This window comes from Pleurodeles waltl, chromosome 9 (genome assembly GCF_031143425.1).
Source record: "Pleurodeles waltl isolate 20211129_DDA chromosome 9, aPleWal1.hap1.20221129, whole genome shotgun sequence".
NCBI lineage: Eukaryota > Metazoa > Chordata > Amphibia > Caudata > Salamandridae > Pleurodeles > Pleurodeles waltl.
In genome coordinates this window covers 981,062,974-981,320,898 of record NC_090448.1, presented here as the reverse complement: position 1 = coordinate 981,320,898, position 257,925 = coordinate 981,062,974, and the positions used below count along the sequence as shown (strand labels likewise).

The window sequence follows — 257,925 nt, the reverse complement described above, 5'->3', positions numbered from 1 at the left end:
CGATTCCCTAGTAGATGATCTTGGCAGCCTCATCAAGAAAGGAGAAGTATGATCCCGATTTGTTGTGTTCTTACCCACACAGGAGCCTCCACCTCCATAAACCAAAAGTCATTAGTAAGTCTGGTAAATGTTTTTTTCCATTTGATTCTATTTCCTCTGAGGATTATGCTTTTCCGTGCCTCAGTTTAAATCATTCAAATGTAAGGTTTTGACCATCATGATGCAATTGGGGGTTGCAGCTGGCCTCTAACACCCCACCCCCTTAAACTCCCCCCGCCCTGCACGTGGGGCCTCTTTCCACAGCGTAGATCTTTTCGGTACCAGAAGTTTCAGACATCTCAGAGATGCCACATAGACTCACTGTCCATGTGCTTCTAGACCAGGCGTCTCCAACCTTTTCTGTAGTAAGAGCAACTTTTATTCAATGAAAACCAGCGTGAACTGCTATTATTAGTTTTGTAATAGTGACCACACCAGGCAAGATGACATTAATAGCCACTTTGTGCAAGATTAGCAGCAGTGATTATCTGCATGCATCAGGAGGGTTGCCAGCAGTATTTGTTAAAAAGGCTTTAGAAACAAAATTTTTTTTACAGCCATCAGCTCATGAATTCTAAAAATACACTTATTTTTTGTCTCAAATACATACTCTTTAATTTTGGTTTCCATAAATTAATTCAACCAAGTAAAAACGTCAAATTTAGGAGTCTGAGCTGCACACAGGAAAGCTACTTACAGGAAGCTGGAGAGCTACTAGTAGTTCACAACCTACTCGTTGGAGAACCCTGTTCTAGACTATAATTCTCCAAGTCGGAACATAGTGCAGCCCGGGAAACTAAGGTGATCACATTGGAGAGACAATTTGTGATGTAGACTTGACTGTTCCAAAGCACAATGGATGTGTTGCTGACATTGATGGAATTATTGCACAGAATGAAGTGAGTCCTTAACCATCCAAAACCAGAACTCACCCCAAGCTAACACCTGTAGTGCATTGGAGCACTGCTGAATTTGTCTCTGATTCAAATGTTCCTGCTGCCAAAGAGAGCCCAGCACGTAACAGAGAGGATTAAGTTCTATCGTAGGTAATACCAACACTTAAAGTGGGCTTTGGGACCACCCATTGCCTATCATTGGCTGACTTTCTTGTCAATCCTATTACCGTGTAGTTCCAGGTCAATCACTGAACTACACCAGCAATGAGATCTCAGGCGGTGATTGTACACACTGACGACCCCATTGCCTCTTTTGTATGGTAAACCAAGAGGTCACTTACTCTTGACAGCTGGCAGTGGAGCTGTTAGAATGGGTGATTGAACTTGATATGCTTCAAATTGTCTCTCACATCATGGAAGGTTACATAAAAGCTAGCCTTAATGTGAATCCACTTTCCTCTCCTGTGGAGTTGGAAATCCATCAGGAAGTCCCCCATTTCATTTTGAGGGTGTGCGCACTGCAACCAGTGTGCTTCCTGGTTTTGTAACGGAGCCCATACTTTCTTTGTATATGGTCAAATGTTTGACTGGAGAGGAGGATTCCTAATCATGTTCTTTTTAGTACCCAATAGAAGCAAGCTATTCGACACTAAAAAGACTGACAAGTAGCATTCTACTATTGGGTCCAAATAAGTACGGAGAACACAGCTGGTCTCCCAACTTCCCAATCTCCAACTGTCACTACGATTGTCTGTATTCCTGAACATATTCGCCAGTAACAACACAACACCATTACATCAATTTGAGCACTGACATAGGATACAAAACACCTTCCACTTTATAAATAACATATAGATAAGCATACAATGTGATAAAAAAGGCAACACAGCCGTACAGGATGACATACAACATCACAAGAGAAAAACAACCCCCTAAATTGTTTAGACTAAAACATAAATACAGTCTACATAAACGGCTTATGTCAACCTGAAGTTCAGAAACTCAAGTGCTCATTTTGACCATTCTGGCCCCCGCCTGCTGTACATTCTTTTGGACTTCCCATCTTCGCAGTCCCCCCTCATACTGCCATTGTTCTGCAGTATCCTCAAGATCTTCACAATGAGTTACTTCTTTCCCTTCCCTGGTGATATTCCACCATTGATGTTCCCTTAACTCATTCGGTGCGTGTGTATGCCATTGACTGACACCCACACCCTCCTCAGTGCGTCTGTCCGCCATTGGCCGACACCAGGAAGGGCTGAAAAGATTTCTCCGGTGTTCAAACAGAAGGCTTCATTTAAATAAAAAAAAAAGCAGGAGGGGACGTGGAATCGCTTCCATGTCTCCCTCCGCCCCCTCCACCACCACCATCACCTATCTGAGACATCAGATCAGTGTGGAGCTCTAAGAAGAAGTGGCCCCTACCTGCTTTCAGGCCACCCGCTAGTGGTAATAACTCTGTTTGTATAAGGCATCCGTGGCATGATGGTGCCCACCCCAGAGATAATGGTAATGGAAATACCTGTCATGGAACAGTCACTACTTTTATGTGATGGTGATACATGTGCATATAAGTCACAATCTGTATACTTGTTGCACGCTGATGTTTGGGGATAAAATCGCAGAAGATAGGGGCGAGACTGTGGCGCTCTGCTCTTCCCCATCCCAACTGAACATGTGAAGCTCTGTCTGCGGCAGCTGATCAAACACACTTGTTGTAGGAAGCTGGCTCTTTGTATAGTTGACCAAAATGAGGTACACTGTGCAGAGAGTTCGTGCAATCCCTGGAGGTATCACAGAGGCACAAATGACGTCCCAAATTCTCTCTTTTTGGGTAATGTGGTTGACCAGTTAGGCATAACAGAGGGTAGTGCTAATTATGTAACGCACACATTCATACAGTGGGGCACACTCAATAAAGAAATCCGACACCAATTTATAAAAATTCACATACCTTTATATAAACTTTGATACCAAGCTCACTGGAATCAGGTGAGCACTTTTTGAGATACGGATTTGTACTTTTTTTAAACGTTGACTGCAGTTTTTAGGTGCAGTAGTATTACCCAATGGGGGAAAAACATATACTGTATTCGGACACTTCACAGCAACTTATGGGGCTGTTCTCCAGGACTTAAGGTGTGTATGGGACAGTGTCCAAGGCCACACCAACAGGTCACCTCACAAGGTTCTGGTGTGTTCGGGTGCAGAGGTGTGTTACTGCATCAAGTGTTGAATTCTCTTCAATTGGGAACAGTTCAGTCACAAAGTTGCCTCAGGGATGGACTGGAAGGTCAGTTCAGGGGAACCCACAGGGGGATCGACCCTTGAGGTCCTCGGGCACTTGGGGACACCGTCGGTCTAGACCTTGGGCTTTAGGGCGCGGATGCAATGATGTCTTCTGGTGTTGGGTCTGGTGCTGGAATTCCTTGCGGTTGCAGGGGGGCCTGTAGAAACAGTCTGCAGACGTGGACCAGGGGTTTAGTATAACAAAGCCAACAAGTGGGCTCAGGTCTCACGAGGCTGGGAGACGTGGGTACACCCTTGGTTCTCTTCTCCTCATTCAGGGGTGGACAAGTGCAGAGGTGTACTGAGGCATCTGGTTTTTATCTCCTGGTCACTCACAGTTGCCAGAAGGTCTGCAAAAATAGGCTGCAGATGCTGTCTAGAAGTCCACAGTGGGGGAACTCAAGATGGGCTTCGTCTCAGGAGTGCCTGGGGACCACTCTGACACTGTTGGCCCACTTCAGCTCGGGCTAGGCGGCTCAGGTTTAGTGGTGATGTCAGGCATCTGGTTTCTGGCAGTCCTGATCCTCACACTTCTTCCTTATTTGCCTGCGAATGCAGGGGACCAGATCCTCTACTCCAAGAGAGTTCTTGGTGACGATTGGCAAAGCACCGGTAGCTCTCCCAGTTTCTTGGAGGCTGCAGCGGCAGGACAGGTCAGTTGCTCCTCAAGGGTCAGGTACAGCAGGCAGGCCGACCGGCAGGGTTGGTGCCAAGTGAGTTCTGCTCCTCGGTTGTCAGGTTCAACAGGCTTCTTGGCCTCTCCATTTTTGCACAGTGAAGATCTAAGGTCCTGGTATAAGGGGGTCCCCCAAAATACTTAATTTAAGGGGCATTAAGTGGGAGTGCATGGTAGTAGCCAATGGGCTACTTACCCTTGGGGTCACTACACCGACTAGATGACCACTTCCAGTAGGGAGTTGGCATCACCTTGATCAGAGTTCCTAAGTTCCACCACACACAAGATGGCGGAATTTCCCAATTTGTGTCCTCTGCAGACTGGTCACCCTTGAGTGTTCCCAGTCTTGAAATGTGGCACGTCTCCTGCATAGCTAATTTTCCTGCCTGTCCAGATGACATATGGACCCTGGGGCTGGGTGGTTGGCATCTTCTGCGGAAGGCCAGATGTGCATACTAAAGGCGGTGGACTTCTTTGAAGCTCCTTTCCTTGGAATGCAGATCACCCTGCGGAGAAGTGTGCTCCACACCGCAGCCCAGACAGGCTTTTTTTTATGACTTCCACACTGAGGGCTCAGATTCTCGTCCGTTGTAGCAGACTGGCCAGAAGTGGTCAGTGAGCTCACCAGTGATTGATGAGTTGTCAGAGGTCACCTCTAAGGTGCCCTCTGGGTGCATGTATTAATAAATCCAACACTGGAATCAGTGAGGGTTTATTAATACAAGGTGTTTGTCACCAAACATCCCTAGATTCAGTGAAGCCATCATGTAGCTGGGAAACTCGTATTGACCCGTGTCAGCACATGTATTTAAAATGGCTTCACTGCACACTTAAACATTGTCTAAGAATAGGCAAAGACATAGCAGGGACATATCTGCTCTTGCAGATATGACCACACGTAATATAATGCACCCTGCCTTAGGGCTGTAAGGCCTGCTGTAGGGGTAATTTACATATATTACAGGCAGTGTTTTAGGGTACATGGCCCACACTTTTCACTTTTTTGGAGTACCTTGTCACACAGGCTGCAATGGCAGTCTGTATAAGGTTGGTGCTGGGTCCCTTAGAGTGGCACAGGTTGTGCTGCACCTCTTTTTTTGGCCCTCTTCAGTTCCCATGCCATAGGTACCAGTGGTACCATTTACAGTGGGCTTACAGAGATGCAAAAGGACCTTGTCACTCGTGGATCAAGCGACCAGGTGTCTTCTTTTGGGGATGGAACACTGGCATTGGGGACCTGGTTAGCTGGAACCCAGTGCACTTCAGTCAAAGTAGCATCAAAAACTAAACAGGTTGGCAAGTGACCAATCCACAAACTGTTTCATTTGCTGACAGCCTATTTTTAACCATGCAGCATGGATGAGAGAATTTTTCAGCTGCGTATTCCATCACTACTCACCGGTGTGACCCCACAACACATGATATATGCCTCCTTTCAAAACCCACTCCCAATAGGAAACATTCACCCTCTATGCCTCCATCGAACCACTTATGGACATGGCGACACAAAAAAAAAAACTAAAGACAGGCATAAAGCGCTCTAAGGATCAGCCAGCTATCCCATTCTTCTTTGTTCGAGAAGGCCAACCCTAACGTTGACATTGCTCTGGCCATAAGAAGCTTTAGGCAGTACACAACCTGGTGCAAAACACTAAAATTACCATGAAAATCATGCAAGCAGAGCGTCTGTTATCACAAAAGACTTTAAAGAACTAACAATCAGAGCCTCTGAAGCTCAATCCAGACTAAGACGATCAAAAACTGTTCTTCATGACTACAGTGATAAGGGGATCAAACAATTACAAAGATTCTAACACTGCTGAGTGAGATTATCAAGTTGTAAGACCACAGCAGGAAAGATAATCTTCCCATATTTGGACTATGTAAATACATTATAGCTAACTCTGCATTCCTCTGTTATATTTTTGCAAACATGTATACCAAATATCCTCAGAATGAGAAATTATAATATTGAATACATCCATAGTGTGTTCCTGCTAAAAAGTGAAATCTGAAGAACCATGATCTGCAGATCACTAATGTACCAATGTACCAACGTACAGACTAAGGGCCTCATTTCGACCCTGGCAGTCTGAAGACCGCCAGGGCCATGGTGGCGGTCTCACCGCCAACGGGCCTGGGGTGAAGACTGCCACATTATGAGTGTGGTGGTTTGGCCTCTGCCAAACTGCCACATCCTCGCTTGCACCACCAGGGAGGTGGGACAGCTGGGCTGGAGGACAGCACCTCCGGGCTGGCTGTCCACCGAAGACCGCCAGTGGTATCAGGAGTCGTCTGCCAGGGTTTACGCTTTCAGTAGCACCTCCACTAAAACCCTGCTGGAAAGGCTGCTGGCAACAGGAAATTCCTTTCCTGTCACCGGCAGACAACTCCCCCCAACCACCCCCTTCCAAGACAGCACCCCCCTTCCCTCACCTCAACCTCCCCGCATACATGCACACATGCACCCCTAATGCACGCATTGACCAACGCGCATACATACATGCATTCACCAACATGCATACATGCATTCACCAACAGGCATGCATACATGCATTCATTCCCACCCTACAGACATGCATTCACACAAACATTCCAACACGTACTCACTTCAACAATCAAACATGCGTACACACATACACACGCATACAGACTTACATTCACACAGATTACACAACACCCTTTACCCTATCACCCCCCTCCCCTGTCGGACGATTGACTTACCTTGTCCAGCGAGGAGGTTGTCCGCCAGGGAACTGGAAAAGGCACTTCCACCGCTGGTAATGCTCCACCATCAGGACACCGGCACGCCGTATTACTGCTTGGACTACGGTGGGCGGAGTCCTTATGGCATGGCAGTGACAGCTGTGGGACCGCCTCTGCGGTGCCAATACAACTGCTGAAGGATTTCTGCCAAAATTGTGGCGGAAATCCTTCAGTACTTCTAATATGGTAGTCAGAAGACCGCCAGCACTGGCAGTCTTCTGGCACCCGCGTCTTCGGCGGTCTGTGTAAAGGACCGCCGAAGTCAAAATGACCACCTAAATCTTATTGCACGTAAGGAAAATTTTGTACATTAAATGGAATTGGTCTAAAGTCAGCAATACCCAAGGCTATGGTAAAGACATATTCAGGCAAGGCAAAGGACTTCTGTCTGTCCACAGAAAACAAAAAGAAAGAAATGTCACCTTTTTCTAGATGGGCCCATCATGGTTCAAGATAACTGTCAAGGGCAAACACCACATATGCCAAGAGACACGCAAACTCAAGACTTTTGTATGTAATATCTCTAAGTCACAGACGGACACCTTAAGCTGTGGCAAACCCCTGTAAGGGTCATGTACAAAAATACATCTTTTGTTGTTTTAAGTTAAATGATGAAAACATCTGTAAGTTATTCTAGTCTTGCATTCACTGATCTGCTACAGATTTCTTGCCTCAGAATCCTTACCTTTAGAATCTTCCTCAAACATATTCTGAGGTAAGGAAATTGAGACTAGATAAAGTCTCAAACAGATAAGGCATCACCGAAGGTAAGTAACTTGTTCATATAAGCAATTGTAACAGGTGTTTAGGTGGTTAGCATACTTTTGCCTCTGCACAGAATTTGAGTTAGTATAACATTAAAAAGCTACCTGCAGTTAAAGAATACACAAAATGCAGTTCATTTCTGTATTATTACAGATTGTGTAAATATTCCCAATTTGTTATGCTTTGGTTGCGAGTGGATGGAAGTCACTCTTATGTGTACTTCTTAATAGAATTGGTGAGGATGACTTTGTGGGAACGGTGGGATCCAGTTTTTCGGAATTCAATTTATTTCCTTTAGAGTTAACAATTCTTACCTTCCTTAAACGTACATGTTGTGTGCACATAATTTATTACATAACAACTCAGTACAATCCAGGTACCTAAGTACAACAGGAAATACCTCTCAACAACTACTCATGTTGATGGAAATAGATGGACATTGAGAACGTTTGTTGAATCCTCTTCTTGATTGCCTGGGGAAAATGAGACTACTCTGAGTAGTCAGGGTAACACCCTGCACTGAACATTACAGAGGTAAGGTGGCAAGTATTGGCTTAGGAAGGTTACCATTTAGGAGAAAAAAACAGAAAAAATATCTCTGGCAGTCTTTTAGCTATTGATTGAAGTTAACAATGAATACTGAAGTAACTAGAAAAGCACTATCTTGACATCACAAAAGAGGAAAGAGGCATTCACAAATACCCAGAATGAGGCCCATCTGGAAGAAATTCCAACTGAGAGAATGATAAATCAAGGACAAAAAATAGAACAAGAGGGTGAAGAACATATGGAAAATAAAGGAACAAATGTATTACAATGCCTCTGTTGCTTGGAAGTGACTCCTTATGTATAACTCAAACAGGAACTGACATCACAGGAAAATAATCTTCTTCATCCTGGATTGAGAACTTCAAATAGCTTCCTATAGGAACATTGCTATCTTCAAAAGGGCAGTTTATAAGACTTTATTGATAGATACTTCTAACCTCAGATTTCTTGCCTTGTGAATATCCACACTTTGTGACAATCCAGATATTTTTCTCAGCATTGCTCTCACATACTGGTAGGTGGTATTGTACAGCTATGTGTCTGTTTCATCCCACCCGAAAGTGATAACGCTGGAGCCATATATGTGCCTTCCTTGTATGCTGCCGTTCACTTTTTTTCTGTGCCTTTGCATATGGATCTGGAGCTCACTTCCTCAAGTGTTTCTTGCCATATTGGATAGCTTTTGTAAAACAAAAAATTCACTACATTGTTAAAATTTGCAAGGACTGTCACAAACATATGTTTTTGACAGATCCCCATCAGATATGGCATGCAGGGACTGTACCAGGATGAATGCCAAGGTGGTCTGGGAACATACAGGTAAGCTCTACAACGCCAAGCACTGTTGGAAGACGTGTAAATCTTGGTTATGAACTTAGGCTTGTTCCGGTTCTCAAGGTTGTCCCCACAAATGGACCTTTTCCCATTCCAAGTCATCAGGTTGGTCCATATTGAAAAAGAAATATAAGAAATCAAAGCATGACTATCTCTCTTCATGCCACTCTCGTCAGGAGAAGACGCATGTACATCAAGGTGCATCTCGACCTTATCCTGATCCTACCTAAATTCCCGGGTCTATATTGACAACAAAGCAAGTTGAAACCTTGAAGGAGGCCATGTTGCATATCTTTGGCACACTTCTCAGTTCATTTGGCACACCTTCAGGCCCCTCGAATCCAAGGAGGCCTCCAGATGTATTACCGTTGACAGATCCATCCTCAACACCATCTAGTTCTTCTTGGCACAGTTGCGAGGTATACCCTGGCTCAGAGGTGCCCCCAGTCCTGCAAGGATATGCCATACCATTCCTTTATACCCTGCCAGATTTTCCACCTTTAGCAGAGGAGCTGTTGGAAGACCATTTGTTCATCTTACAGCAGGAAGTCCAGGCTCTTTTGGACAAAGGAGAACTCAAGAGGGGTACTGATACCGGAAATAGGGACTGGATGTTACTCCAGTTATTTTCTGGTGCCAATGGAGAACTAAAGACTTTGCTATTGAGTTGGGAAGATCATCAGGGAGAGGTGGCGATCAGAGGTCTCTGGTCTCTGGCGAAGACCCACCTCCAAATAAGTCTGTTGGAGTTACAGGCCATTCGCATGCTGTTGAAGGCCTTCTTATTGTGCCTCAAAGGTAGGCTAAAACCAGTTCTCAATACCAACACCACCGAGTCCTGTGCCAGTAGGCTCTTTTCCTATTGAACTGTCTGAGTCAGCAGGGCATCTCACTTGTCATGAACCATCTGGTGGGATCTTTAAATGCCAGGGTTGACAACTCAGTCAGCAATGCCTTACAGTGGCATCTACACCCAGAAATGGGGAGATTCCTGGTTAGATCCCTTTGACACTGCGAAGAACACATAGGTTCTCATTATGACTTTCCATGAAGACCGCCAAAGCCACGGGCATCAGGAAACACCAGTGCTGGCGGTCTCCTGCCAGCCATATCACGGGTACTTCCAGATTTCCTCTTTGGGTGGAAATCTGGCAGTAGTTGTGCTGACGGGTGGAGGTGCACTGGCGGTTCCACCAACAGCCCGCCAGTAGGACACCGCCTGCCATATTATGGGCCATAAAATGGCCTGGCGGTGTCCTGCTTGCGGGGCGCTGCCGGCGGATGAAGTGCCCCATCCCGTTCCCTGCCCGACGACATTCTCCCTGGAACAGGTAAGGTGATTTTCCGACAGGGGAAGGGGGGTGGGAGTGTGGGGAGTGTCGTGTGAGTGTGTGGTTTCTGCATGTGTGCAAGAATGTGTGTATGCGTGTCTGTATGTTGAAGTGAGTGCGTGTCTGCATGTCAATGTGTATGCGTGTGAGTATGCATGCATGAATGAATGGAGTTGTGAGTGCGTTTATGGATGTTGTGAATGCGTTTATGTATGCGGGGAGGGGGACGATGTTGCTTAAGGGGAAGTAGGGGAGGGGGACGATGTGGCTGAAGGGTGGGAGGAGGACAATGTGGCTGAAGGGGGGGGGGTCTAGTGCTTGTTGGGGGGAGTGGCGTCTACCAGTGACAGGGGAGTAATTCCCTGTCATCGGTAGCCTTTCCGCCATGGTTTTCGTGGCAGTGCTACTGCCACGGAAATTGGTGGAAACCGGGCTTCTAATACAGCAGGAAGTCTTCTGTGGACCGCCGGGTCAGAGATGATCATCTCCGGCCCAGCGGGTCCGACCACCAAACGGTATGAGTAGAGATGTGCCACACTCATAATGTGGTGGTCTTCACCACCAGCCTGTTGTTGGTGGTACTGCCACATTTACCTTGATGGTCAGAAAACTGCCAGGGTCAAAATGACCACCATAGTGTCGACACTTGCACGTTGGAGTTCCCTCTCACTGTGGCGCAATACGATTAGAGTGAGACACAGGACTCCTGTGTGCCTTCCTGCCTGGAGCTTAGAAGAAAATCAGAAATGACTGCTCCCAAGTTATCCTAGTGGCTCTTGATTGGTCCAGAACAGTTTGGTACCCGGAGCTTTTCGGCATGGGAATCTGTGGGGCCATAAGCCTGCCCTTTTGGGGGATCTTGTGTAGCAGCAGCAGGGCAGTGTCCCGCACCCAGGCCTGCACAATCTATACATCCATGGGTATAGATTGAGCAGCCACGGTTGACTGCCTTTGGTCTCACTCATGAAGCAGTGGATGTCATTCTGGCAACCAGACAGCCACTTTAAAAAATCTGTTATGCTGAACGCTGGGACACGTTTGTGGTGCAATTCCCAGCACACAGATCCATTACAAGCAAAATAGTCGGACGTTCTGCCATTTGTGCTGTCTTTATCCCAGCAAGGTTTACCATAGGCACAGTTAAAGGGTAAATCATTGTCCTTTCTGGCTTTTTGTGTTTGCTGGACCAGCCATCCTCGTTTAAATCACCTGTTGTGATGCATTTCTGTAAGAGTCAGGTCCATTGGCTTAAACCCAAACGTTTTGCAATGCTGCTGTGGGACCTTAACTTGGTCCTCACCTTCATGATGTGTACTCCATTTGAACCAATGCACACCTGTCATTTATGTCTCCTGACTCACAAAACAGTCTTCCTTGGTATAGCGATAACCTCAGCTCGTTGGGTGAGTGAGGTAGAGGGTCCGTCTGTTCACCTACCATACTTCACCTTTTTTCCAGACAAACTGGTGTTGTGGACCAGAACTGCATTTTTGCCTCAAGTTTTGAATGCCTTTCATGTCGGATGAACCATCACCCTTCCGGCTTGCTTTACTCTGCCTTACCCATTGAAAGAGGAGGAGAAATGCCACTGGTTGGATCCCAAAAGAGCTTTGAGCATTTGCATCGATCATACAAAATACCATCAGCATTTTTGGGGTTTCACTTCAGCGAAAAAGATAACCCAAATGTCGAAAAAGACCATATCAAGTTGGATGGGTTTTTGTATAAATATCTTACTGATAAAGACTTCTTACCACAAATTCCTCACCTTTTGTATACTTTGAGGCGTCAGACTGGTTCCAAAAACTTTTCTGCAATAATAAACTCCAGCGTCTTTAGGTGGCGTTGTAAGACGTCATGGTTACTTGTGCATCTCCGTCTTGTGTGGCTGTGATGTTCGTTCTCTTAAATATATATTGGTTCTCATAAATATGTCAGCTGCTTCCAATGGCTTCAGTTCCTTTCTTTCCAAGCCAGCCGACATGGATCCGGAGCTTCAGCTGTCATTCAACAGTTTTTGACACATTTCTGTTAGATATAGCATCTTTTGTGCAGAATGTCACCTAAGCAATCAAGTTGTAAACCATATATGACTCGTACCCAAGAGATGTTCTTAAAGATCCTCATGATGTCTGTTTGTGGTGTTTTGGCTCTGGACACAATTTGAAAATCTAATGTCAGGCAGGGAACTTCTGACCTCACTGTTATCGGGATCGTACCCCATAAGTATTATGGATGTACCCATGTATTATGCGGTAAAGTGATCAGTGCAGAATGATGCTGGCAACCTACCCCCATCTATAGTCCTGAAGGCACTTTTCCCCACATTGATATTGGGCCATTATTTCGGTAGATTAAGATTTTTAAGATTGTGCCTAACAAATTACCATAGATCCTTATGACACCTAGGCAAGAAACATGTTGATCTTGATTCAACCTAAACACAAAGGAACATTATTTTCCTTCATTGTTTTCATCTGTTTTTAATAATAACACGGCCCAACACCAGAATAAATACGCCTTAGGTGTCCCTTAGCCATTTTTACCTCTCACCTTCTCTTCCAGTGTACATACTAGACATTTTTCACATCCTTCTTGACACAGCACTTCTGAAAAATATTTCCAGCAAAGAGCCCCCTTTTGGGTACCCGTTAGTCATTGTAGTGCCGGCCTAACAAGGAGCTACCCAGTGGTGAAGCATACCACCCCACTGGGTGGGTGAGGGCTTTTGCTCCTGATTTTTCCATATCCTTCCGACCTATGTCAGGGGTGATGTAATGTGTTTCTGCCTTCTTTATTTTAGGAACTGCATATCCCCCTTTTTCATTGTCTTAAGTTAAGGAGCACATATGCTGAATCTTAATCGTTCCCAGCCCCCCTCTTTTTTGATAGTTACTCTAAATCTATCTGGTACACTTTCAAGCTCCAAGGATCCGAGGAGGCCTCCAGCTGCTCAGAGGTCGACAAATCTGCCCTTGGGGCCGGCTATACCTCTCAGTCTGATCTCAAAGCTGATGGCTTCAGATCCATCAAACATGGACCTGTCGACTCCTTCTGCACTGCATCTGATGCTGCAAACTACTCGGTCGAGAGAGCAGGCTAAGTTGCTGATGCCAGTACTGTCATCATCTACGCTGTCTGCAAATTCAATCGTTCTTTTGGACACTGAAGCCAATGTACCACCTACCATGGTTTATGCTCAGTCTGAACCTGACCTGACTAGAGAAAAATATATTTTTAATGTCCGTTATCCCCACAACTACTTTTTACAGTATCTGGTGATGCAAGTGGTCTTGATACATCTTCGGGTATAGGTTTATCTTCTCCTACTTCAGTTATTGCCACTGATGAGGCAGCAGAATTTGCTACAGTTATATTCAGGGCAGCTGAGGCCCTTGACCTTATTTTGCCCACACAAGAGGTTAAAACTACTTTACTGACTGTCATTTTAAGACCACTTCGTTCTTCACAGGAGCCTTTATGACTTTTAATGAGGCTTTGCCGAATGTTTTAATGAGCATCTGGGCTAAACCAGGATCTTGTCTTCAAATAAATGACCAGATTGCCAGAGGACAACATCTGTTCTTAAGAGATCTAAATTTTCATTTTCAGCACCCAACTCCATAAAGTTCAGTAGTACAAGCTTCAACTAGCCACACTAATCACAATGCCTTCCCTACTACTCCATCTGATAGGGATTCTAAAAAGATGGAGGTTTGTGTCAAAAAACGTGTTTGCTTCCACTAACTTAGCTTTAAGGTCTGTAATACTTTCTATGTTTTAGGGAGATATTCCCATGCTCTATGGGCTAGAGTGTCAGATGTATTACCAATGGTCCCGGAGGATATTCTCAAGATATTGCTGAGTTTAGTTGCTGATGGACAGGATGCAGCAAAAGTCTCTATTAAATATGAACTGTATACAACAGATTATTTAGGGAGAGCATTAGGGACCAGTGTAGTTATTAGACAACATGCATGGATCCGCTCCACTGGATTTTCTAGGGCTGTTCAGCATTCATTAACGCATATGCTTTTTGATGGCCTTAGATTGTTTGAAGAAAAGGCAGACACCGTCCTTGAAAGGTTTAAGGAGAGCAAGACTGCTTTCTCTTTACGTTTGGCACCTGTAGCTCGTCAACGTCACAACAGCAATATTCCTTTCAAGGTTTTGGAAAAGCCTGTCTTCAAAGACAATATTTGCCTCTATTACAACAGACCACCCAGTCTTTTAGAAGATGTAGTCATGGAGAAAGTAAACAATGTCCAGCAACTCAAATACATTGATCTGCCCAAACTCTAGTCCCCCCTCTTCTGCCACCCCTTCAAATCCTTTCTAAGTTAACCTTGCTGCCCCATGAGTGCTCAGATGGAGGTCAAATCACCTATTGCCTCCTAAGATGGAGAAGCATACCATCAGATGAATGAGTGCTCCAGATCATGGCACAAAGTTATTCTCTACCCTTTCAGTCATTCCCTCCAGACATTCTTCCGCCACCACAACATCTGCTGGAGGACCACTTGTCAATTCTTCAAGAAGTTCAGACTCTTAGCAAAGAGAGCAATAAAGAGAGTTCCAGTTTTAGAAATTAGAACTGGATGTTGCTCTCATTATTTTCTAATACCGAAAAGAGTGGGGGTCTTCGTCCCATTTTAGCTCTTTGCCCCCGGAACTTCTTTTCAAGAAAGGACAAGCTCAAGATACTAGCTCTGGCCCAAATTCTATCTGCCCTGGATCCAAAAGACTGGATGGTAGTTTTATATCTCCAGAATGTATATTTTAACATTTCCATTCTTCAATCTCCCAGGCAGTTTTAGGTGGCACAGGAACATTGTCAATTTTCCCTCTACCCCTTTGGGCTGACCAGTGCACCTCGAGTGTTCACAAATGTGATGGTAGTGGTTGCACCTGTCTTCAGAGGTAGGAAATACCTTTCTTCCCATACCTCAGCGATCTCTCCTCAAACAGTTTCAAACCATCTCAAGGCAACACATGACCAATTAATACTGTTGAGTTTTACCATCAATGTGCCGAAGTCTCCCTTTCTTTGTGGCTATCCTGGATACGGTGTTGTATCAAACTCTACGCCCCCTGAACGAATCCAGGATACCCGCTTTGTGATCCCGATGTTTCAGCCCACAGCCTGTTTCTCAATCTGAGACTTCTTGGTCACCTGCCTTTCTGCTTGTCGACCATGCAAGGTGGCACATGTGGACTCTGCAGTGGAATTTGAAGAATCAGTGGGCTCAACACCAAGGGAATGTGTCTGATTTCATTCAGGTGTTGGAGTAGACTGCAAAAGACCTTCAGTGGTAGCTACTCGACTGCATTTGGGCCAGCAGCAGACCTCTCCGTCTACCCTATCCAGAACTGACAGTTGTATTGATGTATCATTAATAGGTTGAGGAAGACATCTGGGAGAGATTGAGGCCACATGACGCTGAAGCCCAGCTTCACATAAATCTGTTGACGCTTCAAGCAATCCATTTAGCTTTAAAAGTTTACTTCCAAAGAGCAGGGGGGAACAAAAACAGGTCCTTGCAGATATTATGACTGCTGTGTGATGTTGCAACAAACAAGGCATAGTAGGGTTGTGTGTTCTGTGATTGGAAGCTCTGTGTCTTTGGAAGTGGCTGAATGATCAGGGTATATCTCTGATTGTCCAGCACACAGTGGGATTTTTAAACATGAGAGCGGATAAACTAAGCCAGCATTGTCTAGCAGATCATGAATGGCATTTACATTTACATTTAGTACAGGATATCTTCTAGCAGTTTGGAGAACCCTGACTCGATTTATTCTCCACCACAGAGAATGCATAGTGTCCATAATTTTGTACGTTGGAGTACTCAAGGCAGTTCTCCCTAGGAGATGCCTTTCACTTACATTGTGGTACCAGGACTCCTATACGCCTTTCCATCCCTGCCTCTTCTGCCTAAGGTACTTAAGAAGATCAAGAGGGGGCAGAGCTTGCAGCCCAGGCAGTATGGCAATATTGAGGGCCTCTACAACTTCCTGCAGCAGCGGCCAAGCTGTGTGCATCTACCTGGTCGTCTTCATCCAAAGTGGTGCCCCTTGGAACTTGCCACTTACTTTTACCTCTCCCACGGGGCCCTGCTCTTTGCTCCCACACCACCCGGTGACATTGTTGGAGTGGCTTACAGGTATGGAGGGCACTGAGGGTGAAATTGGACTTTGGGTCCTAGCTTGCTCCCACCCCCTCCTTGGACTACTGTTTCCTTCCCTCTCCTGAGACGTCAACTTGGGACACTGACTTGTTGAGCTCGCATGGGGGTAGTGCTCTGCCATGCTTGAGCACCATTGGGGACTTGGCCCTGGTCACCAGCTGGGGCCCTCTAGCCTCCACACCGCGAAGTACAGGATCATCCTCCCCTCCCAGCTCACCTCAGCCTCCCCACCGCCATGTCAACCAATTGGCCCACTGCAGCCCCCCCCCTCTGGTGAGTGCCAGTGACTGGAGGAGGTCACTAGACAATGGTCTGCGGGCCCCAAGCCTCGCCTTCCCCGTAAGGAACCACATTCAAGGGACAAGTCCCAGTGTCCCCTGAAGTCTTCTATCCCTGCTGAGGAGTCTTCTTACTCCTAAAGACCCGCTGGAGCAGGTCAGTCTGTTACACATCACACCACACCCTCCTGTTTATTTCCTGGCCTCCTACACAGAAACTGCTCTGTTCCATCTTCAGCAACACCCTTAGGAACAAGAGGAGAAGCGGACCAACTTTTGGCACTGCAGCTGCGGCTCCTCCAATGTCATACGGCCATTTGCTGGGATGATGACTGGTTTCTCGCACACCCGCTTAACATCTTGGAGTCCTTCAGGACTTACTATGAGGCCTCATATTCCTTGGGGGCTGCTTGTAATCCTGACACCATAGCATCCTTTTTGGCTCGCATAGCAACCCCATGCCTCTCGGCTGAATTGAGACTGGTTTTAGAAGCTGACATCACCTCAGAAGAGATCCTTGAGGTGATTGATGGCTTGCCTTATGGTAAGGCCCCGGGACTGTATGGATGCCAATCTGAGTATTAGATTCACAAGTACATGCTAGCTCCCCTGCTTTGCAAGGTATACTCTGGGGCTGCACTGCTGCACAGCACTCGTGTGGATGCTAACGGGGCATCCATTAACTTTCTCCTTAAACCTGGGAAGGATCTGTTGAACTGTTCCATCTACCACCCGATCTCCTTGGTAAACGTTAACACAAAAGTTGTGGCTAAAGTGTTGGCCAACAGACTTAGGGGGGTTATTTCATCTTAGTACGCAAGGACCAGGTTGGGTTTATCCCCCATCACAGGTAGGAATCCCACCTTCGTCTTCTGTCACACATCCGGAAATTTCAGCATGATGATGACGAAAAGGTTCTGGTATCTCTGGATGCCAAGAAGGTTTTCGACTGGGTTGAGTGGGTCTACCTTTTTTAAGTGCTGCAGAGCTGTGGGATGGGCCCTGTGTTTTTGAGCTGGATTCGGAGGCTGTAATTCCGCCCCATGGCCATATTTACCTGCAATGGTAATGCTTCCACCTTCTTCGAGGTTTGCAGAGTTACCTGTCAAGGTTGCCCTCTGTCCCTTCTTCCTTTTATTCTGGCCCTGGAACCCCTGGCGATTGACATATGCTCTTTTCTTGACATTCTCAGCATTCCCCTCCCTAGTGGAGAACATAAATTCACTCTGTATGCAGATGGCATTCTAATCACCCTCACCCACCCAGCTACCTCACTAAAGGCCTTCATTACTTTGCACATTTCTCTTCCCTTTTTGTATGGGATAAACTGGGGTAAAAGAGGTGCCGTCCCCCTCATGATTTTCACACCTCTGTCATTGCAGCCCTTCCTTTTCAGTGGTCCTCCTCGTCTATGAGGTACCTCAGAACTGAAGTCACCCAGGGGCTTCGTGACATGGTGGAATGCAACCCAAGATACCCTTCAACATCCATAAAATCTGGTATAGCTGGCCGGTCCCAGCGTAACCTCTCCCTATGGGGGACCACACAAATACTCAAGATGAACGTTATGCCCTGGTTGAACTATGTGTTTACAATACTTCCATTCCGCTCCCCGGCCAGATTGATAGACTCTCTGGAGAAAATCCTGAAAATATTTGTATGAGGTGGACAGAAGCTACAACTGAAACTGGAGAAGCTCTACTCCACCACTGAGCAGAGCGGAATGCGGCTACCGGACATCCATTGCTAATGGTAGGTGTCCCAGTTAGCGCCCCTTAAATATGTTATTTATTCCACTCTGTATACTCCTGGTTGGGTTTGGCTGGAGTTGTCTCTCCTTAGTCGCCTCAAGGGTGTCAAAATGTTGCACACTGGAGCTACACCTAGACTGATCGCTTTCCACCCTCTTCTGGCCACTATGATTCTGGTATAGCAGAAGGCACACCAGTTGCTGAAGATCAGCCCCACCGATTACGCCTAGGCGTCCTTGTAGTGTAATGCCTCTCTGTTGATCAGGGGTCGGAGTCCAACTGGCCATTGTTCATTTACAAGGTTCTCTGCCACCTCTCCGATCTGGTCCATGGCAGGGATTACAGATTCTTTGCGGAGGCTCTGTAACAGTACAACCTGCCTGCGAGTCACTTTTGGGACTATCAACACTTACAGCACTGCCTTTGTCACACCTTGGGCTCTCCCTTGCTAGATTTCCATTACTTGCCACTAGTGGACTATCTGCAGAAGTGAGGCACCTATAGAGGGATGTTATCATGGTTGTGCTGGATCTTGGTGGCCTGTCTCTACTCTGTCCCGCTGGTCCGCTGTCTGCTGGAATGGTGGACGGATAGGTTGCAGGCTACCTACTCGGAGTCAGATTGGGGTGATCTACTTGCAACCAGGAACGGCGCCTGAGGGAGGTCCATCTCAAATTCAGCTATCTCAAGGTCCTGCACCATTGGCATAGGTGTAACTCCTTGGAGGGGGACATCATTCACCTTTTTTGGGACTGCTCCACCCAGTAGTTCTAATGGTCTTCTGTCGCCATGACGATTGGACAGACTGTGCCCCTTACTGGGTCATTGAAAATATAGACTGCTGTCTTCCATGACATGGCCCAATGTACAGCCATCATGAACCAACATTCCAGGTGGCTAGCCACGACCTTGGCCATGACCAAGATTTTCATCATGAGACTTCTGAGATCACCCACCTGTCCAACACCGGAGGCTTGGATTTGTTTAAGGTGACTGCTTTTGAGTGGATCATTGCTAGACTCACTGAGTACTATGACAGATTTTTGGACATGTGGGGAGTCTTTCTGCGAGACCCCAGAATCCTATCTCCTCCCTTGACTGACCCCTCTCCCCTTGTCTGCCCTCCTTGCCCCCAAGACCACTGGTCATTTCCTGGCCCATTGCCTGCCCCCTCACCACCCCTGCCGCTGAGCTAAACTCTGTCTCCTTTACAGGTATAGTGAGATGACACAAAGTGCCTGACCTTTCAACCTAGCACTTTTTGCCCCCTCCACCCCCTTTTTTATGCTGCTTCAACAGACTGCCATTTGGATGCCCTGTCCCATTGCCTCCCATTTTTCCCATGCCCCCTTTCCACCCTTCCCCACAACCTGCTTCTGGTGGACTACCCCTGCTTCCCCTTCCTCTGCTAACCACTTCTTACCCTGGCTGCCAGGGGCTAGACATAATCTTCTTCCAGGAGGAGAATCTCACAATAGTTGTGTGTTGGCCTGACCTCTTTGATCAGAGAAACAAAAATTTAAAAAAACTGAATTTATGGCCTCACACACCCACCCACCCACATGTCATACTTTATAATCAGCCAACCTACAATTAACGATTGTTGTGATAAAGTGGCGAATGGGCTCATCAGCATTAAATGAGCGCTCTTTGGGAAAAATGTGTGAAGTGTAAACTACATTTCTAGGGGAGTCCATGTAAGAAGTGAGTACGGATTAAAAATCCTAACCTCAGACAAGAGCCCAAAACTTTAATTAGGACACGTCTGGTTTGGGATATTAAAATAGTGTGGGAAACTCAAGGTTGATATTGAACCCTTCAAATTTTTGACATTTTTATATCTGATAGAGACATCTAGTGGCAGATTCCTTGCGTTTGAATTTCCCCCAGCTGTCAGACTGGATCCTGAGAATTTTCTGAGCAGTACCCCTACAGTCCATTAGGGGGCGTTGATTGCGCCGTATCCATTGTAGGCATTGTCCGCGCTGGATATGATATTGCAGTTCTTACATATGTGCCACACTGGCGTGCTGATGTCACTTCTTTTCTTTCCACACCAGCTAGCTCTGATCTAACTAGAGCTACCACTCAGTCATTTTTTGACTGGCTTTTTTGACTTTTTGTCTGAGATTTTTTCGACTTTTCAACCAAGGGTGCATCAGGGATGTCACAGAGGAAGACCTGGTTCAAGCCCTACGTTTCCTGTCATCGGGCAGTGTCCATGATGGATCTGCACCTCATGTGTCTTTGATGCATGGAGCGCTCCAAGTGTTGCATGCATCCAAAGGCTTTGAGGCAGAAATCCCTAAGCTGATGGCAGCAAGTCGCTTGGCTCCACACAAGTAGAGATCTCGGTCGAGAATAATGTCCCAGGATCGGTCGCAGAATCTTCCATCATCGCTGTCCCACTCCAAATGCTCAGAGGGATCAGGTAAGTTGAGGCAAAAGAAGAAGTCGAAAGTCGTCGAAGTGTTCTTCGACTTCTTGTGTGTCGGGTGACGAGACAAGGTAGCGTGGACATTCTAGGTCTTACTGTGTGGAGCCTGTGCCTGGACCGACTCTGTGCCTCCCCAAGTTTCCGAAGCCTGAGCGACCCCTGCCCAGTTGAAAGAGTTTTATGAGGCCATGCACATAATTTTAGGGCAGTCTGACACAAGTGAAGCGCCTTCAGGCCCGCGCAGTCAAAAAGGGGCCCTTTTGGTTTCCGCACCAGCGGCTACATTCTCAGCGCTGAGGGGCACTCATGTATCCAGTCCTGACTGACTATTGGTTGTACCTCTCCGACCTTCTCTGACGTCAGTCCCAAACCTCCTGGTGCCACCATGGGTGGCTTCACCCCCATTCTTATCCCTGACTCCAACACGGAGCCAGAAGGGCGTTGTACGATGCTGGCCTCGTATATCAAATCCTGAGCCCCTTTCTTATGAGCTAGGTTACGGTGAGGAATGGGAGGGGTTGCTGAACCCTTTAGAATATCAGCCCCAAGATCCTATGAACTGGTGTACAGACTTGGGCAAAGTCAGTGGACTGTATACTTCTCCAGATACTGGCATGCTTTCTCCCCCTACCATGGCTTGGGAGGAGGGAACTTCCTATTCTATGGTGGTGAGAAGAACAGCTGAGGTCCTGGACCTTGAGTTGTCTTCAGTGGCGGTCAGGGCTAACCTTCTGACTGGGGTGCTTCTACTTTCCTTCTCAGAGCTCATGCTCCGTTTGAATAAGGCCCTCATGTATGTACTACTGGGTACCTGGTCCAAACCCAGGACAGTTGCCTGCCACCATCGCCCCCCTCCAGGGACCCAAGTTTTCTGATACAACACCCAACCCCTGAAAGCTTGTTTATCCAAGCCTCCACTTCCCAGGGCACGTTCTCTTCTGCACCCCTGGATAAGGAAACCAAAAGGCTGGATACACTTGGGAAGAAGATTTTTTCTTCCACCAGCCTAGCATAGCGGTCCGTATATACTGCATGCCTTTTGGGCCATTATTCCCACATGCTGTGGGATACGGTCCCGGTGGAGGCCTGGGCTGTACTCTCTTAGGCAGTTGCCGATGGGAGAGAGACGCAGCAAAGTTCCCCATCCATTGCAGACTGGACACGACCAACTTGTTAGACAGATCAGTTTTGTTGACAGTGGCCCTGAGGCGCCATGCCTAGCTGAGGACGTCTGGTTTTTCAGGATATGTCCTGGCTATTTTGATGTACATGCCCTTTGATGGCACCCATCTTTTCAGAGGCAAGGCAGACTCAGCGCTTGAGCGCTTCAAGGATTCTCAAGCTATGGTCAGGTCCTTGAGCCTCACAACGGCCAGGCTTCCTCCGTAGTCTGCCTTTTGCCCCTTTAGTGGCTATAGAAGGGACCTCCAACCGCGTCCATTCCCAGCCAGCCACGTGCAGCGCATGCTGTTCAGCCTCTGCGTGGCCGAGAGCATGGAATCCACAGACCTCTTGAGTCAGGGAGCCAGAGGTCTTTGCCAGTCCGCCACCACCCCTCCCCCACAGCAGCCATTAAGCCTTCCTAGTCTGACTCCCCACCAAGGGCTTGTTGGAGGAAGAATCCGCCCTAAAGGAGCATCACTTACCCCTTCTCTGTGAGGAAGTTACAGCGCTCTTGGCAAGGGAGATATAGAGAGGGTTCCTGTGGCAGAAGTAGGTCATGGTTGCTATTCCTGCTACTTTCTGGTACCCAAAAAAGACAAGGGCATTCACCCTATCCTAGACCTTTGGTCCCTCAATCTCTTCATCAAGAGGGAGAAGTTCAAGATGCTCACATTGGCTCAGGTTCTATCTGTCCTGGATGCAGGAAACGTAATGTTAGCGTTGGACTTTGCAGGACGCTTAGTTCCATATTCCCGTCCTGCCTGCCCAAAACCTTACTTGAGGTTCATGGTAGGCTAGGAGCATTTTAAGTTCACCGTGGTCCCCTTTGGCTTTACCAGCGCCCATCACCAAGGTGATGACGATGGTCGCAGCTCATCTGCGTAGATCAGGGATTTCAGTCTTACCCTATCCTGACGACTAGCTGTTGAAGGCGGGCTCACCCCAGGCTGTTGTCTCCCATCTGACCTGGCCACTCAGATGCTCCCAAAGGCCTCTGCCCACCTTGGATTCAAGATGGCAGAACCAAGGGACCCTCTGGAGGAGCTCGGGCACCACGCCTGGGGTGGTGATGGACAGGGGAGTGGTCACTCCCTTTCCATTGTCCAGTTTCATGCCAGAGCAGGGACTGGAGGTCCCTGAACCGGTACAGACTGGTTTATGCAAGGAGACCATCAAATGTGCCCTTCAAAGCATACCAGTGGCCTGGGGAGGCTACCCCTCCCAAGCCTTGCAATGCCTATTTCCAAAGGGAGAGGGTGTTAACCCCCAGATCCTTTGCTCTGCCTTCTTGGGCTTGAGCTGTTCAAGCAACAGGAGGGCAGAAACATGTCTGAGGGGTGGCAGCAGCTTGGGTAGCCCGGAAACCCCAGAAGGCTGGTAGGAGCAATGCTAGGGGGGGCCTATAGGGAGCCCCCAGAGTGCATGGAATCATACTTCCAATACTGGCAACAGTATTGGGGTATGATTCTGACATGTTTGATACCAAACATGCCTAGATTCGGAGTTACAATATGTACCTGGACATAGGTAGTGACCTATGTCCAGTACACGGTTAAAATGGCGTCCCTGAACTCACAAAGTCCATGAAAATGGAGCTGGAGTTCATGGGGGCACCTCTGCTCATGCAGGGGTGCCCACACACAAAGGCACTTCCACCCTGCCCTCTGGGCTTGGAGGGCCTACCACAGGAGTGGCTTACAGTGACCTGGTAGTGAAAAGGGTACACTCACCCTTTCACGCAGGCCGCAATGGCAGGCCTGCTGATAGACTTTGCATGGGCTCCCCATGGGTGGCATTATACATGCTTTAGCCCATGGGGAGCCCCTGGTACTCCAGTGCCCTGGGTACTGTATACTAAGGACTTACAAGGGGGCCCCAGTATGCCAAATATGGGGTGTGTGTGGTGCAAGCAATCACATTTAAAGAGAGAGAGCACAGTCACTGGGGTCCTGGTTAGCAGGATCTCAGTGAACACAGTCAAGCATACTGACAACATGCAAAAAGTGGGGGTAACCATGCCAGAAAGAGGGTACTGTCCTACACTCCCCATTTGTGGCTATGGTGATCGACATGGAAACACATTTGATGTGGTCTTTTGGATTTTCTTATGCTCAATATTGCGAAAACCTTTAACTGGCCAAACCTACATACAGATGATGATAGTGCTTTATGCAGCGTCCATAGCCAACGTCTAAATAGACTGCATCCTATCTCACAGCGCCCCTCTCAGCCCTGCCACAAGACAAGGTTGCACCCTCCTCCTTACTGTTTTTGCTACCATCAAAACTCTACTCTGTGCAGTCAACAATGACTTGAACATCACTGATATGCTATCCATTCTAGGACTGTAGCACATGCTGAAGATGTTCTGGTTTTCATTGCTGAAGTTCAGAATTCTACAGCAGCCCTACTTCTAGTCATTAACCTATGTTCCATAGTTTATGGCTAAACTCTCAATAAAGACAAAATTGACACTTAGCAATGAGACTCTTCTCGCAGGGCTCACATATAAAATATCTTGGGATTAGGAACTCGAAAAACTTACAAGATTCAGTGAAATGTGAGAAAACAACTTTATTCAAAGTCACAGACATGCTACAAGCCTGGCCCTAACTTTTATCATAGTGGGAAAGATTAGAGACTTAGGCGGTCATTCCGACCCTGGCGGTCATGGACCGCCAGGGCCGGAGACCACGGGAGCACCGCCAACAGGCTGGCGGTGCTCCCAAGGGCATTCTGACCACGGCGGTACAGCCGCGGTCAGAAACGGAAAACCGGCGGTGTACCGCTGGTTTTCCGCTGCCCCAAGCTGCGCCGCCATGGGGATTCTGACCCCCATAACGCCATCCTGTTCCTGGCGGTTTTGGCCGCCAGGAACAGGATGGCGGTATGGGGTGTCGTGGGGCCCCTGGGGGCCCCTGCAGTGCCCATGCCAATAGCATGGGCACTGCAGGGGCCCCCGTAACAGGGCCCCACCAAGATTTTCAGTGTCTGCCATGCAGACACTGAAAATCGCGACGGGTGCAACTGCACCCGTCGAACCCCTTCCACTCCGCCGGCTCCATTCGGAGCCGGCATCCTTGTGGAAGGGTGTTTCCCGCTGGGCTGGCGGGCGGCCTTCTGGCGGTCGCCCGCCAGCCCAGCGGGAAACCCAGAATACCTGCGGCGGTCTTATGACCGCGCAGCGGTATTCTGGCGGCTCCCGCCAGCCCTGCGGTTACCGCGGCCGGCGGGAGTCAGAATGACCCCCTTAATATGATTATTACCTCTATTGTTCATTTTTGGTCAAGCATGATTCCAAGAAGACTATCTCAGGATTTTTTCAAATCCCTTAATAGGACCATATCAAAATCGTTTGGATCAGCAAAAAACTAGAATATCTTTGATAAAACTGGGTCCAGGGAGGTCTATATTTAGCCAAATTGTTTTACTATCAAACTCACTTCCCTATATGACAAGGACTCCAGTGGTTCTGTTATACCCACACCACAACTCCAATCTGGCTACCCAATGAGAAAGATTTAATGTCGCCCACCAAGAAATTGGCCTATACACAAAGGAATTTTTTTTTTTTTATCACACAAAACAACCTGGACTTTGTCACCATATCCCTGGGCATATTTGCAGTCAAACCTATCCCCAACTTAACAACCAATGACCTACTAAGGATTAATGTAATGCTAATACTGGCTACAAAGCGTGCTTTAGCAGAATGGAAACTGTTTATCCACATTTGACGGGCATGGCGCAGCTTCATATATAGCACAGACAACCCCTCACTATTTCCTACAGGCTCTAAACATAGGACCACTCAACGATTGAACAAATTTGACCTGTATATGCAAAAAAGCAATACCCCCCACAGCACCTGCACATTACACCAAGGTAGATTAATCCTTTTTCTGATGGGTACTTCTACCTGCAGATTCTTCACCTTTTGAATATCCAAGGCATCAGCCTTGATCCAGCACTTTTTGAATAGTTCTCTGTCCCGGTAAGAAGTGCTGGGTCCATCTCAGCAACAGAATCAATCCCACCATGACTTTACTGGAGTTATAAAGTGCCCCCAAAGGGGCCAGGACATCAGATTCTTTTTTTCTGCACAGTCAACTTGGTTGACGTGCTTGCTATCCTCAGAATTCAGTCAACAATTCTTAAAAAGATTTTCACTGAATTTTCCTCAATTTGTTTGGTGCAGTGGTGTTGTCTCCACCTACAGGTCAGGCTTTCAACCCTTCAAGGACTGTGATGGACTAATGTCCACCCGGGATCTGGACAACACGTCTTTGAATGCAACACAAAGTTGTGTGAGTTATGAGGGAGTATGCACCCCAAAGCCATCACGGCAAGGGAGGCCAAACTTTTTATGGGCTTGGGCTTGGGCTTGGGTCTGGGCCCAGAATGACTGAGAGGCCAGGAGGATGTCCACCTGGGGACTTAATCACCATCTTTTAAGTCTTCCCGACACAAATACAAGAAGAAGAGACAACATAATTCCAAGTTGCAGAGAGTCCCTGAGGTGCTCCCCTATGCATCCGGACTCCTTGTCAGAGCCAGGATAGATCCTTGTATCCCAAGAGGAGCCAACACCTTCATTTCCTTCAGAACTGAAGCTGTCCCCTTGACCATCAACACCTGCAGCTCGTACACCCAGGGCTCATACTGTCAGTCCTACCCAGAATTTCCTGCTCGAAGGACAGATCCTTTGTTGTTCCTCAAAACAATGTTGGACATATTACGCAGGGCAATAGTCCCCTCTGGAGCACCTTTAAGCCTGAGGGTCTTTTAGGCTTACCTTTTAAGATGCTGTCCTTGCCCATTTTTGCTTTTTTGCTGCCTTTATCGCCTATTTCCGTAGCCGTGGTGCTGTGACCACTGCCATCTCAAGTAAATGTTCTGATGGAGTCGTCCCCACCTCTGTGGTTTCCAGATTAGCCTTCACCAGCACCTATCAATGCAGACACCTGCGTCAGACCCTCTCCCCTTAATGGAGCTCCCAGACCCTATACACAGATCAGAAGGGAGGCACAGAGCCTTGCAGACATAGACAATTTCTTTTTTTTAAGGGAATTCTTATCCTCTAACAGACACAAACCAAGACACAGATGATGGATATGGCCATTCTGTCTCAATGGACCCCGTCTTCTTGGCCTTGAAAGATGCCAGTGATTTAGACACCTCCCTTTACGGAGGAATAGATGTTATGTTATGTTATATTGACTTGTATAGTGCACTAATCATCTGAGAGAATATCCAGGCGCTTGGGCAGGTGTGTAGGTGTGTGGTTCCCAATATGCTTGTATGAAGAGCCAGGTCTTCAGCTTTTTGCAGAAGTCAGGAAGTGAGGAGGAGGCTCTGATGTGTTGAGGGAAGTTGTTCCATTTCTTCGTTGAGATGTAGGAGAATTAGCAACCTCCAGTTTTGCTTTTGCTGATACAGGGAATGTCTGAGTATATTCCACTGTTCAGATATTCTGGTCCTGTCTTGTGTAGCGCTTTGTATGTGTGCGTGAGAAGTTGGAATTGGCTGCACTTGTGACTTGAGAGCTAGTGAAGCTTCTTGAGGTGTGGTGTGATGTGGGTGTAGTGTGGGAGTTCGAGTGTGAGTCTTGCATCGGTGTTTCTGATGGTCTGTAGTCTGTGTAAGAATTGTTTGGAGATTCCAGGGTAGAAAGTGTTGTAGTCCAGCCTGCTGGTGATGAGTGCTTGTGTGACGGTCCATCTGGTTTTCTGAGGCAAGCATTTGAAGATCTTTCGTAGGATGTGGAAGAAGGTGCACACTGCATTGACTAGAACTGCTATGTTTATCTTGTCATCTAGGATGATCCCTAGAATTCTTGTGTGGGCTGCGGGTGTTGGTCCCATGGCGGGGTGGATCTTGTTGCCAAATACTTCTTGTAGGAAGCTGGTTCTCTATATACTATACCAAAATGAGACATGGTGTGTAGAGTCCAGGGGTTCTCCAGAGGCTTAACAGAGGCTAAAGTAGAGAATACTAATGCTTTCTTTTGTGGTAGTGTGGTTGAGCAGCTAGGCTTATCAGACGGTAGTGCAAAGCTTTTGTTGTACACACACAGACAAGAAATGAGGCACACACTCAATGACTAACTGCAGGCCAATTGTTTTTCCATAGCAAAAATATATTTTGTTACTTTATTACTAGAACCAAAGGATCTTTGTTGCAGGTAAGTACAGATGTAAGTACGTATCAAGCATATGTATCAATTGTACTTTGTTTCAATTTTACAGATAAAGCAGTCTACAAGTAAGTAACACTTTTCAATTTCTATAGATGAAACAGCAAATTTTCAATAGACAAGCAAAGTGTTAGCACAGATAACAGGTAAGTACACGACTTATGATTTTAATCTTCAAGGGTTAGGATGACTGCAGGTCAAAGTTGAAGTTGATCCTAAAAGAGCACCTCCAGCAATTCGGGGCCGGCTGGGTGCTGAGGTCAAAGTTGGCATTGGGTTTACAATGGAATCCTATGAGGCTGGGGGGGGGGCTTAGTAGAAAAGATATAGCAGGTAAGTACCTGTGGTTTCAGGACACATGCCTAGGGGTTTAGGTCAGCACCAGGGGGGCCACAGGCAGCAACAAACACACACCCTCAGCGGCATAGGGGCGGCCGGGTGCAGGGTGCAAACACAGTGTTGGGCACCCAATGCTTTTCAGTGTGGGAACCCCGGGGTCATAAAGATGCTGCAGGCTGGGCCCAGGGGGTCGGTTCTGGAAAACCAAAGGCTGGACAGGAATGTGAGGCGCACGCTGGATGTTGCTGGACCGCTGGTATGATTCCCCAAGGCCAGGGGGGTGCGGATGCAGCGGTTCCTTTGGGCGTAGGGAATCCGGTCGCAGTCAGGGGGCCCTCTGAATTCAGGCTGCAGGCGTTGTCATGTTGACCAGAAGGGGTCAAGCCAGGATGGACTCAAGGTCGGAAAGACCTAGGGACCGTCTGTGGACCAGCGGGCCACCTGGACTCGGGCCAATGCGCGTTGGGTGCAGAGTGGACAGGGCCCATGGATCCGGGGCAGTCTGGAGTCGTTTTGGTGTTTTCTTCTGGACAGGGCTGCTGTCCTCTGGAGTTCTTGGTCCTCTGCTGGGCAGGCAGTCCTCTGGGGGTTTGTAGAGGTTGTTTGTTCTGCAGGATGTGTCAGCTTCTTGGAGCAGGGGTCTTAGAAGCTGCAGACAGGCCAGTAAGGCTGGGGCCAAGGCAGTTGTCGTCTGGAGGCTTCACTGCTGGGGTCGGCTTAGCAGTCCTTTTTGCTTCTTTTTTCTTAGGTCACCAGGAATCTGGTGATTACGGTTCAAGGGAGCCCCTAAATACTAGATTTAAGGGGTGTTACAGGGGTCAGAGGGCACTAGCCAATGGCTACTGTCCATAAGGGTGGCTCCACCCTTTCATGTGTGCACTGCCTTTGGGGAGGGGAGGCACATTCCTAACCTTATTGGTCCATATCTTGCGAAACATGATGGAGGATAATGCAGGGAGGAGGGTCACTTCAGCTCTGGCCACCTTAGGGGTGGTCCTAGCTGCAGTGCTTTCTCCTCCCTGTTTTACCTGATTTTCCCCCGGACCTGCTGCCAAAAGTGGGGCTTGGTCGGGGGGGCGGGCATCTCTACTAGCTGGAGTGTCCTGGGGCACTGTAACAGGAGGCCTGAGCCTTTGAGGCTCACCACCAAGTACTACAGTTCCTGCAGAGGGAGGTGTGAAGCACCTCCACCCAGAGCAGCCATTGTTTCTGACCCCAGAGAGCACAAAGGCTCTCACCCCATGGGGTCAGAAACATGTCTGTTAGTGGCAGACTGGCACAGAATAGACAGCCCTGCACTAAAGAGTTTGGTGAAATACAAGGGGCATCTCTAAGATGCCAGCTGTGTACATTTTACAATAAATCCAACACTGGCATCAGTGTGGGTTTGTGTTGAGACGTTTGATACCAAACTTCCCAGTCTTCAGTGAAGCCATCATGGATCTGTGTAGTTCGTAATGACAAACTTCCAGCACATGTAATTAATATGGCCAAACTGCACTTAAAATGTCTAAGAATGGACTTGGACACTGTAGGAGCACATTGCTCATGCTCTCAACTGTGGTATAGTGTACCCTGCCTTAGGGCTGTAAGGCCTGCCATAGGCAGTGGTTTGTGGACATGGCACCCTGAGAGGGATGCCATGTCCACTTTACCAACACACACAACCTGCAATGGCAGTGTGCATGTGTTTGGTGAGGGGTCCCTTAGGGTGGCACAATATATGCTGCAGCCCCTAGGGACCCTCCCTGGCCACTGAGCCCTTGGTACCACTGGTACCTTTTACAAGGGACTTAGCTATGTGCCAGGATTGTGCCAGTTTTGGAAACAATGGTACAGTTTAGGCAAAGAACACAGGTGCTGGGGCCTGGTTAGCAGGATCCCAGCACACACGCAGTCAGGTTAGCATCGGATATCAGGCAAAAAAAGTAGGGGGCGGGTACTGCAAAGAAGGGGCTAGTTTCCTACACTTCTGTCTTGTTGGAGTTGAACTGAAGGCAGTTGGTTTACATCCAATCTGCTATCATGGTCATGCAGATGGTGAAGTTTGTTCTAATGGTGGTTGCCGTGTCCCATCAGGCTTAGTATTTGTTGGGTGTTATCAGCATAGGAGATGACTGTGATGTCTTTTGATTGGAAAATGTTGGTGAGTGGTGTCATGTATATGTTGAAAAGGGTGGGGCCGAGGGATGATCCCTGTGGGACTCCGCTTATCAGTCCCTTGGTCTCTGATGTAAAGGATGTCAGCCTGACCCTTTGGGTTCTTCCCTTGAGGAGAGCAGATCCTTGTATGCCAGTCTTGTGGAGTCTTCTGATAAGGGTTATGGGAGACAGTGTCAAAGGCTGTGGAGAGGTCGAGCAGGATGAGAGTCACTGTTCTCCTTGGTCCAGGATGATTCGAATGTCATCAGTGACTGCAATGAGAGCTGTTCCATGGCTGTGGTCTTTTCTGAATCCTGATTGAGTGTTGTCTAGAAGATGGTGAAGTTCGAGGTGGGTTGTCAATTGTTTGTTGGCCTTCTCAATCTGTTTGGCTTGAAGTTGCTCAGTTGATTCAGATTGGCTTTGGGCTTCTTGAGGAGGGTGTTGATTTCTGCAAGTTTCCATGCATCCAGGAAAGTAGCGGATGTGATGGAGGTGTTGATGTTGTGAGTCAAAGTGGTGCTGTTTGGTGATTTCCCATGTTGTAGTTGTAGTTAGTGGCCCCTGAGTGGATGGTCGGCATAATTACCTCTGTGTTGTTTCTGGTGAGGGTTGTTCATTTGGTCAGGTGGCCATCTTGGTTGGTGGTGGGTAGTTGCTGTGGATGTTTGCAGTTTTGCTTTGGAGAAGATGGCTAGGTTGTCTAATGGTTTTGGGAGGCAGCAATGTTGTTGACAGTGGCTGAGGGCTAGATGAAATCCTCAATGATTGAGAATATCTCCCTGCAGCTGTTGGAGCCTCCTCCAATGTAGTCCACTACTATTATTTATTGATGATGGAGTCCGAGTGCAGCCTTGTAGGTAGTTCTGTCAGTGGTGTTGTGGCTAACTCTACATTTCCTTTGTAGCTGTTTACAGTGTTGTTCGGTGTCTCAGAGGTTTTCTGGGCACATGCAAGCCTGCTTGTTTGATCTACAGCGTTTGGTGAGTTTGATGTGTGTGAGAGAGTCACCGCATTATCCGGAAGGATGCAGACGTTTTAGAATTGCCCCTGCCATGAGTGGAGGTAAAGTGTAACATTCTGACAGAATTCTTGAACCCTGCTTCTCAGGTATGAGAACTTTTGCTACCCTTCAATCATGACATCACAGAGCCAGTCATGGTGGCTTGGAAAAAGCCAACCTGAGCCCCTGCTGTTAGTTGTTTATAGGCCAAATAATACAGACCAGCACCAGATGACTTGGCTTTCCTAGTGACTCAATCCTCCCTGTAGAGCCTGGTGGTTCAAGCATCTTGTTCTCCAAAATTATCCCCTAGTGCTCTTCCTACCACTCCTTTGGATAGGGAGTTAAAAAAAAAAATAGCAGTTTGCCAAAAAGTAATTTAAGAATGGAGTTTGGTCCTAAAGTCCCTTAATGCCATGCATGTAAAGGACTGCTACTCCTTTTCCCTATGGCACACTGCTCAAATGGTGATCCTGAATCTCCCAGACCACCAGCAGGGGCATAGTGGTGCATGATTAGACTGTGGCTGACAGGTCATCCAATCATGTCTAGACACAGCTGACTATAGGACGTGCTATGCATGTTTCTGTAGCATTAAGGCATCATGACTGGTTGCTAAACTCTGGGTTTTCCAATGATGTCCAGGCATTCCTGATGAACCCGTCCTTTTGATGGCTCCAGACTGTTTGGGCAGAAAACAGATTTGGCCCTTGAGAGATTTAAGGACAGCAGGGCCACTGCTAAATCTGTACTTCTCCAAATCCAGCTGCCGGGATTATGGACAATTTTATAAGTTTCTTGGGTTTGCCCGAGGCTTTTGTGGCAGACAGCAAGACCAGTAGCAACTGCAATAAAACCCCTTGTTCAAACAATATTGAGGTTGCGAAAAAGGGTAGACACTGAGCCTTACCTCTCCCTTCCCCTCATCTTCCTCCTCTTCTTCCTCCCCAGCCATGGCAGGAAGTAGCCCTAGTTCCCTCTTGTTGGAGCACATGGCATTGTTGGAAGATGCGTAACCTCCTTTACACAAGTCTGGAAGGCCATATCTTCAGATCAATGAGTCCAAATGTTTTGTGTAAATAGGGTAGTATTAGGCCCCTCCACCCATTCCCACCTTAACACCCGACCTCTCTTCAGACATCTACAGGTAAAGATCTTACTCCTGAATGGAGTTCGATCCTAGACCTTAGTGTCTTGAACTGGATCCTGCGCAAGGAAACATTTAAGATGCTGACCTGGCTCAGGTACTTCCATTGGAAAAGGAAAAGTGAATGGTGTCTGTTAATCTGCAGGGCACATATTTTCATATAACAATTTTGTAATCACACAAGAAGTACCTATGCTTCACTGTGGGATCTGTGCATTACCAGATTGCACTTCTTCCAGTCGGCTTGATGTCTGCTCCTTGAGCCTTCACAAATGAGACGATGATGGTCGCTGCTTATCTCAGACAATTGGGAATTCCCGAGTGTTTCTGAATTTGGACGACTGGCTCCTGGAGGCCAACTCTCCAGAGAGGGTGTTGCACTTCATTGCTGCATGATGTGGGCTTTTCCATCAACAGACTCAAGTGTCACTTGGAGCCCTTAGTGCATCCTGCTCATAGGAGCAGTACAGGGCACTACATGGAGTCGAGCCTTTCCCCCTCTCAGAGGATAAGAGACATTCAGGCTAGTATTCTTATGTTTCAAAATGGAGTACAGGTTCCAGTCCTGGTGGTCTTTTGCCTTCTAGGTCTAATAGCTTCCTGCATCCTCCGGATCACTGACACCTGATGGCACATAAGGGCTCTCGTGTGTTTCCTCTGCAGGCAGTAGTTCTGAAATGGAAGAGATCCTACACACTTCATAATGATACTGGGGACTCTGCAGTGGATTTGGCATAGTGGAGAATGGAGGAAAACCTAGTTCAAGCCTTTCAGCCTTTACCAGCAATGTCCACCGTGGTAAAGGTTTTCTTCCAGTCAGGGTGGGGAGTGCATCTGGAAAAGCTAGAGGTCAGAGGGCTTTTGTCTCAAGAGGAGCAGATGTTACCTATCAGTCTGCTAGAGGAAGCTGAGAGTCATTCAGCTGGCGCTGAAGGCCTTCCTGCCATCTCTTCACAGCCAATCTGTCCATATCTTAATGGACAACACAATTGCGAGGAGGAATGTCAAAAAGCAGGAAGGAGTAGGGTCATAGCTTCTCTGTCAGGAAGCAATGCAACTCTGGTCCTAGATGCAGAAGCACCAAATCATCTTGTTTGCCAACCATCTGGCCAGTGGTCTGAATGTCAGAGCAGACAGCCCGAGTTGATGTCACCTTGCTAACCACGAGTAGCAACTTTATCGACAGGTGGTCCAGAAACTCTTTATCCCTATGGGGCACTCCACAGATGCATCTCTTTGACATTCAGAGCACTGTTCATTGCCCTCTGTTCTGTGCCCTCTTGTATCTGTTGCCGATACCCTTGGGGTGATGCACTTTGGTTGAAGTGGAGCTTTCTACTTCACTGTGTGCTTTCTCCCACACCCTTTATTCTTCGTATGCTGAGGAAGATTCAGCTAGACCAGGCATAAGTCACCCTAATGGGCCCTAGTCATCTTAAGAGCCCCGGTCTGGCTTAGAAGAGTGCGGTGGGTGGTAATGGTGCATCTTTCTCAGTGCCTGCCCCACTCTGTCTCTCTCACAGGATAGACCTGTTCTCTTAATCGGTGGGGCTGGTGTCTCATTGACAACAAATTCCTCAGTATTTTAACAGTGACTTGATCAAATGTTTCCGGGCATGTGTTTTGTTTTGTAGGTGCCACAAGAGGATGTCATTGCAGGGGGGGCGTGGCCTGAGGCCGAAGGAGCAGTACGCTTGAAGCGGAGCTCCCACCGGCCTCCGTGAATCCAAACTTATCCTGAGTTCCCGGCCAACAGAAACCTAAAACTGGGACGTTGGACAACGGCGAGAATCCCATGTAAAGCGACATACAAAGAGCTGAGGACCCGAGAGGCCCCGGTGTACGAACTGCAACAGTTGCCCGTGAGACAAGATGGTGCCTACACTACAGTGAAGCGCAAATCCTCTGCGGTGGAATTGAGACCCAGAGGTACTGCCCGGAGCTCCTAGGACGAAGCGCAGAGCTCATTGGGAGGAGACCCTGAGTGCCTGGAAGAGTCGGGGTGGAGTGGAAGTCTCCCCCCCCCCCACCCCGACCAGCGACCCTAGAGAAGCCAGCGACTGGGGAGAGTGATGGCCGGCAATGGCTGACAGTGAGCGGACAGACGCGGCTCCATAGCTGCCGTGCTAAATATCCTAAAGTACCACCAGAACCCCCCATCTCTCCACCCCTGAAGAGTGTGGGGGCGGCAAAGTGGGGGGGGGGAGAGTGAAAACTAGCCCTCCACGACAGTGACCCTCCGCTGGAATTGCACGCTTGGACGGAGGGGCCTGTGCTATTCACCATGCCAATCACTGCTGGGGTCCTACACGGCCCAAGGGAGCGGACTCCTGACCGGTAGGGTGGAGTCCTAGCTGGACCACTGCCACTAGACCAGGGCCTGAAGGGTGTTGGCTAGGCTGGCGGAGATCGCTGACTCACCTTCCCCTCGCCGGTGAGGATGTGGAATCCTGGGGACCGCACTGATCCTTGCTAGGGGCCCCGGGGGCCATCAGGGTTGAACCCACAGAATGAAGGGTGGAAAACAGACCTGGGAGCCGTGGGCCTGAGCGAGGGAATCCTGGACCGAATGCACCCTTGTGGTGCGTAGCCGTAACGTGTGGCCTGCGCCTGGGGGGTGACACCGAACAAACGGAACTAAATCGAAATCTGTCCCAGGAGACCACCATTGACACCATGCTCCAAGTGATTCAAGCATCCCGAGAGGCCCTGGAATTAAAGATTGACACACTAACTGCGGATCTGACCCTTCTCAGCGATGACCATCGCCGACTGACGGACAGAGTTCTAACAAATGAAAAATCCCTTGAACAACTTCCTCCGAACTATCAAAAATTTGCTACAAATATGTCCGAACCAACATCACGCATTAAAGCCCTAGAGACTCGAGCAGTAGACGCAGAAAACAGGGCTTGCAGAAGTAATCTGAGACTAGTGGGACTTCTAGAAAAAGCTGAACTAGGAGCGGCAAATATGGAAGCATACTTGGAACAATGGATACGTGACAAAATAGCCCCTGAGGGCTTATCGCTATATTTTGCAACTGAACGGGCTCATAGGGTGCCGGCGAGGCCCCCACCCTCAGGAACGAGGCTGCGACCGATCATTGCCAAACTGCTCCACTTCAAAGATAGAGACCACGTCCTGACCCAGGCTAGATTGAAAGGGGAGATCAAAATGGGGGACCAGCAAATAATGATCTTTCCAGACTTCACCAGAGAAACTCAGAAACAAAGGGCATCTTTTACCGAGGCAAAGAAAAAACTCAGAAAATGGGGAATCCAATATGCCATGCTGTTACCAGCTAAACTAAGGATAACCACTGACAATAAGGTTCTTTTTTTCACTGCGCCAAACTAGTGTGGGAATGGCTGGAATCGCTTAACCCTGCCTCAGCAGAATCATCAGAACGTATGAACCGGTCAAGTACCAGGCCGCGAAGGAGAACCGGGAAACTGCTGACAACTGCGGCACCGTCGTACCACCAAGCACTACAGGAAATGCGGGACACAGTGGACATCGCAGCATCCTTGAACAGAGGGGGCGCTGGATCATCACACTCATCCGAGGTCCTGTCTGACCACGAATCTTTGTTTGGTAGTGCTTCCTTTTCATCTCACGACACCTCTGACATCCTGCCGAAAGTGACCCCGGGGACCTCTGATGAAATACTGTAATGGACACCGGACCATGAGAATACACACCGACTCTTCTTCTACGGGAGGGGAATAAATAAGCCTACTTAGACACACTGTATGACGCTAGATGAGCCTTGGGTTCACATCATCGATCAGCCGGAACCCGCACAAAACTGCAAAGCATTGTAAGAAGGCACTACAAACACCACCATGAACCAACATGTCCTACAACAGTGTTGCACTAGAACTATTTCCACTGTGGCTGAGAAATAAAGAACAATTCTGAGATACTGGATTTCAGAGGGCACGCCGGTGAGGCCTGCTCTTGGTCTTTTGTACCTCACCCCCAAATACAATGTTAACAAAGTTGTTGAAAGTTTGGAAGGGGATAGTTTTTGATGCCGGTCCTGGGGAGAGGGAGTTAGAGTTTTGGGGAAACTGTTTTGTTTGCTACTGTTCTGTCACCTCCAGACGTATTGGCTCCATCACATTTAGTACACAGAAGACCATATTCTCACTGGTTCACAGACACTGGGCATGGGGGAAGAGAGATAAATACGCTTCACTTAAAAGCACACTATGGACTGCCCCCTAACCTATAAATTTCTCACCTGGAGTGTCAGCTGATTGAACAGCATGAGCAAAAGATATAAAGTCTATTGCCAACTTAAAAGGAGAGGGGTACATATAGCAATTATCCTGGAAACACATCTAACAGAACAGGAGGTTAAGGCTATAGCTAAAAGATGGCGTGGTCAGTTCTACGCCACAACCTACTCGGCATATGCCAGAGGGGTCCTCTTATGGATCCGACCGGGAGTACCATTCCAAAAACAAATAAAATTATAGATAAGGAGGGATGTTATGTCCTGGTGTCTGGAAGATTGGAGGGCAGAGATATTACACTTTGTGGAATTTACGCACCAAATCAAGAACAAGGCACCTTCCTGACAGCACTATCCCATACTCTGGGATCTCATCTCACTCAGGCAACCATTATAGGTGGCAATTTTAATTGTATTGCTGATAGATCCCACACCCCCCTGCAATGCTCCCCCACAAACAGGCTAGCCAAGACATTCACAAACTGGCAACAACACTGGGGCCACACAGACTGTTGGAGACACCTTCACCCTACGGAGCAGGACTACTCCTTTTACTCAAACTTACATGACCTGCATGTCTGACTAGATGTCTTTCTAGCATCCCCAGAAGTAAATAGCACAGCAATAGCGGCTGAATACCTATGTCGCGCGGTCTCGGACCACAACCCTTTATTACTTATGCTGGCCTGGAAAAGGGACCGACCTCGAATACCGGGCTGGCAACTTAGAGTAGAGTCACTTGAAGGTAGCGCCCTTAGGCAGTTCATTAAAGTCACAATCAGTAATTACTTTGAACATAACCAAGGAACTGCATCATCCCGCGCATTAGAATGAGAAGCCTTTAAAACGGTCGTCAGGGGCAAATGCATGGCGGAAGTGATGGGGGTCAGGAAAGCCCTGGAGGAGGAAATGGGAGAACATAGAGAAATTGAACGAAGGAGGCCTGGTGCCCCGGAGTTGTCCCCCCCTCTTTACTGAAACCAGGATAAAAGTTGCTGTGGCAATGGAAATATTACGATGCTTTGACTATAAAAACTACATGGCCAGATAACACATGCGGAGGGGGGGGATAAGGTGGGGGCGTTACTGGCCTGGCTCTCTGCCCTGCGGCGGCTGCATTCTCTAGTAATGGAGATTGAGGACCCTACAGGGAGGTGGCTTTTCAGGCAGGGGGATATCAATGACAGATTCACTAACTACCACTCCCTGGTATATGCCTCCCCGGGGAGGCTCTACCCCCAACACACTTGCAGAGCCTAGACGACCTTCACCTCCCTAAACTAGGGGAAGCGGATCAGCAGGCCCTAGCGGAACCAATATCCTCCACGGACATAGCTGCAGCAGTGGGAGCGATGGTTAGAGGAAAAGTTCCAGGTGCAGACGGACTCCCTCTGGAGTTTTATAGTGCATACCTGGACCTCTACTGGCTCCGCAACTCAGCGCACTCTACACAGAGGCGCTAGAAAAAGGAGTACTGCCCCCGTCCACGAACAAAGCTATAGTGATACCACTCTTAAAACCAGGCTGTCCCGCTACAGATGTGCGCTCCTACCGTCCCTTATCCATGCTAAACATGGACTATATAATATTCAGCCGGATTCTGGCCACCAGGCTTCTGCCTCATATGCCAACACTGATTCACCTAGACCAAACTGGGTTTATCCCTCATCGTAGCACTGCCATTAATATCAGACGACTAGTTTCGATCTTACAGTCTAAGGCGGTCATTCTGACCTCGGCGGTAAAAGGCGCTTACCGCCGGTCAGAAGACCGCCACAACACCGCCGCGGCCGCGGTAAACCGCCACGGTCATTCTGACCCGCAACTGGCAAACCGCCAAAAACCCGACATCCACAAAAGTTCGCCACACCAAAGGTCAGCGAAGAACTGGCGATGACCAAACCTCCACCGTCATGCCAACAGAAAAACGCCCATGCCATTCCGACCCACGAATCCACGCGGCGGTCTTTCAACCGCGGTATTCCATTGGCGGTACACACCGCCGCGGTCAAAATACACACACCCTTACAAAACACAACCACATTGGACAATTTGAAACACACACACCTGATACACATACACACAACACTCCCACACACCCATTACAATATAAAACACACACCCACATCACCCACAAACCCCTACGAAAAACAAAACGACAGAAAGCCAGAGATAGACAGCACTGCTTAGACAACACCATCACACAGAGGCAAACCACACCATCACCCACACAATATCCATGCACAAAACACCACACATCACCACACTCGCCACACTCTACACCACCCCACACTTCATCCACATCACCCTATGGCACCCCAAAGACACCCCCGGTTCCCAGACGCCGAACTCCGGGTCATGGTGGAGGAAATAGTTCGGGTAGAGCCCCAGCTCTTCGGACACAGGTGCAGCACACCACAATTGCCAGGAAGATGGAGCTATGGCAAAGGATAGTCGACAGGGTCAACGCAGTGGGACAGCATCCACGAAATCGGGATGACATCAGGAAGGGGTGGAACGACCTACGGGGGAAGGTGCGTTCCATGGTATCAAGGCACAACATCGCAGTGCAGAAGACTGGCGGCGGATCCCCACCTACTCCACCAGAATTTACAGCATGAGAGGAGGAAGTCTTGCACATCCTGCATCCTGAGGGCCTCGCAGGAGTATCTGGAGGAATGGACTCTGGTAAGTCCAATCTTAACTACTTCTTCCCACCCCCACCCCATCTGCATCCCAAATCATACCCCCACCCCCACCCCCATCACACACACTCCCTGCAAATGTCTCACCATCACAACCCACCCATCCCAACACCTAGACCTGCATGCGTCCACAAAGCATGGACACCCATCACCAAAGCATGCCCACTGCACATCTCACCCACAAGCCACCCTCACAACAGCCCCCACACAGGAATGTCAGCCCTGGGGTACACGGGCACCCACCCATTGACCGATATGGCACACACTGAAGCAATAACCATACCTCTATACCCCTGCAGGACCCGAACGCCACCACACCGCCCAGGAGGGTCCAGAAATGTCCATCCCTCCCCCAGAAGAGGCCCCCAGTGATGACTGCATCTCTGTCTCCCTGGACCCAGATGACCAGCCTGGCCCATCAGGGACCTCTGGACAGTCGGTTCCCCTCACACAGCCAAAGGCCACAGCAGACCCAACCCCCTCTGGGAACACATGCCTCTGTCTCCAGGACACGTCAATCAGCGGTGTGTCCACCACTACAGGGCACCCAGGTTAACCCACCACCCCAACAACAACAGGGACCTGGGGGCAGCGGTAGTGGGCACACCGTCCAGGGGACAGAGGCCCAGGAACACAGGGGAACTGGGAGGGCTGCTGTGCGACAGGGGGGGGACAGGCCTAGGGAACCCACTCTCCACGAGGCCTTCTCCTCCATCATGGGAGCATACCACCACTCCCAGGAGACGATGGCGACGGTACTGGCCAGGTTCCAGGAGATCCAGGTCATGCAGGAGCAACAGTACATGGGGTTCAGGGAAGAACTTAGAACCATCAGTTCCGCAATGGGCACCATCGTAGGGGCACTCAACCTGATTGTCACCACATTGCGGGACCATGTGGCACCACAAAGGGCCCCTGTCACTAGCATGGACCAAGAACAGGCAACCACCTCCGCCGGCGCTAGTGGACAGGAGGCCCCCACACAACAACAGGCCACCAGAACCCCACCTCCTGCAGAAGAAGAACCACCCCGCAAGTGGGGCCTGAGATCTCGTAAGAAGACTGAGTAGGATGTCAAGACCCCCGCCAGCAAAGGATACCCCCTGATGTCATCCCACTGTCCCACATTGTCACCCTGTCCAACCTTTAACTGCCCCTGCTCCACCTTCCACAGGCATATGGACAATGCACCTGTGAGACTGAAAAGCTGGACTCTGCCATGGACATTCCTCCACCATCACCCATCACCGATTTCCCACCATGTCCCTAAATATAAATTTTAATAAAAACACGTATTGCACAAAAACAGTGATGAAAACATACCACTGTCATACAGCTGTAGTCCATGGGGAAACAAAGCAGAGGTCACGCAGTGGGGGCCACATCTCAGAAATTGGAAGGGAAAGTCACAACTCAGTTAACATACACTGGGGGAATAGGACAGACAGTAGAGAGGCAGGAGACTGTAAGTAACTGTAAAATGCCGGTGTTGATTCTTACCAGTGTGTTATTGAAAATACTGTAGTATCACTCTGTCCCTGTTGTCTGTGTCGTCCCGTCGTCTTCCTCCTCTTCACTCTCCACAGGTTCCACAGCTGCCACAACACCACCATCTGGACCATCCTCCTGCAGGAAAGGCACCTGGCGTCGCAAAGCCAGGTTGTGAAGCATACAGCAGGCCACAATGATATGACACACCTTCTTTGGTGAGTACATTAGGGATCCACCTGTCATATGGAGGCACCTAAACCTGGCCTTCAGGAGGCCGAAGGCCCGCTCAATCACCCTCCTAGTACGCCCATGGGCCTCATTGTACCGTTCCTCTGCCCTGGTCCTGGGATTCCTCACTGGGGTCAGTAGCCACGACAGGTTGGGGTAACCAGAGTCACCTATTAGCCACACACGGTGTCTCTGTAGCTGTTCCATCACATAAGGGATGCTGCTATTTCGCATGATGTACGCGTCATGCACTGACTCGGGGAACTTGGCATTTACATGGGAGATGTACTGGTCTGCCAAACAGACCACCTGGACATTCATTGAATGATAACTTTTTCTGTTCCTGTACACCTGTTCACTTCCTCTGGGGGGTACCAAAGCCACATGGGTCCCATCAATGGCACCAATGATGTTGGGAATATGTCCAAGGGTATAGAAATCACCCTTCACTGTAGCCAAATCCTCCACCTCAGGGAAAACAATGTAGCTCCGCATGTATTTCATCAGGGCAGACAACACTCTGGATAAAACCTTAGAAAACATAGGCTGAGACATCCCAGATGAAATGGCCACTGTTGTTTGGAATGATCCACTTGCCAAAAATGGAGTACTGACAGAGCCTGCACTAGAGGGGGAATCCCTGTGGGTTGGCGGATGGGTGACATCAGGTCTGGCTCCAGCTGGGCACACAGTTCCTGTATAGTGGCACGGTCAAGTCTGTAGGTTTAGTATGACATGTCGTTCTTCCATTGTCGACAGGTCCACCAGCGGTCTGTACACGGGAACAGCCCTCCATCTCCTCACAAGTCCCTGTGGACGGTGCCTAGGAAGGACAACATGGAGCACAGAGTCAATCAACCCACAGGTACGTTCACACAGCTTGCACTGTACACGATTCTCTATGCATTGAATGGCATGTATGAGTGGCAATGCAAGGCCTAGGCCTGTGTGACGCAGTAGAAATTAAGCCATGTGGGCCTTTGAAATGGCGGCTGCCTGACCTGTGAAGTGTGACAATGGCATGTGAGCTCATTGCGATGGCGTGGCACACCGTGGCGGTAGGCGGTCGTAGACCGCGGTGCAAAGCCGCATTGGTTAACATTGAACCCTATGGGTTTCAGGAGCCAATGAGGATGTGCGCCGGCGGTCGCGGTACGCACCGCCGCAGTATGCACCGCCGCGGGCGTAACCGCCATTTTCTATCTGCTTAATCACTCGAGACCTGATCATCCACAGGAAAGGACCTATACTGCAAGTGCTGCTGTGACCTCGGTCTGGAAGTTTCAATGGCTGCTGCGACTGGGGAAAGGGCCCCTGCCTTCACTTCAGAAGAGTTGGAGACACTCGTGGATGGGGTCCTCCCCCAGTATGCGCTACTCTACGGTCCTCCAGACCAACAGGTGAGTACACTGGGACCATGCTTAGTGGGCAATGGCTGGGTTGAGTGGGGTGAATGAACGATGGTGGGGAGGGGAGCGAATGAGGAATGCATCGCACGACAGATGAGAGCATGTGCCACATGGCAAGGTTGGGGAGGGGGGGCCACTCACATCGACCATGCAGAAAAGTGATGTTGTTTCTTTTCCCACCCTGTACATGTCACATAGGTCAGCACCCATCAGAAGATCGAGATTTGGCGTGCCATCGCCAAGGACGTTCGGGCCCTGGGGGTCCACAACAGACGGGGCACCCACTGCCGCAAGAGGTGGGAGGACATCTGCCGCGGGAGCAGAAAGACCGCCGAGGCTCTGCTGGGGATGGCCTCCCAACCTAGGAGGGGTGCCACACGGCAATTGACCCCCCTGATGTCCCGGATCCTGGCGGTGGCGTACCCCGATTTGGATGGGCGTGTGAGGACATCACAGCAGACACAAGGGGGTGAGTACACTCTCATTCTGCTATCTTTGCGCGCAGTGGAGGTGCCTGGGTGGGGGAGGAGGGCTGTGGGTATCCCTAGGCCAGGGCGATTTCTGTAGGCTAGGCCCATCCGTGAGGCATGGCCCTGTGCCCCGCCCCCCACCTCTGTAGGGTGCCTAGTACAGCTATTCATGGCCCTGTGTCATCTATGTGCGCAGTTGTCGTCCATAGGCTTGTAGGCCATGTCCCACTGATTGAGTAGTGTACCCCAAGTGCACGCCGTAGTGCAGTGGGCTTCTGTGTCTGTCCTCTCCGCCAACGGTGTCGCCAATGCATGCACTCAACATGTCTTTATTTGTTCTCCCCCCCCTCTTTTTTTGGTCTTCCTGTTCATGTGTGCATTAGCATCATCAGGCGGAGGAGAAGTGGCATCGGCGCACGAGGGAGCTGCATCTCACATGGCCCCGGAGGGCCATGCAACCGACTCCGAGTTCACCAGTGAGACGGAGGGCGAGGGGAGTTCCACAACGGGGACCCGTGGAGACGTCAGCGACACCGACACGTCCTCGGAAGGGAGCTCCCTTGTGGTGGCGGCAACATCCGTGCCCACCGCTACAACAGGTACAGCCGCCACCCAGCGCACCAGCTCCGCCCTCCCAGCAGCCCCTCAGCGTTCGCCCCGTGCCCGCTCGGCCAGGAAGGCGGGCATCTCCTTCGCCCCAGGCACCTCAGGCCCTGCCCCAGTTACCCCTGCTGCCCTCAGTGCGGAGATCATTGACCTCCTCCAGACGCTCATTGTTGGGCAGTCTACCCTTTTGAATGCCATCCAGGTGGTAGAAAGGGAGGTGCATCGGAGCAATGCATACCTGGAGGGCATTCATTTGGGTCAGGCTGCCCATCAGCGATCGTTCAACGCTCTGGCCTCAGCACTGACGGCAGCCATTGTCCCTGTCTCCGGCCTCCCTCCTCCAACTCCCTCCACCCAGTCCCACTCACCTGTTCCTCTGCCTATCCCATCCACACCTACAGACCAGCCTGCACACACCTCAACACCCAAGGGCAGCTCATCCAGACATAAGCACCACAGATCACACAAGCATTCACCCAAGCAACATCCACATGCAGACATGCCAACAGCCACTGCCTCCTCTGTGTCCCCCTCCTCCTCGTCTCCCTCCTCCCTCCCTGTGACGTCTCCACTCACACCTGCATACACACCACCATTAGCCAGTACGTCCATCACCATCACACCCTCCTGAACACTCCTCACAAGTGCAGTCACCACCCCCAGTGCCATTTACACGTCCCCTGTGTCCTCTCCCACTGTGTCTGTCACTCCCTCTTCCAAACCACACAAACGCAGGCAGCCACCCACCCAACAGCCATCCACCTCACGACAGCCTCAGTCACAAGCACCTGCACCCAAAGACAGCACACTTGACTCTCCTACAACCCCATCCTCTTCCTCCACTCCCATACCCACTGCACCAACCCTTCCCATTGCTCCTAAAAAGTTTTTCCTCTCCAAAATTAACCTCTTTGCATCACGTGACCCACCCCCTCCATCTCGTAAGAGTCCAAACAGCACCTCAGCCACCACAAGCCCTGCATCTACTAGGACCATAGTTCAGGGCTATTGGAGTCCACCAGCTCCTAGGGCAGGAACATCGGCCAGCAGCAAGGGGACAGCCAGCCCACCCCCTGGGAAGAGAACCAAAAAAGTGAAGGGCCGGCGCAACAGGCCTGAGACGGCTGCCCCCAAGGACACTAGCCTTGCCCCGTCACCTGGCACATCCACAAAGGGAGGCAAGGGCCCCAGAGATTCGTCGAAGGAGGGCAAGGGCAGCAGGGCGGACAAGTCCGGCAGCAGGCGAGCTGCCCAGGAGGGCCCCACCAGCCCCATTTCGGGTGTGACGGAGGACACCCACGGGCCCAGGACTCCAGCACAGGAGGGCCCCGCAAGCGAAAGGTCGGATGGCGACTGAGCGGGAAATATTGGCCAGATCTGGTTCCCTAGGAACACAAGACAAGCACTGCTGAACAGGCCCCGCCGTGAGAAGCACCACTGAACAGGGCCCCGCCAAGACGAGCACCACTGAACAGGGCCCACCGTGAGAAGCACCGCTGAACAGGGCCCCGCCAAGACAAGCACCGCTGAACAGGCCCCGCCGTGAGAAGCACCGCTGAACAGGGCCCCGCCAAGACAAGCACCGCTGAACAGGGCCCCGCCAAGACAAGCACCGCTGAACAGGGCCCTTCAAGACAAGCACCGCTGAACAGGGCCCACCGTGAGAAGCACGGCTGAACAGGGCCCGCCGTGAGAAGCACCGCTGAACAGGGCCCCGCCAAGACAAGCACCGCTGAACAGGGCCCTTCAAGACAAGCACCGCTGAAAAGGGCCCCGCCGTGACAAGCACCGCTGAACAGGGCCCCGGCGTGACAAGCACCGCTGAACAGGGCCCCGCCAAGACAAGCTCCGCTGGGCCCTTCCTGTCAAGCACCGCTCCGCTGGGCACCGCCGTCTCTGAACTGCTCCGCTGGGCCCTTCCTGTCAAGCACCGCTCCGCTGGGCCCTTCCTGTCAAGCACCGCTCCGCTGGGCACCGCCGTCTCTGAACTGCTCCACTGGGCCCTTCCTGTCAAGCACCGCTGGCCCATTGGCAGGGCCGGATCTGTGTCGGGCAGGGCTTCATGAAGCACTCTGGCCAACATGCCTCCTCCATAACCAGTGGAGTCTGTAATCCACCTGATGTACTGTGGCTTTGCACTCCCCAGGATAAAGCAGTGGGCAACCCACCCACTGTAGAGACTTGAGAGACTGTGGCTTTGCACTCCCCAGGATGGCACAGTGGGCAGCCCACCCACTGTAGAGACTTGAGAGACTGTGGCTTTGCACTCCCCAGGATGGTACAGTGGGCATGGAGGCCCCTCGTGGGTCTGGCGTCGTGGACTCATGTGGCTGAGGTGCCCCCCCTTCCCTTCCCCCTGAGGTGCCTGTAGTTTTATTATCTGATGCCCCAGCAGTGTTCTCTCCAATGGAATCGGGTCTCGTGTGTGGGCTTTGCCCATGTGTTTATGCACATTGGCCCACGAACAATGGAAGTTTGCCAAAATGTGCCGGACTTTTGGCCTATGTATATATTGTTCATGATGTTATTTATTTTATTTATATATTTAATATTTCACATAACTTCAAATGTGCTTTAATATACTTCTATTCTAATGATCATTTTATTTTGTCTTTGCATTATTCCGTGGGGTTTGGGGGGTGTCACTCTGACTTGTTGCTCTGCATTGGTGTGTAGGGATTGGGGGTGGGTGGGGGGGGGTTTCGCGTATGTGTGTGCCCGTAACCTTTTCTCCTCCCCCCTCCCCTGTGTCGTAGGTGCAGTACTCACCGTTGTCGTCTGCGCCGGCGTTCGTGCTCCTGGTAGAGGAGCAGGTAGACAATAGCTGGTAGGATGTTTAATTCGGGTTCCATGCTGTCCAGATTCCTCGTGGAGTGTGTAGAGGTGAGCGTTTTCCCGTTCGTAGTCTGTTTCCGCCGTGTTTTTATCGGCGAGGCTCCCGCCCCGGAAAAGGTGGCGGATTGGTGAGTTGTGATAGGGTGGGCGGTACATTGTCTGCCGCCTGTCTGTTGGCGGTGACCGCCGCGCTGTTTGTCCCGCCGTGGCGGTCGGAGTGTTAAAGTGGCGGCCTGTGTTGGCGGTTCCCGCCAGGGTCAGAATTCCATTTTTTTTTACCGCCTGCCTGTTGGCGGGTTGGCCGCCGCTTTAACACCGACCGCCAGGGTTGGAATGACCCCCTAAATCTCCGAATCTACAAAATGCAGCGATTATAGTGGTAGACATCGAAAAGGCCTTGATAGTCTTCGATGGGATTTTTTGGAACATGTAATGATGTGGATGGGCCTGGAACAGGGCTTTGTTCAGTGGACAAAACTGTTATATATGAAACCCATGGCGCACGTCCGTACAGGCCGAATCATCTCCGAGCCATATGGGGTTGTCAAGGGCACCAGACAAGCCTGTCCTCTGCTATTTGCCATAGCAATGGAACCACTGGCGCTAGCGGTGAGAACAGGCATCTGCTACAAAGGACTATATATTGAGGGTCAAACTCACCAAATCGCGCTATATGCAGATGATATGCTACTCTGTCTAGATGATGCAGAAACAGAACTGCTGGGTGCAATGGCCCTCCTGGAGAAATTTGGAGACTTGTCAGGACTATGCATCAACTGGCAGAAGTCTCACATTTTTCCCCTGAGGGAAGGAACACCAAAGGTGGGAAATACACGAGGGCTTGAGTGGACCTCGTCCACCTTCCGATACCTGGGAGTGCACATTTATCACAAGCCTGAAGACCTATTAGAGGGGAATGTGAGCCGAGCGATTCAGAAGTTGCAGACAGATATCCTGTTTGGAAAACACTTCCACTGTCGGTGGCAGGGAGAATAGCACTAGTGAAAATGGTAGCTCTGCCCAGATTAACGTACTATTTCCTCAACACTGCTGTTACTTCTTCCTCATCCATTATTCTGGGATATCAACTCCACTCACTGTTTTCGTTTGGGGGGTGGGCAGACATAGATTAGCACTGAATACGCTCCAAAGACCCACAATAGAAGGAGGAATGACAGCACCAGATGTGGAAATCTCCTATCTGGCATGCAAACTACAATGGTTGGCGAATGCAATACATGCTGCGTAGTCAGTCAGTCAGTCATGGGACATCGCACAGAGCACTCAATTAAAATCCTCCTGGGGATACTAATGAACCCCAGAGGGCAACGCACATTACATCTACCAGATTTACACATCCTGCACACCTGCTGGATGCGCAGCTTATAGCGCACACAAACCAAATTACCGTATACACCAGACATACCACTGTGCGGTCTCACTACACTGTCAGGGGGGCAAGCCATGATGGGCATTTCGAAGCTAGTTGCATACAACATTACTACACTAGGGGATCTGTTCAGTAATAGAGAACTACTAACCTTTAACGCCTTAAGGGAGCAATTTGACATTCCCCCAGGGTTGTTCCTGATACACAGATCACTAATAGCACTCACACAATGACACTGGAGTCTAGGATTGTGTGAACCACCCACCCACACAGGATGTCAGGCTATCTGCACAATAGGCGGGGAGGGAAAAGTGGCATCCACCCTCTACAAAGCATTACAAAAATATACTTTTCTCCCACTCAACAAGGTACGAATAGTATGGCAGGAGGACATGGGGGTGCCCATAGATGGGCAACAGTGGGCAAGAATCACAGCACATATATACACGGTATCTAGGAATGCTTGTTTCAAATTAATCAATTTCTATGTATTCCACAGAGTATACCTCACCCCCTACAAGATAGCAAAGATGTTCAAAACTGGGAATAGTAAATGCCCCGCTGCTCTGAACCAGGCGCAGACCTCGTCCATATGTTGTGGAGCTGCACAGGGCTTGGGCACTACTGGGAAGGGGTGTTCAAGAGTATAACTGCAGTCACAGACAGAAGGCTTCGGGCCTCATCAATGGTGGCCTTACTAGGGGAATTTCCCCGCCCCAACGCCAAAAAAACTACGAACAAGTATATTGATATAGCACTGTTGCTAGCCAAAAGGGAAATCACACTACACTGGAAAGACCCAGGGGGACCACATCTACAAAGACGTCAGGACACATTAATAAAGTGGGCTGATGCAGAGGGAGGGTATTGCACCAAGAGTCAGCAAGGGGTTGCAGACCCGTAGAAACGGCACGACAATGGGACCACTTGCTAGATTGCCTTTAGGAACCGAATGCAGAAACAGTGGATCAGGCCCAATCAGCTGATGAACCAGACAGTGACGAAGACCACAACCAGCAAAATGGTAGCAGACCCGGACTCTGATCAAACCTGTTGACAAGAAAGACCCTGATAGAAACAGAGTGGAAGCCAGAAGATAGGGAGCTGATACAGGGGAGGGGACCAACGGAGGGGAAGTTTAGGCAGGATGTTGTTTATGCCTGTGCTTGTTGCCAACAAAACCAATAAAAAATATTTTTTTTAAAAAAGAGAATGTCATTGTGTGACCCACATGACATCTGTATGTAGTGTTGAGACTGCAGGCTGCTTCTCTTGTGCCTTCATGCATTAAAACCATGGAGTGGGAAGCCAAGCTGTTTTTGCCAATGCCCGCAGGGAGACCCAAAAGTGATTTTGCTAACCTCAGGTAAGTTACCTTTGTGGGATTGATCTTCTAAGAGATCTCCACAAAAAAACAAAAGTGCACCGTAAAAAGTAGAAGTTACCTTGAGGAAAAGGTCTTTTTCCTCAAGGTAACAATCCTGATTTGAATCTTGATGCCGTTCCTCAACACCAGACTCTTCTTCATCGTCTAATAAGGTCCAGATTTAAAAAAGATGAGGCTGGAGTTTCTGGGTCCCTGTGTAGACTGAAGCCTTCAGGCTGGCTATATTGGATTTTTTCAAGTAGGCTCTGGCACACTCTGGGTTCCACCGTAGGGGGAGAACCTTTCTGCGGCTTAGTGACTATAGCAGCCCGATGCCTTGTGACTCTGTGACTCAACAGGCTTTGGTATCTGAGCCAAGAAGTCTGAGCTCTCCAATGCATTGTTCCTTGTCCACACAGAGTTAACTATGAACCACTTTGAAAGCCATCAATACTGGACGAAATCTATGTGGTGAGAGAGCAGGTTAAGGCAGAATTAAATGATTTTGCCTTAGAAGAGCACCTTCCCATGACTCAGGGATTCACCGAAAGAAGGAGCAATTTGACTCTGACTTCAGTGGCCTCACATTGCCTGATAAGGATTATGGCTACACAGAAGATGACGATTCAGAAGCTGATAACCGCATTCCCCACAATAAAACTGATGCTGGTTTGTATCTGGACTTACAAAATGCAAGTAGCCTGAACACTTCACTGGAAGGCAAACTCCCTTTACTCTGTGTCCCTGCTTAGGAAGATGTTTCCTTGTTTACAACTCTGGTACATAAAGGAGCTGAAGCCTTGAAACTGATCTTGCCTTTGTACAGCGACAAAGGCTTACAGTTTGACTGAGGTCTTGCAACCTTCTTCCTCAGTAGGAAAACCATTATTTCATTTCAACTGACTCTGTTGGTTAATATCATGGCTCCAGGGTAAAAACCCTTTTTGGGTCCAGCAATGCACAAGTAGATATCCAGATTCCAAAAACCTGCTCCAGGTGGCTCCTACTTTTTGTCTTCTTGCCCTTTGCTGGGTTGTCTGATATTTCGAACTTCCTCTTTGAAGCAAAACGTGCATGCCTTGTGAGAGGAAATGTGGTGTATTATATGGTATGTTTGTACAACCTCACTGTGTAATACACTTACCAACCCCTTTAGGACCCTTATGTTTCGTCTTTCAAACTTAGCTCAACCCTGGGTTGCTGTGGCACAGAGCGGCAAGGCTTACACAGAGAAACAAGCGTAAAATATTTAAACAGCACCAAAACAATTGAAGACATTGACATGACACTCAATAAATCTGAGACCAATTTATAAAAATAGACTGTATTTTTTTAAGATTTTAGACTCTAGAATGAAAAAGATCCACTGGAGAGCTCCAAACATATGTATTTAACAAGCAATTATAAATTAAAGCAATTTCACTCAACTGCAAAAAAGCGTAGGCAAAGTCAGCAAATTGGACTCTTAGCGCCAAATGTACGAAGCATTTTTCTTGTCGCAAACAGAACATTGGGCTGTTTGCAACCAGAAAAATGCTTTTTCCAATATACAAAAGGCAAAATGCGATTCAGTAACTTGTTACCGAATCACATTTCGCTTTTGCAATTCGGTATTTGGAAGGGCATGTTTAGGGCATCCATTCCAAATAACAAATCGCTCTAGCATGTATTAATGTTTTGGGACCGAATTCCAGCTGCAAAATAGTAATACTTTACCATCAGTTTCCAACTGGAGGTAACTTATTGATTGAGGGGTCCCCAAGGGATCCCTACTCCTTTCCTTTAAGGAAAACGGAATGCACTTAAAAAAAAAAATAGCTCAATTAAAAATCAATCACAGACATGGTGGTCTGCTGAGCCCAGCAGGCCACCGTCCCTGTCAAGGCTACGAAATGGATCGCAAATTGTGATCTACTCATTAATATGCATGATTCTGATGGATACATCTACCTGTGGACTCCTCACCTTTGGCATATCCCAAATGCACCAGCGTTCCACAGAAACATTTCTTCATATCCATGTCGATGAGGATCTCATAATGCCACGGCTCCACATGCAAATCCTTCTGACATCAGCGGAGCCATAAGAAGCCCTCATCAGCATACTGACGTCAGTTCCCTTTTTTTTCTGCGCCTTCGATGCGTAACGTTTTTCGGATAGCTCCCAGTTACATTGTTGGCTTCCTTCAATAGTTTTTCTCCAGAGTTGCAACTTTGTTGCTCGAAAAAAAAAGTCTCCTCCAAGGAAGTCTGGATTTGAGCCGTGTAGGGAATGCAAAGGTCAGATGGCCATTACTGACCCGCACAATGATTGCCTTTGTTGTTTGAGTTCAGATCATGATGTAGAAACCTGTTGGTCATGTAAAAAAATTGACCCAAATGTGTTAAAGAAACAGAAGGCGAAGCTGTTTATGGCCAAGGCCAAATAAAAAAAAATAGGTAGTCCGAAGTCTCGGCCTTGGTTGAAGTCATCAACGCCCAACTCTTCAAAGTCATCGCCGTTCGTTGAGGGATACTTCTCCAAAGTTGGGGGACAGAGAGTAGAAAAACGCCAGGTATCTCTTTCTCCATCTCTGAGGCCCACTTTGCCGTCAACTGTGAGTCCGGCTCTGGCTCCATCTTCGCCTGGCATCCTGATCCAGAGCCTAAAGCGGACCCTATGCCTCCTGCAACACCTACTTCTCCAACACAGGAGCAGATTTATCCAGCATTTCCAGGCACAGGGACGGATCCCTCAAGTTTTCTAAATGCTATGTATGGCATCTTTGCAAAGGTGTTGACTCCATCTGGTGTGCCTGCGGGCCCCATGGGTCCACTGTCAAATTTGCTGGGTGGATTCTTGGCACCGTACCACCAAGGTCTCTTTGTGCCTTTAGTACCTATGCCTCAGGTGTCCTGGCCTCATCCAGCACTGAATCAGTCGACTTCGGAGATCGAACAAGGTTCATCGCACCAGCGCCAGCTTGACCTTCTCCAGCATCAGTTGAAGTAACTGTGACGTCACGCCATTTGACTCCAGCACCCTCTGTTCCTTTGGCCCAATCTTCTAAATCACTGGCACCGTTGTTGGAATTGCTGGCGCTATTACCGACATCACAGATGCCTTTACCGACATCACAGATGCCTTTACCAATGTCAGTGATGCCGTTGATGAAGTCAAGGCAGAGATCTAGAAGAGAGGCTCAAAGACGTCTAGAGGAGGAACAGTATGCCTTAGGTAGAGGTAATCTTGAAGATGGAGAGATAATTCACCTGGAATTTTGAGGGGTTGGCCATTTGGAGTTGTTATCTCCAAAGGGTATCCTTCGACCTGAAGTCATGTTGCATCACTCTGTTTTAAATAAAGCAGCTGAGATGTTGGATTTGCCTTTACCCATGACTGAACTTAAGTCAAATTTATTGACAGGGGTATTACATTGATGCCCTTCTTCTTCTGAACCGTTGTTACCTTTTCATGACGCATTGAGGAAGCCAATCCTGGAGATCTGTCAAAAGCCCATGACTTCCGCCACTGTGTCTCAGCCGATTGCAGGGAGGTACAGGCCGGCTCCAGGGACCCTTTGTTTTTGACTTCACATCCCACGCCTGAGCGTTTGGCCATGCCGGCCTTGTGTTCCTCTAGGTTGACACCTGGGTAATTTCCTACTTCCCCTGCTGATAGTCAAAAAGAATAGAACAGTCAACAAAGAAGGTGTTCTCTTCATGTAGAATCGCCTTAAAATCTACTAATGAGACATGTTTGTTGGGTTGTTACCTGCATGCTTTGATGGTCTTGGCTAATTGGTAGTTCCAAAATTGTGAAAGATGTCCAATGCCATTTTGCTGAATTCCTGAAAGATGGTCAAGCTGCAGCACACCATGTCATACAGTCAGGTCTGGACACTGCTGACTCTGTGGCAAAAGCAGTGGGGACCTCAGTTGCTTCCAGGAGACATGCTTGATTAAGGGGATCTGCTTTTTCTCCTTATGTACAAACAACCTTTGTTAGACCTTCCACAAGCTGACTCAGCTTTGGAAAGGTTTAAAGAGAGTAAAGTAACTGCAAATCTTTGGACCTACAAACGTAACCGAAATTTTATAGACAGTTTCAGAAGTTTTGAGGATTCAGAATATCCGTTTCCTTTTGAGGAAGACAACAATATCAACAACAGCAGCAATCAAATCCCCTCTGTAGAACTATAGAGGGCGGAGCCGTGGAAGGCATTGTGTAGCCGCCCAGCAGCCTTCCTCCTCCCTCCTCCCTCCTCCTCTGCCTATTCCTCTCCGGCCAATGTCTCAGGAAAGCAACCCTATTTCCGTCATCTTGGAGCATGTTTTACCCGTGGGAGGGAGGTTGATTATTTTTCCGCAACAGTGGAGGTCCATAACATTGGACATTTGAGTGTTGAGTATTGTAGAAAATGGGTTTACCTTACCCTTCTAGGAGTATTTTCTCCCTCCTTTTCCTCCCCAACAAAGTTTTTGTTCAGAAGATCACCTTCTTTTACTTCATCAGGAGGTCCAAAACCTCCTTTTAAAGTGCAGAATGGAGTTGGTTCCGGAGCAGGAACGGGGTCAGGGATGTTACTCATGACATTTCCGCATTCCCAAAAGGGAGGGTCATAACAGCCGATCCTAGCCCTCAGGATTTTGAATTGGTTCCCCAAACAGAAAAAAATCAAAATGCTGACCCTGGCACAGGTGCTTCTTGCACTGGTTAAAGAAGACTGAATGGTTTTAGTCGATTTGTAGGATGCTTATTTTCACATCCCAATTCTGGAAGACGATTTGCAGGACCGGCCCCAAGTCATATTAATAGCCCCACATTGGCTGCGAAGTGTTTGGTACACAGACCTTCTTCACCTCACAAGGGAGCCCTCCTCTTTCAGTTGAAGGGGCAGGTTCTACACCCCCGCCTCCAGAGCCTGCACCTACATGCCTGGAGATTGAACGGGGCAACCCAAGTTCTTTTTCCTTCCCCCTGACGTGGTGGATCTTATTTTATCATCCAGGCAACACTCCACTAAGTCAGTGTACGCTGGCAGATAGGGTAAATTTGTAAAGTGGTGTGAGGAAGATTCTATTGACCCCTTAAAAGTCAGTTTAATGATATTTTACATTTTGGCCTTTTCTTGGCGCAGCAAGGTTGTGCAGTTGCAACAGTTAAGGGATATTTTTCTGCCCCTTTGGCTTTCCTTTGTTTACCCGACTAACCTTCCCTGCTTAAGTCCCCTATAGTGGTAAGGTTTATTTATTAAGGGACGTATTAATAAGTATCCTCCCACTCCCTTTATCATGCCTCAGTGGGATCTTAATTTGGTACTGACTTATCTTATGTGTACTCTGTTGGAGCCCTTACATAGTTGTCCTTTGGGATTTCACACGTTAAAAACTGTATTTCTGGTTGCCATAATGTTGGGTAGAAGTGTTAGTGAGTTGCAAGCGTTAAGTGTGAAGCCCTCCTTCATGGCTTACTATGCAGATAAGTTGGTATTGAGAACCAGTGCTGCTTTCCTGCCAAAGGTGGTTACTCCAGTTCACTTGGGCCAGTCTATCACCTTTCCTATTTTCTATTCTCCTCCCTATCCTTCTAAGGAGGAGGAAAGGCTTCACCACGTGGACCCTAAAAGGGCTGTGAGCTTCTATATTGACTGGACATGTGATCTCCAGCTGGAAGATCAATTGTTTGCCGGCTGCATATGAAATATCAAAGGCTAAACTGTGCACAAGAGGACTTTGTCAAGGTGGATTATCATCTGCATAAAGATCTGCTATCCCATGGCGGACAAAGAGCCTCCTGAAGGTATTAGAGCTCATTCTACTAGAGCTGAGTCTTCCACTTCTGCTTTAGCTCGGGGTGTACCAGTGGTTGACATTTATAAAGCGGCAACTTGGGTCTCTCTCCACACCTTTGTGAAGCACTATTGCTTAGACTCCGAAGTGAGGAGGGATGGTCACTTTGCCTATTCTATTTTGCAAGATTTTTTGTTATAAGCAGACAGACACCCACCTCCGAGTGCGGGACTGCTTGGGGATTCTATTCAAAAGGTGAGGAATCTACAGGTAGATGCATGCATACATCAGAAGAACAAGTTACTTACCTTTCGTAATAATTGTTCTGGTGGATAAAGTATCTACCTGTGGATTTCTCACTAGCTCCCCGTTGCTTGTCTGTAAATACCAAAAAGAAATCTATTTGTATGTGGTGTGTATATTTGGCATTTCATACACATGATGTTTACATATGTAAAGTTTTTGATCTAAGTTTACAATAAGATATGGTATTTGTGATGTGTTGCATTCGCCTCGAAGGCACGACCAAGTGAGTGGAAACTGATGTCAGTACACTGACGAGGGCTTGGTATGGCTCCGATGACGTCAGACGATGTTGCATGCGGAGCTGTGGAATTATGACTTACTTGTCGACGTGAAGAGCTATGAAGATAAGTTTCCAGGAAATGCTGGTGCATTGGGGATATTCAAAAGGGGACAAATCCACAGAAAGATACCATATCCACCAGAAAAATCATTACCAAAGGCAAGTAACTTGTTCGGTCGGTCTATTTGTGACCGACTAGAAATCGCTAATGAAATTCAAAGGAGTTTCTTACATTAGGAATACCAAACTCCTAATTGCGATTCTCTCATAATGTTAGTACATCTGACTCCTAGAAACGTTTTCAAAGAAGACTTGGGTAATTATCAATGCAGTTGAACAGAAATACTTGGGGCGACCAACTCCAGCAGGGAACTATTCAAGGGAGCCAAAAAGGTCCTTCGAAAAAGTTACCTCACCGGAAGAAGACATCCTCCAGCTGTTCCAGTACCTTTATCCGCATTGCAATGGATTCCTATGGAGTGGTCCTGATGAAAGGGATGAAGGATGCTGAAGATGCTTTAAGGATGCTGTGTATGCGACGTGGTCAACGGAGTTCTTCGTACATGGATTACTCTGTCCACGAAGATGGCAAGGAGGCTCTGGTTGCAGGGTCGACGTCCCACAAAGTCTTCTCTGGTCTGGCCGGAGTCTGGACTGCCAGTCACCCAGTGTCACTGTCACAGATCATTCCTTCCTGGGTCATCTTCTGAGGGTCCCAGCAACTCTTTGAAAGCACTGCTGGTCTCAGTAAACTCAGGTGCAACTCTGTGCATCGGATCTTGGTCCTTGGTGCTGTTCAGCAGCAATGGTAGCAGTTTGAAGACGTGCCCCTGTAGGCTTCTTCAGCTGTTGTGTCCCTGTGCTGCAAACAGGAGGCAGGTCGTCTGGGCCTCGGAGTCTCTTGGCTTTACTGGGCCCTGTAGACAGCTTCTCCTTGAACAAGATGCAGCAGGCACAGACCTGCTCTCTAGTAGCAACCAAGTGCAGCAGGTGCAGTCTTCAACGGTGCAGCCTTTCTTTGCTGTCCTCTTGGCGCAGCAGGGCAGTTCTTCTTCGATCCTTCTTCCAATTCCTCTGAGGTCGGGGTGCCAGGAGTGCCCCTCTTATGCCTGGAAAATGCCCTCAGGACTGGATGCAGTTTGTAGCCATTGGGCTTCCAGGTTTCCTCCCACCTGGTGACCAATTCATGTGGAGTGTGACATCTAGCTTTCCCAGGATGCACCATTCTGTCACTCCCAAGATGGTGAGGTCCTTCTCTTGGTGTTCAGACCTCCCTAGCCCAACCATGTGGCGTGGCTAGCTCAGGTCTACACACCCCTGATTTGGCAACTGGTTTTCCTTTTCTGCTCCCCATACCAGCCTGTCTGTCTAAACAGCCCTCCTCCCTAGTGTGACACATCTACCTTTCAAAGGTGGCTTTCCCTTTGGAGCTTGCCTTTTGGGGCTGACACCTAAGTGCCTTCCTGCAGGAGGGAGGTAACACCTCCCTGGCCGGCAGTCCCTCATTGTTCTCTTTCCTGAGAGTCATTGGTACATCTCTCCAGAAGGGCAGAAAGTGGGCTCATGCAACAGGCTCCATGTGTGCCTGGCAAGGCACAGGAGTTTTAAAGGCAACAAAGTGGCAGGTTGGTAAAAGCTGTGCTCTGCAACAAGTTACATTAGTTTTGACTTGAGATACAAGTAGGGGCTTACTGTAAAAAGTTGTTTGTTGCCTTAGAGTGCCTACTTTGGTTGCACCGTTCAGGAGATAGCACAGCTGAGGGGTTAGCCTGTAATCATTCACTTGCCAATTGGGCAACCAAGTCTTTCCACAGTACAAATTGAAACAGTGTTTACTGTCAAGACACGTAAAACTACAAGTCCTGCCCATGTCATCTGTTGCACACTGCCTTAGGACTTGGTAGAAGACTACTTTTGAAAGCCCATAGGTGCCTGACAGGATCTGGAGATTTTTCTCAGCAATCCCCATACACCTGTGGTGTCATGTGGCTCCATACTGGGTCAGTCCTGCCTAGAAATGACATTGGGTCACAATATATTCACCACTTCCTTATGGTGACATCAGTTTCTTTCTGATATTTGCCTGTTCCAGCGGAGCCCTAATGAAGTCTTGGCGGGGATGAAGGCCAGTACCAAATTCATTACACAGTTTGCTTGAACAGATTGCGTTAGAAGTGTGAATTTGACTCATTTGAGACCCATATGAGGCTTCAACTCATTTACATCTTGATTTTCCTTCATCTTACAATTTGCGCTATCCCTGACACAGTGGGGCCAGGCAGCAGCCACAGGCAGGAGCTAGTCGGATGTCCTTAATGTCTTTTATGCGTCTTCCTGATCAACCAACTCTGTTTGGATCACAAATAGTTTAATGTTTCCTAAAAGATTTGCTTTACTTGTTTCTTCTAACTCTGTTTATTTTTCCTCAGTGGACTTCAATCTTGTGCTGACCTTTTTAATGGCATCCCCATTGGAGCCACTGCACAGTTCCCCAGTATGACATCATACCATATAGACGGTTTTATTGTTGGCAATAGTGGCAGGTGGTGATCTTTGAAAGTGGTGGAGTGTAATACCGGCCAGAAGTTTACTCTATTTGTTTTTTAAATTTACGTCACTCATAGCTGCCAAGTTTCCTAGATCCATGTGTGATGTGCTCCTACAGTCTAGGTTTTCCCCTTTGAATTGTGGAATTTTTAGCCTTGTTTTATAATGGTGTAAACAAGACAACAAAACTACATGTCCCAGAATTCAAAGGAAAAACTTGGACTGGAAAAACATGTAATGCGTGGACCTAGGAAACTTTACAAGGCTGCTCACTCATACTCACTCCTTCACTCTCTCATATTTATCTTCTTCTCCCTCACTCACTCAAAATCACATTCTGTCACTTAATCATTCTCACTAACACTCACTCCACCTCACTGTTACTCACACACAAATGTGCTTATACTCTCTGAATCTCATACTCATGTACTAACACACTTACACACACTCGCCTTCTGCACCATTGATAGCTACACCCCATACTCACTTCCACTCCCTCTCACAACCTCCACTTGTTCTAACACACTCACATGCCTTCACACACTCCCTCATGCTCACTTTCACTTATTCATATGCATTCAAACTCAGATTCTCACTCACTGTCACTCTCAGACAGTCTCAAACACACAACACTTTCACTCAATCCCATTCACTCTCAATCACTCACAAACATATACACATATGCATAGAGACGTAACATTTTTTTTAAGTTACTTGCCTCCTTAGCTGGCAGCTTGGAGGCCCCATGGCAGCAGCAGATCAGGAGGCTGGTGCTGGGCATTAGAACCAGCAAGCCATGAGTCCCAAGGAGGAGCCAGACAGAGCAGGCAGGGCAAGTTTGAAAAGGGGAAGACCCATTTTAATCCCTTTGCCAGCTTCTTGATTGGACTTGAAGCACAGCGCTATAAGAAGCTGACATAATGCTGGAGATCTTGCCTCTCCTGCCTCTCCTGCTCTTTGTGGCTCCTCACTGGCCTCAGGGACGCACAGACATGCACCCTGACAGCCACATTTGAGCAGATATACTGTGCTGCCTTATGTCTGCTATATATAATGGAGTGTTTCTGTGTGAGTGGATCATGGTTGAGCTACGCCCCTCAGTCATGTACAATCCAGACATTCAGCTATAGATTGTTGTGTTTTAGGAGCACCCTATAACTGAATCATGCCTCTTCCCCCTCAGTCCCCTACTACTCCTCAGGAACCTGGAAACAAGGGAAAGGGGGCTGACCTGCTCACAGGCAGTGTTCATGAAAACATGAAACTTGTATTTTCATGAAAGCTGTTGAATTGAAAAATACACAGGGACCTCACTGGAGGCAGGGGGCTGTGCCTTGAAACACCTTATAATGAGCCACTCCTGGTTGGCAATAACTTCAGCTCATAGATCCGGCGAGCTTCTAGCTCTCTCACCTCATCCACCTTTCACAATTTTCTACCTGAATGTTTGTCCTTTGCACCTGCCCATCTTTTTTACCTTTGGTGGTATCTGCATTTCGCATAGGCCAGTCTATTACCCATCCAGCTTTCTTTCCTCCATCTCATTCTACCAGGTGGGAGACAGCTGCTTAGCAGGGGCGGCTCCTCCGTTATTGTGGAGGAGCGCCGCCCCCGCCAGCAGCAGGAGCTGCAAAACCTTTGAAAATAAAACGATAACAAACCACGTTTATTATCCTTTTATTTTTAAAGGGGGCGGGCCATGTTGGTCACGAACATGAGGGGAGTGCACAGAGCACTCCCCTCAGTGCGCATGTATGTTTGGCCTGCCGTCTCGGGCCGGCCAAACACACATGTGCACAAAGGCTGTCTCCAACTTGCCACTGTGTTGCCGAGTTGGAAAGAGCCAGCCCCGGCGCTCAGTCTGCTTTAGAGCATCCAGCCAGGGCGCTTCAGCGGGAAACACCCGAAACAACGACTCCTTAACCACGAAGTTGTGGAACACTAAAGCGAAACAACGGTTTCGTTTTCCACGACTTCCTGGTTTTTGTGCCTTAACCACACATGTGTGAACCACGTACATGCTTGGTTAAGGCACAGAAGAAGGGAGTCGACGGGGTGAAGGAGGAGGTAAGTTGGGCTGGGACTGGGGCTGTTTTTTTGGGGGTGGGGGTCCGGTGGTGATTAGGGTTTAGGGGGGAGAGGGGGTCAGGGTTTAGGTTTTAGGGGTGGGTTGGGGGATTGGGGTGCTTTAGGTTTTAGAGGCGGGGTGGGGACTCAGAGTATTTTAGTTTTTGGGGGTGGGGGGCTCGGGGTGATTAGGGGAAGTGGGGTCAACGTTTAGGTTTTAGGGGTGGGTTGGGGGGTGCTTTAGGTTTTAGGGGCGGGGTGGGGACTCGGGGTATTTTAGTTTTTGGGGGTGGGGTGGGGGGCTTGGGGTGAAGGAGGAGGTAAGTTGGGCTGGGACTGGATCTGTTTTTTTGGGGTGGGGTGGGGGTTTGGGGTGATTAGGGTTTGGGGGAGGGGGGCAGGGTTTAGGTTTTAGGTGTGGGTTGGGGTGCTTTAGGTTTTGGGGGGGTTGGGGTTGTGGTAATTTTGGGGGTGGGGTTGGGGTGGTTGTGGAGGTGGGGGGTCACTGTAGTTTTTAGGGGTGGGGGGCTAGGGGGAAAGCATGCTGGAACCGTGCATGCTGATCACTAATGCCTTTGCCAGGAATGCCTTTACAACAAAAGTCATTGTAAAGGCATTTGTGGTAAAGGCATTAGTGATACCAATGAGTTTGTTCCGAGCTCGTTGTTGAGCCTTGGGTGCTTGAAGCACTCGTGGTTTCGAGATATAAACCGCTTCAGCTAATCATAACGCTGCTTTGAGTGTTTGGTGTCATATTACATTGACCACACATGACAGGACAGAGTGGATGATCAGCTCTTTGTGGTTTTCACCAGAGATAAGAATAGCAAAGTCGGCCAAATACACCATTTTATATTGGGTCATCTTCTGAGTCAAAATCTGCTAATGCCCTGACTAAGAAAGATCCTTTGGAGGGCATCTGCGCCCATCCCATTTGGGGGACGGCTGTCTACATGACCCTCTTCAGAGACATCTTGGTCGCCTACCTCTACTGGGTGGGTGCATCGCAATCCCTGCATATTTTTGCCAACCGCTACTGCGTCAGGTCACAGGCATGCAGTGATGGGTACTTTGACTAAGTATGGTACCTGTATTCCTTGGTCACCCAGCACTACTCAATCTTACCTCCCAATGGGTTATTGCTTTAAGGCACATTCGTAAAGTGAAAAATCTGCGTCAAAACACATCCGTTAGAAGAAAATTTTAATTATCTTCAATAACAATATTTTGGATTCATAATTGTCCTACAGGCTACTCACCACACTGCACACCCTACCCTCCCTTGCTCACTTCAGAGTTAGTGTTGTGACTAATAAGGGCAGAAGGTATCCAAACATGTTATTCGCTGTAATTGTTGATGTCATTGTTCTCTCTGTCCTACTATGCATGCTTCAAGCCATGGAAAAGTATCAGGAACTGATGCCAGCGCGATGGCTGGTGCCTAATGTACTTCGATGTCATCAAGTCTGGGGGCAATTTTGGCCGAAGATTCCTGGTGTCACCTGGAGACGTTGGAGAGTTGTTCATGGGAAAATGTTTTTCTGGACCAGTTTGAAGCTTGGAAGGGTAATAAATAAACTGAACATCCTGCTGGAATATTATGAGTTCACCCAAATATTGTAACTGAAAGTAAGCAACTTTTCCTTTTGTGTGTCAAATGTGTTTTGTTTATAACACATAAATTTAAAATGAACAACGAAAAAATAAAGTATTAATTGTGCTAAACATAAACTTAGGCTGTGATAAATATAAATCCAGTTGTTGTCTGGTTGTGGTAAGCATGTATGAAATATATAAAAGGAATTGAAAGCAGGGTACAAGAATAATATTGCTTGCTCCATCAGCAAACAAAAGACTTTCACATTGTAAGTGAATAATTGGGAGCTACTTTTTCCATGGGTTCTGGTGACATGTAAAATGCACCTCTGTCCATTTGGAAACATAGCCAACGAATACCATGACAGATAAATTTGCTATGGTGGATCATGATTTGGACCTGTAAAATCAATAGCCAACATATGCCAAGGTTTTTCTGAGACCACCACAGATTAGAAATGTTCCAGATTTGCAGATAGGTATGGTGAATGCCCTACTTTATCCAGATGATGACATTTCCAGTATTGGTGTCAGTGCTTAAATGTAGTAGGGATTATGGTCTGTTTCAGCAGTACTCAGAACTCACACTGCGGACTCCTGAAACATACTGCAGACTAATTTGAAACTGACTTGATATGACACTTCTTGACTTTCTTAGCTGACCTCTCGGACACCAGCAACATAATTTTGTAAAGCCCTGTGAAAGTATTTCCTACATGTTACAGCTGTTTTATGCCTGTTACATCCCAGTTCCTAAATACTTGTTGACCACTAACCTTCCCAATAATATTTCCCAATGACAAAGGGTGTCCCTGGGTTTATTTTCCTCTTCGATTCTGGATTGACACTAATGTAACGGATGGTGGGTCAATCGGATTGCCCCCTTTTTTAAATAAAAAAATATATATTTGCATTTATAATGAATAACACAACATTATTACAGCTGTAGAAACATGGAGGGGGGAAGGAGAAGAGATGGGAAAGGGTGCGAGGGAGGGGGAGGGAGGGAGCATGGTGAGATAAAGATGCATAAAATAAACAGTAGCAATATGGTTCCTCTCACACAGGTGGGCGCTAATATCTATTGACCACACCTGAGTGCATGCTTACACTAGCTCACTGGCATTGCTCGATCAGATAAATGCGGTCAGCAACAGAGTGGCAGAGAGACATTATCCCAGCAGCTGAGACGATTAGTCTGGGACCCCCACAAGGGGATGGTCTAATTTGGCCAGGGACAAATCCTCAGTCCCAGGCTTAAGCCCCCAGGGCGAAATTACTGGTGGGGACCTTTGGTGCATATATGCAAGAAAAGGTTTCCAGATGTCCTTGGGGCGAGATTGTGGGGTCATCAAGTTGCAGAAATTAGACAGTTTCTCCTGGCAGAATGCCGCGTATCGCAGCCAGGCAGACACAGTAAGGTCAGGTCTCTAACCCCAGTGGATGCCCACCTTATGCTTAGCTAAGAGGAATAGCATTGCCGTGAGGCGGCGGCTGCTAGCGGGGGTGTCCTTGACAACGCCCAGAAGGGCCACAAGGGGAATGAAGGATAGGGCGTTGGCAGCGATATTGCAGATAATTAAAAATACATTTCCGAGAACTCGGCTGCTCTGAGGCATCTCCACACCAGGTGGATGAATGTGGGCTGGGGAACAGCACATCTTAAACATCGCTCATCGACATTGAGCCCTATGTCGAGGAGGTGTGCAGGGATACTGTAGACATGGTGTGAAGATCTAAAGTGTATCAGACGTAGCCTTTAGTTGGGAGATAGTGTTGCTGTTTGGCCACAGCAGTAGGACCAATGGGTGTCAATGAGGGGGGAGTCTGTGTCAAGTGTCCATGTGGTGCGGGCCACTGGCACGGTTACTCATGCAGATGGTTGCAGGGCGGGTGTGGGCTGGGAATGTGTTGTATAAAGTACAACATGCAGCCCAAAGTTGATTCCAGCAGCACTTCTAGGACCGTAGGGTGCTCAAATAGAGGCAAGAATTGGCCTTCCTGGTACAGATCGGAGAATTTCATAAGGTCTTACTCTCGGATTGCCCCTTTCCCTACCATATATATATATATATATATATATATATATAGGAAATCCCACCTGTCCCATTTTGTATCAATCTGTGTGCAGACTGGGGTCATCTAGTGATTTAAAAGTCCATTCCTTTGGAACTACGAGGTGTTTCATTAAGTAGTATTTGCAAACATTTGGAAGAGTAATTCCCTCTTGTTAGTGCCCTTCTATAATGTGGTTAAAGGTATCCTAGGTGCCTTCTGGCCACAAGTTTGTGTTTTTGTTGTTGTTACATTCATCAGAGGTGGATTTGACAGCCCTCAGTGAGCTCAGGCGAGTTGTTTATTTAATTATTCATTTTAGGTCTCCCCTCCAGGCTGGGCTTATGTGCTGTCGCAAGACGACAATCTATGGTTCCTTAAAAAACAATAAACTCTAAAAAGGGGCTTTTAGCTTGCCCATTACGTTTGGCTTCCTCACCACTCTCATTTCCTTGGTCCTCATTGGTCAGCGGGTGCAAGCATCATTTGCTGTTTGTGGGTTTATCCTCACGATGGACCATGGACCAAGTACTACTGATTTATGTCTTTATTGGTGTCCTTCCTCTCTTCGTGCTCACACTCGGCTATTTTTTTTTCTTCTTCGTTAGTTGTGGATGTTTCCCCCATCTAAAGTAATTTTTTTTTGCTACAAGGCATTTCGTTAACCCTTTAAAGTAAACTGCAACTAAATTGTCATTTTTGTTCCTGAAAAAATGTGGGTCCTCCAAACAAGACTCTTAGCATTTCAACTTTATTTCTCTAACGGTCCAAGACAGTTGGTGTAGGAAGCTGGCCTTGTGTGTGTTGGGTACCTAAGGTACTTACACCTTATACCAGGTCCAGGTATAACTATTAGTGTAGTGTAGGGAGTGTCTAGGAGCCAGGTCGCTATGGATGACCAGCCAAAGCTTATGTAGGAGACATGAAAAGCTAATGCAATATTTCTGTAGTAACACATCACTTACACACATGAAAGAAAACACTTGGTGTTACAAAAATAATGGTACTTTATTTTAGTGACACAATTACCAAAAAGTACTAGAGAGGCAACCCTCCAATAGGAGGTAAGTAACACATTAGATATGTACACTAATAATCAGTAATAGGCATAGAAAGTGTTAGAAAACAGTGCGAATAGCAATAGACAACAGTTACCCTAGGGGGAGCCTAAAACCATATACTAAAAAAATGGGATGCAAATACAGGACCCCCACCTAGGTAAGTGGAATGTGTAGAGGGGAGCTGGGGGAACTAGGAAACAGAAGTACAACAGTGCCCCCCAGCGACCAAGAAGAAAGGAGTAAGTTACTGGATTTTCCCCAAACCACACAGAACGAAGAAAAAGAAGAAAATGCAACACTCAGACAAGATCGCAAAAAAAAACAGCAGTGGATTCCTGAAGAGGAAGACCTGTGGTAGAAGAGGACCAAGTCCAGAAGTCACAGAAGAGTTCAGTGGGGACAGGAGCCACTACCGACCCAACTGTGGTTGCAGGAGTTGGTCCATGGTAGGACGAAGACGGTCAGGAATCCGGCCTTGGAGAAGGTGAAGAGTTCCTGGAGGGTGCAGTTGACGTACCACGCTGGAAGTATGATTGCTGTCAGTCAGTGGTGTGGAAAAGCCACCAACAAGTCTTGGCAAAGGCAGAAGTGGCAGTGAAGCAAAAGAGGAGCTGCAGGGTACCAGCAAGGTCCAGGAGGACTCATCCCAAGGGGGGAGTCCTGGGGGAACCCTCAGGAGGCAGAGAGTCCACAGAAGAAAAGGCAGCCCCCAAAGGAGACCTTCTGGAAGAGGAACCAGGAGTCGCAGAGGAGCCCATGCAGCACAACTGGAGAAGGCTCCCACACCGCAGGAAAAGCACACAGAGGGCTATGCGTCACAGGAAGGAGTGCTAGGGCTACACAGAGCCTAAAGATCCCTTGGAGGAGATGCCAACAAGCCTTGGTAGCTGCAAGAGACACGGTACACGGGGGTACTGTCTTGCATGGGAAGGCAAGGGCGTACCTCCACCAAAGTTGGACGGCTGGCAGAGAGGACCAAGAGGACTACTTAGGACCACCACCCACGATTCCGGATCCATGCAGCTCAGGATGAGAAGAGATCCACGCAGCCAGTCGTTATTGCAATTGGTGCCTGCGGATCCAGGGGAGTGACTCCTTCACTCCAATTCCTTCTTCCTTCTCATGCAGACTGAAGACTTGCCGCCCTCAGAGGATGCACAGCAGGGGAAATGTTGCAGAAGCTGGTAGGAGCCGTGGAAAGAATGTTGCAAGCAGGGACTTTGTCGTCGATGCAGATAGTCGGTTCCTGGGGGGTCCAGTCACGGTTCCAGGGGCTAGAAGTCAAAGTAGAGGTTATAGAGGAGTCCTGCTGGAATCTTGCAAGCTGAACTCTGAGGACCCACTCAAGAGAGAGACCCTAAATAGCCCTGAAAAGGGGCATTGGTCACATAGCCAGGTGACCACCTTTCAGGAGGGGGCTCTGACGTCACCTGCCTGACCTGGCCACTCAGATGCTCCCAGAGGTCCCTGCCAACCTTGGTTTCAAGGTGGCAGAACCCAGGTGCCCTCTGGAGGAGCTCTGGGCACCACCCCTGGGATGGTGATGGACAGAGGAGTGGTCATTCCCCTTTTCATTGTCCAGTTTCGTGCCAGAGCAGGGACTGGGGGTCCCTGAACTGGTGTAGACTTATGTATGCATGGAGGGCACCAAATGTGCCCTTCAAAGCATACCAGTGGCCTGGGGAGGCTACTCCTCCCAAGCCATGCAACACCTATTTCAAAAAGGGAGAGGGTGTTACCCTCTCTCCCAAAGGAAATCCTTTGTTCTGCCTTCCTGCACCTGAGCTGTTCAAGCAGCAGGAGAGCAGGAACCTGTATCAGGGGTGGCAGCAGCTTAGTCTGTCCAGAAAACCCCAGAAGGCTGGTAGGAACAATGCTGGGGGTCCTCTAAGGAGCCCCCAGAGTGCATGGAATCATACTTCTAATACTGGGAACAGTTTTGGGGTATGATTCCGACATGTTTGATACCAAACATACCTAGGTTCGAAGCTACATTATGTAGCTGGACATAAGTAGTGTCCTATGTCTAGTACACACATAAAATGGGGTCCCCGCAATCACGAAGTCCAGGAAAGTGGAACTGGGAGTTCATGGGGGCACCTCTGCTAGTGCAAGGGTGCCCTCACACACAAGTACTTGCACCCTGCCCTCTGGGCTAGGCGAGCCTGCCATTGGGGTGACTTGAAGTGACCTGGTGCAATGACCTGTAGTGAAAAGGGTGCATATACCCTTTTACGCAGGCTGCAAAGGCAGGCCTGCAGATAAACTTTGCATGTGCTACTCATGGGTGGCATAATACATGCTGCAGCCCATGGGGATCCCCGGTACCCCGATGCCCTGGGTACTTAGATACCATATTCTAGGGGCTTACATGGGGGCACCAGTATGCCAAATGTGCGGTGTAAGTGGTTTAAGTAACCAAGTTTGAAGGGAGAGAGCATAGTCACTGGGGTACGGGTTAGCAGGATCTCATTGAACACAGTCAAACACACTGACAAACTGACAAAAGTGGGGATAAGCACGCTAAAAAGAGGCTACTTTCCTACATAACCACCCCTCCCCCAAACGAAGAACAGCCAGATGAGTCTTTATTGTCCAAGTGGAGTTAGCTGGAGAGTACCTCTGCATTAGAGTGGTTACTCCCAGTATCATCAACTGTATGGCCGCTTCCCTGTGGGTAGGTGGACCACCCTAGCAGTTTGAGATTTTCTCCTGCAATGTTAAACTGTGGGCCCTTTAGTTTCCTATGCTGTGGACTGAAGGGTATCAGAGCATGGCAGGATTGCTGTCCCAGGGGCTCTGTGGTTGGGCAGGGTTACTGTCCTAAGGGGTTTAGAGCAGGACAGGGGTGCTACTCTAAAGGCTCTAGAGATGACAGGTTTGCTGCCCTAAAAGGGGTAGAGCAGGACAGGGTTGCTGTCCTAAAGCCTCTAAAGGGGGACAGGGTTACTGTCCTAGCAGGGGCCGAGTAGGACAGAGTTGTTGTCCTAAATGCACTAAAGGAAGACGGGATTACTGTCCTAACAGGGGTCGAGCAGGGCAGGGTTGCTGTCCTAAAGGCTGTAAAGAAGGACAGGTTTGCTGTGCTAAGTTGTCTTTGGTGGTGCATTGTTGCTGCCCTAAAGATTTCCTGGAAGGGCAGAAGGGCGGCTCCAGGTTTTCTAAGATAGGGCAGGTTGGCTGTTCTTTCTTAGGTTCCTTCCAGAGAGTCTTTTACCCCTGGGAGCTTAGCTGTGATAGGTTTTGGTTCCCGTGGTACAAGTTCCACCCTGGGGGTGGTTTCCTCCATCAGAGGAGTGGGGTCCTCAGTGGGAGTGTGAACAGGAGGTAATCCTGTATCCTGCCTGTCTGAGTTTATAGGAGTGTCCTGGACCATTGTTCCAGGCTCCAGGGCCCCTTCCCTACTTTGTTCTTTAGCCTGTTTGGAGGTTAAAGTGAGCAAATCTTTGGGGATGCCCAGCATGTCTGAATGGGCAAGGAACTCTACTTAAGCCCAATCTGAGGTCTCCAGGTCATTACCTAGGACGCACTCATAAGGTAGGTTAGAAGAGACTACCACCTGTTTAAGGCCAGTAACTCCACCCCAGCTAAAGTCTACCATAGCTATGGAGAGGCAGTGAGTAGAGTTAGTCACATCAGTGACTTGGTACTTGTGAGCAAGAAGGTGTTGTTCAGGAGACACTAACTGTTCAGTTACTATGGTGACACTGGCACCTGTGTCCTTGTAGGCCTCAGCCTCAACACCATTTACTAGGATGTGCTGCTTGTACTTATCCATGTTAAGGGGACTAGCAGCTAGGGTTGCACGGCTGGTGCCATCCTGAGAGACAAATTATTACTACTACTACTACTACTACTACTACTACTACTACTACTACTACTACTACTACTACTAGAGGCACTAGGAGTAGAAGTGGGGGTAGTAGTGGTAGAAAGCTCAGTGCCTTTCCAGGGACAGGAGCTCTCTTCGGGCATGTGGCCTTTGTTTTTACAAACATAGCACCAAGGCTTTTTAACATGGGAGGAAGAGGTTTTAGACCCACTCCTGCCCAGAAAACCCCAGAAGGCTGGTAGGAACAATGCTGGGGATCATCTAAGAAACCCCCAGAGTGCATGGAATCATACTTCCAATACTGGCAACAGTTTTGGGGTATGATTACGACATGCTTGATACCAAACATACCTAGGTTCGGAGTTACCATTATGTAGCTAGACATAGGTAGTGTCCTATATCCAGTACATGCATAAAATGGCATCCCCGCACTCACAAAGTCCAGGAAAATGGAACTGGAGTTTGTGGGGGCACCCCAGGACCCACCTGGTCACCCTCCCGGATCCAAGAAAGTCAGACCACACTAATTTCACATTTATGGAAGAATTGAGGTTGCAGTTTATTATGCAATTTTTCAACTTACAAGCGATCCTTCAACCACCATTTCTTGCTGTATTCAACGAGCATGTTCCCTCTTTACCATAGCCACAAGCACTGTGCCCTACATTCAGTGCCGGCCAGTCTGTCCAGGTCTGTAGAAATCGCAATTTGGGGTTCCCAGAATAGGAGATCGCAAATAGGGATTTCCTGTTTGCGATTCCTATTCTGATGTACAAAGCATTTCCTAAATGCGACGTGGGCATTTAAGAGATGCAATTACCACCGACTTGAAATAGGTGGTAACCAGGTGCAATATAAAAAAAAGCACCCCAAGGTGCGTTTTTATTGCAATAGAACAAACACATGCCCTACAGGCATATATGTGGTCTACAGGTGCACCTCTGTTTTTAGGGTGCATCAAGGGGTCCTTTTGCCCTTTACCATACCTGGTTTTGCATTTCCTAGATAGCGATTTCTTCATATGAGAAATCGCTATTTAGGAAATGCAAAACCAGCCCACTGACTAAAATGCAATGGGATTTCCTAATAGCGATTCCTACTTTGTAGAAATCACTATTAGGAAATCGGTATCTCTGTACATAGCTTTTTGCATTTCTTACATAGCGATTTCTATGAAGTCGCTATTTAAGAAATGCAACATTGCATTTTTGTACATCTGGCCCTCTATGATTTACTTGCTTTGGGGACTATGCTACAAACACTGCGGTACCCTCCTGGAGTTGTGCGGGAGGAAGAGTCAACCAAGAAGGTGCGGAGATAGAAGCGATTGATGGATATAGTTGCCCTCACATAGTGCCCGAGAGTTAATGAGGAAACTTGACGAAGGTTGGCGACTATGGAAATGGACAGATTATATCTCATTCACAACGGCTGAGTAGGCAATTGGAAGCAGGGGGTGAGAATGGGTTGGGGAGGGCAAATGGATATAATGAGGACTGTTTTTGTTTAATTTGCTGATTTATATAGAATTTTGCAAAATGGAGCGACAAAGTGGTATATTCATCCGGTCCCTGCACGTTGAATACTAAATATTCAGGGCAACACTAATGTTAGTATTGTGAAGATATATGGCTCCAGTGACCTGGACACAGGCTTCATAAAATAAGGGAAGATTGAGATATGAATACATCAACAATTGACAAATGCACAGTAATACTGAAGATGAAAGATGGAACAGATGTATACCACTCTTTGATGATGAATAAGGTGGATCTGACTGTTTGTAAATTGTAATGCCAATAAAGAAATGTTAAAAAAAACCATACTTTTCCTTTTAGGCAAGTGTCTGCTTCCAGCCCAGCTGGGGGGCTTCACTTCCGGTGCAACCACATATTTCCTTATGGGCAAGCGTCTGCTTCTACCCTGCCTTCAGTTCATTCAGGGCACGCGTCTGCTTCCAGCCCATGAATGGAATGGTATCCTGGGTGAAAGTCTCAGCCCTTCCTTGCAAGGTGACCTGGTCACCTATCCACCAACGTCTTCCGGACCACAGACTCTGCAAATGGCTGTTTCCTTCCAGTCCAACCTACAAGGCCACTACAGTAGCCTGCCAGTACACCCTGGGTCCTGCCTGTCACCTGTTTGTGGCATGTTCCCCTCTGGCAACCTGCCATTTCTCCTTAGGATTGCATTGTAAGTACTGCCATGCCTTGCTGGGAGCTTCCACTGCCAGCAAGACCCCCCCGCCATAGGTGTGCCTCAATTCTTCCAATCTACCAACAACCCCTTGCATTCAATGTCCCATTTATGTTCTGTAGAAATGCATCCACTCCAATTTCTGACAGGTGCATCCCATCCGGGCCATAATAGTCTGGTTGCTGCAAATTAATTAAGCAAAGCGTAATCCCACCTAAGCCCGACTCCAACAGGAATTTGGCCATGAGGCATTTTAGTCTTCTACTTGACAACTCTTTGGATCAAGCCTCTACCCAGGACTTACTGGGAGTGATAGCTGACCATACCACTGATATTAATGGTCCTGGCCAGGTCAGTGAAGGATTCCCTTATAATCTGAAACATGTCTCACCTGCCCATAGCTTGGAGGTCATTCACACCCAAAACGTCTGGGTTTCTTGCCCGGGTTTAGCATGCCTGAGTTAAACATTCCAGTTCCTGCCACTGCAACCCTGGCCTTCCAAACCATGCCACCCTTGTGCTTTGAAACATGAATGCTGGATTTCCTCCATTGTTGCCAGCTCCTTCCGCCACCCTGGACACATAACAGTGCTTGATGACCCACACGTATTTCACTCTATGGGGTAGAAGACAAATATAAAAAATGGGGTGAAGAATAAGCCCACAATAATGACTTTATTACACTTATCAAGCATATCATTTTAGCATTCATTATTGCTCCAAAGTCAGCATAAAGCCCCGCCCGAAACCTGCATCCTAGTTGCCCATTTCTTGGTGATTGTTTGGACGTTTATATAATTGGCACCTATCAGATCCCCATCTCTATTGCATGGGCAGACAGTACTTCCTATATGGCTGTTGTGGCTGCCCCAGTTCGAAATTAATGGTGGTAAAATAGCGCCCCAGGAGCCCTATCATCTTTACTGCTGATGCCAACACCTTTTTAAACTGATATTTTGTCAAAGGTGTCCCATCTTTGTGGGTGAGGACGTATGCCTCACATTTAACCCCTGCCCATTCATTCATGTACCCTGCCAGGAGTCTAACCGGGCAATATGGACTAGGTCAATCTTATTCTGTGGAATGTTCTGTCCTTTGCACATCTGATCAGTCTTAGATCGCTTGCCTTGGAAGGCAACGTTGTGTGGGCCCAAATGCACATCCTGAACCAAAAGGGCCCTACTGCTTTGGTCACCTTTGGCTCTGGCTATCAGCTTGCTAACCCTGAAAGCCCCAAAAAAGGTAAGTCAGAAATCTGTACTAAATAGCACAGTCTAAAAGTGTGAGTGGCACACTAACAGCTGGTAATCAATCGGTACTTCTAGCGTTGGAAAATCTTTTGGTGACCTGATATCCTGTTTTTTATTTTCATATTTTGCCCACCCTTCAAGGCTTCCCTGAGAACAAATCCTTTTGTGCGGTCCTCTAAACCCTTCAGCTTTGCATTGTATGCTATTGCCGCCTGATGCTCTGAGACCCAAGACCTGGATTTCCTTGCACCCCTGGACCACACAAGATATTTTTTGACCCGCACCACCAATGCCTCAAAATCCTCTTCTGCACTAGAAACTCCAGGTGCAATGTCCACAAAAGTCTCCATGCAACGCTGGTACCATTGCCTTGTTCCAACAACTAGAGTCTTCTTGCTATGCTCTATAGTTGCAGTTCTAGCGCATTAGTTCCCAGAACTCCTCCTTGAAGGGCATCATCTCCTCCACTGCCTTCGGCCTCTCTGCTTGGAACCTTTTGCACTGCAGGCGAGGAAGAGCATCAGCTGCATGATTCTGAACCCTGTAACGCTGTTGTACACCATACCTAAAAGACACTGGCAAAGCCAAAGGCTCTCACATAGGTGAGACCAATGGACTTTGCCAACGCTTGTTAAATATTTTTGTGGTGGGTTCCTGACAAGTTTGTGCCTCTGAATTGTAAGTAAACGAAAGGTGTTCAAAGTGAATCAATGATATGTTAAGCATGGCACTCATGAGCTCTTTAAAAGCCAGCCCGTCTCTGGGCCTTCCCAGCGGTACAGGTGTACCTTCATTTTGGTCTTACACCAGGATGTGTTCAAGAGAGTAGAAGCCATTCTGGAAAACCTGCATACTCATACAGTCAATAAAAAGTTCTTCTAAAACTTAAACAGCATTTAGGGTCTCTTCTAACAGATAAATACTGATAATCATCCTATGAATTAATCCAGAGATGCATGAAAAAGTAACCCGAGTTGCCATTGCATGATTGGTACTAAGGTTCGCTAAAAGATGCATACACCTGGTGGTCACACTTGGACATTAACCTTCATTGCGAAGCATGACCAAGAGAAACCCAGAAGAATGTGGGTTGTTGATCAGGCTGTGTCTTACTTATAAAAACTTAAATGTGTGCGCGCTATATAAGTTATAACATGCATCTGGTAGAGACTTCTAGCTGCAGATTCCTTACTTTAGAGTTTCCAGGTCGGAATCTGGAAGACTTCCACTTCACCTTGCCAGTTGGCTCACAAAGTGAGTCAGGAACATCAACGTTCCAGGCACGGTTCTGAAGAGCCATTGCCAGGGCTGACTTCAAGCCTCCCCCTCCTTTCCTGCAGCCAGAGCGATCCTCGCTCAACTCAAAGAGTTTTACGAGGCCATGCGTCTCGCATTTGAGTGGGCTGAACCACCGGCGCGCCTTTGGGCCCTGCGGGGTCGGCATGGCCCAATCAGGTTCCACACCGGCGGCTTTGGCGCCGATGGGGTCTCTTGGATCTGATATCAGCTCTGGAACAATGCTGTCGTCACCCACCTTCACACTATGGCAAACCTCTTGCGTTTGCAGGGGTTCACTATAAACGTGGCGAAGTCACACCTGACTCTCTCTCTTTCACACTCCGTTTCATTGGAGCTGTTCTGGACACACTTAAGTTTCGGACATATCCTCCCGAGCAACGAGTCCAGGATATTCAGGTTATGATTCTGATGTTTCAGCCTCTATCCTGGACTTTGGTGAGACAGACTCTGAGGCTGTTAGGCCACATGGCCTCCTGCATCCTGCTAGTCAAATATGCCAGATGGCATATGAGGGTTCTGGAGTGGGACCTGAAGTTCCAATGGGCACAGCATCAGGGTAATCTCACCGACACAGTTCAGACCTCGGAGGGAACTGCAAAAGATCTGCAGTGGTGGTTAGTGAACTATGATTAGGTCAGAGGCAGACTCCTCTCCCTTTTTCAACCAGATCTCACAGTAGTGACAGATGTGTCTCTTCTGGGATGGGGTGGCCATCTGGGATAGGTGGAGATCAGAGAACTCTGGTCTCTGACAGAATCCTGACTCCATATCAATTTACTGGAGCTCCGGGCGATCTGACAGGCACTAAAAGCATTTCTTCCTGTTGTAAAAGGGAAGATGGTGTAGGTGTTCACAGACAACACCACCACATTGTGGTACTGCAACAAGCAGGGCGGTGTGGGGTCGTGGACCCTTTGTCAAGAGGCCCTGCGTCTCTGTACATGGCTGGAACAGCAGGGCATAATCTTGGTGATTCAACACCTGGCAGGTTCTCTGAACGCCAGGGCAGACAAACTCAGCTGTCGATGCCTAGCGGATCACAAGTGGTGTCTCCATCCGGAAGTGGCACAAGGACTCTTTTAGCAATGGGGAGAGCCTTGGTTAGCTCTGTTCACCTCCGCAGAGATCATGCAATGTCAGCAGTATTGCAAGTCGGAGTTTCCAAGGCAGCACTCGCTCAGCAATGCTATTTGTCGCGAGTGGACTTCAGGCCTCCTGTACGCCTTTCCGCCCATGCCACTTCTGCTCAGAGATCCCAAGAAGATCAAGAATGATCCGACCTAAGTAATCCTGGTGGCTCTGGACTGGGCATCGAGAGTCTGTTATCCCGAGCTTCTGAAAATGAGCATCGGTCCTCCCATGAGGCTGTCCCTTTGGGAAGATCTTCTGTCACAGCAGCGGGGGAGGTTCTCCACCTGAACCTGTCAACTGTCGCCGCTCAATCTCCACGCATGAAGGCACAGCCTTTGACCTTGCTCCCGAAGTCTGTAAAGTTATTCTAGCAGCCAGGCATCCCTCCACTGAGATGGTATACGCTTGCTTTTGGAATAGTTTTGTAAATTATTGTACAGAAAGATCTATTGATCCTCTTTCTGCTTCTCTCTCTGACATTCTTCTCTTTATCTTATCCCTTGCTCAGCAGGGTTCTTCCTTGGCACTCTCAAAGGTTATGCTTCCGCCTTATCGGCATTCGTTCGGCTGCCTGATCAGCCTTCATTATACAAATCACCTATTGTACATAGATTTCTTAAAGGGCTTGTACATATGTTTCCTCTTACGCCCGTTGTTATCCCTCTGTGGGACTTAAATCTAGTTCCTACATTTCTCATGTGTGCTCCCTTTGTGCCCTTACACAACTGTCCCTGCGGCTGCTCACAATCAAGACAGCCTTCTTAGTGGCAATAACATCTGCCAGGAAGGTGAGTGAGACGCAGGCTCTCTCATCTAAACTGCTGTATCTCACCATGTTCCCAGACAAGGTAGTACTCAGAACTTGTGCCTCTATGCTCCCCAAGGTGGTGACCCCATTTAACCTGGGTCAAAACATCAGCCCTCACACCTTATTTGCTCCACCGCATTCCTCTAAAGAAGAGGAGCGACTCCACCGGCTGCACCCAAAAAGAGCATTGTTGTTCTACACTGCACAAAAGAGTTCAGGGTGGATGACCAACTCTTTGTAGGGTACACGGGAGCAAAGAAAGGTCGGGCAGTGCAAAAACGAACTATTTCGCGTTGGGTCGTTCTCTGCATTAAGATCTGCTATGCACTGGCCACGAAGCAGCCTCCAGAGGGCTTGAGGGCTCATTCCACCAGGGGCAAGGCTGCTATCACTGCGCTAGCACAAGCTGTTCCAGTTCTGGATATCTGTCAGGCAGCAACGTAGGCATCATTGCACATGTTTGCAAGACACTACTGTAGGGACAATCAGGTCCATAGAGACGGGCACTTTGCCCGTTCAGTCCTGCAGGACTTTTTAGTCTGAACAGGATCTGTCCACAGCCCACCGCCAGGAGGTTATGGCTTAGGTATCTATTCTAAGGTGAGGAATCTGCATCTAGAGGTATCTATCAGATGAACAAGTTACTTACCTTCGGTACCGCATTATCTGGTAGAGACTCTATCTAGCTGTAGAATACTTACACTTACCCATGCCTTCCACCTCTGCGGACACGTTTAATAGGGTTAGGGGTTATGCCTTTCAGGGCCTAGTTTTTGCACAGACAAGCTGTTATCTTTCCATGGCTCTGCGCTTGTGGTGTGGGAGTTAGTGGAAAAGGAACTGACGTACTCGCGCCTGGGTGGTGACTTTATAGGCGACTGTGAGAGCACAGATGGCTCCAACGACGCCATGAGGATCCGAACGATGCCACCTGACAGCGCGCGCAAGGGTATTGTGTAGCAAAACTTCCAGATTCCACGCTGACACCTGGAAATTCTAAGGTAAGGAATCTGCAGCTAGATTAAGTCTCTACCAGATAATGAGATACAGAAGATAAGTAACTTGTTCACTAAAACCTCAGATATTGTGTCTGGTTTTTATACAGCTTTGAGCAGAGGTCCAGTGACTAATTGTTGGCTGTACATTGCGTATGTTGCAATTATCCACGGGTGTGCAATATAAATCTGTTGATACCAGAGAGAAATTAAAAGTGCATGGACGCCACAGATATCAATGGAACTTATATCTGGGGTAAAATTAGTACCACACGAACTCTAAGACCTCAGCCTGCACTTCTCACAAGACTAGCAAGTTTTTTCAAATCTGTATTATTTTAGAGTTATTCAAATTGTGGATGAGGTAAATTGAAGGTAGATCCACCTGACTGGCATAGAATGACAAAACTGAATCATATCTCCCAAGAAGTGCTAGTAGGTAGACTGGCCGTATACCCACCTCCTTCTTGTGACTCTAAACTCACCTGTACCCCTAGCTCCTCTCTCTGTTTGTCACTAGGAAGGTTCTGTACGTTCAGATGGGACCATAATTAGACTGCATGTGCCGTCTCAATCGGGCTCAACTGCTCTGAGGGATGGCGGGTCGGTAAGGCACTCTGGAAATGTTTCACTGAGGACCTCATGATTTCCTCCTGGCCAGGGGTCTTACTGCAGCGCCTGGTCCAACAGAGCCAAAGACAAATCCCCAAAACCACCAAACAAGGTAACATAGACAAATATGACCAATCCATTGGTGCTGGACAGACACAATCATTGAATGTGGTGAGTGTCACAGTCTCGTAACCCAAAATGCCTTCTGAGGTCACACCAGTGACAGTTACAATCCTACTGGCATCAATTCTTCATTTCTTCTAGGGAAGCCCTCAAAGCCTAAATCAGTGCAGTTGGCTCCAACATTACCCTACTGAGGCAGCATTTGTGGCTGTTGGTGGGCAGAATCATGAAGGTCACAGCTGAGTGTTGGACTTGGAGGATAAAGTCAAAAATGTTCAAAAAACGGTGTCCAGACTCAATGTAGGATCAAAGGGGCGTAGAGGCAAGGGTGGAAGATGCAGATGGCTGCACCTGCAGAAACAACTTACAATTTGTGTGATTGTCAGAGAGCTGTGAGCGTGACTCTCTTGAACAATTCTTAGCACAACTGCTGCAGACGACTGCAGAAGGCTCTGTAAGCTTCATTGTTGACGGCACACATTGGGCGCTTCTGCAGTGACCTCGCTGAGTGCACCTTCCCTTTACATAATTGCTCACTTTCTGAACTATAGGGACAGGAAGAAAGTTTCCCTTTTGCTCGAGAAGAAGTAATGACTACCTATGACCAGTCTCAGGAATTATGTGGCGGGGAGGACCACATTATGTGTCACCGTTGAGTATGCAGCAAGAAAAGGCAAACTATATGGTGTAATGCATTACATTTTGTGATAAAATTACCTAATTGTTTTTTACAAATCGTAACTTTACCTGGGCAACGGTTTCATCTTATTAGTACCACTTTGACACCCCAAAACAAATAAGCACCAAAAAGGTCACCATTCAATCTTAATGAACTGCACAGCAACACCTGTTGCAGCTCGTTCTAGGGGACGTTGCTTGGGGCTACTCTTTCCTGTTTTCACTCAGTTTTTTTATTACACTAATATTGCGTAATGTAGTATTTACTATTAGTGTAATAAAAAAATTAAGTACCGTTAACTGGAATATGACCCTCAGTAACGGAGTTAAGTGAAAAACACTTTTAAATGGATGATGTGTGCATGCTTGCGGGTGAGAGTGTGCTTATGTAAAAGAGTGTGTCTGAGTGAATGTGTGTGTAAGTATGTACGTGTGAGTAAATGTAAAGATGAAATGGCGTGTGATGTCACTTGGTTTTTTGGTTAATTGATGTCTATGGTGACACTGCCTGTGAGTCACAGAGATAATCTTCCCAGACTTCACAAAGTAGTGCAACAACGAAGAACAGTTTTTGAGGAAACGAAAAGGAAACTTAGAGCTATGAACGTTCACTAGATGCTCCTTTACCCAGCCTGGCTAAAATTACATTCCTATGGTAGACATTTGTCCTCAAAACGCCAAACTCAGTCTGGGAATGGGTGGAAGAAAGACATGATGTAAGGAACATAGATAGTCTCATTTCAAGGATAATCCAGTGACCTCCCCCCCTTCCATGTTTATATTCTGGCAATACTCTGGGCCCAACGTGTTTCCAACTGATTTGTGGCTGGCTGTAATAGTCATAATCCAAAAACGAAGTGCACCCGGACCCCTGCTCCTCTTATCACCGATATCACTCCTCTGAGTAGTAGTGAAAATACTAATCCACTAGCTAATTGTTTATTGAATGTGATACACTCATTGGTCTGACCGAATCAACCCAACTTTATGCCAAAATGCACTACTAGACTCAATATTAGGCATCTTCATAATGCCTTGGACCTTGCCAACAGGTGAGAAGGACCCCTGGTGTTACTTTTGGCTGACTTTGAGAAGACATTCGGCTCGGTGGGATAGGACTATTTGTTCACCCTGAGACGAAAGCTAATGGCCTCAACTTTCTTAGATATGTTAGACTGTTATACACAGACCTGTCGGCAAGGGTAGGGTGGGACAGGAGTTGTTGGAGCCGTTTCAGGCGCAGCTCTTCACCACTGTGATCAAGACACTGGCCAAATGGATTGGAGTGGATTGTCAGATGATGGGTTTTTCAGTAGACCGTGGCTGTTTTATTAAAAAAAAAAAAAAAGAGTGGCTTTGTATGCCAATGGCGTCTTAGTGTTTCGTAGGACACTGAGGTGGTCATTATGACATTGGCAGTAACTGTTAAAGTGGTGGTAATACCGCCAACAGGCTGGCGGTAATTACCACTAAATTAAGACCATGGCGATGAGAACTCCCATAGACAGCCAATGTACCACACCAAACGCCAGGGTGTTAACACCACGCACCATGGCGGAAGCCATCAACAGCCAGGCGGAAGACAAGGTACGGCCCACCATATCATGACACAGCAAACCTCTACGATTTTCGGGGCGGTACCAACGTCATCAAAAGACTGTCGGAAACACATCACAGAAGACCAAAGACTCACCAACAGAGACACACAGAAGATCAACGCCGCCATGGAACCGGAATTTCAAGTCTTCCCGATGCTCTTCTATACCCACCTGGAACACGAGCACTGACGACGACGGTGAGTATAGTCACCTAGCACACAAGGGAGGGAGGGAGGAAAAGGAGAGTGACATACACACACCATTCACACACATACCATACACACACATACCATACACACAACCAGCTGCAGGGGAAAACCAATGGCACAGGACCGCCCTGCATAATAATACAAGGACTACAGGTTGGCAGTACTGAGATTGTAATAGCATGTCAACAGCCACCATATGAACCAATTGGAGAACAAAGATATATGAACAATTGTGCAGAAAGGGCCAATGCCCAATCCAAAGTACATAAGGCCCACATGGTCACAAGGCACAGTCCAAGCCCCAACTTGATCCTGACTAACTCCGCACAAAACTGTGCAGGGGCAACATCGCGGAAGTGGGCAGGCACCTCAGGTGGAAGAGGGGTGGGGAGCACCTCAGGTGAAGTCACGAATTTGCCCACTGGTTCTGGAAGGGGCTCCATGCCCATTTCAAATTGCTGGGGAGTGCAAGGTCACAGTCTCTGAGGTGGGGAACTTGCCCACTAGTTCTGGAGGGGGCTCCATGCCCATTTCAAATTGCTGGGAAGTGCAAGCTCACAGTCTCTGAGGCGGGGAACTTGCCCGCTGCTTCTGAAGGGGGCTCCATGCCCATTTCATATTGCTGGGGAGTGCAAGGTCACAGTCTCTGAGGTGGGGAACTTGCCCACTGGTTCTGGAGGGGGATCCTAGTACAACAGTCCCTGGAGGGTGGCCTCCATGCCCTCTGCTGGAGGTGAGGGCTTCTGTGTCTCTGCTGGGGGAGGTGTCTCCCGGGCAGCCTCTGCTGGAGGTGAGAGCTGCATTGTCTCTTCTGGGGGAGGTGTCTCCTGGGCAGCCTCTGCTGGAGGTGAGGGCTGCTGTATCTCAGCTGGAGGTGAGGGCTTCTTGCCTTTCATTGGTGGCTGAGTGGGAACCTCTTCTGTCATTGGTGGTTGAGTGGGAACCTCTTCTGCCATTGGTGGTTGAGTGGGAACCTTACCCCACCTGGCTGGTGGAGTGGGATCCTTCTCTTTCCTGGCTAGTTGAGTGGGATCCTCCCCTTTCCTGGCTGGTGGAGTGGGGTCCTTCCTTTTCCTGGCTGATGGAGCGGGATCCTTTCCTTTCCTTTCCTGTCTGGTTGAGTGGGATCCTTCCCTTTCCCGGCTGGTGGAGTGGGATACTTCACTGTCTTGCCTCCACAACTAGGAGGTGCCTCCACTGTCCCTGTAGACTGTTCGGCTGAGGTGCTGGGCTGGGTCATTGGGACCCTGCTCTTACGGGCAGGATGGAGGGGGAGGGGTAGGGGGAGGAAAGAGGTCAGGTTGGGCAAGGAAAAGCTACTTAGGGACGGTGGGGTGGGATGAGGTCGGACGGATGAGGGATGGGAGTGGAGGTTGAGGGAGTGGTTGTTGGAGGAGTACGTCTGCTGGACTTGGGTGCAGGTGCATGGGCAGTGTGCTCATGTGAGGTGGATGGCTGTTAGGGAGGACAGAGGGGACACGTGGATGGATGTTGTGGAAGTGTCTGCTAGTGAGGTGTGTGTGCTGCTTGGTGTGGTGATGCTGGTGGTGGCTGTTGAAACAATGCATGCGAGTGTGAGTGTGGACGTGACTTTGAGGGAGGTGGAGGAGGAAGAGGAGGGGGAGACAGTGGAGGCAGTGGATGTGGATGTCTGTGCAACTGTCTGTTGTTTGTGAGAGTGCTTGTGGACTGAAGTGTGGTGCCTGTGTTTGACTGTGCCACTCTTGTGTTATGTCTTGTGTGCATGCCCATCTGTATGTGTGCATGGGATGGGTTGGGGTTGAGGAGACTGGGACTGGTAAGTGGTAGTTGGAGGGGGTACGGTAGGAACAGGGACAAAGGCTGCCATCCGAGAGGAGGCCGAATACTGAATCGATCTCTGTTGGACCACCAATCCACTGTGGATGCCCTACAGGAATGCATTCCATTGCTGCATCTGGGATGCCAGCCCCTGGATGGCATTCACAATGGTTGACTGCCCTACAGAGATAGATCTCAGGAGCCTCAATGTCTGTCAATAGGTCAATAGCCTCCTCTCTCAGGGCATCAGGGCCTGTGGTGCCTGGGGCGAAAGAGATGCCCACCCTCCTGGGTGAGCGGGCACGGGCAACTAGCTGTGGGGGTTCTGAGAGGGCAGTGCTGGTATGGGGGTGGCGGCTGTACCTGCAGCTGGGGTGGTCACAGAGGTGTCCGCCACCACCAGAGAGCTTCCATCGGAGGAGGAATCAGAATCTGTGTTGTCACCTCCTGTCTCCGCCGTCGTGCTCCCCTCGCCCTCTGTCCCACTGGTTCCCTCACCGTCGGTGGACTCTGCCTCCTGGGTCCTATGGGATGCAGCTTCCTCTGTCGCCGGTGCCCCTGCTCCTCCGCCAGGTGATGCTAACGCACACAGGAACAGGATGACAGAAGGAGAAAGGGGGGAGGGAGAGAAAGGGAGCACTGGGTCAATTACTGCACCAAGGCCACAGTTGGCAAACAGCACCGTCACACACAGGGATCAGGCTTGTGCACTATGCATTGCACTGGCATTCAATTGGCTATATACCACAGCAAGATGAGGGCCAAACACCACCAACTGCACCCCTCCTGGGACCCACAAAGCCCTGACTGACATGGAATGCAACTGAGCTAGGTTACCTGCATTTGCCATACACCCATTACCCTTGAGCTGTATCACGCTGCAAAGTCTGTCCGGGCATTAAGAGGCACCCACTAACTCACACCCACCACCCAGATCCCATGCCACCTACCAATTATTGTAGTAATGCCCACTGTACTCATCCCCATGTGTCAGCGCCCATCCAGCTCTGGGTAGGCCACCGCCAGTATGCGGACCATCACGGGGTGTCAGGTTCGACGGGCACCCCTTCCTCGTTGGGAGGCCATCCCCATCTGGTCCTCTGCAATCTTCCGTGCCCAGCGTCTCAGGTCCTCCCACCATTTCCTGAAGTGGGTGCTCCGCATTCTGTAGACCCCCAGGGTCCGCACGTCCTTGGCGATGGCATACCACAACCCCTTCTTCTGGTGGGCGCTGATCTGCAGAGGTAATACAGACATGAGGACAGCATTCTACATACAATCCAGCCTATCACACATATGGCCCACAAATCCTGTTTCCAACTTCATTGGCACACACATCGCCCTGCGCACACCATGTACACTACCACCAGACACCCCCCTCACAAATGACATGATGCCTGCACACACATCTCCATGCAACCTTACCACATGCATCATGCCCAAGGTGTACTCACCTGTTGGTCTGGAGGCCCATACAGCTGTCCATGCCGGGGTAGAACCCCATCAACCAAGCTCTCCAACTCCATTGAAGTGAAGGCAGGGGCCCTTTCCCCAGTCACACGGCCATGGTAGGTTCCAGACACAGGCCACAGCAGCACACGCAGTGTAGGTGTTATCTTGTGGAAAGTCAGGAATCAAGTGAGGTTATAGACAGAAAATGGCGGTCACGTCCGCGGCGGTGTACACCGTCGCCGCTGATCCCTATTGGCTACTGTACTCCATAGATCCACTTAGTAGCCCATGAGGAATTCCACGGCGGTGCAAGACTGCCTTCCGACACGACACCCAACGTTGGCGGAGTTACCTCACGTCCACCTTTCCCTAGATACAGGACAGGTGGTTATCATTTCATGGTGGGGGACTACATTCAGATCTTCCATAACTACGTCACTGTAGAAAATTGCACATACATTGCCATTCCCACTGTCCAATCACAATGCTGTATGCACACTGAGGTGGTGGTTCCATTGTTCAAATTGTGACAGCCTGCTCACTCTTGTGTCCCTTAGATATCTACCACTGCGGATGAATAGGGGAGGAGGAGACAAATCCCCGTGTACAGACCCCTTGCGGACTTGGCTACACTGGAGGACAGGCACATAATACTCACCCATAAACTGGACGGGGCCACAATCACAGAGCTGTGTGCCCAATTGGAGCCTGACCTGATATCAGCTATCTGTCATCCCACTGGGATCCCCCCTCTCGTGCAGGTTCTATCAGTGCTCCATTTCCTGGCAACTGGTTCTTTCCAAGTGGCAGTGGATTTGGCAGCAGGAATGTCACAGCCAATGTTCTCAATCGTGCTGGCAAGGGTATTGTCTGCCTTGGTGAAATACATGTGCAGCTACATTGCTTTCCCCTGGGTGGAAGATTTGGCCACTGTGAAGGCAGGATTCTATGCAATGGGACATATGCCCAATATTATTGGGGCTACTGACGGTACACATATTGCGTTTGTTCCCCCGCCAGAATGAACAGGTGTTTAGGAATGGGAAGAGTTTCCACTCACCGAATGTGCAAATGGTGTGCCTGGCTAACCAGTACATCTCCCACCTCACTGCCAAGTATCCTGGGTCGGTGCATGACACGTTCATTCTGAGGAATAGCAGCATCCCAAATGTGATGGCCCAACTACAGAGGCCCAGGGTGTGGCTAATATGTAAGCCAGAGTCCCCACCCACTGTTTGTCAGTGTATGCCTTCAGGTGTTATCCCCATAGTATGGTGTAAGGCTAATGTTTGTCCCTCAATACTTGCAGGTGACTCTGGCTACCCAAACCTATCGTGGCTCCTGACCCCTGTGAGGAATGCCAGGACAGGGGCTGATAATCATTATAATGATGCACATGGGCGAACCAGGAGAGTAATCGAAAGGACCCTCAGCTCCCTGAAGGCCAGGTTCAGATGCCTGCTTCTGACAGGTGGATTTCTGTGCTACTCACCCGAGAAGGTCTGCTAGATAGTAGTGGCATGCTGCATGTTGCATAACCTGGCCCTCAGACTACATGTGCCTTTTCTGCAGGAGGAGGAGACTGGAGATGACCCTGTGGCAGCAGTGGACCCTGAGGACAGTGAGGATGAGGAGGCAGCGGATGAGGATGTGGACAACAGAACATCAGTTATACGTCAATACTTCCAATGACACACAGGTGAGACAGTGGAACTGACAATACTCTTTTGATTTATCTGTGTGGCTGTAGCATGAAGGCATTCACTTCCTTTGCAACTCAACTGACTGTCAACTATGGCTTGTCATTTTACAAACGTTGGTGATATGACAACAGTGTCCTGATGTGTTTACTACAAACAGCTACAGTCATTATTCATATGCTATCAGAGTGTTCAGATCATTTGCACTAGATGGGGCTGTTCCCATAAATGCACATTCTCAACACATAAAACAGTGTCACTCAAGTTGTGTTCAAGGGTGTTTATTGTAGTTGAAATAATTGACGGAAAAGTGCAATGGAATGGGGTGATGGTAGAGAAAAGTCCAGGGCATTGTCCAAGTCTGTTTAAAGCACAGGTCCAGTGGGCTGCGTGAGGGATGTATGGGTGTATGTGGTGTGTGTGTCTAGTTGTCACAGTGGTCTTGGTGTCAGTCTTGTGGCAATAATTTGTATTCGTAAAGGGTTGTGGGTAATGTGTGTGTTTTATAGTGCTGTGGGTGTGGTGTGTGTATTAGTGTCAGGTGTGTGTTTTTGATATTGGCCAATGTTGTGTAGTTTAGTATTTGGTGTCCATTCTGAGCGCGCCGGTGTGTACCCACAATGGTTTACCGCCATTAAATGTCCACCGTGGTGATTCGTGGGTCATGATGTAGTGGACATTGTTTTGTTAGCGTAACGGTATGGGTGTTCGTACCGCCACTTAAGCACTGACCTTTGGGCTGGCGGATCTGTGTATGTGGCAGTATTCTGTTGGATTGGTGTGTGTGTGTCATAATTTGGTTAACGGATGTTCGCCTCCGCAGTGGTATGTTGGCGACCATCACCACGGCGGTAAGTGGGATTTACCACCAATGTCATGATGAGGGTCTGAATGTTCTGGCTCAACATATCTGCAAATTGTCTGTATATTTGGTGATATTGCTGGACTCAACCTATACAGAGCTAAATCAACCATATATCCAATTGGGGATTAACCACAGGATCTCGGCTGGGCAAGTATTTAGTGGTTTGCGTGAAGTGAGACACAAGGATAGCTTTGGACAGAAACATCCATTCACAAATAGACAAATTAGATAGGAACATTAAGTTCTGAGTGGCGTTGCCATTATCCTTGCATGTAAGGTCAGTGATCTTTGGAATGGTGGGTCTGCCTCCACTTCTGTATTAGGTACAGAACTTCCCCTTTGTAATACTGCACATGTTCTTTACATGTATTAATTCCATTCTAAGGGGCTCACCTCTTATTATAGAGCTGCCTCTTAAGTGATGCCTAATGAGTGGTGGCATGACACACAAAGTGACCCCGCCTTCACATTAGAAAAATGGCCAATGCATGGTGCTCCAATACTACACCTACTCTATGGGCGACGATTAGTCTGCACTTCCCCCGGCCACTCAACTAATATTCAAGATTTGGAAAGACACAAATAGGGTCTTAGGGTGGATCAGAAATTAACAAGAAAACCCCCATTGTGGGTTATAAAGAGATTCTGTCACATTCCTGCATTACAGGGCTTGACCAGTGGGATATTATAGACATTTCTCAGCTGGGAGGTACACTGATGAGATCTTTTGCAGACTTATGACAAGAATGGGACCTCCCCTGAGTCATTTTTGTTCACTACGTCCAACTCTGTCATGCGCTCACGACCTGTGTGGCTTACCGCGAGGAACTCCCAGACTTTAGCCCACTTGAGGAGAAGCTATTGATGGATGAGCTGAAGGATCACAAATGTACTGCTTTTTTAGTTTTATATACCCCATACTTTTTTGAGGAATTGCACCACACTTGGGAGCAAGACCTGGACTCTCCCTCTGATGATTTATGCGTGGATGGCAGGGGCACAGTACCCTTCAGAGCTTGGGGAACTAGGCACAAAGGTTATTGTATTATCCTCAGATCTTTACAGCTCCGTGTCCAGTCTGACAGACATGTTTTAAGGAAGTTAGACAAGACAAGGTTAGTCTTAGCCAAGGTGTTGGATGAGAGAGCCAAAAAGCAGGCGCTGGCAGAGGGTATTGTGGATGGAATGACTTCATTGACCAAAAGAGCCCTCATCTTCTGAGGAATAAAAGGAAGAATCTTCCTTAGGAGCCGTAGTCCGAAAAGCTAGGAAGTGACTACTGAGTTGATCTGATCTACCTGAAGACGTTCTTTATTAATCTGGATGCCAAGGTTGTCAACCATGCCAACCATAACAATGGGGGAGCATGGAAGCTTGGCCAGAATCCAGCATTCACAGACTACCTGAGCCACAGATCAACACCCTGTTTGGACTGTGCTGAGTTTTAACATATTAATACTCATCCAAGTTTAGAAGGGTAGCAGACAAGGTTTTAAGTATATGTTAAATCTCATCTGGAGTGGGATCACTTCTAAACACCAGTTTGATATCAGCCACATTGTTTTCGCCAAATCCTCTAATAATATCAAGAACGAACCTCGCATAGATATCAGAATGAAATGGAGACAGTGGTGATTGTTGAGGAACTCTGTGCTGTACTGAAGGTCCATACTTAAAGGAGACAAAAGTGTCAAATTGAGAATGTCCTTGCAAAGAAGATGAAATTCAGGAAAAGATGGAGCCACCTACACCAATCATGGCAACCTGTCAAGCAAGATGAAGTGATCGACTTTGTTGATTGTGGTGAAAAGGTACAATAAGATAAGTCATGTGGGATGTCTGGAATCCAGGCCCATTCGTAGGCCATCTGATATCAAGATGAAAGTTGTTTCAGTGCCCACGACTAGGTGAAAATTCACCTGGGTTGGGTTTAGCAGTTTGTGGTTTTCTAAAAAAAAAACATAGAGTGCCGGTGAGCCAGATATTTTTCCCTTAGCCAAGCTTTGGGAGCAAGGAAATAGGTCTATAATTGTTCTTAATCCTAGGATCGAGATTAAGGTAGTTTTTATTTCACAAAAAGAAAACAAAACTGCAGAATAAGGCTTATCCACCAAAAAAGCACATTCAGGGCCAGATTTAAATATTTTCACGCAAAACTGCATTTGCGAAGTTTTGTGTGAAAAAGTATAGGCTAGCACCATTCCAAGATGCCGGCCGGGCACCATATTTATGGAATGGCACTAGCCAGTGCTAATGCCCTGTTAACGTCCTTGGAAAGGACGCTCACAGGGCGGGGGAGGTGTAGGGGAAACCAGGGCTTGTGTGCCGAATTATGGTGCTACAGAAAAATTACCTCTAAGCAGTGTAGAGCCATTTTCTGGCGCACAACCCCCATGGACATGGCTCCTGTCTTAGTAAAGACAGGAGCCATACCCACCACCCCAATGGCCATGCCCAGGGGAAAAACGTCCCCTGGGAATGGCCATTGGAGCCAGCTCGTGCAGGGGGCCCCAAGTCAGAGCCCCCAAGCGGGGTTACATAAACAAAATCTACTTACCAGGACTTACCTGGGATGGGTTCCCCATCCTATGGTGTCCCTCTGGAGTGGGGGTCCGTGGGGCCAGGCAAGGGCACCTGTGGGCACTTTTCATGGTCTCTGACCATGGAAATATGCCTACAGGTTCCCTAATGCCTTACCATACCCAGACTTTAAATAATGGCGCTAAGCAAGCTTAGCCTTAGCGCCATTATTTAAGGCCCCCATCCCACCCTGCTGGATTTTAGCACAGGGGATAAATATGGCACAAAGGCCATATTGTCCTTTTCTGGACGGGAACGCCTACCTTGCATCTCATTGACGCAAGGTAGGTTTTCACGTCCAGAAAACTATGTTAACTCCATAACTTTGGCTCTAGACGTGTCTAGGGCAAAAGTATAAATATGGAGTTAGGTTTGCTCTGAATTAGCAGAAAAAAAATGACGCTAATTCAGCGCAAACCGAGTATAAATATGGGCCTTAATTTGCTGTTCTTGTGCCCAGGTTGCTTTTACATTAGATGGTTAATGTCTATGAACCACTATAGCTTTGATCAGTGGCTCTGCAGAGACATCCCAAACTCATTTGCTTATTTGTTAGCCCTGAACCCCCTCCAAACCGGCTTACCCCCCAACCCAAGTACACCCATACCCCTGATCTCTCACGGGCTGAATCCCCGCCAAACACCAAACCAGGAGGGGATGGCATCACTATTCATACACCATCTATCACAGACAAGCCCAGCACCCTTTAATTTAGGTGGATAGACTTTCACCAAGGGCAGTGGAGTGACGTAACTTATCAAGGAATTCCACATTTTGCAAACTTCTTAGATGTCTGCTGTAAACCATGTGTGTGGTTATTGAGAGCCATAGTTAGCCACATTTCTGCTATCCATACGGAAACATGAGTGGGGGCTGTTATTTTCTAAACTTTTCCAATCAGCCGCTTAGCCACTCGAAACATGAGGGAGTAGACCTTTACTATTCATAAGGCGATCTGCCACTGTTCTGTGTCAATTCGTAGCAGCACGTTCTCAGGGGACTTTTCTATCTGCTGCTCCACCATTTCATCTATGTGTCTCAACACGTCTTTCCAGAATATTTGGAATTAAACTCCGTCCCACCATATGTGTAGGAATGTTCCTACCTATGTTCACCATATCCAGCACCTGTCTGGTGTTTATATTATGTGAAGCCTGTGTGCCATGAGGTACCACCTTATATATGTTTACATTTAGACCCATATTTATACTTTTTGACACAAACCAGCGCCGGCGCTGGTTTGCGTCCAAAAATGTACATCCGGCTAACGCCATTCCTACGCAACAGGCAGGCACCTTATTTAAGGATTGACGTTAGCTGGCGCTGCGGGCTGGTCAGAGTAAAAAAAAAAATGACTCAAACCACGCATCGCCGGCGTAGGAAAAAATGGTGCAAGTCAGGTTTGGGTCAAAACTCATGGCTCAAACCGGACTTGTGCCATTTTTTGACACACAACCCATTGAAATGACTCCTGTCTTAGCAAAGACAGGAGTCATGCCTCCTTGCCCAATGGCCATGCCCAGGGAACTTCTGTCCCCTGGGCATGCACATTGGGCACAGTGGCATGTAGGGGGGCCCAAGTTAGGCCCCCCATGCCACTTTAAAAAAATAAAAAAAATATACTTACCGCAACTTACCTGTACTTACCTGGGATGGGTCCCCCCCATCCATGGGTCGGCGAGGGTGGCAGGGGGTGTCCCTGGGGGCAGGGAAGGGCACCTGCGACTGCTTCCATGGTCAGAGACAATGGAAGTGAGCCCACAGGCCCCCTAATGCCTGCCCTCACCCAGGCATTAAAAAACGGCGCACATCAGGATGTGCGCCCTTTTTTAAGGCCCGTCCCCTCCTGTGCGTCAAAATGTTGCAGGAGTATAAATAAGGCGCACAGGCCTTAAAGTAATTTTTTGGACGGGAACACCTACCTTGCATGTCATTAACGCAAGGCGGTTTCCCGCATCCAAAAAATGACGCACACGAAGGATTTTTGACGTCCGCGGGGTCGGGCATCATAGTATAAATATGGTGCAAGGTTTGCGCCGAATGTGCATCAAAAGTTTTGACGCACAATCGGCGCAAACGAAGTATAAATATGCCCCTAGGTCTCTTTATAGGCAATACTCAAAAGTTGTTTCTGTGTATCCTTACCACTCCCCCTCCATTGAGCCTTGGTGACCTCTCTCCCCAGTTCTAGTTCCCATTGTGTCTGTTAATTTTACTTTGTACTGTTTCATCCAGTGTTGAGAATGGCATATATGTTAGAAATCAATTCCTTAGGGGATTCAAGTTCAGACAGAAATGTTTAAAAAACAGTCAGTTGTCTGGAAGGTGTCATTTTATTACACAGCGGAAGGGCCCAGTGGTGAAATTGGGCATATTGCATTATATCATACGCTGTTACCCCATGAAAGACTTAGGCCCTCATTACAACCCTCGCGGGCGGTGATAAAGTGGCGGTAATACCGCCAACAGGCTGGCGGTAACTACTGCCAAATTATGACCATGGCAGTGAGAACTCAGATAGACAGCCACTTTACCACACCGACCGCCAGGGCAGAAACAACAGCCACAACGGCAGTAGCCACCTACATCCAGGCAGAAGACAATGTTCCACCCACCGTATTAAGACCCCGGAAGCCGCCACCTTTTCTGGGTTGGTACCAACGACATCAAAAGCCTGGCAGAAACACTGCACAGAAGGGAACAGACTCACCTTTGGAGACACAGGGAAGAACCACGCAGCCATGGAGCCCGAGCTGCATGTCTTCCCAATGATTTTCTACGTCCTGCTCCACCACAAACACCAATGACGGCGAAGATGACGACAGTGAGTACGGCCGCTAGCACACAGGGGAGGGGGAGAGGAAAAAAAGAGTGACACACACGCACAACACCCCTCCCACCCCCAACACCATACACACAATCAGCTTCAGTAATAAAACATATTTACCCTGTACCCCTGATGAATAATGCAAGGACAACAGGAATGTACGAAAGTGAGTGTAATAAGATCAACACATTAGGAATAAGAAAATGCAATGTAACTGTTATATACATATGTACAGTTCAAGGGACACTGCCCAGTCCTCAGTGTGCGTGGGCCACAGGACAAAATCCACGGCCCCACTTGTCACCTGCATCAACACGGAGAGAACACTGCAGGGGTATCAGTTGGAAAATAGGCATGCACCTCAAGGGGCCGGGGAACGAGGGGGGCACCTCAGCCGGTAGATGGAACAAGACCACTGGTTCTGGACGGGGCAACATGCCCTGTGCTTGGTCCTGGGAAGTGCAAGGCCTCAGCCTCTCAAGTGGGTGACTTGCCCACATGCTCTGGAGGGGGCAACATGCCCTGTGCTTTGTCCTGAGGAGTGCAGGGCCACAGTCTCTCAAGTGGGTGACTTGCCCACATGCTCTGGAGAGGGCAACATGCCCTGTGCATGATCCTGGGGAGGCTCGGGTGGTGGGTGTCTTACCCACTGGTTCTGGAGGGGGCATTGTGCCCTGTGCTCTTGATCCTGGGGAGGCTGGGGTTGGTGGGTGTCTTACCCACTGGTTCTGGAGGGGGCATTGTGCCCTGTGCTCTTGATCCTAGGGAGGCTGGGGTTGGTGGGTGTCTTACCTGCTGGTTCCGGAGGGGGCATCATGCCCTGTGCTCTTGATACTGGGGAGGCTGGGGTTGGTGGGTGTCTTACCTACTGGTTCTGGAGAGGGCATTGTGCCCTGTGCTCTTGATCCTGGGGAGTGCAAGGTCACAGTCTCTCAGGTGGGTGTCATACCCACTGGATTTGCAGGAGGCAGGCCGCACAGCAGCCTATGGATGCAGGACTACATACCGTCCGCCGGCGGTGACCACTGCTCACTGGTGGGGCTGGTGCTGCTGCTGGTGGGGGGAGGCTACAGCCCATCCCCTGCAGCCTCGGACGGCTGCCCACTGGTGGTGGTGGTGGTGCTGCTGCTGGTGAGGGAGGCTCCAGTACATCCCCTGCAGCCTCAGACGTCTGCAGAACCATGGCTGGTGGTGGGGTCTCTGTCTGAGTCCTTGCACCAGGCCTCTTGTCCTTCCTGCCTTCTGGCTCCTTGCCCTTCCTGGCAGCAGCTAGGGCTGGCTCCTTGCCCATCCTGGTAGCAGCTGGGGCTGCCTCCTTGGTCATACGGGCTGCAGCTGGGGCAGGCACCCTTTCCTTGATGCTGGCAGGTGCAGGCTCCTTCAACCTCTGGACATGTGCCCTGGATCCTTTCCCACCACGAGTGGGTGTGAAGACTACTAGGCCCGTGGACTGGTTGCCTAAAGTGGTTGCCTGGGTTTTTGCGACCCTGGCCAGACGTGAAGGATGGGGAGGAGAGGGGTAGGGAAGAGTTCAATGGTGGAGAGGAAAAACTTCCTAGGGACATTCGGGCAGGAAGAAGGAGAAGGTTTGGGAGTGGAGGAAGAGGGAGTGGTTGTATGAGGTGTCTGACTGCTGAGTTTGGGTGCGGGTGCATGGGCTGGATGCTGATGTGAGGTGGATGGCTGTTGGGTGTCTGAATGCTTGTGTACCTTGGGTTGGGACAGACACAGTGGGAGAGGAAACAGGGGATGTGTGCATGGCTGTTGTGGAGGTGTCTGCCAGTGAGGTGTGTGTTCTGCTAGGTGTGGTGGTGATGCTGCTAGTGGATGAGGATGTTGTGCATGCAAGTGTGAGTGTAGACGTAACTGGGAGGGAGGTGGAGGAGGAGGAGGGGGAGACAGTAGAAATTGTGGATGTTGGTATGTTTGCATCTGGATGGTGTTTGTGTGAGTGCCTGTGGGATGATGTGTGGTGCTTGTGTTTGCCTGTGACACTCTTGTGTGTTGTCTTGTGTGCATGCTCGTCTGCCTGTGTGCTTGGGATAGGTTGGGGTCGAGGGGAATGGGATTGGGAAGAGGAAGTTGGAGGGGGGAGGGTGGACACCGGGACAATGGCTGCCATCAGAGAGGAGGCCAGAGCCTGGATTGATCTCTATTGGGCCGCCAATCCAGTGTGAATGCCCTCCAGGAATGCATTAGTCTGTTGCATCTGGGCTGCCAGCCCCTGGATGGCATTCACAATGGTTGACTGCCATACAGAGATGGATCTCAGGAGGTCAATAGCCTCCTCACTCAGGGTAGCAGGGCTCACTGGGGCAGGGCCTGAAATGCCTGTGGCGAAGGAGATGCCCACCCTCCTGTGTGAAGGGGCATGGGCAACTCAATGAGGGGCTGCTGGGAGGGCGGTGCTGGTAAGGGTGGTGGCGGCTGTACCTGTAGCTGGGGTGGTCACAGAGGTGTCAGGGAGCTTCTATCGGAGGAGGTATCTGTGTAAGAACTGTCCCCTCCAGTCTCTGCCGTGGTGTTCCCCTTGCCCTCCATCCCACTGGTGCTCTCACCGTCAGTGGACTCTGCCTCCTGGGTCCTGTGGGATGCAGCTCCCTCCGTTGCCGGTGCCTCTGCTCTTCCGCCAGATGATACTAATGCACATAAGGACAGGGTGACAGAACAAAAAGGGGGGGGGACAAAGGATACACTGGGTCGATGGCTGCACCAACATCACTGTTGGCGTACACACCACTCCCACACACAAGGAACAGCCCTACACATTATGCATTGCACTTCCAGTTATATTGCTAGCCACCAAGGCATGGGGAGGGGCGCACACCGCCAAATGCAGTACACCTGGGACCCATGCAGCCCTGACCTGTAGTGGATGCCTATGAGCTAGGTAGCACGTTGATCACTTCAGAACCCTGGCCACCATGGGACCTACTCTACAATGTCAGGCCTGGGCTAGGGGCACCCACTGACACACATCCCCCACCCAGATACCACCCTACCATGCATAAGTATTAATGATGGGCACTGTACTCACCCCCTTGTGGCTGTTGTGATGACCCACCACCATTATGCGGGCCATCAGGGGGGTCAGGGTTCGACGGGCACCCCATCTTCATTGGGAGGCCATCCCCAGCTGGGCCTCTGCTGTCTTCCGTGCCCAGCGTCTCAGGTCCTCATACTGTTTCCGACAGTGGGTGCTCCGCCTGCCGTAGACCCCCAGGGTCCGCATGTCCTTGGCGATGGCACGCCATATACCCTTCTTTTGATGGGTGCTGACCTGCAGAAGAAATACACACAGGAAAACAGTATCAGCCAGACAGTCCTGCCTGTTACACTTTTGGCCCACCATACCCCTTTACATCTCCATTTACACACACATGGCCCAGCACACAACCTGTACACAGCATAGGGGACGTCCACCAACCCCCTCTACATGAGGCCTTCACACACACCACTCCATGCGTTCATGCCACATGCATCGTGCCCACAGTGTACTCACCTGTTGGTCTGGAGGCCCATAAAGCAGTTCGTACTGGGGTACGACCCCAACCATCAGTCGCTCCAACTCTGCTGAGGTGAAGGCAGGGGCCCTTTCCCCAGCCACACAGGCCATGGTAAGTTGCAGCAGCACATGGAGTGTAGGTCCTCTCCTGTTGAAGGTAGCAAGTAAGTGATCAGATAGAAAATGGCAGTCACGTCCGCGGCGGAGCATACCGTCACCGCCGGCGTACATCACCATTGGCCACTGTAACCCATAGGGCTCATTGTTAACCAATGAGGAGTTGCACGGGGTTTCTGACCACCTCCCGCAACAACGTACAACGTCAGCGAAATTACTTCACTTCCACCTGTCCCTCCACATAGGACAGACAGACGCCATTTCAGGGCGGGTGGGGGCAGGCCCTGGATAATAACTGCGTCACAGTTAAAATTTGGACATACAGGACAAATCCCACATACCCAATACAAATTGACATCATGCATTATACTGTTGTGGCTCCAATATCCTCACCTATAGACTTGACAGGGCCACAATCACAGAGCTGTGTGCCCAATTGGAGCCTGACCTGATATCTGCTATCCATCACCCCACTGGGATCCCCCTCTTGTGCAAGTCCTATCTGTGCTCCATTTCCTAGCAACTGGTTCTTTCCAAGTGACAGTGGGCTTGGCAGCAGGAATGTCACAGCCAATGTTCTCAATAGTGTTGACAAGAGTTTTGTCTGCCCTGATTAAGCACCTGTGCAGCTACATTGTTTTCCCCAAGTGGAGGATTTGGCCACAGTGAAGGCTGACTGCTATGCAATGGGACATATTCCCAAAATAATTGGGGCAATTGATGGAACACATATTGTATTTGTTCCCCCCCGCCAGAATGAACAGGTGTTCAGAAATCTAAAGAGTTTCCACTCCATGAATGCCCAGATGGTGTGCTTGGCGGACCTGTACATCTCCCATGTCAATGCTAAGTATCCAGGGTCGGTGCATGATGCCTTTATCCTGAGGAATAGCAGCATCCCAAATGTGATGGGTCAGCTACAGAAGGCTGTGGCTAATAGGTTCCCACCCAGTGGATGTTGGTGTATGGGTATGGTGTGGGTCATATGGGATAGTGTGTGGCTAAATGTTGTCCCTCAATATTTGCAGGTGACTCAGGTTACCCCAGGTTACCCCAACCTATCATGGCTACTTACCCCTGTGAGGAATGCCAGGACAAGGGCAGAAGAACGTTACAATGAGGCACATGGGCGAACCAAAAGGAAAATTTAAAGAACCTTTGGCCTCCTGAAGGCCAGGTTCCGGTGCCTCCATCTAACAGGTGGATCCCTGTGCTACTTACCCAAGAAGGTCTGCCAGAAAGTTGTGGCATGCTGCATGTTGCACAACCTTGCCTTGAGATGCCATGTGCCTTTTCTGCAGGAGGAGGAGGCTGACGATGCCCGTGTGGCAGCAGTGGACCCTATGGACAGTGAGGATGAGGAGGCAGTGGATGAGGATGAGGACAACAGAACAGCAGTGATACGACAATACTTCCAATGACACAGGTAAGACAGTGTTACTTCACATTTCATTATTTAGATTATCTCTGGCACTGGCATGCTGTTATTTCCCACTTCTATGCCCACTTGCTGTACCCTTTGGCAATTCATTTTGCAGATGTTGGTGCCCCACTATAGTTCCTGGTGTGATCACTGCAGGAAATTACAGGGGTCTTTCCTATGTGAACAAATACTGTACAGCTGAATTGCAATGTTTGCACCTGGTTAAACGAATACATACCTTACAAATGTAACATACTCCATACTTGTAGTTTTTTCAAAGGGTATTTAATGAAGTGCTAAGAAGAAGAGGGGCAAGTGCATTGGGATGGGGTGATGATGGAGGAAAGTCCAGGGTATTGTTCCAGTCTATTTGTAGCACAGGTGCATAGTCCAAGGGGACATAGGAAGGGGAGCAATGGCAGTTAAAGGTGGACGGGGTGACTGCTTGAGTCACAAGGGTGACAATCAGGAGGGTCTCATTTCCTGGCGGGGGTCTTGGCAATAGTCGCTGGCTTCTGCCTGGATTGCGGGGAACGTATTCAGAGTGGTTCTCCTTCTGCAGGGGGAGGTGTGCTGGTGGCGGGCCTCCTGTCCACTAGCAGCAGCAGAGTTGGAAAACAGTTCAGATGTCTGGCTAGTGGCAGGGGCCCACTGTTGTGAGACGGCCTCCCTCATAATGTTGGCCATGTCTGCCAGCACCCCTGCAATGGAGACCAGGGTGGTGTTGATGGTCTGCAAGTCCTCCCTAGACTGGTACTGTCCCTCGTGCAGCCACCTGTTCTCCTGCACATTGTCCAGGATCTGGCCCATCGTGTCCTGGAAATGTTGGTAGGCTCTCAGGATCCCGGTGCGTGCCTCCTGAAGAGACGGTTCCCTGGGCCTGTCCTCCCCCTGGCGCACACAGTCCTCCCAGTTTCCCTGTTGTCCTGGGCCTCTGTCCCCTGAACCGTTTGCCTACTGCCACTGACCCCAGGTCCCTGATTGTCTTGGGTATGGGGGGTGCCCTGGGGTCCCTGTAGAGGTGGCCACACTGCTTATTGACGTGTCCTGGGGACAGAGGTATGGGTATGCTGGATGTGTGCTGTGGTGGGGTTTCCAGATGGGGGAGGGCCTGTGGTTGTCTGTGACTGGGCCTAGGTAACCAACTGTCCAGAGGTCCCTGATGGGCCAGGTTGGTCATCCAGATCCAGGCAACCAGAGTTGCTGTCATCTCTGTGGGCTTCTTCAGTTGGGGGACTGGATAGTGCTGGCACCTCTTCTTCACTGACATTAGCTGAGATACCTGTGGGGATGTAAATGATGTGTTATTGTTTCTGTCTGACATGATGTGCATCTGTGGCTTGCCCTCTTTGGTTGTATTTGCCCTGGCAGTTTTAACTTGTGTAAGTTGGTATGTGGTGGGCTAGCTGATTCTCTCTAGTGTGCATGCTTTGGTGATAGGTGTCCATGCAGGGCTGTGAGTGATGTCCATGCATATGTGGTGCATGCAGGGCTTGGCATTAGGATGGGTGGGAGGTGATGGTGGGGTGTGTGGGAGGTGGTAGAGTGATGGGAGTGAGGGTGAGGGTGGGGGTATGTGTTGGCATGCAGGTAGGGGGATGATAGTACTATGGAGTTGACTTACCAGAGTCCAGTCCTCCTCCTACTCCGGCCAGGCCCTCAGGATGCATGAGTGCCAAGACTTGCTCCTCCTATGTTGTTAGTTGTGGGGAAGGAGGTGGGGGTCCACCGCCAGTCCTCTGGATGGAGAGCTAGTGTCTTGCTGCTATGGAACGCACTTTCCCCCGAAGGTCGTTCCACCTCTTCCTGATGTCATCCCTAGTTCTTGGGTGCTGTCTCACGGCGTTGACCCTGTCCACGATCCTCCGCCATAGCTCCCTCTTCCTAGCAATGGATATCTGCTGCACCTGTGCTCCAAATAGCTGTGGCTCTACCCTGATGATTTCCACCACCTTAACCATTAGCTACTCCGCTGAGAATCGGGGAGTGGCTTTGTGATGCCATGGGTGTTGTGTGAGTCGTGTAGGTGAGGGTGTGTAGGGTGATGTGGGGTGCGTGGGTGGTGTATATGTGTAGGTAGTGTGTGGCTCAGGTTTTGTCTGTGGTCGTGGTGTCTGTCTCATGCCAATGGTTTGTAGTCAGAAGGGGTTGTGGGTAATGTGTGTGTGTTTTATAGTGGTGTGGATGTGGTGTGTGTATGTGTGTCAGGTGTGTGTAGTTTGAATTGTTCAATGTGGTGTTGTTTTGTTTGAGTGTGTGTATTTTGAGCTCAGCGGTATGTACCACCAATGGTTTACCGCCATTGAATGTCCGCCATGGTGATTCGTGGGTCATAATGTGGTGGGCGTAGTTCTGTTGGCGTAACGGTGTGGGTTTTGATACCGCCAGTTTATCACTGACCTTTGGTGTGGCAGACTTGTGTTTGTGGCTGTATTCTGTCAGAGTGGTGTGTGTGTCATAATATGGTGAACGGATATCCACGGCCACGGCGGTATGTTGGCGGCAGTCAGCATGGCAGTAAGTGGGATTTACCGCCAGTGTCATAATGAGGGCCTTAATGTTGCCCTTTGCAAACTGGTCACGTAGCATCAGACACTCACCCAATTGCCATTTTTCAAATCTTTTCCCATCTAAAGCTGTAGTAAAGTTAGGATTCTGATGCAGAGGGGTAAATGTCAATAGATACGTGATATGACCATGCCTGACTGCCACTGTCCCACAGTTTGATGGCTGGTTTGGTTATTGCTGATGCTGAAATGTAGAGACTGCAAGATCTATGCTCTTTTAGGAGCCACAGTGTGTCCCATATGGGTATTCCTGATAGCACCCCCTACTTGTGTATCCAGTGGTCTCTGTCTTCCTATGGGACCTTAACAATGACCTGCAGATATGAGGCGTAGCAGTACTTTAATGTATCTGATTAGGCTAATGCCCCCGTTTCACACCCTCAATACCTTTTTAACTATGTTAGCCCTCTCTTGGGCGTATACAAATTATAGCAATGTCTTTTTGCAGATATTTAGGTTTCAGGTATTGGTATGGCAGTGAGCATCATCTAAAATAGACAGAGAAGGAGGGGCAGTGTATTCATTATAATAAAATGTACGTGTCCTATCCAAGATACATAGAGTCCACACCATCTGACCAGGGCCAACACAATTTCTGCTTTTGAAGAGGGCCAATGGGTTCAGTTCGTAATTGTGCTTAAAATGTTTATGTGAAAACTTCTAATAGTAGATGTCTTCCATAGAAGAAGGTAACTGATTTAAGACGCATACCTGATCTCCTGGGAGAATAATGTTAAGGATTTCTGATTTATTTTTATTGACTTTGAAGCCTGATGTCTGCTTAAATACTTCTAAGTTGTTTTAACTTCTGGCAGTGTAGTTTGAGGGTCTGTTATAGTGAGGAGTACATCATCCGCAAATAAACCTACCTTTTATTCAGTGTGTCCAAAAGCTATTCCACTATTCCCTGGTGATTTGTGTGCATGATCTGCCAGTTGCTCAATGGAGAGGACAAACATCAAGGGTGGTAATGGATAGCCCAGCTGCTAGCACAGTGCCTTTTCACAGATGGATTTCCAAATTAGCGTCATTTTTTTTTAACTCTAATTCGGTGCAAAACTAACTTCTAGCACCAAGGCCCTGATTTATACTCTTTTTGCACCGCATTAACGTCATTTTTTTACACAAAAGTGGTGCAAACTTAGAAAATATTGGCCCTTATTTATACTTTTTGCTCCAAACTGCACTCAGTTTTGCACCAAAAAGTTTAGCACCGGCTTGCACCATTTCTGTGCACCAGCCGGGCACCATATTTATGGAATTGTGCAAGTCGGTGCAAAGGGTAGGCTAGAGTAAAAAAAAAAATGACTTTAGTCGGGTGGGGCTGGCAGTATAGAAGAAGAGGGTTTAGCACCCAAAAATGACTTTAGGCAGGTTAGAGTAAAAAAAATGACTCTAACCAGATTAGCGTCATTTTATGGTGCTAAACCAACAATGCCACATGACTCCTGTCTTAGAAAAGGCAGGAGTCATGCCCACCACCCCAATGGCCAGCACAGAGGACAGGGGTCCCCTGGGCATGGCCTTTGCACCCTGTGCCATGCATGGAGGCCCATTTCAGGGCCCCCTATGGCAATTTAAAAAATAAAATGCAATCTTACCTGTACTTACCTGGGATGGGGTCCCCCATCCTCCGCAGTCCCTCTGGTGTGGGTGGGGGTGACTCTGGGGCCTGGGGAGGGCACCTGTGGGCTTATTCCATGGTGTTCCACCATGGAAATAGGTCCACAGGTCCCCTAACGCCTGCCCTGACCCAGGCTTTAAAAAATGGGGCAAAGCAAGCTTTGCCCCATTTTTTGACCACTCCTCCCTCCCTTGAACCATTTTTGCATGGGACTATAAATATGGCGTTAAAGCCATAGAGTCATTTTTTGCACGGGAACGCCTACCTTGCATCTCATTAAGGCAAGGTAGGATTCCACTTCCAAACAATGACTTTAACCCCATAAATTTGGCGCTAGACGAGTCTAGCACCAAAGTATAAATATGGAGTTAGTTTTGCACTGAACTAGAGTAAAAAAAAAATGACGCTAATTCAGTGCAAACAGAGTATAAATATGCCCCTTATTGTCAAACAATGATGCTAATGTGGTTAGAGTCATTTATTCTGACTCTAACTTGCTTAACGTCATTTTTGTTTTAAGCTAGCCTACCCTTCGCACCGGCTTGCACCATTCCATAAATATGGTGCCCAGCTGGTGCTAAAAAATGGTGCAAGCCGGTGCAAAACTTTTTGGTGCAAAACAGCGTTAGTGCAGTTTTGCACCAAAAAGTATAAATAAGGCCCTAAAATCGTACATTGTCAGAGCCCTACCATTCCTGTACAAATCCCACCTGGTCTACTTCAACCAACGCTGGCAGATTTTATCTAACCTAGAGGTCAACACTTAAGTAAATGGATTATCATTTGCATTTGACAGGGTTATTGGTAGTGCTTAATTTGTGTTTGTTGTTTCCGGTGCTCAGCACCAGCACTTATTTCTTAGGGCCGGGGCTTATTCTTCTGCCTCAAGCATTTGCTGCGAGCAAAAGACACAAATGGGAAAGACGGAGGAAGGGAAAAAAGAGTGAGCTGAAGGGGCAGGGAGTGGCTTGATGTGGATGGAAGAGGCCCGAGATGGCTTCAGGATTACGCTACCTCAGTATTCCGTGTTCACACATTTAATTGCAGCAGCCGCGTGTTTAAGAGGAGGGCTTTGGGCACCAGCACCTTTTTATTTACAAATTAATACTGGTTATTGGGCAATATGATTTACAATCTGCAGGTTCTTTCCCCACTTTATGGATTAGTGCAATCTATTCTCCACCCTTGGAGAGTGTAACCCTCAGAGGCAGCAGTAAATAAATAAAAAATTGTTGTCAGAAAGCCTACCAGCATACCAACATTATCCCTATAAAAGGCTACAGGAATACCATCCGGCCCTGTGCCATATTTGGTTTTATGCCCTTCAAGGAAGTAAGGATATCCTGCACCTCTGTTGGTTTATCCAATGCCACTATCTATTATTGCAGGATTTTTGCATCAACCTCATGGTTTAGAAAATGAAGACATTTTGTGGTTGTTAATCTGTTTAACCGAATATAAACATTGAAAGAATTTGGCAAACACATCTCTCTTTTTCCTTTCATCGTGCTTGAGGCCTCACACTGTGGTTCTAATCACTGCTAAACAAGTTTTGTCCTTTTTGCCCGGGGTCACATGGCAAGGAGACGATCTGCCATGATACCCTTCTCATAGAAGATTTGTTTTATTTAAGGAGGGGGCTAGCTGTGCTTTTTTAGCCTTGATGGAGCTGTCCTCTAAGGGCCTGATGACGAGTGGGTCGTTGCTTTCCAACCCCTGCATAAAACCTTGTTTGCACAGGGATGAGAATTATGAATTTAGTGTTATTTAATGTATCCGATAATTAACAGATGTGTTAAATACCTCAACCTCCATTCAATTTTGGCTCGTCAAACTTGCCGAAATTTAGGTGGGGAAAAGCATACAATATTTACTGTATCATGTGGATTTTAGTGTGTTAAACACCAAAATCCACATTGTATCCCTCAGAAACTTATAATTTATAGCACCCAATAAACAATGAATTCCATGGTATCATTGTCTAACAGGTACAGTAAATAGCACATATACTCGTCATCAGGCCCTAAGGGCCAGATGTATCAAGCCTTTTTGCATTTGCAAACGGTGCGAATGCCTGTTTGCGAATGAAAAAATGCCTTTCATTATTTATGAAAGGCATTCGCAATGCATTCGCAATGCAAATTTAAGGAATGTGTCAAATTCCTTTGGGTTCCATGGTTGTTGCATGGGAACACTCAAGCAATACCCATGGCACACCCCTTTTACTAAGGGGTCCATATTTACAAGGACATGAAAAGCCACGCAAAGTGGCTTTGCGTGGCCTTGCAAATATGAGCTGGCACACTGCGCCACTGGAGTGTCAAACAAATGATGCCTCAATGGCGCAGTGTGTCACTAGGGCCTCGTAAATGAGGCCCTTAATCCCTCCACATCTGAAGTCTCCTGGCCTCAGTCCCCTGGCCTGAGCAATTTAATGCTCTCTTTTGATGGCTGAATCATTGTTTCCCTACCATTCCATTTAAATGACAGACCCTTCCTCCAAAAACAACAATCGATTTTTCATCTGCTTGCTTTTAGCTTTGTGTTACTTCCCGAAAGCCCCTAAGGCGCTGTAATGTAGCGGCTGCTAAGTCCTGAAACTGGGGTACCTCGCTGCCTTGAAACAGAAACTACTTACGCACCTTCCTTTGCTCTAGCCATGATCTTTTCTTTTAGGGGATAGAGCGCCAGTTTGACAACTATGGCCCTCATTACAACCCTGGCGGTCGGTGGAGAAATGGTGGTAAAACCGCCAACAGGCCGGCGAAAAATAAAAATGGCATTACAAGCATGGTGGGGACCGCCATGCTAAACCGCCACTTCTCCACACCGACCGCCAGGGTGGTAACGACCGCTGGGCTGGAGACTTCAGTTTCCAGACCAGCGGCTGTCACTACACCGCCGGCGGTATCACGACCCCGCATACCGCCCTGGATTTTGTGGGGTTCTGTACCGCCACAAAATCCATGGCGGTAGGCACTATCAGTGCCAGGGAATTCCCTGGCACTGATAGGGGTCTCAACCACCCCTCTTCCCCACCCGAGTCCTCCCCCCACCCCATGACCCCCCTGCCACTCCCAAAGGTGGGAGGACCCCCCACCCCACCCCGCCAACATCGACACACACACCCCCCTACACGCACACATACACTACAACTACACATACCCACACACATACAGATATTCAAACAGACACACAGACATACACACAAACATACTCACAGACATACAAACAGACACGCACACATTTTCAAAACACACAACACCCCTGCATGCATACACGCACTCACACCCCCACTCTACACACGCACACACCCATGCAAGCACACAACAAACAACACCCTCCCACCTCCCTCCCCTAACGGACGATCACCTTACCTGGTGCGGTGATCCTCCAGGAGGGAACGGGATCCATGGGGGCTGCTCCGCCGCCAGCTCCCTGTCACCAGAACACCGCCACACCGAATCATTTGACATGATTCGGTAGGCGGTGTTCTGATGACGTGGCGGTGGTTTAGCCTCCACTTACCCGCCGACCGCCAGTATGGCTGCTGGCGGCTCTCTGTCCGAAAAAGGACGGGGGCTGTCAGCAGTCATAATACGCTGTGCAGAAAACCGCCTGCACTGGTGGTCTTCAGCACGGCGGTACCCCTGCGGTCTTGCAAAAGGACCGCCGAGGTTAAAATGAGGGCCTCTGTCTCTTTGGTGTTTGTCAGTTTTTTTGATCCTCTTTTGCCCAAGGTTAGGGTTCTTAGCAATGGTTCGAGCGTGCTCTTCTTCCAACAAGTCAAAGCAAAACCTGAGGAGTAATAGGTATTAGGAATCAAGGGATGAACAGGGAGAATCTAGGGGCAAATGGCCTGCAAGGCCTTTTACCAGTCAAATATCATCAGGAGAGACAGATTTAATTGAAGATGGGAGCTGGTGATTTTGGGAACATTCAGTAGGAGGAAATGCCTCCACGCGAATATGTTCCTTGTAATTCGATTTTTTGTTTTTTCCTGATCACTGTGAGACAGGTCAATTCTGATATTTTCAAATATGAGGCGGATCTTATCTGTGAAAAATACAGTAATTCTGTTGCACAACTCCAGAGAGGGAGGAAAGGTGCAGAAGTTAGCTTGGTTTGTAAGATCTTTCACAATCCCAAACACTGCCAGAGAAGAAGTTGTGGATGTTAGAATCAGTTTTTCAAGATACTTTAGCCTATGAAGGCACACCCAGTAGTGTCTAAGATGAATTATTGTATGCCCGAGGTGCCTTGAAAGAGTAGGGTTGAATCTACTGACTGTCTGTTTGAAGCCTTTCTTCCCTTAATTCAGCCATATTCCAACGAGTGGCTGATCTCACAGAAAAAGTTTATGTTAGCTAAAGGGTTTCTCTGATCCAAAGCAGTAGATAGACATCGATTAAATACAATGGCAAGCTCTTCAGGGCCGGTAGTTGTGGGAACTCATATCCAGATCTGTTCAAATGTCAGAGTGGCCTAATCACTCTTGATTTTGGACCAAAGGTAAACGTATGGGTGACTGGTTCAAAGTGCTAGGTGAGCAGATTTGTGAGGAATGGTGATATCCAATTGAATCAAGGCATAGCCTTTCCAAGATAAAGGAAGAATGGAAAATATATTAACATAATTAGGGAAGATGAAGATCAGGTCAATAGTGTGTCCCCTCGATGGGTGCCTTCTTAAGTTCGTACTTGAGGCAAAGGCTTAAGATGGAGTCCAAAAAGATCTGATTGGTTCTGTAGAAGCGTTGTGATACCATAAGTTAAAGTCACCTAGCACAGTCACAGTTTGAATATTGATAACTAAATAGCCGACTGTCTCAAAGTTTTTCAAGAAACCACTTGGTTGAAGAGGGATCAATAGAGCAATAAAATACAAATAATGCGGGAAGGTGATAACAATAGTCAGCAGGCTAGGTCTTCTTTAAGTCCATGACTGGTTGATAAGTTGTTATTATTCAGGCAGATTTAAAAGCTACCACCAAGATGTTCTTTTCTTGGCCAAAGTAATAAATCATGTTGATTGGGTAATGCCTGAGCAATATCTGGCCTTGAGATGTTCTTCTGCTATGTCTCAGTCGCCCCAACATATGTCTACATTAGTCTTCTGAATAAGGAAAGGTAGCTCATCTATATTTATGATGAATACTTATCACCACAGATTGGTCACCTTTAGAATATTCCCTAGGCATTAGACTGAATTCAAAAGGTTTTCAGCAATGCTCCTGTGCACCACTAGCTAGCGCTGTGTAGCTCCGCTCTGGCTCTGTACTACCTCAGAAACGATAGAGTGAAGCAACATGTAAGCTCCACCCTTGTGTTCTGACAGAGATCCGCTCCGACTTTCATGTCTTTGGATGACTTCTAAATAGGAAAATTCAGGAAACTATGTCCCCACTAAAGCTACAGGTTTCAAACCACGCTGAAACTGTCATAAAAAAGATGTTGGTCATGAACCCACAGGAGGTGTTTCTGGTGTTTGGGCTCAGGGCTCAGGGCTCGACTCTAAGTCAGGCGACAAGTCTGCTTTCAAAAGGCGATCTGGGACCAGGAAGTTAGGCTGTATGTCACTTAACACAGGAAGTAGTCTGGGGGGAGGGGGCTTAGCTAAGTTCCACTCCTGCTCCAAGTCAGTAGATGTCCTCTAGTAAGTTGAAGACCAAATATAAACACAACACAAAAAGGCAAAGCAGAACTCAATTCCATTCCATCACTCTATCTAAAGAGAAGGCACAAGGGTGTCACAAAGTGAGTCGGTCTCCCTCTGCATCTCCAGTTGCAGAACAGATTCCTCAGTTTGTCCTGGTGCTCACGGAATTCCCAGGCCATTGGCAACATCTCAACAGGAAGAAACCTTTAAGTAGGCTATGTTGTAAATATCTGGCACTCTCCCGGCTCCCACTGCACGCTTTTTGGTCACAAGGAAACACATAGGCCATCAGTCGGGTTACAGTTGGCACATCCATCCTCTGAGCTGTCTGCCCCCTTGGACCTAGCATGGGCTGTGCCTTTGGTACAGACGTCTACCCTGGCGCCACAAGCTGTGTTAGTCCCTCCCTTGTCGACGCCAGTCCTGACCGCTGGCGACAGTGGAGAATCTGGTGCTGGTTCCAAAGTCTGAACCCACTTAAAGAGTGATTCCAGCCAATGTCACACTGTGAAAGTCGTCACACACCCTAATTCCAATATTGTTGTTCCTCTAATAAACTGGAAGTGCCCTTATATGCTCTATTATCTTTTCAGCTCAGATTCTGACCAAAGCCTGCCAGAGATGATGATGACGGGGATGGGGATGATTTACTCCCTCATTATGATGATGATAATTTTTACATAGGCTTACAAGAGGCCAGTGGGATCGAGACTGCCTCTGAAACAAAGCTGAACTCACCATATGCACCACCTTTGAAAAATAGTTCTTTATTTACTATGGTAATTTGACGTGCAGCTGAGATTTTGGACCTCCTACTGCCCTCCACTGAGGTTAAGACTAATGTCCTTATGAAAATCTGGCAGACTGGGCCAGCCATATCTGGGCTCCTGTATAATGAGGCCCTCACTGACGCTTTAATGAATGTAGGAGGCTGGCCTGGCTTGTAGTGGGTACCAGAGGTACTTACACCTTGTGCCAGGTCCAGTTATCCCTTATTAGTGTAGAAGAGGTGTTTCTAGCAGCTTAGGCTGATAGAAGGTAGCTATGGCAAAGCAGCTTAGGCTGATCTAGGAGACATGCAAAGCTCCTAGTATACCACTTATATCATAATCACAATATCATAAGAAAACACAATACACAGAGTTACTAAAAATAAAGGTACTTTATGACAATATGCCAAAAGTATCTCAGTGAGTACCCTCAGTAAGAAGGTAAGTACTATACACAAGTTATATGTACACAAGCCAAAATTAGGTAAGTAAGAGTAAGAAAAGTAATGCAAACAGTGTAGAATTACAATAGGTTGCAATAGGAGCACATAGGTATAGGGGCAACACAAACCATATACTCCAAAAGTGGAATGCGAACCACGAATGGACCCCAGACACATGTGAGCTTGTAGAGGGTTGCTGGGACTGTAAGAAAACAGTCAGGGTTAGAAAAATACCCCACCCCAAGACCCGGAAAAGTAGGAGTAAAGTACACCTACTACCACCAGAGAGCACAATAGTCGTGATAGGGGAATTCTGCAGGAAGAACAAACACCAGCAGTGCACTGACAACGGATTTCCGGACCTGAGGACCTATAAGACAAGGGGACCAAGTCCAATAATCGCGACAGTGTCCAGGGGGGGCAGGAGCCCAGGAAACCCCGGATGAAGGTGCAAGGAAGCTGCCTATGGTTGGAAGAAGCTTGGAGTTCTGCAAGAAAGAAGAGGACTAGGAACTTCTCCTTTGGAAGACGGATGTCCCACGTCGCGATGAAGCTTGCAGAGTTGTTGCCACGCAGAAATACCGCAAACAAGCCTTGCTAGCTGCAAGGGTCGAGGTAGAGGTTTTTGGGTGCTGCTGAGGACTAGGAAGGACCAGGATGTCGCCTTTTGGAGGAGGAGACAGAGGGGGTGCTCAGCAACTCAGAGAGCCCTCACAGAAACAGGCAGCACCTGCAGAAGTACCCCAACAGGCACTTAGAAGAAGAGTGAACCGGAGTCCACGCGAAGTTACAAAAGGGAGTCCCACGACGTCGGAGGACAACTCAGAAGGTTGTGCACTGCAGGACGGAGTGCTGGGGACCCAGGCTAGGCTGTGCACAAAGGAAATCCTGGAAGAGTGCACAGGAGCCGGAGAAGCTGCAAATCACGCGGTACACAGCTTTGCAGTCTAGCGTGGGGAGGCAAGGACTTACCTCCACCAAACTTGGACTGAAGAGTCACTGGACTGTGGGAGTCACTTAGACAGAGTTGTTGTGTTCCAGGGACCATGCTCGTCAGGATGAGAGGGGACCCGGAGGACCAGCGTTGCAGTCTTTTGGTGCCTGCGTTAGCAGGGGGAAGATTCCGTTGACCCACGGGAGATTTCTTCGGAGCTTCTGGTGCAGGGTGAAGGCAGGCTATCCCCAGAGCATGCACCAGCTGGAAACAGTCGAGAAAGCCGGCAGGATTAGGCGCTAAAATGTTGCTGGTAGTCATCTTGCTACTTCGTTGCGGTTTTGCAGGCTTCCTGGAGCAGTCAGCGGTCGATCCTTTGGTAGAAGGTGAAGAGGGAGATGCAGAGGAACTCTGGTGAGCTCTTGCGTTCGTTATCTGAAGAATTCCCCAAAGCAGAGACCCTAAATACCCAGAAAAGGAGGTTTGGCTACCAAGAGAGGTAAGAGCCTATCAGAAGGAGCCTCTGACGTCACCTACTGGCACCGGCCACTCAGAGCAGTGCAGTGTGCCCCCAACACCTCTGTTACCAAGATGGCAGAGGTCTGGGACACACTGGAGGAGCTCTGGGCACCTCCCCTGGGAGGTACTGGTCAGGGGAGTGGTCACTCCCCTTTCCTTTGTCCAGTTTCGCGCCAGAGCAGGGCTGGGGGATCCCTGAACCGGTGTAGACTGGCTTATGCAGAGATGGGCAGCATCTGTGCCCATCAAAGCATTTCCAGAGGCTGGGGGAGGCTACTCCTCCGCAGCCCTTCACACCTATTTCCAAAGGGAGAGGGTGTAACACCCTCTCTCAGAGGGAATCCTTTGTTCTGCCTTCCTGGGTAGGGCTGCCTGGACCCCAGGAGGGCAGAAACCTGTCTGAGGGGTTGGCAGCAGCAGCAGCAGCTGCAGTGGAGACCACGGAAAGGCAGTTTGGCAGTACCCGGGTTCTGTGCTAGAGACCCAGAGGATCATGGAATTGTCCCCCCAATACCAGACCAATACCAGAATGGTATTGGGGTGACAATTCCATGATCTTAGACATATTACATGGCCATGTTCGGAGTTACCATTGTGACGCTATACATAGGTAGTGACCTATGTATAGTGCACGCGTGTAATGGTGTCTCTGCACTCACAAAGTCCAGGGAATTTGCCCTGAACGATGTGGGGGCACCTTGGCTAGTGCCAGGGTGCCCACACACTAAGTAACTTTGCACCCAACCTTCACCAGGTGAAGGTCAGACATATAGGTGACTTATAAGTTACTTATGTGCAGTAGTAAATGGCTGTGAAATAAAGTGGACGTTTTTTCACGCAGGCTGCAGTGGCAGGCCTGTGTAAGAATTGTCAGAGCTCCCTATGGGTGGCAAAAGAAATGCTGCAGCCCATAGGGATCTCCTGGAACCCCAATACCCTGGGTACCTCAGTACCATATACAAGGGAATTATATGGGCGTACCAGTATGCCAATGTGAATTGGTAAATTTAATCACTAGCCTGTAGTGACAAATTTGGAAAGCAGAGAGGGCATAACCACTGAGGTTCTGGTTAGCAGAGCCTCAGTGAGACAGTTAGGCACCACACAGGGAACACATATAGGCCATAAACCTATGAGCACTGGAGTCCTGGCTAGCAGGATCCCAGTGACACATAACAAACACACTGACAACATAGGGTTTTCACTATGAGCACTGGGCCCTGGCTAGCAGGATCCCAGTGAGACAGAGGAAAACACCCTGACATATCCTCACAAACAGGCCAAAAGTGGGGGTAACAGGGCTAGACAGAGGCTACCTTCCTACAATGAACACTTGGTCAAAGTCCTGTTCTTGCCTATCTATTAATAGGCAGATTGGCACTCAGTGATCCTGATTTCCTCACTAAACACCCTACTTCTGAAAGTCAGGTTAGTCAGACTTCAACCAGCAAGGTAAATCCCAACTCATTACCCATGACTTTCTCAGAAAGGGAGTCTGAGAGAACTGAGGTGTTCGGAAAACAAATGGTATCTTCAGCCACCCTAGCATCGAGGTCAGTCGTGCAGTTTGTTTGTTGGGCCAATATATACACACACCATCTGGCAGGACCAGGAGACCTGGCATAACTATTCAGGATGGTCAAGATGCAGTCAAATATGTGATTTGTGCTGGACTTTATACTACTGATTGTGAAGGAAGGGCTTTCGGCACTAGTGTGATGTTCCAACACCATGCATGGATGGGCTCCATAGTATTCTCCAGAGAAGTACAGTCCTTTCTCATTGGTTATCTGTTTTGATGGCTCATTCCTGTTTGGCAAAAAGGCAAATTCTACTTTAGAATGGTTCAATGAGAGTACAAGCAAAACTTGTTCTGGGGTCTATTTTCTCCTGGCAAATAGTTTCTTCTCCAGTGTCAGAATCTCAAAGGCTACTGTATTGGGGCTGGTGTATTGGCAGCACAAATCTCCTGAGCCTCTGCTATAAACACCCCTGTTCTTTCAAAGTCAGGCACATAGAGGGGTAGATAGCATGCAGGCTACTAAGAGCACCAGTCTTCCTAGTCCCCTTTCCCGTGCTGCAGCGAACACCAAGGCACGTTAGCTTGCCGATAGTAGTGCACAGGTACCCTATGGGAGTCAGGATACAAAGCACCTACTCCTGAGATGGTGCTCCATCATGTCCAACAGAATGATGGGGGCTTTGAATTGTTCAGCATGGGTGTGCCTTACTCCTTTATTTCTGCTCTACCAAATCTTTCCCCGTCAGAGTGAATCTCAGGGGAATACCTGTCCAATCTTTTGCAAGAGGTGCGAGTTATACTCTCCAGAGAGGCTTCCTAACTTGGATATAGGAGAGATATTTTCTTGTGCCAATTAAGGATGGAGGCCTTTGTTTATCTTAGATCTTTGTCCTCGGAACGTCTTACTGTGGGAATACAACTTAAAAAGCTCGTGCTGACTCAGGTTATGTCTGCCCTGGACTCAAGCAACTGGATGATGTTCTTGTGCCTGCGGGATGCATACTTTCATATACCTGCCCTGCAGTCCCATACACACTTCCAGCAGTTCAAGGTACACCAGGAGCATTTTCAATTTTCCTTGCTTCCTTTCGGCCTTACCGGTGCCCCTCAGGTGTTCCCAAAAGAGATGGCAGTGGTTGCCACCCATCTTCGGAGGTCAGGGATACAATTTTTCCCTACTTCTGTGACTTGCTATTGCATGCATGCTTGCCACATTCAAACAACGGCGAACCTTCAACATCATTGGGGTTGATGATCAACGAGTCAAAGTTGTACCTGACTCTTTAATAGAGGCTTCCTTTCATTGGAGCTGCCCTGAATACGATTCAGTTCAGGGCCTTCCCTCCATTACAATAAATTCAGGACATTCCAGCTATGAACTTGATATTTCAGCCTCTGTCCTAGATCTCAGTGAAAGCAACTCTGAGGATTCTTGGCCTTTTGGCCTCCTGTAGTCTCTTGGTCGACTATTGAAGTTCCAATGCGCCCAATACCAAAGAAACCTACCGATGCCATTCAAATTTCAGAGGAGATTGCACACAATCTGATGTGGTGGCTGCTCGACTGCAATTTGACAAGCGAGCATGCTCTCTTCCTTTCCGACCCAGAGCTGACGGTGGTGTCAGATGCTTCACTACTGGGTTGGTGAGGTCATCTGGGGGTAGTGGAGATTAGGGGGCTCTGGTCGCCAACAGAAACTCACCTCCATACCAATGTGCTGGAGTTGTAGGCCATCATCTGGCTTTTCGGATGTCCCTCAAGGGGAGACTGCACAGACAAGACCACCACCATGAAGTAGTGGAGTGAACAGGGCGTTGTGGGGTGTAGGATCCTGTGTCACGAGGGTCTGTGCCTCTAGAGTTGGCTGGAGTGTCAGTGCGTTTGCCAGATCATGAACCAGATGGCACGCTCCGTGCATGTCAGGAGGATGAGCTCAGCCAACGACTTCTGGTGGATCACACATGGTGTGTACATCATGAAGTAGTGTAGGGCATCTTCTGACAGTGAGAAGATCTCTGGATAGATCTTTTTGTCACCTACGTGAATGTACAGTGTCAAATATTTTGAGCGTTGGAGCTACAGTGAAGAGGCTCTCTAGGAGATGCATTCTAGCTAGAATGGAACACAGGACTCCTGTACATCTTTCTGCCCCTACCTCTCCTGCCCTGATTTCAGAAAAAGATCAGGAACAACTGGGTACTGCAACTTAGTGGCTCCAAATTGGGCCAGGATTATATGATTCTCAGACAGTTTGAACATGAGCATCTGTCCGCCGAGCAGACTTCCACTGTATGAAGATGTTATGCTGCAGCAGAAGAACAGTCTTTCTCCCGAACCTGGAAATCTACACCTTCTTGCATAGAGATTGAGCAGTGGTAGTTAACTGCATTTTATCTGCCATCCATAATGTCGGATGTCAACTTCGCCGCCAGGCGACTTTCCATAAAGTCCATTTAAGATGGGTGCAGGGAACAGTCTGTGAACTGGTGTGAAGTGTGCAAGACAGATCCTTTAGAAGTCAAACATTTGGATGTTCTATTGTTTGTTTTGTTTTGTGGCCAGCAAGGCATTGCAGTGGGCCCAATAAAAGGATATTTGGTGGCTCTTTCAGGAATTTTGCATTTACCGGACCAACCATTCTTGTTTAAATCACCTATTCTGATACAGTTTATTAAGGGTTTGACACATGTTCCCTCCCAAACCCTTTGTGATGCTAAAGTTAGGACTTTAACTTGATAGTGATGTTTTTCATGTGTACACCCTTCGAATGGATGCCTAATGCTCGTTGTGTTTTCAAACTCTGAAGACTGTCTTCCTCATTTCGAACACTTTATGAACTCAAGAGTGAACTCCAGGCACTGTCAGTGCAACTGCCCTACACTTTATTATGAAGAAGCTGGTGCTGAGGACTCGAGCAACCTTCTTGCCTAAAGTTGTGACTCCCTTCAACATTGGGCAATCCATCATCCTGCCAGCATTCTTGTCCCCCCACAACATCCATCGGAAGAGGAGGAGAGGGTTAATTGGCTGGACCCAAAAAGGTTTTAACCTCTTACATTGATCCTACCAAGGGATACCCCTGGACAATCAGTTTTTGTGAGATTCTCGGGGCAAAGAAAGGGAAGGCTGTGTAGAAGAGGACCCTGTCAAGCTCTGCATCAAGATCAATCTGCTAGACTGTGGCCAAGAAGTCGCCACTGGAAGGTCTTCAGAGCCATTCCATTAGGGCCAAGGCTGCTACCACTGCATTAGCATGTGGTGTGCCTGTCCTTGATATTTGCCAGGCTGTGACTTGGGTGTTTGTTGTACACACACATTAAGCACTACTGCCTTGCCAACCAAGCCCAGCAGGAAGGACATTTTGCCCATTTGGTTCTTCAGGACTTTCTGGTCTAACTCCACTCCCCAGGCCTTCCACCATGGGGGATACTGCTCTGGTATATATTTTAAGGTGAGGAATTGGTGGTTAGAAGTATCCATTAGAAGAACCAGTTACTTACCTTTGGTAATTCTTTTTGTGGTACATACTCAATCCACCATATACGCCTGCTGATAAAAAAAAAACAGTATTATATTGTACAGAAAATTCTATTGGTCCACCTTCTGCTTCTTTTTCGATGTTCTTTTTATTCATACCCTTGCCCATCAGGGCTCTGCTTTGGGCACTCTGAAAGGTTATCTTTCTGTTCTGTCTGCCTTCTTATGGCTGCCTGACCACACTTCTTTATTTAAATCCCCGACTGTAAATAGATTTCGGAATGATCTTGTACGTATGTTTTATTATGCCTCAGTGGAACCTTAACTTGGTCCTCACATTCTTAATGTTTACTCCTTTTTAGCCTCTCCATAATTGTCCCCTCCGGCTGCGCACAATCAAAACAGCATTTCTTGAGTCAATAACATCTGCCCAGAGGGTGAGTGAGTTGCAGGCTTTATCATCCTAGCCTCACTTCTTGTCCAGTTTTCCAGACAAACTGGTGCCTCGCACTAGGGCCTCTTTCCTCCTGAAAGTGGTAACATCATTTCATGTGGGCCAATCTGTCACCTTGCCCACTTTCTACGCTTCTCCACATCCCTCAAAAGAACAGGAGCTACTCCATCCTCTGGACCCAAAAAGAGCGTTGTTGTACTTCCTTGACCGCACACAAGAGTTCCGGGTGGACGACCAACTCTCGAGGTATGTTCAGGGAAAGGAAAGTCAGTCAGTGCAGAAATGGACCATTTTTCGAAGGGTCGCTCTCTGCATCAAAATCTGCTATATGTTGGCCAAGAAGTAACCCCTTGAAGGCCTGTGCGCTCATTTCACCGGAGCCAAAGCTGCAACCACTGCGTTAACAAGTGGAGTCCCAGTCTCGGACATCTGCCAGGCAGCAACGTGTGCGTCCCTGCACACGTTTACCAAGTACCACTGCCTGGACAGTCAGGCTCACAGGGACTGTAATTTCACCCGATCAGTCCTGCAGGACTTCCTATTTTAAATTTGTCTGCAGACCCACCTCCCGGGATGGTATTGCTTGGGTATCTATTCAAAGGTAAGGAATCTGCGGCTTGAAGTCTCTATCAGATGAACAATTACTTACCTTCAGTAATACCTTATCTGGTAGAGACAATATCTAGCCGGAGATTCCTTACTGACCCACCCATCCTCCCCACTCTGCGGACAGATTTCTAGGGTTAAGGGTGACTCCTTTCAGGGCTATATTTGGAAACACGAGTGTCAGTGCACTTCATGGCTCCACACTCCTGTAGTGGAAAGTCGTGAAAAGTAACTGATGTCAGCGCTCCAAGGTGGTGCCTATTCAGGTGATGTGGACGTCACTTGCGGCACAGACGACAGTGACTCGCAGACCTGATCGATACCACCTACCAGTGCACAGAGGTACTGCTAATGAAAAATCTTCCGGATCCAGTCTTGCCTTAGCCATTTAGGACCTGATATTCAAAGGTAAGGAATTGTCACCCCTTGTACTACCAGTGTTAAAACATGTTATGCTTTATTCTGCGATGGCTCAGTTTCATTCTTTAAGTTATGAGCTTTTCATAATTCCCGAATCTTACAACAAACAGTGTCACAGTTACAACTCCATCTGAAAGGTGTCATGTATGTCACATTCATAATCTTCCAATAGAGGAGTATGACACATAGGTGCAAAAGAGCCAGCATCAGGATTCCCAAAAGCAGTAGATAGGGATGCTGTCCCATCAAAGTGAATTAATCTGCTGAGTTGCCCAGAAGGTAGATGTAACCGCCCTGCAAGGTCTCAAGCCCTATTTTACAGCTCACCATGTGCCAATGAGAGCAGCCCAAGTGCAGCAGCATCAAGGTACATGGGTCCATCTGCATGCACACACACATAATCTGTCCACACATACATCCACCCGCATACCATATGCATACCTTATACAAACAGTGGCTGGTAACCCATAAACATACAAACTGATTACCGCGCACCTTTGCAGAAATACCCATCACTCCACCGACATCATCTTTGAACATACATTCCTCATCCAAAGACATCTCCTCATCCATCTATCCATCCACACACATTCAACATTCATCTCAATGTAAATTCATAGGACATTATGCTTCTGGCTCCCCAAGCTGCCCACCAGCTCACATCACCATCCTACCATCCACTCCTCCATTGACTCACACCTCGATACAGCCATTCACCCCACACTTACCCATCTACCTTTAAATATTTACCCACTTAACCATCCACACACTTACCAATCCACACAACCATACTGAAACATACACATCAAATAGTTAAGCATGTTTGTACTTTTGAGGCAGACTGTGCTCTACCTGTTATTTGTAGGAAGCTTGGTTGGTGATGTAGTGCTAAAACCTTTCTGTCAGAAAGAACAATTTGTACAGCAGTTATCATGCTATACTTGTAGAAGTTTGCATTCCTGATGTCCAGTTGTATCTGTTCTGTAAAGCCTAATTGCACTGATGAAGGTGTCTTGTTAGACCTCTCAGCCTTAGGGTGGTTTTCTCTGAAACGTATTGCCTTCCTCCCCTTATTTTTGCTGATCTTGTTTTTGCTGGCCTTAGGTCTCTGGACATGTACTACTGCTAACCAGTGCTACTGCTAACCAGTGCTAAAGTGCATGTGCTCACTCCTTAAAACATGGTAACATTGGCTGATACCTAAATGCCATATTTTATTTACTTGTAAGTTTCTTGTAAAGTGGCCCTACCTGTGCCCAAGGCCTATAAATTAAATGTGACTGGTAGGCATGCAGCACTGATTGTGCCACCCAGTAAAGTAGCACTTTAAACATGCCTCAAGTCTGCATTGCATCCTGTGTGTGTGCAGTTTTTAACTGGTATTTCCACCTGGCAAACTAAACATTTTTGCCAGCCCCAAACCTTCCTTTTTAATACATATAAGTCACCTCTAGGGTAGACTTTGGACAGGCCAGATGACCGGGTGCAATGCATTTGAAAAGTAGCACAGGTACTATTCGGTTTTACATGTCCTGGTTGTGAAAAACTCTTAAATTAGTTTTCCACTACTGCAAGGCCTACCTCTTCTATAGGATAACATTGGAGTTACATTATTACATGTAATCAGCTATAATTTCCAAACTGGAGCAAGTAACCAGTTCATGGTAAGTGTCTTAGGAATTGTAATGAAGAATCCTACATTATGGTGATGTCAGATTTTAAATTGCAGTTTTGAACATACCACTTTTAGAAAATCTGCATTTTCTTGCCTTAGCCATTTAGGACGTGATTTATACTTTTTTGTGCCACATTTGCGTCATTTTTTAATGCAAAAGTGGCGCAAACTTACAGAATATAATTGAATTTGTAAGTTTGCACGGCTTCTGCGTAATGACACAAATGTGGCACTAAAAAAGTATAAATCAGGCCCTTAGTCCTTGTAGCCTGTCTCTGGGTCACATGACTGGGTGTAGTTGACATCCTTAAACAGCCACTCACAACAGAGAGCTTAGGTGTGCCAGGATGGTAGGGAGGCACTGGGCACAGCCCCACTTAAACTTGAATAGGCTGCATCCTGCTTCCACACTAAGGGCTACATATCCATTGTAATTAGTCTGGATCCAGGAAAAGGCAGGAAGCCTTTGCACTTTAAAGAGAATTTATAGACACGTCTCCCACCTTCCAGACAATGGGCACCAGGTATAAATATTGGACCTCTTGAATACACTTCTCGACCTGTGGATACTCTGCCAGGAAGAAGGACTGCTGTGCTGCTGAATGTACTGCCAGTCTGCTGGGCTGGTGCTCTGAAGGACTGCTGCCCTGCTGTGCTGACCTGCTGCCCTCTTCCCTGTGTGAAAAGGACTGGACCTTCATCGTTTGTACCCGGGAACCCAGTGTGACTTAAAGAGCTAGTTGGCTGGCTTTCTTCCTTGAGCCTCAGGGACAGAAGGCTGTAACAACTGTGAACCTGGCACCTGGACTCTGCCTTTTGTGGGGAGTCTACCCTGCCAAGTGATGCCACCCCAGTCGTGGTCCCTTGGAATTGGGCCTAAGGTGCTCTGCTGGGTTTTGTGGAGCCCACAGAACTCATGCATCACCTCTGCTGCGTGGTGTAAGCCCAAGCAGAACCGACGCATCGCTGCTGCTGGTGGATCGGAGCCTCCACAAAGACCCACACGCTTATTGGTGCCTAAGGTGTGTATTTGGGTATGGTTTCTAAGCAGGTGACCTTGACAGTGAGCCACCAGTGTGTGTCCCCACCTTCTTTGAAGATCTAGAGAACTGGAGTCATGGGCTAGTGGAAGGCCAGCTCTCACTGCCCTCCCCAAGCATAGTCTGCCTGTCCTGATGCCAGCACTGCTGTCCTTGGTCTCCCTCCCCTACACTGCAGTTCAGAGGAACTGACCGTAAGCAGACCAAGAAGTCCAGACTATCTCACTTTGGCCCTGTGTTGACTTACCATACGTTCCTAAATAACTAAAAACTAACGTTCCTAAACCTTCCGTTAATCCAGCCAGCAGCACAGCCTGACCTATTTAAGTACACTGCATTGCTTGTTGGGGGGGGGGGGATCTCAGACTCACACCCCCTAACATTATTGACTAAACTACACTCCTGAAAAGAGGAACAGGAAACTAAACTAAAGGGCCAGATTTATCAAGGTTTTGCATTAGCCATGCCAGGGGGTGCAAGAACGACACAAAACCTACATGAGATTTATCAAGCTATGCAATGCCAGTTTACGTGGCCCTGTGTGGCTTGATAATTCTAGAGTAATGCAAGGCAGCACATATCTCTGCCTTGAGTTACTCTGAGGCAGGGAAGCTTTTCCATGGGTGGAGCATTGGGGGAGGAGGGGTGCCCATGCATCCATGCATGGATTCTGACACATTCCAGATTTACCAACACAGATAGACCTGGGAATGTGTCAGAATTGTACGCCTCTCTACCAGAGGATGCATTCTGCAGCACACATAAAACACAGAAAATAACTTTCAGGATTGTTTTTTGTGCAGGAAGGGGCACCTAACTGCACAAAAACAAGTCTGCATACAACGCAGGCACCCTTGCACCACGACGCAGGGGTGTCTGCATTGGCGCTAGGCATTCAAAAGTGCACTGAGAAAGGACAGAATGTGGCATATAATGCTGTATAACGCGCATAGCTGACCTTTCAAGCGTTAAGAATTATTTGAACTTCACGCTCCCTTTTTATTAAAGCAGATTTGATTTCTGTTATTTAGGTGCTCTAATTCCTGAGTTTGATATATTTTCACTTTTAGAGTCCACCCTCTCCCATTCCCTATGACTAACTCCTGCCATCCCAAGGCCTGTTTAACAAGTTTGTTTTTCATGTGACCTCTTGTCTCTTGAGATTGAACAGAAGAATTCTCCCTTATCCTGTATAATTTTTTATGAACTCTTTTAGCACGAAAATCTCAAAGTACATTTTAAACAAACTGAAAAGGCAGTCTCAAAATTGCCATGGGGCAATGGGTGTGTGCCCCCATTAGCTCCTTTATTTATTTATTTTTAGAAAGGGATTAAAAATGGACTTTATAACTTCAGATTCCTTACGTGACCTTGTACATTGCTCCGCTGCCTTTTGGCTAGATTTCCGTCTAAAAATACATTAAACGTTAATTTAACTTTCATTAAAAAACACAGAAGCTGTTGCATTTTAGAAAAGCAATAATTTTTAAAGACAATACTTCAGGAAAGAGAGATTTCTCCTATTCCTGAATCCCACTGGTAGAGGAATAAATGCCATGATTATGAAGTCAAAGACAATCCCAATTATGGAAAATGTGATTACTGCTAAGTAATTGTATATTGGATGTCAAGGTCCAGAAGAAGAAATATACACTTTCTTGGACCTTCTCCAAGGTTGTATCGTGGCTTAGAAATAACTGCCCTTGCCACTAATTCTTTTGTTGCAGATAAACACTTTGGCACTATGGTGAAAGAATTGAGAAATTCAAGTACTAGGACACAGCAAGATATGCATGCCTGCTCAATCAAAACGATTGCTAACATATTTGCAGTTCCATGCCAAACCTGAAAATCTGTGCACACCAGAACCTTAAAAACCTACAAGGTAGCCTATAATATCACACTGTTGACTCACAAAAGTTAAGTTTGGGAGTTAGTCCTTTCTTACTCACAAATAAATGCTGGCCATCTTTCTCTGGCAAGCCTTCAGAGGATTACAAGGCCTTATTCTTCACCACACCATTAACCTTGGCTACAGCTGCAACATTAGTTGCTTTGGCCGTGTTTGGTGGCTTCATCCTGAACTTAGAGGTAGCTTGAGTCCTCAACTGCAACTCACCCTGTCCAGTCTACTCAACGTAATGCTGCCAATACTTGAGGGTGTTTAAGTACTCTTAGATGCCAACAGCAACACTCTAGCCACAGAAAGCTTGACTGGCAAGCAGCATTCAGGGTCAATTCTGTCCTTCTTCAAATAAGTTCTGCCCCCCTTGTGCTGAGAAAGCCTTGGGGAAACTTCAGCCCACTCCACAAGTATTGAGTTTAGCTTCCTGAAGGTGCTGCCTCTACACATTTGGATCTAACCCAATCTAAGCCAGAAAGTTAGTACGTACAGGTTTCTTCTTCAGAATGTAAGCAGAACACTTGCCCTACAGCATCACCTGACTGTGTCTTAGTGTGTAAAAGCTTTGCTTTAGACAGTCTGACTTTCTGTGCCTTGAATACTAAAGTGCACACACCCACTCTGCGAAATTACCACTCTTGCATTTTCCTAGTCTCCCTGAGCATATGCTAGACTCATTTACATTTGTGATCCAAGATGCAGTGGATGATGCCAAGAAGTTGATGCAAATTGGCCTTGAAACTATTGATATAGTAGTTTGCTCTGTTGCTTCTCCTTCGTCTTTTAAGACCCAATTTTCATCCAAACATTTACCGGTGTGCAAAAGAAGATAAAATCCCCCAAGACAGGAGATTCAAACCATGTAGGGACAGCACAAACAGATGTCTGTAACGGACCCTCACAAAGTGTGTCTTTGGTGCCTGGGGGTCAGAGTACTACCTGTGATGACTGCACCCAGTGCCACAGTAACATTACGTTTATTTGTACTATCTCACAATTCATCATGGGTGAATTTGGTTTTCAGGTAGGGCGACTGAGCTTGCTGGGTCCAACTATTTATAGGTGAGAACACTGCAAGTAAGAGTACTGCAATGCTTTGAGGCTCACTCCCCCTCACTTTAATTACCCTCTTTCCTTGCATTCCCTTAATTCTGCTTTGGGTTCTAATTGTGTTATTTTTTGCCTTCCTTTTGATATTATGTTGCTCTGGTTATCTTCTTGTGCCTTGTCTGCAATTATTGTTTTTGCTTGTTCTGGTTCTTGAATTTTTGTAGCTTCTTCTTTTTTACTCTCATTAGTTGCTGCCTGTTTTCACAAAGATTTCCATTTTTAAGACAAAAAAACAAAAAAAGGTGTTATTGATTTTTGTAACACCTACCACAAAGATATCCTTTGAAGTGTCCTGTTTAGCTAATATTTTTCTCACATCTTTTTCTGGTCTCAATGTGTAACGTCCCTTTTTCAGAGTCTGCATAGCGGCATATGGAGAGGGATGCCCTTAACATCCTCTGTTGCCATCAGGAGGAGGTAAGAATTGACTTTAGGCCACCACTTGCTAGTCATTATGTCCAGAGGCAAAAGCAACTGCCACAACCCGTGCTTCACCAACATTTTGTTTCATTTTTTTGCCCTTTCCAAGGAACGTGGTTCTAGCAGAGGCAGACAAATTCAGCCTTTGCTATCCCCTGCTTTTCAACATATAAAATATCATAACTTCTTGAATCCTTCCAGATTCAGGACTTCTGTATTCCATTCATGGGTTTTTGACAACATGAGGAAGCGGGAATCAAATACCTCAGACCAGTGGGCCTTTCTGATTGTCCATTAGTGTTAATCCCTCGCTTCCCTCAGGAGGCTTCCACTCATTTCCCCACAAATCTGTTCACTCACACAAACAATCTGATGCAGACCTTAGCCTGCTTGCTGATGAAAGGAGCAATCCAGAGAGTTCAGATTTCTGAAAAAGTCCATGGCTGCTACTCTGGAAACAGCACAATCCCAAAGAGGGATGGTATCTCATTTTACACTTATGCTTTCTGAACAAGTTCCTGTGCAAAGGCAAATTTAAGATGACAACCTAATTTATAGCCATACCTCAAAGAGTGGCTGGTGAAAGCATTTGCTACAAAGCTTAGTACCATTCAGCTCCCCTTTTATATTAACTGGGGTTCTCAATAAACCTTCAGTCACACCTGATGCCAACTTGATGGATCTGGATTATCTAGCCCATATTTAGCAATCAATTCCTTTGTCCATTTCCACCATAGTGAGCTGCCATCTCCTTTATCTAAAATATTCAAGAAGTTCCATACACGACCATTGCAACTAGTGAGGTCAGTCATATGCTTGTATGGTCTGATGGTGTCTTGCATTCAGTTGGTTCCCTGAGCGAATCAATTTATGACACTACTTAGTGGGTTTGGAGTGGTCAATAGAATCACTTCATTGAACATCTGACAGATAGGATGGAGACTCCATCCTACTGGTTCCAAATCCTGAAGTAACGCATCTTCCATGTTAATCTCCTTCAAGGAGAACTACTCCATCTACTGAGGTCTCAGGTGAGTATTGTGACCAATACCTCGCTCCTGGGATGGGGGAGTACATCTGGGACTAGTAACCATCAATAGTCCGTGCTGTCTTGGTCTTAATAAATAGGAAAGCCAATTTCACATCAGTCTTTTGGAGTTGACAGCAATCTGGCTGGGACTGAAATAATTTCTACCCCGGTTTCAGAGAACTCATGTTCAGATATTTTTGAACAACACAATAGTCGTGGGATATGTAAATAAGCACAAATATGCCTCTACCAAATCATTGTGTGAAAAATCACTCCCCTTTGGTTCTAGGCTAGAAAAAGAGGAATTGGGCCCTGGTAGCCCACCAAACAAGCTATAAAAACCTTTTATACAACACTTTTTAACAACATTCTCAGGGATTCATAATCTCAGCAAGACTGGAAAATTAGTAATATTCCCTAAACCAGATAAGGACCATTTTGTACCAGACAATTATTCTGCTTCATTCATATTATAGAACACTGACGAAGTTCTAGCTAATAGGCTGGAACACCTGGTTCTTCTATCATACAGGAATGGATTTATGCCAGGCCACTTATTGGCTGCCAAGACTCAATATATGGTTCAGGCTACTGACTATGCTGAAACCACCAAATTCCCTCTGGTGCGCTAACAGCTGGACACTGGGAAGGGGTCTGGTCTGGTGAACTGTTTTTGATTAGTTTTCAACCTTAAGTCCATAGGTCTGTCCTTCCTGTTCACCAGGTTGCTTCATTTTTGTATGAAGGGGCCACTTCTAGTCCAGTTTTGGAAGGCATCATGTGGTAGTGTTAGTGTAGAGGGAGGCACCAAGTAGGGCCACTCTTTAGTATTCGCTCTTTGTATTGAGTTTCTCCTCATATGGATGAGGATACGTCTATGATAATTAGTGATTTGTTTCAATTACAGTAAAATTGTAAGCAATGGATGTATTAGGAGTTATCTGCTTTTGACTGGATGTGTTTGAAACTGTTTTGCTTTATTGCACAATACTGAAATATATCTGTGATAATAAACTAGGGATGGACGAAAAATTCTACTCTGCTACTCGAGCAGCCGAAAGAAGCAGCACCCTCTGGTGTGCTCCTTGTGCCATTCCTTATGATTTTACAGCGCTTACCAAGCTTCCGGCATTAAAAATTGCCTGTAGCAGTGCAGCGTGCTCGAATTCTGCCCACTCGCAGATTCTCATAGAGTTTTTATGTAACTCTGCCGAATTGCACAGAGGGAAACTCCACTAGTTATGCCCAGGCCTAAAATCATCAAGATGATTCAGAAGAATGACACCTATGGTTTTTTTACTATGTTCCAGTGCCCAGAGTTTTTACAGAAAGACAAGATTTCAAGTGCAAGCTGATCTTTCAGATTTATGCCAGATTTGGTAAAACATAAACTGAAAAAAGCAAATGGTATACTCCCCTTTTTAAAAACAAATCTAAACAAAACTGTTTATGGCTTTGAGCCTAGTACGGGTTTCTGGAACTTCAGCAAATACAGGAAAGTAGAAGCTACATGTCCTTTTCCACTACTCAAGACTGTTATGAGATTCCAGCACAAGCTTGTTGTTAAATATTTACAATTCAGGAGTTATTCTGCCCTAATTAATGAGACTGAAAAGAATGTTAACATTTGCACCCTACTTTTCAACAACACTTACGGAAGTATTTATAAGTGTTTAGACACTTATTTTAATGATGATTTTAAGGGCACTAATACATAGGTGGGAGGAGAACACTGGAATCAGGATTATTCTGGACATACACAAAATTGATACTGTCCGTAGGGTTCAAGTGTTTTTTTTTAAATAATTAATTATTCTGATAGATACTTCTAACCACAGATCCCATGTTTTCAAATATCCCCGAGCCCCAGACTGAATCGATTGGATTCAGAGATTTTCGTTTGTGCTCCAATATGCTGCTAGGTGGTGTCATGTGACTTCACGTTGGCTGCATACCGTCCTGGCCGTAGACGAGTTCTATATAAGCATTACTCCTGCGCACCAATGTCAGTTACTTTCTTTCTATGCAGAGTTCTGCTCTCAGAATTGCCAATTTTCAGATGATTTCCAAAGTTTTTCACAGTATGCTAGGGATTACTGGCCCCACAGAAAACAACAGGTTTCAGACTATGTGGTGAAAGCCGGAAGCAGATGTTGGCCACAGACAGATATTTTGCATCCTGGGCCAGCAACATCTGAGCCCTTGTTTCCATTTAATGACAGACTCACAGATACTCTGATGGCTACCTGGTTGAAACTGTGTTCTTGCCTGCCTGGGAACAGGCAGGTGGCCAGACATTATAGAGCGGCCCATGGTGTGGATTTTTCCACCACGATTCCTACTCTATAGTACCTTATTGTCCAGGTCACATCAGTACAGTGAATCGTAATTTATTTCCAACTGCTTCTCCAGATAGGGAATCCAAGAGGGTTGATGTCTTAGGTAAATGCATGTGTTCTTCAGCCAATCCGTTATGCAATATGTAAACAAATCTCTTTGTGGGGCTGATGCACACATGCACTTTGGCACTTGGCCAGCAATATCTTGCTGCAGGCTTGGAGAATCTTAGGCCTCTTTGCCCAGACGATACCTGATGGACAGGATACAGCCAAGTATGTTATTTGTTGAAGTCTGGATACCATGGATTGCCTTGGAAGAGACTCTGTATATATGCATGAATGAGGACCATTGGGGCCTCTGGCAATGTACAGACAGACTCTGCTTTGTATAGCTTTGACAGGCATGCAAAGTTACCTGCAGTTCGAGGTGGGCCAGGAGCATTTTCAATTTGCCATGGTTCCTTTTGGCCTTATCAGCATCACTTATGAAACTGAAAGTGGTGGCGGTCCTCTCAGACCATCTTGGAGGTCATGAGTCCCTGTAAACCCATAGATTAATGAATGCCTGTTGAAGGTGAGCTTGCCGCAGTCGCTGTGGACCACCTCCATCTTGACATCATTGAGTTTCATAATAAACTAGCCAAAGTCCCACCTGATTCTTTTGCATAGGCTTCCATTCATTTGGATTTTTCTCTGCAGCAGTGAGTACGGATAATTTAGGCTATGGTCTTAAAGTTTCATGCTCGGTCCTGGTTTACGGTGAGGGTGGCTCTTAGGCTTCTTGGCCTCTTAGCCTTGTGCATCCTCCTTGTCAACTATGCAAGGTGGCAAATGCGTGCTCTACAACAGAACTTGAAGTTCCAGTGAACCGGCATCAAGGCAGACTTTCTAATACCATCTATGTCTTGTAGGTGACATGTTGAGATCTGCTTTGTCACTTCCAGAGCAGAATGGAGCCAACACAGAACCACAAAACTCCATCTTGTGGCGTGGAAGCACTGCAACCAAAAATCTCCAAATCCAGTCCGGCGTCTGGGCGATATTCAAAGATGAGTAATCTGCTGTTAGATAGAGTATCCACCAGAAAGAGCGTTACTGAAGTTAAGTAAATTGTTCTTACAAGCTTACAACCAGTGTTGAAATGAAGAATATAAATGTTTTTGTAATCTTATAAACTGTTAAAGTCCTTTTGTGTCCAGGCCTTGCAAATAATAAAATTAAGAACTGAGTTAATCCTTCTCCTCCGCCACTAAAACAAGCATTGGCAATGCCAAGAGGTCTAGCCTTTAAGGAATGTTGTATGGAAATGTGAAGCATTAAATGTAAATAGCATGGGAATGGATGTGTGTTTGTATGGAAGCACAGAACTGTATAATAGCATTGGGGATGCGGGTTAAAAGGTCAGGTGAAGTTGAATTGCCAACCCAGAGCTTAAAACCCATGTAGGTTAATGACTGCCCTCCTCCCATATGTGCTGCTGCTTGAGAAAAACACCATAAATTATCAAGTTATCTGAGACAGTTTAATAGTTTTACGATGTCATGTGTATGCCCCTGAAGAGTCAAGCTCAGGCAGCTGGATAAATAAACAAAATGATCACAGCTGTGTGGACGGCAAGTACTTTTTTTGTGGAAGCTCACAACTTCTGTCCAACAAAAACATGTACTCCTGGCTCCCAACATGTGGGCGGAGCCAAAGCCCTGGCGATTCTTCTCTCATAATTGTCTGATGACAGCTATGCTTTTAAGCCAGACCATAAACACATCTCCGCTGAGTCACATTTGGATAAAGGATCAAAGGGGTGTTCCCTGGCTGCCTGGAAAACTGCTAGATTGCAATGGGATAGATTTCAAGGCCTATACAAAATTCATGATCATAACAAATATTCATAAAGGAACAAAACAGAACCCAGTCTCAAGAAAATTCAGAAGGGCAGAGTGCATATCTAGGAATAAATTGGAGGGGTGTACTTGTGTCTTTGGCCTCACTTTACATTTCTTTTCAATGTACGGTAGAGTCCACGAGGTGGGAGTGCTCTCAGACATTTGGGGATGTAGTGAACTGGCTCTAAGTATACTGTGAATTGTGTGATTTCCGAGATGTCACACATAATGTTCACTTACACCAGGAAAAGCACTAGGGAAGCCACCCCAAATGTAAGGAGTATATTTCTCTGATGACTGTGCAAACCACGCCTGTGAAATGTTTAAAGATCTCATTCTGAGTCGAAGGGAATGATTTGGTAGTCTGATCCAGTGGTCTGCACCTCAGCTGCTATGGTCACTTCTCTTATGAGAGGAAATAACCATAAAACACATGTAAGGATATTTACAATACTGACTGTGAATGTACTTCACTGCTCAAAATGTGAATAAATGAACTGACTATGTGGCATTGACCATATTACCTTGGGAGGATTTGTGTAACATGTTAAGTGAGCGAACTACATATGTGAAATAAACCCAGAGATACATTGTCTCGCTCTCTAACTGCAGTACATAAAGATGTACTTCACTTGGTTAAGGTCAGCATCGATCTAAACATCATTAAATGTGGTCTTGTTTTTTTTTCTGAACATCCTTCTATGAAATGGTGGTAGCGATTCACACAGAGAGGTTGTGGTTGATTGTTGGTGGTGTGCTATAATGGGACTACCTCTGCTTCCAGTGACAACAGTGAGGATTGTAAGATTTATTTTAGGCCACTACTTAATTCGGATTCCTCAGATTAATAAACTTGATTTAATTTGCCTCCCCACACTATGCACAATTTGAAAAATATCAATTTTTATTCTGATGGACTGCCGTAAAATCTTTGTCCCAGCAAATATCACCTTGCATCTGGATTATGGCCATTCATTATATGGAGGACTTTACCAAGCATAAAAGGAGTGAACTACACAGAATGCAGCTGCTAGATTAGTTATGGGAGGAAGGACGTGTCCCATAGATCATCAAGTACCCAACCTTAACTGGCTTTCCAACTGCAGTCAAATATGGTTCAAGACCTGTGCATAAGCTACAGAGTGCTCTCAAAGCAAGCGATCCATATTTTTCCAAAAAACGCTTTTTACAGCAAGAGCCTGGTTGTGTAGTGAAATTATCTTCGGCCTACATCATTGCCTGGTATTTGCAGAGGAAGGGTATGTGGCCATGTTTTGCCCTTTCGCACAGCCAAAGCATGAATCAGTTGCCCTGCTCCATAACAAACGAAACTAATGTCACATTCAAGAAACTATTGAAAACCAGGCTCTTTACAATTTGGTAAATTTGGGAGTTTCCCTGTTTTCGCTGAGTTTTTTTTCTCGTCACTAGATCAGGGTGCCTCTAGCCTCCCCCATGTACATTAGAGACTTTTTCTTAAACAAAATAAATGAATGAATACTTGTAAACAGATCCAGAAAGGTCAGAAGAGTGCTTCCGCTTCTTTATAAAGCAGTGGATCCCAACCTATGGTCCGGGGAACCCTGTGGGTCCGCGAAACCTCCTCAGGGGTCCGCTACAGCTTAGAAAAGTAAATAATATTAACAGATTAGGCCCCCAGCTTTCAGTAATGACTTATTGGGGGGTTTCCGGATTCCAATAATGATTCAGTGGGGATCCCTGGGATCCAGTAATGATAAAGTGATAAAGTGGGGGGGGTCTAATGAAGCCAAATTCTTGGAACCACTGCTATAAAGCACCAGTGTAGTGTGGCTTTCATTCTCTTTTGGCTGGTAAGCAATTTAATGCATTTGAACGCAGGCATGGCAAAATCTTAAAAATCATTATTTTGAAAAATTGCCAGTTTGACTGGGACGAAGTAAGGTGGGGTGGCATTTCTTTGACTGACGTAGTTATCGAAATCTGTGTTTTCAACCGTTTTACCTATTAAGACCTAAGGAAACGGATTCACTTTACAGGAACAGAAGAGGCCAGGATTGCCTGGCGTCTCTTTGTGGGGTATGATGGGTCTGGCGCTGTCTGTGCTACAGTGTCCTATGCAACGAGTTAGCTTTATGAAGCACTACGTGAAGGAATGTCTGGCCCCTCCACCAGTGAACAGGCTCGTGCAGTGGCTGCATGGCAGGAGATCTGCTGGGCAGCAACATTACCCTCCCTCTGTGCATTTGCAAAGCAGAGCTGTCTAGATTCTTAGCACTTGTTCCTGGCCACAAATCATTTTCACCTATAGGGTTTCTTTTGGAATTTCTCGGTGACTGCCTCTCAGTCTCCCTTATAGTATCCAACAAGTAAAACAAGCATTAAAACTAGAAAATACTTGTCGGATAATGAGTTGTGGCCACATTGTACTACATTACAGAACCTGGGCTATGTTAAAGGTTGGACGTTTTGTTTTAAAGCTTCTTATTGTATTCACATTTTTAAAAGCCACCACAGAAAGCAAACAAATGTAAGCTAAAATAGAAATATTTTATACTGTAAGACCTCCCAAAAAACATTAGGCTTGCTTTTGGCAAAAAATATATATATGAACATTTCTACCAATCAACTTTCTATTAGTTCATTAGCCTGGTCTTTTAGTAGAAAAACCTAACTCCTAATATCTTCAAGATGTATTTGGCGCAATTCCTTTAGACTTGTAAAAAATGTGAGTGTACTGCATATTTGGTAATGCTATGGAATTATTTTGTGTAATGTGCTTCTGCAGTTCTCGGTCACCTTTTTGATGCTACTTCTGACTAGAGCAATTGCTCAAATGAAAAATACTTCACAGGAAGTAATCCTAGATGTCACATCAGGAGGCAGTTCTATCCCTGAGTGTGTGAGTTCTGATGCTGCAGAGCTACACACTTTACCCATACCTGCTGCACCACCGGATACCCAAGCTATGCTAACAGGTTTCTCGAGTTGCTAGCCTGGCAGCAGGAGATACTTTAACAGAGAATGCGTTGGGAATCCACCGCAAAGGCTGATGCCACGACCTTTGATTTTCGTGGCCTCCTTGTTAATGAATATTTCATAGTCTTTCTAGTGCCCCCTCAGTTAAATTACATTGCAACAATACAATTACTTTGACCGAGTCTTAAATTGGAATCTGCAGGTGTTTAAAGTCTTAATGGCACGCACGTCTGTATGGAAAAAAAAAAACATTTTTATTTCATCTAAACAGTACAGCTTTCCAATTGAAATATTTATGATGAAAGCACCATTTCGAGAAAGGTTTCCAAGGTCCATCTTTACAATGCAGGAAACACTAGAGGAGCAAAGCAGTTATTTCCTTTTGTCTTTCCCTAATTAATAAAATAGAATATTAAAATATCCATTGGCCTCCTCCGCTTCTAGTTCTTGACAAGGAAGTTGTACTGAGGTTGTGTACAAGTCATAAACAGTCTCTGTAATTTCTGTCACACTGCAAGGCAGGGTTGTGATCGGAAGTGGGTTTAGGTATTGGCTCCAGCCTTGAGCAATCTGAAGAGTAGAGTCCAGGCCAGTCCATTCGCTCCTGTTCTGCTAACTCGAAGTGGTTGGTATTCAAGGATGAAACCAGCAGAAGGGGTACAATTTATACCAGTGTGGTCTGTCCAAAACATTGTGTCATTGCCTAGATGATGGTTTCTTCCCTTTAAACTTTGCAGATCCCTGCATAGCATTTAAGCTTTGCTGAAAGTAGGCTTTACTACAGTTCACAATGGTCCCTCTTGGTTGGCTGGCAGCGTTCTTTGCATCAGGACACAGGCCTAGCTTCAGTTCCAGTATTGGAAGAGCCTTGTGACACGAGTCAGCAGCCCACCATATAAGGAATCTGATTAAAGTTGCTCTTGCCGCTTACGTTGTAGTCCAGGTGACAATGCCTGAGACTTGAGTGCGAAGAAAGGCCATGGATGGCCATATCCTTCTTGTCTTCTTTCGTCCCATTGGCAACACCTGCCACAAGAGGAAGTGCAGGATGCCTGGCTTTATACCTTGGCCCCTGTGGCACCTCTGGTAGTCCACGGCCTGATGGCCAGCCCCCACTCTCTCCATCTCAGCTGCACTTACATGATTTGACCACCATGTTGGATAACTGTTCCACCTTGGGGGTCCGTCCCACATAGTACAAGATGGTGAGGGGTTCCAGGTCTTGGGGTACACAGCATGGTGATGCAGAGGCTTCAGGGTTCAATGTGTTGTACAAACCCAAAACCTACAGAAAGCAAAGTAATTGATTAAAAGCAAGACATTTGGCAGAAGCTGCATTAATATTTCGCACACAGCAGGGTATGATTTGTTTACTTTTCTGTGGTCTGAGTCACCTGCCGTTTTTAAAGCAAGCCAAATGTGACATTCCCTGTTAGCAAATTAGGCATTTCTGAAGTTCCTAGGATACAACATATCAAAACCTAGCACTGTTTTGTGACTCCTCAGTGGACATATTACGGACAGTGCCAATTAGACTGAACCATATAAATAGTTTTCGGCATAAGATCTACCCCAGAAGTATGATTCCCTGCAATTGAGAGAGTCCCCTGTGTGTCACTGTCCACTAGTATGCAGTGTGTCATAGTGTTTGTTATAGAAGGTGAGTCAGTGTGAGTGCACGGACTGTAGAAGCGAGGTGGCGGGTGAGAATGTGTGGTGAAGTAAAGAGAGGCCTCATCTACTGCAGTTGTTGTACACTTTTCCTATTACCTATATCTAGATTTAACATCTTGTAAGTTCATTCCTAAGTGTCCTGTGTCTGTCCAAGCCCATGGAACCTCTTCTTTCCACACTGGCAACAAGTGAGCCGGATCAGCGTGGAACACCTTCATCCTTTTTGCTGGCCTGCAGACTGTCTTCTGACTGCTGAAAAGTCCATTGCCGAACCAGGGCCTGGGTCTGCCGACTGTGGAAGCGCTGACAGCAGACTCTTTAAAGGGCTGCCGATCCATGACCCACTACTATCAATACCATTGTAATGGCGGTGGTAAAAGCTGATGGTGGGCACAGTGATGTGCCTATCTCATACAGTGGCAGACATCCTGAAGGTCCTGAGCAGTGATGAACACTGAGGTATCTTGACAACTATCCATCACCATTGCAAGGCCAGGCAGCAATTGAATACATGCTGAGATCAGACAGTTCACAGATACATTCTGAGACCAGGTGCTCATGTGCTGGACCATGCATCAGCAGTTTCTGCTGCCACTCAGATGTATGCACTGGCAGTTCCTGGTGTTGACACTGAGATATGCATCAGGTCTGAACATTTTTTAACACTTTTTTGCTATTGCATTCAATAAAGTATGAGACGGGACTAGTATAATCCTCTGCACTAATGGTGGCCCCCTCAGATTTCATTTATCTGGTTCATGTGATGGATCTCTGGACACTTGTCTTCTATTTGTTTAAAATATTGTTAAATTTTTTTGTGTCCTTTTGAGTAGTTTTCTATGTACTTTTTCAATACCACCTCAGGTGCATTTTTCTCCTCCAAAAAGTGTTTGATCTCAAATGTGATTTCATTAATATTATTTTCTATAGGAAGAATACATGAATTTGGTCTTCTTCACTGTGAATTAAGATGTATGAGCATTTCAGGTGATTTTTATTTTTTTTTAGATATATTTTATTGGTTTTATATTTCAGATATACATTACAAGTCGTACCATCATCAACCACAGGATTACACTATATCTGCTTAAAAGAAAACATGTGATAACCCTACCCCCCACACACCACACACGTCACGGACCACTGTTAAACCTTCAACATCATTCCTTACTGCGTTTAGCGAAGACCTTAAGCGAGTGCTAATTAGCTGATGGGTAGACCCCATATGTGGCTAGTATGGGCTTTTTGTTGCTGGGACTGTATCGCCAGACGTGCGGTAATGGCTCGGAATAGGGCCTGTTGCTTCCAGAGAGTGCGGAGACTGGGTGCTAGCCCATTATGCTGTGTTTATTTGCATGTTTACGGGCCAATGGGCAACTAGTTTGTTAGGGGGGGGGTATGCAAGCCGTTGCGGCTTTGTATATGCTGCGCGTGGATTGTGCAATTTGCGGAAAGTGCGTAAATGTAGACATGCTGTCTAATCTATCATTGCATTCCCGGCTCATGGGGGTTTATCATCGTTTTTGGCCTCGAGTTTAGCTACTAGTGTCTCCCATACGGCACTTCCTGTATGCTGTTGTCCCTCTCGCGCCATCTTTTTCAATACTTGATGTTCCGTGCGGGCCCAGCGTAGTGTTAATATGCTCCAAATTTTCCGAACGGGTACTGTGGGAGCCTTCCAATGCATAGCTATTAATCTTTTGTACATTAAGTAGGCTAAATCTATAAATTTATGCAGGTGTCTTTGTTTTTTGGATCTCGTCCTAAGCCCCAGTAGATAGGATTTGGGTTCTGTTGACAGAATTAGCCCTGTTAATTCGGAGATCTCCTTGACTACCTCTGACCATGCTTTTTGTATGTTAGGGCACTCCCAGACCATGTGATAGAAGTGAGCTAGCGGTGCTTTACATCTAGGGCAGGACGGGTCTGAGTCCGGGAACATGCGCTTTATCCTGGCTGGGGACAGATATGTTTGGTGTGTGTAATTGAACTGGGTGTATCTAAATCTGGGATTCCTTGACACTCCACGAGCGTGGTGTAGGGCGTTCCGCCACTCAACCTGTGTGATCTGGTCAGGGAGGACCGAGTTCCATCTCTCCCTTGCTTTCTCCGCATGCGGCTCGGGAGGTTTATTCAGGATTTTATATAGGCTAGATATTACTTTTATTTGGGCGTCATATTGTAGAATATGGTGGATTGTAGGAGAGGATTCTGGTTCACTGTTGCCCTGCCCCCATGTTTTTTTGATTGCATGGCTTATGGCATGATATGTCAGGAATTGGCCAGGATTTATCTTGGTGAGATCCTGTATTGCCTCGAACGACATGAGCCTTCCGTCTTCAAAACAGTCGCCCACTGTCTGCACCCCCGCCTCTGTCCACACTGCCGTTACTTGCACGCACGCTCCCGACCACTCCGGGAGGTGGTCCAATGGGATGTATGGAGAATAGGGGAGTACGAAACACCCTCGCTGTACATATTTGACCCAACTGGCGTGCGCAGCCTCCATCAGTGGGCTGGCGTTTCTTTACTTGGTGTGTTTGGACGCCAACCATTGTAACAAGGGGACGCCTTTCAGCCAAGTTCACATCCACGTTGCTTCCGCCATTGCCGGTCTGTGGATCCAATTCTGAACCCACTGCAGCTGTGCGGCTGCGTAGTAGCGTTCAAAGTTGGGGGTCCTAAGGCACCCCACTTCCACCGGACGCTGCAGCATGTGAAGGGCCACCCGAGCTCTGCCCCCGCCCCAAATGAGCCGCCGCAGGACTGAGTTAAAATTTCCAAAGAAGCTTTTGGGAATAATGATCGGTAGAGCCGCGAAATAGTATAATAGTCTGGGCAGAATCAGCATGTTTGCGATCGCCACCTTCCCTGGTGGGGAGAGCGGCAGTTTGTTCCAAAATTGCAACGAGCCTTTTATAGTGGCCAGCGCCCTGCCCAGGTTGCCGTCTCTGAGATCTACTGTGTCATGGTATATATTAATCCCTAGATATTTAAACGTTGTAGGGCACCATTTTAAGCACCCAAGTAGGGGAGCCCCTTGTCTCTCGGGCGGCCACTTTGCAAGTGGGAACGCACATGACTTTTCCCAGTTCACCCCTAAGCCCGACAGATCTCCGAACTTGGCTAGCAGTGATATTACTGAGGGGACAGCATCCTGCCCTTTCCGAACATATATTAATGCATCATCTGCATATAACGAGATTGTATGGTGGACCCCATTTCTAACTATCCCCCAACTGTGTGCCATGTAACGTACCCTTGCCGCAAGTGGCTCCATTGCAATTGCAAATAACAGTGGGGATAGTGGACAACCCTGCCTTGTGCCTCTTGTAATTGAAAAACTGTCGGAAATCACCCACCCATCTTCACCCTGGCTTGAGGGTCCGAGTATATTGTCCGAACCCAGCGTATGTAATTGGGGCCGATTCCCATGCGGCCCATTGTGGTCAGCAGGTAGTCCCACTCGAGCGTATCGAACGCCTTTTCAATATCCAGCGAGAGCACCATTTCTTCGTGTGCGTCTGGGGGGGTAACACTCATTATGTACAATAATCTACGGATATTTAAGAAGATGTTACGCTTTGGTATAAAGCCATTTTGGTCGTCGTGTATTATAGTGTGCATGATAGGGGCTAGTCTATTTGCCAGAATTTTGCCTAATATTTTACAGTCTAAGTTTAGGAGCGATAGTGGTCTGTAGGATTTAACTTCTGTGGGGTCGCGCCCTTGTTTGGGGATCACCACTATCAAGGCTTCTCTCTGTGATGAGGGGAGGTTCTCGATTGCCCATGCTTCCTCAAACACCTTCAGCAGATGGGGTTTTAGGGAGGACGAGTAAGCCGTGTAGTATACCAGTGGGAGGCCATCCGCGCCTGGTGCTTTATTCCTGGGCATCTGCGCTAAGGCTGATTCTATTTCTCCCAGTGTTAAGGGGGCTTCTAACAATTCCCTGTCGGTTTGTGTTAGGTGTGGTAGGGCAGAGCCCGACAGAAAGGATTCGAGTTGCGAGGGGGTGCACGAGGTGCGTTTGGTGTATAGCTGTGAGTAGTATTCTCTGAACCTTTCATTTATCTCAGCTTGTGTAGTGGCCATATCGTGTGCCGGTTGGAATGGCCCCGAATGGGGGTTGCTGTCTATCCTCGCGTAGTAGCCATGCCAGCATTCTGCTTGACCTGTCCCCTTCTGTTTGTAGACGCATTAGGTGATAGTTATAATCGTGACAACGGAGTTTGCTGTCTGCCTCATTATATTTTGTGCACCTTGCTTTTAGGACTGTGTAAGGGATCTCACCACGTGCTACTGCTATTTCTGCCACTCTTAGCTCTTTTTCTAGTTTGCCAATTTCCATCTGTAGTGTACGTCTTACTCCCCACATAGACGATATGCAAAAACCGCGGACCACTACCTTATGTGCATCCCACTCTATCGCGCGTGACGTTGCCGTCATGGCATTTGCCTCCCAGTATTGGCTTAATGTGGATTTCAGCGTTTCAGCAAATGCTTGGTCCTGCAGGGCTGCTACTTGAAATCGCCAGGTGGGAATCGCCTGCCGTGTCTTGCCCCAGTTCAGTATTATTCTCAGTGGTGCATGATCTGACAGGGTTTTTGCTAGGTATTCTGACTCCCCAAGCAATGCTCCTAAATCCTGAGTGCCCCATATTATGTCTATTCTAGTGTGGGTTTTGTGCGGGACGGAGTAGAATGAGTATTCCCGCTGTTGCAGGTGTCTCAGGCGCCATAAGTCATATAATCCCATAAGCCCATTCCTGCAAAGGACCTGGGGATTTCCTATGTATCGTGGAGCTCGCCAGAGCGTGGGATCTATCTAATGATGCATTCGGAGTGCTGTTAAAGTCCCCTCCCCAAAGGGCGAGAGCCATTGGATTAGTCAATAGTGTCGGTGTGAGAGAGCCCAAGAATCCTACAATCCCGGTGTTTGGAGCATATACCCCAACCACCGCTAGCTGTCTGCCATCTAATTGGCCCTCCACTACCACGTATCTCCCGCCTTGGTCTATCTTGTGAGCCGATACGTGGTATGGGACCCCAGGTGCGATCCAGATCAGCACCCCCTTGCAAAAGCCGAATACGTGGTACCTATAAACTTTAGAGTTCGTCAGCTGATCTGGGGGTGATCCTCGGCCCTCCCAGCTCGCCTGTTATTGTGGATACGGAGCTTGCTGCGTCTGAGTCTGTGCCCGTCTCAGGGGGTTTTCTGGCCGAGGTGAAGCTACTCTGCATTAGCAGGGGGGTCTCTTTCAGTATTCTTGCTCTTTCTTCTGCCGCCTGACGGTCGTTTGGTTGGCCTCTAGTTCGCCTCTTGGTCCGTTTTCTTGAGGTGGATGTTTGCCATTCCTCATCTCCTTCCGAGTCTTCTCTTGTTCGGGCAAGACCCTTGGCGTGCAGCCAAGTCCAGACATCTTCTGGTGTGGTGAATATGTGGGTGCGGTCTTCTGACACCACCCTCAGCTTTGCGGGGAATAGCAAGGCGTACTTTATATTGTGTTCTCGTAGCCGCAGTTTAATTTTTGCATAGGAGTTCCGTTGGTTCTGTACCTCCTGCGTGAAGTCTGGGTAGGCATTAATGGTCGAGTCCTCGTACTTGTAAGGGCCTTTATTGCGGAACTGTTGTAATATTGCGTCTCGGTCCCTGAAGTTGAGGAATCTGGCGATCAAAGGTCTAGGTGACTGGCCTGGGGCCGGTGGTCTGCCCGGCACTCTGTACGCTCGTTCTACCGAGAAGAACTTGGATGGGGCTCCGTTCAGCACCTCTTTGATGAGCCATTGTTCCAAAGCAATTTCCGTGTCAGGTTGCCGCATCGTTTCTGGAAACCCTAAAAAGCGAATGTTATTGCGGCGTGCCCTGCTCTCTGACTCTTCCGATCTTCTCCAGAGCACTATCAGCTCTGCGTCCATGCGCTGGATCTGTTTTCGATTATCTTGGCCCATGGGGGATAGTTCGGATAGCCCTTCCTCGTTCGATTTCACTCTTTCCGCTAGATTGCGGTGATCTACTCGCAGGAGCTTCAGGTCTTGTAGCCGCAGTTTAATTTTTGCATAGGAGTTCCGTTGGTTCTGTACCTCCTGCGTGAAGTCTGGGTAGGCATTAATGGTCGAGTCCTCGTACTTGCAAGGGCCTTTATTGCGGAACTGTTGTAATATTGCGTCTCGGTCCCTGAAGTTGAGGAATCTGGCGATTAAAGGTCTAGGTGACTGGCCTGGGGCCGGTGGTCTGCCCGGCACTCTGTACGCCCGTTCTACTGAGAAGAACTTGGATGGGGCTCCGTTCAGCACCTCTTTGATAAGCCATTGTTCCAAAGCAATTTCCGCGTCAGGTTGCCGCATCGTTTCTGGAAACCCTAAAAAGCGAATGTTATTGCGGCGCGCCCTGCTCTCTGACTTTTCCGATCTTCTCCAGAGCACTTTCAGCTCTGCGTCCATGCGCTGGATCTGTTTTCGATTATCTTGGCCCATGGGGGATAGTTCGGATAGCCCTTCCTCGTTCGATTTCACTCTTTCCGCTAGATTGCGGTGATCTACTCGCAGGAGCTTCAGGTCTTGTGAAACTGCGTCTATCCTATTTTCCAATGATGATTTAGGGGGTCATTCTGACCCCGGCGGTCTCAGACCGCCGGGGCCAGGGTCGGCGGGAGCACCGCCGACAGACCGGCGGTGCCCCGCAGGACATTCTGACCGCGGCGGTTCGGCCGCGGTCAGACAAGAAAACCGGCGGTCTCCCGCCGGTTTTCCGCTGCCCTACAGAATCCTCCATGGCGGCGGAGCGTGCTCCGCCGCCATGGGGATTCTGACACCCCCTACCGCCATCCTGTTCCTGGCGGGTCTCCCGCCAGGAACAGGATGGCGGTAGGGGGTGCCGAGGGGCCCCTGGGGGCCCCTACAGTGCCCATGCCAATGGCATGGGCACTGCAGGGGCCCCCGTAAGAGGGCCCCAAAAGGAATTTCAGTGTCTGCCTAGCAGACACTGAAATTCGCGACGGGTGCTACTGCACCCGTCGCACTCCAGCAACTCCGCCGGCTCCATTCGGAGCCGGCTTCATCGTTGCTGGGTCTTTCCCGCTGTGCTGGCGGGCGGCCTTTTGGCGGTCGCCCGCCAGCACAGCGGGAAAGCCAGAATGGCCGCCGCGGTCTTGTGACCGCGGTGCGGTCATTTGGCGGTAACCGCATGGCGGGCGGCGACCGCCGCCCGCCGCGGTTAGAATCACCGCCTTAGTGTCCATTATTGCCTGTAGCACTTTCTCAAACTGCGCAGAGTGCGCCACTAGAGTGTTCTCCAAAGACTGTAGGGACGGGTTGGTCTGTTGGTCGTTGGTCGTTGTGCCAGTAGTGTTGCGGTCCAGGTGTTTAGTTGATTTGGCCCTTCCAGCCATTGTGACTATCTAGGAGTTTCCTTGTAGGATGTTGTTGTGTGCGGCTTAGCACCAATTCCCCGAAGGGGGATCAGCCTCTTGACTGCTGTTCTCCAAGTGGCTTGCTCTTTTCTGCCCCCTTTGTGGCGTTGGTTAGTAGAGCCCCAGCTGGGTTTATTCTTGGCTTCCGAGTATTTCCAGTGCAGCCTGTGGAGGGGAGGACGCGCATAATGTCAGCTGCGCCAGGCCCTTGCAGATTGGATTGCTGCTCCCGCCGCGTGGATGAGTCCGCTGTGTGCCTAGTTAAGGTTCAGCTCACCACCAGAGCTATGGGAGCATCAGGCATCAGCTGTCCCACAGGTCGCCCCGCCAGGCGATTCGACCGGTCCCGGTGGTGTCTCTTGCGGTCGCCGGTGGCCTACCGGAAGAGCAAGACTCCCATTTTATGGGAGGTTAAGTCGTGGGGGGGGGGGCACAGGCAACTATCTTCCGCCCCCACCGCGGCCCTCTTCCAGGGTGCACCTCACTGTGAGGCTGGTGGCCGACGCAGCACCGCCCGTGTGTCCAGAGGTGGAGCTCCACTCCAGGTCAGGCAGCCTCATGCAGCTTGCTGGAGCCCATCATCTGCAGGCAGGGAAGCCAGGGGAGGGGGCAGGGGGGGCAAAAAACGGTATCTCCCCTCAAACTGGGTCTTAACAACCCCAGGAGCGCATTCTCCTCACCTCAGCATCCCCCGGTGAGCGCCACCGTCTCCCTCTCGGGCCCTCCTGGGCCTGGATCCACAACAAGGGCCTTCGGTTCCCCTGTAGAGATGTCTTTTCTCCCGTCTCCGCACTCCCCCTGGGCCAGAAAAAGCCCCCGCGGGACCCGAGCTGAGCACCGGCGACTCCGCCTCCACTGGGGCGGGGAGGGGGGGCGCAGATCCTTTGTTTTGCCGCCCGCGCGGCAGGCACCAATCGGAGGACGGGGGTGAAAGCCCACGTTTCAATTTCCCGGCTCGTACGGGCATCCGGCTCTGCCGGCCAAAAGCTGTTGGCATCGGGTGCCACCCGATCGCAGCGCACCCGGCTTAGCCGCCGCGGCCGCCCCCCACGGTCCGCGCGGACAGGCCGGGGGGCGCGGCCCAGCGACTTCCGGGCTCGTGATAAGCCCACGGCTGTTCACCCTGTATTCCGGGCGGGCCGGAGCGCCCGCTAGATTCTGCGGCACTCCCCAGGCGATCCACCACCCTCGAGCCGAATATGAAGGGTCAGGGGGCGCCCTGGAGGATACTTTCCGGCAGGCCCTGGACAGAGCAGTCGCTCAGGCGTCCATCCCTGCCGCCATTTTGGCTCCTCCCCCAGCATTTCAGGTGATATGCGTCTGAGGTGGAAGTAAAAGCTTCCAGCCTGGCTCACTTTGTGTGGGTTGTAGAGGTAACACCTCCCCATGGCTCTGTGCAGACCAACCATCGGGGAGGACCTCTCAAGGCACCTTTGCTGGTAGTTACAAAGGCCTTCGTGCAAAGTGGTTTCAATTCACTCGAGGATCTGAGGATATATTTCATACATCTGAGTTTTTGCTTACTTTTACTAGACCCTGCTCCATTTCTTCAATGTTGAGTACTTCGTCAATGTGGATTGGGCAGTACATATTTTCAACCTTGTCCCTCGTATGGATGTTGAGAAGTATCTCAGCATAAAGAACGATTAAAATTGAGACTGAAGACGAAATGTCAACAGTGTTGTCTTATACAGCTTTGAACCTCTCGTAAGACCTCAGCTTCAGATAACACCTATATTATGAGGTAGTGCTGCCGCCAATCTCTGTCCAGTAGACTAGCTTGCGTAGCCAAGAGAAAGGCCAACCCAGGACTGAGTCAGTGGTTAGCGAAAGAAGATTGATGGTTCTGCTTCTTTGGTGGGGTGGCCCTTTTAAGATGAAGTCTGCTGGGATTTTCTTAAACTGTCACCATGTGGCAAAGACATGCAAGTGCCTATTCAGTCTTCAGGAGACGATTCTGTTCTGCTTGTTGAGCTTGTAAAGTGTACAGATAACTTAGCATTGCAATACACAAACCACAATCTCCATGTGCTGTCGTTTTTGAGAATCTGAACTGAAGAGGTTCAGTTTTGTAAACTGATACTTCGCTCTTCACCAATACCAGTTGTCGTAACATGGTATATGTCAAGCTATGCTAAATCAATACATGTGCCTGATAGCACACCCTCTTTTTCGAGGTCATCCATCTAGTTCACCTTGCTGCCAAAGGTGCATGCAGCTTAACAAGTAATGAGAAACCTCTGGGGGACACTGATAGAAGGCTTGGTCTGATGCTAAATCTGCATTAATTCAGAAACTGACCCTGGTGTTTGCGTAAATGGTGAGAGTTCTTCTAGAGCCCATATGAACGTGCACTGCTGGATATCTCTAGTAGTAGTTGACTTTTTTTTTTGGTATTCATTGCACCAACGTGAAGCTTGTTTTTTTACCAAAGAGAATCACTAGTCAGGAAAAGACACCAGTTCACTGGTGGAAACGCAGTCATCCTAATACAGGGAATTTTCCTTGTTTGCACTGGGTGCACCTTTTAAAAGGTACGCCCAATGAAAATGGGCTTTATCTGTGATACGGCCCCAGGGGCAGTATTAAAGAAGTGACCCAGGGGCACAAAGGGTGTTTGCACTTGCTTTGCGTGCCCCCGAGGCACTTTGGTATTACAGACGGGACCGCAGAAGCTTGTGCGTCCCCTGCTGTAATACCGATAGTGCTGGTGAACATGCGAGGATGTTCCCTTATTTGCATGGGGGCATGGCTCCATGCAAATGAGGGAATCCCTTTGCCTCATCGCCCGCGCCGTATCATACATGTGGTCGCAGAAGCAAAGAAGCTGTCAAGAGGTGCACTGACGGTACTCCCCCTAAAGGTGGCGCACTCTCAGTGCGCCCCCAATGGCAGCCCTCAGGAGTGGGAAAAATACATCCCCTTGAAGGCGGGTGCAGTCCGTCACCGCACCCGCCTGCAGGGGGATCTCTAATTCCGCTTCAAAGGTTGCTGCATGCATAGTGAAACATGGAACGGCTTCAAAGCAGCCGCTCTGTTTTTCACATGAATGTGCCCACCTGGGGGCAGAGCGAGTTTGCGGCTGCCCTGGTGGCAGTGCATTATATGTAAAAGGATGCACTCTCTCAGAGAAAGCGCACTCTATGTATGACAGGGCCCGTGAATTTTGTCCCAAGGTACTTTTCACGTTTTTGCTTAATCCAGACGGGCATACGGTTGTTTTTTTCGAATCCAACAACCATAAAGCCAATTAATATTCTTATGTTTTAATTGGGGACCCGGCTGCCACTCGGTTGAAGAACCGTGCTTTATATACACATGGTTATCCTACAATTTTTCTGTTGACCACTGTTTATTCTTTACAGTATTTTGTTTCTTCTCTTTCTGTTATCCCTGGTCACCTACAACTAGCTAGTATCACAAACTGATCACCTTATGTTCCACGGACTTACCTATTTAAATTAAAGTTTGATTCCATTGAAGGCATGATACGGGCATTGCCTGATTTTGCTGACTTGACCCGTTTTTCATGATATCGATATTCTGTTGGTGACTACCGTACTGATCGGCTTTCTTTCTGTACCATACACTTTTTCTATATTGACCAAATTGTTTATTTGCATCTGAAGTGTGATGTCGTGGTGCTCATTCGCCAGACAGAACATTGTGCCCTTTCCTTTGTTTAAATCAGTGAATGAGTTTGAATTTAAAACACAAAAGAATAGATTGTGCGCACTCCAGATGTGAAACACATTACTTTACTGTGTGCAAAGAAGAGAGGCTCCAAAGTGTGCTGATTGTGTCCTGCATGCAGTCCCTGCTGAGCTATACTGCTTCTAAGCAAACTATTCCAACATGGATACTTCTCTGTATATACTCTTATTGCTTGGGCGTGTTCTAAGAGTAGCAAGAGTGCAACACTTCTGGGCTTCGCTTTTCAGCAACATCCCTTTGGCAGAAATGTGCACAACGTAAGCATAGAAAGCATCAATAGCACTCTGCATTCGTTATTAATTTGATTTTGATGCAAGGTCCAATTATCAGAATAGGCATCACCCAATAAATTGTTCAAGTTAAATCCGTTTTCAGGGCATGCCTCCAGGTCTTATTTACTGCCTGACCTTCTGTTCTATAACACATTCATCTGGGTAGGATCCTATGCTGGAGAAGTTCAAAATAGTTAACTTTAAGAATATGTCTGCAGCATGGGTATTGATTGATCCCATATTAGCATGCAACCCACTCAGTATTCCAGCTTTTGGGAAATAGGGTGACTAACATGAAAGCTTCAAAATAAAATCTGAGAGGGGCATCACCGGTGTAAAGCAGTGTTGGAGTTCCTGTACTCACCAGAGGCACTTGTAGTTTGAAGCTCGCCAATCCATTAATGGGCATTTTGAAAAAGTTTGGTTTCCTCACCACCACAGGATGAGTTGAATAGTTTATATATCAGGAAATATATACATAAGTGGAGAAAAATTGTGACTGGTAATTAACATATTTAGAGCTCACTGACAAGTTCACCTGAAATAATATTCAAGGCTGCAAAGCCAAATCATCCAAAATTGCTTTATACGGAAGGCTAGAACCTCATCTCTCTAATTTCATAACATGCAAAGTTCCTGAGATAGCATCTCATGTGAAATCATCAGGTATCCCTTTTTAAGTGCCTTGTAATTGCCCAGAGGATTTCAGTGTGTGGCAACTGCGCAGCTGTTGAAGGATGTCCCTCGTGTAAAATGGATTGCTAAAGATTAGCAGTCCACATAACCTAATCGTCTGGGTCTTTCCCTTTTCAAGCTAACATGCGGGGCCAAGACTGTCCTCTAACTAGTCGCATCTAATGGCTACCAAGGAGGAAGCGACCCTGCACTGTAACACACTGAGCTTCTTTTCGGTTGGACCAACATGAGCAGGTCGTTGTCCCTGGTCATACATCCTAGATAATTATACTGCTGAACACGAACTTTAGTAGAATAAGAGCCTTATGAATGCAAATGTGTGAAAAGACTTTCAGAACGAAGCAGGATACAGTTGAGGCTCTGGTTTGTTTGGATGGACCTGCATTACCCATGCATATTGGAAGGAACAGGAGAGCTCAGGGTTAGTGCGAAGAAGTGCTTTTCATCTACTATGTTTGCCCTGAGCCAAGTCTTTCACTTAAAAAAATATCTGGTAAATGTGCTCACTCTAGCTCAATTCACCAAGTCCCAGGTGTGAACTTGATAACACCCTCCCTCTGATGGAATTTAAGAGTGACACAGTTTGGGTGTTTCATTTGGGCTTTACTTACCGTACTGTAAGTTGTGTCCGCACTGCGCAGGTATGGACACGGTCCTGAGCAAAAATTGGCATAGTATCCTTTCGGTTCATGCACCCACTTCCAGTTGAGGTCTTGTCTGAAGTCGATGTAGAGCGATCGGACACAACAGTTCTCCTCCTGGCTTCTGCAGAAAACATTATAGAACGCAAAATGGAACAATGAACTTGTGGGAGAAAGTAACAATATCTGTTGTCGGTCTAATAACAAATGTTGGCTTATGGATAAGGGAAACACAGGAACATGATCTAGGCGTATACTAGTTACTTAGATTCAGAGGTAGTGGTGCTCAAAAAAGCTGAAAAATGTTTTTTGACTAAAGGAGAATGCATTTTCACAGTGCTATTATCTTTTGATTCCTGTATACAAGGAGGCAGACATGCTTGTGTGTGGAGTGTCTGCAGAGATGCTTAGCTACACTTGGTGCTAATCGTGTGGGTGATACTGTTATATGTGTTTTGGTGAGAGTTTGTGTTAGTGTCAGTGAGCTAATGTGGCTAAAGAAGTACCTAAGCTGGCCCTATGGGACAGTAACAGCCACCTTGACTTTATTACTGAATAGTTGTACAAGTTCCCAACAGTCGGCTAAATGAGCTGCTTACCAATGGGTGTGTGCCACGTGTGTGCCTAAGGAATTCCCAAGGGCATAAATAAGAAAGCTCCCCGATCAGGCACAGTGGTTGCTCGTAGGGTATCCTGTGTTGGGCCCAATAATGCAATTCTCCATATGCTCTGGGCTCTGTCAACTTCATGCAGGCAAAGGACCTTGGCACGGTACTCTCAACATCAAACTGAGTGTCCGGGTACTAAAATAACCCTACCTGTCATTTCTCTGCTATAAGTTTATGGCTATAAATTTATTTATAGCAGATGTGGTGAGATCCATTATGTTAGGTGGCTTCACAGAGATTACCACAATATCAGTCAAAGAAATTTGTATGACTTGACCAACATCAAATCACATTTGATTTTCAAGCTCCTTTGAAATGGGATTCTTTTTAGACCTGGAGGTGATGGCTCCTATGCGCTGATACCAGTGTTGAACTATAATGCATTTTCAATCACTTGTACTTCTGATGTCTTGTTCATCCACCATTATCATAGGGACACTGTTAGAAACAAAATGGGCCCCCCACACACTGGTGTTTGCTTCAAAGTGGAACTTGATGTACGAAATGTCAAGGTATGGATTTAATATAGATAGGCCATTAGTGGTGGATATATCCGACAGTCAGGTGTAAATCTTGAAGCTACTGGGAAAGTTAACGATGATTTCTACCTGCTGTTGCTGTACTCCCCCACCCCCACTTTTTGCCTGATATTTGATGCTAACTTGACTGTGTGCTGGGATCCTGCTAACCAGGCCCCAGCAACTGTGTTTTTTCCCTAAAACTGTACCATTTCTTCCACAATTGGCACACCCCTGGCACACAGATAAGTCTCTTGTAATCAGTGGTACCAAGAGCCCTGTGGCCGGAGAGGGTCCCTAAGGGCTGCAACATATACTATGCCACCCAAAGGGACCACCAAACACATGCACACTTCCATTGCAAATTGCGTGTGTTGGTGGGGGAAAAAATGGCAAAGTCGATATGGCATCCCTCTCTGGGTGCCATGCTCACAAACCACTGCAGGTGGCATAGGTAAGTCACCCCTCTAGCAGGCCTTACAGCCCTAAGGCAGGGTGCACTACACCACAGGTGAGGGCATAGCTGCAGGAGCAATATTTCCCTACAGTGTTGACCCTGAAAGTGCAGTATAGCCATATTAAGTACATGGCCTGGGAGTTTGTCTGTACGAACTCCACAGGTCCATGATGGCTTCACTGAAGGCTGGGAAGTTTGGTATCAACCTTATCAGCTCAATAAACCCACACTAATGCCAGTGTTGCATTTATTGAAAAATGCACACAAAGGGCGTCTTAGAGATGTCCCCTGTATTTCACCCAACCCTGTAATTTAAGGCTGATCAGTCTGTGCCAACCTGCCACTAACAGACCCATTTCTGACCCCATGCGGTGACAGCCTTTGTGCTCTCTCAAAGCTTGCTCTGGGTGAGGGTGCTTCACACCTCCCCCTGCTAGAACTGCAGCACTTAGTGGTGAGCCTCAAAGGCTCCTGCCTCGGGCTACACTGCCCCAGGGCACTCCAGCTAGTAGAGATGCCCGCCCCCCAGACCAAGCCCCACTTTTGGCAGCAGGTCCAGCAGGAAAATTAGTAAACAACAGGAGGTGTGCCCATCCCAGTGAGGACCACCCCTAGGGTGCCCAGAGAGTAGGCAAACCCTTCCTGGCTGAATCCTCCATCTTGTTTTGGGGCATGTTAGCTGACAGGGTTAAGAATGTGCCCCCTCCCCAAAGGGAGTGGGCACAGGAAGGGTGTAGCCACCCTCAGGGACATTAGCCATTGTCTACTTCCCTCTGACCCCTGTTATGCCCGTATTAAGGAGCACCCCTGAACCTTGCTCTTTCAGATTCCTGGCGACCTGAGAAGAAGAGGAAGGACTGAAGAGCCACACCAGCAGAGAAGATTCAAGATAACAACTGACTTGGCCTCAGCCCTACCGGCCTGTCTGTTGCTTCAAGATTCCTGCTACAAGAAGAAGACTCGTACTGCAGGACCAGTGACCTCTACCAGCCCCCAGATGATTGCCTGCCTACCCAAGGACCAAGATCTCCAGAGGACAGTGGCCCTGTCCACAAAGAAACATCCATGAAGGACTTCAGAACCACCCCGGATCCGTAAGTCCTGTCCACTCGGCACCCGATGCCCACGGCCCGAGTCCAGGTTGCCCATTGGACCAGAGAGGGTTCCCAGGCGATTCTGACCTCGACTCCATCCTCCTGGATTGACCCCTCCTGACCAACACGACAATGTCTGCAGCCTAAATCCAGAGGACCCCTACTGACTGTCACCAGATACGGTTAAGATTTCCCAAAGCCTAAATGTACCCTGTACCAGCAGCCCCCTGGCCTTGTAGAACCCAACCGACGGTCCAGCAACATCCAGTGGGCTCTCTACTTACCAGTCCAGCAGTTGGTTTTCTTCAGTCGACTCCCTGCACCACGCGCGCAGCATCTTTGTGACCCCTGTGGTTCCCCCGCTGAAAAACATTGGTGCCTGATGCTGTGTTTGCACTCTGCACCCAGCCGCCCCTGTGCAGCTGAGGGTGTGTTAAGGCTGACCTGTGCGCCTCCCCCTCTTGCTGGTCTAAACCCGCAGGTCTGTGCCCTGAAGTCCTTACCTGTAAGCTGTTTCTTTCTGAGTGCCCTATGTCCCAAGACCCTTGGTGTCGTCCTAAACTTTGCCCTGTGGACACTTTAACCCCAGAGACTGGGATTGTAAATCAAGTACTTACCTGTAAACTGGGTTGTTACTTTTCCTCCCCTAGGACTGCATTGCTTTCTATGAGAAATTGCACTTTCTATTTTTGAAAGTGAAAAGTATTACTCACCTGCAAATTGTTTTACCTGCGAATGTTAAACAACGTGCATTTGATACTTGAAAGTGATACTTTCTTGAAACTGTACTTACCTGCAACAAAGATCTTTTTGGTTCCAGAACTAAAGTAACAAAGTATATTTTTGATACATAAAACATTGGCCTGGAGTTAGTCATTGAGCGTGTGCCTCATTTTTTGACTGTGTGTACAGAAGATGCTTGGCACTACTCTTTGATAACTCTAACTGCTTGACCACACTACAACAAAAGAGAGCATTAGTATTATCTACTATAGCCTCTGTAAAGCCTCTTGGGATCCACTGGACTCTGTGCACAATGTACCTAATTTTGGTATAGTATATACAGAGCCAGCTTCCTACAATGAGAATGTGAGAAAGGGAACATAGCAGATGTCAGCAATGGGTGAGAGTAGATGTACCAGCTGTTGGGACTGGTTGTGAGTGGGCGTGACAGTGATTTCAACTTTCGGACCTTGCACAGTGCTTTGCTTCCTATTGAGTAAGTAAGCGCTCCACAAAAACCCCATACATACATCCCTAATGACATAGTAGGAACAAGCAGGAGTGTAGACACCAGCTATTGGGAATGAACAAGAGTGGGTTTAAAAAAAACAAATGTAGGGGCAATTGTGCCAACTGTGGAAGCGAGTAAGATTGAACATGCAAGCTGTTAGGCGTGAGTGGGAGTTAATAGGTAAGGGAGTTAGGGTCAGATGTAGTAAGGCTTTAACGCCTCGCAAACAGTGAAAATCGCTGTTTGCGAGGCGCAAAACCCACATCGCGATGCCCATTCCCATTTTGCGAGTCGGTAACCTGGTTACCGACTTGCAAAATGGGACTGCGAGTCACAAATAGGAAGGGGTGTTCCCCTTCCTATTTGCGAGTCGCAGCACGATGTAAGATTGCTTTGGGACCGTGAACGCAGTCGCAAAGCAATCGCAGTTACCCCCAGTGTCACACTGGTGGTAAACCATTTGCAAAAGGGAAGGGGTCCCCATGGGACCCCTTCCCCTTTGTGAATGGCCTTGAAAACATTTTTTCAGCGCAGAAACTGACACGTTTAATTTTTTCGTTTGAAATGCATCTCGTTTTCCTGTCTCCAGCAAGCCACCATCCCTGTGAATGCTGCGACTCGCAAGAGGGTCGCAAATTGCGACCCACCTCATTAATATTAATGAGATGGGCCTTTGCGACCGACTTGCAGATGGTGTCAGGGACACCATCCTGCATCCGGCATTGCAACTTGCAAATTGCGAGTCACTCAGACTCGCAATTTGCGGGTCGCAATGCCGGAGTTTCCTACATCTGGCCCTTAATGTGCTATCTTTTGGAAATAGGTGAAGTTGGCTGTTGGGCCTGTGTGGTTGGGAATTCACATTTCTCTCACAAGCTTAGATTTACCTGAAGCAGTAGTTTGTGTCGAGGGCTCTTTTCTTCCTATGGCTCCGGGAATGACTCTCAGTACGATGTGGAGGTAACATCATGAGAATCAAATGGGGGTTGTGTTGATCCTTTTGCTTCTTCAGGCGTCCTAGATCTCCACGCCCAAAGTCATCTTCACCATCTAAACCTTGGAAAAAAAAATACAAGTTGAGAGTCTGCAAAGGGTCTGTAGCTAGGAAACACTCATTAGGGATACAGGGATAGTTCAGTTACCTTGTGTATGGTCAACCTGGTTTCGTATGTACATAAGACCTTCTCTGCTCCTCAAGTAAAGGATATGTTACATCCACATTTCTTCTCCTGCTTACAGACTAGCTAAACAATGTAACTTCTCGTTTAATTGTGCATGGAGTTCCTGTTCCATCAGTCAGACAGTGTTGATATCTCCCACACCTCAGATTGACTGGGGCATGTGTTAGTATGCCCCATACATCAGGCTACAAGTAACGTGTATATGTATAGCTACCACACCCAAGCCTGCATGAGGAATGTCCTGGTGCAACTACCACATCACAAATATACTGCTGTAACTCTCGCACTTGCATCCAAGGCACATAGAGGGAAATGTGCTGCTTTATCTCCAGCACCACAAAATATGAAAGGCATTCATCGTAGTGTCTCCCATAACACGAACATTGGATGAGTGAGTACCTGCAACAGTCACAGGTGCATTTACCACAACACAGAATGCGTGGGAGATGCACTACTGTATTGGACACACACTTCAGTATCTCCAGGACCACTCCTTAGATAGCAAATTCACAACTTTAGGTCTAAAACATAGACTGCATGGGAATGCACTGGTGTATCTGTCACCGGTTGCGTCAAGTACGTACTAGTCTATATTCATATTACAGATTGCATGAGGTTGTGTTAGTGTATCTTCAGTAGGCTGCATGGGACATGAATTGGTGGTTCGCCAACACCACAGATTGCAACGCCCCTGCCTTGGTGTTGTTCACACACAACGGACTTTTTATTTAAAAAAAACAAAAAAAACTTGCATTCATCGAGGCGTAAATCAACATAGTCAATTCACTGGAATTTTTAAAGTTATAACTCATTAAATTTTAGTTTTAAATCATTTACATTCAGGTCAATTTACTGGTGGTCATCTCCCCGTCAACTTAGGGAGTCTTTGTATGACATGGTCCCATTTGTTTTTGCTACCGGGTAGGCCCACTAGGTGTTCAGCCGCTGGCTTGTGCCATCACCATTCATATCAGACCTTCCTCCAGCCTCTACAGGTTTGCCATGGTCCCCTTATGGTTGTAAATTTCCATGGGCATTCCCCGCCCTCATTGACAGGTCTTTCTGCTTCCTTGCATTGGCACATCTTAACACAACATCTCGTTTTTGTTGAGCATCCCATGCTTCCCCAGTTCCTTTTTATTTCCCAAGAGTGCAAAGCGTTGGTGTAGTACAGATCATACCAAAATCACTTGGGAGTCCTATGACTGCAAAGTGTGGGGTTGAGAATATCTTTACAACTAGAACCCCAGACATCTCTACAACCTCCCGTCATAGCATTTGGATCTCCCTACATCCCTACACAGTACGGAGAAAGGTGAAATTTTCCACCCCACACTTTAAGCACCTATCATTAAGTACTAGTCCCATCTTGTGGAGTCTACTTCGGTTGAAGTATTCCCTACGATTATCTTTATCTGGATTAGCCGCAGTTAGCACTTGGTAGCGTCTTTTTGCACTACCGCACAATGCACTTCCTTCAAAGTACCAAAAGCATATCCCACTTCTCTTTAAGTCCCTGGAGGCAGTCTGGCAGGCTATCTAGAATCACTCTGTATGTCGAGGCAGCCATTCCTTCATCCAATTACATCAGTACTCTCAGTTCCAGGGGTTATTGTCTGTTAGCCTGCCAGCTAGTGCATGCCAAAGATGGCAGTACTTCCAGAGTTGTGTGGCGTCTGGTTCAAACTCTGTTTGCACCTGGGCAAATGACTGCGTCCCATTTTTTTCAACATCCCCAGTTTGGAGACTCCAACGACCTCCCAACTTTGGGACCTTGTAGTTGCATCAACTAGTTTAACATGGTTCACGCCTGTAAATGGGTTATCATGGTAAGTTTACACTCCCATCTAATTGCTGTTTTGCTGACTTTTCACATTTTAAATATGGCAGTTGTCGCTCTTAGATGTTCACCCTTTTCTCCATAAAGGTAATGCAAATATGTTCTGTTTCCCAGTGCCAGCCCGTGCAGCTTAATTGAGGACTCAGTGTTTGCAGCATGGGTCAAGTGACTGGCCATTATTAACTGGGACCCCCACTTGTAATACCGGATTTTTGATAGTACTATGCCTTCAATATCATCAATGATTTTTATTCTGGAGGCTTACAACCACACAGCATGGTCTGTATTTCCTATTAAAATCTTTGTGTGCCGCTTGATTTATCACTCATTCATTAACAATTTTATTCAGCGCAGATGAGCCATAAGTGCATAAAATAAAACATCAATAAACATTCAGACAAGTTCATGAACATATGAAGAAATATCACTGACTAAAAGGAAAAGGCAAAAGGCAATTACTACAGAGATCAAGCAATAAGTACAAGATAGCAGCAGAATAAACCCATCCAACATTGAGACCTGTCCACATGAGCCTCAGTCTATCGATCCAATAGGTTGACTAAAATGAAAAGAGCCGAGAGTAACAAACATGGCTTGCATCAATTAAAATGTGGCTATCTTGTTTGATCTCTTGTAAGCACACATTCTGACCTCAGCAACATATGTAGAAGACAGCAGCAATAAAAATTCATTTTAAGAACTATGCAGCAAATACAGTTCCTAGTCAACGGCCCCCCCTCTGCCATATAGCCCTTTGAATTTATGTGATAATGGAGTAGCAGCACCTATGCATGTCTAATGTTAACTTGTTTTAGCAGAGGTAGAATATACAGCTTTCTCAGAGACACAATGTTTGCAGAAAAGCATAAAGTGCTACAAACTCACTGTTCAGGCATACGGTGAAATTTGCACATGCAATGGCATTCAGCTATATCTAATCTGGATCACGTTACCCCGTCACAGATTTCTGTTGATGAGATTTAGACTGAATACAGCCCATTTTGTAGTAGCCTATCCCACTCAGGGCACCTATATTTCTAATGTCCCTTGTTGCCCCTGCTACAGTAGTTCTGTTCATGATCTTTGCCATGAGTGCAGAGATCTCCACTGCCATAAATCTGATACAAGGACTATGAAACGTGTGTTCCAAGGTGTAGTTTGCCTTTTGAAAAGTGCATTTGCACAGGAGATCCTATTGCTGCTGTGCGGAGTACTGCACTATGAAGAACTTCCGACAGTGGTAAGGGAGCTCACATGGGAAGTCACAGGACCATCTCAGGAGTGCGCCTGGGAACCTGTTCCTGGTGCAGCTCTCCAAAACTACTCTTGGCAATGTTGGGGAACAGCAAAAAGTAGGAAAAAACATTAAGGTGGAGGCGCAGATCTCAACCTCTACATTTCCTAATTATTTAATAAATCGGACCCTTAGTTTGTTTTTCTAATGTATATGATTGCCTTTGCACATTCTTTATCTTTTAAAGATTTTCAAGCAGTGCAAAGATTGTCTGAATATTTTCCATTCAACGATTACTAATGGCGGTCTGCGTTGATGCATTGTAAGCTCCTCTACTAATTTAACCAAGAAATCTCACCACAAGACCAAGAGGACTAGACCTGCAATCTGGGGTGATCTCTCTTTCGTACTGTAGAGATTCTAATATCATTTGTGCCCGACGCTCACTCACCTAGAAGAACAGAAGTGCAGACTCCACCTAAGCTAGTATAGTTCTGCAAGCGAAGGCTGTACCTTACAAACCTACTTCATCCTTTTTCTAGCGATGAACCTTAGATGGAAGGATCGGCTAGCAAGGTGTTTCCTTACCTTTAAATCTGACCTCCAGCACTTCATGCGTGTTGTCTATGATGTCGCCATTGGGGTGGAAGGTGTTGCAGGGGCAATGCACACTTATTTCCAGACCGAGGTTGGTCTCTGCAAAACAGAAAGGAAGGTAGAAAGATTTGTTCTGCAGATCAGTGTAGATGCTCACAGTTCAGGAAATGAGACACGCGAAGACGTAGATATAAATAATGGCGTCTTTAATTCATGGACTGCAGAACAGCAAAGGTTGCTGGTTCCAGACTTTAACAACTGAAGCTCCTTTTACAGCCTTCTTCCTTTGCCATGTAGAGTTATAGTGGAGATATTCCAAGAACAAACCTTCCAAGGGAGATCATTCGGTATCTAAGCACGGGGATTAGGATCTGAGGGCAGTCCCACAGCACAGCTGCATTACACCGTTTACACTACACAAGATTTTGAGTTTCATGTAAGAGTGCTTGTTGTGGCATGCCGCTGTTACAGAGAATTATTTCCAATCCTGATGGGTTCACATAGACTCCCCTCTTTCCGAGGTAACTAAAACTAATGCCATTGAGTTGATAGTAGTAACATTAATTAGCACCCGGTGTGGCATGCCTAGAATGGTTAAAATGGTGGCACTGTTTACTGTTGCCTGGTTTCAATATCAGGTCGTGATACAAACAGAGACGGTGGAGATGTTCATTTGCAAGTGTTAGATATGATTATGGGGGCTTCTAATAGACCTTCTGTCCGCATTCTACCATTAATAGCTGTCATAGTGCGGCCTTGACTGTGCGCCCTCATCTCAGGCCAGAAATCACAGTGTGGAATTAACAGCAGTTAACATCCTCTGCAGGGGTCACCAGCGGCCCTCAACATCTGGAACGGGTGCAGCACCAAGGCTACGATTACACACAGCCTGCTGCACACATGTCCAAACACTTTTTGAAAAGGCAGACACCTGTGTACCTGCCTAGAGGATAGTTACATAGGCTGTGGTGAGGCTGTTCCAAATATCAATGACTTACTAGGTTACTGCAATTTCTCGATAGATGGAAAAACAAAGAATCAACAAAAACCCTTCTCAGAGTGACTTCAGCAGGAGTTTCAGGGTGCTGTGTGGAATATCACCTAAGTGAGAACGGTGTCAAATATCACATATTCACTCACTCATCCACCTTATCATTCCTCTCAGTAACTAAAGCACCTGTTCCAGGCATCGGTCTGTAACCTACATGTTACTCATGCCTTAACTGGTCACGTACTGTCAGTGATGATTGATTATACAACCTTGCAATGCTGAATCCGTTCTGAGGAAATGGAAGATTGTATTCATTGCCTTCTATGAGAAAGGGAATATTGCTTTGGTAGTGCCATGCTGTCCCTAATCCATAAGGAATTAAAGCATTCACTGCTGTTGCCTGATTGATACCTGCTTGTGCTGGTGCTACCCTAGCCGCACCTGTCCGCTGCAGAAGGGATGCTTACACTGTTTCTGCCCAAGATATAGCTGCTCTATGAAGAGCAGTGTTTCAGTTGCTGATGCCCCATCTTATAAAAAAAAAAATACAAAGGATCATTTGAATGTCCTTGCACAACATGCTCAGGCCAGTAAGAAGCTTTTAATGGATCTAGAGCAAAACTAGTTTGGGGGCCCTGACCCAGAAACCCTTGTTTTAATCACAGCTTCCAAACTTGACCAAACTTGGTGACCAGGGCAATTATTTTACAGTGATGATCACATTTGAGTCGACTTGAAATAATTTAGTTCAGGATGTGCATTGTAGAAAATCCCCTAATCTATATCGTTTATTAGACCATAATGTTGATTCATCTATGAAAACAATAAAGGTGTTATGTAGGAGGAATAAGACAACCGATTTGCCTGTTGGGTCACTTATAACATTTTCATCAGGGCAGAAGGGGAAAGAATGTGGTATCCATACAGGATCGGCACTGCACAATGTCTAATCTGCAAAGCTGGTTTCAATCTCAGTTTCCAAACTTGACCATATTGTGTGACCATTGGCAATTACTTTTCTCTACGGTGCCTCCTTTTCAATGAGCATATTGAAATACGCTGGGATACACAATGTATAACAACCTTTTCTGTGTATGCCTTAATATCCCATAATGTTGCTCCATCGATAAAAACTAAAGGCCTGTAGTAGGAGAAACCTGACTTGTCCCTTGAGTCATTAATACAATTGTCAAAGCAGAACGGGTGTTGTTCACTAATTTTAATTAAGGCCACTAAGAACAGTGATATAATCTAAGGTGCTAAAGTGAAACGATCATAAATACACTCTTTTCTATAAAAGTTTGTACCTCATTTATAAATAAAACAGCAGTTGCTAGCATTTGCAGAAGAGCATGAAGTCCAGGCTGAGCCAAGAACTGTTCCATTAAGCCTCCACAGCACTGCTTTTCAAGACAGAATGCAGCAGAGATGGGGCTGTGGAAAATTATGGGATCGGGTGGTCACCACCTCACTACCACTATCCTCCTAGTATTTTTAGCAATGCAAGAGATGCTTCGGTGTTCAGCTTATAGTTTGCAATCACAAGGCCTCTGCTGTCCTGCTACTCCTACAGACTGTGGCTTGGCATTATGGGTAAGGTCAGTTTCATAGTGCAGCCTGTGATACCAATGACTCGCCTTGGGAAGGATGATCTGTATTAACAACCTTGCCAATATCCTGTTGCAAAGCCTGCCCCATTGCCCCTCACCCATTTGAGGCTGGTGAACATGCCCTAATGAGCAGGGATTGTTTCACAATATTTGATGTGAGATACCTATATTCATGGAAAGAAATGCCTGAGCCCAAAGCATCAAAACATGTTGATGGATAAGAGAAGTAGGGTCTGTTGCTCAGCCCTCCTGCTTTCAATTTTCTTAGGAAGACCCCAGTAAAACATTTTCAGCCTACTCACATACATTTGTAATATAGGTCTGATAGTTTAACAAAGGGAGTATATAACTGTTGACATAACTGACATAACCTTACTCAAACCAGCAAACCCATAACTAGCAGACAGAACAACCAGTGGACACTAGTACTCTTGAATGCTTCCCAGTGCAAGATATAGAATCCACTGATAAAGCATACCACATTAGGTAAATGAGCATTCATCATTCTGCATGAATATGTGAATGTACAGTAATTCTGTAGCAGGTTTGGTTATTTCTTTCAGGAGTTTTGTGATTCCTGTATGTTTATATCTGTGTACGAAAATTATACAGGATCTTTCTTTAATGCCGCACACGCACTCTTGAGTGCGTTGGCTACCTGTGTTGTACCTCTCCTGTATGTGTGAGAGAATCATGTGATATTCTTTCTGCTGCTGCCACCTGGCCTTAACTTATTATTTGTATTAGGGAAGGTTGAATTGCCAATGTCCACGTTGTCCTGCTGGCCCACACTCCGCAAACCTCAGAAGATCTTCAGATGGATCCCAGCAGACTGTTGCAGGATAGTCACCCACGCCTTAGTCACTAGCAAGCTCGACTACGGAAACGCCCTCTACGCCGGCACCACAACTAGGAACATCAAAAAACTAGAACTCATCCAAAACGTCGCCGCCAGACGCATTCTGGAATTCCCTCGCCGAGAACACATCTCCCATCACCTGAGGACCCTCCACTGGCTACCAGTCGAGAAGCGAATCAACTTCAAGCTACTCACCCATACGTACAAGGTCATACACAACGCAGGACCAGCCTACTTGAACAACTGCGTCTCCTTTCACACCCTCGCCAGATCCCTCCGCTCCACCAAGATGGCTCTGTCCACCATCCCTCGCTCCGCAAAACCACCGCCGGAGGGCGATCCTTCACCTACGCTGCAGCAAAGAGCTGGAACAACCTCCCCCTGCACCTCAGACCAAGCACAGCACTCACCATCTTCAGGAGGAACCTCAAGACGCAGCTCTTTGGCTGAGGCCCTGCCCACCCCAGCGATCTGAGACCCTCATGGGGTGGTGGCCGCACTTTACAAAAACTGATTGATTGATTGATTGTGTTCTGAAGCTTAGTATAAAACTTTCCACTCTAAATAAGAAAAAAAAAAATCTGCATTACTAATGCTTGTTTCAAAGCACAATGTGAGTGAAAGCGTGATGTGAGGGGAGCTTACTTTTGGTTTTACAAGTAAAAGAAGCACTTTTTGAAATGGAGTAGGCAATTTTGTAAAATTTCAGATGATATTTAAAAAGTGTCATTTGAACCACCTACAGCCAATATAGGCAAGTTAGCCAACATATCTTTGCATGCTAGAGGTTTTGTTCCCATAATGAATTAGTTAAAAGAAAAATGTCAACACACTGCAGTTGAAAAAAAAAAACATATAAATATATTTGATGGTATCCTATGTCATAATAAAACTGTTAAAAGCAAAATTTCAACATGTTGTTGGCTGAAAAACCCACCACAAAACTAGATGATGGTATCCTATGTCCTAGTGCCAAAGTGCGGAGATGTAAAATGCAAAATAGAATTTAATGCCTGGCTTTCTCCCTTTTCTTGATGTAAATGCCAGCATCTCCTGCGAATGGGCAAACATTAACACTCCTTGGAAAACCGGCTTGCTAATAGGGCCTGTTTACCAAGAACAATGCGAGCATGAGCAAGTTCTATTTTTGTAGTTTTCTTTAGCATGAACTTGACCGGGAGGAACTGGAGCTCTTTACACAAGCATTGCTTACATTACACAAGGTTACATTCATTTTTATTATTTTAGGCATGGAGAAATTAAGTAATTTGTCCAGATTCACATGATGTAACCCTTTAACCTTTGTTTTTTTCTGTGAATTTGTTTGTTTTTTAAAAGCAAAATATAATTACCGTACATTAATACAAACACTACTGTGCACAATCAACTCCCAGCATGCGCCTAACCCTACACCACGCAGGGGCTTTGGCCATGCACGGCAGAGGGTTGGTGTGTGAGTGGGTGATTTTTTTTTCACTGGGCTTCGTACCCACTGACCAATCTCAAAGTTACACTGGGGGCCGTGCTGAACTACATGGAGGTTCCGCAATTCTGCGGATCAGCCACCAAAAAAATTGGGACAATTTCTTGCCCATTAAGGGGACCCCTCAATCTGCCCTGTGGGTTCAGGATACCTGCATCTTGATATCTTATGTGTTTTCACAATTTATGTTTCCCTCTCCTGGGCCAAGTGACAAACAAAATGGCAGCGGCAACTTTCCTTTCAAGTTGCGGCCAACTAATTAGGTCTTTGCTTTTTCCCCAGATCCACTGGTGGATCCGGGTCCCTAGATATCTATATTTTCTTCACTTTAATAACTCAAACTACTGAACAGATTTACAGCTAATACATGATCTGCGGACCAACATTTAGCTTCCTCTCAAATTTGGTGTAATTCCGTTTAGCAGTTCGGGTTGTCTCCATGTCTACAGATTGCAAAATCCCCATAGAAGTATGTAGATGTTCTCAGCTCTCGCTTGACGAAAACCTTTGAGACAGCAGCTGAACTAACTTGAGTACCGGTACTGAAAAATTTCATTAAGATTCATCAAGTGGCGCCAAAGTTCTTGGCAAAACAAAAAACACTTTGTCTATGGGAAAAGGTGGTCATAACTATAACTATACATACATATATATATAAATATTATTCTATGCTTAACATGTATATAGGTCACTGCATAGTTGCCATATGTTATTTGAATAGATGCTTATAGGCTTCTGTTTTATTTATCTATCCCAATATGAAAATTGTATCTACAAGTGATTCACTATTGAAAGAGTGAGGAAAATATAACATTAAAAAAAAAAGATTAGTTATACAAATGTAAAAATTAATTAGATTAAAGTACAGCAACACTTGAAAGTCTGTGTTTAAAAAAAACTACTTTAAATCTTGATATATTTTCTTCCTTATACATGTATACCCTCTCAATGTACTTGTGTTTCTATATATTTATTACTTTACTCCTACTGTAGAAGACTCTCTCCATTGCACTACTCTGTCCCACCCTATACCTCTCGCAATATAGCCTCTGCCTCCACTCTCTGACTCATTCTAAACCTCATTCAACTACTATGATCTCCAAAATAACCCTTTCTCGACTCTACCCTCAACTATCCCTCCTTGGATCACCCTAAACCTCATTTTACTACAACAATCTACCAAACAACCCTTTCTAAATTCTTCCTTCATTTATCTCTCCTTTGACTCATCCCGAACCTCCTTTTACTAGTATAATCTCCCTAATCCTTTTCTAGAGACTCTTCCCGCCACCAGCTCTCCTTTAACTCTTCCCAAACCTGACATTACTACTATGATCTTCCAAATAACACATTCTAGACTCCTCGATCTTCTATCCCTCTATTATCCTATGCAATCCAACTAACAGACACCATTCAGATGAACTCATATTTCCCTATATTAGTCCACCACTAGTACGTTTTGGGTTCTGAAAAGCACTTTGCTGCCTTGTCACTATGGTGCAAGAGTGGCTGCGTTGGTGCTAGGCAGCTAATTTTAGCACCAGCCCTAGGGAAAACACAGGAATGCGCCATATTGTTGTCTGAAGAGACTCAGGCTGTGCCTCTTTTAAGTAAATGAGGCTCTAAATTCTTTAAGAACCTGTCAGCCAATGCAGTCCTCAAAATATTGGGGAGTGTGCGCCCTCTTGGAACATTGTGAATGTTGGATTTTTTGAAGACTGTAAAGTAATTTTTGCGAGTCGAGCAGAGATTGGGGGGACTCTCGATTAAAGCACTGACATAATCTAGGCATGCCCCTATGACTGTCCTTATAAAGGTGGCCTTGCACCTGTCCTGCAGAAATGGTTGGATCCTCAGAAGCAATCTGATATAATGGATGCAGCTTTTGGAGGGTGAGATTATCTGTTGCTGCATTGACCTCGTAGGTTCCAGAGCAATTCCCAAGGCTGTCTTTCGGAAATGTCTATTCCACAGTTATTGATGGTCTGGTTCTACCTTGTCTAATACAATTTCTGGACTAGGAACCATCAGGTTGGCCTTGTTGGCATTTTATACACCACCAATCTATTTATTTGAGGTTAAATAATGATTATTAAATGTTCCAGAATTCCCTTAATAAATCCCCTTAAATAAAAAATGTTGTTTTCATCAGCCTGATAGCAGAAACTTACAGATCTTTCAGACAACAAATATTGCAGGAACCCTGCAAAATGATTACGAGGAAGCAAGTCAGTGGAATTGGTGGGTGCTTCCGTTACATTCATACAGCCCCTAGTTACTTGATCCTGTGAAAGCTAAACCAGCTAAAAGTCTCAGTGGTCTGCTCGTGACATTAATCTTAATCTCCCTAGCAGCAGGATGGAATTATTAACAGTGCTGAATGAATGAGAAGTCGAACATCATTATGCTGTGTAAATGGTTTCTGTTTTTTCAGTATCTTTACAAAATGGGCCTTAGCAATTGGGTGGCAACCAGCTGGGCCCGGCATGTCCACAGAAGACTTATCCAGCAGTAGCTGATTCCATGAGCGCTTCGAAGCAGCTGGCTTAATGTTTTCTTTCAAAGAGTCATTAGCAATTGGTGCAATGAATGGTGTAGACCGGTCTGCGTTTTCAATGTTGACTTTAGAGGAAATACTGTCATCCTTTCAGCTCGCTTGTCTGCAGCAGAGAGCAATATATTCAAGATCAGGACATGATGTCTACTGATTGAAGTTTGGAGGGCTTACGTGTTTCCGGTCAGAAGTATATCTTTTTATTCCTAGTCCAGACTTAAAAAACATCAGGACTGTCCTGGACTGAATGTGTGAGATTCTCAGTCTGGTTTTAGCACTTTTGTTGTCCTTAAATGACAGAATTTTTATTATACATGACTTAACTAAGACTATGATGTCATTTTTGTTCTTATTAACCTATCATCTTACTTCAAGACAGAATAATAATTCTTTGGAAATAAACTACCTATCTTTATCCCTGAGCTGTAATAAAGGATTGTTTTTGTTTAATTATTTCCCACATGTACTGTTTTCTTAGCTTACCATCTAATGAGTTTTAACTGTCAACCTTACCCCCTAACTGCTTTTTTCCGGGTGTTTTATTTGAGTGAAAGAAGCTCCGACATAAAACAATTTTGAGATAGAGAATGTAGCTTTTTGTAATCCTTTTTAAGGGATTGGTTGATTTCAGTTGAGTCTCCGGGGTCAACATGGAAGTCCCTATTTACTGGCATCTGACCTGCTTCCTCCCTCTCCAGACACCTAACTACTGAAGGCCAAAAAATCGTGAGCTCCTGCTGCTCTCGGCTGGGAACACAGTTGCCAGGCTGGAGAGAGCCTCCACAGGATTGGCCGCATGGCAGGCTGGGAGGCTGTGTCTGCGGGCAGCCTGCAGGGAAGAGGAGCGTGGCGTGGGACGATGTGGGAAAGGTAAGTGTTTATTTTATTTTTTTAATGGAATTTTAATAAATTTTAGACCCCTTTCCTGCGCGCCACACCTGCCCCGTCCCGCTCCTTTTGATCGAAGCGAGGTGCGACTGGAGAGGGGGACTGTATTTTCAGTACATTTGGGTGAGTAGTAAGGTTCTATACTACTGCCCATGCCTGAAGTACAGGAAGACTGAGCTGCTTCTGCCTGTGATGTACCTAAGTAGTGAATAGCATTGTATTGTATTCCACGCCTAAAATACCCTGGTGAAGACTATCAAGAAAGAAAGAAAGTAGGCTCACTAAACTAAAGTAATAAAAAATCATATGGATTGAGTGGACAACATATTCAATAAGAAACTGAAACCGACTAAGGGCTGTTCACACAGGTGCGGCTCCTCCGCTAGGGCGAAGGAGCGTTGCCCCCCAAGCCAGCAGCTGCAAACCTTTCACTAAAAAATGGTAATGACCTATGTTTATTATCGTTTTTTTAGTAAAAGGGGCAGGGCCACGGGCTGTGACGAGCACTCACCCTCATTGCGCATGTATGTTTGGCCGGCTGTCTCGGGTCAGCCAAGCACACATGCACAGTAGCCTCTCTCTATCCTGGCACTGTGTTGCCAGGCTGGAGAGAGCAGGCACAGGCTCCCAGTCTGCCTGGGAGAGCTCCCAGTCAAACCTAACGCTGCTTTGAGCAACGTCAGGATTGGCCGCGGAGCAGGCTGGGACCTGTGCCTGCAGCCTGCCTATAGGAGAGGAGCAGTGCGATGGTGGCGGCTACGATATAGGTGCATTTTTTAAATTTTAATTAATCCCCCCGCGCCGCCCCTATTAAGCACTGCAAGCCGCTCCTGTGTTCACACCATACTAAATAATTTCAAATACACAAATTCAGAATCAGTCGCAAAAGGCATGACTGTTCTACCTACCAATAAAAAGGGTTCCAGAAATGAATCTCCAAAAATTTAAATAAAGAAAAAAATTGAGACAAGACTCCTCCAAGAAAGATCAACAGTAGTTGCATCTCTTCATCAAAAATGACACTGCTGCTGGATATGGAAATAAGACCAGAGAAAATAGCTTTAGACTGTGTAATGGTAGCAGTCCTGTAATTACCATTGTAATATTTTTTTAAGTGGAAGCTTATTATCACTAATTGTCCCAAGTACATGATGAATTCACTTTTATGTTCAAGAGCAGGGGTTAGGTATTGGGCTAGCGTGGTGACCGCTGAGGAAAACCTTAGGTGCAGTGGCAATGACACTGTACTTCATTTCTTTGATACTATTTTTTTTTTTTTACCATCAGGGACCTTGAAATCTCAAAAACATCCAAGAAACTCTACAATAACGAGCACTGGCAAAATCAAAAGGCCTGGCCTTGGCAAGCATGCAACATTTTTTGCTTACTTATTTATTTTTTGTGAAAATAGATGTAATATGCAAAAACAATTGAGAAACATAAAAAATAAAGGAAAGGGCTTTCAGCCCAAGTGTGCCACCTCTGCCACATGGGCACTTGTGATCAGGTAAAATACTGTTAGTCACAGTGCCAGGCAACCAATTGACTAAGAAGACTGACCCACTGCCCCAAGCTGCAGCTTAGCGGACGAAAGTAAAATGTGAATGGCGCTTACATGGACCAGTTGAAGAAGAGGAATGCATGAAAGCTACTGCATGTGAGTGAAAATGTACGGAGATTTCATTATTTTTGTTTTTTGGCTGCCAAGGCAGCTAACGCTGCTTGTAGACCTAAAAATGTATACTTCAGGTCATCTACTCCCTCGAAACCTCGGAGAGACGCTTGGTGGGGCAAGTCTGCTCCTGCCAGTGCCAACATTCCTGGGCAGGTACCACCAAAGTTGTTGCAAAGAACTGAAGGCGCTGAGTTCTAAGACTAGCAGAGTTTGGACAGGGAGGCCTTGGACTGTTTCACTGCTTTAAAATGAGTTATGTCTCAGAGATGAACTGTAATGGTGCAACCACACACAAAGACAGATCACTATTTGTGCACCGGCTGTATAATTATAGAAACAAAGAGTTTAACGTATAATCATGCGAATCCCTCAAGTATGGTGCAGAAACAACATCTGCACTGTTGTACTGATTATTTTTAACGACCTCAAAGAATTCTGTCACAGAGAATAAAAACTGATGAATGTTTAGCGTAATCTCCGTGCAAGCGGTTCGCCTATGATGCTTGCATGGGCATTACTGTAAAACCGACTTCTTCAGGAATGTTCTCCTTTAAACTTTCCATTGAGGAGTTTCCAGCCACTTTGAATAGAAGGCTGTAGCAGTAATCCTTCTGTTACACTGGTTTGCAACTGCTGTTTAAGGAAGTTTCATAACACCTGGAACTATTTTCATGTTTTCGTTTCATGGAGAGAAGGGATTTCTGAACATGCTTGAAATGTTAGCTGTTTGATGAAGCAACAGGAGTATGTTTTTGACACCCACTGAAGATACTGTTTTACTTTTGCAAAAACCGCCAGTATTCCCAGTGATGTGCTATTCTAGAAAAGCCTTATTTTTATAGAATGTGAAATATATATTCATCATTAGCGTACTTGCTGAGTAAGAGACTTACTTAGGGGCATTCTTGCCGATCCTAATTGCACACGATACTCATCCCCTGGGGCAAATTTTTTCCACCCAACCTGGCAGTGCCCGGAGATGGCCTGTTACTGGACCCGTATAGGTGTCACCCTGCCTGCGATATTGGACATGTCTGAGGCTTGACCCTGAAGATGGCCCTTTTAGGTCTCATGGATGAGCTGATGTTGCGAGGGGTGATAGGACATTTGTGAGGCTCGCAGCTCTAGTGGCAAAAAAGAGCTATTGCACATCCCTGGCAGTTGCCAAGGCCACCTAATCATAAGTTTTGAAGATCCGGCATGGACTGGTGTGCCACGAAAGAAGAACCAATCTTTAATGCCAGGGGTTGCCCTTGGAAATGTAGTAAAATCTAAGGCAAGTGGTGAGAGTACTAGGGTTTGCCCTCTGTGATGGAAACAGAACCTGGGGATGGTGGTTGGCCTGGGTAACTTATTCATTCTAAAGATGGGGGACGGTTGGGTGCTAATTTTGGATGCAATATTTATTTTTATTGTGTTGCTGCACCTTTATTAAAACTAATAACATTTGTTTATTTTTAAAAAGAGACGTTTTTAGAGTTTGGCAGATGGGATACTAAGTTAAAACATGGCCAATATCCTGTCCGCCATATTATGAGTGCATTATAGTCTATGGTACTTGTAGGCAGATGGGATATCCTTCGCGTTTATGAGTACTCATCCACCAAACTCTACATCAGGACTTAAGATTCCAGCCTGGTTAGCTTAGCTTCATGCACCACCCATTTCCAGATTTCCAGGTAACCAGACAGTCTTGAACATTTGTAGCTGCAGCAAGGGTGTCGGACATACGTGCAGGAGAGCTGAATCCATGTAAATTTTTTAAGACAAGCACAGACAATGTAAACAAGCTTAATACAGGCTAATTTTCTGCAAATTAATTTAAGTATGTTAGAGGGTTCTTGCCATTTTACATTGAAGACCCTTCCAATTTTTGTCAACATGGTAAACAGAAACTATAAGAAAACTGAAAGCTGATATTAACCCGTGTCATACATTGATATCCTTTGATTTACCCACAAATAACAAAAAACAGAAAAGCGGTTTTTGCAAGGCAACCTCTTAACGCTCTTAAAGCTTGTATCAACTTCAAGACTTACTGAACAGTCATCAAGGCAGTCAAAGCAGCCCCCAACCCTAACTGGTATCTAAAACCAGTACCTCCGAGAGATGTGCAAAACTTGCAGTGGTGCCAAAACAAGGACCAGACATGCTAGAAAGAGAAAACCAGATGTCACATCATCTGCTATGGTCTGAAATTCCACTTGGTCTGAAATCTGCCAGGATTACTGACTGTGCCTCCATTTTAATATGAAATTGAAGTCTGTACTCTTCAAATAACACCTCTCAGCCAGATAATTATTTGGATGCTAAGGTGCAAGCAGAAGATGAAGAGGAGACTAACCATGCTTCCTTTTCTCTCTGCTGCCCTACCACCTGGACACTTGCCCAACCCCCTTTCGCTGCCAGCGTACCTTCCCATATTTGTCCACCATGAACAACCTAGCATCATCTGCCCTCACTTCTTGAGTTCTGACTCCAGACAATACCACTTCCAGCTCAAATATATTCTCCCATTGCATCCCTGTGGTTAGGTTTCTACTAGATACAGCTGTATAGTTGCACACAGGGAAACAGTCTATGTGCCAAGATTGTTGGAGTAGACAAATGGAGGAACTGGTTGGCAAATGCACGATATGTATTCAGAGGAGGTCACAAAGCAGCTTAACTGTCGACTGTGCCTCTGGGGGCCATAAACTCTAATTCTGGCTTTCTCGCTTAACCACATTCTCTCATCTTGGGAAAGTCATGTTAACTCACTGGGTTTCAGTTCACGACTGCCAAAAATTAGAAGTTAGAAATGAGATAATTGTTGCTATATAAATCACTTGTTCTGTATTCCAAAATTACTCAGATGTGAATTAGTACAGCTGTTTGTTGCTCTTACATAGAAAGCTGTTTGTGACTATCCGTGGGTCTCTTTCAATGCCTTAATCCTTCAAATCTAAGACAGATTCACAATTGTAGTGTTATGTTTAAATTTGTCAGTGAGATTTTCCCTTGGTTCCTGTTCACAGTTAACATCTTGTTCATAAAATATTGTGGGATGTATTGATCGAATGCTTGCATCAGAAACCTATGGCAAGGAACATTTCTTCATCTTCTGTAAGAAGGTCTATGTTTTATCAGGATTCAAAATGATTAATTAGCATAATGATGCTACTGCTGGTAAATAAAGACCTTTGATCCAATAATGACATTGTAGGATATCACATGGCAGGGCACGCGAATAAGATGAAATTACTTAAATGGCATCCAAAGTTATAACTAACATGACATAACTGAGTGGCTGATGACCACTGTGGCCAGACTTATCCGTGATAACACATCTCTTCATTAACAAACATACCAGCATAGTATTGTCAGTAACTGCGGGACATGCTTTTTGAAAGTCTGCACAAATTTCAGAGAGTTGTTAGTAATTCTTTTCTTTTTCAGGGGCTTGTCTTTGACTGCACCGGGCTCCCCCATATTGAGGAGCCCCCACATATGGAGGAGGATCTACGCCAGGCTGGGGGCAATGGGTGTGGGGTGGGGATGCATTGTGTCTCTGGCCTTCTAATACAGTGCTCGGAGATTGGAAGAAGAGCCAGTGCGGCAATGCACACGAAATGTGCACATCGACCCCACTCATAAAAGGGGTCATGGTTGGCGAGCGGGTTTTCTCTGCTGCTCGCCGATGGCAGTTGGATCTCTGCTTCAACCCCAGGATAATTTTGAATGCACAGGCCAATTTTTTTTTTTAATGTTTATCTTTTTTTCCTTTTATTTCAATTTCTGCGGATCCAGGCACGCTCCGCCTGTGCTCTGCACATTTTTTGGACACTGCAGCAGCCTAGTCGCGCCCTGCAGGGAGCCGCACAGGTTTTGAGCTCTGCTCACCTGACCAGAGCTTGGCTTGGTGGCGGCTCCGGCAGGGGCCCTGGTGCTGCAGGTGAGGGAGTGAATTTGTTGGAAGTGCTGTCCTTGAAAGTGGGCTGAGGAATTTAGTGAGAGGCGTTAGCAGCATTGGACCTTCTTGACTGAGTTAGTTGGTGTTGCTGGTGTCACTGCTGGGTTCTTCCTCCTAAGTTCCTTGTTTCACTGGGCCTCATACCCTGTGGACAGTTGTTTCCGGTGCCTTGCTGGCAGTGTGTTTTCTTTCTAAGGGACTTTGGTGGGAGTTACCAGTGAGACTGCTTTAGTGGGTGGTGTTGGTAATTTTTCAGTCCTTCTGGTCATTTTTAGTCCTTCCTGTGCTCCAGGTTTGCTAGACCTTTGGGCAGTTGTTTTCTGGTGCCCGACTAGCAGCGTGCTTTGTAGCATTGCAAATTTGTGTGAGGGTGGTTATAGTGGTGTTTGCCTGCAAAGATCAATCAGCATGGCAGCAAGTGGGCAAAGGGGTGCTAAGCGATCCCGGACCGAGGCACTGTTGGAGTCGTTGATGCTCTGAATGGATGCTATGGATCAGGATCTAAGATACATTGTTAGCTTAACATAGTTCCATGTTACTTACTATACCAACTGTTGATTAGAAGGCTGAACTCTTTGTTAAATTGAGATAATTTAAGTAGTTTTGTGATTCACTGAATAGATGATTGGCTGACTACAAAATGAAGTAAACATTTTAAAATGTGTTTTTTTTTATTTGAAACTTTGAATAATTTATTTCACGTATAATGTTTATTCAAACCAATGGTAACATGTTTTCTTGGACCACTTTTTATTGTGACACATCTGATTACAGCTAAGGGTGCTCTACTACCTTTTGTATGTAATGCACACAGATGTTCGTTCAGTTCTTTTACCTAAAAGAAAAACTAAACATCTCTGTGGGACAAGGAAAAACGAGGGCAATTAATACGAACTCTGAATATTTCTGCACCAAATAACAGCAAAACTGCCAAGCAGGGCTTCTTGTGTCTGGCATTCAAACTCTGAAACCACAAGCTCAAACCTCACCTCTTCAAGCTATGACATGAAACCTCTATATAATCTGGTTATGTTGTGCTATTGCATGTTTTCTATAGCAAGTATCATGTGTAAAGTGCACCAGTGACTAGCTCCAGAAATACTAGGAATCCTGATGTTTATCTCCTTCCTTCTATCTTTAATTTCATCTTCCTAATTCCATCCTACCTTACACTTTCCACAACCCCTTTCTTCCATATTTACTGTGCTTTCTTTCCTTCCTTCCACCTTTAGTTTCATCTCCTTGCTTAATTCCTTCATCCTAAATTTCTTCCCCTTTCGTCTTTACTACAATCTCCTTTCTTGCTTCCTTAAATGTGCTCACTCTAATTGAGTGTCTTGCCTTTTCTTTGCCGCGTCTATCATTTATCATTCTCTCTTCACTGTGCTTAGCTTCTCTGGCACCTCTCAGCCCCCACTTCACCGCTCTACCTTGGTACCTCCTTGCATGTATTAGCTTGTCACGGTCAGTGTTTGTATGTGTGCATGTGTTGACAATAAGTGTGTATGATTCAACTACTTTCTTGAATCCTGGGAGGTGGGTCGTGTGATGTGAATCTACAACACGAAACTCTGCACTCAGATTGCCAGGGAGATTGAGATACCCATAGTCTAGGATCTCAAGTCTCAAGTTGCAAAAAGGATAGTATTTGGCCAGAGATCTAAAAGGTGACCATGTTGCACAGTATGCAATTCTACTTGACTGGGAAGTTTGCAGAACGGGTGGATGGACAATTGAAAATCGGGTAAGTGGCATGGCTGTTGTACCATTGCTAGAGAAATGAGAATCATTGTCAGGCAGGCTTGACACATTTTGTTAATTTCATACACTATCATCCGTAGTGAGACGAAAGTGCAAGCAAAGGGCTCTCACCAATCTAACCACCGGGTATTTCCCAATGACTGGGGTTATGGGTACCTGCTAGCATAACTTTGGGATTCTTTGTTCTGTCTGGCAAACAGATCGGTCAGTGGGTTCTCCCGTTTTTAAACTGTTGTTCTAGAATATTAATATTGATTTGTGAAGTTGCTGCTCTGCTCACCCCCTGCAAATGTTCTGCCAGTAGATGTATGTGACATCACTAGGCCCAATGACAAATTGCCTGAGTCATTTCGGACAGCTGAGGGGTGTGGGTGCCTTCCTGATTCCAAATGTAATACTTGGTTGTCATGCAGTCTGTGCATATTAGCACAGCTTTGTTGTGAAGATTTTTTTGTCAAAGTTGCAGTGCCAACTTTCAACTCCAGTTTGTTGAGGCTGAGTTGGGTCTCCTTTTATGACAACTTGCCCTTAATCAACATTCTTGGCATGTGGGCTTCATACTCCTTGAGCGATGAAAATGTTTTGATGGTCACTTGTAGCCTTAAATGATCTGTCTAGTAATAAATCTGCCTTGTTTCTACTGCAGCCGTTTGTGCTACACCATTGACTCTAACATTAGATCTTACTGTGTCCTAGTCGGAGCATTGCCTTGCCAGACATTCCTATATTGGAAGCATGTGTAGCTGTTCATATTGAACCAGAGCAACACATGAAACTATCATTCACAGCAATGTCATCACCTCCCTGACTGTCAGAGTGATTCAGTGGGAAGAGAAGGGTAATGTGAACATACTGTACCTCTACGAAACAGCCACTCCCGCACATTCTCTGTCACATCAAATGACAACCACTCTGCTGTGCCCTTGGTCAGCACACTCCTCCCACTGATGAAGCGTTGTTTGGCGATGTGCTCATCTGGGCGCAGGATCTGCAGATGGATAGCAATCATACATTTATACATTGTAAACCCTCAGTGGACTTCAGTTCCTCAAAAAGGGCTACATACAAATTTAAAGTCACACGAACATAGAACCATATGTGTGTTCATTTCCTCAAAACTTGCCATATGTATTAGTACTATATCATCAGCTGACAGATGAGAAAAAGTGCATTGTTGTGTAACAAAACCGTAGTAACATTGCACATTGAGACGTGATTTTCCAGACTATGTCTGAGTCAATGATGAAGGGGAATGTAGGCCCTCTTCTATTCCTACTGTCCCAGAGCATGTTGGGGCATGTAGTCCGCTCTTTCTAGAGGTTTCTTTGGTTGCCTATGGATTTTCCTGAGGAACAGCCCACTGGGATCTGTATGAAAGCTATTCTTCCCCTAGTAGCAGCTCGTGTACAGTAAGGATTATCACAGCTCGTGGCTGCTGGTTTTGATGACTCTAAGTGTTGGTTCTGTGGCAAAATCTATATGAATAAAATGTCATGCCTGCTACTCCTGAAACGCCAATTTTGACTGAAAAGTACCACACAGGTACTTTAGATTTGGGAAGGTTATTTTCATTTCATAAACAGGGCAGCGAGGCAATAGCTTGTTTTTTTTAATCCACCACATATGTTATCATCCTGGACCAGAACTAGGAGCAATGTAGGAGGAGAGATTCAACCTAACACGGACAGAGTAAAATTAGAAAAAAAGGAGAGTTTCTGATGGGCTGATCTCTCTGACTGGTTGGTAGGAACAGGGCAAAATCAGTTGTGCAAAACAAGAAATATCATAGAACTCAATAATCATGACTTCATCAGTTCCCATGTATCATCTGACAGCTTTTGCCTCTATGTCCATGAGTGGGTGTACTGCCTGTAGTCTTCCCTCAGGATTTGAGGGCCATGGTTTGACATTCTACAGAAGCGCTCCCCTGAAGTACTGAAGGTATATTATGGCACTGGCTTGGTGTTCTCTTCCTGATTTGCTCAATTGCAGATGTGTAGGCATGTTTGGGAAGAAACTTAGTTACCTACCTGTAACTGTGGTTCTCCAGTATTGGTATCTTTCATAGATTCACATGCTTGAATATTCCCCGTCATCGAAGTGGGAGTCCCACAGTACCTTAATAAAGCAGTATATACCAGTAACATAGGCTATAATAGGATTAACACATTATCTTAATGGCCTACCTACATCATTAAAAAAAAAAAAAAACTTCACTTCTAACCACTCAGAAGAGAATGGCCTCTAGAACACTCCCAACAGAGGCTGAAGCCCTGAGATTTTTTTGCACTACTTATTAAACTTTTTATGAGTAAGGGAAGCCTCTGAGGGGGAGGAGGGTGGGTCGCATGTGAATCTATGAAAGATACCAATACTGGAGAACCACAGTTACAGGTAAGTAACTAATTTTCTACTCCAGTATCGGATCTTATATAGATTCACATGCTTGAATCAGATTAATAAGCAATGTACTAAGTAAAACATATATTCATTATAAAAACACAAATAGCAAAAAGAGACTGACCTTATCCAAAGCGATGGTGTAGCACTGACTGTCCCACTGCTGCATCTGTTTAATTGATTTCATCCAGGCAATAATGTTTTGTGAATGTATGCCTGTTTGACCAAGTTGCTGCTCTGCAGATATGGTGAATCGGCACCCAGCAAGAAGAGCTGTCGATGTGGCTACAGCCGTGGTGGAGTGGGCTCTTACTCTGCCCTGCTAAGGTTTTCTGGCTTGTGTGTGGCGAAACTGTATAGTAGCCTTTATCCATCTGGCACTGGCTTGTTTGGTAACCGAGTGTCCTTTTTTAATGCCTCCATATGGCAGAAACAATTGGTCTGATTTTCTTATGTGATGATTTCTCTGTAAATACAACAATATACATTGTTTAACATCTAAGGAGTGTAAAGACTTTTCAGCTGGTGTCAGAGGATTTGGGAAAAACGTTCTGAGAACCACAAGTCCATTTGATTGAAATTCTGACAGAACTTTTGGAATACAATTCGGGTTTGTCCTCAAAATAACATTGTCTGTAGTAAATGCTTGTATATCACTTACTTTCTTAGCAGATGTGAGAGCTAGGAATATAGCCGATCCTTGTGAAATACTTGAAATCAAATTTGTGAATCGTCTCAAATGGCAGCTTCATAAGTTGTCCCAGGGCTATGTTGAGATACCACAGAGGTGGAGGGTTTTGAACTGGTGGAAAAGTCCTGAGGAGACCTTTGAGGAATTGTTTAATAATGTGAGCGGACCACAGAGACGCCAGCAAAACTGATGTGCCAAAATCTAGGAATTGCTGCTAGGTGCACTTTTATTAAGGAATGAGATAATCCTGATTTTCCTAGATGTAGCACATATGGGAAAAATTGCTGTGGCTGTGCTGTGACTGGGTGGATGTTGGAGGACACACATCAAAGACAGAATTGTTTCCCTTTTAACTTATAAGTTCTATTTGTTGTGCCCACCCTTGCCTTGGACAGAATTTCTCTGCATTCTGATGGGATGATTACCCAGAAGAACTAATTGTATTCAGGATCCATGCTGACAAGTGTAGTGATGTTGGGTCTGGATGTTGTATCTGGCCCTGGTTCATTTTCAACAACAGCGGTGTTACTTTGAGTTGTAGATGAGGTTGTTCCATGAGGAGCAGGAGTTCGGTGAACCAGGATTGCCTGGGCCATATGGGAGATATAGCGAGAAGCCTGCAAGGTTCCCTCTTTATCTTTTTAATTACTTTTGGGATCGATGTGATCGTTGGAAAAGCGGGGACATATATCCCTGACCAACGTATTGAAAATGCATTCCCCCATGATTCTTTCTGGGGATGCCAACTTGCAAAGAACAGACATTTCTTGTTCTGCTTCATCGCAAACAGACCCAGGTGTGGTTTGCCCCATCGACAAAATAGAGAGTCCAGAATCTGTTGATTTAGCACCCATTCGTGATGAGGAATGATGGTCCTGGTCAAGGAGTCTGCCAGGAGATTGGATATTCCTGGTAGATGTTCTGGCCTGATCGTTATGTGGTGCTGAAGTGCCCAGTTCCATATCTCTTTAACCTGAGCAGAGAGTTCTTAGGAGTGGGTTCCTCCCCACTTTTTTAAATAGAACATACTGGTGGTATTTACTGTTCTTATGAGGACTGCTGATTGATTTATTGTGGGGTGGAAAGCCTTTAATGCTAAGGTGATTGCTTTGAGTTCTAGTTGACTGATTTGCAGGTTTTTCTCCTCTGCGGACCATCTCCCACAGATCTGTAAGTCCTGGAGATGCGCACCCTAGCCTTCCAATGATGTGTCTGTTGTTATTGTGAACTGGGCATCTTTTGCAGATATTCTAGTCCTTTGGACAAATTTGTGGGTTGCGTCCACCAAAGTATTGCTGTTCTCATAACTGGTGTTATTTGAATTAGATCTTCGAATGAGCATTGTGTCTGATGCCATTGATTGTCTATCTGTTCCTGAGGTGGACGTAGATGTACCCAACAGTTTGGGAGCAAAGGGGTGCATGAGGAGATAATCCCCATGAAAGATTTGTACATCCGAACAGAAACCGACTTTCTTCTGGATCAGTGGTTCCCAACCTTTTGGTTTCTGTGGACCCCCACTTTAACATTAATGGAACCCAGGGACCCCCAAGGAATCATCATGGGAATCCGGGGACCCCCGTCTGAGTCATTACTGGAAGCTGGGGACCTAATATGTCAATATTTGTTAATATTTCTTAATTTTCTAGGCTCTCGCGGACCCCCTGAGAAGGCTTCGCGGACCCCCAGGGGTCCCCGGACCACAGGTTGGGAACCACTGTTCTGGATAGTTTGTTTGCCAGCTGATTAATGTTTTCCTGTCTGCCCTTGGAGGGAAAGGCTTTGTTCTTTAGCATGTCTAGAATGGCTCCCAAGAATGTCATCTTTGTTGTTGGTTTTAGGGGATTTGTGGTAGTTTGTTGTAAGCCCCAATTGTCTGAATAGTGAAAGGGAGGTGGTTGTGGCTTCTGCCGTTTGTTTTGATATAGGAGCATTTATGAGCCAACCGTCTAAGTATGGGAATACATGGATTCCCTGTTGTGTGAGATGTGCTGCTATTGGAGCCAACATCTTTGTAAAGATTCTGGGAGCAGACTTGAGTCCAAATAGAAGCACTTTGAATTGAAAATGGATACCGGCTTCCTGGAATCATAGGAATTTCCGATGACCTGGACATATTTGGATATGAAAATACACGTCCTGTAAATAGAGGCGTCCTCTCCTCTACACGTCCTGTCATATGATTTCCGTTGTTCAAGAGATCAAGTAAATACTGATGAGTCACCATGCGAAAAGTCTGTTTTTTTAGGAATTTGTTGAGTCTTCGGAGAGCGAGTATAGGGCGCCAATCTCCTGAGGATTTTTTAATGAGAAAAAAGCAAGAGTAGAATCCTATTGTCTTTTGTATTTTTGGAATGATCTCAATCACTCCCTTTTTCATCATATTGGATATTTCCACTCAATAGTTGTTGGAGTGTATGGAGGTTTCTGGAGAAATTCTAAGGAATAGCCTTTTGAAATTACATCTAGGACCTACCTGTCTGAGGTTATCATGGACCAGTGATGGAAATTATTTGATATTCTTCCTCTGATTCGAGATGTTGATGAGGTAGATGGTACTCTTGTTTGGTCATTGTTTTCAAGTACCTCTGACTCTTTCTGGTAACTTCCCTCTGGAACCGTGTTTACATGCACCTGTTGGAGGCTGTCTGTATTGCTGTTGTGTATACTGAGGTCGGTAATGTGTCTGTCCAGGCTGATACTGTCTATATAGCTGGTAGCCTCCTTGAAAGGAATGATTTCCTCTTCCCCTAGCTCCTCGAAAGGGTTGTATTCGGTACTCGAGCGTGCAAAGGGACTTTGCTGTATCTGGGTCAGCCTTTATAGAATGCAAGGCATCATCCATATGCTTGCCAAACAATGATTCACCGTCAAACAGCATGTCTAGAATTTTTGTTTGCATTTCTGGGCGGAAGGAGGTGGATTTCAGCCATCCCTGTCTGCGAAGAACTGCAGCCCCCGCTAGTTGTCTAAATACTGTGGTAGACACATCACAGTCAATCATCTCCACCGAGACGCGTTCTCCCTCTTGCAAGATCTTGTGTGCTTCTAATGTTTCCTCATCAGGTAATAGATCTATGTATGGTGCCATGTCCGACCTCATTTGGCAGTCATTATGAGCTAAAATAGCCAGTGAGTTTGCTGCTCTTACCATAGTGGCTACGGTTGTTGAGAATATTTTTCCAATGCCGCCTATCCTACGGCCCTCTTTATCAGGAGATGATATTGGAGCAGAGGGATTTTTTTTAGCACTGCTGCGCTGTTCGCATCACCACTGAATCAGGTTTTGTTTGTCCGATAATGTAAGCTGGAGAATTGTCCAGTGCTTTGAATTTTTTATCAAGATGTGGGATTACCGAAGAGCCCTGTAGCTAGATTTTTCATGGCCTTGAGTCCTTCCTGCCAGATGAAATCTACTATTGGCATCGCTCTTACTGACTTCTTTGCAGGTTCCTTGAAGTCATAAACGAAACAGGCTGTCTCCCTTGTTAATAGTGGCAGTTCCAACCTTTTTGGTGCTCTGTCCATTAGGTTCTGGAATCCCCTAATATCTACTGTAGGGGAATCCACAGGCATCACCAGAGGCAGGGGGGGGGGAATGGGGTAGTCGGCGCACTCATCTTATTCAGTTACTTATCTCCCCTTTCTCTCTATCTTCCCTCGATTATATTACGTCCTCTTCCACTGGTTGTGATATGATGGTTGTCACTCCTTGTGTTGGGGCAATTGGTGTTGTAAGTAACGGAGTGGGATTTGGTAAAGGCGTTGGGGTTTGAAATAGGCGTTCTGGTTGTGCCGTTGATTTATAGGTGTGGCAGGAGTTGACAGTCAGAATATACAGTTATAGTCCTATAACATAAATTGTAAGTTTGTTGCAAGGGAAGTAGGCACTGGAATAGATTGTTCCTGAGATTCCTGATGGAATGGTTCTGCCTGTTTGCCTGCAGTGTAGTACCCCTGATATTCTTCATCGTCATCATCTCCATAATCCTAGCATTTCACCCGTATGCGAGCTACTAGCCACACCAAAAGGACCTTCATCATCTGACTCATCATCCTCATCCAAGAGGTGTAACGATGGCTATGGCAGTACTTTACTTGGGAAGTATGCTCTGGTAAAATTTTTGATTCTGCTGACTTTCCTTTTAGAAATATTAAGGATAGCATAGGAAACGTTTCTGGAACCTGACTGGATGTTTCCATACCTTCTTTAATTACATTCTATGATGGATATGTCTTAGATTCTTGTTGCTTGGGTTGTAAGTCTGCAGTTGTTTGTGATGACGACAGTATTGCCTTTAGTTGTATGTTTGCAATTCTTGTTGATGGGCTCATTGATAGAATCGTCATCTGTTTTTCTGCCATTGTCGTCAATGGAGTTGACGATGGTGGTGTCGTCGATGAGCTGTTCTTCTTTGTTGACGGTGTCTTCGTCAACGGTGTATTCGTCAACAGTATTTTGCTCTGTCTTCATCTACGGTGTCTTAGTCGACGGTGTCATCGATGGCGGTGTCGTAGACGATGATGCCATATTTGAGGTTTTTGCAGACGACTCCCTCCTTGTCATCAATGTCTTTAACAATGATGGGAAGTTCAAGTAATCCGTCATCGACAGAGCATCTGTCGATAGACGCTTGAAAATCTTTGTGGTGACAATCGTCATTGTCGGAAGCGGTGACATTGTTATAAACAGAGATCTTGCTGTTGTGAATATTGATGTCGTCATTGTAGTCATGGACACTATTGTCGTCAACGGGGTTGTCAACAGTATTTTTTCTGATGTGACAGATTTTTTTGTCTTCATCGTTGACGGTACAGACTGGGAAGACAGTTTCAGTATTGATTCTTTCAAGGAAGAAGTAGTAGGCTCAGCTCTAACTTTGGAGATAGGTCTTTCATATTTGGAGGTGGAAGAATGGACCTTATGCCTCCTTTCCTGGTCAGTGTCAGCATGTTTAGATTCCTTACTGACCTCTGACTGTGGTTCTGAGGAAAGTTTTGTTTATGCTTTTTTCCATTTACTTGAAGTTGTGGTCTGAGAGGAAATTTCACTGTCATCCTCTGCTAAAGGATATTCCTTGTTTTTCAAATTCTGGAGCCACAATAAAAGCCTACCTTCCCTGTCCTTTAACGTCTTGTCCTTTACCTTATACTCCGCATAAAGGCAATAAACACACTTTTTATGTGGATCTTCTGAGTGGATCCTCTTCTTTCCAAAGGACTCACAATCCCTGAACAGTCCTTTTTAGATGTCTTGGACATCTTATCCAGCTAGGAGTAAGTAGGAAAAAAGAAATAATGCTTCTTCAGAACAAATTTCTCAGGAAAATTCTGTGAGGTAAATAGGTGGTTTGAGATCCCAAGGAGACTCCCTTCACCCGACGTGCAGTATAAAATCTGAGGGCTTCTGCCTCTGTTGGGAGTGTTCTAGAGGGTGCTCTCATCTGATTGGTTATAAGTGAAGTTTGGTTCTTTTTTTTTTTTTTTTAAAGGATGTAGATAGGCTATTAAGATAACTTGTTAATCCTATTGTAGCCTATGTTACTGGTATATACTGCTTTATTAAGGTACCCTAGGACTCCCACTTCGACGATGGGGAATATTTAAGCAAGTGAATGTATGAAAGATCCAATACTGGAGAATGGGAATTCCCTTATGGCTAGGTTATTTTGTGGGGGCTTTTGTGGTGTTTGCATGGATAGTTGGTATTACAGATTTACTTTTACAATCAGTACGCCTGTAGTTATGCTTCAGTTAATGTTAGTCAGTCCCACAGAATATGATGTAATTGATGTGGGTTGCAGTGGTACAAAGAAGTTGAAGATGAGTACTCATCAAATTAACCTGGGCATATGCAGGCACAAGTAAGTGGCATCTCAGATTTTGTGTTGATTGTCTTTGCAGTATTTAGTGATTTTCCTGGTGTCATGCCCCTCATCACATTACAGTAGTTAATGATGGAGTGTTCATTACGCATCTGTGCTTGCTACATTTATTGTAATAACGGTGACTTGTAGGGTAGTTTGAAGAGTTGTGCAGAAGAAGATGCATGTAGGAAGCGGTACAGCTACAGGATTTTCCCAACATTCACCTTTTTGTGGTGGGCAAAGTAAATGGCTATAAGCCATACCTTTTGTGCATATAAAGGAAAGGTGTGCAGGTTATGACCAGAATGCCACAGGCCCCTTTGTAGATGATATTCCCAGATGTGCCTGTTGTCCCTGTACTCAGCCTACACATATTGTAATTTAAGGCTATGCCCGGTGCATGCATCATTATGTACGCAGCTACAAACTATGCTTTGTAATGCATATGGCCCCATGGGACTAAGCAAGGTTAATCCTGTGCATGTCACACAGAGGGCTTACCTCCAGGTTTTGTTTTGTATTCCATATTCTCCTGTATCTTGCAGGGCACAGTACTTGTCCGTAGGCAGGCTTCTTATAATGTGAGTACAGGCTAGCCACTGCGTGCCTAATGCCCTATATGAAACACTAATATTGAAATTTGTGATGTCATGAACAGTGCATGAGGTGATGGTTGTGAATCTGAATGTTTCTTAGCTTATGTTCTATAACATTAGTGTCACTTTACTACATTTCTGTGTGGAAATGTAACAGGGTTTTTGTAACCTAATTTTGTATGTGATCTTATTAAAAAACCATCATGCCCTCCTTTTTACACACACATGTAAACACACACTGAGGAGACTACAGAAGTTAAATTAAGTGCATACCGCTCTAATGAAATAACAAAACATTTCACAAAGACAAAGTAACTGAAAAAAATAAAAGCTTTAATTGACAATAGTTTTTATTTCGCTCTGACATTTATAGAAATTTTAATAAAGCATTCAATCCATAAGAAGAGCATCCCCCCACGCCCTGCCTCGCTGCCCATGACACACCTACATCTTTATTGTTCAGATGATATATTAGTGTATATATTACAAAGAAAAATTCCCTTTCAAAACTGAACCAATAAGGCAATTGTTTGGAACTAAATCTAGGGTTTTCCCAAACACTGGCAAATACTTTTTTAATGGACCCGAGAGAACGGCAGGTAGTAGAGGGTTTGTCCGATTCTCGGACTAGTCTCACTCCTGAGGTGGACTATTTGATACAGAAACTTGAAGGCTTTACGATAGGCCTAGTTATTAAAAGATGGTGGAGCTAGAAAAGAGTCATTCACATTCCAAGGTTGCTGACAAGTTACTGACTGTCCCAGCTCTTTGTCCTGACGGAGGGATCATCCTCCTAGGAAATCTCCAGATTTTCATACAAACTACCGTGGTGGGCAACCTATCATGGTATGGTTGAAACTGGATACTAAACAGAACTGCTTATTGTAGGATTGTATTGAGTTGTCTGGTAGCAGCATTGGGATTTCAGACAGGACACCTCACGCTAACCATGTGTACTTTCAGAGGTCACATTAACCACACTGAACCATGAAGCACAGGAGCATCAAGTAGACATGGTGAGGTCTCTTAACTGGATCATCAGCTGGGCTGTTGGGGCCTATTACCGATAACATTATCACTGTAATTACAAAGCCTAAAATGCCTCTGCCAAGTTGGAGTGGAAACAACCCTCTTTCTAGGGTTCCTGCAGAGATGATACACTTTCAACGATACAGATTCATTCTTAATAGAAGCTTATGGAGCCTGAAGACCTTCCTCAGTCAAGCAAGAAGTCTATTTTTGAAGTGCAGCAGATAAATAAGCCAGAAAATAGTAACAAATATCCTTAAAAAGTGAAGTGTTGCAGTGTGCTTCAGGAACGTGGTGATCAGAATACAATGGTTGGACACAGTTCAAGCTGTCTGCTCCTTGTTCGTAGGATTTGGGAGGCACAGGGGAAGGTAAAATTAGGGGATATAACAACCTTTCAACATGGTCAACAGCATGAACAACATACGAGATACTGCATTATTGTTGCATGTCATCTTTACATTGCTGTGAGTAGAACTAGTGTGACATAAATGACAGCTCCAAGACCATCCATTGTTAGACAAGGCTAGCCTGGCATGTGGCATCTTATGGTCCCTTTCCACCACTAACGTTCCTCTGCTTCTATCCCCCGGGTACCTTAAATTAGCTATCCTGTTGTGCCCTAAGTACTATGAGGTATCTCTCGAAGGTGGGATCCTAGATGTGATCTATGGGCCCCCAGAACCAGTGAAGTGTGGTTGGCTCCCACAGAAAAGGGCAGGGTCATTCACGATAAGCAGTGCGGTCACATTGGCCTTGGTGAGATATATGACATCTTTTTACAAAGAGCAGAGATGTTAGGTGGGTGGTGGGCATTGATCTGTCTAGTATCTTTAATTTTTTTCCTCCATTGCTTGATAGAGGGGGCCTCAATGGATAGCTATTTCATAGCTGAACATTTATTAGCTCAAGCCTCCAGCATGCAGCATAATTATTTCTCTTTATTGTGGAGATATACTGGTGTTTGAGATCCCAATAGAAAGTGGGAAGGTTCATACTAGAGACGCTTTTCTAACATCCTAGTTGCTCTGTGCCAACATGTCACTATTACTAGGCATGCCAACAACGTGCCAATATTAGTCCTCCCTCAAACATCCCTTCCAGCATTTTTCTTCCCGAGGCTCCTACCCAGTATTTGCTCTGTGTGGGGACCCCTTTCAACTGGAAACCTCTCCATGAAAGTGCACTTGATGTTAAATGGATAGTCTGAAAGAGCTGGTCCTGGTCCTCCTTAGGGAATGAGTTGCTTATCTCTTCCACCCACCTAGGTCTACTCTTTGGTAATACCTGTACTGTATCTGGCCACTTCATAGTTCCTGTACAGCAAACGTTTCAAGATGTGTCTCTTTTGCATTAGTCCCATTAATCTTGTTATTGAGATTATAGCATATTCGCTTCCATCTCCCCCTGCAGTAGTGGTTTTAGGTAAAGCGTGATTTGGAGGTATGTATAGAAGGGTTTGTGTAGGATGGAAAATTTCTTGCACAATGCTTCAAATGTGAGTACAGCCCCATATTCCATAAATTATGAGGGGTTTCTCCGGCCTGTCTCTCTCATGCTTCTCTATGCCAGAGGCAAACTGCCCAATGTTGTGTGGGTTTTTTATGCTAAATTCCATTGTAAAGGGGTAGTTAAGCACTCTGTTAGTCAAAGGGCCTTATTTTGCCAACCATTAGTGGGCTTGGTGTTTGAGGTTCTGTAAATGGTAGTTTTGTCTTTGCACCCTGGGCGAAGATGGCAGAACTGCAGAATTTAAAGACAGGGGGGGCAACAATGTTTGGCCCATCCATGCCCATGTTCTGATGGAGTTTCTCCTTTTTCACTTTTTCCTGTAATATCATTGTGCTACCATTTAATATCTTTGGAGATGCTGCAAACCTGGATGCCCCCTGTCTCTTTGTGTCAATAAAACGCTGCTTCCTCTCACTTGCCAATCCTGTGAAATCGTTCCTAATAGGTCTTATTTTTTAACCAGAATGTCTAAAAAAAAAATCTGAATCAGGAGTCTAATTCACCAGGGGATCTCTCGCTCTGTTTCCCTCATTCTGTCACAGAGCTTTCTTTGCAATGGCTTGTTCTGTCTAGGCATCCTCCACCCTTTGTTGATGATCCTTTTCCTGCTATCGAACACTTAGTTGCTATTTATTGTACACATACTCTTTCTATCATTATTTCTTCTTTGAACCAGGGCGTATTTCTTTCTCCTACTTTTACTTGTGTCTTCTCAATGGGAGTTTCACTCTTCTTGCAAAATTAAGAGTTCCTGTTCAAACCATCAATATTCCTCTCCAAATGTCTTCCTCCACGTTTGTCCACTCTACCTATGCGCCCACTTGATAAATCTACTGGTCAGTGGAGGTGGCAATTTCCATTTCATCGTATATGGAAGGCATTGTATTAGAATGCATGGTTTGGAGTTTTTATTAGCCTTTAGGAGGATGCCTTTGTCACATTGAGGGCTGCATGCCATCTTTCATTTAAAATGTAATCTTTCCAACAGGGAGTTGCTTTGGTTTTCTCAATGATCGAAAATCCTGTAACTCAAAAATGTCTGCCTGCTCTGTCAGTGGACTAGGTCTCTACACCGTGGTCTCAGGGGAGAAATCTTGTGCTTTTCAATTGAGTCCAATCTGTCGTTGTATCAGCACATTGAAAAGCCTGTCAAGTTATTATTTAGAATCTTAATTTGTTAAAATAGCTCAAACACATTCCAGAGGACGATCCTCACGTGGTTGTGCATTTCTTTAAGCTGCTACCTACCTAATGGCAGATAGGATCTTCTAGTTGGGTCTTCACCATATTTCTTGTATCCCTTGAGACATGTGTTCCACTCTGAAGCTGGTTTGATTGCGGGTGCAGTGTAAATAGATTATATCTATCCCATGGTCAGGTAGCTTTGTTGGTGCCGGTCCAAGCTTAAAATGAATGCAAGGTCTTTTACCTCAGATTCAAGGCTTCTCACCTTAATCATCTCCTTACTTGAGTGAGAAGTGAAAGTTTTATGAGGGGTCAATGTCTCCTCTGTGTGAAGGAGCAAACAGAATTGATCTTCTTTTGGCCTCACTTCGTGGCACAGTGGTGCCCTTGCTTGGCCGATATATAGTTTTTTTTTCATGTTACAGTTTAAATGTGATTTGAGGCTGTCCTTTTCTCTGAGGATTTTTCACTGTTATTATTGATGCTTTTCCACTGGGAGTGTATGTGTCGCTGTTATGTGCACCTGGTGCACTGTCGTGTCTTGGGTGACATCAGCTCTGGAGGGCTGTCCCTATTATTTGGCGTTTAGCTTATTTTTCTGCATATTGAGTATGTTTAGTGGTAGAAAACGGTAAAATTGTTTTTGTATTTGAGTTTACAGAAAGCAGGCGGCGGAATTGGGAGCCAAGTATGGAAAATATGGCTGTGCTTGAATCTTTTTTTAATATTTTTCTTTATATCATGCAGTGTTGCGTTGTCCGCAAAAGCTATGCCTGTGCTACATTAACATTTAAAAATAAATAATATGAACAGTGGACAAAATGACGGAAAAACCCAGCAAGAGTGAATCTGAACCTTAGAAGCTGAGCAAGGACAAACCTAGGCAGATGAAAAATGTGCCACAATGCGCCAAGAGACATTCTCCGAGGGCGAAGAAATAAAATGCAGGGAAAAAAGCAGGGGAAAGGTTAGTTAGCAGGACATTGAGAACGTAGTATTGAGGGAACTGCAGAAGCAGTCAGGAATATGGAAGGTGCCAGAGGTCACACAAACCTCCACAGGGGACAGAAGGCACCTTAGGCTTTTGGCTCCCTCTAAAGATACAAGGCCTTCGAGAGAGAGTAAAAGTTCCTAAAAACAGGGCTGGAGCCTAAAGTTCGGTACAGCTTTAAAAAACGAAAACCTGTTAAATTACTTGCGTTTCATAGCAGTTTGGATGAGACTGCACTTCGAAGGAATGACGGCATGTAATAATGTAAGTACATTTCAAGCAGTACAGATTAAAATGAAATCTCGTGTTTTAAAACTAAATATATGTATGTATATATACATACATACATACACCCGGTGGAACAATACGGGGGGTGGGGCATAACTATAGAGCTAACTTGACAGAATGCAAGCGTAGACAGCAGAGCACAGTTACCAAAAGGTAAACTATTTTGATCCACCAGAGAGTACCCACAAAAATTAAGTGTTTAATGTTTTCTATTCTGTGCCAGATATGTGAGGTATTTTGTCGGGCTTTAGTAAACAGGAGGGTTTACCACAGTTCAACAAGCACTGCGTCAGGTCGCCCGCCAAATCTCAATGAAATATTTCTTCAGGGAGGGAACTTGAGCTTCCACGAGTACTCTCCATCTCATTTCGGTAGCAGGAGGGGGTGGGCAGCTCTCCCTGAGAGCGTGAGAGTAGGGAGGGCAGACTCGTACACCTCAACAAAGTAAAGGTACAAAAAGCAACGTCCAGACTTTTAATTTGAAAAGATATGTACGCTTTTTAATACATCGAAATCCTAAAAATAATGTACACAAAATGTAACTTGAATGTTTGTGAATTCTGATTTTCCACTCTTTAAGGATCTAGATGAGGGGATAATGAAAGCATGAGAAACTGACCGAATTCACGTATGGAAAGGCAAAGATGTACAGCCGGAATCCAAGAGGGCTGGATCAATGCCATATTTTTACAATATGCACATAATATTAATATACATGCACTCAATTTCAGTAGAATTAATTTCCAAATTTAGTGGTGATCCTAGAAATTTGGCTTGGATCATGCCCTGCTGGATCAACATTGGATTTTCCCAATAGAGGAAAACAGTGTCCAGGCAAGTGACAATGAAATCCTCACTGGTGCTTTTTCTGACCTCCTGTATCTACGTCTTGCATGAAATTGTCACTGACCACTATTTTGCTTCAGCCAGGGAATGAGGCAAAATGTCATTTAATAATAAACTACTATGTTTTATTCATTAAAACAAAATCTTGATCTATAACTCCCCAGGAAGAACTGTCTTTTTTTCTAATGCATTTTGTTCTGTTTTTTTGTAAACCCTGCCATACACATCGACAGTCTTCAACTAACCTTACAACCATGAATAATACCCCTTCAAATGCCCACAGCAGCAATGAACTAAGGGCCTGATTTACAATGATAACTTACACTTTTGAGTTAGTTTAAACTTTTGAGTAAGTTGGGTATTCACAAACCACATTTTTGTACTAACTTACACTTTTGAAGTAAGTCCAGCTCTACACACGGCCAACAACTGGCAACGCAACACCCTACCATAGAAAATAATAGAGGTAGAGACTTCCTTCAAAAGAGTAACTTACTAAAAATGTGTAGCTTACTACAAAAGTGCAGTTTGTGAATAATGAAAAGCAGTAAACGTACTCTGTTAATCAGGCTCTACGTTTACTGGCAAAATGGTAGAAGGCTAGAGGCATCACATATTAATGCATTTTACATTCTTACACTTCATAACAGTGGGTAATTTCTAAAAACAGCATTTTCAAAAGGGGACAAGAGATGCACATGCCAAACATATAACTGGCAAGCATAAATCAAAAAACATGCCGGTTAGGAATCAAAAAAAGGCAAAATGTGTTTGAAATAGGGAACATGAAAGTGCCACTCTGCCAGGGACATTGTATTTTGTTTGCTGTATTCTTCTTGTTCTCCATTATTAATTCATGTATCTCTCTTAGTTCTAATAGTCGGCATTCGCAAGTGTATTCTCAAATTCTCACAATGCAGATGATTGATTTTTTTTTCTAATTCACAATAACCAAAAGCAAGATATAGTTAATGAAGCATACATATATTTAAATGCATCTCCCTTCAACAGAATTTCTACATAATAGTCAAGAAAAGAAAGTAATTTCATTTCATTTTCAACAATCTTTATTCGGTCAATCTCTTGACCATAAAAGCATAAAAAAGATAAAACATTCTGCATCATCAAAGCACAATCAATAATCCATCATTACAATCAATATAAAACAATGAACAAAGACTAAAAATCACTAAAGACAAACAGTCTAATCATATAAAATATTAACAAATATACCGTAGACTGTGACTAAACAACATCAATTACCTTTCTATCTTAATTTGAACAACTGCTGAATACAGTTAGGCACAGTAAGAGCAGCTTATGGGGTGTGCCTAAACATTATTCAAAAAGCAGCCATTCTTCATATAACAATAAAGTGCATGTGTGTTCAGCTAAATCATAAAAGTAATAATATCTATTGTCTAAAAATATGTATAATTTCATAGACTTTCTACTTCTTACAGCCGCACAGAGGAACAAAATCACTCTCAAACATAGCTCCACATCGCCCAACTGTAAAAAAACATAAAATGCAACAGAGACTGCTCCCACCGGCCATCACAAGGTTAGAACGTGCTGTGGGCGTCATAAATACAGAAATCACCTTAGCTGAGACAAGACTTTCGCTGAGAAGAAAGTCAGATGGTGTGATTCTCTAGTTTCTATTAATCCGACATAATTTTGGATTTAAAAAGAGACATTTGTAACTTCCAAAATTCATCAGATCCAATAATCTCAATACAAAATATATGGAGTTGCTACCTAAGGATTGTGGAATACGTTTTACATGGGTTCTCACATAGAGAGGCTTTCTCCAAAGATGTTCAAACGCCCGATGTTTACTAAATCCAATAATCTAAAGAGAAAGGGCTTGGATAGGAATCATGACGAACACTTTTATCTGCATATACCCTATGGCTAAGCTTTTTTTTCTTTTTATAAAGAACTTTATTGATTTTACAGAACAAATTGAAGAGGTAAATTATAATGAAATAAACATCACATGGCACCAATTGGCACCTGGAGACGGACACCTCACCAGCCCCAAACAAGCCCTCATAGACAATTATTACAGTCAAAATACATTATGCACTTGTACTAACTCGTGCTGGGGGAAGGGAAGAGGGGAATGAAGAAAGAGAGAGAGAGGAGAGAGAAAGGCGGAGGGGAAGAGGGGGAGGAGGGGAGAGTGGAAGGAGAGGACATCCTCTCCCCGAAGGTGGGTGTCAGAGGGGGTCCCCCAGTAGATCATGCAATTCACAAACAGTTCAGGTGCACCACGAGGCCTCCCATTTCCACCACACCTTATAGTACTTGTTAGGGAAACCCCTGGCTTCATACACAAGTTTTTCGCGCTGGACACACCAGTCCCATACCTCGTCTCCATCTGGTCAATGCCGGTGCCGCTCCGGCCTTCCAGTTCGCCATTATGTCTCTTTTTGCCACCAGGCATGCCATTCCCAGAAAAGTTCGATCTGTTCTCCTCAATCCCGTTCCCTCCATAGCCCCCAGCAAATGTGGCAACGGAGCCATTTCCACCTCGCCCCCAAGGACCCCCAAGATCTCCCTCAGAACTGCCCTCCAGTAAGTATGGCTAAGCTTTTTTATGGGCAAAACCACCCCTTTAAGGTTATCAAATCCAATCTTACAAATGCAAACCAACAGCATGCCTATCTCTTCCAAACCCCACCTATTTTTGAGTCAATCATGGCTGGAGGCTCAATGTATATTCTGCCCCTCACTCGCCTCCTCAATTCATGGGATAATGAGGACTCTTTCAAAATAGCACATTTCTTAACCAAACTTTCAAAATGACACCACTCCTAAAGAAATATCAACATTTCTAAGTTATATTTCCAGTTAAAATATATTCTGAGTAAACTCTGGTAATTTCAAGGTCATTAGAAAGCTTGCAAACTACACAGAGTTCTATTAAATAAGTCCAAGAAAGAAAAGACAGGCATTTGTTTCAATAGATCATCTTTGTGGTTGAATATCCCAAACTCTATTGGCCCTTACTCTGTAAAGCCTTGGGAGGATTATATCAGTAACAAAACCGAATAGTCTCAGTCGCTGACATACTTAAGGTCCACCCTTCTATAAATCAGAAGGGCTGATCTTCTGTTGCGATGGAGTATCCCCTCCTCCAAACTCTACATCAGCCTCATAGTTCACAAGACATTTTTAGAAACATCACTGTGCCCTGCTAGGGTAATGTTAGAAAGTCTTTGGTGTATATAAAGATCACAATATAACTATTTCCTGCAGGAACAAGAGCAGAAGGCATTGAAGAGGTCCTGTAATCTGGTACTGGATGGTAGGAACAGTGTTGCCAGAAGGCATCTGAAACTAGAAAAAGCTTAAATATCTTTGCCCCTTTAAACATTTCCTTGCCTGATCCACGAGTCTCTTCCTGATGAGCATGGGTAATTTCACTCTTTACTGATGCTTCTCAGAGAACACTCAGTGGTAGACAGTGTGGACGCCAACTTGAAAGGAAGAACAAAAATCTAGGTAACCTAAATGTATTTAGTTAATGTTTAGGATTATACTAATAAGATATCCTAATAAGGCTAATAAGGGACTCCTTTTCCCCATTATTATAGTGTTGGCCTAATGTTGAACTAGCCTGATTATGGGGTAAATACACTGAAACATATGTGGAAATACATGCTAAGCTATGGCTGCAGTTATCAATTTCAGTGATTGTGAAATAAAACATTTAAGTTGAGCAATTAAAACCTGCATGGAAACTGCTCAAAATACGAGCGCCTGTTTAATGGAGACAGGGTCTACCATACCTGTACATCCACTTCCTGTTGAGAATTGCTGGGATGGACATGCCTGTCATGATCTGAGCTTGAGACTCTCCTTCACAAGAGGTTGGTTAAATAAAACAGTTGGGCGCAGCCCTTGGAGGTAGAGATTCATAAGGAAATGAATAGTCCCAAACCGTACCTCAAAGTTCCCAGAAAGGAGAGCTCACAGGGGTTTGTAGAAATGGGAAGAACAAAGCTTTACAGAAAAAAACTGCATAAAATTTGTAATGGTCTGCTTTCAAATGCCAGAATTATAGGAGGAAAGTAGATCCCTTGCATCCAATATGTGGTGAATTCACAAGTTTATTAATCGCAGGTAAGCGCAGAGTGGAATAATAGTGTATCCTCCCATAATGCTGCCTCTGCAGGAAGATGAATGTGATGACAAAGTCATGGATGAAGGGAAGCAGCAACGGGCAAGGATTGGTGAGTGAATACACAGCAGGGAAGATGCTGAACAAGGCAGGAGAGTACCAGACACTAGGTGAGCCAAAACTAGACCTTGAACTATGCGAGTGGACCAGGCAGGTGAAAATTAAAAAACACACATGGGTGTACAGGGCACACAAGTCAGGGAGATGGGGCTCTTATTTAAGGGCTGTCTCATGAAGGTTGGGCACTTACTAAAGAGGTGTCTCATGAGGGTTACCCAATACCATGGTGGTGCAACCCTTTCTCTCTTTGCCAGGCACATAGAGGTAGTGTATACTGATTTGTGTTTGAACTGCAAGATAGAGGTCTATTTGGCAGTATTTTTAGCTTTACTAAGGCTATTTAGACTCAAGCTTCACAAACACATGGAATTGCAATGTAGGGTGAAGGGATATAGGACAGACATGTTCATGGATATAGTGGATTTAAACGGGGTAATTGGGTATTACTCCCCTTTCTGACCCTGGGAGAGTGATATATCAGAGTGGGAAATTAGGTAGCAGGTTTTGCCAAGGTGAAACGTTTGCTGTCAGTTCACCTGTTTGTTGTGAGGTGTTTGCTATTGTAGGAAGCTGACTCTTTATATAGTGGAAAAAATAAGGTACACTGTGCAAAGTGTCCAAGCAATCTCCAGAGGTTCACATAGGCACCAATCAAATCCAAAATGATCTCTTTTTTGATAGTGTGGTTGACCAGTTAAGCAGATCAGAGGGAAGCCAGTGCTAAGCATGTAAGGCTCACACTCATGCAGTAAGTGAGACACACACTCAATAAGGAAATTCAACACCAATTTAAAAAAGTAACACGCACTTTTATGTAAACGTTGATAACTAGAATCCCCAGATTCAGGTGAGTACTTTTTGAGTTATGAACTTTTATAGTTTTCAAAAGTTGGGGAAAAAACATTTACTGCATACCGGTACTTAGCAACAACTTACAGGACCAATCTTCTGGAGTTAAGGTAGGTACAGAGCAAGGTCCAAAGCAGCAGAAACAGGTCACTTCAGGAGGCACTGGGACGTCCGGATGCAGAGGTGCAGAGATGCTTTTCAGCATCGGATGCCCAATGTTATACTATGGGGGGAAAACGTACTGTATGCGGGTACTTAGTGACGACCTACAGGATTGTTCTTCTGGAGTTAAGGTAAGTATAGGGCAAGGTCCAAAGCAGCACCAACAGTTCACTTTGGGAGGCACTGAGGTGTCCAGGTGCAGAGTCGCTTTTCAGCTGCGGGTACCCAATGTTATCCTACAGGGTTAAACAGACACTGCATACAGGCACTCAGCAACGACTTACAGGACTGTTCTTCTGGATTTGAGGTGAGTATGGGGCAAGGTCCGAGGCCACACCAAAAGATCACCTCTGGTGCATCTGGGTGCAGAGGTATGTTTTGGTGTTGGGTGTCCTCTTTAAGTCTATGGGGATTGATCTGGTTACAAAGTCGCAGCAGGGATGGACTGGACAGATAATCCAGGGGAACCCACAAGGGGGTTCAACCCTTGAGGTCCTCAGGCACATGGAGACAGTTGGTCCACTCCTCAGACTGTAGGGTGCAGGTTCAGAGGTATCTTCTGGCATCCGGTCCAGCACTAGAGTTCCTCACTGTTACAGGGGGGGGGCAAAGTAACACTCTGCAGGCATGGACTTGGGGTCCAGTCCGACCAAGCCAACAAGTGGGCTCAGGTCTCACGTGGTGGGGAAACGTAGTGACACCTTTGGTCCTCCTCTTCTGGGTCCAGGGCAGACGGGTGCAGAGGTGTCCTAGGACATTGGGTTTTGCCTCATGATCACTCGCGGTTGTAGGGGGTCTGCAAACGCCATGGCGAAGTCCACAGTGGGTGAGCATAGGGTGGACTTCTCCTCTGAAGGGCCTGGGGACCACCTGACACAGTTAGCCCACTTCAACCCGGGCTAGGCGGCTCGGTTGCAGTGGTGATGTCTGGTGTTAGGTTTTTGGCAGTCCTGGTCCTCTCATAGTTGTCTTAGGTGCCTGCAGATGCAAGGGAGCAGCTCCTCTACTCCAAGGGTATTCCTCCTGGCAATTTGTGGAGCACTGGCAGCTCTCCCAGCTTCTTGGAGGTTGTAGTGGCAGGACAGGTCAGTTGATCCTTGAGGGTTGGGAGCAGCAGGCAGGCTGGCAGGGTTGGTGCCAAGTCACTCATGCTTCTCCGTTCTCGGGTTCAGCAAGCATCTCGTCCAGTTCTCCTTTTGTGTCCAGTGAAGATATGAGGATCTGGTATAAAAGGGTCCCCTAAATACTCAATTTAGGGGGCGTTAAGGGAAGTGAAGGGCAGCAGCCAATAGGCTTCTTACCCTTGGGGTCACTACATCCCCTAGATGTCCACTTCCTGTGGGGAGTGGGCATCACCCTGTCTAGAGATTCTACATTCCATCACACGCAAAATGGTGGATTTTCTAAAGTCATGTACACATCATGCTGGCCACCCTAGGGGTGTTTTCAGTCTGGAAGTGTGACACGGCTCCTGCATAGCTAATTTTCGTGCTTGATCAGGTGCCGGATGGGCCCTGAGTCAGGGGGCTTGGCATATTCCTATGAGGAAAGCCAGTTCTGCATATCAAAGGTAGCAGCTTCTTTGACGCTCCTGCCTTGGAATGAAGGGCATCTTGTGGGGGAGGGGTGGATAACACCCCAGCCTGGATGGGACTTTGTTTTCTTACCTCTCAAGAGCAGAAGCCCTCACCCTGGGAGGGCAGTTTTGTGTCTGTTGGTGGCAGTTGGCCAGAACCGGTCGGTGAGCTTCCCAGCAATTGGTATGTTTTTCAGAGGGCACCTCTAAGGTGTCCTCTGGGTGCATGTATTAATAAATCCATCACTGAAATCAGTGATGGATTTATTAATACAAGATGTTTGATAACAAACATCCTTAGTTTAAGAGAAGCCATCATGTAGCTGGGGAACTGGTAGAGACCAGTATCCAGCACATGTATTTAAAATGAATTCCCTGTGCACTTACTATGTTTATGAACTGACATAGACATAGTATGGCCGTATTTGCTCATGCATATAGGCCTTCACTTGTAATATAATGCACCCTGTCTCAGGGCTGTAGGCCTGCTGTAGGGGTGACTTACAGATATTAAAAGCAGTGTTTTAGAGGACATGGCACATAAGTGTGTGCCATGTTGTGTTTTCAGTTTTGGGAGCACCTTGTCACGCAGCCTCCAATGACAGTCTGCATGAGGTTGGTACTGGGTTTCTCAGAGTGGTACAAGTTGTGCTGGAGCTCTGGGGGGTGGGTATCTTCAGTACCCAGGCACTAGGTACTAGGGTTACCATTTACTAGGGACTTTCTGGGGCTTAAGGGTCTGGTCACTTGGAGATCAAGTGACCAGGGGCCATATGTACAAAAGCTTTTTCCCATAGACACAGAATGGGTAAAATCCTTTCGTACATCTGGCCCTAGGTGTCTTGTTTTAGGGAAGGAACACTGGCATTGGGGAACTGGTTAGCAGGAACCCAGTGCACTGCAGTCGAAGTTGCGTCTAAAGACCAGACAAAAAGTGGGAGGGGGGTACTGCAACAAGAACCCAGTTCCTAACAGCTATGAGTTCACCTAGACTCATAACAGTTTATGATAGCTGGTACCCTAACCTCCCCCTACAGCTTAAACGCACTTCCCACCTTCTGGGTATTCACAGCTAGTCGAGCCAAGCCCATGGGTCTGCCCAACCAGGGCTCGCTCCGGAATGCATGAAATATCTCATTGAGATGTGTGGAAAGAGGGTAAATATTTGCACTGCTCGATGGTTCCACTTTCAATGATGAATGGAAGCGCTACAAAAAGGCATAACTTCTACTCTGAGGTTCACACATTAAATATCCAGATTGCTATTTAGCAAAGGGATTTATACTGCACGAACTCAACAGGCATTTTGCGTGTTGTTTCAAACTTCGTCTTAAGTGATAACACAAAAAGACTGTAAAAAGGGGCACTGCTGCCAGAAGTCGTTCTACTAACACTTCATATCTATTGCCATCTTAATCAAATATTCTCTGTTTGCTTGTTAACTATATTTAAAACAGTTGGCCGTAAAATGTAAAAACTCCCTAGGGAACAGGTACAGAGAGCAGGCATTGGTTCTTTAAGAAACCAATAGCTGACTATAGGGGGAGCTGTTCTGTGCAGCTTTCATGGCCATTGAGCACAGAGGGTGATGCTGGAGAGATCGCACGAAATGTTGAGTCAGAAGCAGGCCCTTGTGCTCCCACAAAGCATGGTTGTATACAGTGTTAGTGGTGGAGAGATAACACAAGTAGACAATTAGCAACAGGGAGTTGTTGTACCCATAAGTAAGTGCTGTGGGCAGTGTGTGGATGTGGGAAGTACAGACACGGCAGCCAGTGCTGTGTGAATGCATGAGCAACTGCCCATTTCTAATCAGCATCCGATACAAGGACTTTGGGCACAAAGCAGTTGCCCACTAGTTTTAGGCATTCATCAAAGTTTCCTCAAAGAGCTTTCTCATGTAAATATACTGTCTTAAAAAGCATTAGGAGGCTTGGAAATACCTGCAAGTACCTTAATTTGAGGTTGTAGTCGCCACATCTAACTCTGATTTCTTCAGTGTTTAAATCAAATCAAAGTTTATAAAGTGCAGCTACTCACCCGTAAGGGTCTCAAGGCGCTGAGGGAGTTTGCCAGGTTTTAAGGTCTTTCCTGAACTGATGCAGCGATGGTGATTGCTAGAGGTGCAGGGGCAACAGTGCTTAATTTGTGCTTATTGTTTCCGGTGCTGAGCACCAGCACTTATTTATGAGGGCCGGCGCTTATTCTTGTGCCTCAAGCATTTACTGCCAGCAAAAGACACATATGGGAAAAACAAAAAAGTGTCAGAAAGGAGAAAGCAGAAAGCTGCCAGAGTGAGCTGAAGGGACAGGGAGTGGCTTTAAATGGATTGAAGATGCCCGAGATGGCTTCAGGATTACGCTGCCTCAGTATTCTGTGCACATTTAAATGCGGCAGCCGAATGTTTAAGAGGAGGGCACCGGCACATTTTTATTTACACATTGAGCACTGAGGGGCAAGGTGTTCCAACTCTTTGCCACGAGGAAGGCAAAGGATATTCCACCAGCTGAGGTCTTCCATATGCAGGATACGTGTCTAGTGCTTGTTGAGCGGGGTGAAGAGGTCTGGTGAGGGAGTAGAAGGTGATGCAGTTGTTGAGGTAGGTGGGTCCTAGGTCACAGAGGGCCTTGTATGCATGTACGAGGAGTTTGAAGTTAATCCTTTTCGCGATAGGAAGCCAGTGGAGGTCTCTTAGGTGACTGGAGATGTGCTCATGGCAGGGAATGTCCAGGAGTCTGGCGGAGGCGTTTTGGATGTGCTGTAGTTTCTTCAGGTTCTTCTGGGTGGTGTCGGCATAGAGGGCGTTGCCATCGTCGAGTCTGCTGGTAACCAGGGCGTGGGTCACAGTTCTGCGGCAGTCCTTTGGGATCCATTTGTAGATCTTCCAGAGCAGTAAGAATAAGAGAACAGAAGGATGCGACTGAGTTGACTTGGCGAGTCACGGTCAGTGATGAGTCCAGGATGGAGCTAAGGTTGCGTGCGTGGTCTGTAGGGGGGGTGGGTGCTGATGGCAGATGGCCACCAGGAGTCATTTCAGGCTGATGTGGAGGGTCCCAGGATTAGGATCTCGGTCTAGTCAGAGTTTAGCTTGGGGCTGCTATCCTTCATCAAGGCAGCGACAGCTTCCATCCTGTTGTGGAAATTCTTCTTGGCAGTTGTGGGGTTTTTGGTCAGAGAGAGGATCAGCTGGAAGTCGTCGGCATAGGAGATGATGTTCAGCCTGTGGTTCCTGACAATAGATGCAATGGGGCCATGTAGATGTTGAAGAGTGTGGGACTCTGGGAGGAGCCCTTTTGAACTCCGCAGCTGATCTCTGTAGTTTCTGACAGCTAAGGCAGGAGTCTGAATCTCTGGGTTTTGCCAGACAGGAAGGAATGTATCCACTGTAGGGCCTTTCCGCTGGTGCTGGCTGTGTGGAGTCTGGAGCAGAGGGTGAGGTGTGAAACTGTGTCGAAGGCTGCTTATAAGTCCAGTAGGATGAGGGCTGCTGTATGGCCGCATTCGAGGAGTGAGCGGATGTCATCTCTGGTGGCGAGGAGTGCGGTCTCTGTGCTGAGGGTGGATTGTACACCCCCTTTGTTCTTTGCCATGGTTTGGAATGTTGATTTCATTTCTGATAGCCCCACTATTTAAACACATAGCCGTTACTACTTTATTTGCTCATCTGCTTAGGTATGTTTGAATGGATTTCCTTGAATGTAAAATAGATAGATCCCTTCGACTTTTAAACAAGATAGAGGCCTACCACTACTAAGAAACCCTATTTCAACCTGAAAAGGCCTCCAACAAATATGCTGTTTCCCAAAACATGAATTCAAAAATCTGTGACTGATGAAGTACAGAATTTTTTTTTTTTTTTAAATCTTGTCCTGTTGGGCATTTGTCCATGACAGGCAACAGTCAGTACCATCATCAGCTGCAAACAATGTAAAATTAGAGATGGGTAGCAGTGGTAAGAACTACTCTATCCTTTGCCTTACACACCACCAGCCATGCCATTCAAATTCATTATCTCCACCGAGTAGGACTTTGAGACCAGGTCCCAGCTAGGATCAAGTTCTTCTTTGCTGCTAGTACTCAGACCAGGATTATATCACCTCTTGCCTCCGAAGGACACTGTATTCCGTGTACTGTGTCCATCTCTTTCTCCATAATTACTTCACCTGTCTCTCTTACTTCTAATAGTTCGCATTCACAAATGCATTCGGCAATTTCCACAATGTAGATGATTTTTTTTCTAATTTATAATACCCAAAAGTAAGATATAGTTAATGCAGCATTAATGTATTTCATGTTTTTGCCCTTTAATTCAATTCCTACAACTACTCAAGAATAGAAATTTCGATGGTGTGATTCTCTGGGTTCTCTCAATCCCACTGAATTTGGATTTAATGTCATTTGTACGTAATCCATCGTATGTGGCATACTTTTCATATTTAAAAACGTTTTTGTAGCTCGGATGATTGAATTCTCATTAAGAGAAGTCATTCAAACACTGCATAATGATTTCAATGCACCTAAAGACATTTTGACCCAGTTGCCTGCTCACCTCTTACCTGTCAAGGAAGTAAAGGACTTGGTTTGGCTACTACACATAAAGACATAAAGACCCATTTACATTTCTCTGCTCTCTGAAGTTGTGTTTAAGTTAGCAGAGGCTTTGCCTTTTAAAATCACAGCCAATGGATATACACTACCCTCTGTATTATTGATATATTGAGTGCCTTTTTGAGTCTGAACTAGCTCAGGTTATTTCACAACTACTTATAACATGTTTTCAAATTGATCACGTTGGGAGAATATAATTCAATGTTGGAAGATAGCAGTTGCCCACAGGTAGCATAAAGTTGGGATTTTATGTCCATTTACAGATTCAAGCCATTCGCGAGGCTGGGCACGCGCTCGATGCGATCTTCGCATCACAGGCACATCTGATTAATACACCTTAGTCAATTACTGTGACTTGGTGGTGCCTTTCTCTACGAGCGTGACAGATAATAATGCTAATCGTAGTTGCCCAACAAAAAGCTGGACCGTGCGTGCACAGATTACACAACACCGAAAGAGACTCTAGAGAGTTTATTAAGGCGCGCTTTCTATCCCTAAAATAAGAATTGAGAAATGACCTGTCTGGCAATATATCATTAAGCACAGAGGATGGTCTAACTGCTATCATGGATACCCTAGCTCTGCCCAAAAAAGACTATCTAAGCTCTTAAGGCCACCAATCCCTGGCTTCCCAACAACTGCTATAGCCAAGCGCAGTTGAAAAAATCCTGGAGAGCAGTTGGAGGCTTCTTCACAGCCCAGCTGATAACACGCCTATCAGACGGCTATAAAAAGTTACAAAAAGAAACGAAAGCAAGCCAGAACGGATTAGTTTGTCAGAATCAGCTAAACATTCATCACATTAAGTTTTCACGGTTGTGAAAAATCTATGTAATCCTTTCCATTTGGCAGCCTCTATCCTCCCCTCTCAAGAATCGGTTTATTGAATTAGCCACCTTTTTTAGGGTAAAATAGAAGCAATTGCAGCTAATTTCTTTAATCAGGCTAAATTATCAGAGAAGCTGTTCTCTCATTAAGAAGTCTCCGAAGCACAGAAGCATCTTTTACAGTTTAATTTCCTATCCGTAGACAACACTGAACAACTCTGGCTACAGAGAAAATCAGGTTCGCCATGTCCACCTTCTATTCAACACTCTTTAGTGAAAACGATAGTCGTGTTAACAGATTCATGCAGTTCATCATTGGCCTCAGCTGTAGTTCCATTAGACTGGAAACAAGCAACTTTAATTCCATTTTGAAGAAGTGAGTTGTAGATCCCTCAGTAATGCGTAACTATAGACCTCTATCACTGTTATCTTTTCGCACAAAGGGAAAGAGAGGAACCAGGTAACTTATACAACACATTTAAGCCAATGTTCCATTGGACATTTCCCGGTCTGGGTTTCGTGATCAGAATAGCGCAGAAGGCGTGCTATTATCAGCTACAGGAGGACTATGTGAAGATCAAGGCAACAAGGCAGCTCGCATCCTTCAGTATTAAATTGCTGCCTTCAACACAGCATCTCATACCATGCCTTTAGTGTAACTAAAGCAGAATGGTATTGAAGGAAAAACGCTCAAGTAGCTAGACTATTTCATAAGACATAGCACTCAAATGGCGAAACTGGCTGAAGTCTATACTACTGCTTGCTCTATGACTGGAGATGTCCCGCAGGGCTCATCACTGATCCATATATTATTGAACCTATACGTGGTCCTCTTGCTGCTGTGATTTCCAGCGGTCTCTCGTCCGGCTTATAAATATCCTATGCAGATGACAAACAGATTGTGGCCTCTTCTAAAGAAGGGACTCACTCAGTAGGTGAGAACTTCCAGCAGGATCTTGCCAAGGTCACCCGCTGGATGGCATCCATCTCCCTGAAGTTAAACGGGGACAACACAGAGGTGATAATCCTGGGCAAATCTCCATCCCTTTGGACCTTGTGCTGGTGGCTAGATAGCTAGATGGTTTAGGCCACATCACCCTCCAGCTGATGCAGCTAACAGCTTAGAGATAAATGTTGACAATAAGTTATCTTTCAAAACAATAGATTAATAAAGTAAGCGCTAACTGCTTAAACATTAGGCCACTATATAAGATCCTGCCATTCCTACCAATGAAGCATTGTAAAATGGTAATCCAGGCAGTGATCCTATCTCAGAACTACTGCAATTCACTGTATGTAAACCTACCTACAGCACTTTTGAGCAGATTACAGCTGGTACAGAACACAACTACCAAACTGTTTCTAAACCTCCCTTGACACTTCTCCATAAGAAGTAATATCAGAGAGTTGCACTGGCTCTCTTTTCAGAAAAGAGTATCTTTTTGAATCAGTTTGCATCTGCTAAAGGTGCTGGTAGAGAACGGCTGAACGGCAATCCAATCCCATTTTAGTTTGTGTCAGTGATCTTGAACAGTCTGCTTCTTTTGGAGGAACGGGGATTTAAAGAAATCGTGAATGAGAAGTAGATCTTTTTTCTATGATCTATTTCACTGATGGCATACTCTTCCAATAAACATCTGAAAAGAATCGAAATATTCTGTCTTTAGAAATAAATTAGAAAGAAAGTTAATACTTGGTTATTCAAATAAATATTTTGCATCAGTTCTGTCTTTCGGTTAGTGCCGGGACACCCTCATTAGGTGTGTTAATTTACGTATTTAGGGATTGAACAGTTCAGAGTTTTACCCAGATGGAGTTAACTATGGATAAAATATTCTAACTCCTTATAGTTTGGTACACATGATTTTATCAAAGCATCAAACAAAACCCTATATATACCCTATGTATATATTTAAAGATATTTCAGTAGAGTGGAAAGAATAATTCATTCTTTGTCATTACATTGTTTTGTTTCACTTTTAATCACAATTCAGATCTAATGTGCAATGTTCTCAAAGCAGCAGTTATTTCAAAACAGAATCATGAATTTTCAAGTGCTTTCAAGCTAAACACTTGAGTAATCCATATTTGATGTGCAATACTGTTCTGTGCAAGGTTTTCTTAGAATAAAGAAGTATTTCATGAATCAACACAGAATGAACTTGACACTGAGATCCCGGAGATAGGTTTTAAAGCAAGTCTTGGATAAAAGAGGCAATTCTTTTACTAGATGATGTGCATATATTCGGATGTGTGTTCTGCCAAGTGCAAAAAATTTACATATTTTACACAAACTATATTAGTTTTGAAAAGAGAGAGCACAGCATTAGCAAAATGGGGTTTATGGGCCTCTATGCAAAGCATGCTGGCCGATAACATTTTCAAAAGTACCTACTGAAAGTGTGACATTTTGTTTCTTGATAAACCTCTTTATGCTATAAAGTATTGGATCAATTTTGTATCAATACCCAATAGAGCTGCACTACCATAATAGCTGGATATTAATACAACAAAATGTGCCACATACTTTGCTTTTAACAACATGATTTATCTCATAATTTTCCTTTTTCTTGCTAGATAGTTCACTCAGTTATGCTGTATAAATTAGCCCTATATTACCATAGTATTCCAGTAGCTCTGCATACAACCCCCCATACACGCACATCTTACGTACCTCCAAATACATAGTTTGACTGGACTCATAATGCACATAGCACTGTGACTTCATAGGATGACAGCTGTTTCACTTTTTAAGCAATTCTAGAAAATTCCTGACATATGCTAAACCAACAAGTAAACAACATGAGATGAATAGCAATAATATGTTGAAATGTTCCATTCTTAACACAACTAAAATACTTTGCTTCCCTACTATCTTAAACCTAAAAATATGAGCCAGCGTAGAGAATGAACAAAACAGATTAAAGCAGTATATTTTCAATATATTAGCATAGAGAATTAACTTTGTATTAATTAAAAGATTGTTTCACTCCATCAATTATTACACATTTGAAATCTAACTTATAATTTAGTTATTCTCTTTTTTACATATTGTCTAATGCTGTAATTCATTGAGTGTAAGGTAACACCTCTATATTCTGACCCCAAGAAAAGGAGGAATCACTCTTTATACTTCTTTAGCCTTTTTCCATTCTGCCTTATCTTATCACGTTTTCCAGTGTGTTAAAATTAATTTCTAAATAGCTCTCCGAGGAACTCCTCAACGTGAAAACTGACTATGCATGAATCAGTCCTTCTAACATCTTGACCTTCTCCATTGCAGGGCTCCCTGAGAGCAGCACACCTTTAAAACTCCCCTAGTAAATTGAGATTCTCCTTAACGGACAATATTGCCAAAGTATGACGTATCCAAATTGAAAGACATTCCATTAAAGATATAAAATTAAATTGTTTTCAGCCTAATATATTTTTTATAATTTTGATGTGTATGGTTAAATAACATATTTGGTATTAAAATGTTTGTGAAGTTATCAAGCAGCAATCAAAAGGACGTGTCACATTCTTTAAAAGGATAATTAATTCCATAATACACAGATTTGCGGTCCAGTAATAATTATTATAATAGATTGACACAACATTTTACAAGTTGTATGCTTAACTAAAATTTCTAATATTTAGTTGAGATTCTTCCAAACGTTTTTTGGGACAGTCAACAGCCAAACCCTATTTCATAAATAAAAAAATAACACATTATCTGTGTTATATTAGCAATACCATGGCACAGGAATATTGTTTAAAGTGAATATATGTAATTCTCCGTATACCTTCTTCCTTGTAACGCTGAACTTGTATTCTTTCCACTCTTTTTGCCCCTCAGGCAAAGGGCCCCACATATGGCACAAGCACTATAGGCTGCCCTTCATGGTGAAACGATACCTTGTCAATTACCTACTAATTAGTATCCAGACTTTTTTTTGCTTCCCAGCAAGGTTCCATCAGATCCAATCAAATGCTTTTTCTTCATCTACACCTGCCACGACAAACAGAGTATTTTTCTGGGCAACATTATCTGAAATAGTAAATAAAGTATAGGGCTGCTGCGAAATATGTGCACTCCCTCATGTTCGTGAGCCACAAAAGAGCACAGGTCAGATGAATAATTTTGATTCTACATTTAGGAGGGAAATTGGTCTCTAAGAGAAACATACTTTTAAGTCTCTCCTGTAGTTACAAAAAATGGATGTGACCATTTACTTCCAAATCACAATGTCTAACTTGTATACACTCCAACAGAAAATAAATTAATATTCCTATGATGGGGAGGTGAACCTTTGTATAACATTTTTGTGATAACCATCTGTGCCCACCGCAGATGCATTCTTCAAGTTAAAGTCAAGTTTTAACTATTTCCAAATCTTCATATGTAATGTCTCATGTTGGACCCACATAGGTTATGTGAGTATATTACCTGATAAAATGTGAATGATTCTCATCACACTTTGCATAGAGATACTCCTAATACTGGCATAAAATATACCTAAGTTTGTCTCAGTTTTTAATCTGTAAAGTGCATGTGTCTTTCCTTATTTATCTGAAGACATTCCCTCTTAATTTTCACAAAGATAGAAACGCTAGCAGGTTTCTAATGTTATTGCTACGTTCCATGAACTTGTTTATGTGTATTGTAATTTCCTTACCAGAAATGTCTTGAAGGTAAATCTGCATGATTTGTTTATTCTGAATTACTTCTAATTTACAGTGTTTTATCACATTTTCCTCCTGACCTGATATGTTGCAGCTGCACCCTTTATTTTCTGTCAATTGCCATATTTGGTGCATAACCTATCCTAATGTCATGCTTCTTTATGTATATTGAGCACTATGTATTTTCCCCTCTTGCAAAAGCTCCAAACCTTTCCTGTTGTATTCAAAGGATTTGGAAAGTGGCATGAATCTCCTCATATTATTCTATCTGCTGCACAAATGGTGGATCAGTAAATAAAAACATGGTAAAGACTCACTTACTTTTCCTTCCTCCTTTTTTCCACTCCAGGGAATTGCACATAGGTTAAAACTCCTGGTTAATGGGTCAGTTCACACCTGTAGCTTGCCCAACTGAATGGAACTAAAATTAATTATTTTCATGAGCAAAATGTGTGTCTGCCAGGACATCTAAATTCAACATAGTGTTCGCATACCTGGGATTTTTGCCCTAATGATACTACACTTGTCTCTCATCTGAAGGATCCTTTATTAGAATTTGGGTTAAAATCACCTCACATAAACACACATTCAGTTAACTTAGTGATTTCATTGGCCATGCTCCTCAGAATGTTAGCACTCTTCATTTAGAGGCTAAAAATACAATACTGATCTGCTTCTATTCCAAATCCATTTAAGTTCCCCAGACTCATGTTCCTTTGTGATTCTTACTCACTTTGATACTTCCAAGCCAGAAATTCTATTGGTGGCAAGGGCTTTTGTGTTTATTCCTGCTGCAACCAAGAAAAAACTCTTGTACTCCAATGCATTTTAAATACTAAATTGAATCCAATATGAGGTGTGTTTCATTCAGCAGAATATTGCATTTTCCCTCACTCCAATTATAATAATATGGTAAATGGTTTTGTTGGATTTAGCAGATAGTTCACAATTTAATTTATAATCCTTCATCTAAAGTGTTTAAAAAACACCAAACCAGTTTAGCGATCTCTTTCTTCTTACACAAAGGTTGGCCATCTCTTTCTTGTTACCCACATTTATTTTGATACTAATTGCCAATAAACGTTTAACAAAGCCATGGTAAAACAGGACATATTTTATTTCATTTTGCTTGTTTTAACAAGAAAGATCCTTATGCTTTCAATGAAAGAATACATTTCATATTACACATGCCTGTATAGTGTACCGCTCTCTTTTTGCCACTATATCTTCTCCAAATTGATCATTTTTCTTAAACCATTCCCCTAGAATCAGGAAATGTTCCTTTAATTTATGGCACATTGATAGGGCTCTGTCCTGTGGGTTTACTGCATACTCAACCATCTTAGATTTGAGTATGCAATCTGCTACTCTGCTTGAATGGGGTGACAGAGAGGATCTTTGAATGGGGTAACAGAGAGGATCTTTGAATGGGGTAACAGAGAGGATCTTTGAATAGGGTGACAGAGAGGATCTTTGAATGGGGTGACAGAGCAGATCTTTGAATTGGGTGACAGAGAGGATCTTTGAATGGGGTGACAGAGAGGATCGTTGAATGGGGTAACAGAGAGGATCTTTGAATGGGGTGACAGAGAGGATCTTACAAGATATAGAATAGTGTGGCCTGATCTTGCCCCTCGAATGGGGAAGAACGATTCTGCACATCCAGGGTAAGCCTGGTTCAAGGCACAGGCAAAATGGATTCTGAAGTTCCTGGTTCATGCCACAGGGATGAAGGATAAATGATTCAATGGCAAGGAAGAAACCCTCCCTGTGACAGAAGGGATTACACAGATCCTGCCCTCATCCCGGTTGCTTGGGATAGCAGTACTAGGCTTTCCATTGATGAAGGTCCAATCCTGACTTGATGGACATGGGTGATTGATTATCTGCAGATTATGGCTAAACTATGACTCATGGTGTGCGAGTTCAATAATTTATATCTATAAAGCTGGGCGATCAGGAATCTCGGGGTTCCATGGGACATGATTTCGTCCATTGCTTTAGTTTCCCTCCTTCGTGTGTCACACTCACCTGGAACAGCTCTATTCTCTGCTCGCCGCGCTTGGCCGCCGGGTTAGGAGTTTTGAACACTCGGAACTCAGCACGAAAGAGGTTGGGGCCGTTCTTCTCCACCGCCGAAACATTGAAACGGAATACTTTCGAAGTTATCCCTTTTGGACAGAGAACAAGATCATCTAGGAGGGAGAGAAGAAGACAAATGAAAGAGTGAGCAGAGTGTTTCTGTACAGAGCCAAACTTACAAGGACTAAAGTACACCAAAAGAAAGGTAAGGCCAAGAGGTACTGAGTGAGGCACATCCATCTTTATGAATAAAGGGTCGTAATCAGTGCTTTAAATGGGCCGGTACTGTCCGGTACTGAGTACCACCACTTTTTTATTTTGAGAGGGAGAGGACCGGCACTTCTACAAAAAGTAATACTTATAATGGGAGAGTACCGGCACTTCTCAGAAACAAGCAGGTACTCTTTTTCAGAGTACCTGCACTTCTATTTTTCCATTTCAAGCACTGGTCTTAATGGGTTGTACTCAGAAACAAACAGGACCGCATTGGTATAGGTAAAGACCACGACATGCTGATGGGTGGGCAGGCAGGTATGGACTACTATATTCTCCATATGCGTCCTGTTAATCACTTGCATTGAAATACAAATAATTCTTTGAATGTGAGCAGCCAAATATTTTACCCACATGACATGTAAGAACAGTATATTTAGTACATTTTAGGAAGAAACAAGTATTCTACGCTGAATATAAATAGCAAATATATTTATTTAGGTGCCAAGTACAAACACAAGACATATAAAAAATTCCAACCACAAATTTAATAACATCATTGTAACGTGTAAATCACATTGAACTCCGGACTGTCCTATATACTCCAAAATGAATCAGTTACATTTCTGTTTTCCCCTGTTTCGGTGGAAGGGTGGCTGTATATTTAATAATAAATAAATGTAAGATCCAGTGCAAAAAGAAAAAGTCCGAATAACAAATTGTGATTTAGTGTGGGTGTAAGAATAGGATAAGGAGGGTATATTTAGTCAAATGCATGGTTTGTCTTGATTTTTTTCTCTATTTTTTAATTCAGTAGTGGAATTAATATATTTTCTACTCAGAGAATGTGAACTATATATATGTTCCCAGTTAAAATCTGTGTATATATATAAAATGCCATCTTTGTTGTTTTGGTCCCTATACCCAGCATTGTATACTTTTAAGCAAGTGTTCACTGTGACGTTTGCTCTTGCATGATAGACAGGGCTGCGTTGATACAGGTCGGCCACACCGTACGTCCATAGGAGCAGTTGGTGATAGGTATTGATAGCTGGGCACTGCAGGCCAGTCCTGCAGGAGCGGACAGGGCTATACTGGAAGACGACTGACAGAGTTCGTTTTCTACAGACGAGGGCCAGCGGCACTGACAGAGGGGCTGAAAAACTGTACTGATAACTAGGCCAGGCTACACTGATGTACTAGCAAGTTGGGCTGTGTGATACAGGCACAGAGACGTTTAGACTCAGGGTAGATATTGTTGCACCTCACACCAGATAGTACTCAAGTTATAGAGGGCGGTACTATTACAGGGGTGTCCCGGACCATAGAGATACAGAGGCAGACTAATCAGTGCTTAATTTGTAAATAAAAACATGCCAATGCCCAAAGCTCTCCTCTGAAACACTGCAATTAAATGTGCGTGCACGGAGTACTGAGGCAGCGTAATCCTGAAGCCATCTCGGGCCTCTTTAATCCATTTAAAGCCACTCCCTGCCCCATCAGCTCCTTCTTGTAACTTTCTGCTTTCACCCTTTCTGATGCTTTTTCTTTTTTCTCTTCCTCCGTCTTCCCCATATGTGTCTTTTGCTTGCAGTAAATGCTTGAGGCAGAAAAATAAGCCCCGCACCTGAAACCACTGGCTCAAATTAAGCATTAAATTAAGCATTGCAGACCGTGCTGGTGTAGTTAGACAGTGGTAGTTTAGCCAGCAGAATACATATGCATGGGCAGACCTGGCCTTGGTGACACAAGGGGACCGCGCGTTCATACTGACCTAAATGTATACAGGGGTAACAGGGACGGCTTTTGGCCTTACGGCCACTGACACACTGGGACGTGGGGCAGTACTGATATATTGCAGAACAGAAACATGGCGACACCACCTTTGATTCATCGTCTTGTTGTATTAAAGCACCAACACAAATGCGACTCCTCCATCAAATTAGAGTACAGGCGGCTGTATTGCAGCACATGTACAAATGCATTACCTCTGCTATATTACAGGAAACAGATGATGTATTACAGAACACGAAGTCATCACCTCCGCTATATTACAGCATACACAGTTGCATCACTTATGTTGCATTCCACCACACAAATACAACACCTCTGCTGTATTACAGCACACAGTTGCATCGCCTCTGTTGTATTTCAGCACACAGATGCCTCACCCTGCGATATTACAGCACACGGGGACATCACATCTGTTGAGTTACGGAACACACATGCATCAGCTCTGCTGCATTGCAGCATGCACATCTGCATCACTCCTTTTGTATTACAGCACACAGATGAATCACCTTGCGATATTACAGCACACAGTTGTGTCGCTACTGTTTTATTAACGCACACAAATGCATCTCCTCGGCTATATTACATCACACACGGCTGCATCACTACTGTTGATTTGCGGCACATGCGCAAATGCATCACGTCTGCTCTATTACAGCACACACAGCTGCATTGTTCCTGCTTCATTACCGCACGCGCACAAATACACCACCTCTGCTCCGTTAAAGCAGACACAGCTGCATCGTTTCTGCTTCATTACCGCACATGTACAAATACAACACCTGTGCTCTGTTACCGCACATACCGCTGCATCGTTTCCCCTATATCACTCCACGTGTATAAATGCACCACCCCTGCTCCGTTAGAGCACACACAGCTGCATCGTTTCTAATGTGCTACCCAGTGGCGTAAGGAAACTTGAGGCCCCCCACCCTGCAAAGTACATAGAGCCCCCTCCCCCCTCACTCACTCGGGAGCTTTCAGGCCAGGTGCTCGTGCACAGTGTCAGCCAGCGCGTGACTGTGTGCTGCTGATGGGACACGCCGGGGGCCCCCCACACCGCAGGGGGTAATGTTACGCCACTGGTACTACCGCATGTTGGTGTGCACCCGGTGTACCGATTCAGCGCAGGGTACAGAAGTAAAGTGCAAGTAGGTGCACGCTGCTCGCTTCATTAATATTCATGATGAAGGATTTGCATGGCTGTTTGGCCACAGAGCCGCACTACACAAATGTGCTTAGATTTATAGTTGCAGTTTCACATTATTTCACAGCATTTCAAGCAGCGGCCGGGAGCTGCCAACTTCCTAAATGCCAGCCAATACTGTATGCAAGGAGAGAACCTCTCAACCTCCCACGCTGCACTCACATCACACCACACCTCCACTGGCTCCCCATTTACAAAAGAGCACAATTCAAACTCCTCACCCACACTTTCAAGACATTATATAACACTAACCCAGCATACCTCAACATTCACAACTGCTTTCACAAAACTTCCAGACACCTCCGCTCATCCGGACTTATACTTGCACACATCCCACACATGGAAAACCACATCCGGAGACTGAGTGCCCTCCTACATTGTAACTAAAGTGTGGAACAACCTGCTGTTACATTTAAGAGCCTCCTCACTTACTGAATTCCACAAGAAACTGAAGACCTGGCTTTTCATGTTGACCCACTAGGCCCTAGGTGTGTCTAGACTCACACCTGTTCAGGATAACCTGCCGGGTGATAGTGCACTCTACAAATCTGCATGACCAAAAACACATGTCCATCATCCCCTAATGAAAAGCTACCACCAATGCAGAAAAGGCAGTAACAATTGACTCTTTGTGACGGCCTGTGTGGTTGCAAAGCTCACAATCATGCCTTTGTGGGTCCCAAGGAAGAGGCAATTCCCCTTTCTTTTAACTTTGGCAGAGTTTTCTGGGCCCAAAGTTTTTCTACGAAGCACACCACTACTGTGGAACCTTGGGGTTGCTGAATACCGAGGATAGTCTTGATTAGCTGGCATGCCTCTTTTATCCACCAACGCAAATTCCTTGCAGCTTTATCTCGCTCGCGTAGCTTGTTTTTCACAAGTTCTTTGTCCTCATGTAATTATTTTTTGCCTTCCTCCTTGTTTATCCTTTTTTTTTTTTACCTTTCTTCTTTTGTTCTGGGTCAAAGCTAATAATGGAAAAATAAGTTCAGTTCCCTCATACTCTTTTGCATATAATCGCAATTCCAACTGGCACGTGCGAAATTCTCAGTCATGGCCCACCCACAACCTGAACTCGCATAGCTATAGAGCAGTGGTTCCCAACCTGTGGGGCTGGGGACCCCTGGGGGTCCGCAAAACCTCCTCAGGGGGTCCGTGACTGCTTAAAAAATGTAATAATATTAGGTCCCAGCTATCAGTAATGATTCAGTGGGGGTCCCCGAGTTCCAATAATGATTCAGTGGGGTCCCCGGGCCCCAGTATTGATAAAATGGGGGTCCACAGAAGTCAAAAGGTTGGGAACCACTGCTATAGAGGAACAACTCGTTACAGAATAAGCACTAAACATGAATACTATGTTGCATGAAAAAGCTTCAGAAACGCAGAATCCTGGAAAAAGCAAACACTCTTAGGGAATGCCAGAGTAAGTAAAACATGAAACGCAAACAGGAACATCTCTGTTCCCAGGCTCAGAGTGCAATGTCTGTTTTTGCTGGCTGCAACGATCGCTGGTGGTGGGGCGTTCAAGGAGGGGATGGGCTGGGGCATGGAGGGAATTGGTGTGGGGGGGTGGTTGTTAGGTAGGGGGGCATTTACAAACGGGGTACCAGAATCCTCAAAGTGACGCCTTTACCAGTAAGGTTTTTTGCCTTCCCTCGTACCTACCTGATAACCATTCAGTCTGTATGTTTCTCTGCCTATTTGCATTTGTAATAGCCTGCCAGTTAACTTGTGCTTGTGCTTGTAATTTCTTTGTTATTGGCTCTCTTCATGTCTATTTCGCCGCATTTTTTTCATTTTGTCTCCTGTATGGCTAGTTTTGTGTATGTCTGTGTCTCAAAGTGCTTTCCATTATGTCTGCCTGCAAGACTCTCAAGTTTGCCCATTTCTTTGTCTGTCTAGGCAATTACCAACCAGTTTATCTTTTTATCTGCTTGTCTTCAACTTTTTTCTCTGTGTATCCTGCCTATTAACCCAGTATAAGATATATGGGGGTTACGTTTGGATGGATTTGGTAATTAAACACTGAACAAACCATTTTTAGGTAGGAATTTATGAAAAGTCCAGATTTTTGCAATCTATATTTTAGAATCTATGTTCCGGGAAATTTTTTTTTTGTTAGTCTGTGTTTTCACATGAAACCCATAAAGACACCAGTTCCCGAGTGTGAGGATTATCTAAATTACTTGTAGGCAACAAGAAACCACCACCTAGTGATGAGTACCCGTCCATCCTTCTGACATGGTGGCTAGCCATCCATTCTGCACTTTGTGCCACATGAAGCATGCCTCAAAAAAACAGAAAAATGTTGCCAGACGGGAAGGTCTAGGGAACTGAATAATCTACTCCACCTAACTGTAATGGGCTTGACCCATAAAAGTGTAACAACAGTATGACCACGGCACACAGGATAGTATAATCACAGTTCGTAATAAGGACAAGTGTCCCTGGTGTTCAGGTTCCGGACGTGGATACCAAATCTGAAAAGTCCTCAGTTGATGATGCAAGTGTCTTTATTTGTAGGCCCAATTTGCCACAGACTTGCGTTGTCTTCAAGAAACAGCCGAAACAGACAACACGTGTTTCATCACACAAGTGACTTAAACAAGGCTGGGCCATTTGGCCAGGAAAATGAGTAGTGGGTAGAATCGATGGTGTTGTACGCGAGTAGTAGAGATTTGAACGGCTGGCAGTAGGTGAATGGCGATCCAGTAAAAGACAGGTGAGCAAGGTGGGCCTTGATAAGCCTCGGTTCGGGACCCTGTAGGGGTGGTGAGCCGGTCGTTAACTGCAGCTCAAGCGCGTCTCGGTGTGTCTCAAACTGTGTGATGCTAGCCAAATATTGTATTTCATATAGTCACCTTTTTCTTTATTAGCACATTCAAGAGTACATTCAAATATGTGAGGTCAGCATGTCCATTACACAAAAACTCTTGCTTGATTTAATAGACTAAACTTTTGTTTCATGCACAATAAAAATCTAGCCCATATATAGGGTACTCATGGCCCCTGAGTTGCCTCTTAGTTCATTAACAGCACTGTAATCAGGGAGAGGGCAAGAATGTTTCTCACTTCATATGTAAAAACTCTCACTTTTAATAAATATATTATCAAAGCATGATGGGGAGCACACTACCATTTACCGACAGACATTTTCCATTACAATGGCCACAAATATATCCACTGACGTGCAGTTTTTTCATAACTAACTTTATTTCAGCAATTACAGCGAGCACATTACTTCCATTTCAAGTGTACATTTTGAGTGTTCAGCTCTATATCAACATACACTGTGACTTCCACAAAGATCAACCTACTTAGAGCATCAGTCCATGACATGTTCACCTCTTCCCCTATACTTTATCTTGCTTTTGAAGACAGCTGCATGATTCGTAGATTAGTTTTTCTTGTTGGGCACACCAGTCACCGCCAGCCCGCCACATCAACAGGGATGTAGGTCATTTCCATAATTGGGCAATGTCTCTTTTTGCCACCAGGCATGCCATCCCTATAAAAGCCCGGTCTGCCCGTGGCCCTCCCAGTTCCTCCAGGAGTCCCAGTAGTGCTATTTTGGGGCTCAGCTCGATCAGACACTCTAAAACCTCTGAGATCACCCGCTCCCACTGAGATCCAGAGGGGGCGCAATACAGGGCATTCCCATGCCATATGCACAAGGTCTGCTGCCAGGAGTCCGCATCGCACACTTCTAGGGCGAGTATCCAAGCACATTTGCTGCATACGTGATGGAGATAAGTAAGTCATGTGAAAGAACTTAACCTGTACCATACGTAGGCATGCGGACATTGCCAGTTCCCTAGGTGCCAGGCATGCCTCTCTCCAATCATCCTCATCTAGTTCACCCACCCAGGCCTTGCATTTTTGTTGCGGAGAGTTGAATCCATCTGGGGCTATGCTAATCAGTAGATCTGAGTTATCGCTTTTTTGCTCAGACATCTCATAAATATTTTGGCTTTGAGGGGGCTGTAGTGTGGAAGGTGCAATTCTGGGGTCAGGAATGCCCTGAAGACGTGGCGCTTCTGGAGAAAGCAGAAGAATTGTGTGTTAGCTAAGGTGTAGTGTTCTTAGAGTTTGAAAAAAACAGGTAATCTCCTTCAAAGATATCCCCCAGATATGTGATCCCAATTCGGTCCCATTGATGGAACCCCTCTAGCGCACTCAGCTGCTGCAACCATGTGCCTTGCCACAGGGGTGGTCATTTTCGTTAAGCGGCGATCCCATCGTACATGCGTAGTGCCCCCGAGTACATGTGGGTGTTGCCTGGGAGATCAAGCCCGCATATAACTGGCTTAAAAGCCCGACAAACCCCAGTAGATAGAGTTCCAGCCAGAAGGCTGGGTCATCCCACCTACCAGTGAACCAGTCATTGACCGGGACCAATAGTGTAGCTAGATATTATACATATATGTATGACACTCCCAGTTCCCCTTCCTTCAAAAGGAGATTTCTGTGCAGAGCTGAACGCCACTTTATGTTGCCCTCAAGCCAATATAAAGGTGGTGACTTTGGAGGTCAGGGACCGGAACCATTTGCAGGTTATATTGTATAGGAAATTCGGCAAAACATACAGGTCGCTTGGGAGATAGATCATTTTAAAGAGAGTGTTGCGTCCCATATAATTAAGAAGTATGCTGTTCCATTGGCCTAGGTCTCAGTCTCCGACATGCAGTTTTACTGATAAAACTATATAGCGTACACATTATTTTTTTTCAGTTGCACATCACCAACTAAGGTATTCTGATCCGTTGTTATCCTATTAAAATCTTTATTTCCATATGACGTCAGAATTACAAAAAAAGAGCTTATGTAACTACTGAAATATATTTTGAAATGTTTGTATAGTTTGTTTACCAGCTATTTAAATGTTGTGAGTCCAGCAAAATTGTCAGGAAGTTAACTTTACAAAATTCTCTAACTCTGCAGTAAGAGCAAGAAAAGTAAACCCCAAACTCCAGCATAAACAAATAGCAATTTATAAAAAGACATAAACTGACATTTCACCTCTGGCTTGGAACGCACAACAAATGTTACAAGATAAAAACAAGTTATAAAGGCATCTTTAATCCTCATTCACTTGAACAGACAGTTGAGCTCTATCAGACCAAGTCATTAGGACCTAAAAATAGCTCACCCTGATAAAATCTGACTAGCCACAGCGAGTGGGTGAATGTATTTCTCGAGGCCTACACTTTTAAGGAGTGCTACAATTAAAACAAGCATTAGGAAAGCCAATAGATCTCACCTATGTGAGATCTATTGGCTTTGTCAATGTTTTTTAGCCATGTTGTAGACCAGCACTGGCTTCAGTGCAGCATGGCTGAAAGTAAAAAATATAAAAACGTTATGACGCGGTCAACGCAGGCTGTTATAGAGCTTTTTGTCTTTACTTTCAGCCATGTTGCAACATGGCTAAGAAACACTTGAAAAGCCAATAAATCTTACATAGGCAAGACCTATTGACTGTGCCAATGCTTGTTTCTCTGTGCAGCAGATTCTCCTGTTGTCAGCAGATGTTACTTGGTGTTAGTCTCTGCTGAGCGCGTGACGGTCCATAGCATGATCGTCATCTGCTGCATGTAGGCTTCATACTCCAAGGCTTGCCACTTAGGTGCCTTTTGCGTTCTGGATCGCCAAGTCCAGCCCCTCTGTTGTGGGGTTTGGAGAAGGTGTTACCTGTTGCCTAAAATGTCATCTCTGTGACCGAGAGATGAGTGCCATTCCCGGCTTCACCAGCTATTGGAATTATGTGATATAGCGCAGATCGTTCATTTTCCAGAGCCTCGGTTCCTTTATTCGTCTTAATTAGGTAGGGTTAAAGGGAAGGTTTAAGGACCGCACAAAAAACTGGACATCTTCCTTGAGCACATTGCTTGCGGAACCTGGCATTTCTACCAGAAACACGGTTCAATAATTAGTCAAGGTGCTTCATGGGAACACAGCAGTTGGGCGGGTGCACTGCCCCAGCTTTTTCAGCGCTATGTAGAATGTGCTGCCTTAGCTACCAAGACACGCTTAACAGGTGCCCCTGTTCAGAAATATTCTCTGGACTACTCTGTTAGAAGCATGCTGCGTTTAATGTTCAAAGCACTTGGTTTGCCTTGTCTCTCTAGTGACACCCCTACTCAATGGGGAGAGCAACCTCAATCTTCCCTTAAATGCGAAAGCAGAATAAACACCAGGCTCCCTTGAAGACACCGTCTGACGGGGGGCGTGGCCAAGATGGCGGCCGGAGCGGACGCTTGAGAAAAGAGCTCCGCTCGCGGCCCTCCTTCTTGCCGAATATCCTGGTCCCTGGTTCCCGGTCGGCCATAAAATGCTGAGGCTACCCCCCCAGTGCCGGGGGCAGCCCTCAAGGACACAGAAGTAGCTGCGGATGGCCCCGTGATCAACTGCTGGATTCGAGGAAGCAAGACGCGCCTGGTGCTGTGGATCGAGAGGTGAGGCGGCCCTCCCGCGGCCGGCGAGACGTGGGCACGGCGGTCGGGTCGCCCCGTTCGGCTTCCCCGTGGGATCGCCGGGGGGGTCGAGGGCTGTTGGGCCTGGACTGCGGTGGGCCCTGGGAGCGGGCCTGCTGGCTGGGGCGCGGCCTGGGGGACGCCGCGGCTTCCGGTTCGGCCGCGCTCCATCGGAGCAACAAGAAACACGGGGGCGCGCGGCAGTGAGCGAGCCCCCCCTGATATGGCTTAGCATCCCTACAGCTCCACGTGGCCCCCCTACCAAGAACTGGTAGCAGCGTCGTGCGGTGACGCTGCGGCGAGAGCACTGGGCGGTGTTTCCTTGCGGGGTCGGGCCTTGGACGTGTCGGCGCCGGGAACGGGCGTCTGGCTCACCCTGGCACTCCGCCCTTGATCTGTGGAGGCGGCCGGCGGACGCGTGCTCGGGTGGAGTGGGGGCCCCGGCGTGCCTTTGGTGGAGTGTACCGGACCGGCTGAGGGGACCTTCGGCCTCTCCTCCCGTGCAGGGCACTGGGCCAGCGACAACGACCCTCAAGCACCAGCACCCAGCACAGAAGATAAAACAGTGGGAAGCAGAGGCGGAGGAGTGGGAAAGAAAGGAAGAAGGAAAAAATTTACAAAAAATAAAATAAAAATACATAAATAAAAAAGAGAGGAGGAGCCAATAAAATCAGAATAAAGGAAAAAAAGAAATAAAAAAGAGAAAAAAAAAAAAAAAAAGAATGAAAAAGCGCTGGCACAGAATAAATTAAACGCACATAAAACAACCACGTTGGGTCACCAAAGTATCAAGCCACAAGCAAATAAGTGAAAAACCCAACGCACCTGTACCAGGCCAGTGGCATTCAGCTCTCTGCCTTGCAACGAGGAGGGCCTCAGTCAACAAATTAACATACTAACTCCTAATATCCCTGAAAATAAGCAACCACGCCTGGACCACTGATAACGCTAAAATCACCCACTTTGACGTGCATGGCTCTGCTTCGCCCCACCAGTACACATAGCTGATTTCATACGGCATAATTCTCCCCGGTCGCATAGTGGTCACAATGGTCAAGCCTAAGCATTCCAAAACAGGGACTTCTGCGGAGGGAGAAACCCCCCCCTCCATGGGCCAACTGGACATGCAAAAGGCAACGCAACTTCAACTGAGCGAGACGCTACGCGCACACTCCCAGCAATTTGATAAAATTATGCAGGCAATTATGGAAACCAAAACTTCGCTAGAAGGGAAAATTGATGCCGCAGTGCTGGAGGTCTCCCTACTCCGAGCTGACCACCGCAAACTGTCTGACAGAGTGCATAATGCTGAACTGTCGCTAGAAACGGTTCACCCGGAAATGAAAGACATGAAAAGCAAATTCAAACAGATGGAAACTGAGTTGGCACAGCTACAACGCCGAGCTGAAGAAGCAGAGGGGCGCTCAAGACGTAACAATATCAGATTCATTGGCATCCCAGAACGATTGGAACTACCCAAAGCCGAGGATTTCTTAGAAAACTGGCTGAAAGAAATAATGAAAACTCAGGATGCCACAAAATCACCAATGATAGAAAGAGCCCACAGAATACCGGGCAGACCCCCTCGGCCTGGAGCGCCACCCCGACCCATGATAGCTAGATTTCTTAACCACAGAGACAGAGATTCTGTTCTTCAACACTTTAGATCTTCCAGTCAAATCAGCTTGGAAAATAATAACATATCTGCATACCCGGACTATACGCTGGAAGTACAACGTAGAAGAGCAACCTTTGTAAAGATCAAACAAATCTTGCGACAAAATAATATAACTTATTCTCTCATGTTCCCAGCCCGCCTGCGTATCACCATAGATGAGAAAACGCTCATATTCCCTACCCCAGAGGATGCATGGACTTGGATTCACGCCAAAGGTTTGATCAGCCCGCCAACGGAAAAGACAACAACTGAGGACTGGATAACACCCAGCTCCAGGAGGAAAAAAAAACAAAGCAAGACCACATTGCGCCCAACGAAATCGCAAATGGAATCAGAGCAAGCTCAAATATTAAGGGAAACTAGCTCCTTCACTCGACCACAATCCAAAACCCGAAGTGACACAGATGCTACAGACAGCGGATCCCCAGGAGGGGAATCAAGTGCATCCTCCTCCTTCCTACTGGCCGGCCCTGACCTTACACCGCGCGTTGCGGATGATCTCTAGACCTCGTGAGGGAATATGAACTGCGCCACAGACATGAGTCCGGCGTTGGGACACGCGACCTCCCGCCCTTATGCGGCCTAGAGCGGTGCTTGGTGGTTTCTTTGGGATGGGATCTGGCCGCTAGCTTCCTTGACTGGGACTAACAGGGTAACCAAAGCGGTTGTACTTACAATTTGGACCGAGCAGGGACAAAATTATCCTGGAGACGGGTCGGTTCCCGCCCGGCTATACCAAAACCACGCTCTCCGACAACCAAGTCACTCCCGAATGGAACTTAACTTCGCAGTTTGCAGTTTAGGCACCAGTTGTGCCATTATGTTTATCTCCGGGCTTTACCCGAAATATCCTTTTGCCTATTATTTCTTTTGCTCTCATTTTTATTATTTTCTTTTGATAATGTTGTTTTGTAGGACTGGGGGGGCTGGCGGGCGGGCGCTGGTGGCGGAGGGGAGACGTGGGTGGGCGGCGCGCACTAGACTAACAGCAGTCTCTGGACGCGTCACGGGATCGACCCAACTGTACAAAAAAATAGGTGTGCAACAACCTAACTTAACATGACAAAAAAGGAACCAACATATAATATAATGACGTGGAATGTTAAGGGTATGGCGGGCATAAGAAAGCGCAATAGGATACACGCGCACCTAAAGCGTCACAATATTCATATAGCCATTCTCCAAGAAACGCACATTACCCCTGTAGATATTCCCTGGTTGGAAAGAAAGTGGGGCGGGCAGGTCCACGGGTCGGGAAATTCATCATACGCAAGAGGGGTATTGATATGGATAGCCCCGGGGGTCCCGTACACTGTGCGGCGCGGCGTTTTTGACATAGAGGGCAGATACATACATTTAACAGGCCACTTAGATGGGGAACCAGTAACACTGAACGGACTGTACGTCCCGAACGTCGGACAAAGTGAATTCCTACACAAAACAATCTCACACTTCTCAAACGACCTACCCTCTACATGTATCTGGGGCGGGGATATGAACTGCGTTCCACATATAGATACGGATAGATCACACCCCCCCATAGCAGCCTCCCAAGCAATCAAAAATTCGCAGATGCTGCGTCAATGGATGGTAGACCACCGTCTCATAGATACCTGGAGGCATATACACCCCCAAGATCGCGAATACTCATACTACTCCCCAGTACACCTCCTCCACACTCGCATAGACCTTATCCTCATCTCCCAAGACATCACCCACAAGATCACTAGCGCTGATTACACCGCTAGGGTAATCTCAGATCACTCCCCTCTCATCGCTCATTTCAGATGGGGCAGCCCGCGCGCATGCATCCCAACTTGGCGCCTCCAGACCCGATTGTTACAAGACCCCCCTTTCCGAGATGAATTAGCCATACACATATCCTCTTACTTCATCCAAAACAAGGGGACAACGGGCTCTAGATCAACAGAATGGGACGCACATAAGGCAGTCATACGAGGAACATGCATCTCAGCAACAGTCGGCGCGCGTCAAACACTAGCACGTGAGCTTAGTAACTTAGAAAAGGAAGTACATTCTTTTGAGAAAGACTTCGCCAGGGGCGAGATTACACACACAGAACTAGCTGGAAAGCGCGCACAATGGTACGAAGCTGATAGACGACTAGGTCTGTTTGACCATCGACACTACATAGCTCGTAACCACGCAGAGGGTGACAGATCGGGTAAATTACTGTCATGGCTCATACACAATGGTGGCCGGAAATCCCCCATAGGAGCCATCCGATTAGAAACAGGACTAATAGTAAATGCACAGGCCGATATTAACCTAGCCTTTAAGGAGTATTACAGCACACTATACAAAGCTCCCGTCCCCCCACCCGAAACATCACTGAGCGAGTTTTTTACTGATATCGAGCTGAAACAACTAACGACCGCTCAGGTTGCAGACCTGGAAAGACCAATTGATATCAATGAGATACAGCAGGCCCTAAAACAATTGCCGCATGGCAAAGCACCAGGCAACGATGGACTGCCTATTGAATACTATAGCATGTTCCCGACTCAAACACAAACCCCATATCTAGAGATGCTGACGGAGGCGCTAGAGCGTGGACAATTACCAGACACATGCCGTGAAGCGCTGATAGCAGTGCTACCTAAGCCGGGGAGAGACCCATTGGATGTACGTTCATATAGACCACTATCACTACTGAACACAGACTGTAAGCTACTCGGTAAACTGCTAGCCAACCGTTTGCTCCCATGTATGCCGGACCTGATACATCACGACCAGGCTGGATTTATACCTGGCCGGAGCACATTTAGCAATATCCGAAACTTATTGCGCCTTATGGCGAACTCACGAACGGATGACTATGCTCAAGTGGCAGTATCACTGGACATAGAAAAAGCATTTGACACGCTGGGTTGGCCCTTCTTGATGGAGACGTTGCGCCGTATGGGCTTCGGTCGAACATTCATCAGATGGATAGAGGTACTCTACACTAACCCTTCTGCAAGAGTCAAAACGGGCGACACGATTTCGCAACCGTTTAAAATAGAGAGAGGAACCAGGCAGGGCTGCCCATTATCCCCGCTTTTATTCGCCCTCGCAATCGAACCCTTAGCAGCTCACCTACGAGCGGTAGCCCCTGCATGGGGCATCCGAGACGACCACACACACCGTATAGTGTCGCTATATGCAGACGATGCACTTATTTTCTTACGAGATCACCAAAAATCCCTACCTGAAGTGCTGAAGTTACTGCACAGGTTTGGCACGTTGGCCGGACTCAAGGTAAATTGGTCTAAGTCGTGCATATTCCCTATGTGTCCTGTCCCTGAAGCACACAGATTATCCTCCAACCCTGGCGAACTGAAATGGTGTTACACCACTTTCAAATACTTGGGTGTAAACATATATCACGACGCACGAGATCTCAGGGACGGCAACTTGGGGCAGGCGATTCGATCCATTAGAGGCTCCCTGCCCTTCTGGTGCTCACTCCCTCTATCACCATTGGGCAGAGTAGCCATAGCGAAGATGGTGATCCTGCCCCGATTGTTGTACTTCTTCATGGCCCTCCCACTGACTCTCCCAGCCTCTTTCTTTAAACCTCTGAATAGCCTATTAATAAATCTCATATGGGGCAACGGCAGACGCCGAGTGGCACTAACAAAATTATACCACCCACTAACAATGGGTGGAATGGGAGCGCCTAGATTCGAAATGTACTACGCAGCTTCCCAGTTACAATGGATCTCATCCTGGCTAAGCCGTCCAGACGGAGCTGAATCACAGATGATCCACTCGTCTTTGGGGAACAGGGGCTTAATACAATACTTGATGAATCGCGAATCCCCCAAACACCCACGCAACATACTACTGAAAATTGCGCACTGGATATGGGGCCACCATGTGATCATGAACAATAAAACACCACAATATTCCCCCAGGCTTCCATTTTTGGCCATCTCGAAAATAGCCAACATAGCAGCTAGAGTTGGCCTGAACAGTTGGTCAGAAAAGGGAATACGCACCATCGGCGACATCTATAGTGAAGGACGCCTCCTAACTTTCAATACACTAATTGATAAATATGAACTGGGGCGCGGAAGCTTTATAGCATATGGAGCTGTACGCCAGACACTAAGGTTTTGCTGGGGCAATGAAAACTCAGAACCAAATATCTCCCCTAGATTGCATGAGTTGCTAGGTAGCATAGAAGATTCAATAAATGTGTCAAGAGCATACATAATCTTAACTTCTTGCGCTGAAGATAAACAAGTACAATCAAAGAACAAGTGGGATGCAGTGCTAGCAGAGCCTCTACCACAACCCGCTTGGAATCAGGCGTTGACAATGACAAAAGAAGTATCACGCAACCCGCGTTTTCGTTATACCCAGTTTAATTATTTACATCAAACATATTTATCACCTCATCGAATAACCCGTATTTTCCCCCACTCAAAGCAAACATGCCCTAGATGCGCCACTCCCGAAGCCACCTTTTACCACATGACCTGGGAATGCCCCCCAATCCGGAAAGTATGGGAAGACATAATAGTACTGCTTGTTGATTGGACAGCTGTTGAAATGTCCCCCACCCCGGAGCTGTGTTTGCTGGGTGTAGGTCCAAGCCTTAAAAGACGGAAACAAACCCTAAGATGCATAGCGCTGGCACTGGTGTTGTACAGACGCCTCATAGCCATGCACTGGAAGGCACCAGCCGCGCCGAGCATTGAACAATGGCGATCGGAGCTGCGGCGTTGGGCCAGGGCCGAAGCCGACACGCTTCAGCTCCTATCAACAAAGGGTGTTCTGGTCAAAGGTCTTGACACCTGGAACTCTTTCGTAGCAATAATAGAAAGAAAAGATGACGAACGCCCGCCCTGAACGATCCCCCCAACGAACATTAAAATCTGCATTTTATAGTCCTAAATAGCTGTAACCCCCCAGTGATAGCGCGCAACCACCCTTCATCAGGCTCGAATCAGAATGTCAAATAGAGGAAGGCGGACAGGAGCTGGGAGAGACAACATGAAATTGTATAACCTAACAGGCGGTAACCAACTAGCAATAACACCAGCACACAAAGGGACGCATGACCCAATGCTCGCGCGCGTGCCTTCCTTTCCTCCTCTGCCCCCGCTTCCTCCGTCTTGGGGGCCCCCCCCGGCCTTTATCCCCCCCCACAGTATTTCCCCTCTTTCTCTTTCTTTCTTTTCTCTTTTCTGTTTTTTTTTTTTTTTTTTTTTTTCTTTCTTTCCAATGCAACAGGATGCTTTAATATGATGCCCAGTCAGGACTATTCCCCCCCCTGCTCCAGCCCGTGGCAACACGTTCTCTCTGGCAGTGGCGCGGAAGTGGGCGAAGTACAACATAGCCCAGTCATGGTACATAAGCCGTCTAGGGTGATGTGATGAACGAACCTGTTGCAAATGTTATTCTTATTGACAGCTTTCACTTGTGTAATTTTGTTGTGTGATAATAAATAATAAAAACACATTTAAAAAAAAAAAAAAAAAGAAGACACCGTCTGACATCTGACCTTGTCTTTGAACGCATAGTAAATGTTACGAGATAAGAACAAGATTTACATGCCTAATTACAGCTAGGGTGCTTGGAAGGATACACGTAAATAAGGTTTTGGCATGGGAGGGATGAAGTGAACCTGGAGATCCCCAGCCAGCAAATTAAAAGCCAGAAAACAGAAGCTACACACCACAGAGCCAATGGCAAGCAACGGGAAAAATGCATTACCAGGTCAATTTATGAAACTCCCAAGATGTCTTTTACAAACCAGACAGATGCCCTGTCTGGTAGGCTGTGACCTAAACCGGTAGCTCTGAAAGCGGGAGCCATAGAAGGACAGAAGTACTTGGTCATGCTTCAGGGGAGGGACAAACACAAAGAGTGAGTGCCTGGACTCTAAAGTCAAATACCCAGAACTAGAAAGAATTTGACCATGTGAATCTCTGAGACGCAGAATTATTTGACCAGGATCACACAAACTGAACACGCTGTGTAGCTGGAAATTAAACTCTGATCTTTAAGGCCTGCTGCAAAGCTCCGTAATGAATTGTTAACAATAATATGTGGCCTTCATGAAACAGTGCACCATTAGAAAAATATTTGGAAATTCACAGAATAGCTGCACAAACGGACCTGTTATTATTTTGTAAATGCAAGTGCTTCCCCTAAAATACCCAGATTATGTAAAACATGCAGTAATTCCAGAATGGCTGCTTTCCAATATTTCCCTAAAGAAGACAATACATCGTATTTTTATATAGTGCTCTTCTGGATTCATAGCACCAACGTCCAGCTAACAGAAGCACTTTTCTGTACTAAGTATAGTGCTTCCGGATTAAGTGACCTGCAGACATTACGGCCCTTAGTATGAGTCAAGTGGAGCAGGATTACCATATAGACTTATGCTCCATCTGCTTTGGAGTGGACCGATGTTGTCCCACCTGACTTTCCTGGGTGTGGTAACACCAGACACAATTTTCCCGTTGGTAATTTTTCTCTGAAAAAATGCCCGAGGTTTTGGCTCCAAGAGTAACCTAGCCTAATTTCCCAATTTGTTGTCTGGCAAGGGGGAGCCAGATCTTACTTTTTAATTCCCCTGCCTCCTCACCACCCCACCCCGAGTGAGAAGCATAAATTTACCACCTCCTCAGAGGAGGTGTTAACAGTGTATGTCTTAAACCCCTACGGAATTGGGAATCCATTTGTGTTTTGTTAAGAGAAGTAAATCCGGTCTCATATGGTAATTCTCTGTGCTGTGGGCATTACCTTGTAATTGCAAAATACTAATAGGATGTACCAGAAATTTAGAATGTGAATTTACCGCACCCTAACACTGCAAAAACTCAGAATCAGGGTGTCAATGGATTTGCTTTTTCAGTCTGGCTTAGCAGCGCAGCTTCCTGCATGATGTAGTGTTAACAATTCTTTCAAATAATTATAGAGTGTACTTTGCCTCCACCCAGAGGAGTATTACCCTCTCACAAGATGTTATGCTACTGGGTGTATCATTCTTTCTTTGACAATGTGCTTCCATTGGAACGCATGAGGTCATTTTGCGCCCTCAAAATTACAGTGACTTGCTAAATCAGATCAAGTTCGGGCCAATGTTAAGGAAATAGTGGCGGGAGATACTGGCACAAAACTATCCCGTAGGGAGGATATTGAACAAGGGTTTCAGGACTTTTTTACATCTTTGTATTCGGAACACCTGGAGGTGCGAGAAGAATTAGTGGAGGATTGGCTAGCTCAGGACGTGTTACCGGAAATTTCGCAGCAGACTCAGGAATTTCTTAATGGCCCTATTACGGTTGAGGAAGTGAGGGTGGCTTTAGCTGGGGGTAAAGAAGGGAAAGCCCCGGGCCCTGATGGCATTCCGATGGAGCTGTATAAAGTATTAGGTGATGTAATTACTCCAATTTTGGTCGAGCTATTTGGTAAGGTTTTTTTTTAATGAGATAGGAATGCCTGTTTCATGGAATGATGCAGTTATTTCATTGATTTTGAAACAAACCCAGGAAAAATCCGACTAATTGCTCTTCTTATAGACCTATCTCATTATTGAATAGTGATTATAAGCTGTTTACCAAAATAGTGGCGGACAGACTAAACAGAGTAGCAAATAGTTTAATACATTCTGACCAGAAGGGCTTTTCGAAAGGGAGATATTTGCACAAACTGACATATGAATTAGTCGGGGCCATAGACATGGCAGTATCTTTTGATTCCCCTTTAGGGATTATTACAGTTGACGCCGCGAAAGCCTTCGACCAGGTAAATTGGGCTTAGTTGAAACTCTTGTTAAAAAAAGCTAAGTTGGGAAACAATCTCTGTGGGGTAATAAATCAGATATATACGGCTCCTATAGCTAGAATATTAGTGAATGGGAATCTCACTGGCCCGATTGCTGTAGCTAGGGGCACTAGACAGGGCTGTCCGTTATCTCCTGTACTATTCAACTTATATATGGAACCATTTGCGAGGAAGATCCGGCAGAACAGGATGATTTCTCCCTTCTGTTGTCAGGGCTGGGAGAGGAAACTTGCTTTGTATGCAGACGATCTTTTGGAGTACACAGATAATCTAGTAACTGCATTCCCTGAGATTCTCAAGCTGGCTGAGGAGTTTGGTAAGGTGTCTGGCTATCAAGTGAATGTGGAAAAAACAGAAATTATGGCTTGGAATATGGAGTATGAATCTGTTTACTGTAAAAAGGAAATTAGATACTTGGGAATTTTGATACCTCAAAATATTAATCAGCTAGCAGAGAGAAATCAGTTAAAATTGTTGTTGGAATGTAAGAATTTATTACAAAGTTGGACTCACCTTCCCTTAACGATTATTGGAAGAGTTAATTTGGTAAAAATGTCTATTGTTCCGAAGTGGAATTTTTTGTTCTCTACTTCCCCATGCAGGAAAAATACATAGAAAAAATGCAGCGCCTCATAAGTGACATTATTTGGAGTTCTAAAGGTGTTAGAATTTCTCGGAGGAAGTTACGTCGGTGTAAGGATAAGGGCGGTTTGGCTTTACCAGAGCTGCAATATTATGCATGGGCCTTCCTTTTGAAAAACTTTAGAATTTTGTCTCTTGCTTCAGACTCGACGACTATGGGTTTAATGCTTAAGATAATGGCTTCTAATATCAAAAGCGCTTCAACCAATTTTATGTTTAAATTCGGACACCCCAAATTTTTCAAAAAGATAACGCTGAAAATTATGCGGGGGCTGGCAGAAAGCTGGTATCACATCAGACAATCTGCGAAACTCACCTATTATAACGCCGATGCACCTATTTGGGACTCCCTGGGAACCCCGGAATGCTTTCAAGATATTTTAGCGCTACCGATAAAACAAGCAGGATTAGAGCACTGGGGAGATCTGTTTTCGGAGGGGGTTCTTCTTCCCTGGGAAGTATTGGAGTTAAAGACGGGTGGTTCCTTGTCTAGGTGGACATTTTTACAGATAAAAAAATGGTCTCAGGGGGTTAAGGAAGGTGTTGGTATGTCCAACCCATTGAGTGAGATCACCCCGAGCCCATTGGGAGGTTCCCACGAAGTGTCTGCTTGGTACTGGGGGATCCTAGAAGGGGTGGATGGCGAATTTGTACTTCCCAGTGATTTGTGGAGGAATTTTTTTTTTTCAGAAGAGGTAGTTAAGAGGTGGTGGGAAGAGTCACTAAAAATGCTTTTTTGTATTGTGAAACCGGCCACTCTTAGGAAAAATCATTATTTCACGATACATAGAGTTTATATTTCCCCTGAGAAGTTTTCTAAAATGAAAGGAGGGCAGGAGGTAAGATGTCCAAAGTGTGGATTAATCCAAGCAACTGATATTCACATGTTTTGGGAATGTCCTGACATTCAACATTTTTGGGAAGGAGTATGTGAAACAATCTCGAGTATACTAGATCGGGAAATTGAAGCTTCTCTCCAGTTAACCCCTTAGCTGCTGGGCCTTCTCCCCCCCCCCGTGCTGAGCCCTTTTTTGGCTATTTGGGGTAGTTCGCGCTTAGGCCTTCATAACGTTTTGTCCACATAAGCTAACCACGCCAAATTTGCGTCCTTTTTTTCCAACATCCTAGGGATTCTAATGGTACCCAGAGTTTGTGGTTTCCCCTGGAGGAGACCAAGAAAATAGCAAAATACAGTGAAAATTTCGTTTTTTCCATACAAAATGGGAAAAAAGGGCTGCCGAAGAAGGCTTGTGGTTTTTTCCCTGAAAATGCCATCAACAAAGGGTTTCTGGTGCTGCAATCACTATCTTCCCACCTTTCAGGAACGGGCAGACTTCAATCAGAAAACCACATTTTTCAACACAAATTTAGCATTTTACTGGGACATACCCCATTTTTACTATTTTTGGTGCTTTCAGCCTCCTTCCAGTTAGTGACAGGAATGGGTGTGAAACCAATGCTGGATCCCGGAACGCTAAACATTTCTGAAAACTAGACAAAATTCTGAATTCAGCAAGGGGTCATTTGTGTAGATCCTACAAGGTTTTCCTACAGAAAATAACAGCTGAAATAAAAACATATTGAAATTGAGCTGAAAACAACAGCCATTTTTCTTTATGTGTTACTCTAACTTTTTCCTGCAATGTCAGATTTCCAAAAGCAATATACAGTTTTGTCTGCTGGACTCTTCTGGTTGCGGGGATATAAAGGGCTTGTAGGTTCATCAAGAACCCTAGGTACCCAGAGCCAATAAATGAGCTGCACCCTGCAGTTGGTTTTCATTCTATACTGGGTATACAGCGATTCATTTTCTGAAATATGAAGAGTGAAAAATAGGTATCAAGAAAACCTTTGCATTTCCAAAATGGGCTCAAGATAAGGTTTTGAGGAGCAGTGGTTATTTGCACATCTCTGAATTCCGGGGTGCCCATACTAGCATGTGAATTGCAGGGCATTTCTCAAATAGATGTCTTTTTTACACACTCTCAATTATAATTGGAAGGAAAAAATGTAGAGAAAGATAAGGGTCAATAACACTTGTTTTGCTATTCTATGTTCCACCAAGTCTCCCGATAAAAATGATACCTCACTTGTGTGGGTAGGCCTAGCGCCCGCAACAGGAAATGCCCCAAAACACACCATGGACACATCCCATTTTTTTGACAGAAAACAGAGCTGTTTTTTGCAAAGTGCCTAGCTGTGGATTTTGGCCTCTAGCTCAGCCGGCACCTAGGGAAACCTACCAACCCTATGCATTTTTGAAAACTAGAGACCTAGGGGAATCCAAGATGGGGTGACTTGTGGGGCTCTGACCAGGTTCTGTTACCCAGAATCCTTTGCAAACCTCAAAAAGTGGCTAAAAAAACAAGTTTTCCTCACAATTCGGTGACAGAAAGTTCTGGAATCTGAGAGGAGCCACAAATTTCCTCCCACCCAGCGTTCCCCCAAGTCTCCCGATAAAAATGATACCTCACTTGTGTGGGTAGGCCTAGTGCCCGCGACAGGAAATGCCCCAAAACACAACGTGGACACATCACATTTTTTGACAGAATACAGAGCTGTTTTTTGCAAAGTGCCTACCTGTAGATTTTGGCCTCTAGCTCAGCCGTCACATAGGGAAACCTACCAAACCTGTGCATTTTTGAAAACTAGAGACCAAGGGGAATCCAAGATGGGGTGACTTGTGGGGCTCTGACCAGGTTCTGTTACCCAGAATCCTTTGCAAACCTCAAAAAGTGGCTAAAAAAACAAGTTTTCCTCACATTTCGGTGACAGAAAGTTCTGGAATCTGAGAGGAGCCACAAATGTCCTTCCACCCAGCGTTCCCCCAAGTCTCCCAATAAAAATGATACCTCACTTGTGTGGGTAGGCCTAGCGCCCGCGACTGGAAATGCCCCAAAACACAACGTGGACACATCACATTTTTTGACAGAATACAGAGCTGTTTTTTGCAAAGTGCCTACCTGTAGATTTTGGCCTCTAGCTCAGCCGGCACATAGGGAAACCTACCAAACCTGTGCATTTTTTAAAACTAGAGACCTAGGGGAATCCAAGATGGGGTGACTTGTGGGGCTCTGACCAGGTTCTGTTACCCAGAATCCTTTGCAAACCTCCAAAAGTGGCTAATAAAACAATTTTTCCTCACATTATGGTGACAGAAAGTTCTGGAATCTGAGAGGAGCCACAAATTTCCTTCCAGCCAGAGTTCCCCCAAGTCTCCCGATAAATATGATACCTCACTTGTGTGGGTAGGCCTGGTGCCCGCGACAGGAATAGATCACACAACGGTCAATGTTGGTCCTTACGTGAGGCAGCCGTTGACCCTGGGGTGATCCATTCCTGACGCAGGCACTAGGTGTAGGCACTCAAGTGGGGTAGTGTTTTTATCAGGACAGGTGAGGAGTCACTGGGTGGTAGGAATTTTGTGGATCCCAGCATATTCCTGTAGTTTGTGTGACAGAAATGCGAAAAAAATAGAGTTTTTATTCACCTTTTCAGCTTTGCAGGGTATTCTGGGTAAGAAAACTTTGGGGAATCCACACAAGTCACACCTCTGTGGACTCCCCCGAATGTCTAGTTTCCAGAAATGTTTGGGTTTAGTGTGTTTCTCTATATGGCCGCCGAATCCAGGACCAAAAACACAGGTGCCTGCCTTACAAAACCAGTTTGTTTTGCCATAGATAATTTTGATGTCTCCACAATACGATTTGGGTGGTGGAATTTGGGGCTGAACTAAATTGGGGAGCTCCCAAGAGAGCACTCTCTCTCTCTCTGCTTGCCGCCGCATTCACCTGCTCTCTGGGTTGGGCTAACCCACTATTACCCAGTTGCACAAACAGCTTGCGAAGGGACAGCAGGACTGTCCTCATCACCTTCCTCATAATGTACTGGAAGAGGAGTTATCGAATGGGAGTCCTCCGACTGAAAAATCACTCCCAGAGTCTGCGCCATTGTCCTATCCCTCAGATGCTGTCTCAGTATCTGATATCTCAGTCTCTGATCCTATGTCAGAGTGGTCCTCTATAACCCGAGTGCAGGCAGCAGTCATCCATCAAGATGCCATCTCTGCTATTAGCTAAACTGTTGCTCTAAAACACTAGCCTACATAGACAGTCACAAAATCGATGGTGTGTGTGAGATACGTGCAACAGTAGAGGCCACCTTACCTGCGCTTCTTCCCTCAATCAGCACGTTCTTTCAAGACACTCAAAAAACACCTTGTCACATACCATTCGTCACAGTCTTTAGCACCTCCTGCGCCCAGTCCAACAATCATTATTGGTGCTCCCACGTGCTCCCACTCCCTCCTCCTAGGATTCCCTTATTACCACCCAGCAAAAGTGCCCTTCATCTCTCCATAGCCGCCCTCCACCCGCACATACATTTCATTTGTATTATAGCGCAGGTAATGGCTGACTTTACTAATGTACTCAGCTATTTACATAAAATACAGATTTGCTCTTTGCAGTAGGCATATAAACCTTCTGCGCTTCTTTATGGCACTAAAACTGCCACTAGACAAGTCTGACCCTTTTCCCCCCAGGGAAACCACACACATATTGACAAAAGTGATATATATATGACAGCCAACCACCTGAAACTCAACTCAAGCAAAACCAAAATAATCCTCTTTGGCCCACACAAAAACACCTGGGACCCCTCATGGTGGCCGACCATGCTAGGCCCTGCACCCACCCCCGCCAACCACGCACGCAACCTCGGCATCATCCTAGACTCCTCCCTCTCGATGACCCAACAAATCAACGCTCTCACCTCCTCATGCTTCAACACACTCCGTATACTGAAAAAAACATTCAAATGGATACCCACAGAGACCAGAAAAACTGTCACTCACGCATTCATCAGCAGCAGACTTGATTACGGAAACGCCCTCTATGCCGGCACCACTCTAAAACTCAAGCGCAAACTACACGCATCCAGAACTCAGCAGCACGACTCATCCTCGACCTCCCCGGACACATCTCTCCACACCTCAAATCCCTCCACTGGCTCCCCATTGACAAAAGCATCACCTTTAAGATCCTCATTCTCGCACACAAATCACTCCACAACACAGGCCCTGCCTACCTCAACGAGAGTCACCTTCCACACCCCTACACGAAACATCCGCTCAGCTGACCTCTCTCTCGCCTCTGTCCCCCGCATCAAACACACCACCACCGGGGGCAGATCCTTCTCCTACCTTGCACCCAAAACCTGGAACGCCCTCCCAACCCACCTTCGCAAGACCCAAAACCTACTTCTTTTCAGCAAGGGCCTCAAAACCTGGCTTTTTGAACAGTGAACCTACCAGCCCCTTTCTCTCCCCCCCCCCCCAAGCGCCTTGAGACCCTCACGGGTGAGTAGCGCGCTTTATAAATCTCTTTGATTGATATATATAGATCTATCTATATATATATCTACATAAATATATCTATAGATATATCCATGTACATAGATATATCTACATAGATATATCTCTCTCTATATATATATATATATATATAGATCTACATATAGTAATGGTCCCCAGGGAAACCCTACAACATCTAAAAAAAAAATATTGCCCCCACAGGGGGTCACCCTGCCCACGGGCGACCCCGTCTTTTTATTTTATTCATTTTTATTTAAAAAAAAAAAAAAAATCCCCCAGGGGGCACCTACTTTTTTTTTTTTTTTAGAAAATATGCCCCCGGAGGGGGGGCGTCCCGTTTTCTGAGGGGGCCGACCCCCCCAAGTGAAATCCTTGGCGTCTAGTGGTGTTTCCTGGCCCCCGATCGCAGCACATCACTTTCAGGAAGGCCTCGTAAGAAAGGGGAGACTCTCCCGTTTCTTACGAGGCGTTCCCGAACGTGGGGAAGGCCGTTTTCCCCATTGAAGCAGGAAGCGGCCGCAAGGCTGCTTCCTGCTTTGATGGGGAAAACACCTTTGTAACGTCAGCGCGCCTCGCGGCGCGCTGACGTCACAAAGGGGCAGGTGGGGGGCAGGGGGGAGACACGGAAGCTTCCGTGTCTCCCGGGGAAAGGAAAAAAAATAAAAAAATCCTCGGGTGCGATGCACCCGAGGATTTATTACTACCCTTCCTGGTGTCGGCCACTGGTCGTGACCCGCACCAGGGAGGGTGTGTGGGCGTCAGCCAGTGGCCGACGCCCGCACCAAAAAGGTTAATAATTTTTGGTCAGTATCAAGATCAGCAGGAACGGTCTGATCGGGACATAATTGCAGATAAGAAGCTTGTATTTTACGCAATACTTTTGGGGAGGCGGGAAATTTGTAGAAAATGGGTTTCAAAGACCCCTCCAGGCCATTCAGAATGGCTTAGGGACCTTTTTTGTACTGCAGAATTGGATCAAATGACGGGGGTGGGGTAGGACGCGGGGGAACTTTTGGGCACCATTATTGAACTGGAAATCAGGACATTGAGGTATAGAATTTTTGTTTAAGTATTACTGAATGAAAGTGTATTTGTGTTAATGGTCCAATGATTTTATACCTTGCTGTGAAATCCTCTTGGAACTGGGACAGTCTGAGGATTGTCTGAGAGGAAAGGGCAACCCCTGGCCAAGGAAAAACTCCTCTTGTCTTGGTTGAAAAGAAAAGGAGGTTTATATAAGGCCTAGGGTGAATGAGGACAAAAAAATAAAAAAATAATTACAGTGACTTATCACATTGTTTGTCATATTCAATTCCTCTTTTTTCCCAGCATTGGCAAAAGACAGGTGAGGCTTTAACACAATTAATTACACTTGTGCATTCAACACATATAAACAACATTTGTGTATGTCTGTGTTTACATGTGTGAGCACATTAATACCAGACCTACTCACTTTGTCAATGTTTGTTACACTTGGGACAAATTATGCGTATTAATGAATAAAGGCAATATGCTTCTTTGGAGGATACTATATACCATTCTAAACGCGTCTTCTCTTATCTGGTGATATAATTTTTTCAGAAACAAAATAACTCCTAATATTCAGAAGAGTGGAATTCTGGGAAGTAAAAATAGTAAATCCGTCAATTAAATTATTGCATAAATCATTTGTAGTGCATGCTGATTCTGCTCTACCTTAAAAAGTAAAAGCATTGACCTCTTTTATGCTAACAACACTTCAAATAAGTACTAGCAAAGCCAATAGGCTTCGCCTTTGTGGCCTACTGGTTTTGCCAATGTCTTTTGGCGATGCTGTGCAGCATGAAAAAATGTGATCTGACACGGCTTCTATACGTGGCCACGTCATTTTGTAGGCATACATATGCATAATGATGTATGTTCCTGCAGGCGTCATCAAGCAGGCGCATGGGGTTCCATTTTTTTTTGTTTACCATTCTGAGATGGATTGGTACGTTAACAAAATTAAATTGATGTAGCTCAAAAGCGTTTTTTTAAAGAGATGGGGCCAGCAGCAAACTGATGCCTGGCCCGCCAACAAAATTCATTTTTTGTTTAAAAAAGGACCCCGGAGGTGTGAGGTAATGAAGGAACGGGAAGCAAGAGTCGGTGGAATAAAACAAAAATAAAGCCAAGTGGAGCAAGGAAGGTAAAAGCAGCACACATGAATGAGCGAGCAACATGGAAGGCAAAGGGAGAAGCACACAGGGGAAAGAGCAACAAGGAGCATGGGGGATGCTGGGGAGAAGCACAGGACAGTGAGCAGCAAATGAGGAAGCGAGCAACACACCGCACTGGGAGAAGCACATGAGAGAGAGAGAGAGCTGGAAACCACGTGCACTCTCATGACGTACTTAGCGTATAAAAAAAAGTTGTTCACTAAAAGTGAGCAGTGGAAGAATACAACTAAAAGGGAGTAAAGCGGGTATGCTCGAGAAGAGGGACAAACACAAGAAGTGCAAGACAAGCCAATGCCAGCCAACATCTAAGAAGCAAGCAAATGAGTGACAATAAAGTCTACCAAAGGTAAACAATGTTCAAATCCTGCTGTAAGTTCCTGACAAGCCCACAAAAGATCTCTTGCACCAAGACACCGTGATCCCTTTAGATTTTCTTGGAAGCAAAAGTTTTGTTAAGGAATACCTAAAGCCATCTTTAGAGCAATTTTTGTTCTTGTGCGTTTAGACCTAGGTGAAATCTTGTACATTTATTGTTACATCACTTTTTTAACTTTTTTGCCATTAAGCAGTTGCACAATGTTTTATGATTTTCACCCATGTGAAACTTTCTAACATAAAATGCCTTTTGGGAACGATAAAACCACAATCAAGAGACATTTTCTCCTCAAACCAGTCATATGCTGGCTTCTCATCCCATGTGAGACACCGTTCAAGTACATTGTGCGCACTGCTCCATTTTTACAAAAAAATCAGTTTCACACAACCTAGCCAATGTTAGCTGAGTGAAAAGCACTGCCACTCTGTTAATCCTGGCCAGCTTCAGAAACCTCTCAACATGAAAAAAGGCAGGAGTCAAGGTCGTATGTGCTACTACTTGCTAGCCATTTCATTGGTGTCTGACCTGATTATGTGGCAAATTATGCAGCAGGTTGAATAAATTGTACAGCAAGAAAAGGCAAATTATGTGGTTCAATGTACCAAATTTTGTGATAATATTACTTAATTAGTTTGACATATTTTTACACTTAACACTGTCTGAGCATAGGGCGCACTTCATTAGTACACGTTTAACACCCATGAATAGAAATAAGTAGCAGAAAGGTGACAAGTCATCCTTTGCAAAGGACCTTCAAATGTGTGGCAACGGGGGTTGCAGCATTTTTAATCAGTTTGAGCTACAATCATTTTTTTTTTACTTCTGAAGATTATGCAGCAGATGATGGATAATGTGGCAAATCCATAATTGTGTGGGAAAAAAAAATCACAGCAGCTATATTACATAATTCCAATGGACCTGTCTATAATCTGGGAATTTCCAATGGATAATGTGGCAAATCCATAATTATGTGAAATAAAACACAGCAGCAAAGGTACATAATTCGAATGTGTCTGACTATAATCTGGGAATGTGCAATGTGCTGCAAGGAAATCTCAGAATATTAAATGCTCACATTTGTAACCCTGCTGTACCGGTGAGAATAAATTCAGCCCAGCACAATATCTAAAATGAGATAAACCGGTTGTTAAGTTTATCTTAGCATAGTATGATGTATGCCCGATCCTATGGTATATTAGTGCACACACCATACATAGCCTAAAATACATAAACACTCTTAGAATCCCCCCACAGAAACAGACATAATAGAGGTTCAGAAAGAAGCTCACATCCCTGGGCCATGGGGCCACGGCACCTGCTGCATCATTGTCAGGTAACACCTTGTCCCCACTCCCCCAATACACACCACCCAACTGCAGGTTGCCTCAGACACGAGTTAAAGTTGCCACAGGTCATTTTCTCCAAATATTAATATTTTAATGTCTTGGTCAGTACGAAAATAGAGAAAACAACACAGTGCATACTTACAACAATATTTATAAACACAATGCACTTTAAATTGTATTCTAGAGGTTCCTTAATGTTCCCCTCACAAGAGTTGCCATCTGGCCAGTTCTCTACTGGCACTATCAGTATTTTAATGTCCAGTCCAGTTAAAAAATAAGCAAAACCACATAAAGCAGGTATTTTCTCACTCTTATCTGTACATACTTCAAAATTGCAAATATAAATAGAAAACACATTTAAATGTGTTCTAGAGCTGCTAAGATTCCTGACTAACAAATAAAGTAAATACAGACAGAAGTCATGTTATAAATTAATACATTCATTTGTATTCATAGTCCTATTTAGTTTCATGTCCAGGCCTTTGCACACTCTTAAAACTACAGGTGGTCAGTATCTTTCTTTTGGAAAGGTGGCAACACTACCCATGACTGGTAATTAATATAAAGAATGTGAAAATACATCACAAGGTTTGGCCATCTGCATGGAGGAAGTAATTCTCAAGTGCGTTCTCCAAGGCTTCTTCCTCCGACTGGGTGGGCCAAAGGTCATGTTTGGGTGCAGTGGCGTAACATTAGCCCCTGCATCCTCTGCGGTGTAGGGGGAGGAGGGGCGAGCTCCAGGGGACCCCCTCAGCACAGTGCACTGTTAGGTGGTGGGCGGGGAGAGGGGGTCACCTCTGTAAGGAAATGCCTCCTTGGCATGGTTACCCTCTGACTTTTTGCCTTTGCTGATGCTAAGTTTTGATTTGAAAGTGTGCTGAGGCCTGCTAACCAGGCCCCAGCACCAGTGTTCTTTCCTAACCTGTACTTTTGTTTCCACAATAGGCACACCCTGGCATCCAGGTAAGTCCCTTGTAACTGGTACCCCTGGTACCAAGGGCCCTGATGCCAGGGAAGGTCTCTAAGGGATGCAGCATGTCTTATGCCACCCTAGGGACCCCTCACTCAGCACAGACACACTGCTTGCCTGCTTGTGTGTGCTAGTGAGGACAAAACGAGTAAGTCGACATGGAACTCCCCTCAGGGTGCCATGCCAACCTCACACTGCCTATGCAGTATAGATAAGTCACCCCTCTAGCAGGCCTTACAGCCCTAAGGCAGGGTGCACTATACCATAGGTGAGGGCATCAGTGCATGAGCACTATGCCCCTACAGTGTATAAGCAAAACCTTAGACATTGTAAGTGCAGGGTAGCCATAAGAGTATATGGTCTGGGAGTCTGTCATGCATGAACTCCACAGCACCATAATGGCTACACTGAAAACTGTGAAGTTTGGTATCAAACTTCTCAGCACAATAAATGCACACTGGTGCCAGTGTACATTTTATTGTAACATACACCCCAGAGGGCACCTTAGAGGTGCCCCCTGAAACCCTAACCGACTATCCGTGTAGGCTGACTAGTTCTAGCAGCCTGCCACACACCAGACATGTTGCTGGCCACATGGGGAGAGTGCCTTTGTCACTCTGTGGCTAGTAACAAAGCCTGTACTGGGTGGAGGTGCTTCACACCTCCCCCTGCAGGAACTGTAACACCTGGCGGTGAGCCTCAAAGGCTCACCCCCTTTGTTACAGCACCACAGGGCACTCCAGCTAGTGGAGTTGCCCGTCCCCTCCGGCCACGGCCCCACTTTTGGCGGCAAGGCCGGAGGAGATAATGAGAAAAACAAGGAGGAGTCACTGGCCAGTCAGGACAGCCCCTAAGGTGTCCTGAGCTGAGGTGACTCTGACTTTTAGAAATCCTCCATCTTGCAGATGGAGGATTCCCCCAATAGGGATAGGAATGTGCCCCCCTCCCCTCGGGAGGAGGCACAAAGAGGGTGTACCCACCCTCAGGGCTAGTAGCCATTGGCTACTAACCCCCCAGACCTAAACACGCCCTTAAATTTAGTATTTAAGGGCTCCTCAGAACCTAGGAACTCAGATTCCTGCAACCTAAGAAGAAGAGGACTGCTAAGCTGAAAAACCCTGCAGAGAAGACGGAGACACCAACTGCTTTGGCCCCAGCTCTACCGGCCTGTCTCCCCACTTCTAAAGACACTTCTCCAGCGACGCTTTCCCCAGGGACCAGCGACCTCTGAATCCTCAGAGGACTGCCCTGCTCTAGAAGGACCAAGAACTCCAGAGGACAGCGGCTCTGTTCACCAAAGACTGCAACTTTGAAACAAAGCAGCAACTTTGAAACAACTTGCGTTTCCCGCCGGAAGCATGAGACTTGTTACTCTGCACCCGACGCCCCCGGCTCGACTTGTGGAGAACAATCACTTCAGGGAGGACTCCCCGGCGACTCCAAGACCGTGAGTAGCCAGAGTTGCCCCCCCTGAGCCCCCACAGCGACGCCTGCAGAGGGAATCCCGAGGCTCCCCCTGACCGCGACTGCCTGCTTCCCAGAGCCCGACGCCTAGTAAAGACTCTGCACCCGCAGCCCCCAGGACCTGAAGGATCCGGACTCCAGTGCAGGAGTGACCCCCAGGAGGCCCTCTCCCTTGCCCAGGTGGTGGCTACCCCGAGGAGCCCCCCCCTTGCCTGCCTGCATCGCTGAAGAGACCCCTTGGTCTCCCATTGATTTCAATTACAAACCCGACGCGTGTTTGCACACTGCACCCGGCCGCTCCCGTGCTGCTGAGGGTGTACTTTCTGTGTGGACTTGTGTCCCCCCCGGTGCCCTACAAAACCCCCCTGGTCTGCCCTCCGAAGATGCGGGTACTTACCTGCTGGCAGACTGGAACCGGGGCACCCCCTTCTCCATTGAAGCCTATGCGTTTTGGGCACCACTTTGACCTCTGCACCTGACTGGCCCTGAGCTGCTGGTGTGGTAACTTTGGGGTTGCTCTGAACCCCCAACGGTGGGCTACCTTGGACCCAAACTTGAACCCCGTAGGTGGTTTACTTACCTGCAAAAACTAACAAACTCTTACTCCCCCCAGGAACTGTTAAAAATTGCACTGTCTAGTTTTAAAATAGCTACATGTGGTTTATGTGAAAAGTGTATATGCTATTTTGCTAATTCAAAGTTCCTAAAGTACCTACCTGCAATACCTTTCATTTAAAGTAGTACATGTAAATCTTGAACCTGTGGTTCTTAAAATAAACTAAGAAAATATATTTTTCTATACAAAAACCTATTGGCCTGGAATTGTCTTTGAGTGTGTGTTCCTCATTTATCGCTTGTGTATGTACAACAAATGCTTAACACTACTCCTTTGATAAGCCTACTGCTCGACCACACTACCACAAAATAGAGCATTAGTATTATCTCTTTTTGCCACTATCTTACCTCTAAGGGGAACCCTTGGACTCTGTGCATACTATTCCTTACTTTGAAATAGTGCATACAGAGCCAACTTCCTACAACCTCTATGTACCTTGGAGGGGGAGGGGCCTCAAGTTTGTTATACCACTGTTTGGGTGGCCTAGCTCACCTGACCCACCCACTAGAACCGGGCATGCTACACAGGGCGGGCGAGCTACAGGAAAACAACTTGTACAAGGCGTCCTTTAATTTTGCTGGAAGCTTTATAATGATAGAAGTTTCATTCATTAAAGGAGAGTGCTATAATGCCTTGTCCCGTCAACCCTGTTTCATGCTAAGCTCGCCCGCAGCCTCTCCTGCACCCCCTTACACCGCACCTCCAGAGCTCATGGCTGTCATGGGTGGTTGCTGTGGTGGGAAGCGCAGCGCTGGGGATCCTATCTAGTTCCTAGACAGCTCTTAGCCACTTTGGGAGAGTCAGTACCAGAAACCACGACTACTGGACCCAGTTGTCTAACTGAAACGGTTTAGGTACTATCACCGGCCCAGTCAGGAGGAGAGTGAACAGCTACTCGAGGACTGATGACACAGCCGGCGCCGCGGTGACGCCATAACCCATGGCAACCACGTCTCCTCCGTTCCAGGCAGAGCAGGCTGGCAGCAGCTAAATGCTGGCCCTCAGTGATTGCTCGGTTCTTACACTGCTGGCAGATCTTAAGAGACTGTGCCGCCAGCTTATGAAGCTGTGAATTGTGCGGCAAGAAATGTTATTGCGGTAATGTGGAGACAAAGAATGATTTGTGTTAATCTAATCCCTAATGAGTGACACTTGGCAGAGCTGTAAAGAATCTCTTAATGTAACACTGCCCAAAACTTCTCACGGTAAAAACTACGCCAGTGCTTCTCAGAGTACCACATCCCCAATATCCCTGACAGTGATGCAAAACACAAGGACTGTTTTCCGCTGGGTAGTTCCCAGTATTTAGGAGGGGGGCTTTATATGGAGCGCATTTACAACACCACTAACGCTCTTATTCTGCTCACCCAAGTGTTGCTTTTCTAGCAGAGTTATTAAGCATAGAATACGCGCAACACCAGTCACAACGAGCTAGAAAAGTGACAAAGCCATCTGTCATTTTTAGAAACGTCTTTAAGCATCGGATTAGCAAGTGCTATCCACACTGAACTAAAAAATGACTTAGGGATTTACCGCTCAGGCATAGTACTAGGCTTTGTATTGGCAAAATACCATCCAGGCCAACCTAGAATATGTAAAATCAGCTCCTGACACGTTTCACTCATGAGAGCTCATCAGAGAGGTACAGCTGTCCAGACATAAGGCAGCAACCACTACAATACCCGTCCACGCCTAGAGTGCATAGAAGACCTGAGTGAGCCAGAGTCATGTCCGCCGCTGAAGAGCAGTTTACAAAAGGGGAGAGTGCTAGATTACAGAGCTGCATGGTGATTTGGCAGGCAGGACTGGCACCATCGAGGCAGTGGTGAAGAAGGTAAATAAAACATTGGAGGGCGTCAGGAGCGGAGTCTTAGGAGTGGCAAAAAAAACTGAGAAGAGAACCCAGGCCCTGGAGACAGTCTGTAGTAACTGCATTGGAAATGAGGGAGTTTCCTTTCAGAAATGTGTCAGTCTTATGATGCTAAAGCTTGATGCGAGGACTGAAATGCTGCATGATCTGGAAATGCAAAACCTCAGGCGTCGGAAGGTCCTGCTGAGATCGCGCCTCATTCTCGTGTAACTTGGATGGAAGAAGTGTCATGCAAGGTACTGAATGTACAAAATATCAGTGTTTAAGCTCTGCTCAGGAAGGTCCATAGTCCGTCCAATGCCCCCCCCCCCCCCCCCCCCCCCCCAAGGAAGGGGGTGGAATTGAAATTGCAGCCAGGACTGTCATGATGGTGGTGCAGTAACGGGACTAGAGGGATCAAATTCCTATTTTTACCAAAGCAAGTAAAGACAGGCGAGAATAAGCTATTGTTCTTTCCAGACTTGAGTACCAGCACCCTAGCAGTCAGTTTAGGAAGAATCTAAAAACGGTCCTTATTGTAGCAAACCCTCTGTCCTAATTTTCTTTTCTCAGGAGTTCTTCACATACCTTAGCGCTGGGATGCCCTAGGGTAGCTATGCGCTCTATAAAACCATAAAACTAAACTAGCACAGAAGGTGGGCCCTCTGGCTGTGAACAATGACTGAATGCATATGGGTTCACCACGTCAGTGGGCTTTTCAGTTTGGTCCCACGAGCTATATGAGGGGAGGAGATGTAGATTTGTGTATGTAGACTAGTCCAGGGGGTCTTTCTGGGAGGTAGTATTTAGCATCTGGGGAGAGGTGTGGCATGCAATATTGAGAGCTAGGCTTGTAGGATACTGGCAGATACGTATTCTTTGTTCTCTCTCTGCTTTCTTTTTCCTTCCCCCAGGCTACTTTTGGAGCTGTCGTATTTCATGAGAATACAGTAGTGCAAGCTGAGAAATGTTAATTTAGAAATCCAAGCTGCAGGCGGTTTTAGCTAGGTTTAGATTGGCAAGATTACAGTTGCAGCTAATGTGAGAACGTCTTGTTTTATTATTTCATGCTGGGGCATACTAAAAAACGATTTAAACTATAAAAATAAACAGATGTTGGTTTGAGAGCACATTGGTCTAAAATCATATTGCTATGCACCCGTATGTGTTTTGCTGATGACTGAAGATTTGCTCTAGTTTAACTAAATCGTGCATGAACCAAGAACCCTAAAAGTAATTTTTGCTCCCATGTGATAAGATATACATATGTAAATTCACTGAAAAAAGGTAAAAATCGAGTTTGGGCTTAAACGTGCAAAACTACTAAAATGTGCCAGTTACTGTATGCAACGAACACAAAGTGCGCCTAAGTCACCCAACATGTTTACTGTTGGAAGTCAGGATATTTTGTTTCTGTGCCGTTTTAGAATGAGTGTTTAGTGTATGCTGTGCGGCTTGTGGTATGTGTTATGGAATGCTTTGTGTTCACTGTATACTATAACTGGTGAATTTCACTGGTTTTGCACAGTTGAGCCAGAACCATAATTTAGTTTTTCAGCGAACTTCATGGGATCTTTTTATGATGTAATTAATTTACAACTCCTGCAGCACACAACCTTTGGCTCTGTGAAGCCTTCTGTTAGACCCTGTGCCTACCAGGCTGCTGACATCCAACCCTGCTAAGCACAGGCCATGGCTGGATACTACACTGTCGGCAACAGTGTCTGGCCTGTGGCCAACCCTGCTTAGATCCCTCGTGGAGGTACATGGTACAAGGGTTTGGTACATAGAGCTTGGCCTGTGGCCAGCCGCTATTTCTTTTTAATTTGGCGACCTTGGGTTGGTATGCAAACCCAGAGCATGCATCAGGATGCCAGGACAAGCTTTTCTGGCCAAAGTCTCTCCTTTCGAGAGTTCACAGTACCAAAACAATGATTGCAAACTCCCAAACGGTGAGGCACAGGTTGATAAGGCTTGACCAGGGTTCAGGATTCTCGTGCATGAAGCTTGTCGTGTACGTGGATCCTTTTGGGCTTTAGAATGTCTTGACACCTATAATGGTGCCTGAGGTGCAGGGTACTGAGATAGGTGCTGCAGACACTGGGCACCATTTTAGGTTTTGCTGTACAGTGAATCGCGAAAGGGATCTGCGGACCCTATGACTTAATATTTTTTAATTAAACCTTGGTCAACTATTTTAGAATCCCTCCACTATGGCCTGGCGTCAGGATGCACTCACCCTGCTCCCTTATCTGACATTTTCATTTTTTTTTCTAGGACGTGGGGACTTGGCTCCGCATTATGAAATGGTGGGCACGGGAGAAATGCTTGTTTTGTGGCCAGCAAATCAAAGAACTCGAGTCTGCAATTACGACTTTGGATTTCCAACAATGGGAGCTAAAAGAGAAAACATATCTTTTTTCCCCCTTAACATTTTTCCCTTGTACGGTTCTGTACACAAACTGGCATGCTGGACCGAAGCTGACTATGCCAAGTGACTATCATATTTTGTGCAGATCCGTTCCTATATTCAAGGACTCTCTCACATTCACATTTCCTACAGACAATTATGCCTCAACTGTAGACTGTGTAGTGCAAACTGCCTCGCACATGACTCTTGGGTATGTTAAGGAAACCACAATCACTCAGCCATGACATTACAAGCCATGAACCGTGCAGCCACTATACAACTCATATAACTGTATAACCAAAATATTACTTATGTAGCATAACTTTAACAGTTAGAACATTCACTAGCCCGGCAGAAGCCAAACTCACTCCTTGTAACATAACTGTGTATGTCAACGCAATGCCGCTGCAGCAATCAGCAATACATTTTTGCATTGTATTCAAAATATGGAAAAAAACGATTAACCTCTCCCTCCAGCTCCATTTGTTCGCTTATTGGCTCCAGCAAGCAAGGATACTAGACTGCTGACTGTTTCCTTCACGTGCTGTGGACACTACATCATGGCTGTAGAGCTCAGATTTCTTTCTGTGATTTCGGTGAACCGTGATGTACTTTAGGTATTTGTCTGTGGTCTTTATAAAATCAATGGTTATCACAGCCACGGGATACTGCAGAAATGCAAACTTAAGAAAAAAATGGTCCCCATGTGAGAGGAGAGGTGGGCTTTGTGCCCAGAACTGCTTGAGAGGCATTAGTGCTCCCCCCTCCCCCCCGGTTTCCTCCAACTTCCCCCATCCTAAAAAACACTAAAGCTAGCTTAAGCTGCTGCCAACGTCCGCCGGTGTTTTCAAAACCTAGAATTGATATCTGCTGCTCAAAGCCTCCAAAGTCAAGCTGAAACCCCACTCCGTGCTGCAATTTTCAGCTCACCTTTACTTCTGCAAGTGATATTGGCTCTTCACTGGGTGTCTGTGAAATGGAGCCGATATCATGTGGCACATCGTGGCACCATCTCAGTTGGCATGTTTGATATTGGAAGTTTCTTGTTTTGCTTGAGACTGGTAAAGCTGCTATCCAATCAAGGTAGGAGAGCCACTAAAGGCTTGAGCCAGGTACCTTGCTTTGGCTCAGTTCAAAGTCCTCCTGGACCCTCAAGGCCAAAGCGAGCTGATCTTTAATGTCTGCTATCCAGTCTATAACGTCATGTGCCAAGATTAAATAAAAGACAGAGCATTAACCTTTGAAAGGAGAGAAACTGGGATCTGTCTAGGCTTTCCTGATTCACCAAATTGTGTGAGTTTAGGCAAATATTTCATTTCATATAACCTCCTTTTTTAGGTTGTAGCCTACCAGAGAGTGCAGCTGTCTGACTTGCTAAAGACATCTTGGGGACTTTCAGAAAGTTGACCTAGGAATGTATTCTGCTCGTTGATTACCACAGGCTTTGTGGTTTGCAACAAACATTCTGGATTTCCATTTGCTGGCTTTATTTGCCTTAGGCTCTCCATGTTTCGTTCATCCCTCCTGTTGCCTAAACCAAGTTGTCTGTATTCTTCCCCAAACTCGCTTACTGTTAACAGGCCTTTAAATCTCGTTCTTATCTCAACACATTTGCTGCGCATTCAAAGACCGAGGTCAAATGTCAGGTGCTGTCTTCCAAGGGCCCTTGCTTACTTTTCCTTCTCTGACTTTAAAGTGAGAGGATTTATATGACAATCTTGCTGAATACTGGCAATAGGAAAGATTATTTTTTTCTAGCACACAACGTTTAAATGAATTGTGTAAGTATTTCAGAATATATCAGAATTAGGAACGCACAAATAAAGCAATTTTTTTTGTTTTATTTCTGAAATGTGTTGGAAACAAATAATTTAATCATTAAACTAGGTCAGTGTTTCCCAACCTTTTGACTTCTGTGGATCCCCACTTTATCATTACCGAAGCCCAGAGACCCCCCACTGAATCATTATTGGAATCTGGGGACCCCCCCTCTAAGTCATTAACAGAAGCCTGGGACCTCAGTCTAAACATTGTCGATGATACAAACCGCATAACAGTACACAAAAAATATAGAAACAAGCATTCATCAAACTCATAGACAAATGATAATACATTTTATTTACTTTGCAAACAAATATAAACAAACAAAAATTTAAAACATTATTTTAATAGGAAGGTTGGAGCTTTTCTAAGTTTAATTGAAGCCACACATCCTCCATACCATACTATATTCTGTCTGATGCTCACACAAATCAATCTGAGGATACTAATTTCATTTTTAGCCTCCAATTTCAAATTCCTTGACATTCACAATGCATTTCCATATTTTCAATTGTACATTTAGCCGCTTTATTTATATACACTTTTTAAATATGTTTATACTATTAAATTTTTTAAGCAGTCGCGGACCCCCTGCGGAGGCTTCGCGGACCCTCAGGGGTCCCCGGACCATAGGTTGGAAACCACTAAACTAGGTGATGCAATTTCTACACATTTTCGTCTGTGCACTGTAGAGTTTTATTAATAAAGCTGTATGTCTGTGTAAATGTAATAGTTATTTCAATTGAAAATGTGTTTGTCTGTAATGGCACTGTGCTACCACACCACAAATACTCCACTCCACTATATGCAACTGCACTCTACACACTTCACGCTACGCATCTCTTCTCTACCCTGTACCACTTTACTCTATGCCAATGCACCCTTCCCCACTCTACTCTACTCTACACCACTGCACTCTTTGCTACTTCACTTTACACCCCTCCAGTCTAGGCCACAATCTACTCTACACAACTTCCTTCTATGCTACCTTACTCTACGCCACTCTACACCACTGCAGTCCTTGCCAATACACTATACACCGATACAATCTACGCCAATGCACTTTACTCTGTAACACTCAACTCCATGCCCCTGCACTCTACGCCATTCTACTGTACATCACTCCAATCTACTCTGCACCACTGCACTCTACAACACTTTACTCTACGCCATTACACTTTATGCCACTCTACTCAACTGTACTCTAGACTGCACCCTACGCTATTTCACCCTACTCTGAAACAATCCACTCTACGCCACTCTACTCCACTCTATGTCACTGCACCCCACTCTACTTTTAACTACTGCACTCCATACAACTGCACTCTGTCACTTCACTCTATTGAATTGCACTCTACTCTGCTTCATTGTACTCTATGCCACTGCTGTCTATGCCACTTTAAACCACTGAACTCTGACACTCTATTCTGCAATACTGCACTCTCCGCCAATGAACTCTACATTGCTGCAATCTGCATTACTCCACTCAATGCCACTTGACTCTATGCCACTGCACTCTATGCCACTATACTCTACTCTGCACCACTCTATGCTACTCCACCCTGCACCACTCTATGCCACCCCACTCTATGCCACTCTACTCTACACTCTACACAACTGCACTCTATGCCACTCAGCTGTACTCTACATTACTGTCCTCTATGCCACTTCACTCTGCACCACTCTACTCTATACCACTCTACTCTCTGTGCAACTCTACACCACGCCACCCTACCCCATGCCACTCTACTCTGCACCACCTTACTCTGTGCCACCCTACTCCGTGTCACTACACTCTGCACCACTCTTACGTACAGCACTGCATTCTAAGATGCTGCATTGTACACCGCTGAATTCAATTCCACTGCACTCAATACCACTATACTCTGCAACATTCTATGTCAATGCACTCTACACCAGTTCACTCTACTCTATGCCACTCCAGTCTATGCCACCCCAAGTGAACTCCACACTATGTCACTCCAATACACGACACTCTCTTCCTCTCCACTCTACAACAATCTATCCCACTCTTCACCATGCCACTAACGATTAGCCATGCTGAACAGCAGCCATGCTACATGGCTAAAAAGCACTGGCAAAGCCAATAGCTCTTGTATAGTCAATACCTGTTGGCTTTGCCAATGCTTGTCTTCATTGTTGCATGAGTGCATCTTCAAATATGTGAGTTAAGAAAGTGTGCTGTTCAAAAAAACATGTGTTTGATTTCATAAACTGTAATGTTGCTTGCTCTGTAATAAGAGACGAGGCAACATATAGGCTACACATAACAACACCTTTCCTCTTAGTTTGGAGTTGGAGAGGTAGGTTTCCAAGTTCATTTCTAAAAACTATCACTTAATACACACTTTTCAAAGCAGTGATATAATCTGATGTACTAGGGTGAAATGCTTCAGCAAATTTTGTTTGTTGTGTGTTTTACACACCAGCCTGTCATTGCTTGACTTGTGCATGGGCTGTTAAATCCAAACCAGACCCTTAGCTCACCATGTTTATTTGTCAGCTAGCCCATCGGTACTAACCAAACTTAAAAGCCATCCTTGGTGTGCCCTGCCCACCAAGTCCACACTCTCCATGAGTGTCAGAGCTCTACCTAGGAAGTCATGAACAATGGGGAGAGTCAGATGTTTTTAGTGCTAATGGTTATATACAGGATAAACTATAAACATATTGAAAATCATCAAACAGTTCAGAGACTACATAGAGGAGCAAGGAATAAGGCCAAGTTCTATTATAAGATCATGGAACTCCAGAGTGACTTGCAATGTCCTTTAAATGTAATGTAGGAAGCTGGCCTGGTGTGTGGTGGGTACCTAAGGTACCTACACCTTATACCAGGTCCATGTATCACCTTTTAGTGAAGTGTAGGCAATGTCTAGAAGTCAGGCTCTCTAGAGGTAGCTGTGGATGACCAGCCAAGGTTTATCTAGGAGACATGCAAAGCTCGTGCAAAACCACTGTAGTCACACAGCACTTACACAAATGAAAGAAAACACTCAGTTGTACAAAAATAAAGGTACTTTATTTTTGGTTACACAATACCACAAAATACTAGAAGGGCAACCCTCCAATAAGAGGTAAGTAATACACTTATTATATACACTAGTAAACAGTAACAGGCATTGAAAAGGTTAGAAAAGAGCACAAATGTAATTAACCAATAGTGACCCTAGGGGGATCCCAAACAATATACTAAAAAAATGGAATGCGGACACAGGACCCCCACCTAGGTAAGTGAAATGTGTAGAGGGGAGCTGGAGGTACTAGAAAACCACTGAGGTAAGTAACACAGTACCCCCAGTGACCAGGAAAGCTGGAGTAAATCATTGGAATTTCCCCAAACCACCCAGAAGGAAGGAAAAGAAGAAAAGAAGACACCCAGACAATCCTGCAAGAAACCAGTGGTGGATTCCTGGAGAGGACGACCTGTGGAGAGAATGAACCAAGTCCAAGAGTCACAGTGGAGTCCAGGAGGAGTAGGAGCTACTACCCACCCAGCTGTGCTTGCAGGAGTTGGTCGACGGTGATGAAGATCAGGTCAGCACTGCAGCCCTGGAGCCGGAGAAGAGTTCCAGAGGGATGCAGAAGATGTCCCACACTGGAATGAAGATTGCAGACAGGTGTTGGTGCAGGAATTCCACCAACAAGCCTTGGCAAATGCAAATTCGCAGTTAGTAGAAAAGTGGAGCTGCCGGAGGCCAACAAGGCCCAGGAGAACTCAACCCAGGAGGAGGAGTCAGAGGGGGCCCTCAGCAAAATAGAGAGCCCACAGGAATTGGGGCGGCACCCACAGGAGTCCCACAGGACGGGGACACAGAAGTCGCTGAAGGAACCCACGCAGCACTACAGAAATGGATCCCACACCACAGGAGAACCACGCAGAGGGCTGTGTGTCACAAGAAGGAGTGCTGGGGACTGGAGCTATACGATGCCTGAAGATCCCTTGGAGGAGATGCAAGCAAGCCTTGGCAGCTGCAAGAGACACAGTGCATGGGGGTAGTGTCCTGCGTGGTAAGGCAAGGGCTTACCTCCACCAAAGTGGACAGCCGGCAGAGAGGACCAAGAGGACTACTCCGGACCACCACCCATGATGCAAGATCCACACAGCCGGTCGTCGTTGAAGTAGGTGCCTGCGGATGCAGGGGAGTGACTATTCACTCCAAGGGGCATTCCTTCTTCCTTCTCGTGCAGACTAAAAGTCTTGCTGCCCTCAGAGTATGCACAGCCGGGGAAATGTTGCAGAAGCTGGAAGGAGACGTGGAAACAATGTTGCAAGAAGAGTCTTCTTCTTGGATGCAGATTGTCGGTTCCTGGAGGGTCCAGTCGCGGTTCCAGTGGCTAGAAGTCGAACTGGAGGTTGCAGAGGAGTCCTGCTAGAATCTTTCAAGCCGAATCTGAGGACCCACCCAAGAGAGAGACCCTAAATAGCCTTGAAAGGGGGATTGGTCACCTAGTCAGGTGACCACCTATCAGGAGGGGGCTCTGATGTCACCTGCCTGGCCTGGCCACTCAGATGCTCCCAGAGGTCCTTGCCAAGCTTGGATTCAAAATGGCAGAACCCAGGGATCCTCTGAGGAGCTCTGGGCACCACCCCTGTGGTGGTGATAGACGGGGGAGTGGCCACTCCCCTTTCCATTGTCCAGTTTCACGCTAGAGCAGGGACTGGGGGTCCCTGAACCGGTGTGGACTGGTTTATGCATGAAGGGCACTAAATGCGCCCTTCAAAGCATGCCAGTGGCTTGGAGAGGCTACCCCTCCCAAGTCAGTCACACCTATTTCCAAAGGGAGAGGGCGATAACCCCCTCTCCCAAAGGAAATCCTTTGTTCTGCCTTGCTGGGCTTGGTCAGATCAAGCGGCAGGAGGGCAGAAACCTGTCTGAGGGGTGGCAGCAGCTCGGTCTGCCCAGAAAACCCTGTAAGATGGATGGTAGCAATGCTGGGGGTCCTCTAAGGGGCCCCCAGAGTGCATGGAATCATACGTCCAATACTGGCAATAGTATTGGGGTATGATTCCAACATGTTTGATACTAAACATGCCTAGGTTCGGAGTTACCACTATGTAGCTGGACATAGGTAGTGACCTATGTCCAGTGTACGCATAAAATGGCGTCCCCGCACTCACGAAGTCCAGGAAACTGGAGCTGGAGTTCGTGGGGGCACCTCTGCAAATGCAGGGGTGCCCACACACATAGGTACATGCACCCTGTCCTGTGGGCTAGACAAGCCTGCCATAGGGGTGACTTACAAGTGAGCTGGTGCAGTGACCTGGTAGTGAAAGGGTGCTTGGACCCATTCACGCAGGCTGCAATGGCAGGCCTGCAGAACACTTTGCATTGGCTCCCTATGGGTGGCATAATACATGCTGCAGCCCATAGGGATCCCCTGGTAGCCCGATGTCCTGGTGCCTATGCACCATATACTAGGGACTCACATGGGGGTACCAGTATGTCAAATGTGGGGTGAAAATGGTACAAATTACCAAGTTAGAAGGGAGAGAGCATAATCACTGGGGTCCTGGTTAGCAGGATCCAGGTGAACACAGTCAAACACACAGACAACAGGCAGAAAATGGGGGTGACCATGCCAAGAAAGAGGGTACTTTCCTACAAATGTACAACAGGGATTATTTAAATTCCTTATAATAGGTGGTCACACCATCACCCTTCACACAAACTTCTTAAATCCTTGGTGTCTTGCTCTTTCTCATGAAATAGACATGTATGGTTGCAGACATGATGAAAAAAAGCAGAATCCGTAGTGTGAAATTAAACACACTGAAACAAATTTAGGGCCCGATTTAGAGTTTGGAGGACACAGTAATGTCCATCAAGGCATTGGAATAAATTACTCTGTCACCCTGACGGGTGTTCCGACCCCCAAATTCAAAGATGTCTGCCAGACATGCAGATCTCTCTTAACAATGGCAGAAAACGTTATCAGGGTGGCTTATGTCAATGTTGTAAAAAGCCTGAAGGACATCTCCACCAAACATAACGGACAGCCATCAAACTTTTACAAACTGTGCTTTTTTCAAGAACAAACTCCCAAAGCAGGAGCCCAGCTCCAGGGGAGTTTTCCTGGGCGAGGACCTTGAATATCTCAGTCTACGTTCACTCTAGCAACAGGGGTCAATGTTTCTGGGCACCAGTGAAGTCACTCTTGAAAATGGAAACAAAAAGGCTTGGCTCATATCCTAAACCAAAAGAACTGGTTGAACTCAAGAGGACAGGGCACAGAAAGGAACTTCAAACTCTAGTCATGAGCTCAGGATACAGTGACCTGAGATAGCAATCAAGTGCTACCTCACTGCACTGACTGACAGGAATAACTCCTAGTATGGATCCAGAACACTTCTTCCGAGACTCAAGCCAAAGGCCGGTTCATGGCCCATGTTTATACAAGTCAAGATGTAGGCTAGTCAGTACTGGAGTGCACACAGACAGCCAACGTTGATGCATAGGAAACAAGCTTCCCAGGCAGACTTGCCATTCCTGGTAATTTCTAACCTGTGCAGTTGCCCATTGCCAGTCATAATAAATGCACTGTTCAAAGTCTTGGCACCAGCCACTCAGGGTGTGGCAGGATTCCAGGGCTCCCTCCCAGACAGCGGTGGAAAAATCAGGCTGTTGCTGGGCAGATCAGGATTCCAACATGTTATGATGCTATGTTGAACTCAACAGACACATATCAAGAAGCTCATCTGGTGGGAATGTTTTATGTTCTTGCCATACAGCCTCCCTGAGGAAGGAATGGGGTTGAGCTCTCCGTATTGTTTTGTGGCAGAAGCCACCTTCCATTGTATAATACACATTAATAAATAGAATAACGAGCGCACACACATCCTCAGTACAGCGATTGGGGGGGGGGGTCATTTGACTTTAATTGGCAAGTTAAAAGCCAGGACTCAACAGTCGGGGGAGGGCAGGTGGCTTTTCAAAGTCAAATTGTGGAGCAGCACTTTTGTGTTCCCTCCTGCCCCAGGAGACACCAAGTATGCCTCTGGGAATTACTGGCGTTAGTGGCCAGGTGGCTCCTTAGTCTAGGGATCACTCGAATACAGCCTAAAATGAAGAAATTGCAAGAGCAATGTCGGGGGAGAAAGCAAAAAATTGAGCCTGCACCGACAGCGTTTTTTTTTTGTCCTTTTGTCCTTTCCACGGACGTCAGGTGCAGATGTTTAACTGTCTTTACCATTTTGCCAGACAAGCCAGGTCAGGTTCAGTCACAGGCTTCTAGTGATTCCATCTCGGACAATAGGCTATTTAATCCCCCCTCTCCGCCAGAGGAAGAACCTGGCCTGGAAAGGATCACAACAACCAACTTAGACCCCCTTTACGAGCTGGTAGGTATCTGGAGTGGCAGTAATACGGACCCGGTAGTTCCATTAAAGGGTCGTATTTATTGACCACTTCAACTCCAAGGCCTGGATTGAAGAATACATAATGGATCCAGTGTCACCGGGCCCTTTGTTGCACGTTTCCCCCAAATATGGGGCTCTCTGCCACTCATCAATTTTCAGATAGAAATTGTGAACAGATAAGCATGCCAGGTGTTTTAATAACAGGTGAGGAAATACGACCTAGTAATACCATACCCTGCAACACGTGTATTCATGCAGAGTTGTTTTACAACTGAAAACCATGTGGTAACAAGAGTCCGCACTACTTGTAATGAGGGCTTTAGTGAAGGGCAGGATGCCTGTAGTCAACCTGTCCTTACCACTACTTAAGTTTAGAGTAATGCCACTACTTTAAGTGAAGAGTGGTGCCACGATGTAAAAGCAGGGTCTGGCCATTTACCACTAACTACATACGTAGCAGGGTTGTCTCCAGCCTGGAGCACCCACAACAGAGGCACAAAGATGTGTTAACTATGAACAGCCACAAAGACAGAGATGAGGAATGAGATAAAAGGGTGGTTTTACCTAAAACATTCATCTCGCTCTGAACAGTCTGCAACCCCTTCACCCACACCATCTACCTAGTGGCAGTGCTACAGGAATTACCTGATGTAATTCCTATAGAAGGCTTGCCTCCTTTGTCCTCTCTTCACTGTCTGGGTCTCCTCCCTCATGCATCCTAATACATTTCCACTGTCTGGGAAAACAACATAATACCCAACTTGTGCACAGTAAAAGGCCTGAGGCCTCCAAAATGGAACCCACATACTTTTGTCACTCTGCTTCACTTGTACATACAATGCATATACTACGTTAGCTGAATACACAAACACAACATACATTTGGATGGGATTAGATGTCAAATAATGTATAAATCTGACTGTGCATTGACGAGACACTCTCAGCCAGTGCAAAATATCTCATTTTTTAGTGAATTGGTAAAAAAATATTTTTTTTACAGAAGCTCTTTAAAAGAGACCTTTTCTTTTTTCTGCACCAACTTCTCTTGTGCAGCATACAGACTCTGTACCAAGGTCGGGATACTCCCGACTATGTTTAAAGGGTTTCCTAAACTTGGGACACAACAGGCTAGGGCTCTTAATGTTTACATGATGTGTACACTTGGAATCACGTTTAAGCTGTCTGCTCTGTATATGGAGAACTATGAATAATATTTTTTACTTCTAAAGCTCCGATTGCTTGCTAACTAAGAAAGCCTTCTCCCACTATATTCCTAAAATCCTGCGTGGAAAATTTCCATTGATTTACTCCTGCTTGATTCCTCTCCTATTTTTCTTCAAAGTGACCCTGTCCTTACCTTCCTTCCTCTGAAAGCCTTCTATTTCTGAGTACAGCCCCCTGTCAACAGCATGCCTTCTGCCTCAATCCTTCTTATTGTAAATCTGCAATTGGCTGATACCTCAATTTATAGATCGAACCTCTCCTCTTTAAAACCCTATTCTTGTAATCTAACATTAACTAATCCCCCCCAGAATATCTATCTCACCAACCATTCACCTGAAGCCACACAGCCCCCACTAATGATCACACCTAACTAGTTTTATATAATATATCACAAAGGAGATGGAATAAACACATTAAGTTAGTTTTGAAAGCACATGACTAATCGAAATAGCCAACAATAACCACCAAATTTACTACTAACCTTAGGTTCTGCAGTAACATGCTACTGCCCATAAAAAACGTCAATGCCTCGTTAGGGGTAGTAAGCACCATATACATCCAATTACAATTACATTGCGACTTTAAGATTGCACCACCTTGGAATGTTATTGGCTGTAAGAAAAAAGATGCCCAGCTGGTTTGCTGGCCAAGAGGTCTGTGTACTAGGGATGAAAACAACCCCTCCACCCCCCACCCCCCACCCCCCTCCCCACACACACACACACACACACACACACACACACACACACACACACACACACACACACACACACACACACACACACACACACACACACACACACACACACACACACACACACACACACACACACACACCACACCACACCACACCACACCACACCAGTGAAAGCATGGATTATAAATTAAAGGTTTTCTGCAATTCAATTCGATGCTGTTTATTTTGTCAACCTTGGAAGGATATTCAAAGATTCAGCTTTCCAGTTTCACAGAAAGCTCTACAACAAGGACTTAGAAACCACAAATGCCCACTGTTTACATAGCCTTGTCAAAAACCACGTGCCCTAGAGTAACCGACGAACTTTATTTTGTTCGCTGTACACCTTTTTGATCTGTTCGAGGGCCTGGGCGTTGTATGTTCTTTGGAATTATGTTAATGACATCTAGCCCCAACTACCTATTTAAACGTGAGCACAAAAATGCAGAGATGGCACAGCTACTAAGCACTGAAGAGACAAAGGTGACATGAGGCACATGTGGACAGAACTAACGCTCTGAAGTAACCAGGAGGAGAAACACAGCGCTCTATAAAACTCTAAATAATTAAATCAAAAGTTACTCTACACTAACCTTTCCCCTGCATTCTGGAGCCTCCCTGCTCGGCACTGCTCCTGCCACCCTTGCGTTTGTTGGTTGGAGTTTGGGGTGTATCACCTACCCTGGGGTTCCCTGGCCCATTCGCCACATGGATGGAGTTGGTGCCCGTTCTCTGTGCCCACTTACAGATGTGATGCCCTCTTTTGATGCCGGAAGGATGGCACAATGTCCTTAAAACTAAGCAGATGTTGGGGGAGGGTACAGAGGACAACTGGTGGTCGATGATGCTTCATCTTGCCTCAACTCTATCATCCCCCTCACCCCCAATGGTCCTACGTCCAGCCAAGGAAGAAGTAAAGCTTTACTATATACGTACTATATGAACATGTATATATATGTTTACAATGTACGTGCACATTCATAACCACACAGTCGTGTCCACCTTATCTGCCACAGCAAAGCAGTTCTGGTTCTAAGCAAGCACACATCTACCTCAATGAAAACATATCAAATATGATGCGTGCATATATAAACATGTAATCATACCTGTCATGCAATGAAGCATGATTTAAGAAACGCAAATACTGATATCGAAAGCTATGCACTATTGTGCTAATATCTTATTTTTGGAATTCATCAGTCATGTTAAATGCACCGTATTTGATCAAAAAAATATGTGGCACTGTACATCAGTGCATTTTCTATTGGGCATCTAAGAGCTTCGGTTCATGCTAGTTTTATCAGGGTTCTGAATGGGTCTTCTCTCTGTGAAAGCGCTATACAAAGAAATACACAAACTAGATATTATCACACAAGCAAATGTGTAAACAACACTAAAACAAGATCACATGTGGTAAATCACAAGAACCTTTTTCGCGCACAGAGACAATTAATGTGTGCTAATACTTGGATAACGGTTAGAGATAGTTATCAATTGCAGACATATACATGTTTTATTAAATTCAGCCATATGAATGTTTTATTAAACATCCTGTTTAATATCTGGAGAGGTTTTAAATTAAGCAGACAATAGGGCATACAGATCCTGCCCCTTCCTTTTAGGTATACACAATACTGGGGCACCCACTGTTATTCAAAGGCTTGTCATATCTTAAAGATCACTAAAGTTTGCATTGACTGCACTGTTCCCACAGCCCAAAGTGACCCAGAATACATTAATGAGAACCTATCAAACTCTGCTCTATTCAACTGCTACTGAACAAAAATAAACGCTTTCAGAAACATCCAACGTTTCAAAGATATGATTACAGTCGGCTAACAGAGATTCTAACAAATCTAACCACTAAGAAAGAACTAACACAAACATGCACCAGAACAGAGTAGACAGAGCTCTGGTACCCCATACAGCCGGATGTAACGTAGATTCTGAGGGCTCCCACAGAATACTGTTCTATGGAAAGTGTTTTTAATGTAGGCGCCAATGTGACAGTGACACTAGATCCAGGCATTCCACGGAGGGCCTAGTGCAAAAACTCACAAAGTACTGGGGTGCTGAAACTCCGGGGTCCTGTCACCACCCCACACATTACATAGTAGAAAATGTAATTGTTTATGTACAGCCCAGGGTGCTTCAGATGCACTCAGGATCATAAACAAGCACTGGCAAAGCAAACAGTTCTTTCCAAGGCCATGAGAGTTATTGCTTTGCCAATGTTTTGTCGCCATAAATCAGTGCTGGTTGCGTCATGGCGCCTTATGTATTTTAGCTGAGTGTTCCCTAGAGTCAGCATGGAGGGAGGGAGGGAGAGAAGGATAGGCAAGAGGGGCTAGACACGCACATAGACTACAGGGGCGGAATGGAGGGGTTGGGGCAAGCAGGCAGACAACAGAGAGTGAGCGGGGGTTAAGCAGACAGAAAGGAGAGGGTGGGCACAAGCATAAGGACAACGGAGGATGAGTGGCAGGTACTGGGGCAAGCAGACAGGCAACGGAGGGTCAGTGGGACGAGCCGGGGTAAGCACGTGGACAATGGAGAGTGGATGGGATGGGCAGGGGCAAGCACACAGACAACGGAGAGTGGATGGAAGGAGCGGGGGCAACCACATGGACAACAAAATGATGGTGGGAGGGCGAGGTGCAACCACACAGACAACAGAGGGAGGTGCAGGGGGTAAGCACATGGACAACGGTAGGTTGAGCAGAGAAGCAAGTTCATGGACAATGGATGGGGCTGAGCAGACAGACAGATCATAGACAAGATCATGGATAATGGATGGGGCTGAGCAGAGAGACAAGCTCATGGTGGGGCTGAGAAGAGCGACAAGCTCATGGACAATGGATGGGGCTGATGGAGGAACACAGGGGGTAGAAGTACATCAGGAAGACAGCAAAACACACACTCTCTCGTAGAGTACTTAAACAAAACGAAAATAGTAGCCTGAAAAAGTGAGTAGTGGAAGGACACAAGTAATGCATCCATGCTCCAGGAAAGGGACAAAAACACAAAGAGGAAGGAAACCTATGAAAGCTGACGAACAAGAGCAAGCAAATGAGAGGGACAATGGAGCCAACCAGCGGTAAGCAATAGGTGGCCTTTAAGCCCTCTGTAAGGTAACAAAAGTTCTCACAAGAGACAGCACACATGCATTCCTAGGAGAGACCTCAAAAAACCCTCTCTGTAAAGCTCCCTGCTACTCCTTGGAGCTAAATTGGTGCTATTGATTATGGCTAGTATACTTTTACGAAAATAAAAAGTTATGTTACATATTTATCTAGCTTCGCTTTATCCAACCTCTCTAATGTGTATTCATGTCTGGGATTTTTCAAAAGCCTATCGAGGAAGAGATAATCAACCAATGTATTGAGCAGCGAAAAGGAAGTAATGTAAAGGAAAGCTAAGGAAGGAGAGAACTGCAGAAAGAATGAGTAAAGTGAACCTGTCAGGAAGGAGTAAGAAAAGAAAGACAAAGGTACATTGTTCCCATGTTCCTTACTTTACCAAAGGAAAGAAAGAAAGAAGGATGGGAGAATGAGAAGTCGTGAAGAACAATTAAAGAAAATTAAATAAGGAAAGCAAGGAGAAAGGAGTCAAGACACAAAAAGTAACACCAAATCAGAAGAAAAATGGAAAGAAAATGAGAGAAAGATGAAAGAAGAAAAAGATAGGAAGAACAGAAGATGCGAAAGAAGGAACAGAAGAGCAGGAATTAAAGAGCACAGAGAAGAAAATAATAAATTATGAACATGAATTTAGAACGGTAAGAAAGAAGGTAAGAAAACGAAGAAAAAGATGGAAGATGCGAAAAGAAGGAAGAAAGAAGGCGGGTGAAAACAAAAAAGAGGAAATAGAACGAAGAGGGAGGAGACTAAAAAAGGACGCAACATGGTGAAAATTATGAAATAAAGAAGGGCAAGAGAGGGCAGACAAAAAGCAAGAGACAAATGGAAGGAAGAGAAAAAAGAAGGGCATGGAAAAGAAAGGAAAATAGGGTCCAAAGTAGCAGGAGGCGATAGGGAAAAAAAGAAAGGAGTAAGGCGAGAAGACAGAAGTGAAGTATGGTAGGAAATGTGAGAGAATCTTACTGTGCTCGGAATGCCCCTGGATCACGTCGAACTTGTAGACCTCCTTGGCATAGTAGTCGCTCTCCGAGCTGTGCTGGGCCGCACAGTGGCGCTCCTCGTCAGCCTCCACCTCGTCGAGGAGATCCCGAGTGCTGTTGTAGAGCGCCAGCACATGGTGGGGCACCTGCGTGTCCGCGAGGGCCTCCGGGGGGCTGGTCAGCCGCAGTTTGCTCAGGATCTGCCCTCGGATGGCTTCCACCCGCTTCCGCTTGATCTGCTCCAAGTCCATGGTGGTGCAGGTGGAGAGGGCGCAGCAACGGGCTAGCACGTCGAAAAGCACCAGGGCAAACAGGGCTTGGTGCCAGGGCATCTTCATGGGCGAGGCGTGCCAGTGTCGAAAGAATGCGAATGACACGCAGTGCCAGGGCATTCTCATTGGTGAAGCAGGAAGCAGGTGGAGAGTTATAGTCCCACAGGAGTGTTACGGACAGAGAAGGACGGGTGCAGCAGCAGCCAATCAGAGCAGGAGTAGGGTTGATAACCTCAGGTGTGTTGAGTTTCTAATAGGTTAGTGGGTGCCTAGTGGCCAGGCACTGGAGGTGCAGAGTCGGAGGCCTCCAAGAATGTTGTGGTCCTAGGAGGATGAGTGGTGCCCAGCAGCCAGGAGGAGCTGCTGCAGGCTCTGTGGTGACTCTGTGTGGTCTGGAAGGGTGTCCTGCCAGGAGGTGCATGGGGGGCTGCTAGCAAAGCAGACCCTTCCTGGGAGGACTGACCATCGCTGGACGCAAAGGGGTCCTCAGCAAAGAAAATGGTGCTGGCTCAGTACTGTTGTCACCACATCCACAACAGAGTGTGCATGGCTGATGGGAAGGCCAATGGGTACAGATGCTGTCTGAGGCAAAGACTTTCTGTGAGATCCTCCTTCGGCTTACATTCAGTGGGACAACAGCATCCAGACCCGTCTTGTGTGACCTGCTGCATGGGCTCTGGTACCCTTGACTAGACCTGCAGCAAAGATGTAGAGAGTAGCGAGGACGTAAGGACGCCACACAGACCCTCTGTTTCACCAGCAATGTCTCGTGGGACTGTGCCTGCACCTCTCGGACATAGAGCTAGGTTGGGTCCACCCAGAGCTAGCCATGGTGAGAGTTACTTTAGTCACTACTACCTCTTATAATCAGTGTTGTTGGTCTCCAGCTCCATATGGTGGTTGGAAGTGCACCCACAGAGCCTCCAGCTAGTAGTAACTGCAGATCTCGCAGGGCCTTCCTTTCAGTGGGGTGTGCTTGACGAAGGGAAGTTCCCCATTGACCCAGGGGTTTTTAGTGACTATTGTGATCCCTCAGAGGCATGGATGACACAGTGCTGGCCTGGAAGTTATTCTAACCACCCATTAGGCTTTCTCTGTCCCCTGGGATACTCCTCAGTGGTGTGAAGTTCCTGGATTACCGGAGAGAGCCTGAAGGTACCCTCCTTAGTCTGGGTGACCTGTGTGGTCTCCCTTGGACCTTGATTTTTTTTGTGATCAGAGGTTCCTCCGACCCCCGAGGATTAAAAGTGGTTTTGAGGATATTGGGAGATTTTGGGTGTCTTACTTTTTAATGCTGGATTTTGAATTCCCTGGCGGTCTTGGGGTTGCCTGGTGGTCTTGGTTTGTGTCAATGTGTTTCTCGGAGAATTGCTTGTAGGACTGATCAAGTGTGTTTGGGATTCTTTCGAAACACAGGGTAGGACTATTGGTGTACTGTGGTTATTTGGTGGTTGAGTGGTTCGTTGTTGCAATGGCCGAGTTGCCTTGCGTTTTAAAGTGGTCTTAGGGTTGCTATCTGGTTGTGATGTTTCTGGTAGTTTTGGGATGGCTCGCTGGGGTTGCTCAGTTGCCCTGGGATGTGTACTCAGATCGTGGTTGCTTGATGGCTGGACATGATTGAGGGAGTGCAAGGTTTCTGGTGGTCCTGGGTCGTCTGTGTGGACTTAGGGTTGCTCAGTGAGTCCCGTTGGCTCCTTGAAGTCTCTATTACTTTGTTTTTTTTGTGGTCTTTATGTTTACTCACTGGTCTTGGGGTTCCTCCCTAGTCGTGGGTTCCCAGTGTTCTCCAAGGTTGTTCTGTGATAGTGATTGGACTTTAGAGTGATCCAGTGAGTTGCGGGGGGACCTTGGACAGATCCTCTGGGATGAGGAGGTTTCCTGCAGTCGCAAGGAGAGATGCCGAGTGTTGCCTTCCTTCCCTCGATCTCACTCCCGAAATGTTGGTGGATTCCAAGGAGTGATGGTGCGTCTCACGGTTCTTTGAGGTGAAATCCGGCAGAAAAAAAGTCATTTAACACAGAATCCCTCCGTGAGGCTGGTCTCCAGATCTCCGTCGGCGCTCTCTCGTGTCTGTCGTGCAGCCCTCCCAGCCTCTCACTCCGTTTCTCGCTCTCTCACTCTCCTTTCTCTGTGCTCCTGTCTCCCCCGCTCTTTGTCTGTCTCCCCGCTTCCCCACTCTTTCTTTCTCCCCTCACCTCGACGCTGTCTCCTTGGCTGTCTTTCTCGCTCTCTCCTCGCTGGCCTCACCTCTCCCGCCACCCGCTGCTCTCACTCTGTCTCCCGCTTTGTCTCGCCCGCTCTTTCTTCGTTGCTCTCTCGTTCGCGCTCTCCCCCTTCCTCCCGGTCTTTCTTCCTTCGACTCTGCCTCGCTCACTCACTTCTAGCTTGACTGGCTCCTCTGTTCCTGCTCTGTGAAACTTTATACCCTCTGCCATGACGTTGCCCAGGGGAGGGGGGAGGGAGGTAGGCTAGCCCGAGACCAGCCTTTTCTGCATTATTTCACCAAATTTTAATGTCTTAAGCAGGCAGCGGAAAAAAAGCCCTTAGCTCACAAATCTGAGTGTTTTTCCGCTTTACTCGCGAATACCTTTGTATTTTTGGCTTTTGAACAAACCCTTCTGGCTTCTGGACACACTAATCTCTCTCTAAACCCGAAGGTCTAAGCGAACACAAACGATTCTCTCTGATTCCTAAAGCTTCAGTTTGAGCCCTTGCTCAGTCTCCCTCTGAACCCCAAAGGCCCACGGCGACCCCCAGTGTCCCTTTCATCTCCAGGGTCTTCCTTCGATCCCCACATTCTCGCTCTCTGATCTCCACAGTCTCCCTCTGGTGATCTCAATAGCCTCTCCCTGATCCTCCACAGTCTCCCTCTGGACCTCATAGTCTCCATCTGATTTCAATAGTCTCCCGCAGATCCCCACAGGCTGCATTTTATCCCTATAGGGCCCAAATGATC

The 257,925-nt window shown here is 46.2% G+C and overlaps 1 protein-coding gene across 1 annotated transcript; it reads right to left on the bottom strand.

Annotated features, from left to right (window-relative positions):
• Nucleotides 1–129,799: 129,799 nt before the first annotated feature.
• Nucleotides 129,800–257,363, bottom strand: TGFB3 (transforming growth factor beta 3). Its single transcript, XM_069208443.1, has 7 exons — nucleotides 254,681–257,363; nucleotides 202,949–203,112; nucleotides 169,432–169,561; nucleotides 152,792–152,899; nucleotides 148,836–149,004; nucleotides 143,948–144,101; nucleotides 129,800–130,853 (listed from the first exon to the last, which is right to left on the bottom strand). The coding sequence occupies exons 1-7, from the start codon at nucleotides 255,093–255,095 to the stop codon at nucleotides 130,695–130,697; spliced, it is 1,299 nt and encodes a 432-aa protein (XP_069064544.1). The 5' UTR covers nucleotides 255,096–257,363; the 3' UTR covers nucleotides 129,800–130,694.
• Between the last annotated feature and the right edge of the window lie 562 nt (nucleotides 257,364–257,925).

Excerpts from the sequence above, each read along its gene's own strand:
- TGFB3 (XM_069208443.1), bottom strand. The coding sequence starts at position 255,095 with ATGAGAATGCCCTGGCACTGCGTGTCATTCGCATTCTTTCGACACTGG. Across the intron at positions 152,900-169,431 it reads GGAGTGGCTGTTTCGTAGAG|AGACCAACCTCGGTCTGGAA; the intron begins GTACAGTATGTT and ends TCTGTTTTGCAG. Across the intron at positions 144,102-148,835 it reads GACACAAACTACTGCTTCAG|AAGCCAGGAGGAGAACTGTT; the intron begins GTAAATCTAAGC and ends TGTTTTCTGCAG.